This window comes from Denticeps clupeoides, chromosome 3, assembly GCF_900700375.1.
Source record: "Denticeps clupeoides chromosome 3, fDenClu1.1, whole genome shotgun sequence".
NCBI lineage: Eukaryota > Metazoa > Chordata > Actinopteri > Clupeiformes > Denticipitidae > Denticeps > Denticeps clupeoides.
This window is the reverse complement of record NC_041709.1, coordinates 25,379,908-25,649,739: the sequence shown is the minus strand read 5'-3', so window position 1 is coordinate 25,649,739 and position 269,832 is coordinate 25,379,908. Positions and strand designations below refer to the sequence as shown.

Here is a 269,832-nt window from a genome sequence, read left to right as displayed (position 1 = left end):
TTTGTTAACAAATGTTGTTAACAACAAACCTCTGATGTGACTAGAACATGACTAGATGTAAATCCTGGTCATGTGACTATAACTATAGCGAAATATATCATGTAATATTGTTGACAAATATAAACGAGTCTAAATGTGGCCTTCAAAATTAAACATATACTAAAATGTCTTTTTATTGTTGTTGACAAAAATGAAACTAGGTGTTATTTCCTTTTGCTTAATTGTGTTATTACTATTATGCAGTATTTCTGTTTCACGTGTCTCCCATCCAGTTGCACAAATGACGTCTCTACCTCAATCCTCATTCATGCCTTAGAATGCGTGTGGTGGGTCATAGATATATGGTGGTGGTTTTGCAGATGGCTGGAAGAAAAATGACCATGTGACCTTTGGAAACACTCTTTACAATGAATTGGAAAAGAAAACAGAATGTGTGTCAAAAAACATGGGGAAGAATGCAGTGACTGGAATGGATGTAGAGTATTCTTGAGCCTATAAGGTAACAACAAAATGACAACCTTGTTTAATTGTGAAATTTGAAATTGCTTTTTTCGCTATTCTACTAGGTATTTGTACTATATTGACTGGATTCAATAGAATTGCATTACTAAAAAAAAAGAGAACAAAATACAATTTTCACTGACCAAAATGGTCATGGATAATTCTGACTAAAACAAGAATAAAATGGCTCTTTTAGTTGACTGAAACTTGACAAGACTCAAATGAGTATGGGCATGACTAAGACTGCTTGTCTTTAAGCAAAGACTTGACTAAAAGTAAAATTAAGACAAACACAACTATACATTCAATCTTTTTTATTTCCTGAAATTATTACCACCATGGGACTGATCAACTATGGTTGGGTGGGCGTCAGACTATAAGGTTGGATTTAGATCATTTATTGGGAGTTGCACGATCTGGGTCTCTGGGTGGTGTCGAATCTAAATGAGTCAGAAGGGTGGATGTAGTGACTTGTTGGACCATCTGTTGCAAGACCATGTCGAGGTGATGTAACCATTATGGGTCATGCAAGGAGGGTAGAATGATTATAAGGATGTCAGGGTAGACCCTCACCATTATGGGTCAGGCTGGTGTGTCCAAGAAATATGGGTTGATGGGTTGTACTAACACAGATCATTTCTTCATTGGTCACATGTACGGTGGGCTTGGAGGGGTTGGATCATCCCAGGTTCATAATAGGTTTGTCTGAAGCCTGGACCATATTTGGTTACCTGTTGGGATTAAACCATTATGGGTTTGGAGGATGGGTGGTTCATTTAAAGAGGTCCATATATTTTCAATTGGATGAGCAGAAGAAGACATAATAGCATAGATTTGGAATAAGTTTAACTTGATTCTGATTGAAAAGACACATCTGGCTCCATCTGACACCCAAGTCTTTATGTGGCAATGTGGGGTGTCTAGGGGTCCTATTGGCCATTACAGCAAATTGCTGCATTTGTTTTTGTGGTACCGACAAGCGCTTGCGATTTCATTCCATTAAACTGATCTTCCCTGTTCCAAATTCAGACTGAATTCACTGTATGTAAATGTTAAGTAGTGAATTGCTATGAATGTAATTTTACCCATAGCCCTACTGTATCTATGAGTGTGTGTTCAGTTGTAGCAGCCACCAGGCTTTCAGAGCTCCTGACATTGACAAGGGGTGTTTACATCTCTCAAGTCTATAGTCTAGCCTGTTTCGCGGCTGCAAAAATAATCTAAAAAAAAATAAGCATAAGACTGCAGTCCCAACCCCTAACACACAAGACTGTCGTCGCATCAATCCACAGCCTCTACCGTAAGGTAATTTGTTGCTAATTAATCTAAGCGTGTTAAATGGATTTTCTATTTTAAACATCTATGTGATTCCCCCCATTAGCTCATTTTGTTAATCAGCCATGTGAATGATTTTGGTGATTTTGTATTTAAAACATGATTACTGTGTTGCAAGAGAATTCTTAATAAACCATGAGGTTTATAGTTTGTTGATTCATGTTCATCATGTCCATCAACCTGTTCATGTAATAATCCCCCCCCCCCCCCCCCCCACTTACCATACACAGCTACACGTAAACACTGTATATATACAAAATTCATAAATGCATGTATAAGTATGCAAGCCCTTTTGTCTCCATTTCAATCTTGTTTTTTTTTTCTAATGTGGACCAGGACAAATATAGTCCCTGCAAATGCACAATACCACACATAAACACACGCATGTGCAGCCCTGTCGCTCCCCTGACTGCTCCCATGTTGGGATGCTCATCTTCCAATCGTCTCCTGGCTCAGAGCCAAGCCTCCAGTCATCAGGGTCCGTATGCAAATTAGCCCAGTTTGATTAAAAGACAGCTGCAAATTTAATTAACGTCAGTGTGATGGGAAGGGAACCGAAAAACAGAACAAGCTTCCAGGGAGTGGGCTGGTTTTCAGCTGAATGTTACTTGGATGTAGTGGGAAATAACTGTGCACAGATGAGATGATTACAAACATATTTTTTTAAGACGGGAAAGGAACGGAGATTTTTGGGTTGTGTAGTTTGGTGACATTTCACAGAAATGTTAATGATAAGCATTGCAAAGAAGAGTGTGGTGCATGTTGCAGTGGAAGGACGACAGAGAACCCTGCTCAGAGGTAAAAACTGGTCCAGTTCACACTGCTGTAATTTTGTTTTCTTTTTAAAGCCATGACCTGGTTAGCAGATGAGTGCTAGTCATAAGCAACTGCTCCTCAGGGAGGAGTGCATGGAGAGACGGTGTGGGGCTGGGGGAAGGACACGTGTGATATATGAGTGGTTGGATGGGTGAGATGGGCACAATGGGTGAGTGGAAAGGGGAGGGACCATTGGCACGCCGCCATGTCTAGAATATGTATGGCGGTGCCATTGGTGAATTGCTAATGGAATTTTTGACGGTGTGGAGAGACACTTGCACAAATGGCATGCAACTCTAGGCCCATGACAAATGCTTTGGAATTTTTTTCCTCCCTTTGTTCTTATCTTTTTATTTTGTTTTTATTTTGGGGAAAAGTATTGCTGATCTTAGCTTGGGCTGTGATATAATAAGACAATAGAAAATTCTGCTTCACACTTTCAAATGGTTACCTTTAGATATGTTCCAATTAGCTGTAAATAACCAGAGAACATTCATGTGAATTGGCATTGAATTTAGATTGTGTTTAATAATATGCAGTGCCAGAGACACCAAAAAGGTTTTTGCAGATGGATTTAATTTCCCGAACTACCAAGGTGCCACTGAGGTCCCCTTGATCAAGGTTCCATCCCCACACACTGCTCCCCAGGCGCCTTTTATGGCTGCCCACTGCTCACCAAGGGTGATGGGATAAATGCAGAGGACACATTTCGTTGTGTCACTGTGTGCTGTCCTGCAGTGTTTTACAATGTCAGTCACTTCTGAGCCAGTCATCAAACCAGACCCTGAATGAGTAGAATCAAGGTGAAGCAACACTGACCTCTAGTGTCTGTTTTGTTTCTAGTGTGAACCTGTACAATTATTAGAGCATTATTTTATCAGCTCTGATTCCCCAGAAATATTGATGTTATTTGATATGATGTGCATCCACTACTACATTGAGGTAGTACTACATCAGAAGTGAAAAGCAAAGAATCTGGTAGCATATGGGAGTAGCATGCACGGTAAAGGGAAGCTGAGGGCTACATCTATTTGGCCCCCTGGCCAGACTTTGAACATATCTAACCCGAAGCTCCTTGAGCTCCAGCGCCTCTCTCTTCTGACTGCTTGGCCAGGTTATCAGCATGCCACCTTTCAAAAGAAAAACATACTTTAAGCTCCCCCTTATTTACATTTATATGATCAGATTTGCTTCCGTGTGGATCGTATGCAAATTTGCCCTTTCCGTGGTCACAGAGTGCACACATCTGCTGTGGCAGGGGGGAAATAATAACATTGCCCTCTAGGAGAAAAACAGACTCCAAGTTGACTACATTTCCGGTCCTCATGAATTTGGTAATGATACATTTTGTTTACGTGGCAAGGGCCTCGCCCTCCACCTCAAACTTTTTCAAGCCACCATCACCACCTTATTTATTACCAAAAAAATGAACTCTCCCATGTCCATCTTCTCCGTAGCATGTCTAATGCCTGCGGCTCTTGTTGCCAATTCCAATTCCACAAGCCTTGGAGTCCTCAAATGGCCTCTAAATTCAGTTAAAGTAGAAAGGGGGTTGGTCCATGTGAGCCTTTTTAACCATCCCGATGCTCAAGAGCTGGATGCAGACCTGCTGAATTCACTCGGCTGTGATGGATTTCAAAGCCAGCCCCTCTCTCTGGTCTATTCGAGCATGATTCCTTTTTTTCGGCCAGCCCAGGGTGGGGGTCTGATCTTTGGAGATGTGCCCGAGCTCCTGAGCAAATTGCTTTCCACCGGCATATTGTCAACGCCAGTATTTATTCCTCTGGACGGCGAGGCACGTCTGGCACTATTACTGCTCCCTAGCCTGTCTGATTGCAAGCCTGCCTGCCCACTTGCCAGCCAAAAAGTGCTGATGTGGAATATTTAACAGGCACCCTGTGTGCAGCCTAATAATATAATTTGAGGCAGAGGATGAGGCATCTCCGTCCCAGCTCACCAATGACCCTGCTGCCCAACAAGGTCCATTCATGTTTTAACACACCAAGATTTTTGTCTACTATGACCTACTATAATAACTCTAATAAAGTATATATAATACACATAAAAAACATAATTTGCCTTAATTAATTTGTTACTGATTATTGTTTACTTTTAGCAAAAAAAATGCAAGTAACCCTATTTCTAAACTCATCCTTTGTTGTCTTAAACATTTGATTTAGTTTTTATGTCTCACTTTATTTTAATGTAGCCATGCAAAGTTTAAAATATATGTTATACCTGTGCAAACAATTTTGAAAAGGAATAAAGAATGGTTAATTTTTGAGAATAATTTTCTGATTCATTTGATGGACTATGTCTTTATTGTCTAGCACAGGGGTCAGCAACCTCTAATACTCAGTTGGACCCAGATTCCACAAAAGAGAAAGCACTGGGAGACGCAATTTTTTTTTACATGTAAAATGAAGATAAAAATTCATGTACTATTTTAACTTTCATGCTGTGTAAAGGCTATTGTGTTGCTTGTGAAATTTTATTTATGCAAAAGAAAAAAGTTTGCAAAGAATCCTCGTGTGCAGATGGAGAGTTAATGTTGCCATTTTTTTTTTTCTAACACTAATATGCGCGTAGAAGCCGATGACGCAACGAATGTTTAATCACCCAGACAAGTCTATAAACCCGGCTGGACATGTTTAGGGAAAACATAAGATCTGGTTACTCTAACTTAGCGGCGCTAATGCTACACAAGATACTTATCAACTTAAAGTTAACATATTCAAATCATTAAACACTAAATATTGTAAACAACCAAGAGGCATGAGATTTTGAAAGACTACTCTAATTTAACAGCTCTGGTGGGGTTGGCCAGGTGTGGTGGCAGGCATATATTCATGGATGTCTGTCATGATCCGGTCCGGCAGGGGTGACTCCGGGTCCGCAGTTCGGACCGGAGTTTCATGTTAGTCTTGTGCAATGTTCTCTGATCGTGTTAACCTGTGTATAATTCTATGAGTGTATAAAGCTGTCCTGTTGTGTCTGTTCGCCGTCGGGTCATTGTTTGGTGATGTGTCCCCTGTCCTGTGTACGATATATTAAACCCCTGTCTCGTGACGTTGTGCGTATGCGTCCTCCTTCCTCGCCATGTCCAGCCATCATGACAAAGTCATTTGTGACGCTTAAACACAATGTTACAAAATCTTCAAATGAAAATATAATATAATATTCTTAAATTATTGTTTATTTTCCAAAGCTACAGGGAGCCGCTGTGTAAGGATGAAAGAGCCACATGTGGCTATGAAACTGCGGGTTGTCAGCCCGTTTTCTTGGACAATAGCTTTTAGAATCGACAGGGGGATTTTAATCTTCAATTAATGCCTAGTCTCACAGATCTCTCCGTCTACAACTGCACACAACCAAACATGGAGTAGCACCATCCTACCTCAAAGCCATTATTATACCTTGCACTTCACCTCGCACTCTCCGACCATCCAGTACTGCTCACCTGGTCCCTAGGTGGTGGAATGACGTTCCCCTCACTTAAGAGCTTCCTCTTTAGAGAATACTTAGACTAACTAGTAACTTTCTTACAGTCTGACTACAGTCTGACTACTACTATACTAAGAATAACTACAACAAAGTGAATAAAATGATTGTATTCATGGTTTGTGTCTTACTGTACCAGAACATGAAAGCACATTGAAAGTCGCTCTGAATAAGGGCGTCTACCAAATGCCACAAAGTCTAAAAGGTTCACATGCAAACATTTTAATAAAGCATGCAATAAACCCAATATTTTTGGATTGTGAATCATTTTTAATGATATGTAGACTGTATCTTCACTTGGGACCATATCAGGTTTGTCTACCCACCCAGTGTTTATTCGGACAGAGGATCCTGTTATCTGTACTATCTGTACCCCACTATTCCTGCCTGCCTCTGGTCACAGGGAAAGAATCCATCAATGCACCCCTTCCCCTGCACACTCCCCACATCCATCTATCCATCCAGCCACCCCTCCTCCATCACCCAAGCCTCACCACACTCCGGCTCCTGCAGCACAGTGGCAACCTGAGCACATTTGTCATTCCCGACACCGCTCTGCCTCGCGGGCCGTGGCCGCCTCCGTCGCTTGATGGGAAAACTTGCAGCAATATGCAAAAAAGCAAATAACACACACACATGCAAGTAAATGTGGGTTGCCCCAGCAACGCTGAGGTTATTTTCCGGGAGCGCTGATGGAAATCAATGTCATGTGCCAGGCTCCTCCATCCCCGGGAAAATTAGAAAAGCGAAGGGATGGGGGAGGGAGGGAGTTAAGAAGGACAAAGGAGAGACGCAAAGAGACTGAATTCAGGTTCTGCACATGATCCTTAAGGGCGTCTTGTTGTTCTTCAAACATGCGCTCACACACCTACACACACACGCACACACACACTTCAATCATTCTGATTCTGTAGCCATAAATATTCAACCATGGGGGTTTATGCAGAAAAGGGTAAAGTGACTCCGTTCCTCCAAGGCTCACAGAAAGAAGACAAATAAGCACCTTCAGGGGATTGTAAATTGGCTTTCTGACTAATCTATTCTCCGTCACACTGGGCAGTATCTCTCTCTCTCTCTCTCTCTCTCTCTCACACACACACACAGAGCCACTGTCGTTCTTTTTGTCTTGAGATCACGTTGGCAGAATGTGCTGATGAAATGTCTGTAAATCAGTGAGATGGTTGTGATGGAACCTCATGTGAAAGGTTCTCCTAATATTCCCTCCATATTCTAGCTGAGAGCTTAACGTTGAATCAGACATAAATCTGCCTCCACATTAAACCCGCTGAGGTGGATGATGTTACATTGACTGAAGCAGGGACAATGGACAAGTGTAAAGATCTTGTGGGGTCCTTGTATGTGGTCCAAGAACGGACGACTGATGAACTGGTCAAGAGTGAAGTTCAGCTCACCTGGACTATTGTTACATAGTCCTAATTAAGATGCATTTTAGCAGCAACTTGTGTTAAAGTGAATGAAGTGAATGATAGAAAAACATACAAGCACCGTGCATTTCAATCTGACCAGTTTTATTTTGTGCAATTAATGGACATCCCAGTTTGACCCTCTGATCCGTCCATAGTTAAACTCTATGAGTCAATTTTCTATTCATGAGTTAAAACTTTTCCCGCAATAAAAGTGAACTTCAACAATAAACTGAACTTATTTACCCCCACATAGTAAGGTTAACAATTAAATGTATTAACAAGAGAGACCTTTAATGAACCTAGAATGAATGTAGTACAACTCTCATGCACCTTTTATCATTTCAACAATAGGGCCTGTTTTACACGTCTGGGTTTCATGTAACATGAGGTCCTGTAGCAGTGAAGTTTGGAAAGACGGTGGTGAAAACACACAGCGGCTATTGGGTTCTGCATTTTTCTAAACTCGTGGTCCCTCACCCCTTCCGACTCTCAGGGTCCCCTTGCTGAGATTGTGTTTCAGAGAGCGGATCACCCTCTGTGGAATCGGTAGCAGCCACATGAACGAGAATGGGTCTATTTCAAATCTCATTTGATAAGATTGCAGGAGGTGCCTCGCCTGTTGATTGTTTGTAAGATGAGCCCATGTGTGGCTTGTGTCCCTGAATGTGAGAGTAATATTTGCCAGTTCAAGGGGTCTATAGGTACAGATGCATGAGACGCGACAGGTCTTGTTGGGGCGTTCCTGGAATGCAGTGGCAAGTACTACTGTTTTCACAATACTAAAATTTCAAACCCGACACTCAATAATCATATTTGATACTATGGAGAGAAAGATGATTAAGAAAAAAACATATTTTTAAAAATATATTCTAATAACAATATTTTTAGAACATGCCAAACAATAATATAATAAGGGCTAGAGTAATACCAACACAACAGTGTAGTTAACAAAGCAATTAATGTTAAAAGTATGTTAAATATTTTAGCATTCTTTAGACAACAATATTAGTAGATTAGCAAAATATAACACTTTTTTTTTAGACACAAAAATTGTGTTATGCTGTTAAATTAACAGACATTCAGGACTGATAACATTTGCTGCCTGTTGTTTTACTATTAGCCATAACTAATGCTAACTTAACAGAAAGCTAATGTGGCTAATTGCTAATAGTTAATCTTTGTGCCAACCATTTAATACTTTGTTGCCATTGTTGTGCCAGCATGTAGTGGTGCTGTGACATGGTTGGAAGCTGGTGGGGGGAATGGCTTGTTCGCAGCGGCATTATTCAAACCTGTTTCCCTTCCGTAAGTGACACAGCTGTAGTGGTGGCCTAGCAGTTAAGGAAGCGGCCCGGTAATCAGAAGGTTGCCGGTTCGAATGCTGTGTCTCACAATGACAATCACTTCACTTCACTTCACAATTGCCATAGCCCATCTGGACCGGCACTAAAAGAAAAGCTCCTGGAGTATAAACTGCTGTCCACCACTGCCCACAACATTGTGCAGGTAAACATCAGAACTGGACCACTGAAACAAGGCATCCTGCTACCCCATCATTCACCCACTGAAACGATCACAGTGGGTTCTACGGTAGCAACTGTGTCTAAGTGCCTTTCTCAGGCAGTATTGACGCCTGGCATTTTCATTTGCAGATTCACACTCCAGCTGTCACATTTGCCAGCCACTAGTTATCCCATTACTGGATGTCCTTCGCCCCGCTTCATTGTTTGCTGACTCCTATTTCCTCTCAGCCTGTTTGCCATTCTGCTCGTTTTTATGTCGGCCAGGCCAAACTTGCGACTGATTTTCATACACTCAGCTTATGGTGCAACAAAGGATTTTTGTTTCAAAGCGGCCAATAAATATGCTCTTCCTTATCTGGATTGTGAAAAACCTGTCATGGTCCACGGAACCAGAACATGAGCGAGTGTAGGAGAAGACAAGGAACCCCGGTGTGGTGGGAGGCAAGGAGGCAGGTAAGTTCCCTCCAACTTACTATGCGAACACGAACCGGAGTAAGCTGCAACACCACACGGATGTTGTCGTTCGCATTACAGTACAATTTAGTACGGGACAGGACGAGAGTTCAGGAGAGAGGATATGTGTCAGGAACGGTCTTACTTTTAGATGAAGGAGTAGAGCCGAGTCTCGTTGACATGTCAATCAATGACTGAGTGGCTGGCAGTGGCCATCTTGCCAATTTATAGGAGTTACGTTACCTCGGTTCCGTGTTGCTCCAAGTCACATGGATGGAATCATGTGACAGTACAGGTCAGCCCTGGAGCGGAAGCGGTGCGCTGCTAGTACTCAGTCACCAAGGAAGGGTCCAGGATGAAACAACTCGGAATCCAGGACCGTTCCTCCGGTCCGTAGCTGGTCCAGTGCACCAAATACTGGACCCTCCGACCCCTGCGCTGAGAGACCGCGCTGTTCTCCAGGCATTTCGGCAGATACGGATCATCTGACAGACTGAAGGGACCTCACCTGTGGGCACCTGGTGGGCGAAGATGGCGGGTTGAAAGCCGTAACAGACTTCAAATGGGCTATGTCCGGTGGCGGAGGAAACCTACCGGTTATGGGCCAGCTCCGCCCAAATTTGGAAACTGGGCCAGGTGCATTGATGGTCTGACGCAAAGCACCGCAGGTATCATTCCAGCTGTTGGTTGGTTCTCTCCACCTGGCCGTTGGTCTGAGGGTAGTAGCCAGAGGAGAGACTGCAGGTGGAACCAATGAGGCAGCAGAAGGCCTTCCACACAGCTGAGACAAACTGGGGTCCCCGATCAGAGACAATGTCCTGGGGGAACCCATGGAGGCATGTTGAAGCACGAGGTCAGCAGTTGTGGCAGAGGACGGTAGGCTGGGCAGGGCGACCAAGTGGACCGACTTGGAGAAGTGATCCACTATGGTCAGGATAGTGGTCATTCCATTTGCCCTCAGGGAGACCAGTGATGAAGTCCAAGGCAAGGTCTGTCCAGGGATGATGAGGAAAATTCACCGGGAAGCACCCACTCAGCAGCCGGACCGGTCAACAGGGAGCAGTGCAATCTGTGATCAGGAACTGGGGTAACGGCAAGGCTGCAACTCGAAAATCAAAGACAGAGTGGTTAGGAGTGCCTCGCCGCTCCCTTCGGTCCCGTTCCAACACTCCTGGAGTGCCAGACTGGGTTCGGGAGCTGCGGGAGGGAGAAGACCCTGCGCCTTGTTCGCCGCTTCATGCTCATGTTTCATGCAGGTGTGTGGGGACGGTGCTTTGCTCAGAGACACCTCAGTGGATTCGAACCGGCAACCTTCTGATTACGGGGCCGCTTCCTTAACCGCTAGGCCACCACTGCCCCAAGGAATACTCAGTATTATGTCCAAGGATGCAGGCTCTGAAGGCTTGATCTTTGTGGGCCATGGGCCCATGGACACTTCCCAACTTGTGGATTTTATCTCTACTGCTCCAGTAACTGTGGTAGGAATGTTGGGTTTGGACATGGTTAGGAAAAAATCCATTACTGATGAACTGTTTGTCAAATTAAATGAGAAGTGTTAGCATTAGCTACGCTAATTTAATGTGTAAGACTGTTCTTTTCTTTATTTAAATCAAGCAATGAAATTAATTTATTCTGCCTTATGCCCCTGATATGGTTTCACGATATAATTATGGTGATCCTGCACCATCATCCTGCATTTAGGGTTAGGGTTATAAACCCTTGGTTTTTGATTATTTTCATCCCCCTGTGTGGAGAAAATGGTTATGAATTTGCAACCATCTTGTAATATACATATTATATTATTATATGTCAATATACACTCTTTTTTAAATTCACGCTTGAAAATTTAACATTAATGGGTTACAACTCTAAATAAATTTAGTTTATTGCTAGCTAAACATAGGATAAAAGTCCAAAAATTTTGTTTTTTCTTACCTGAGCCATGATTGGAGGATAACAATGCATAGTTAGTTATGATCACTGATCACTATATTTCTTTCTCTTCCTATTTTAGCTTTAATTTATAATAATTTTAGAAGTTTCTGTAATATGGTCCGACATGTTTAACTTGTGCTGCATCAACCTTCACATATTTAAAGAGAATTACCTGTAAATATATTCTGTATTAATAGTCAAAAATTCATAAACCTATATTTGTATCAATAGACATGATAAAAATGCATTGTTTGTATAAGTTACACACATTTCAATCGAACTGTCTTTCTTGCTGCCTAGTTTGATCCACTGAACTGCCCATAATGGAACTGTGTGTCTATACACATGACATATACTTGCACAGGCATCACTGGAACACCGTATTGACACATTAACTGTTTTAGCCTCATTAGCCACACACTATCACTTCAAAAATAGACTTTTTTTACATGACTCTTTTTTCCTGGGGAAAACACAGAAGCTGTAGATCCACACCTGCACATCTAACTCCCCAGCCGAGATTGTGTTTTAGACAGCGGGACACAAACTGTGGCATCGGTGGCAGCAACATGAACAGGAATGGGTCTATTTCAAATCTCATTTGACAAGATTGCTGGCTGGGAAGGCGTTGCCGCTCCTGTTGATTATTTGTGCAATAAGCCCATGTGTAGCTTGTGTCCCTGCATGTGGGAGGAATATTTATCAGTGCAACGAGTCTAAAGGTACAAATGCATCAGGTCAGAGATTTCAAAAAAGATCAGTGTTGGTTCATGGATTCACTTTTATACGTGAGCCCACGCTATAACTAAAGCCTTACACTGTAGCAAAATAGAACACAAATGTTTCACACTGCACACAGAGGGACACTATCCAAAGGTGTTCCTGAATCAATAAATCAACATCCACACAGACCTAATTGGCTAATATTACATTTTCTTGGGGGTTATCAACATGACCCGGATGATTAGAATTGCGACTGATTGCACTAATTAATTAGATGCCATTCACACATGTTAATTGTATAGGACAAGCGCTTACGATAACGCCTTGTAAAGCATGATTAGCCTTGTGTTATTGTTAATCATCTCTTGACGTGGTTTCTAAGGGGATATTATTTGACTTCTGCTCACAACACAATTTTTTTCCTGAATGTAATACATTTGGGAATTAATTGGTTACTGCTATGAATTGCTACATTTGGAATTTCTGTCAATCAAAAACAGTACACACAAATTTCCACACAATTGATGGGCAATTTACAGTTTCAGGAAGTGTAGGAATGTCAATTCATTGATAGTATTGATACATACATGCAGTATTGATACTTACATTATGACATATTTTAAATATATTAGTACTCACACAATTGAGTAATTTCCTGTTTTGTCAATAAAAATATCCCACGACTACATATTTTAGTAATATTTTAATATCTGCCCTCTAAACTTGCTAAAATGCTGAAAATTATATGAACTACAACATGCATTTTGTATCACATTTGAATAATGTGCTGGAACACATCATTTTAAAGTAAATGGACATTTCTGAATTGTGAATCAATTATATTACAATAAATACAATAAATTGTCAGCTGTAATAGACGAAACATACCATATTTTACTTGGATATAGAATATATAAAGTTTTGCCGTCATATCTGACCTTTTTCATAATATTCCAACATTGTTGAAACGCAACTATTTCATGAAATGCCATTTGGCATTTCTCCAAAACCTCCATCATGTGAGAGCAGGTCAAAGGCGCTGATAAATAAGGAAGAGTGAGGGCCACATACAGTGGTGTGTGCGATTGGGGGAGAGGTGGCGTTGCCATTTTTGACATTTTCCATTACGCCTTTTACAGATGGCCGGTTGCCCATCCTGCAAGCCTCACTTTTATTTTTTGCTGTGGCTAGACACTCCCTCTGTTTGTTTGCTGTCCCATTAGATATGTGGGGGTCAGATTGGCCGAGGAATCCATTATTCTTCTGCCATGCAGCCAGCACAGAGGACGAGGCAGAGTGGGGGGATGGGAGAGGAGAGTCGCCTTCTTCCAGGTCTGATGAAGAAGATGTGTGTTCATTTGGGCACTAAATTAATGGTGTTTGCACTCTTGCAACCACACACATATCCACATTTTTTAAACATTTAAAACATGACAATATGTTCCTGAACATTCGTGCCACATTTCTGCATAATGGCAGTATGCAATATAGTGCTGAAAGAGGGCACTACCATTGGGGGATGCAGGACACAAGGTTTTCCAGCATGTTGTTGTCCACATTGCACTGTCTGCATTGGCTTGTCTTCTTCCCATAATGCATTCTGCTTCATCAGATAAACAATACACACACACCGAAAACATGATTCATCAAACCAGGCCACATTCTTCCATTACTGTGTGGTGAAGTGAAAGCACTTGTGGAGATAGACCCAGGTCAGAATGAGCTTCTTGACCAGTCTGCAGCTACGCAGCCCCATTCTCAACAAGCTGTGCTACACTGTGCATGTTCTATCATTAAAGGTTTTAGCACTTTCTTCTGCAGTAGAATCAGACCATGTGGACTAGTCTTGGGCACACACCACAGTCTTGTCCTTACTGCTAGCTCATATACCTCCACCCATGACCACTGAATTCATAACCAGGCAATCAATGTTATTCACCAGTCCGTGGATTTAATGTTGCGGCTGATTAGTGGATTTTTAGGTTCTAACAATTCACTTTCAGAACCCCCTTGGAATTGTTTGACCATCTGGAAAAGCAGAAATTAGAAGAAAATATTCTACTGGCACAGGCAAAATAATGGGTGAACAAACACAGGTGTAGCACAGGTTCTATGTTGGAAAGCCAGAATCCCGAATAATTTTGATCTCAAAGTGGAGCCTTGGAGGCACTGTGCTTTATGTAGCAGTTTACCAGGTCGAGCTAAAAGGAGCTACGGAGTGTGGGACTGATTAACGAGTCTTTAATTTAATCTGTGATCCTCATCTATGCAGCATTTTATTATGCTTAACAGGTCTTTGATCCCTCCCCACGTTTCTTCCCAGTTCCTCTCTGCTTCTTCACAAAAGACCTTATCTGTGTTGGCGATGAAGGTGTGAATGGATAGCCAGGTGATTAATGGAGATTTAGGGCCTGGCGAGTGTGTCTAATCACTCTGCCTCTCCCTTAAACAAAGCTGACGGTCGCAATGCTGTCTCGGCGCCACACACCTCTCGCCAGGGGATGAGCCTGGAGAATTACAGGGAATCGAGAGACGGAATGGCTGTAATCTTCTGCAATCAGATTCAACTCATCATTGTCCTGCATAAGTGTCTGTATGAGGGCATTCATTTAAAAAAATGTACGGTATTTGACTAATATGTTTTCATAAACCAGTGTTTGGACAAGATTTCCAAAACTACATTTTACAGGAAAAAAAGGTTTAAGTATGACAAAAAAATACAGGGCACTATTTTCAAATTTGCTCTAAGTATTTCAGAACATGCTCTGAAGCGGTGCAAAAAGGGTTTTATATGTAAAGGTGTGAGGTTGCGGGACATGAATGAATGATGGAGCTTTTATCAGCAAATATGATTCCTTGACCAAATCTTCTGCTTAAGTAATGAGATAAAGCACTCAGGTCAGCTCATCTGCTGGGCTTCAGAATCATTTCATGGGTCCGGAGATGGCCATCGCTCGCTTTTGAGAGCTGTCGTACCCTTTATTGTTTCTGAAATAAAAAATACATAGGCGCCACCTCTCTGATTTACGAATCTCCACCCGGTGCACCTCCATTAGATTTACAATAGTTCCACCATTGCCTGGCATGTTATCACCCACACCAGACCTGTCATGAGGTGAGTGGTGAGAGTCAAGTGCATCGGTCCAAAGGGGAGGGCACTTGTCCATTTACACCTCCATTTCGGTTCCCAGGAAAAGGCAGCTCTGTATGAAGCACTCAATCCGGATGCTGAGGGGGTGACTATTAAACCTGGAGCTACGTGTCTAAGTTGACAGTTCCCAGGGCTCCCTATTGTCAAGGAGGAGTTTAAAAGGCTTTTCTCAATGGCTCCTATTGTGAAAATGCAGGGATTACAAAATTGTCTTGAATCAGTGTCAGCAGTAAACCTTTACCAATGAAAAGTTCAGACATACTTAGCCAGAAGACTGATCTCTAAAGCAAATGGCCAAGATCACATGAACATATGTATCTTTTGTGGCTGCTATTAGGCTTTAATGAAATTGTATTCTGTTTGCATGTCAAGAAATGCTGGAAAATATTAAAAGGCATGCTCAGGTCAGATTTTTATTTTAATGTTGTTGTAATGATTGCCATATGCCCACAAGACTTGTGGAGCTTCACTGATATCAACAGGATTGGACATGGTGGCTAAATAAGAGCAGTGCATGGGGAGTGTTCAACCCCCATCTTTAATGCATTCTATGATGCTGTTCTTCAAATCAAAATTTGTTTCTGCACTTGCATATAGGTGTCTCTTTATATGTACAACATAAATATTTGATGCATATCCTCTTGAAATTGCTTGAGGATGTGCTTGAAATGAAAGAAAGACATTTTGGTGGTAAGGAAAGTCTCGAGCACATCTTTACTATGGAAAAGCTGGTTTTAAGATATTTGCTGATTTGGTTGAATGAGGACAATGTACTGCAAAAAAGAAATCTTAACAAGTCAGAAAATCTGCAAAAAAAAAAAAAAACAGTGTTTTAGTCTGTTTTATTCTAGTACCTCTTTTCATCAATTATTTGTAAAAATATATATTTTTTGCAGTGCAGATTTCTGTTGGATATGATGTAGATTTTGTTCAGGTGAACATTAGTTCAGATAGTTAAAGTTGAAGTTGAGCTTTATTGTCTTTTCAGCTATATACTTTTACATAGTGAAACGAAATAACGTTTCTCCAGAACCTGGTTCCTGGTTCTCAACTCAGATTGAGAATTCATTTGAAGGATTTAGAATGATTCTGATTCCGACTCATGTAAACACACACTGGAACTAGAACGACAGTGTTCTCTCCATCGTGGATCATTATCACACAACAGTCATGTTTGAGCACCATTCACAGCATGTTTCATAAGGGCAGCAAGCAAAACCTTCATAAAATGTATAGAAGAAAAGGGAAAAGAAGCGCCACCGAGGCCAGTTTGCCCGCAACTCAGTCATACCCAGGGAGAGGTTTCAATATCTCTAAATCAGCAGCTCGATATTGAAAATGTCAACTAATTGGAAATGATTTAGGGCGCTCGGCTCCACGGCAATGCCGTATAAATTCAGTCCTGACGTCCCTCTCTCCGACGCCTCTCTATTTCTGCTTTCTGAGTCATTTGCATAGGCAAGCCTTGGAGAGCATAAACCATGCAAATGATGCGGCGCGCTGCTCAAGGTGATTTTCACCAGTGCCGTCTCAACCCTAAACCCCATCCCTCAGGAGAAATGCTTCACTTCCGCCGCCGTCCACAGGCTCATTCCTCACCACGTTGTCTTGCCTTTCATATTTCTCTGCATAGGAAGGCTGAAGGTATCAGATAAGCAGGCTGTGAGGGGGATGGTAGGGTGGAGGAATATCCTTGCTTTTTTTGATAAGGGGGTAATGTGATGCATTGCTTTGAAGCACTATCGTGTGTTGTTTGGCTATTTTCATTTTAACATATCTGCTAGCATGTTTTAGAACCTCTCTTTTGGATGAAATTTATATTCAGTGATACTGTGAAAAAAAAAAACACATGCTGTGCCGGTCAGAGCACATTTTCTGCCTCAGGCAACCTTGACCCTTGATCCCTAGGCTAGTTTAAACCCCTGCACAACAATGGTGCACAACAATGGTGTCAATATGTTTGTGTTTATTATTTGCTACAGAAATACTTTAACTACAGCAGATAAACAAATATATTACATGCATTCCAATGCAATTCAGAATGATATAAAAGTATTTAAAACTTCATATTTAATCCTAATTTAATAAAAAATGCCTAAAAATGTGTGTCTGTTGAGGTTAACGAATTAATATGATGTGCCATGTATTTCCCAGTTTCCTACCATTTCTCAAATATGGCAGCCTTACAAAGGACACGCAGATATAAGCAATTTTTGACTGATAGCTTTATGTTAATGAGATGGTTGGTGTGCCTTCGAGAACCATAATTCAATTCTCAGGTATTTACCTTTTTTTGTTGAATCAACAACAAATTATTAAGCATTTTGCATAATGTGATTATTGCACAATGGTCCTTTCAAATGGATAAAACAGCAGCATAGCTGTCGCTTAAAAATGCCAAACGAGCAATTCAGTATTAAACTAATCTTGTTAATAATATGGTGACTGCATTTTGTACTGGTGAATATGGGAATGGGTGGATGTGGTTCTGGTGTATGCTTGGACAGATGAATATACAAATCATCCCTGTCCCATCCCATCAACCAGGGGGTCCTAGACTACAAATAGCCACTTTCTATCAAAACTCAAAATAGTTTTGGTTGAAAAATGATTTCTGGGTACTAGTGCTGCACGATTAATCTAATCGCAATCGTAATCGCGATTACATGAACGCAAAAAGATGCGATTTTAATGTGACGTGTTTGGTCACATGACTTTCGATTCGGTTCAATGGAGACCTCAGATTCGTGATTCGCATAGACATATGGGTACACGTACGTCAAAGTCGCCGCCATATTGCGACAGGCTGTGCTGTGCAGTGAAGCATATACATGTCTATGGAGAGACGTGCATAAAAATTCCTCACTCTTGTGCTGCTTGGGGCTGTACAAACCGCTGTACGCTCCAAACCAGATCCCGGGGGATTACATTTCATAGGTAAGGCTGGACAATTGTTTTGAATATATTTGGCCATTATAAAATCCCGTTTTATAAGTCTTAACCTTAGCTAAGATAGGCTAAGCGAGCAAAGCTATGCATTCCTGTGTTCAAGTCAGCCTCCAAACAACGTTTTGGCTAAACGTAGCCATTAACTATTTAGACTGTTCTTAGCTGTTTAGTTAACTTTTTTCAAACTTTGAAGGTTTCCTAAAGAAATTCACCTCAGTTTAACTAGCTAAGCTAGGTTAAGCTAGCAAAGCTATGCATCCCTGTGTTCAAGTCAGCCTCCAAACAACGTTTTGGTTAAATTTATATGTTTCACTTTGAAATTAAACATTTCACTATTAGTAATTTTTATGCTACTTTTCATTGATATACAAGCAAGTGCCCTTTATCATATCGCAATCGCAATATTGATCAGAATAATTGCAATATGTCTTTTTCCCCAAATTGTGCAGCCCTACTGGGTACTAACCGCATGTGGTAAAAATAAAAGATTACAGGCTCTACTAACTCTATGCGAAATCATTTTTATCACATAATTGCGTATTGGATAAGTCACCCAATATCTATTTAAAATGCTGATAATCAGGTTCCAAAGTGCTCATAAATTGTCATGTCCACTGGACAAATGAAGAAAATAATCATTTTTACGTGATGAGTTTAAATCGCCCTCCCTTTATAAACTTTTCTTATAAAAACATCCTCTTGATTATCTTGTGGGTTTCAGAAATTAATATACACCAACAAAAATGCCTGGGTCGTTAGTTAGTTCCTCCTCTCCAACGTACAGATAACTTAACTAGCAAGCAATCCACAAGACAGACTTGATGGGATATTAGCGAACACATCTAATAAAGCACCCAAAGCATATGTTCAGAGCTCCTTCTGATCAATGGACATCGTGAGGAGAGTGGGGAGCGGTTTCCTCTTCCACGCCTCTGACCTGCTTGGTTTTAATGCAGGAAGCAGGAGGCTCCTAACAAGCTGAGGCCACGGAAACGTTCTGCGCTAGCTCAGGACACGTGGAAGAATGAAAGGCCTCAGGGATGGCGCTGAACAGCGGGGTGCGGAGATGTTATTGACTGTAGCGGTCTGAAGCTCTGCCCAGGGAGGGGTTGCACGCCGAATCGGGTCTGTTTGTTTTACGCCGCTGCTCGAACAGAGCCTCCCCGTGGGCAGCCTCTCAGGCTAATTGAGAGACTACGCCTTGGCGCTCACCAATGGCCGTGTAAATCGAGCACACAAATTCACTCACCACCTAATCGGGAGACTCTTCAGCATGCGGCGTTTCAGATGCACCCGCCATTTTCTCAAAAAACACCCTGCACACCCACGCAGCGTTTGGGAAAAGGGCCGCAAGGGACGTCACTGCATCTTGGATTTTCTATTCCTTCATAGCCAACACTTTCGGGATAGTGTCTGACACTTGCAAGTGTGGTAAACAGCTCCACGCCGGTACTGGGCCTATTAGTCTCAGTGGAGGCCTGCTACTATGTGAAGAACTGCAGAAACAAGTGGATTAGGAGTTATTACAAGGACGGGCAATCGCTTGTGATGGATGGCACTAGTCATAATGGTTAGGCAGCCCCCTCCTTTCTTCCAGAAGCGTGGAGGTGTGTGATTGAGACTTGTACATTTTCCACAATAACGTTCCACTAGGCTAATAGAATTGCACACTGCTCCCATTCTCCATTGTTCAGACTTCGCTGTAAACTCAGGTTCTAATCTGGGGTTCTGGCAGGATTCTAGTGGCCTTGACCTCACTCAAGATATAGGCATTAGGAGGCACAAATACAGGTAGTGCAATTTTCATCCATTTGGAAATTTACACTGCCAGGTGGCAATTCTGTCATCAGATCTTTTATATGTGCCTAATTCAGAGATTTCTGGAAATCATTTAAACTAGACATCAGTGCAATTGGGTCCTAACACTATTAAATCTGTCAAGCATAAGCAGAATGGTTTTGGTCTAGGAAAAAGTGATTGCTGTTTGGATATTTAAGTGAAGTGATTGTCATTGTGAAACACTGCAGCACAGCACACGGTGACACAACGAAATGTGTCCTCTGCTTTTAACCATCACCCTTGGTGAGCAGTGGGCAGCCATGACAGGCACCCGGGGAGTAGTGTGTGGGGTCGGTGCTTTGCTCAGTGGCACCTTTACGGATCAGGATTGGGTTCACTTCCTTACGTAACTTCAACTTGTTAAACCACGGAAAGTGAGATTTTTAACATCCCAGAGTTTGTGTTGCATGTGCTGTATACTTAGTGTGGTGTCCAGCATGACAAGCTTTTCACAAGGACCTCAGCTTATCTACACAGAACTAACACAGGACCAAAACTCCAATTTGCCATTCAGTCACAAATAAAAGCATTGGAACAACACATCTCCAGATGTTGGAAAAGCTAGTTTGCATGTTTTTTCTCCCCAACAAACCCTACACCCTCCTCACATCAGGTTCCAACATGCCAGGTAACAAAAATGGCTTAACCAGTACCACAGGGCTTCAAAGGCTCTAGCCATGGGGCACTTTTTATTAAGCTTAGAGCAATTTTATGCAAAATCATGGTACAAACTTCTCCCCACTGTGAATCCTCTGCTGTTCACCGATGTCCTATCCTGATTAATTAAATGGACTGCACACCAGTTGCTCCTGATGAGAGGGGAATCCTGGAGCGGTTAATCTCAGGTCTAATCAGGCAGCGGGACATCTCTGAAGGCAGGATTTCAGAGTTCAAAGTGGCTGGTCAGTCACATCTCTGGTGTCACATAGTTTTCTGGTGTCTTATTTAGCAACAGTAGCCAATTAAAATGAACCACATGTCCCGGACAATGCTCTGCACTAATAATTCATGTTATGTTGTAATCATAACATTTTGCCCATGTTTGATTATCAGATCTGGCTTCCATGTCTTAGATTGTGCTGTGGCGCTACTCTGCAGGCTGAGTGCATTAATAACAATAACAATAAAAAAGTAATGAAATTTGTAGAAACAATATGTACTTAATGCTCGCCCAGGATCCTCTGCTAAAAGCCCACCTCATCAAACTGTAAATTAGTGGCAGCCGTAACTTTATTACGGGCGGGCTGGGCGACGGCGGCCATAAATAATTCCTCACGCTCTGTGATTTAATTCCCGGGGATGGAGCGCACGTGCCTTCCCCACCGCCTCGCACACTTCCCGCCGCTGCCTCCCATTGGCCGCCTCGGTATGGTCCTTGTGTCGGCGCAGATCATTGGCTGGTTGCAGCACGTTGTCATGGCAATGGACTGGCTGACCTCATCTATCTCCCAGACTGCAGCACCATTTCTCCCCCACAGCAAGCCGTTGCTGCTAAAAATAAATACTGGACAATTATTGTAATAATAATAATAATAATAATTATTATTATTATTATAATGATGATGATTATTTGCAGAGGAGAATCCAGATTTTTCCATTTCGGGACATACTTCATATGCTCAGTATGCAAATCCGGGCTGGTGTTTTTGACATTATGGATCGAACAGTAAAATTAGAAGATTTTTTTAGCTTGCCTTGCGTACCTTTTCTTAGCTGTTTTGAATATTGTTGTATTTTGGTATTTTTTTGCACTTATTCTGTTTTCAGGTCTGGGAACCATTTAAGCATCTCGCCCCACTTGTCTGTTGTTTACCCAGAATGCCGCTCTTGTGGGCCAGTGAGGCATAGCGCCATATCAGAGCTGTAATTGAGAAGCGGAATGAGAAAAGACGGGGAGGGGTGGAGGGGGGTGGGGTTTACAGCAAAATGGCTTTTCTCCCTCGTGTCAGGCAGCTGGCGGGGCTGCAGGCTGAGTGATGTAACGGCGAGGCAACATCGCTGGCAATATCGCTGGACTGGGGAAGGGGCTTTGGAGAGCGAGACCCCGGCGAGTAATGGAGCGCCCCAGCGACGGCCACATTGCAATCAGTTCCGCCACGCTTACGCCCTCCCTCAGTCACCCAGCTATAAGGCAGTATTACGGCCGGGATGAGGCTCGAATTAGTTATCAATCAAAAAAGGGGACTTCAAGCTGTGATGGAGCGCTGGCTTTCAGGAGGTGGGGGACATTACTGAGCATCCTTATGGTATTAGATGGTGCTGAAAAATGGGTATACAAGACAAGGAGCTACGGGCTTTTCAGTTCTCGTCATTCTTGTTTTCTCCCCTTCATCTCTTCAATCGGTTCAGACAGGGAGTGTGACAGTGTCCAAAGTTTTAATGGCTCCCTAGGGCCTTCCCTGGATGCCTCTTATCTGTGTATCCTTTGGAGTAACATTTTCACTGCACAGTCTGGGCTGTTCATTATTGTCATATACCTATATGCCTAATAGAAACATCTGTTGTTTCATACATCTGAGCAGACCATTTATGCCTTTGATCTCTTTAATTCAAGACTGATAATCCAAAAATTAGCAAAAACATAGCAAGTTTGAGAGTCGTCCCAACAAGATCCAGACAATAATGACATCAACACGTCATGTTGATATTTGTGTCTTGGGTTTTAGCTCCACCCCAAGGGTTTCTGCCTGCTTGGCAGAAGGATATTTTTCTGGGATTATGACGTCAGAAGCCATCTCAAAAAGAATGGGCCGATAATATCGACTGTAAGTCTACCTGCTATTGACCAACCTGGTCATTAGAGGGTAAAGAGGAGTTCATGGCTCCGCCCCCCCAGGCACCAGCTTCTATAGCGCTTCATCATGCTCATGGATAATAGAGGAGCCAGGCCAACTCAGGGGAACCTGCGGCAGCATTCAGCTTGGTCCTCAAGCCGCCTCGGTGCCTCAGAGGGCCCTCATTTGAAGCGGCGCTCGAGTCGGTGTTGCCACACATGACCCTCTCTCTGCTCGCTGGGTTTAATTGAAGCTCATTTATCCCTGTAATGCAGCTAAGCTCCCACAAGGCCCAGTGATGCTATTTCTTGGGGTCCCTGTGTGTCTCGGAATTTGTTCAAAGTCAGATCATTGAGATCAAGTGTCAAGCATTGATGAAGGTGTTGAGGTGTTGAGAGCTGAGGCATTTTTTTCCTGTGTACTGCACAGTGGAAGACATACTAAAAAACATTATTTATTATTTGTCTAGCCTAAGCCTTCTGCAATCTGCACAATTTTCCTGGCTCAGTGATGGTCCCACCTGACCTCCATCAGTGCAACCACCTGGATCAAAGAGCAACATTTATATGTTGCCAGGCCTGGATGTCCAGGCATGGCTTGGCATTTAAAAAAACGATTCCCACTGAGATTTGGTTGGCATGAGACCAGCCATCTTCTAGGAGTGCAGTTGCCTCTCCTGTTGTGAGCAGGAAATTCATTAACAGAAGCACACGTGGAGTATCTAGACACCCCGCTATGCTGTGGCATGTTGATTGTTGGTTCTAATCATAATTGATCACAGATGCTCTCTAATCTTTATTTGACCTCATCTTGATTTTAAGTAAATGAGTGTCGGTTGGACAGAATTGACTGTGAATGCCAACAGGAGACCGTTGGGGACTGTTGGGATAAAAAGGGCGGAGTGTATGCAAGCCAATACAAGACGAAATGAGGAATCATTGTTTATGTGTTGAAAATGAAGGGAATGTAAGCCATGTTTAATTTTTCTTTATTATAGGTTACAAAGAGTGTTCGCAATTTAAATACGCAGAGCTAACTTATTAACATAAAAAAACAGAAATAAACGAATTAATGTGAACACAGAAACAGATTATTTAGTAAATTAATAAAATTTGAAACTGAAGGCTGGACCCCCTCACTCTCTGTGAGACCCACCTCAGATGTCTCTGTATGGCGTGCACTGGCCTGCCGTGCCAAGCTGGCGAGGGCTCGGCTAACAGCCACGCCGGGTATCTACACAGGTCGCCACGGTAGCAGCCAGGGGGCGGGGGTCTCTACGCTATGCGACCCTCCTTTCTGCTCTCATATTTAAATCTGCTAATTAGGTGCACATAGCGTCTCGCTAGGAGAGGGATTGAGCAGCGTGTTGCCATGATACGGTGGGAGTGTTAATTAAACAGGGGTTGGGGGGGGTTGGAAGGGACCCCTCTGTGAAACAAGCGTGGAAAGTGTATGGGAAAACCTGTTATTTTCCGTAATTACCTCATAATTGTGTCTCTGACTGCCACTGATTGCTTTGTTTATCGTAGTGAAAAGGGGTGAAATGAACTCCCCTTGCTCTCCAGGTCCCACTCTTATTTCTATATTTGGTGGAGAGTGTGATGACTGCTGCGTTTTTGAACAGTTGTTTAGTTCATTATTCAACAGAAATGCGGTGATTAAGTCAGCACATTCAACGCTCGAGTGGGCTTTTGTTCCCTTTCTTTTGCCGAAAGTGATCTGATCATACTTACACATGCTTTTCTGTAACACTGGACAACATATCGTATATTTGAAGATCAGTTAAAGTTAAAATATTCCTTTACATGATGCTGCAGGTTTACTACTAGTGTGCAATTAATACTGCTTAGTTTGTTTGTGTGCACAATACTGAAATCGGATGTCTCGATTGTCACATGGCCAGATAATCAGGTTTAATAATAATCATAGCACAAATACATTTTTTATTTTAGGAAGTGCAGCATTGCTGCATGGATGTATTTAAAACATTTATTGGTCAACTGATTAATCTGCCAATTAGTGATGTGAAAGTGAATTGATTGTCATTGTGAAACACTGCAGCAGAGCACAGCACGAAATGTGTCCTCTGTATTTAACCATCACCCTTAGTGAGCAGTGGGCAGCCATGTGTGTGGGGACAGTGCTTTGCTCAGCAGCACCTCAGTGTCATCTTGGCAGATCGGGATTCGAACCAGCAACCTTCTTATTACGGGGCCGCTTCCTTAACCTCAAGGCCACCACTGCTGACACCACTAATAACATTTTAACATAAATTATTGTCCACATGCAGATTACAAATCATTCAGTGTATGTATATACACACACACAGTCATAGTAAAAAAGTACTAGTACTGTGCAAAAGTACTTTTGTTTATGTATAGAGTAAGAGAGTTTACAGAGGTTTGAGAGCGCACCCTTCAGTTCTTTCACTCTTAAAGAATTGTTATTTGTGTGTTTTGCCCTTGTTCATAAATTCATTCTTTAAAATAATTTCACAGCCGCAAAGACAGTTCTTTATTTGACGACTGTGACATTATTTGATGGCAGAGAAATTATAAAGTAATATTTTTAGTACAACTGGAAGCACCAATAAAGACAAAAAAACAAAAGGGTACGGTTGAAACTTCGATAACATTTTGTGCATTATGGCCACTTGGCAGAAGTTAGTCTCCGTTTTACCTCCTCAGCATCCATCCGTTATAGATATGCATCTATAAAACACATTACAGGCAGCAGCAAACAGATCATCAGGCCGAGATGATAATCAGGCTTAAAGAAGCATTCACATTGTTTAGTTTGAAGCCATTAAAACACTTGCACTTCTAATTTAGATTTCCTTTTTATTTGATTTATCAAATTTATTTTCAGCTCAGTGAAGCACTTTAAGCACCAGCACTTTTTCAATAAGTTACTTTTCTTGTAGATTTGTGCTTCAAATAAAGAACTTTATATTAACCAGATATGCATAGCAATTTTTAAAAAGTGAACCTTTAAAACTGCAGTGTTAAATGCAATGCGTTCAAAAATTTGGTGCACCTAACCTAAGGAAATAAGTTAGGCACACCATTGCAACCAGTGCAAAAAGTTCGTCTAGAGCCCTGTAACATCACCGCTCCTCTCGGCAGGAGACTAATTAGCGGTGGTGGAGAATTGCTGGCCGTAACCGATGCACTTTTTCCCAGGCGTCATTGCACTGTTAAAAAGTCCACGTTTTTCACTGTGCACCTTTAACACAGGAACCTATCCATTATCTCACCAAAGGTCTGTCAGCCAAGTTCTTTGTACAGCATGTCCATCTCCTTCACACACACACACACACACACACCGAGGAGGCAACGTGACCTTCAAATGTCTTTCAGTGCATCCCTCCTTTTGTGTTATCTTCTAAAAATACCCTCCCAATCATCAGCGGAGTGCAGCAGCTGCCCCCCTGGGCCTATGTTGGGGGAGCGGGTGGCAGCGACGGGCCTAATTAACTCATTGAGGATCAGAGAAAGAGGGAATGAGGGAGGTAGAGAGTGCAAGAGAGAGAGAGAGATAGGCAGGGTGGATGAGCCAGATGAAGGAGGGAGGGAGGAGAGCTAATTAGATGGAGGAGAGAACGAGTCAGATGCTGGGTGTGGAGGAGAAGGAACGGAGGCATGGAGACGGATGAGATATGATATGAAAGGGAAACGTGTCGTCTCCGACAGGGACTTACTACAGCTGCAGCAATCTAACATACTCAATTAGCTGTGAGGCTTAAAACAATGCTTAGACTTCATTTTGGAACTTCCTGTTTGGGAGTGATAGGTTCTTAGTTACATTTACATTTACGGCATTTATCAGACGCCCTTATCCAGAGCGACTTACAATCAGTAGTTACAGGGACAGTCTCCCTGGAGCAACTTAGGGTTAAGTGTCTTGCTCAGGGACACAATGATAGTAAGTGGGATTCGAACCTGGGTCTTCTGGTTCATAGGCGAGTGTGTTACCCACTAGGCTACTACCACCCTAGTTCAAGAATAGGTCGACATCAATCAGGTCACTGTACATAACCAATGTTGAATGGATAAAGTTAAGTTTGATTGATATCAGTGGCTGTCCATTTGAACTATCCTTTACAGAGGAAGTCATTTTACAGCATGTCTGTTAGTCAAAATGTAAGTTAATACAAGTTGATTGCAACTTGTTAAGTTGCAATCACAACATGAGCAACTCTAAAAAAATTCCAAAGGTTTTCCTGAGGTGAACCTATCTAACTCATCAATCCATGATGGTGTGATTCCCTTCTCTCTATTAAAAAAGCTCTCCATCACGAATGAGTTGGAAAGAGTCATGTGCTAAATGAATCATTTTAGTGATCTGAGGTATTACCCGAAGGCAGACAACACCACTTCTTCTGCCACTTCACTTCCAGATCATAGCCCAAAAAAGGAATTAAGCAGATTGTATAGCATAAGCAGATTAAATACACACACACACACACATACCATTCACTCACACACTACATGCAGAGTGCGGATTACCCCTCCATAATTAGGGGGTACTGCCTTCTTTGACTATTATGGTCCACAATACAACATGCAACATAATGAGAATCAATACAGAATCTCGTTATCCTTATCACAAGAATTTGGTTTTGATAATTCTCAGGAATTGTTTTACTAGTAAAAGCCTATACATTTACCAACAGCCTATAGCATCAGATCCTATCTGTAACCTGTGTCCGGTGGGTGATGTGTGCCCTTGTCCTGTACACCTTGTATTAAACCCCTGTTTCGTGACATCGACATATGCGTCCTTCTTTCCTCGCCATGTCCAGCCATCGTGACAATATTTCACAAATAACAAACGGCACACAGGCTAAGTGGCAAATTAATTTCAGAAAGGCACAATTTATTCCCCAAATAAAAGGTTGTAAAATAACACATTTTGACCTGGCTACATTTTACAACTGGCTAAGTCACTTTTAGTACCAAGGCAGTTAAAATGGTACAGTCCATATTAGGCGTGTATGAAATTGTTTTTCCCGTGGTACCGGGTCTTGATCAGGGATTATCATACCCTGTAATTCAAACTATGACTATAGAGTTGTCAATCCACATAGTGTGCATGGCTTTAGATTGCAGGAGGAAACTGGAGGTCCTGGAGGAAACCCATGCCAACACAGGGAGCCTCTGCACACACGGTGTGTGGGCCAAGATTCGAACTCACAGCTTCGGAGGTGTGAGGCCACATCGCTGATCGCCATGCTACTGTGCAGCCCTCTCCTGAGATCACAAGTGTAAACATTGTAATTTTGAGAAAGCAAGTTTTGTTATTTCATGATCACGAGTTCTATTCTGCTAAAATCTGAAAAATGTCAAATTGTCCACTTTAAAAAATAAAAAAGCTAATCAATTTCAATTTATTTTCATGGCTTTGTAATATTCTTTCTTGACCGGTGCATTTCACCATGCATGATTTAATTTATTTTGTCCCCACCGATGGTTGAAAATGAAACCGGGCCTCTAATGAGACAGGAGCACCTCGCTGGGTTTAATTACCTCTCTGACTAATTAACACATTAATGTGTACAGGCAGACTTGGCTCGATTGTAAGAAGACCTGACAGCTTCATCCACGTCTATCAGTGAAGGCCCCTTCACTGACAAAATATCAGGTTATAAGAACTAAAAACATAACATTTCCCTTAAATTTTACAATAAAAGTTTACAATATTTAACCAAAAAAAAGTAGGCATCTCACAGCATTAACTTTCCCTTTGTGAGCTGCTGGGGTGGATAGCGAATAAGCTAAAATCACTGTGATTGCATCAATATATGAAACTGTTGAAAGCTGGGGCAGGGCATTGTGTCTCGGTTCTCCAGTCAGCTCTGTGCAACAGATTGTAGTGCTCTAACCGGGCCTAAACAGTTGCGCATGACACAAGCCTGACTCGACCCAAAACATAAAGTTTTTTAAAAGCCTGGCTTTCTTTGTGAACTTTACGAGCGCTACACTGAAATTAATGAAATGTGCTGGGAAATGAGCAGATTTAGAACATAATCACCTAGCCTCCGTCTAGCCTCCATTTCACTTCATCAGCATCCATTTTCGCATTTCTCTCACAATAATTAAAACCTGACAACAGTGACTGAGATTTGCAAATCAAATTAACATTTTATATTATTATATTATAGAAATTGAGCTAGACAAATCTGGGCCAAGATTTACAGCTCTAACAGACAGGTTGACAGTGGATCTAGTGGGATCAAGAAAGAAACACTTCTCTACAAGATTGAAACTGTGAGAAGAACAATCAATGGACTAGTCCCCCATTGACTGTATAAATATACATGTGAAAGTGAAGTGAATGTCATTTTGAAACACTTCAGCACAGCACACGGTGACATAACAAATTGTCCTCTGTGTCCTCTGCTTTTAACCATCACCCTTGATGAGCAGTGGGCAGCCATGACAGGCACCCGGGGAGCAGTGTGCTCTGCTCAGTGGCACCTCAGTGGCACCTTGGCGAATCAGGATTTTTAGTCTTTATTTTGAAGACAGATTTGCTGCTTCCTTTTTAGTCTCCTTCTCATTTTGCCTGACAAACCTGACATCAGCTCATTTGCATACGAACATCGATTGGATGTTTAGCTGGGGGGTGGGGGAGTGGGAATTGGCGCATAAACAGAGCACAGAGGGAAAGAGCGAGCAAGAGGGGAAATGTCATCTAATTTGTGCCTTTTCCAGTAGATTTTTAGGCACTGTAGTGCATTCTGTCCATATTCAGTTTATGGGTAATCTATTAGTTTCTCTCTCAACTTCTAAATGTTTGATTTAAGTGGGCAGGACATGTGTTTAAGGGGTCATGGCCCCCTCTTGCCCCAGCGTAGAGCTGGCCCCACCTCTCTCCTCTTTGTTCCAGCGTTTTAGGGGCGTTCCGCAGAGCTCTAGGGCAGGGCAGGTGGCACCCAGACCAGACACTGAGCTTGAGGCTTTGCTCATGAGTCAAGGGAGGCTGGGTTAACCAACCACAGTCATGCTTGCCTGGCATGGCTGGCACCCTGACAGCAGCTATCAGACACGCTCTGCCAGCTTGTGCCGAGGGAGACCACGGAGCCCCTCGTGCACCTGCTGGTACCAGATTACAGACAGACCAGTGAGGTTAGACGCCTTTGTCTGCAAGCCATGTCTGATCCCAGAAAGCTACAAAGAGACTGCTGCACCTAAGGGCTCATGTCTGGATCCCTCTGTTTTGTGATGGTAACAGTCTGGACTTCTGGACCTTCTAAGCAAAATCTGCTAGTAGGAATGACTCGCCCCATCTTTCACAACACCAGGAAAATACAGCCATTCCACAAGAATGTGACACGTTGAGAGTAAAAGGCCTTATTTGCACTTGGTGCACTAGGTAATGTTCTTGCTGATTCTGGATCCATCAAGCCTTAGAGTTTGGAGTTCACCGACATCCAGCCACACAGCAGAAGGCCATGAATTATTTTTTCCACCACAATAAGATGGTCACTGTCCCAAATGTATCTGGAGCAAAGAGCCTGACACATACTTTTCTATTGGGCTCTAATGATGCGTAGAGTGCAAAAGTGACTTAATGACCCCAAATTCTCTGAAACGTTAGACGTCGTGTAACTTGGGTCTTTAGCACACAAGCAATGTTTATTCAACTGACAATCTACCATAGTGGTGTCTAGTTGGGTCCCTTAAAAAACATCATGTCTACAGGCTTTTAGTTCCACATTTTAATCAAAGAAAGGACCTGAAATTGCATTTTTGTACAAAAGAGTGGCAAAAGTAAGATGAGTCAGTGTTTCTGGGTTTAAGTAACTGGACTCAGTTTGTTCTATAAAAATTCCAAACCTCATACTTGTCAGTGAGCCAATTATCATGAATTTCTGGAGATTCTTTGGAATAATTGAAGAATTTTAATATTTGAAAGGTGGTGCAATGACCCCTTTAGCCCAGGGTATCAAGCCACTTTCAAACTTTATCATGTCTTTATCGTTCTTTGCAATGTGATAAATTTAATATCAAAATGATATTTAAGTATACAATTCGTATATGACACTCATTAGTATGATACTCATTATACAATATCAAACTGCATGAAATGGAGGTTCAGAGAAACCCATCTTGATATGGACAACAGATTTGTGGGAGGAGCTCTCTCCTGCAGAAAACAAAGATGTTCCATTCCAGCATCCAAGTAAACCCTTCTTCTAAGGGTCGATCATGCAATGGGTGAAACTCGACTTTTGCTTTTTATCTCCCTTTGCACTGCCCTCTGTCCTGTTTCTTATTCCTCTCACAAGCTCGGAGTTGCACTGCTGCTCTTGTTGTCAAGACAACAGGCTTTCAACCAGTACCTATGTGTGTGTGTGTGTGTGTGTGTGTGTCTGTGTGTGTGTGTGTGTGTGTGTGCAGGCATATATTTAGACCTTAGACACTGAAATTTTGCACTAGTTTACAAAAGATTTAAATCAAAACAAAAAATGGACAAAAAGAGGTTAAGTTTAGGTAAAGTATTAGATCTAGATACTTATATGTATATGTTCTGTATATGTCCATTACTTATTTCTATGTAGTCCAGCAAAGGTATAAAATATATGTGCATGTGTGTTGCTTGCAAAAAGGAATTGTATGTGTATATGATCAATCTGCTGTGTTGGTATATAATGCTTAATAAGTCAATGGGCTCTAAGTGCAGGGCTTGCTCACAAATGTAACACTAATGGCATCCTGTGTGTGTGTGTGTGTGTGTGTGTGTGTGTGTGTGTGTATATGTGTGTGTATATATATATATGTGTGTATGTATATATACACACACACACACACACAGGACACACACACACACACACACACACAGGACACACACACACACACACATATATATATATGTGTGTCCTGTGTGTGTGTCCTGTGTGTGTGTCCTGTGTGTGTGTGTGTGTGTGTGTGTGTGTGTGTGTGTGTGTGTGTGTGTGTGTGTGTGTGTAAATCCTCAGGATGCCATTAGTGTTACACCAACAAAATGTGTAATATCCGCTTTAACATTTTCTTGTTCAATTAAATTTTTATTTTTAAAAAAAGCACATTTGCAATTGTATAGCAATTAGTCAACTAGTGAGGTTATTTGGCTTTTTGTGGCTTTTCTTAAAAGAATTACAAATTTTCTAATGTGTTAGGTGTGTGGTTTTTTTTTCAAAGAATGTGAGTCCATTTATTACTTAGCAACAGTGTCTTAGTGCCTCTGTGTGTGTGTGTGTGTGTGTGTGTCTGTGTACGCACACATCTGTGTATGTGTGTGTGTGCTTTTAATTTAATTGCCTTCACCATGCCCAATGACTCAAAAGCCAGCCCTCAGCTTACTGGGGGCCTTTAATAGAAGTCATTAGCCACGCAACGCACGGGTCTTGAGTGTTCGATTGTTCTGCAGCTCAATTATGAGCGTACGTAAAAAGCATTACTCAACCCTCTAACAGCCCACATCCAAAGTCCTCAGATCAAGGAAGCATCAGTTACTTCTTTTTCTACCTGCCTGGGCTTTCAGTAGCGTGGCATTATTTACAGACGACTCTTTTATAGCCAAATACAAACAGCTTTTACAAATATAAAACAGGCATACGCGCAATCGCATACACGTGTCTGAGTTCTTACGTACTCAAGAACAAGGCACGTAAAAGCAATTACTGCAGGTTCTGGGGCTCAACTCAGAAGTAAATAACCTAGCAGCGCCATGCATTTATGCTGGAGAGAGGGACAATCCAGCAACCTTTAACATAGATCACTCCTCCCCCTGAGACGGCAGTAAAAGAGTGTGTGTGTGTGTGTGTGTGTGTGTGTGCCCTCTTCCATTTCCTTCCTGCTCCCATTGCCTTTGCCTCCTGTGCTCCATCACTCCTTCTGCATCCATCTTCATCCCTGCTCCCCCTCTCTCTCTCTTTCTCTCGGCGGCCACTCTCTGTCTCCAGCAGGCTGATAAGAAATCGCCCTGTCGCCTCTGCCAGAGGAGCTGAGGCCACTATGATTGGGGAGGAGATGGCAGCAATTGTGTACTTGTCACCCGTTACCAGACTCGTGAGATAAATCTTAATATCCTACTTAAGGCTCTTATTCATCATTGGGCTGATTTATTAGTGGGGCTTCCCCGTCAATTTATCAAAATAAATAAGAGCTCAGGGACGTCCATCCATCCCACAATGTTCTTGAAAAACTTCCTTTACTGTAATCTGGCCAGAATATGTATACAATAGTCCTTCTGTATTTAACGTATAAAATTCGGGTAGGCCTTTTACACTGATACTGAATTCAATGCAGTGTTATTCATAGTCCTCTTAATCTAGATTAAAGGTTCAGAAGATGAACTCTCATGAAACTCATGCTATGCTATTATATTTCATATAATTACTGTATGTACTAATACAGTAAGTACTATTACTACATGTTAACATGGTAGTCCAACTAGAATCGGACAAGATCAAACTCATACGAAACCAGACATTGTAATTGCATGTATGCGTATGAAGGACAAGGCGTTCTGAGCATGCTCAATCATTCTTTACTTTGATCCAGAAGGGGTAACGTGCATTTCTTTTGCAAAACATGTAAAGTGTACAGCACATATGGAATGCAAATAACTGTAAAGCTGCCCAGTTCACCGCTTGAAGTATATTTAGTCTTTTATTTTGGGCTGTAGCATAATTGGTCAACCAAATAAATGTGATACAATCGAATCGGTGGTAGTGGAATCGGACACAATGTATATCATTCAATCATTTTGTTTCCCTCTGGAGCATATACTGGGACATGAACAGTAGTCTGACTAAAAGCTAAAAGACCAAGCTCTTGAGGTACACAGTGGTAAGGCGGGCCTCCGTTAGCTGGTTAGCATTCTAGCTTCAGCAAATATCTCTGCATTACACAGTACATGCACGTTTGACTTTTTTTTTTTAAATGTTGTTTCTCCACATTCTGTTGACAGTCTCACATGCTGCAGCTTTAATAAATGTAGTTTGTGTCACATTGACCCCTTTCATATCCAAAAAGGAAACCTAATTCTTACTTTCATCTCACTTATATGCATGATAAGATAGACTTGTATAGTATAGAATATGTACATTTATTTATTTTTATGTGGGTCCAAGCATTCACATCATATTTGTATTTTTTTTATTATTATTATTTTTGTATGTTTACACACATTTACGCTCGATTCTGGTCTAGTATGGCTGTATTTAAATTGTTCAGTTTTACACCCAGCATTTTTCTTTTACTCACTTGGACAGTCGGTTGTCCAGGTGTGTATGTCTGTATGTATGCAGTGGCATGGCAGAAGAAGTTTGGTGGGTTCAGTGAGAGATGCGGAGGGAGGGAATGGAGGGGATGAAAGTGCGAGGCTGATGAGATCTGCGTTATTGAGCTGTGGTGGGGAAATGAGTTCAGAGACGGAGCCGGTGAAGAGGAAACATAAATGTAATCTCCCTCAGCCAGGCACTCAGGCTCCGTTATGGGTGGGTTTTAGTGTCCCGCAGCTGTAAAATAGACTGGCTGATGTGACTCTCATCCTTGCCTGTGGTGCTGATGCTGTTGTTGCATGTTGGGAGATCTCGATCAAAATGTCGACAAAACCACATTCTCCAAAGCTGCTGTATGCTGAAACTCATTCCGTCTTCTTCAGACCCACAAGGCATATTGATCGAGAAAGAAGATTGATCCGACCAGGTCAGTCTGAAGGTCCTGACCCTGAACCCCTGGCCCCGTCCTGTGGGAGTCTGGCTCCCAGACGAGGGGTGAATTGATGGCAAGCCAGCGTCTGGAGCGCCATGCTCCTATGGGAGCAACGAAATCCCTACAGAGCCTGTTGGGTTGGGGGTGACCAGACGTCCTGTCATTCAATCTCATTTTCCACCCTGCTAACAGCAGCTGCTCAGTTCATACTGTACACAACAGCATGGAAATATGAACAACAGAGGTGAAAAAGTGCTTCTGTTTTAATAGAGGTTCTGTATTTAGCATTTTTAGCATATATAATGAAGAAACTACATATTCTTTTTCTGTTTTGTGTGTCTTTATGTTCCAATAATCATCAAATGTTCATTAGATGAAATTAGCAGAAGAATACAATAATGTACAAACAAGTATGCTGAACCTAAGCATGTTTCCATCTACTATTAAAATAATATAATAATACCACTTAAATTGTCAAAACCGAGTGAAATAGAGGGGTTGAAATAATTAGCAGACCTTCATGTCAAAGAATGTGTTTTGGTGTTAAAATTCAATTCAAGAATTAGAACTAAGAACTAATTTTAACTAAGAACAACAATTTCTCATCATTTTGATCACATTCACTTCTTTTGGCAGAAAATATGCTGTGAACAGGAATGAGATTTCACTAATCCGTGTCTCGCTAGTCTTATTACACTGAATTTTGTCACGTCACAGAAATTAGCCTGTTAGCTACTGTTTAACAGGAGTGAGAGATGAAGGTCTGGTCAGCACATTCTCTATTACTTTTTATCATAGTTGACTTTTTTACTCTGATAGACGCCTTCCAGAAATAGGTTTGAACCCAAGCCCTCTGGGCCGTAGCAGACGATGGGGCCTGTGACTGTCTGCCATGTTAATGAGTGGTAGCCGAGGGGGGGCGGGTTGGAATTACAATCAGCACGAGAGGGTGAAAGGTGACGGACCTCACTAATAGGAGGGACATGCGCCCATCTAAACCCCTTCTACCTCAGCATCTGCTTCATAAAGGGGCACATATGCTAAATAGAAACCATCAGGAAAAAAATGGGTCACCGACTCTTTGTTCTCAATGCCTCTGATGTACCTCAAGAGGAACTCAAGTGTCATTTCTTGCTGGCGAGACATGCTTCAGAAAACATGTTTATTCTTTGCGACTCTGTTTGTATTAAACGATGTACCCGATTAATCCATTAGGCTGTGTGGGGAGTGCTGGGCCCCATCGAAACACAGTGGGGTCACTCGCTCTGCATGCACCGCTCATTATCTCCCTGTGAAAAGCTCCTCGTTATCCGCCGCATCATGCCGCCTTTGATGTGACGCTGGCGGCAACACCGACATGGTGCTGACGAACATTGTGCCTGAACTGGATAGAGACGCAGGCCCCCGATCCATCAAAATCAGCCCAAATCGTTGTCTGTCTGTCTGTCTTTATAAATGTCTGTAATTACTAAAGCAAAACTTCCTGCCTTCAGGAATGAATACACTCATTTGTATTTTTTTATAAATATAACTCAAATTTGAAGAAGCACATATAGATTGATGAAAGGTGCATAAGTTATCCTTAAGACACCATACATTGGTGTCTGCCCATACATTAGAAGACTTCATCGTATGTCATGGCCACCGCATTGGCCTCCAGCCCAACAGAGGGCACACTGAGGACCACGCCCTGGACTAACCGGAAGCACGCCACACCCTCAAAAACGGACAGTGTAAGAGCAAGTGAGACCAAAACACTGCAAGCTTATTCATTTACATTTACGGCATTTATCCAGAGTGACTTACAATCAGTAGTTAAAGAGACAGTAAAAGTCAAAGTCAGCTTTATTGTCAATTCTGCCACATGTACAGGACATACAGAGAATTGGAATTGCGTTAGTCTCAGACCCATGGTGCTAACAAGTAACATTTAAATACAAACAGTAACATTAAATACAAAGGTGTAAATAAAATTTTAACACAATATACAAATAAGGGCACATGGTGGAGAGTGCAAACCATGTAAACAATGTGAACAATGTAGTGCAACAGAGTCCCCCCCTATAGCAACTTAGGGTTAAGTGTCTTGTTCAGGGATATGATGGTAGTAAGTGGGATTTGAACCTGGGTCTTCTGGTTCATAGGTGAGTGTGTTACCCGGCTACTACCACCATTGTCCTTAGTGTCACGTTTGCTGTAAGCCTTTTTTAAAAACCTGCAGTCCGCACTGCACATCCAGGCCGCTAGAGCACCTTATGTCCTCTTACCTGATATTGTATCATAAACCATGTTTTGAAACTGATGTCAATCTGCTGCTATATATTGCTATATATTTCTGTGAATAAAATGTGAAGTGATGACATCTTATTTCTGTGGTCAAAATGAGGCAAGGTGTAAGTTGTATTTTGTGCATGGAAAAAAAGCTCTTGGTACTAGGTTAGTTAATGGCCAGCTGTGTGTAGATGTGTGGTGAGATGTGTGTAAATTCAGGACTGAATTCTTTGGATGCATCTGCAAATGCATCCCCTTCTGTAGCCTGCATTGTCCTATTTGTGAATCTTGGATCACACAAGGGATCTAGTAGGTGGATCATTCAAAGAAAAGCAGAATGCATTTTTTTGGGATGGCATTATTCGGCCTTCAAATGCAGCCTTGGACACATACGACTCATACGTGAATATCAGCTAAAATGGACCTTATGTGTGATTTCCTGAAATATTAATGCTAGATAAATTCATAGTTGCAGTACAAGTGCAATGTGTTTCAAGTTCTAGTTTACTCCTTGTTTTGTCACACCTTGTGTTGTTGTGGTGTGGTTGTTTTTTTGTAGTTCTGCTGTTATCCTCTGTTTGCACCACTTGCTGTTTTATTGCGTATGAAGTAACTAGTTAATGGCAACTGGATTTAATGGATTGCCATCGTCTTTGCCAACACTGGACTCTTAAATTGAGAAATCTGTCAGCGGTTGTTCCTTATTAGCCCCTATTAGCTCTGGATTACTCTATGCAATGTTATCCCTTTAGACTCCAGCTAATGGGCAAGGAAACAAGGCTAATGAGATTAGCATCTCCAGCCTGAGGGCTGGATGCACAAAGGTCACAGTGCCAGATACGCAAACGTGTCACAGTGGCGTGGCATCATGGGCCTGCTGCACAGACAGGAGAACCTGTTTATTAAGGGATCTCTCCTCACACACAACTTAGACATGAAAAACAAGACAGGATGTAGTGTGCCTGAAAGGCAGAAAAGGCTGGGATTCCATTAACCAATCAGAAACATGGGAGGGGGTTCAGGTGCTTGGCCGCTCTGCTCTTTATAAAAACAAACCAAGACCCCAAGAGATGTGAAGCGCCCTAAACCTCCCTTCTTTAAAGACATAATAACAGCTGTGTGTGCAGCCAGCCCATGATAGATAGTCACTGACATCCAATTCAAAAATCTGTGATTATAAAACGTGTTTGCACATTTCCTCATACCCCGGTGTCATGGAGGGAGGCAGGGGGGGTTACAATCTCATTGGGTTTCCTTCACTGGAGACAGAAAAAATGGCTGATATATAGGTGTGTGTGAGTGTGTATGTGCAGTGAAACCCACAAGAGGATTTTTAACCATCCAAGAGCCAAGCTTCTTGCTGCTAAAATGCATGGTGTAGAAAATATGTCCAGCAAGCCAGATCCTTCAGCTCGTAAGACCCCAGACCCTTGTCTGCTGTTCTGACGTCAGTAATGAACTGTAGAGGAAACCATAATAATCTACAAGTACACCACTCAAGGACTGTGCCCACTTCCATCCCTCCAATCGTTCTGTATCCTGCCAGCCAAGCACAATGAGAGTGATTATTTGAGCGAAACTGCCAGGCCAGGTAGAAACAATGCAGAAGGGCTCTTGACAAGGCTGCTTAAATAGGCACTCTCCTCTCTGCCAACGTTCCCCCGGTTGCGCCAGTCGCCTCGAGAGCTTTGTTTTTCTCCCCTTTTGTTTCCCAGTCTCACGCCGAGAGCTCTATTTCTGTCTATGGTAATGTGCCCCTCGGCATGTGACCAGAAAGGCAGGGAGGAGAGACGCGATGGTGTAGGTAAACTGCGATCTACCATGTTGCTTATCATGTAATTTAATTCAATTGCAAATCGACCCCTCAGCCACACTTCTCCAACTCAATTTAATCATGCAATCGATATCAGAGCATCCCAAGCGCATTATTCAGCTTGTGGGAACGGATTGTGCAGCGCATGTTATGGCCCCTTACGGCCTCTTTAACACCACTTTCAGATCTAGATGCTTAGTTATTTACACCCAGGGGCGGTTTTCGCTATGGGCAACTTGGGCTTTTGCCCAGGGTGGCATCGTGGTTGTGGCGGCATCATGGGCATTGGCTATTTTTTTTCCATGTGCTCAGGCATGGACATCATGACATCATGATTGCATGGGCACCGATCGTTTATTTATTTTTTGAGGTGTGCCTGCTGCTTCGGGGGGCAGTGGGAGATTCTCTGACTGGCTAGAGCGGCATCTAATAAACAACTTGCAAATTAAAATACATTGCTCCTTATTCGAATTGTCACTTCCAACCTAAAAAAAAAAAAAAAAGGGGGGAGGCAGTGGTGGCCTAGTGGTTAAGGAAGCGGCCCCGTAATCAGAAGGTTGCTGGTTCGAATCCCGATCTGCCAAGGTACCACTGAGGTGCCACTGAGCAAAGCACCGTCCCCACACACTGCTCCCCGGGCGCTTGTCATGGCTGCCCACTGCTCACTCAGGGTGATGGGTTAAATGCAGAGGACAAATTTCACTGTGTGCACTGTGTGCTGTGTATCACGTGTGACAATCACTTCACTTTCTTCTTCTCTTAAATACTGCTCAGCTGGGTGCAATTCCGCCTGTAGGCTTACAGTTGCTTACAGCCAGGAAATCTGCTTCAGAAATAAATAACATTTTAAATCCTTATCTGTTGATGATCTCTGTGCCCATTCAACATCTTGAACTGTTAGATATGGTATCAAGTGTTACCTGTCTGGCCCAACACTGTTTTCACAGAAAATTTCACATGGGAACTGTGCATTGGATTGATGAATGGCATTCTTTTAAAAAAAGTGCAGAGGGGGTGTTCGCCCCTGGGGCACCAAATAGTGCGAGGACCGCCCTTGTCCACACCTGATAAAGTAGCTTCACTGCTACATTGATGACATACTCTGAAAGCATGACACTAACAGGATAGAGTGGCCAATCATAACCAAGATGAAAGCAATACCAAAAACAGTTCTATTGCATCTCAAGAAGACTCTCCGTTCCAGTACCAGACAAGACCAATTTTTCTCTTACTGGCCCAATGTATTGGATGCAGTTTATAACCAGTCGGAAGTTACCAGGTAATATATAACTTCCATTCCACGAAAACCCAAAAAAGTCTACACCATGCCATGGGAAATTCTCAACATCCTGAAACCTAAAGTCTGACAATGCATGGAAAAGTTTGTGAAGGACCTGAGTAATGTGCAGCTGGTAGGGGTCCATGTTGAGGAGCGGTTGAAATTAGGTGGTTGAAATTATAATCGATGCATCACAATGCAGACGTGGATGATCCTGCATTAATGCAGCGTAGAACACAATCAATTATATCATGATGACGTTGCTTAGTGATTTTCTGCCAGTGGCATAAAAATTCTCATTAAGAAAACTGATTTTATCAGTCTCTGAGTGTCCAGAGATCTACAACACGACATGATCGTCTTACTGGCAGTTTTGAAAACCATGACTATTTTTTGAGAGACACCCGCTGTTCTTTAAGAAGTGCAAACCTCGCAGCATTAGATTTGATCCAATGAGTAGAAAAATGGTTGCTGTTCACAGACATCTGAACCAGGCATTTTTTTGGCATTCGTGGTGTCAGGTGATCGCGGACTGAACGGCCAGTGTATTTTGCTCATTGTAGCAAATCAAAGTGTCCACACAGGTGAACAAGGCTTTAACTCTTACATTTGAAAACATTGTGTGAAGTAATGTAGAAAATGTATGGGATGCATTGCGATGCATCAATAATCAAGGCATTTATAATCGTAATCGAATCGAGAGACCAGTGAAATGTTCATACCTCTAGGAGCCGTGCACCGTAAAAAATGGAAACATCACACACAAGCTTTCACAAACAGCTGTGTACACATCACTTCACGGGCACACCGCGCAATCACTGCAGTAATAATAACAATAAAAAAGTGCCTAGCACGCCAGTCCGGTGTCGCTAATGCGCTTACCCCCAGCAGGGTAGCGAGTTGATGGAGCCCCTGTTCATTTTAGTCGAGTCTGCACAGGCACTCCTGTAGGCACCATCAATACGTTCTGCTAATTGGATTAGGCCAACAGTAATGCACTACGGGGCTTTGCACGAGCCACGTAATAAATTGTGCATAAGAATTAGCCATATCAGCTGTGATGGGAGATTAAAAGAGATTATGCAAGGAATTAAGCACGTGCAACACTAGCCTGGATGAAGTGGGGCAGCTCACCTTTCTCCATCTTGACAGAGAACATAGGAGATAGAGGTAATTTTACAAATGACATTAATAATCAAATTATCACTGTTAATAATGTGATGTGATAACGAGCCTCATAATTGTGACAGTGCTATTCATCATGATAACATAAAGCATGCCGATGCTTTGCCTCAGCACTTAACATGTTATTTTATATTTATATTTTAGATTTATATATAAAGTTATTTACATTTGTCCATGCTGTTGCTAAATATGTCTCATTAATAACATTTATTTTTATTAATTTCACATTTAATACTTTTCTGTAGACTGTGAATTTCAGTGAATTTTCACCCTCAGTGTTTTTCATTTCTGCTTAAAATCAACATTCCTGCAGTTTAACTGATCACTGTCACCACCTTTTATAGCCTTTTTGTGATATCATGGGCCTTGTCCCTGAAATTTCTTTCTTTTGCTCTCCTTGACCTTTTTCGCAGTCCTTTTAGATGCTTTGTCCTTTCATTCATTTCACCGGTAGCTCGCCTCGCTCTGTGATTTATTTACTACGCCTGCGCCCCCCGCCACATTCCCATTCCCATGAGGCTTCACACAGCTCCACCCAGGAACGAAGCCCCTCGCCTTGCCGCTGTTATTACACCTTCCTGCACGACCAAATTCTCTCACAAGAAAGTGGTGCCACATGGAACAAGAGGAGTAACAGTGCCTTATCAAAATTATAGCTCCAACAGACAAGCCAAGTGTACGTGTAACCTTATTGATAGTGCAAACCAATTTTTCTAAAATTTAAATCGTTTTTGAATTTATAGATTTTAGGCCAAACTGAGTTATTCAAATGATAATTTATCTGCATAAAAGTATGAGTATGTATTAATATTACTGTTAGTATTTATTTAATTCACAGAGTGCATCCTGAATAAGTGTTCTTATTCAGTTTTGTCCTATATGACTTCAATGTTGTTTCAATGTTTTCTTCAGAGATTCTCAGTGATTGTTTCTGATATAAGGAATCCATTACAAGAATATGAATTGTATAAAAACTGAAATACAGATTCAAAGAAGGAAATGGTTTATGTATTTAGGAAGATGGGGTGGTAGTAGCCTAGTGGGTAACACACTCGCCTATGAACCAGAAGACCCAGGTTCAAATCCCGCTTACTACCATTGTGTCCCTGAGCAAGACACTTAACCCTAAGTTGCTCCAGGGGGACTGTCCCCTGTAACTACTGATTGTAAGTTGCTCTGGATAAGGGCGTCTGATAAATGCCATAAATGTAAATGTCTGCAGGTGGCTAAAACATACTTTTTCATTAAAATCATGAATCCTTTATCATTGTTTGTTTTGTTTGTCACAAAATTAAAACTAATTTCATTTTTAAATGTATTCAAACTGAAGGGTGTGCAACATATATGTTAAAATTTTCTTCACGATTGGTATAAATTTAATCATTTATATCATTAATGAACGTCGCAAATGTTTTTTTGTTGTTCAAATGATGGCATGTTCAAATTAACTGTAGGGGGCAGCAGTCCTTGCATCTGCAGCTTAGTGGCGCCTCCTCGCCTCGGATTAATCTGTTTATCTGAGCCTGTGATGAGCTAGATCACTGTCATAACTGGAGCTGTTTCCCTTTGAATGTACCACTTTGACCATGCGGCTTTTAGACACGCTCCCAGAATTGCCCCGAATGCCCTCGCACCAGCGGGCTTTTTTGTCTGCTACATGAATACACCACTTTGTTTTGTAGGTCGGACCGACTGGTGTGAAGATATTTTATCTAAATGAAATAAACAACTCCGGTGTAAATCTAGGGAGGACTGAACCATGATGATTTGTTGCTCCAGGCGGCCATTGCCTCCGTCTGAACATGGATCTGTTGACTGCTGGAAGACAGTCATTTTATTCATACAAGTGAAACTCTTCCTAGTGAAGAGAGTTTGTTTGACTAGCGCACAAGGGTCAACAAACCTCTGAATATGGTTGGCTTAATGGACATTTACGGCTTCTCCTACACTCTGTCCGTCCCCTACATTGTACCCTCCTGACTTGCCTCCGCTTTTATAATCGAGTCTCTCCATGTGGAAAGAGATCAATGGTTGGATCACACCAGAATGGCTGTGGCTAGTCCCTTTGCTCTCCAGCCAGACTTTATCTTCTGTGCTAAATCAAATTGCCATCAGAGGTGGAGGTGGTGGAGGAGCCTGGCGAAAGGTGAGGAGGGGGGAGGCGGGCGGAGGCCAAGTAATTCAATGAGCTTCCACGTGCGCTCCTCTGAGGAAATGGTAATGTAATGGAGGCAGACAGCCGTTCCTTGTCAGCAGCCGTGGACGGAATGCAGGCTATCGTCTCTGCTGTGGCTTCGCCTCATTCCGCACCCTCGACTCGCCTCGCCTCGCCTCCACCCACCCCTCCCCATTCACCTGCCCGCTGCAAAAGCTCCGCACCCTATCTACATATCTACTGTAATTGACATTTTCCATTTGGCAGGTTCTATATCTCTTGCCTACCGTCGCCAAGGAAACGATCACAGGTCCTCTTTTCCATTGCTGGGCTCGCTGTCCACGGCCTCGTCTCTGCGCCAATATCCGCTAACCTGGCACAAACTTGCAGCCTGCAATTTAGGGCAAATTTAATCAAGCAAATAATAATAATTGCTAGATCTAATACGGCCAGATGAATTAATGAGAACTTAAGAGCCTTTGATATCGCTCTGGGGCAGAGTTTTTTTTTTTAATGTGTGAGGTTGTCCATCTGTACCTTAAACTCAATATTCAAATCCAATATTCACTGAATATGTTAATACGTGGCTTTTTCTTTTGTATATTTATACCATTTTTTTTCTCGTTTCCCACCCAAGTTCAAGGTTATCTAGACCTTTATTTCAGCTGGAGGGCAAAGGAAACTCTGAGGGTAGAGCAAGAAAAAAATCAATAACATTGTGGGGCTAATCTTGGTTCTTAATTAGCCTAATGCCATTAAAAGGCTGTTAAATCCATAGTACTGTGCTCTGCTTCCCAACAGTCTGCAAAATCCTTTAGAAACACAGATCCAGATGAAGATAAATGTCCCAGGGATGTCAAGAGATCAGTGAAAGACAGCATTCACGTGCCTGCTGGACACTGCTGATGCCTCAGTGCATGTCTGAAATGCATCGATCTTGGTAGCATCACAGTCTACTTTTTAGACTACATTTTAGCCAGCAAATACACATTAGTTCCACTATAAATGCAGAGCATTAAAAGGTTCTAGAGTGGCCTAGCCAGTAGAGAATCTGTGCCCAGCTACAGCCCCAAAACATCACAGCTCTTGAGAATATCTGAATGGAAGGATGGACCAAAATACCGGCTACGGTGTATATAAATCTGGTGAAGACCTTCAGGAAACGTTTGGCCTCTGTCATTGCCAACCAAGGTTACATTACAAAGGTCTCAAGGTCATTGACATTGACTGCGTCCAGGCGCATAAGGTCTTAAGAGTCCTAGGGCGAGTGTTAATGTTTAAACATAATGTTTGAAACATAAAAGGTTTTAGTCCATTTGGTGATCTACTGTAGAGCTACTGCATGTGCAAAGTTTGGGACTTATTCCATAACAATAGGTCAAAGCTGTATCATGAATTTAAATAAATAGATAAAACAAGAAAGAAACACTTTAACCTGTTTGTCCATGTGACGTATTGACAGGCACGGGTTCAGGTTTTCCTGAATGAAGAGGTAGCATGTGAGAGAAGCCAGTCATCAGGCTCCTTCCAATTGGCACTTTATTATTATTCATTATATATTCATTAGTTTGTCTTCCCTTCTTTCTTGCTTTATCTATTTATGTAAATCCTGAGGACACTTTTGAACTGACACTAGCTAAGCGTGTACCACAACATTTACCACCATTTTAGTGTTGTTTACCCTTAATTGGGGTAATGCCAATGAATTTCATTTAAGAGGTTTGTTATATGTACTGTTTTGCATCAGTGTTTTAAATTCTAGATTTTCAGTAATACAATTTATTTATAATCACAGCATGTGTTTTAAGGTATCTGTTTTGGGCATGTATACTTGTGGGCTAATGCACCAAACCTGAATAGTTCTAAATGTTCAACATTTCTGAGGTTCAGTGCAGGGTAGGCAAGCCGTCCATTCTATAAACAACTGTACATCATATAATATGCACAAATATGCATACCCTGAATATTAATGTTGATTTACTTTCATTTCAATAATGATGAGTGCAGAGTTGAGGTGCTTTGCTATCCATGCGCAATAACTGCTAACCTTTCTTCCTGGTGGCGGGAGAGCCATAATGTATTATCAAAATGCTGTTCTCTATACAGACATCAATTAGGTTCTGTGAAAGTGGCAGTTCTAAGATTAACATTTCAATGAAACTGCAATATGTACTGAAGATACATTATTCCCTTATTAAATCAGCTAGAGAAAACACAATTTGATGTTTTTCCTTTTAACAAAAATATACTATGACTAAACATGGAATGTGAAGTTTCCTCAGGGCAAAAAAACTGAAGACGTTCTTATCACATGGTGTTTTTTACAGGGAATCACAGGTCCAGCTTGTGAGACATAAAACAGGTATAAATGTGTTGATTCCAAACACTTCAGTCAGGTTTCTATTCATGAAGTTCAACATCAGTTGTAAGAGTGAGACCCTGACAGGTGAAAGATGGATGCACGGATAGCTAAACTGGTGCTTGAGGGGTTGCACTAAGCAGAAGATCACACACACACACACACACACACACACACACACATACTGTACACATCTTTGCTGATGCAGGAGGACAGTATACATCAGTGATTTGAGCACTCATATTATGATTGTGATTGCTGCACTATAATACAGGTCATGATGCAAATGGTAGGCATTAATTTACCATTACCCATTTAATAATCTCTGGGTATTTCAGTTTCATCCGATTCTTCCCTATTTTAGCATATGTTTTGCTTTCAGAATCAGAATTGTGTTTATTGGGCAGTTATAATGGTACATCTAGTTCCTGCCATTGGTGTCTCTCAACAACACAGTACAATACAATACAATATACAGTAGACAGCCAAATATACAATTTTGGTTGAGCTGAGGATATTGCTGCTAAAATGAGGATATTGCCTTAGTTGAGTTAGGAATAGGGATGCACATATACCTCCAATTGTTCCACCACGACCCCCACTTTGCTGCATAGTTCACTTTAATTAGCTGTAGATTGAATTAAAGACAGTATGTTCATGTTAATTGATTTTTCTAAAGAGACTGTAATTACAGGTTTTAAATAAAGAGATCTCCACAGTGTCGCTAGGAGCTGTGTGTGAGTAAGTGTGTATCTTCGTGTGTGCATTTAATACTTGTGGTGACAGATTACCCACAATGTTAACAATTATAGACAACACCTAGCTCTTAAGGACATAATTGTTATGTGAATGTGATCATATTTATTTTATTCAGATTAAGGCTTTAGGTAAGGGTTTTTAATGAGAAATATAATTATTTTGAAATAGCGCACAATGCAGCACCGGCTGGCAAAGCGATGTTGAAATTAAATACAAGTGAGGAACACTTACTTACTAAAAGGGTTCATTCTAACTCGCTCCTGACCAAAATGGACATAATACATTAACGTCTTCCAGTGCGGGGAACATTATAAATTGAGATTATGCTTATAGCTTACCTTGGCTAATGTTAAAACTCTATTGAACTAAAGATACAGCAAGCTATATATTAAAATAATGTGATATGTCAAGGAGATATTAAACTGAGGTGTACATTTTCATTTATTTATCTAACAGGCTAATGTGAAATTGTTAATGAGCTAAATGAGCTAAACTATAATAAGGCTATTTTCTGTTACAAGGTGAGGTATACAAATAAAATCTAACTTAGATCATGCTAAATTGCTACTAATTTAACTATACATTATATGCAATGGTGGGTGGAGTAGCCAAAAATCACATATGATTAGCGTCACTGATACTACTACTGATACAAGTAGTCAAAAATTATTCAAGAAAGAGTACAAAAGTATATGCTGCTTGCTGACGGGGGAGGGAAGCACAGAAGCAGGACATGATGGGAAAGGGGTTTTATTAATAAACAATAAATAAATACAAATAAACAATGGCGCAGTGGCCAAGAATGGGAAATAAAGGGGAATCAACTAAAACAAACCCGCAGGCATGTGGCGATTGCCAGAACTGAAAATACACAAATACACAACAGTGCACTAACGTCCACAAAAAATGTCGTCCCTTCTGAAGGGGCGGAAATGTTCGGCTTTTATGCGCCGTCAGGATTGGCCACCGGTGATGAGCCCAGCAGCAGTTAATCCTGACAGAGCCCCCCCTCCAAGGGCTATGTCCTCGGAGCCCAAGCAGTGCCATCAGTGGAGGCGGCGGGGCGGACTGCGCAACCACAGGGCTCCTGCCCTGCTTGGAGGACCCGGTCCCTTGGGCTGGCTCCCCGGCGAGGTCAGGCGTGGCGGCCCCGGTCCCTCGGGCTGGCTCCATGGCGAGGTCAGGCGTGGCGGCCCGGACCCTCGGCCTGGCTCCCCGGCGTTGTCCCGTGTGCCGGGCCCGGACCCTCGGCCTTGCTCCCCGGCGTGGTCCTGCGCGGCAGCCCTGGACCCTCGGCCTGACTCCTCGGCGTGGTCCAGCGCGGCGGCCCCGGACCCTCGGCCTGGCTCCCCGGCATGGTCTTGCGTGGCAGCCCCGGACACTCGGCCTGGCTCCCCGGCGTGGTCTTGCGTGGCGTGCCCGGACCCTCGGCCTGGCTCCCCGGCGTGGTCCCGCGTGGTGGCCCCGGACCCTCTGTCTTGCTCCCTGGCGTGGTCCCACGCAACGGCCCCGGACCCTTGGCCTGGCTCCCCGCCGTGGTCCCGCGTGGAGGCCCAGGACCCTCGGTCTTGCTCCCTGGCGTGGTCCCACGCGACGGCCCCGGACCCTTGGCCTGGCTCCCCGCCGTGGTCTTGCGTGGCAGCCCCGGACACTCTGCCTGGCTCCCCGGCATGGTCCCGTATGGCGGCTCCTGACCCTCGGACCTGCACACAACAACCTGGAAGGTGGAAGATGTCAACAAATTGGGAAAATATTTCCTTTTCCTTGCAATTATTTACACTAATGATTTTACATTCAATATTTCCGAATTGTTGTAGATAAGCTAAATAACAGCTAACCAGATGTTTCTGTTGATCCTCAACTCACCTTTTCAGTCATAGACTGCATATTTTTGTAACTAACAAGCCTACAAACACGCATCGCCATTCACTGTGCAACGCGTGGTTCGTTGTGTGAAACACGTTTGTTCTGTGAGTTATGTACAAACATAACGTACCTCTTGTATAGTTTGCTAGGCTTTGCATACTGTAAAAATTCACAGATAATCAGAGGTGGGTCTGACTCTGCTGCTTCCTTAACCGCTAGGCCACTGTGAAAGTGAAGTGATTTTCATATGTGATACACAGCAGCACAGTGTGTGGGGACGGTGCTTTGCTCAGTGGCACCTCAGTAGCACCGTAGCAGATCGGGATTCGAACCGGCAACCTTCTGATTATGGGGTCGCTTCCTGCCACTGCCCCCTGTCACACATGTTTCGTCTACTGAATCCCCGACCTGATCTTGATTTTATGAGCAGCAACATCCGTGGTGTTGCAGCGATCAGCTGATCACCGCTCGTACAATAAAATGTTATGTTAAATATATATGTTAAGTACAAATAAGCAATAAGTATAATAAGTTTAACCATGTGACCATGTGGTATTTTTACTATCTGGCAAAACAGCAGCAGAGAGCCAACAAGCGAAAATGCCAGGAGTCCTCTGGCATTTAAAGTTACACCCTTGCACCCAATAGCCAAACAGAACATCTGAAGGAAATTTTCATTTTTACAGGTGGCGGCCACTAGTGACAGGTTTCAGTCAGGGCCAGGACATGGCATTTATCTTATATATGTGGTTACAAAAGAGCGTGTATCCATGTACATATACTAGCACAAGTTAATTCATTCATGCTGTAGGCCATTGGAAGGCATGCTCTGAGGCACCCAATATTAAGAAGGGAGACACCACTTAAAGTCTGGGAATAAAAGGGCGTTAAAGTACACGCAGCAGTGGTGGCACCATAATCAGACATAATTACAGCTTTTATTAGGCACATAATTATTTTGTTAGTACAACTCAGCTTGTTTCAGATGTGTGTTATTTAGTTGGAAGCCGACCTTCACGTCCCTGTGTTTTTAGCCCTTTGTGCCATTTATTTTTTTCATGCAATTATATTATGTGTTTATGAAATATCCTCACCGGAATGAATGTTGCACAGATTTTAATTATAGGTTATTCAAACACACACATTTCATCTTCATCTGTAAATACAATGCTTTTCAAACCTAAATATATTTTTATTTGATTAAATCTGTACTTTTCAAAATAAGAATACATCCTATGGACCAGGAAAATGTTGGAGATTTCAGGGTTCCTCTCTTTGACAACAGTTCCCCACTAAGACATGAATAGGCTACACACTCATTTTCACACTCGTATTCAGAAAGCCATTTCCTTGTGTGCTACCCAATCAGACCCACTCAAGTATTTTAAGGGCTGCTTCTTAACTGTCATTCTGGAGGATTTTAGTGGATCCCTGCTCGGAAATTGTTTTTTGATACAAGGCATTGTCCGTGTGGAAAATGTTCAATCAGGCCAAAGGCCAGGGGAGGAATAGGATGAGAAGGTGGCTAAAATACATCATTCGGTTGGAGACTCTGCGGGTTTTCCAGGATCATTCGAGTGTGGCGGATGAATCTTTCCGCATTCCTCTGTCCTCCAGAAGACACACTTGAAGAAGTGTTTTTCTCTCTCTTTTTTCACCATCCTGCATCCAGTCACACTTTAGCTTTCTGGAAGCAGCATCTCTTGGTTGAGCACCCAGCATCTCTAAATAAAGCTGCAGATTTTCAAGTATTAGCCAGATTTGAAATATGCCCCACATATGCTGTGAACATCTGTTATTCCGGCTAATTGTGTATACGTACAAAAGTTGGCAAAAAACTCATATACTACTGCTGTTCTCACAGTATACTCACTTTTCTTTTTCTTAAATTAAGTATAATTAATAGGTTTTGCAATTGCTGAAGAAATATCAGTATAGAACTATCATGGCATTTGGGCCACAATATCTTTTTATATAACAATGTCATACATATTAAATATTAGCATATATTATTATAATGCATTACTTGTCGTAAGAAACTCAAGGCTATCTGCTTCACATTTGTTGAATGTTTTTTCCTTTGGCTGCCACCGTTTACCACAATGAATCAACCAGTCTGGTTGTCCGCAAAATTGACATGGAAAAAGATTTAAACCCGATGCTCTTCCTGACTCAAGCCTTCCCATTTAGCTGGGACTGCGGCCAAGAAATACACTGGCATGTGCATGTCTATCTGGTTTATTTGGAAACCGAAATATAACTGCTAAAAGTTCTTGGAATGCAAAAAAAAGATGACCTGTCCTGTAAAGCCATCTTGACAACTCTTCTATACCTCTAAACATTTGAAAATTAGCTGTCAGTTTCTAAAAACTAATTAATTGCTCACAAAGAATGGATCATTATAATTAATGATCATTAAATTATTAAGACTAAAGGTAGCTATTTTTAAAACTGTTACAGTGTGAATAAGGATTGGGCCGTAATGGTATGCTTGGATGTTATGGGCATGGAGACAGTTGATATTCATTTAGAATGGAAAGATGTCATGTGCCACTGAACTTGAAAGTGGGCCCTTTGCGTTTCTTGTAAAAAATAATAATAATAATAAAATACATTTTAAATGTTTGTGAATATAAACGCTTTGGCCTATAAATTGGGTTTATTGTGGGTCATAAGAACGGCAGTTAGTTGCTGCTCCTGTGCTCCCTTAAACAACGTTCATTAATTTTAACATAGGAAATATTTAAATAAACATAGTAAATAAACATGTTAATTTTGACAGCCCTAATAGCAAAACATTATTTCAACATACCAGGCAGAAAAACATAATAATACTCCACTACAACAATTTTATTTCTCACATCTAATAATAGTGAGCCACGTAGACCCTGTATTTATTGAGCATGTTTAATTACACTTGGATTACCGATCGGCCGAATTTCATGTGTCCTGTCCCTCTGTCAACGCACAGATTAAGTCTGCTTTAACACTGTGTCATTTCCAATCTGGTGAGTGACCTATGATTGATTGCACATTATTACGTTAACTGAGATTGTTCTCCTGATTTGAATGTGTTGATGATGTCTGATTCAACATTAATAGGCCACTTCTGCTGCATCCGTAATGTCTCGTTGGCGACATTTTGACGTAATGGATTTCCATTTGCTAAAAATTCCGCTAATTTAGAAAACGTGCGAGGGAAAGGCGACGCTGGTGGTGGTATGCATCAACCCCTTTGGGAGAGGAAAGGGTTCTTACAGTTCGCTCGAGTGTGAAATCCCATTTGGCTCGTAATCCCATCCCATTGGCACTATCAGAGTGTCAATGGCACAGTCCATCTGGTCCTGCTGGGTACCTGAATTGGCCCCTGCCCTTTAACTCCAGTCTCGGTCAGTAGGTGACTGTCTCCTGCTATGTTGGACATGAGTAAGTCCATCCCTGCCAAAATGTTTTTGCTGCATGGTGGGTCAAGAGCCTGGCAGCACTCTCAAATAAACTGCGGCTTTTTTGTATAGCTGAGCCTTTTCAAATCACACGACCTTCAAACGCCCGGTTGGAGCATCGCCCTGAGTTAACATGATTGACAGCTCTATATCTTCTCCTCTAATGACAACACATCCACATCGGTCCGCCAGCCCCAAGCAGCACCCCCACCCTGAGCTCCAGCCCACCCAGTCCGGACTAGGTCTTCCCCAGCCTCGCCAGCCCAACCCCCTCCCCTGCCTGCCTGGGCTCTGCTGAGCTTATCTCGGCTAACAAAGGCAGCCCCGCACCCAGGGTGTAAACACTGCGCCGATACAAACAGACGACTTGCCGCCTTTGAACGAAACACAGAATATAAAGAATATTAATAGTATAAAAAAAATACCAGTAATAATTAATAGCCCATAAAGCAGTGTGACGGTGACACTGGGAGGAGTCACACTGCCCGTGGAAGTCTGTGCTGTTGACACAAGCACAGGTGGGAATATGTCAACACATTGTATACATCTGCATTGCATAATTGCCGTTCCATTATGCAATAATTGCCGTTAATTAGATGCCGCTTCAAACAGGGAATAATTACTCCTAGCAGCCATGAACAAATGATTGCAAAATAGCGACTTTTATTGTCGCCAATTAAACAACGGCTTGCTTGTGTAGACTGGGCCCGTGCGTTTTGTCCCCCAGCGTGGCTCCCTCACCTCCTCTCAGACTAGTTCATTATGCGGGCTGGGTTGTTAGCCGGAGATGGATGCGGTGTCGTTGCCATACGACGGCCGAGAGGTGGGGGGAGGAGACGGCGGAGAGGAAAGTAGGGGGAGGTGTGGGTGTAGCTCAAAGAGGCGGGAGCACGGGCGTGAAATTGGCACTGCCCCCTCCGTTTGCCCCCACAGCTTGCCGTGGTGCTTGTAGGTCTGCACCTCCGCTGGTTTTATTCACTGTGCCGGCTCGTGATGCATGGCCCTTCCCTTCCTCGCCACAGTGCCCACCTACGTGCTCCTGCAATAAGTCAGTAGGTCCCATTTACATGGAATATAATGCAAGTTCAAATATTAGCCAGATTTGGAAGGGGACAAAGCAAGACCAACATCTGCAGCTTTCCAGGAAAATTCCTTAACATTCAGTTGAGCAGATAGTTCTGTTTTGAACGGCATTGTCATACATATTGTTCAATATGTTCAACTGAGTACAAAATTGTATTTAAAGAGTTAAACGTATATACTTTTTGTTTAATGTTCGTGATTATGGCTGATAGCGAATAAAGATTCTATATCTCAACATGATTCTTGTATTGTTGATACATTTAAAGATACAGAAATGTCGAAATGAAAAATATTTTTGGAAATCATTAGGATTCATCTAAACTTGCCCTGTTCACCATCGCCCACCGTCTGATTAGCAGCTTCTCCTTATCCCTCACCAGCCCTGTACAGCTTATAACTTTCCATGTTCCACCACACCCGATTCAACTCAAAAACCGGGGGGGCAATAATGCGAAGTGAATTAGGTGTGTTACATAAGGTTAGACCCCAAAATGTGCCAGATGACTGTGGTTGTGGGGTTGTGCTTTAATAAACTCTTTATTCTGCGGGTAGGTGCCTTGCAACAAATAGAATTTAATTAAATTTAGTACATTGGTGGTTCAAAATATATGGCTAAAATAATCAGTACATTGATGTTTTACAACAGTCCTATTGATACCACCCGAGAAATGACCATAAATTTCCATATCTCTTTATTCTCCCACCGATCTCACTTTCTTCCTAGAATGCCCCTCTCCCCGTAATCAGTGTCAGCATAAATCAGAAGCCTTAGTGTAATAAACTGAATCTAGGCAGTGAGGAGGTTTTGGTGGCTCCATGTCGTTAATTAACCTGCCCCCCTGGATCTCATTGCCAGAGTGGCTGGGTGGGCAGATTATCACCTGGTTAAGGCAGCAGGCCTCTGCTGTGGCTGAGGGCAGAGGGGCGTCCCACCCCACAGAGGGGCTTTTCGTCACATTTTGAGCTTTTTTTGGGATGAGAGATGTGCCACTTCCTTTCCTGTGGCTGTGGAGAAAAAAAAATCCAGAATGCAAACAGCAAACAGTGTGAAAATGATTTGGCCGTTCAAGGTGATGCAGTCGGTCTGTGGAACATGCTAGAAAAACACCTTTGTCTTCTCCTCTGTTCCACCCTTTCTCCTCGGTCAAAGGAGCTCCAGTAATTGCTGTTCTGAAAGCTGGTCCTGTGGCACACCTTCAATTTCTCTCTCTCTCTCTCTCTCTCCCCTCCCTCCTGGTGTAAGGTGTGTGTGTGCGTGTGTGTGTCTCGGGGGAGCACGCCTCGGGGATTACAGAGAGCGGCATCATGAAAGATTCATGACACTCTGGAGAATGTGTGTGTGTGTGTGTGTGTTTGTGAGGGAGTGTGTGCTGATTAGAAATAGGAGAGAAAGAAAAGAGAGAGAGGAGGGCTGAGAGACACAAACATAAAAAAAGCTGTAATGAGAGAGGGGGTGGGCAGGAGAGGTTTAAATTGATAGCGCAACGTGCGGCAGATTCTTATTACATGGACTGTCCAGAAATGGTGGCCATTTTGGATTTTTTTTTTTTAGAACGCATTTTAAACCTCACTCCATGTTTTCAAGAATCATGAATATGCAGAGGTTCATTTGTTCTGGTAATGTAATTCCAAAAGGTAGACAGAGTTGGTGGTGTCTAGTTGGCACTTTCTCATCACCGTGGAGGTGGTGATTTCAGAAGAAGGTTGACTGATGGAAGTAAAACACAGTTTCTCTCTGTTTATGTTCAGGTATGTCCTTTTTTTGTTTATAAGTGCACTTATTACTACATAATTCTGTTAATGTGTTTACTATATGCTCACACAATGTGTGCTTTAACAGGGCAGTGGTGGTCTAGCAGTCCCGTAATCAGAAGGCTGCCGGTTCAAATTCTGATCCCTCAAGGTGCCACTGACATGCCACTGATGTGCCACTGAGTAAAGCACTGTCCCCACACACTGGTCCCCGGGTGCCTGTCATGGCTGCCCACTGCTCACCAAGGGTGATGGTTAAAGCAGAGGACACATTTTGTTGTGTCACCATGTGCTGTGCTGCATTGTTTCACAATGAAAATCACTTCACATTCAATGCTTGAGGGTGGGCGTGTCTCAACCAATCGTTGTTTCTCACTCACCTCTACACAGCCCTAAATAAACCTGACTGATTGACCAATGCATTTTTAATTGATTGACAACACCGTACATTATACAGCATAGTTGTATATTTTGTTCACAAACCGCACATGGATATGCATTTGTTCACATGAGATTCCACGGATGTGTGAAATTGTGTTTGTGTGCTCGTCGGTGCCGCCCCACCCCTTTCCTCCTGAGAGGGCACTACATTATGGCTGCTTTGATTGCATTTCAGATTAGAGTCCTGGCGCGGTGCTGCGTTGGGAGGGAGTGAATTATGCATCCGTTACCCCCTTCCAGTGTCACCCGGCAGCCGAGGCTCTTCGCTCCCGCTACTCCGGCGACCTTGAGGGTCACGCAGAGGAAAGCAGCATTAATCAAAGTGACACATGGCCAAAGGGAAAAAGGGATGCTATCGCACCAAACAACGGCACCCCCTTCTCTCCGCCGCACTGCTCTTGTGCCACAATCCCTCTATTTCCCCGACACGGAAACCGAATTAACCCATCTCCCACCTCTATTAATGTTTTCCTAAATATCACTTCTCGCCTTTGGACATGCCAGTATCATTTTATCATGTGAGAGGTAGAATTAATCCACCTGCCTTTAACAAATAGACTGCATGTGATCATTGATCTTGGCATCTATGCCGCCCCCCTGCTCTCTTAATACATGGGCTGTGGTCAGCGTGTATTCTGAAGGGTTAACACTCACCTTCTCTGGGACGCTCCGGACCAGATGGACAGTGAGGTATCGAGTACGGACTTCACCCCCCCACTCCAGTGTTTCAAAATGAATTCTAACAGAAAGACTCACCAGCAATAAAGAGAATCGTTTGGAATTGACTGCAGTTGCAAGACCCTCAGAGACCTTGCCCCATCAAGGCAGCTAGGGTGGAGACCGCCCCATGTGCTGTTCGACCAAGACCAAGCTCTGGTGGTGAAAAGGTCCAACTGCGGTCGTTTCAAAGGAAGGCGTAGAGGACTGGACAGGACAAAAATGTCTTTAACCACCTAGACAGAAGGGAGCAGCTAGCCTTTTACCTATCTGAATGAACAAGAATTTAGATCCCAAGCATATCCTGATCAATTTCTACAGCTGAGCTCAACAAATGTGGGATCCAGGAACATGGTGGTGTTCTAGTCCTTCCTTCTAGACTCTCTTTCTTTGCATGGTTTATTTTTTATTTTTTTATCTTCACCGGCATTCTTGAGGTCGACGAAACAGAAACTAAGCTTGTTAGCACTTAATTATTCATTTAGATCCATGAAGGCAATCAATTAAGCTTAAGTGTGCAATAAATCTGATTAGCCAGTCCGCTCCCAAAACACCATAAAATTCACACAGGTCTTACGATCTGTAATTAGTTTGTGGAGAGAACACACACACAACACTGAGCAGCATATTAAATCCACACAGTACTCGCTGAATTCTGCTATTTTTTTAACCACTGCATATTGAGCTGAGACTGGCTACGTTAAGCAAGTGTGCCAGAGTTACGCTTTTAAAAAATGTGCAAGGTCATTTTCCGAGCTGCACAATCATTAGCTGTTTGAAGGCATCTTTAATCACAAGGTGCTTACACACAAATAGGCCCTGAGGCGAACACACACACCATCGTGCAATCATTGTTTTGAGACCCCTCAAGGTCTTAGAACGTCAATATTACTTTTTCCTTTCCATTCACACTCTAATTGCATTCTTTTATGAAAATTACATTTTACTTTTGCAGTGGGTATATTTATACATTTATGTAACCCAGGAAGTTGAGCATTATCTTCATAGGTCAGGAGAAAAGAGCCTTGGAGGCCCTGAACGTAAATATTCTTCAGACGTACTGCAACCCTGAACTTATCTCGACATCACCCAGAGGGGGCGTATTAAAGAACGGAAATATCTGCAGGAGTCAGACCAGACACTGCACACATTCTATCCTGCTGGCCCACTGGTGTAAAGGCCATTTTTAGGTCGGATCAAAGCAAGATATTTTTTTGGTTGAATTAATTAGGCAAATGTCACTAAACCAGAGGAATTCAGGAGCAAGCACAATTTAAATGAAGACTCCAAGATAACTGTTTAAATGGAGCGTTAATATGTTTCAGAAACTTCTGCCACTCAATGACAAAATAGAGAGATTGACACTTACCATAATGGATTACACCCCTTGGCTTTACTGTACTTGGGCAGAAGTTATTGAAACCACCCCTGATTGGTCACAGATAAGCTTAAACCCATTTGTTAAGCAAATTCACTCACAGCACATTTAAGCAACCAAAGTGGTTGATATATTTCTCATTATCTTCTGAATATGACTGAAGTTAAAATGAGAGTTATACACTCTGTTTTCATTCTCTGCCGACTTGTGTGTAGTTAGGTTTGCCACACGTCCCTTAATATATGGAATCGTCATGCATATTAATTCCACAGTACTCACTTAATTCTTCTGCCCTGTTTTAACCACTGCATATTAACCTGAGACTGGCTACGTTGAGCAAATGTGTTTTTAAAAAGTTTTTCGATTTTTTGAGCAGCACCTTTCATTCTCTTGAATGATGTGCCCTTAGGTTTGAAACACATCCTATATAGGCAATTGTCCAGGTTTTGACAATTAAATGCAGCATCACCCTTTCTACATTTTTTCAATGAAAATGAATGTTTGTTGGGGTGCAAGGTGCTAGTGATTGTAAAACATATGCAGGCTCTGATCGAAATGGTATAACAAGAATTTGAGAAATTGGAGTTCAAAGCTTATTGTACATTTTCTGAAGTGAAGTGATTGTCGTTGTGAAACACAACAGCACAGCACACTCTGACACAACAAAATGTGTCCTCTGCTTTTAACTGGCTTTTTAATGGCGCTTCCATGGGGGCAATTCATCCTTATCTTTACAGTCGTCTAATGGAAACACTCGCTTTACTGCATCGTAATGCGAATGCAGTGCTCCACGCAGTCATCCTCTGGCTTTATTGAGGTGACAGTCCTTGACTCTTTTTATACCTGGTGTTGTACAACAGCAGCTGATACGTTACAAAATGCACATCAACCTCTTTAAAAACTGAGGTGTTTGCTCTGACATGACTGAACTGGGAGATGAAGCCTGAATAACCATGTACATAAATGTGATAAGTCTGGGTGGGATTATGTGGGTGGAGATGGGTGATGGTGCCGATGAGCAGACCCCACGCCGTCTTTTGACCCCGGTGTCGGCATAATTACCTCTGTCATTTTGCATATGTCAAGTGATGCCTTTGGAAATGTCAGCTTAACATGGATGTGGCGGTCACTGTCTGCATGCTGATGGTCCACAGGCATATTCTTGAGACTGGAAGAGACCTCCTGATTTATTCATGGCCAATATAAAGCCAAGATCATCTGTCGTGGTGAACCAAAAAGGTTTGCGTCTGGAACACGCAAAGGCATCTTGTTACCAGGTTAATTTTTTTCATCCCAAAAGACAAAACAATAAGCTACTTTTTTCAGCAGTTTAATATTTAGTAAAGGGGGCAGGGGTGTTTGGGTGATACAGTAATACTCAGAAACACTAACAGTAATTCTTTCATTCTTCTGGTTCATGCACCAGATATCGCGAAATGCGGTAATCAATACAAGACAATATAATTTGGAGAATAATTAAAGGACAAAAATGGACAGAAACCATGGTCTAGGGCCAACCAATAACATGTCAGTTTTATTTGCATTTTGTTTGAACAAATTATTCTGCATCCAAATTTAAAGAGCATTGATCATGGGCAGAGTGTAGTCACATATTGTTTGAGATCATATCAGACTGAAACGAAGTAAATTATAAAGAGTGGAGGAACACCACCTCACACAGTAGAGGTTTAAGATTTTTATGAGCTGATTGTGTAAGAAAGATTTGATATGGAAAAAGTCTAAATTCCGAGATCCTTGTAGTGTAGAAACATGAGAGGAAGATTTCACCACTAATCACTAATAGCAACCTGCAAACCAGGGAAGTTGGTTCACAACATGTCTTGCTCTGTGCGTATGTAGCGGTTCTTCTTCTGCGTTGTGTAATTTTTTAATTTCTTTTCTTGAACCGTAATGACGAGCCGACACCCACGAGATTTTCCATGCAAACTGTATTCTGTACAAAAGCAAGGTCAGAATATCGCGTCACAAATCGCGTCTCTCTGCACCTCTCTCTCTCACAGCTCATGCCATGTGTCTAAGAGGACTAACAATTAACAAAGTATTTACAATTTACAATACTGCATACCTGTACAAAAGCGAGGTCACATCAGAACATCGCATCACAAATCGCGTCTCTCTGCACCTCTCTCTACAATATGCAGTAATAACAGAACAAAAAAAATATTCACAAAATAACACACATGCAAAATACTCCGAACATGTACATAAATTAAAATAGAAGTAATAACTTCAATAACAAACCCCACGCACCTCTCACAGCTCATGCCATGTGTCTAAGAGAACTAAACCGGGTCTCCAACCCACTAACCCAAGGGCACGGCCGCATCCAACCACTTTTCGGGGGTGATCAAAGTTTTAGAACCCACATAACTTTTTTATAACAATCATAAATTGAACAAACAAAAATACAGAAACATATTTGACATAACCAGAAACATTAACACATTTTAACATTCTACAATTAAACAAACACCCGGATTATCATAATAATTCCCTTACCCACATCAGAATACAGGTAAACAAAATAAAAGTCTTTAGAAAATAAGAAAATAAAAGACACAAGAAAGAAGAAATACACTTATAAATCTAGTGTAACCATTAAACTCCGGGACACGTAAACCATACTGAAAAGACTGTTTTATATATATATATATATATATATATATATATATATATATATATATATATATACACACACACACACACACACACACACACACACACACACACACACACACACACACACACACACACACACGGTGTTGAAGAAAAGCTAAAATTACATTAGTTAAAGGTAGCAGATTTAAGGCCTGTAGGGACCCAACCTGAAACGAAACATGCATTTATCAATGAACTAATTCTCAGTAAAATGGGGTGGTAGTAGCCTAGTGGGTAACACACTCGCCTATGAACCAGAAGACCCGGGTTCGAATCCCACTTACTACCATTGTGTCCCTGAGCAAGACACTTAACCCTAAGTTGCTCCAAGGAGACTGTCCCTGTAACTACTGATTGTAAGTCACTCTGGATAAGGGCGTCTGATAAATGCTGTAAATGTAAATGTAATTATTTCAGTAATTGTCAATTATGTTTTATTTTGTTTTTGTCTTGGTCTTCTCTTGATCTCAGACATAGCGGTCTTGATGGGAAGAGGAAAAAAGAGAATCATGAGAATAGGTAAAATATTATATATATATATTTTGTGCACATAGTTTTGTATTGCCCATTTGCGCTAAAACCACCTTGATGGACACAAATGGGACAACGTCTGCATTCACCTGGCATCTGGAGAGAAAGCACCAATTCCAAGATCGTTGTCTAGCTCTGTCGTGAAACTATGAGGAAAACTCCTACATCTGACAAAGAATGCTGTGTATGCACACACAGTACAGTCATCTGTCCAGGGGGAGATATTTAGTTTTTTTGCAAGCAGCTACCTCACTACTGTGGAGCCCCGTAAATTAAATACCATTAAATTTAAAAAAAATTATCCTGTGAACAGAAGTTAGTGAAAGTAAAGTGATTGTCATTGTGATGTCATTAACCCATCACCCTTGGTGAACAGTGGGCAGCCATGAAAAGCACCCGGGGAGCAGTGTGTGGGGATGGTGCCTTGCTCAGTTGCACCTTGGCGGTTTGGCATTTAACAATTTTCTGTACCACGCTATATTTAATATTTCTAAAGCTGACCCCTCAGAATTCATCTCGGCTAATATGATTCTAACAACTTCTTTTTTCATTTTCTCTGCACTTTGTGAACATGTATCTATAACAACCAGAACTGTAATTGTTCTTGGATCAAGTCAATAACACATTGTTAACCCTTGACAAGGTCTGATAAAACGGTTATAGGAGAGGATTGCTGTGAATATTATTTTCCATCAAGCCTCGTAACTATGACAAATCTGGGAGAATTAAAATGAGAAACATATGGACAATATAATTGATAAGATAACATCAATTTGAATTGTAATGAGTAATGACACATTACAGCAAAGCCTTTTATCGCTACAGTTGATCTGAGTAACGTGATGTCGATTCCAGCCCTACTCTGTTTTCAGTCCTGGTCCTGGTCTCGTTTTAGACGGTCTTGGCTACAACACTCGTAATTGTTTTAACTCGGTTTTAGTTTTAGCTTAATTAAGTAGCGAGCCGTAAACTACACTCCCGTTGTCCGGACTACCGGAGGGCGGGGCGAAAAGGCGGTTTCGGATGCCGATTGGCCGACGGAGATCACGTGGCCGGTGGCGGGGCCACTGGGCCACTTCCTGTTTCAGCCCCGCTGCCTCACAGGGCAGAACTGTGGTTAGTCTGAACAAAATGGCTGCGTGAGCGCTGCCCAGCGCGATTTCGCCGAATACTTGTATTTTGGACTGGATTTCGGAAGAATCGTTTGTTTCTTTTTTTTTCTTTCTGCATTTCTCCTACTTTTATCGGGATTCCGTTTGACGCGTTGCATTCGTTATTGCCAGCGTGGCTAATTCGGGTCACGACTAGCTGGCGAGCGTAACGAAAACATTTCCTTTGCACTTTAAAACCGGAGAGCTCGGCTGCTCTCCTTTCATTTTTGTGCACCCTGCACTTGCAAACTAAGACTGCAAAGTAATAATAATAACAATAAAAAAAAAATCTTTAAAAATCGTCCTCTCTGCAGCAGTGTTGAATTTTTTTTATTGCCACCCATCGCTTTGATGCTGGTGGTTTCTGGGACACTCCTCTCCCGACGAAGCTGCTTAGCGTCGGGTCGCAGTAAAGCCGCTCGTCTGTATTAAGCCACTGATCTGTCATTTACGGGTACGCACACACACACACGGGGAAAAGGCGCAAGAAATGGCTTTCTGCACCACCACCTTCTGCCATGCAACGCTTCTCTACTGAACGCTGCCCAAGCTCTTCTCGCGAATAAAGGTGAGTGGATTTTTAACAATTTCACGCGGTCTTTGCAGATCGCTGCGCTGTTAGGAAAGTTGCATAAGAGAGACGCTTGTGTGTATAATAGCAGCGCATTGTCGCAGTTTCGTCGCGTTTGCACGAAGCGTTTAGGTTTTTTTTTGTAATTGCAGAATAGCGTCGATCATTTAGCGCCACCCACGGGGGAGGACATCATATTTTTAAAGAATGCACGTGTCCGAGTGGGCTGGCGTCGGAGTAAACAAGCTGCCCACTTACAGCCTCGTCGTGGACAGGAATTATGAATAAGGATCGGAATGTCCGGTGGTTGGCGATAAATGCCGGTTGTTTTGTAATGAAAAGCAAACGGGGATTAAAAAAAAGAAAGATCGTCAAGGTTATTCGTAATGGGTTTTGTTTTGCATTGTTTCGGTAAAAACCGATCGGTCGTGTTTTTCTGTTTGGTCCACGCAACATCGATCCACGCGTGAGAGCAGGACTGGCTGCTCGGTGACAAATCGCAGATCTCGGCTAATTAGAAATAATCAAATATTAACAAGCCAGTCAGTCCGAAGGTCAACTTGGAAATTTGTTATATCGACAGTTCCTAAGAATTCAGCTAGAAATTGTATGATGAAATATAATTATTGTTATGACAATAATAAAAAACGATGTCCTGATAACCTTTGTGTAATGTGAAACATCTACACAGTGTTTGTTTTTTGAACACTTCATATTCAGAAGAAAGCAAAGAGGATTATGGGCTGATGGGTTTCCCCTGGCAACCACATTCAGGCACTTAGTAACCATGCTTTGCATAATGCATGAATCAATTTCTTATTTATTCTAAATAGCAGGTTAAATTTATTTACAGCAGGTTATGTAGATACATAATTTTGAAAAAGCACTACATTTTAATAGTTGAATCTGGAAGTCAGAAAATGACAGCCAGGTCATGAGGATGAACCTAAATATTCCCTCTATGCGATGTGCTGAATACTTGCTACATTCTGAACAACTGAAATGTAATTTATGTCTATTGAAATGTTTTCATTTGCCAGTGGAGTTTGCTTTGCAGAGAGGAATTTCAGTCCGATGTATATCGTGTTTAATGTAGCGTCTCGGTGGTGAATGCTTAAGAGGAAAAATCTCAGAATCAAATGAGCCCTTTACCACCGCTGGGTATTTTCTTTCTTTTAAATTATTATTTTTTTTAAGCAGGATTATGCTTCAGCCAAGCAGCTGTGCACTCTGGGGTTACCATGCTCCGACTGAAAATGGAGTCCTCAGAGAGAGAGAGCGAGCGAGAGAGACTAGCTGTTAAGTAGCTCACAGATAGCTTTTCATCTAACAAGAGATGAGGGAATATCAAAAGATATTTAATATATATGTATGTATGTGAGGTCGGCTGGCATCATGGCATGCATGTCTAGAAAGTGCTGTGCATGCTGGAGGACTTTCCTCGCAAATGAAGCAGATGTCTGCTTTCAAACTAGCAAGCTCTGCTCGTAACTCAGAGAGGGCGAAGAGAAAGGAGCACACTGTGAGTCGGGACATCCCCCTCCGATGGCCCCTTTCTCTGGGCGGGTTGTGTGTCCCGCCTACCTGCCTGGAGACCTTCTGATGTAAGAGGATGAAATGGGAAACTGGTGTTTCTCCACGATCGGACGGGACAGGGTGGGTGGGAGTTGTCAAGATTTTGTGAGTGTTGGTGCGGGGCCAGATGAATGTCCTCCTCCTCGGTGGGCCAGGCTGGCTGCTATTTGCTGTTGCTTCCAGAGTTGGGAGAGTTCAGACCACTGGATATTTTCCTGTAAAGTGCTCTTTAAAACCTTTTGATACACATTTCTAGTGACCACATGACCATATGTGCATGATCTACTGTAATAATTTGGACTTTTTAGAATGCTCAGCATAACGCTTTGTTGGGTGCATTATTTCATACTGGGGCAGTCTGCAGTGTAGCCATGGTCAGATGTGCAAGTTCTCGCTTGAGAATATTTGTCACCATGTAATAAAAATTGTCAATCAATGTTAAAAGATCAGGTCCATGACTAAAATAAATTTTTTTAATGGGAAATGGACCCATTATGTTTTTTTTGTGGTATTGTATAGACAAGGCAAATGGTTTTTGCTGAAAAATATCTGTGAGTGCTCACTGTGAGTGTCTAGCCAAAAACACTATAATCACACTGTCCTAATTTTGAGGCAGAGAATGCATACGTGATCCACCTCGCCCTAACCATTTCCTCCTACAAATTGGGTCCATAGGTTGGATCCATGTCAAGACACGTTCTCACCAAATGGAAATGATTTAGGCATGGAGTGGCACCAGACTAGTGCATGCAGGAAACTGGATATAGAGCAAAAGAAGTATGCAGCAGAAGTACAATGGTAACTTAGACTCTTCATAAGTTAGTTTTTGGCAAGAATCTCTTACTGTTCCTGAAGTTTTGTTTTGGCAAACAATGGCCAAAAATCAAGTACAAGTTCCCAAGTTTTGTCTTGTCCTTAGTTGCTTGTGTTCTAGGAAACATTTCACACATGGGCTGGAGATGGCAGGATTCAAACCATTTGGACGTTTACATATTTGAGAACATTGACTGTTGCAGTGTTGGAGCAGCTTTAGTTTCCTCCTCTACACCCTCTAGAGGTCAGTGTAACGGGATCAATCAGTTTAATCAGAATTGGCTCTTTGAGAGATGAGCACAAGCTTCACGATGGTCGTCTGGTGGCACCTCACATCTCAGGCGGCCTGGCCGATCTTTCTTATCTGGTTTCGGCGTAACACTTAACAGGAGCTCCCGGCCAGCTCCGGCCTCAATCATCCCTGGGAAAGGCTTTGTTCTTGGTGCGTTGAGCGCTGCGTTCAGCCCCCCACCCCCACCCCCTCCCTGATGAGCCGTCACAGTTGATCTTCTGACAGCGGTTGGCTGTCAGTATAACCTTGAAAATACAAAGCGGAAAACGAAGAGGTGTTTTTTTTTTTAACTGCTTGTCTTGTCCGATGTTTATCAACTATTTTGACAGGCTTGTTCCTGATGTGAACAATTTGCTGTAGGCGTAGCCGTGTTCGTGGTGAGGGTTTATTTATCGCGCCAGGGTCTGCCGGGAATTGCGCACTGAACAGTGAACGCCGGCGCTTAGCCTGCGCGATTGTGCCTCGCAAACCAGAGTTTCCGTTTCGGCTGTAGATTGCAGGACAACTAGAACGGCGCAGAGCGCCCGCTACGTCGCCAGTGCGGAGTGGCACATTCCTGCGGTTTCGTGTTTCATCTTACACTGCAGGCTTTTTAGGGACTTTACTGTGCTAACGGCCAGTCGGGGTTCAGATATGAATTACGGGTGGTTGTAATTCGTATCTTTGTGCCATTTTTCCGTTGAGTTCGTTGAGTTGCGTTTTTCCCCCCAAAATCCCTTGGTGTCATCGTCTCTTTGGAAGATGGTCGGAAACGCTGACGCCTGTGCCTGGCAGCAGTTGTTTGGCTTCCTGGACCACGCCAGTCAGTTAAAGCCGGAGTTCGTGCCCGTCTCAGGGATTTACGCTGCAGGTCACGAGCGCTGCCAGAGGAAGCAGAGCCAAGCCGTGTCGTGGGGAGGGAGGGCGGGCGGGCGGGCGGCGGCCCTTCCAATCAAAGCCTCCCGCCCCTGGACTGGTTACGTAGCGAGTCCCACGCTAACGGCGTCTGGCTGCCCTGCTAAAACCTCCCGTTCCTCCCGCGGTTTCTGCTCCGCTGTCATCATCACTTTCTTCTCCCTGGCTTTGTTCTCCCTGCCACGACGCGACGCGCTTTTGTTTACGCATTTTCTCCGACTCGCTTCTTCGAGCCCCGATGGCTCTCCATCCCACTGCTTGTGTAAAACGTATGATGTGATAACTAACTTTTTTTTTATCCAGAATCCCTGCTGTTAACGTTGATGTATTAGTATATATTTCAGGGTGATTTCATTCATGTTCACGTGAGTTTTTTTCTTAGTTATTATGTACAGACCTTCTTTATGTTTTGCATTATGTCTCCGTAGGTTTGGTTCAAGCACTGATCAGCTACTTGAGCCAAATTATGGTTATTTTTGCACGGTTTACTGTTTATTCATGATAAAGCCATTTCAATCTTCTTTGATGATAGCAGTGTTTTTCATCTGGACAAAGCTTTGAGAATTTCCATTATGATTACAAAGGTAAATAATGCAATAACATGTTTTTGCTCTGTACCTGTTAACATTTTGCCTCTTGCAGCCTATCTGCTTAAGCGGCTGATTAATTATATTAAGTTGTGTCACTGTGAGCCCATGTTTTTACATCCAAAGTCATCCAAAGGTAGTTTGTTGTTGGTTGACGTGAAGTAAAAATAGTTGCCGGAAACTGATGCAAATGCATCTTTAATCAAAGCCTATGCTTTGGAATAAAGGAAAATATTAAATATGCTGGGGCAAAGGAATAAGATTCAAGAATAAGTCCTCTCCAGTGGGAGATGGCTGCTCAAACCAATGGATCTGGCAGCTTCTGGAAAATTCCAGCACACAAAGGGTGGCTATTTTAAAAGCAATGTAGTCTATCCATTCACAAAACACATGGGGGGAAATTTCAACATAACGATGCCTGGCAGCTCACCATCCCCCAAGAAATGGCCATCAGCCAGACCGAGCAGTTTGATGGGGGGCAAGGATGCAGCTCGGCAGCCAATGGCTATACAGGAAACTTGCTGGTAGGCTCCAGGGAGTCCGGATCAGTGCAGGGGAAGCAGGTTTGACAGTCACACAGGTCAGAAAGTCTGAGGACACCCCCTCCGCCATGTCTCTCCAACCTTCTTGACACGTCCTTCATCACAAACAAGGCACATTGTAGTGCGGTTTCTTTCGGCTTTATTTCTCTTTTTCTGCTGGATCTGCAAACAAGTTTGGACGGTCACACTAAGCTATCACACGGTTTGGAATGGGATGGCATTGGGACAGACTGTCACTCCGATTGGATTTATGTCCTTTCGTTGGCCAAGGACTAAGCACAATTTATAAACCTTATTGTATCACATGAGCTTCTTTAGCCTCATGCTCTGGAGAACTGAGTGCAAGGACAGAACAGAAGCATTTTCCACAGTCCGAGAGTGAGTGGTGCTGCTGATGCCAACGATAAAAATTCAATACGTTTTCTACAAATAAAAGGTTGTGGGTGTGTAGAACTACATGTGAAATTGGATTTATGACAGAATCGAGCACATGAAAATTTTAATCCTGCATATCCCAAAACAGTCCAGATAGATGGTTGCACAACAGCTTTGAACTGAGAGAGAAATATCTTTTCAATTAATGATTCCAGTATCACCAGCAGTTGAAGGCATTTAGTTTTACAATTGAGCTAGAGAGACAAAACCATTCTTTATTTTGGAGATGTTATGTTAGCATTTCACCTTCATTTTAAAACGTCCTATTTGTTCGCTCTGATTTTTCTGAACAGGATGTCTCTCTGCTTTGCCATAATATGAACTAAATCACAGTTAAAAATCACATTTTGAAACATACCAATGCTGGTCTTGGTCTTCAGAAGTTACCAGTATGATCTTAGCTGAATGGGTATGACTGTTCTAATATGAACCTTGAGCAATAAAATGGTTCTTTTAGGGTAAATGCTTGTCTGAATGTTGCGTTGATATTTATTTTTATTCATGTCAAGAGCGATTATTATGGCCCATCATGAAATGTAGTTTGGATCCAATGTAATGTCATCGCTTGAGAGTCATGATTGGCCAGGTGACCAATAAGATTTTTTTCACACACTGAGAACCCTGGACCGGACAGGAATCCTGTTGCTGTCGAGCAGGGCCAAGGCTCTCCCAATGCCTGCAATAGTTTCCAGGAACAGTCACCCGGGCAGAGCCAAAGGAAATAAAGGTTGAAATAAAACCCTTTGCCTGCCCTTCCAACCATTGATCTTTCCCCAAGCCATATGGACAAGAGAACACAACTCTCATTTAGTCCATAAATTAGGATATTATATCCTAGGCCCTAATTTTGTATCTATTCTTTTCTATTCAACCTGTCTGGCCCACTTTCCTAAACCCTGAAAGGAGTTTTATTTAGCATTTTAGCTGATATAGTCTTAATCTTTACCTACTTAATGGTTTTCTTTTACTAAATTAAAACATGATTCTTTTTTCTTTGTAGCGGAGGAAAGGGAGAAACACAAGAAGAGAACCATTTGATGGAAGAAAAGAAAAAGAAAAAGCAAGAAGAAAAGACAAAGAAGGACGCTGCTCAGAAAAAGGTGTCACACTTCATGATTATGTTTTTGGATTGCCAAATTGACCAAAGTGTAAGAAAAAGCATTACTTTAAATTTTTGTGAGAAATTATATACACTACTCACAATAAATTAGGGATATTGTGAGAGACTTAGTGGATATCATAGATACTGTGTTTGTTTCACTTCATACATTTTTGGCTATTGTATTGGAGTAATAGACACCTCATTTTGTGTTTTCCATGTACTGGTCTTATTGTGTACTGGTGTGCCTTATATTGGGGCCAATACCAAGAGACAACCTTTCTCAATGTGGCATCAATTTCAACATTCTGTGTGTATAAAAAGCTGGTATTGTCAGTAAGTCATTCCAAGTTCATGATTCAAACAGCCATGAACACACAACATCATTTAATGGACGAGCAGCATCACCTGGCCATGGTGCACCTTTGGGTCTGTGGCAGGCAGTCAGATGTTGCTCGGGAACTTGGTGTGTCTCAAAGTGTCTTCAGACTTGTATCAAGACACAGAACTTGACACCAAGACGGCACCGTAAACATTAGCAGTGGGCACAAGACCATGTGACCTGGACAATGCAGCAGTGGTCTACTGTCCTGTTCACTGATGAGTGTCAGGTCACCTTGCACAGAGTTGCTGGAGAAGGCGAGGTGAGCGATACTCTGAGGTCAACGTTGTCCCCAGGTTTTGCTTTGGTGGAGGAGGTACAACAGTCTGGGCAGGCATCAAACAGATTTGGTTATTGTACATGGCTCAGTCACTGCACGTTCTTACCTCAGATATATCACAGAACCCATCATCATCCCCCAATTCCGCCAACACCCCCCCAACTTTCTGTGGATGATAATGCTCTACCACATCGTGGCAGAATTGTCACAGCTCGACTTCGGGAAGTTGGAGTGCCTCATATGGTCTGGCCATCAATGTCCCCTGACCTGAACCCCTTAGACCACGTCTGGGACCAGTTGAAGTAGAGACTGAATGATCATACCCCACCCCCACATGACCTGGCAGAACTGCGTGTAGCACTTGTGGAATAGTGGAACGTACTGCCTCAGAACCAACATCATGAGGCTAGTGAGGATCATGAGATGCCTCTGTCATTGCGGCAAATGGTGGAAACACCCACTACTGGCATTGTCAATTTTTCTTATTTGGGGCTATCCCTATTATTATTAGGGTAATAAATATTAAACTAAATGGAAACCTACTAACTTTTTTCATTAAAATTCAGAGCAAATAGGAAAAGTACTCATGTAAATAATATCCCTAACTTACTGTGAGTGGTGTATTTCTGACTGATAAATTATCAGTGTTCCTTTATTTATTACATAATGTATCCTACGTTTTAAATGTTAATCAACATTTCGGTCTTTGCTGATCATCAAAGTTGTTAAGAGGCAGTTGCTTTTGCTAGTCCAATTTTGTCTGTAAATTTTTGCACCGTTCCCTTTGAGTTGCTCTGCTGTTCATTAGCCTGGCATGCTAATAGTAGTTAGAGGATGGAATCTGTTTTAGGTGTTCGGTTTATGCACCCTGGCCGGACATGCACCTTCTCAGAAGCACTCGATTCTTGGTTTCCAGCCCATTGCACTTGGCCTGAAGGCTGTCTGGAAGTCTATATAACATCTGGTCTTTGTGTCTCCAAATTGAGGCTGTTTTAGCCTGTTCTGAATATTTATAATAATGAGCCAAAATTAGGACTCTAATGCATGTTTCCGTGTTTTATTTTTTCAGGTTGCCGAACAGAAAACCAAAGGTGAGTTAAAATTTTTACTTGTGTGTGTGTACAAGCTCTTCTCCTGTAGGTGCTGCTGTACAGCTTGGTACTTTGAATTACTGCCTAGCGTTTCTGGCAGAGTGAAATCGCAAAACATGACCGAGCGATTATAGCCGCCCGTTCTCCATGTAAAAATAAACCAGGCAGTATGGACTTTGCTAATGGAAACGCAATTTTTCAAGCTGTCTTGCTTCTGTGAAATATTCAGGAAACAACCTATTTACGAGTTTATTTCAGCAGGAACCCTCGATACAGCGAGAGTCAAAGCCTATCGACACAAAACAAACTCCCATGCAATCGCTTGTGCATTTTATTTGTCAGGATTTATGCCTCTATAGCGAGGTTGAAAACACCCCATCCCAGAAACTCTTTACGGAGGTTGCGGTGCCCAGGATGTACGGATCTTTCTCTGCAGAAAGAGTGGCGCTTACTTGGCGCTTAATTGCCACTTTCGGACCTCGCGAGCCGCTCAATCCTACGTTACGAAAACGTCAATTCGCCTTAATGAGGACTGGCAACTGGTTTTCCATGAGAGCCATACTGGCAGTAACATTGCCGAGCTATGTGTCTGTGACCATATAAAAATACCTTAGGGAAAAAAAAGCTGAAAAAGTGTCTGCTCTGCTTTGTTTTCTGTTCCCATCCCGGCCAGCACGGTAAGCCCTCTTGTACGGTAATGCTCACTGACGCATCGCTAATTTCATTAGCATATGGCCGTTGAGGTGGAAGGAGACCCAGACGAGCATGCAGGGCCTCAGCAGGGCTTCAGTCCCTCCAACTGCACCGCATCATCTGAACATGCTGGCGCGAGATCCTCGTTATCCATATTCTGGTTATTGTTCGGACTGAACACATCCGCGCGGGTGCTGGTAAGGGATGCGGTGATCTGGTTCTGTATTCGTGCGCAGCGCCTGGCCGTCCTTGTGCGTTAGCTGCTTGTGACGCGCTTTACGGGCTTAGAGACAGATGGAGGTAAGACTCTGCTCCGACCTGAGACGTTATTTCCGTCAATCCTCTCGAAGCATCTGTTTGGGACAGCCTAGCTCAACATGTGGCGGGCATCGTTTTCACCGGCCCTTTCTCATCGGTTTTTCTAACATTTCGCGGTAATGAGCCTTCCTCGCCTGTGTAGGGACCGTTCTAAAGGCTGCTAGTTGACTGTTGCTTGGTGAGTAGAACTCACTGCTAGTACAGCTGGCTGATGTTAATAAAATATTGTATCATGATAAGAAATGATAACTGTCACCTAGTAGAACTAAACACTGAAGGGTTTACTTTCCATAATTGCTCATGATTGTATATTGCACTGTGTTGTCTTGATTATAATTAGTATGTTGTGCATAGCTGTAAATAAGGTTCATGATTCTGATCTATGAAGGTTTACTTTTTCTGTGAAGTTAGTATAACAGCTTACATTTTACAAGAGATTGAACATTTTGAGACTCACCAATATGTTTGCATTGACGTCAAGAGAGCATGTTTGTTGTAGATGTTCTAAACTGGTCATTATCCTTTAATCTTATATATCATAAACATTATATATCATATAGTAATATACCACACATCATTAAAAAGGATGCCATGTTTTTACACTGTTCTGCTGCTTGATGTTGAACGCAGGCTGTACAAGCTTATTTCTCTTCCCAGCGGGCTGCGCAAGGCGCACAGGCGCTTTCTGCATTAGTCATCCATCGACAGCAAAGAGGCTGCCCAGCGCGGTGCCTGTCTCAAAATAAGGCATCGACAGAAATCCGTGCTGGATTCGCCTCAGTTCTCCTCTTCCCCCATTTTTCCCCATCGCTGGCACTCACAGGATTTGTGTGGATGAATTAAGAGAACCGCACTCTTGCTTTGCTTGCAACAATGGCGCAACGGGGGTCATGGCGCTGGTGGCGTCCGAGGCGCACGACGAGAAATCTCTGCTGCTATAATCACGCCTGCCCCTCCTCAGAATTTCAATTTGTTTGCAGTAATCGATCCTGGCTGCCCAGCCCATATGTATGAGAATGAGATAAACCCAGAGCCATGGTTGCATTAACTTCTGTGCCCCCCATTAGCTGTGGCTGAGCGTGTTCGTACACCCACCCACCCACACACACACACACACACACACACACTGTGTGTGTCTGGGTCTGGCTCGATATGAAACCCCCAGAAATTCTTCACAATCACAGCGGCTGCAGGGGTTGCAGGAAACCTTTACTCCACATATTCTCATCCTCCAGCCTCACACACACACACACACACACACAGAGAAACATAATTTATGGAAATTCATGGGCCAAAGCGATATGAATATGAATTGGGTTCTATAACGCTTTAGGAAAACTGAATTATTCCCTCCCCTGTAATCAGAATTCGGGGTGTTGCCCCATTTCTGCTGACGAAGCACTGTTCGGGGGTTAAAGGACTACTGTCACGGCTTCTAACGCTTTACTGATGACACCCTTCTCTGGCACACAGCACATCGTGTTTACGGAGCGCCGTACCCTCAGCGTGGCCCGTTGTAACTCCAGATTGCAATTTCACATTCAATTAATTGTGTCAACACTTTGAGTCCGGTTTTCATGAACTGGAATCTAATAAGCTACTAATTTACTTTGGGGAGGGAGGTGGGTGTCGTCTTTAACAACGACATTCATAAATACTTCAAATTAATTGCCATTGGAGTTTGAATTGTGCCTGGTGGATTTATTATGCTAAGGCCCCCCTGTAATTGTTTAGTGCTTCATGTCAAGTGTTGGAGGCGGATTGGATAGTGGATCCTTGCAGTGAGCCAAGCAGGATCCTGCCTCCCCTTCATTTCCATTATAATGTCGCCTCGCAAGCGTTCAGAAGATGACATGCGGGCAATTTCAGCAGATGGATGATATACAGATGGATGTTGTAGAGTATGAGAGATATTTCAAGGTCACACCTGGTCTCGCAGGTCCAGTTAAAGGTGTGGTTCATCTGGGATTAACTTTCTGTACTGTTGACACATTCCTACACCTTGATGTCTGGAGAATCTCCTGTTTCTGTCTAACATGAAAAAAAAGGTGGTACATTTACAGCATTTACCAGATGCCCTTATCCAGAGCGACTTACAATCAGTAGTTACAGGGACAGTCATCCTGGAGCAACTTAGGGTTAAGTGTCTTGCTCAGGGACACAATGGTAGTAAGTGGGATTTGAACCCGGGTCGTCTGGTTCATAGGCGAGTGTGTTACCCACTAGGCTACTACCACCCTGAGTTCACCCGTGAACCATAGACCAGGTTCAAACCCCACTTACTACCATTGTGTCCCTGAGCAAGATGCATAAACCTGATATATACGCTATATACTATATATTACACTATACATATACACTAGAAGTTGCATTCAGCCTGTCAGCATGCATCAATACTGCAGTCATATTTGGACAGGGTTCCAAGCTCATTCAGTCACACTTTTCTGACTGTATGAGGGAATTTCCCGGACTTTTGCACCCCGTATGCCCATAGTAACAAGCGGAAAAATAATTTATTGCACGAAATAAGATTTTATTTCATCATCTTGTACGTTACAAAATTTTGTGTTTGACAAATTGTTTATGTTACAGACCAGAGCATCTGTCTTCCCACCCCATAGTAAAGGCACAGCTTCTGACACCTCTATATATTTATGGCCCTATAATTTCCAAGATGCAGAAATTGTGGACTGAATCCACTATAAAACGCAGAATTGTGTATAATTCACGTTTCTGGCCACTGCAACACATTACATGTGTTGCCGGTTGAGGCAGGACTTTTGCACACACCAACGCAAAGAGGCTGTCAGTGCCGAATCCGGACCACTTGCCCAATCGTGGAACTGATCGGGCAACTTGGCAACTTTTATGCTTGGCTCGCTGGAACACCAATGTCCATGGAAAATTAACCTCTCAGTGCTAAGTTCAGAGCGGAACAATACTAAAACAATTTTTAATGAATCGGAACAGCAACTATTTTGTAAGAACATAGGTGACGACCACTTTCAGTCAATAATTCATATCAGAAACATAGAAAAGAAGCAACCTATGGCGAGCCGATCACGTAACCAATCAGCTGTTTCAAAACGTGTTTTTATTATAATTACTCTTCATTATGCAGGCGGGTACAACATGGGTACAATGTTTTGTCTTCTTATGCCCATTCGTATTTCAAAATCTTAAAGCCTTGTTCACGTATCGTTTGTTTAAAATGGAAAGTGCAGAAAGCAGAAATGTGTTTTAACTAAAATAATGAATGATCATGATTATAATATAGATAATAATAATCGTGATTATCATTTTGGCCATTATAGTGCATCCCTAAGCAACCTTTGACTTTTAATTTAAGATCAAGCTAGCTAGGTTTTTAGGAACAATAATGAGGAAAATATTATTTATTGTGTTTAGTACAAGCGTGTTTTTTTTTTTTTTTTTGCCAATCCCAAATTTACATTAAAACCATAAAAATAAAAACATTAACCAGACTGATTGGAAGCACCTCTGTTGACGCCTTCAGAACATGTGCATATGTTTCAGTTTCTCTTTTTCTATTTCTCTTTATAATTGTTAAATATTTAAGTATTAGAACAAGCTTTACACTTTAAAATTAATGTGATTATTCATGATTAAACGCAATCCATTCTTTGCAACATGAAATTATTTTTTCATTCATTGATTGCAACATAGACATAGAGTCTTCCACTTACTTACATATAAAACTAAACAGGCCTTTTGACCATGTTCACTGTTGCACAGAAGCCTTCATGAGTTGAGGCTTTTTTATTTTTATTTTTTAACCAAAGAAATGAATGAGGAAGCTGTGTAGTATGTTTGGGTGAAAAACCCTTTTTACGGATCATTTAAGGCTTCAGCATGTTCAGAGCACAAGGGAACTGGTGCAAATTAAATATCTTGACATCTCCAAGATCCGTGTGCTGTTGAATCATTAAAGCTTGAGCAAAAATGGGATGTTCCCTACTCAGGCAAAGCGATGTCACTAGATTATCTTAATTAACTGCCAGCTCGTTTGTTTAAGGCCCTACCTGTGATCATCATCCTGAAGGATCTGGACATAATTAATGTTTTCACGTCAAGGTTTTGCTTTCAGGGATCAGGGGTTTCTACCATTGATGAGAATGGTACATAGAATGGCAGGGCTGGCACCAAAACACAGAGCCAGCAGCTGCCGTCTCCATGGCAACAGCCGGTCGTAGTCGCAGAGAGGTATGAGAAACCATGTCTGGGCGAAAACCTCTGCCCCCTGCTCTCCAAAGCCCCGACAGATGGGTCTTGTGGAGCCAGCTCCTCCCCCAACGCCGCACCCTGTTGCCAACCCCCTCTGGGAGCAGTGGTCCCCAGTTCCTCACCCACCATTCAATCCCTCCCAGGGGTGGGAGGCTTTCTCTTTCTCTTCCCTGCCCCCTTTCCCACAGACTGCAATAGTCCTTGGGGCCCTGCATCATTATAGGGTCTTGGTGATGCCCGTCCAGATCTCCAATCGTCTTGACTGTGGGGGAATTTTAAAGTTTTTTCCCTCCCGCCCACCAGAAGAGTCTCGCCCGGCTTTCAGACTCTGCAGTTTGCTGCTCTTTTCACCATCTTGACTCTCAGAGATGCACAATGGCTTCTCATGGGCTGGCCCTTGATCCCCCCCCCCCCAGCTTCCTCCACTTAATTAAGCAATCATCTTTTCAAGGCCATAATTACACTCTTCAGTCAGAGGCTTTAATGGAATTTACTGTGCGCTTATTACAGTCATTTCACCTTCACTCGGATTGTCATGAGATTAAATATACGCGCGTTCACCTTGCCTTTGCCTCGCGTGCCTAGGTTCTCGACAGCAGACCAGAGATGGTATCGCTCCTGTTCAGGAAATTGGCTTTATTAATGATAAACTTTGATATATTTTGTTGAAACCAGACAGCCATTTTTTTGTGGGTCTTCGAGTTGCTTCTTTTGCAGCCTATCCTCCCATATTCAAAATGAATTTAGGTTCAAATCTAATTTCTTTCCCCGTATTTACTGCCGCAACAGATAGCACTGACTGCAGAATTTGGTGAAAACTGCCATTTTATGGTTTCAACAATTGATTTAAACTAATGTAAGTGAATTTATGGGTGGGGGATAGATAGGAGGAACTGATTATTCAAAAATTGTTTTTTTTGCATCATAGGTTTGTAGTTATTCTGCCGCACAACACATTTTAGTCAACATGGTATTGTTATGCTGGTATGAAGCAACCCTTCAATTTAGTCGCCTAAACTGAAAAGGGCGGGGGGTGTTAATCTCAATTTGCACTGTGGGATGTGGTGTCCAGCTTCATGCACTGCAGATCCCTGGCGGCTCGATGTGTTATTTCCCATTTCATGTCCAGGAGAAGATAATTGTTCCGTGTTCATAGCAGTGTGCTGAATGTTCCCTCTATGTACTGAAATCTGATTCTATTCTTTCTGTGCATTGGGCATGCTGACGCTGAAATGAATGTTTCAGTTTGGATTACTGATTTTGTTATTGACGTGCTCTCTCAGGTCTGGTTCTGTCGGACAGGAGAAACTGCAGTGACCCACACACACAAATTACCCAGTTGCCCTTGAGCATAGGCTTTGAACTTCGAATACATCGAATACATAAATGCGGGACGTTTGTTCTTGGCAAAGATTTATGGCGTCACACAAACAGAGGAGAGGGAGGCCCCAGCGGCGCGCGTGAGAGCGCTCCGAACGCGCCCCCCCACTGCCCCCAAATGTCCATCTGCTTCCTGTAATGGATTCACAACAGCGGCGAACAATGAGGACACCGAGCGAGAGGAGCGGTGAGGGGGAAGGTGGCGCAGGGGAGGGTACATCGTATGCTGCGCCCTGATTGGCTGGCGAGGCGTCAGACGTGCTGAGCTGCGTTTAATCAGCGATCTGCGTCACCAGCTGCAGCTCGACTGCACTGGAGGGTTGTGTACATGCGGCTCTTAATTCAATACATTTTATTTGCTTTTTATTTGCAACCCTGTCCTTGAAATATGCAAACGACTACTTTAGTATTATTATCATTATCACACAGCTCTCCGTAGGTTTGGGATTCGACTGCGGCTCTGGTCCTGGTTAAGCCTGTGCTCCTCTCTGAGGAGGATCTCTGTAACAAGGAGGCGCTTGTTGCCTGGCTGCTAATCCCATCTCTCTTGGGGTCGGCAGGTTAACCACTTCCTCAGCCAGTTCCAGGTAGTCTCACCTGCCTGATGTTTTAAAAACAAGCCTCCGAAATCCCCACTATGCCCTGCATGGAGGAGAAAGTCAGCCACCAAACTTGATTAGATCACAAAATATGGTAAAATTATTGTTTATTTTTATATAATTATTAACAGGTGATCGAGTTAATGTATCACACTATTTGGCTGCCATTTTACAGTTTTCGCCAGACAGATTTTATAATATTGTGAAACTGATTCATCACTCTTAGGGTTTTGGTTTTATTTATTTATTTTATCCGCCCTGTGCATTTGCATTTTATTCCCACCACTGCTTTTAACCCTGCATTAATTGCAAAACAAAGCAAACCAGAGTCCAGTGAGTGGACATGAACTGAGATCTGCATGAGAGTAACACGAGGTCATGAAGAGGTGAGGAGCACAGCAGGGGGATGAATCGCTCGACGACAGAATCTCCTGCAAGTCGGGTGTAGCGTTGTGGGTGGCGTGAGTGGGAGTTGTGATCCCACCCCCCTCCCCCACTGGTGTTTCCATTGACTGGTGCAACCGTTTCCTATAGCCCCTGTATAGACTTCTATCTGTGGCATAGCAGTGAACTTCAATTGGTTTTGCAAAATCAATCAAACTATGCAAGCCATGTATACCAGGGCATCTTGCACCATACACATAGATTTTCAACATAAATATAGCTGTTATAAATATAACTATTAGGTTTATATTGGACAGATGACACTGTTTTTTTGTGCTTTTAAAAACACATCTGATGGTTCATATTCAACATCAAGATAGAAATATTCATGCGCATGGGGCAAATAGATACCAGCAATAAAGCTGTTTCCTGTATTGGCCGTGACAGGACACTGGAGGAAACTGGTTAATGGTGGTTATTCACAAGGATGCAGCAACACGTTCAGTGTGCATCCTGTGAATAGGTACCCTGGGGCAGTGGTGGCCTAGTGGGTAGGGAAACGGACTCATATCCTGAACCGCCAAAGGTGCCACTGAGCAAAGTACCATCCCCACACACTGCTCCCCGGGAGCCTGTCATGGCTGCCCACTGCTCACCAAGGGTGATGCAGGGTTAAATGCAGTGTCAACATGTGCTGTGCTGCAGTGTTTCACAATGACAATCACTGCACTATCACTGGTCACCATTCAGTCCTACAGGGAAATAAAATAATGGGTATTTTTAGATCTGCACTTACAGTATGTGCCAGAAGAAGTGGTAGTCTTGGTGGAATTTCCCAGAATTTTCTAAAAGAATGACTTTCTAATTTTTGAAGAGTTCATTGGAAAAAGAAAGCCATTGAAAAAGAAATGAATGGCGGGCTTAAGGAGAACTGTAATTCCGTATCCAGTTTTGTTAAGCACGTTAACAGAAAATCTGCTTGCCCCTTTGCATGATCTATATGTGAAGCATAACGTGTATAACTTTTGTGTTTTTAACCGCTTTCGATTGCGCATCTCATAGCAACCGTTTCTGTCGCTTTAGAAAGGTGTAGAAGTAAAATGCTTCACTGTTGGCTTGCCACGTTTCGGTTAGAGACTGATATTACTAAATATGTTTGGCGTAATAACTCGTATACATCTGTGTCAAGTATTTTGGATTCCTGATAATGATAATTGAGGAGCTGAGTATTATGAAATGTTTTAGACCTTTTTCGCCACTCAATGAAAACTGTAGCAGATTGGACTTTTGACTCCATATAGAGTTGCCTGTCCTTATTTCCATACCTAGTTTCAAATGATTTGTCCTCATCTACTTAACTGTCTCACCACTAACCTCCCATTGTGTGTGTGTTTTCTCTTTGTGTCTCGCATTGTGTTTGCATTTTGCAGTGCCAGACTCTGCTAAGCCCAGCCCCAGCCTGCACCCTGCTAACCCCAACCTGACCCTGTCCCCGTCCGTGGCTAGCAGCAGTGGCAATGGCAAGCGCGCCCCGTCCAGTGCCCAGCAGCAGCAGCAGCAGCCACTGCCCAGTCTCCGCTACCCGCCCCGCGAGGTGCCCCCACGCTTCCGCCACCAGGAGCACAAGCAGCTACTGAAGAGGGGTCAGCCGTTGCCCGTGGGCAGTGCACTGTCTGTCGCCTCTTCTTCCGTGCAGCTCGGGACCAGCTCTCCTCCTCAAAGCCCCTCAGCCAAACTGCACACAGGTCAGAACAGTTCCAATTCTGGCAGACGGTTCTGTTTCAGTAGCTTAGGTGCTTTCTGGATGTGAAAGGGCAAGGTCATCCCAAGTGGTTAATTAAACAGCCTCAAGCTACCTTGCCATAGAGATTTGCAAATAAACACAAAGGTCTTCATCTTGGAACTCTTCCTGCTGTGGACTGTTTTCTGTTGCTGATTGGGGTGAAAGGGTGCAGGACTTCCTTGGGTCCAAACTGTCACAAATGACCGTTTTAACACAGGAAACTGCATCCCAAAGTCCCCGGTTGAGCAGTCGACGGTGACACCATTGCCGCGCTGACTGTAGACAGCACTTCGGCTCGCTGCGAACGCGATCACCAGCTGTTTTATGACTTTTTAAGTCCCTGTGAGCCATGAAGCTAGTGCCGCCTCACTCTGTGTTATTATTAGCACACACTGTGCTATTTGATTTTTTTTTTATGGAACTGGAAATATGTCTACTACTTACATATTTGTTTTTGTGCCTGGCAACAGCATAAAGAGCACTTGCAATAGTTAAAAGGGATGATGATGGTCGAGGCCTGAGTCAGTGTAGGGGACCCCGGTTCCAGGCCACCAGACGTTCATTATCCCGCCGGTTAGGGCTGGCGGCTCTGGTCCTGTGAAGATCTGGCTGCGCTCAGAGTCCGAGCAACAAGCTTACCAAATCCTCCGTGCTGTTCTAGGCACTGGGAAAACAAGCGAGGCCTTTGATCCCGCAACCGGAATTGGCTTGAAAGGGTGAGTTATTTATGGACAAAGGGCCTATATGGGATTGCTGTATTACATCAGCGCAAGTTGGCTCAGGAACATGTTGTGGGATAGTGGTGGGACGTCGGCAGAGCCCCCCTACAATTTTTGACACTTGCCTTTCTCAGCTAGATGCTTCGGAAAAAACACAACCATTGAGTTCTTTTCCTTGCATTCTTTTTGCAGCTCCCTCCCTTCCCCCCAGGTCCCTTTCTCTTGCTTTCTGCACACAGGGTATGCCACCAAGGCAGCGTTTCTTAAATAGTGAGGCGCGTCACCCTAGGGGGGGTGTGTGACTCCGGGGAACATGCTTTTTGTGCCGCAAGGAGTAGGGTTTTTTTTGTTTGCGCTGAACAAGAGCGCGCAGGATATATAAAGTGCAGAGACTGAGATCATGAGACAAGCGTAGGTCTCCCAAAAGCTAAGATGAGAAAATATGACTGCATCCATCCAGAGGGCGACACAGAGGAAGAAAAAAAACTTATTGGTGTTTATGTGTCTTAATATGAAAGGAACAAGACCACATGAACTTACCAGGGTAGCAAAGAAGTAGTAGTAATAATAATGATGTGTAACTTTCCTATGAGGCCACCGCAGAGCCACCTTCCACCACAGCAAGCCAACAGGGCCAATAATCTACACGTTTTTATAGGTAACGCCATAAAAAATGCATTTAAACACTGTGCAGGCCTCCCAAGACATTCTGGGGGGTGAAATGTTTAGTTCTTCCTGGGGGGGCATAACAGAAAATAATTTAGAAGCACTGCACCAAGGGAAGTGCTGCCGATGGGCAGCTGAAAGGTGGCATGGGTGTTGACCCTTGTTCAGTGTCCGGCGTCTTAAAAACAGAAGATGGAACGGTGTAAAAACTGAATCGCATGGCCGTTGCAGCTGGCTGCGACTCGCTCAGACATTCAGGCGTGTGCGTAGCAGCTAGGCTGCTTTTTGGCAGCTTTTTTGGGATGAGGCTCGTCTGGCTGCGAGCAGACACACTGAACTGGGCAGAGCCACGTCTTCGCTTTCGGAGTAACGTCTCGGGATGGTTGCACGGCGTTCCTCTTCTGGTATTTTCTTTTTTTTTTTTCTTTTTTTTTTGCCCAGAGCTCTGGCAAGTCATTAAAGATCAAAGAACCCCCTTCCTTTTTTTGTACTCTGCGCAGTCAGCTTGCATCTAAGACCGGAAGGTAAGCAGGGAGAGCGAGAAGGAGAGAGGAAAAAAAGGCAGCAGCAGCAGCAGCTCTGGGATCTTGGCTTCGTTTCAGGTCTGATAAAATGGCGTCCCTTGCAGAGAAATCGGCTCCTCTGTCTGCTCTGCCGTAATTCTCCCTCATCTGCCCTTCAGTGTGCCATCGCCTCAGCTAATGCTGGAGACCCACACCAGAAGAGGCTTGACCTGAAAGCTCAGGCGTTGGGCAGGCTGAACGTTTTCAGTGTTCTTTGACTTGTTCAGGCGTGAGAGTGTTAAAATGCCCGTTGGGTGTTCTTATACCATGTGTCCTTGTCTCTTTCACTGTTTGTCTTTTCTGCGGATGCATTGTGAAGGTGTGGACAGAATGATTCCTAAATAGAGGAGGAAGAGGGGAACCCATTTTTTGGACTGTTGCCTAATCCTTTTCCTCGGCGCAGTATCTCTCGGCTCTTTTGTCTGAGGCCAAACAACTCAATGACGCTGTTCCAGCCAATTAGGTTTGAGTGATTACATTGGCAGTATATATTTTCTCTTATATCAACATGGTGACTATTGTGTAAAACACAGTGTCTTGAATTTATCACAAAAATTTGAGCCATTTCTGCAATCACATAATCAATTGTTTTACATAATCAATTTGTCAAAACTCAGACTTTGACTTTTTTTTATTCTGGTGAAATATCTGGTAGCTTTGCATTGCAGTGGGTTCTTCAACAGTGTAGACCAACAGCCATCTTTAAGGAAAGATAAGTGCAATTACATTAGGATGGACCATCTAGATGCATGCTGTACAGGGCCTGTTTGCAAACACTGTTAATGAAAAGGTTCTGAAATGAATCACAAAGATCAATATAGAAATCATAGAGCTGAGCTAACTGATGTCCTTGAGGCAGGAATTCAGTAAGGAATAGGGAGCTGTTTTGCAATTCAGATCAATGGCCTCTCTCTTTTGATGACCTGCCACTCTTTGACTGATTTTAGATTGGTAGAATCCAAACAGCATTCTTTCATCTACTCAATGTTCTTTGGATGTGTGGGTCCAGTGCACAACGGTAAATGTTTTTGTTTTGCAATTGTACTTTGTTTTTGCCCCCAACTATGTTTGCTTCGGTTTGCCAGGGTCATATGTGTGACAACTTTGCAAGGACATGGCAGATAGAGAGTGATTGATGAGGGACTTGTTCTGGAGGGACATGTTCTATTGTGGTAGAAGCCTAGTGTGTAACACACTTGCCTATGAACTATGTTCAAATCCCACCTAGTACCATTGTGTCCCTGAGCAAGACACTTAACCCTTAAGTTGCTCCAGGGGGACTGTCCCTGTAACTACTGATTGTAAGATGCCCTTATCGCTCTGGATAAATGCTGTAAATTGATTGCTCTTCCTCCTCAACTTCTTTTCAGTGAAGCTGTGATATGAGAAGTTTTGTAAGTTTGACTGGAATGGATGGGTCTCTGCCTCACCTTCCTCTACATTGTTCCGCCAGCCATGGCACACATGCAGACATGCTTTACCATGCTTTACCATACCATGAAACAAACCAGAGGTTCACCACAGCCACCACCACCGTTACAACTACAGCTATAGGGATCTTCAAATGGACCATTATGGACACGTAATCTAGACCATGACACTGACTACATCCTGGACTTCTCCAACCCTACAACTGTAGGACTTATTATTATATCATCCCCAACCCTGCACTGACACCATTTGCAGGCTCACTCTACCCTGGAAGGCGGTCCCTCTTTGTATCACTCCTTCCCAAGGTTTCTTCCTTTCTTTTTTTTCCTCTCTCCTAGTGTTTTTTGTGTGTGGAGTTTTTCCTTGTGTGCAGAAGGGTCAAGTGTGGGGGGTGTCAACTGTAGGGCCTGTCAAAGCCCATTGAGACATACTGTATGTGATTTTGGGCTATATAAGAAATAAATGTTGTTGCTTTATCTAGTGTGTTGAGGTTTATGCTCAGCTGTGCAAATCTAGAAATGTGATTGTACTAAGGCTTCTTAATTTTGTGTGCAGGTACAATCAGTACAGTTCCGGGTCAAGCATGTGTTACATGGTTGTAAGAGCCATTAATATGTTTGACTATTTCTTGTGCTTGTTTTGTGCTAAATTTTTTTCTTTTTTTTTTTTTCTTTAGAGCTTTCCCACCCGAGTTCCCTGGGAACCCAGTATGAGAGTACCCACTGGGGTCTTCCGAACCACAACAACAGTAACACTGGCTGGGATCAAGTAATCAGTGACGAGAATAGTGTTGAAACTTGGCCCACCATTTCCCTTGGCAATAGCCACACTCCCTCAGAATGCACCTCAGACAGTGACCACTCACAGGACGTCAAAATCAGCAGCATGAGTATGGCCACAGGAGCTGGACAGCCAGCCCACTACCCAATCAGCAAAAACAGTCACACCTCAGACATGGTCTCTAGCCAAGGTGGCCCCAACCGAGGATGGGGATCAGAGGGGAAAAACGATGGCTTGGGTGGCAGGGGGCAACCCAGTTGGAGCTCTCCCACCCTAAACCTCAACCCCAATGCCAACCCTTCTGCTTGGCCTGTGTTAGGACATGAGGGACCAGGCATGGGGGGATCAAATATGTGTGGCCCAGGAAATGCTCATCCAGTGCACAGCACCAATGGCAGCATGGGCAATGCCAATGGAAATCTTGTTGGGAATTGTGGCACAGGTGTTTGGGGGAGCTCCGATGCCACAGAGCAACACCAGTCCCCATCTGCAAACATGTCTTTTAGCATGGGACCTCAGAACCTTAACACTGATGGACCAAACCTCACAAAACAAGAGCCTATTAGCCAGTTACTTAGACAGTCGCCAACAGAGTCCTCACAGGTCAATGGGGATGGGGAACCCCTCTGGGGCAGTGCAGATACTAAGACTGGTGAGCCTAAAGACTCTGGTTGGGACTCTACTGGCATCTCTTCCTGGGGGAGAGGAGGCAGTGGAGGTGGCAATACTGGCAACTGGTGTGACTGGGGAAAGCAGTCCAGTGGAGAAGCCAGTGGGTGGGATACAGCAGATGGGCAACCACATGAGCAGATGAGCTCATGGACCCAGGTAGCCGATGCTCCCACAAGCGAAGGGAGTGGCGATAGCGGTGGAAGTTGTTCAAGACGGCGGGAAAGGTCCTCCAGTGAGGAAATGCCCCCTCTCCTACCCCGGCAGGACCTTGATCCACGTGTGCTCTGCAACTCCGGCTGGGGACAGACTCCAGTTCGTCAGCATACTGTGTGGGAGATGGAGGAAGTTCACTCTGACCGCAAGACTGAAGCTGGACCTGAGGTGTGGAGCTCTTCCTCTAATACTACCACTTCAGGACCCCCGCCTGTGTCCACCAGTGGTGCAAACCTCAGCAGTGGTTCTAGGCCTGAATCAGGAGTAAAGAATGAGTCCGCAGGTCCTAATGGGTCACCAGCAGGCTGGGGTGTATCAACCCCACATCTGAACCAGCCTGCCACTGGATGGGGTGACCCTCCAAATGCCAAGAAAGTGTCCAATGGATCAGGGAGTGGCTGGGGAGATCCTCCACCCACTGTCTCCAACAACAATGGGAGTCAATGTGGGCAGTCTTGGGGCTCTGAAGAAAAGTCTCCCAGTTGGGAGGATGGCCAGAACAAGGCCAAGCCCCAGGGATGGGGTGATGGGCCAAAGCAGTCCCAAGGCTGGGCCAGTGGTGGCAACAGTAGCAGTTCAGCAGCCTGGGGTGAGCAATCAGAGGTTAAGAAGAATGGCACGGGCAGCACCCTCTGGGAAGGTGAGGGAAGTGGCTGGAAGGAAGGCTCCAGAAACTATGGCAAAGCAGCCCCTGGAATTGTAAGCAATTGGCCTGATGCTCCCCGCACTAATGGTCCAGTGCAGAGTTGGGGAGGCAAGCCTCAAGAGGGACCCAATGGTGGTGCGCCAGGTGCTTCCAGTGTTGGTTCCTGGGGAGGCTCAAACTCGGTCAAGCAGAATGGAGGCTCTGGGTGGGCTTCTGGAGCCCGACAGGACACTGATTCTACTGGCTGGGAAGAGCCCTCTCCTCCTTCTATCCGACGCAAAATGGAAATTGATGATGGCACCTCTACCTGGGGTGACCCGAGTACTTACAGCAAGGCGGTCAACATGTGGGACCGGAACCACACCGTGTCCCAGGGTAACTCGGGACCTGGCAACGGTGGAAGCGGAAATAACCACTCAGCACCCATCAACAACAATCACCACCACCCTCACCACAACCAGGCTCCCATGCAGAACCACTCCAATGGCAGCAACAACAATGGGTCCCCTAATCAGGCCGGACCTCCTCAGAGTAGGCCTTCAATGGTTACTCCAGGTAAAAGAAAACAATTGCAGTTCAGTTGCAGGAATGATCTTGGTCTTGTGTCTAGAGTAATGCTTTTTCCACACATATTGATTATACCCTTCCACTAGACCACAGCAGATTACTTGGTGCTATTACTTGAAATAATATGTTGCAGTAGTTTGTTAATTTGCAAGTACATTTAGGGCCATCTTAAGAATGTATCCAGAAAAGAAAGTTTTGCGTTCAAGTGGCCACTAGAGATTCTTTCTCTTTAAATTGCAATCATTATGTTCATAAAATGTAGCTAATGCTACAGAAATCCTGGTTTTGTACTTTGGCACAGGATAGGCTACACCATGCCCAGTAAAATTTGTACTTGCTGCTTCAACAAAAGCAGTTTATGGAGTCAGTGTGAATTTAATTGAATTTAAATTCTCACCAGGATATTTTATTTTGGTTTGGTCCAGCACCCCCTACTGTCTCTCTTGCTGCAGCAGCCCAAGCCAAGCACATATTTTCTTGCTATTGCATCCATGCCCCTGGCATCCCAGCCAACTGGTTTGGATGCATGCCATGAGTTAAATAGACGTGGCTGCTGTTCTCTTAGCCTAGCAGGACTTTGAGACCCTGCTGCTGAATCCATGAAAGCACTTCTATTTTTGGGCCATGCACAACTGAAGGTGGAGTTGAAGGAAAAGGGGGATGAAATTAACCAGGAATGAAATTTCCTCTGACTTCTTTGCCAACCCCTGAAGCCCATTACTACTATAGCCTTTGAATATTTCTGTTCAGTTTTCAAGTTTAGGCTTTTTATCTTTACTAAGTCTCAATATTTATCTATATTTCTAATGGATATATTATAAATACGCTCTTATTTGCAAAAAATATTGCCCCCTTGTGGTCTCCAAAAGCTATTTTTACTGACTGTTAATTGGAATGATAAAAAATTGCAAACCAGATGTATTGCAAATCTAATTTAAATGTTGCAGATTTTTGGTACGTCAGTGTTTTGAATCACTGGTCTATCAGTGTTCTAAATATAGTTTAATGTATGTGTTAGTTACATTAACTCTTCATCTGTCCTTTTTAAAAAAAAAAAAAAAAACATTTATCCTCCTCAACAATTTCACTATTTTTCACATTTCCATCATACATTTACACTCCAGTAACCTAATTGCCCTCTGTGCATGACATTAAGTCATTAAGTGCGAAATGGCCAATTACCGCATTTGCCACAGTTGTAATGATTTTCCCCGCTGGCATGTTGCCATCAGGCTGGGGAGAGCTGCCCAACGTTCAGGCCAAGACGGAGTCCTCTTCGTGGGGAGAACCTTCTAACACTGCTGCAGTGGACAATGGCACCTCCGCCTGGGGCAAGCCACCCAGAGGGTGTGGAGGATGGGCGGACGGGGTACATGAACCCAGCGGACCCTACAGAGCAAATCCTCCTCCAGGGTCTGCCCCATGCAAGCAAGGTACATAAAATTATTCTCACTCATTGGTGATTGTTGTTTGAGCAATCAGAGCTTTTCTACATACAGCCACACTGACATCTGGTGGTTAGCCTTTATTACTGCTTTTCTTGTTTGTTATGTGTTTTATATCCATGCTTGATATCCATTCTTTATTATCATCCACCCTCATAGCCACCAAATCTATGCAAGATGGCTGGGGATCTGGAGGAGAGGACATGGGCATGCCGGCTAGCCAGTGGGAGACTGATGATGGGGACATGTGGAATAGTCCTGCCTCCCAAGAGAGCAACTCATCCTGCAACTCCTGGGGCAACCCACCCAAAAAGGGTCTGCAGAAGGTATGTAACGGCAAGAGTAATAATGATGTCCTCAGTGTCTTTAGAGATTTTCACAATTGCACAAAATATTTATTTTAATAATGATATTGCCTGAAGTAAAAAGTTAAGACTAATTAATAAATTAAGGCAAATATGCAAATATACTCTGAGTTGAGCAAATGTTCAGCAAATTACTAGCCAGTTCATCCCACCCCCCACCCACCCTTGTCTAGGTGCAGGGGAAGATGCCCAACAAGCAAGATGATGCTTGGATTATGAGTCGCCTGATTAAACAGCTCACGGACATGGGATTCCCAGTAAGTCTTGCAAGTCCTGTACTTCAGACGCTGTAACCTTCTTCATTAACTGTTTATAGTTATTACTTTCCAATGTTTGATCATGACTGTCTGAAGCCTGGTGTTTGTTCTGAGTGCTAATTTTGGTCTCCCCTGCAGAAAGACCCTGCCGAGGAGGCTTTGAAAAGCAACAACATGAACCTGGATCAGGCCATGAGTGAGTACCTAATGTCATTACTGAGTGTAGATGGGTTCTATCTAGCTGTGGTCATCCTGATATGTTCTTGTAATCAACTATTAAGATATGGATAAAAACGTTGCTTAAACATAATTTTATTTGTAAATTGTTTCACTGTTGTGTTCATTCTATGGTGTCTGGACTCATTTTCCTCATCCAGGTGCTCTGTTGGAGAAAAAGACTGAACTGGACAGGCGGGGGATGGGAATGACCGACTACAACAATGGCTTGAACAAGCCCATAGTCTGTCGTCCCCCGGCACTCTCCAAAGACACACTTTCAGATCGGGCCCCCTTCCTGGACAAGGTTTGTTTTTGTTTTTTTTTGTCTTACTTTTTCTTTGGAGCTAGACCAGAGACTGACTACTGTTGCTTTTTAAAGCAAATTGACTCCAGTTTTGATGTTGTGCCATGCAACGTTTGATTCACAATATTTCTGTAATGCCCTTCTTTTAGGATGCCGGGCTGTCGGATGACACACCAACCTCACCGTTTATGCCTTCTCCTGGCCTGAAGCTCCCACTGGCCAATAGTAGCCTCCCCGGCCATGGCTTGGGCGGGGTGTCCTCGGGACTGGCCATGCAAAACTTGAACAACAGACAGGTGAGTGCCTGTTTTAGGTAGCTCGTAAGCTGTGGTAATTCAAAGTGTATTGAAGACTATGGTATCCAAATTACAATTAAAATTGTAAAAACCCTATCAACCAAACAAAAAGTGTGTTCTGTCTTGGCCCTTCTATATAAGAGCTCCACAAGATACTTCCATTCTCTCAGAAGGTTTAGGCCTGTTTTCTAGATTGTGCAGTAATAGAGCAGATACTTTCAGCATTTTTGATGAGCACTAAAATTGAATAAATGATAAATGAATAGGCAAACACCTTAATTGTCATTTCAGGAAGCCCTAGTAGATAGATTGGCCTGATTATTAACATGTATTAAAGCAGTTGGGTGCTATATGTAACTTTGTATAGATTACTTAGTATACACAGATCCATCATTGTCCCCCAATGCAGTTATTTCAGGCTATAAGGAAATGCATTTTAAAAACTTTTTATTTTTTGGTCATCTTCAATAAATCAGTCTTGAAAGGGTACATTTCAATCTCGGTAGTGTGTGCACATGGGAGGTGCTTGTCAGCATTACTGTGATTCTCACCTTGTCTGAAGAGGCCATTGAGATCTGAGCCCATTTGAGCACAAAGCCACATTCAGCTCGGTACAGTAATAGCAGTCGTACTGCTTAGTGCCATGTCTGTCTGTGCTGAATGGAGTCTCAGCTCTCGGGTTATTACTTTTGTCTGGTTGTTCTTTTGTCCGTACTCTGTGGAAAGTGTTGATGTTATAAAGTGGTGATCTCTCCTGTGTGTGCTGTACTGTGTATTGTTGAGTGTTTTTCTGCATTTTTAGGTGAAATATGATTCTAAGGTCATTAAAAGCGATTATAGAGCATCTCTTTTCAATGATGCAAGTACATTAATTATTTGTAGGTTTATGAATTGGAGAGCGGGGTTTTGAATATTCATTGACAGACCTAGCACCCAAACAGGTTGCCTTTTTTCAGCCAGTCCTCATCACCCTTCATGACCTTATTCTCTTGGCTGGTTCCCCCTCACTCAGCTGCAGAATGGAATGTTTGGCAGTAGCGGAGCAGCACAAGCCCGGGCCCTGCAGCAGACACCGCAGGCTCCTCCCCCCCAGCCGTCAGTGCCGTCTCTCAGCTCCTCCCAGCCTCTACGCACTCAAGTGCCTCAGTTTCTCTCCCCTCAGGTCAGCAGCGCTGCGCTCTTTCAGGCTCTAGTGTCACAAGTACAGTAGATAGAGTAGTATGGGGTCAAGTAGCACCTAGAGCCTGTAATTGTAATACGATTATTGGCTTTTAGTTTAATTCCTGGAAGCCTTTCCAATTCGTTTTCTTCACAGTAACTGCATGTTGAACCAGGCTATTGCTAGCTGGGTGTCCATTAACCCCCAGAGTTACATCATAAAATATTGTTTGGATATGATTGACATGACACACATGATTCCTTGATTGTCTTGATTCATTGACCCAGTATATTAGGGCATCATATTTAGTTGGGAAAACCCCAACCAAGTTCATGGCTGCCCACTGCTCACTAAGGTCATGGTTAAAAGCAGAGGACACGTTTCGTTGTGTCACCGTGTGCTGTGCTGCAATGTTTCACAATGACAATTACTTCACTTTAGGGTAGTCACTATCCTTCCAAATGTGATCCTGCAGCCTGCCACTAGGGGTGCTAGAGCTCTGTGGATCCTTCTAAAAGTCCTTAAGTTAGATTTTCCAAAATCAAGGTCTTAAATATTAATAAAAAATGACATTTAAACTATATTTAAAGCTCTTAAAATATGTCAGTAAATCAAAAAAATACCCAATAAATCAAATGAAACAAGCCTTCAATTTGTCAGTAATCTGCATGTTGTGCACTTCTGGGATTACTAAGTGCACCGTGCACATGGAAATGACCAGGAGCGATTTTAGCCTGTTTGGGGCCCTGTGTGAAGAAGAGCATCTCGCACTCACAGTGTCTGCTGAAAAAAAACCCTGGCCCTTGACAAATGTATTTGACTACTCTCATGTAAGGTCTTAAATTTGATGTAAGTTGGCTTAAAAAGTCTATAAAATTCTTACATTTGGCTTCTTTAAACCTGCAGGAACCCTGTTTAGAGAAGGTGGTTTGTTTTACAGTCTGTGAATGTTTTTCTGAAAACTTTTTAACCTTTTAAGTACTTCATTGGTGTGACTCTCATTTAATGGGTGTGCAACCACTGGTCTAACTGGCCTGTTTGCTTAAATTTGCTGGTCAGCTGAATTTGTCCTTTTATTTCAATTGGTAGGTTCAAGCACAACTCTTGCAGTTTGCAGCAAAAAACATTGGTCTGAACCCTGCACTTTTAACCTCACCAATAAACCCTCAACAGATGACCCTATTGTACCAACTCCAGCAACTGCACATGGTTCGTCTTTCAACTTGAGTGTTCTCTTTACCCACTGCTCATTTTTTGTGCTCTTTCCACAGTTTTCCTATATTTCAGTGTGCCTGATCTGTTTTTTTTGTTTGTTTTTTACTCCTCAGACATACCAGCGTTTACAAATCCAGCAGCAGATGATGCAGGCGCAGCGCAGTGTCTCCGGTTCCATCCGACAACAAGAGCAGCAAGTTAGTGCACATGTTCTTTCTATTAATTCTGCAGCCACTTTGCGTATTATTCAGACACAATAAGCAAAAATAACTCAGAGGCACAAGCTAATACATTAGAACTTGCATTTATCATAGTTTTTTTTTTTTTGTTGGTGCGCTTTATTTGCTAGGTTGCACGTACAATCAATAACATGCAGCAGCAGATCCAGCAGCATCAGCGGCAGTTGGCCCAGGCCCTGCTCATGAAGCAGCAGCCGCCGCCTCCTCACTCCGGGCTGCATCCCTCTGCCGGAAAATCAGCCCTGGACAATTTCCCAGGACACCTGCACTCTTCAGGCCTCAATGACCTACAGACCAAAGAGGCGCAATCTTCACCCAACTCCTTCAGTTCGTATCCACTCGGTACGTCTCACCCGTGGCTTTCACAGTTTTAATGTTGTTGTAAATCGGCATACAATTCTTTTTGTTATTATTATGCATCTATAGTACCTTTTTTGTTTGTTTCCACAGCTGGATTAAACCCCAACTGCATGGAGGTGGGTGGGGTGTCCATAAAGGATCCACCTCAGCCACAGTCTCGTTTATCACAATGGACACACCCCAACTCCATGGACAGTCTCCCGGGTAACGGGACGCACATGGAGCCGAATCTGAATAAGCATGGTGAGACTCATGTTTTCCCCAAATTGTTGCTTCTTTTCCTCTCAGTGAGTCACATTTTCTCAATTGCACTGTTTCTGCACAACTAGCCATGATTTTCCCAGGAGGACTCCGACTCTCTTTTACATGAAAGTCATTTTGATTTTAATTAACTTTTTATTGGGGGGTAGTTTGGTAGCACTATGATTAACTAATTATTAAAGCTTTGAACGTTAGCATGCTCATAGTTTTTGAATAATTAATTTTAGTGCTTTCCTTGACCCCCAACCTTTTACATTATCTTTGCTTGATAAACTACTTTATTACCCAAGAACTGCACACTTACTATCAGGCATCTTCACCTGACACTGAATACCAATAAACCTTTCAGATTAGATAATTACTTGTTTTTTTTTTTAATATTCTTAATATGTTGGTAATTCATTGCTTGTATCTCTATTTTTAGTTTCCAGTTCATTTTCCCAGTTCACCTGTTTCTCACTTGTTAGCTTGGCATTTTACAGCTCCTAACCAGAAAAGTCCAATGGAGGACTCCTACAGCACCTACACTCTGATGCCCAATTCTGAGTCCCCCACAAGCCCTCTAGTGCCCCCGGAGAGCTGGAATCAGGGCAAGAGTCCCAATGAGAAAATCTCCAATGGAACCAACATCAACTGGCCACCTGGTGAGGGAAACAGACCTTAATGGTGCAATTATGTAATAAATAAACTAAAAGAGGGATGTAAAAACGGTATAAACAGTCACTTGATCACTTGCTGTGAATAGTTCTAAATCTACGTTCACATGTAGACTTTGCTTTGAATCAGAATCAGAAAACTTAATTAATCCCGAAGGAAATTGCTTATGCTAAAACTGCACAGAGGGAAAGACATAGAATGTATATACAATGTATGTACAAGACATACAACAAGTGCACAGAGAGACTGAGAAACATACATTTATGAGTATAAAAAAAAAAGTATGTAGTAATGGCTAAAGCAGCATTGAATAAATTAAGTCTAGATTGATTGACTTCAGAAGAATAGGCTCTACGTTTTTGTTCTGCTTGTCATCAGAGTTCTGCCCTGGGGTTCCTTGGAAGGGCCTGCAGAACATTGACCCCGAGACTGACCCCAATATGACCCCGGGAAGCGTCCCCAGCGGTCCCACAATCAACACTAACATTCAGGATGTCAACCGCTACCTTCTGCGTGACAGGAGCGGAGGTGAGGAACATTATAAAATGACATTTATCATACACCTTTAAATTACCCTTTTTTATTGTGAGTACATTTTATGTTAAAGGAATAGTCACCATTTGAGCATTTGTAAATGTTAAAAACTCATCTTTGTGATTTTCAAAATCTAAAAAAAAGAATTCTGTGATTTTCCTTTCTATTCAGGACCATTTCAGGGCCATGTCTCTCTTTAAAAAAACAAATCAACTTTGAAATAGGTGTATCAAACTGATTTTTAGCTTCAAGGAAAGTCATGATTAATTTCATTGAACTGTCATTTGAAGTTTTTAACAACCCTGCTTTGAATTTACTTTGAGATTTTAAGTTTCATTTTTGTTTTTTTTTGTTTTTGTTTTTTTTCTCCCATTGCTGCTTTTGATTTGACTGGTTTCACCGTGGAATCTTAGGCTCGTCCCCAACCTCCACTCAGAATGGTGCTCTGCTGCCCTCAAGTGAGTGGCCAGTCAGTAGCTTCACTAGCTCATTTGGCCTGTCCTCTCCGGACGGTGATGATGCTGCAGGTACTGGCCATGACCCCGCCCCTTAGTTTCATATCCCGGTTGGTCCCACCCCCATTTCCTTGAAAGTGCCTTATTTACCAAAGCCTCAAACTTCAGACTGATCAAGCCTGGTTTGGTGCCACCGTTAGCTCTTTACTTTACAAAACTAACCTTTTTTGGGTTTAGAGCACCAATGGAGGATTTCTGGTGACTGCTACATAATAGACTAATTCACTTAAAACTTAATTTGCCTTGGTATAAGGCTGTACCCTAGGGGGTGCTGTGTTTTTTTGGTTTTGTTTTTTTTTATAATGAAAATATTCAGCTTAAATGTATCATTTGTATACTTTTTTGTAATATAATGTGGATGTACAGTATTTAGACCACATTTACCTCCTGAAAAAAATCTCTTGGTTCATAAACATCTTTCTAGATAATATACAGATATTTTCGAGTTATTTGTTTTTTTATGTAAGTCCCTTCAGTCAGATGTCCGGTGGCTTGACTGACATTAATGGCTTTAGTAAATATGGATTGAATGCCTGTCTGGCTCCATGCTGGAGTGTTTTCAACCCCTCAGTCTTGCCTCCTTAAAATGCACTGATTTTATCCTGCTTATTATTTAATAGCAACTGGTCATCTCTTTCCACATGTTTCCTTTGCTTTTAATATATGCTGTGTGGTGGGTTAGTTGACCAGCATATGACTAACATGCAAGTTTTAACTCCTTAACAAGACCTATTTGTGTGTGAAGTTTGTAAGGGATATGCATTTTTTTCTAAGATCACAATTTACTTCTCACATCCTAAGTAAAGTTGTGTTCTGGTTGTAATTGAAACGTGGCTGAAACATTTTGGTGGCTCTTACGTGAACGTGTTAATCACTTGCCCTCCTACTATATTTGAACTAACGTCAGTGTCATTTTTGAAAAATGGCCCCGAGGTGGTCTTTCTGGTTGTGGGTGGTGCTTTGGCTGCTGACTTCCTGTATGTTGATTTAGTGATTGAAAGACGCTCTGGCCAGGAGCTTCAGTGAAATGATGAAAAATTATGTTGACAAATGTACTATAGTAAGTTGTGATCTTAGCAAGCTAGAAAAATGTCCCCCTGTGGACCTCTACAGAGGTGCGGTGAACCACCAGCAGTCCTCGTGTGTTGTCTTGTTGTTAAGTGGGTGTCCTACAGTTTTACTTGAACCTCCCAGGCTCTTTGCCCTTTTCACCCCTCAAAAAAAGGAATTGATATTTATTTTCTTCTAACATCTATCTTCCTGTGTCCTGCCTCAGGCAAACTCTTGGACATGAAGTCCACCTGGTCTTCTGGTCCCATCTCTCATACCCAGGCTTCACTGTCCCACGAGCTCTGGAAGGTTCCACCTGGCACACGAAACACTACTGCCCCTTCCCGCCCCCCACCGGGCCTTACCAATGCCAAGCCTGCTTCCACCTGGGGAGGCAATAGCCTGGGCTTAAGCGCAGGCTGGAACAGCTCATACTCTTCTGGTAAGCTGACCTGGCGACTGCAAACAGACTCCTCCCTTCCGTTACTACTCCCTGGACGACATCTCATCTGTGTGCCCCTCTGTGTGCCCCTCTGTTTAGATGGCACCACTTGGAGCACGGACAGCTCCAACAGGACTAGCAGCTGGCTGGTGCTGAGGAACCTGACACCTCAGGTAGGTTCTCCACCTTTCTGTGCATTCTGTTCTTCTGTGGACTTCAGAACGATCTGACCATGTTTTTTTTTTTTTGTGTGTGTGTGTTTGCAGATTGACGGCTCCACTCTGCGGACGTTGTGTATGCAGCACGGCCCCCTAATCACATTCCACCTGAACCTCACCCAGGGTAACGCCGTGGTTCGATACAGCTCCAAGGAGGAGGCCGCCAAAGCCCAGAAATCCCTGCACATGTGAGTCACCTACATTATTACAAGAGAAGATCCAGGAAAATCGGTCTGTTAGGAGCACCAGTTCCAGGTGTTCCAGGTCACTAGATGTATCTGTCATTATCAGTGCATTTCAAGAACTGATGATATTATGAAAATATCAGTGGTGGTCTAGCGGGTAAGGAAGAGGACCCGTAATCGGAAGATTGCAGGTTTGAATCACGAAACGGCAAAATGCCACTGAGCAAAGCACCGTCCCCACACACTGCTCCCCAGGCGCCTGTCATGGCTGCCCACTGCTCACCAAGGGTGATGGTTAAAATCAGAGGACACGTTTCATTGTCACCGTTTGCTGTGTTGCAGTGTTTCACACTGCATTACTTCACTTTCACTTTTTACTTTCATACTTTAGGGTTTGTTAAATTATTACTAATTACTTTTCTTAAAAGTTCAATAAATAGGTACATAGCTATTGGCAACATTTTTTCTGAATCTCATTATTCATTCCAGGGTGCATGTAGTGGAATTATGATGATTGTGTAGTCAATCGTTTTGGGCAGGGCCTAAACACTTCTCCCCACACAGGTGTGTGCTGGGAAACACCACCATCTTGGCTGAGTTCGCCGGTGAGGAGGAAGTGAACCGCTTCTTTGCACAAGGTCAGTCCCTGACACCCACCACCAGCTGGCAGGCCAATGCAGGCACCAATCAGACGCGCTTGGCTGGGACGGCCACCTCAAATGCCGTGGGCCACTGGAGCGGCGGTGGTGGTGGCGGCGGCGGCAAGGCTGGCGGCGGCTCAGGAGGCGCGGGAGACCTCCTTTGGGGGGGTGTCCAGCAATACTCCAGCCTGTGGGGACCTCCGAGCGGCGAGGACACCAGGGTCATTGGCAGCCCCATCCCAATCAACACGCTGCTGCCTGGAGACCTGCTGAGTGGAGAGTCCATGTAAGGCTGGAGATGCTACAACCAACCAACCAACCAATGGAAGATGGAGCAAAAACCAAGCAAATCAATGTGGCGATAATCAGTTTCCATGGAGCTGTAAATGCTGCTGACCTTCCTCGTCTCACTTTCGTTTGGGTCAAACTCTTGCAGTAGGACCATAAGGATGGAGAGAAATTTCTGTTTGTTTTTGTTGCAACTTGCATCCTCTCGTCAGGAGAAGCAATCTAAAAGAAGCCCCAAACGATACGCCTCACAAACACTGATCTTTATAAAAATAAAAAATAAAAAAAGAGAGAGAGAAAGAAAGAAAAAATTCGTATTATTTTTAATTTTTTTTTTTTTTGCATTCATTTCCTCAAGAACCGATATTAACCTTAAGTGCTCTCCAGGTCTTTCTTAAGCATTTTTGTAAAAATTAATACCAACTAAAGAAAAAAAAACTCCTGAATCTTGCACAGAGCCGTTTCTGAGCCAGCGGTTTGGACCAGAACACGTGTGAAGAACGTCATTCAGCTGTGGACGACCTGTCAGCACGACCAATCACCAGAATATACCTTTCTTCTTTTTTTAACATGTCCTCCGATGATAGGGATTTGACAGTGCTTTGTTTTTTTATGTAACCTAACTGCATCATAAGCTGAGAAGATTGCACGTCAGTCTTGCTGCGTGTGCGTGTGTGTGTGCGTGTGTGTGTGTAGCGAGTGTCTCCAGCCACCTTGATCCACGTCTGCTTGTCCAACACTGTTCAAGGAGATTCTTCAGCCTTCACAACACTTCACAATGCTGAATCAATCAGAACTTTTCATACGTATCTCGGTGTCCTTACAGTCATACACACTTACAAAAAACAAAAAAAACAAAACCACCTTCAGTGATGCGTCGTGCAATACATGCCAACAGACTGTCCTTCCGTCCAGTCTGAAGAAACTCTTTTTATTCCCAGCACCCTCTGTTGTTTTTTCATGGAACTGCTCTTGCCTAAGGAATTACTAGTAAAAAAAAAAAAAAAAAGAACTACAGCAACCTTAACCTTTTGAACATCGTTTCCCACCCACTCGGCTTGCCCGGCCCCACTGACTTCTGGGCGGAATGGCCGGAACTGCTCCCAGGCAGTCTGAAACTGCGTCAATGGAGTTTGTCCGCATGCGAGGGGGGCGGGAGGTTCTGGGTGTCTGGCACAATACCAAATAAGAGGGGGTTCCTCCTGATGCAGTAGCATGGTACGAACGTTGGAGATGGGGAAAAAAAAAAAGAATCTGTGGAAGGGATTTTTATCATAGCACTTACAGAAGAGAAGGAGGCTCTGACTGCAAATGCCAATAAAAACAGACAATGGAGCAATGACTGAAAAAAAAGAAAAAAAACTTTCATTTTGTACTGTAACTGTATTAAACATAAACAAAAAAAAACTGAACATGTTGCCCCTCTTAAGACCAAGGATTTGAATGGACTTTCAAAGATAAGAACAAACTGTTGACTGGATTAAGGGGGAAACTAGACTGAATCTACAATCAGACAAAAACTTGCAGTGTCATTCTATAAAAAAAAAAAAAGTTATTTTTTTTCCTTTCTTTTTGTTTTTGACTCAAAGTGAATGTCACTGTTACTCCAAAATGTTCTCAAGCCTTGATTCTCGTGTCTGGAGGAGGCGCATGCAAGAGTCACCCGGATCAAGGTCGGGAGGGGAGGGGGGATGGCCGACTGTCTGTCCAATGAGTGCCTCTCTGCTGTGGAGGCCGTGCCGGGGGCCAACTGACGTTCCACAGCAGCACCTCTTCCGAAGGCAGCCGGTGCTGGAGCCCGGACACGCCCCCCAAATCCAGCACTCCCACTTTCTGCTGTGTGCTTTTGCTTTATATCTCTCTCTCTCTCTCTCTCTCTCTCTCTCTTTCGGCGCTCTCATCCATCTTGAGTTTAAAGTTGACAGCGGAAAACTCTGGAATTGCCTTTTGTTTTTGTTTTTTGCCCCGCCCCCTCCATCGCTGTCCTGCTGTCATTGGTGTTCTATAATGTATCCATGCAGTGGTCCTTTACTGTAAACTGCCTACACGCACTTCAACACTCATATGCAGAAACACGTTCATAAGAGGTGCCTCTGTATGATTGTGTCACGAATGCAAGCAAGGATCAACATTACGGGCCATTTTTGATTGTTCCTTTCTCTGTTTGATGAATGGTTGTCATGTGTAATAATGAAACTTGTAGTACTCTGTGTGTGTGTGTGTGTGTGTGTGTGTGTGTGTGTGTGTGTGTGTGCACGCTAGAAAGACATTACGTAATGAGAGAGAGACATCCCCCCCACCCGGCTCTCCCTTCCCATTTTTCACGCAGCTGCTACCGTCCACTTCTCCTCCGGTCCGAGCTCTCTGCAGGGCTTTCCTGTTCAGCCTGACCTTTGAGCCACCGGGTGGGGCGCCATGGGGCCTGGAAGACAGTTGCCGAGTACGGTTTCCTATGCAAAGCCAGCAACACAGGGAGGGGGAGGACCGACCCATTGCCAGCAGCCCTTTACGACAACATTGTGCCAATCATGGCTGCGGAGGCCACACCCCTCGTCCGTGCAACCGTGGAACCTCCGGCCCTTTGTTTTTGTTTTTTTTTTTCTTTCCTCTCTTCCCTCCTGGAAGCTGGAGTACACCAAGACACTGTTCCGCTGTCTCTCTTCAAATCAGGTGTTCCGCTGTTTACTCCACTGAACAAAAAGAAAAAAAAACCATCTCACATCAGCTCAGGGCAGGATGAGGGGGGAAAGTGAAGCGACGAGTCGTATCTCTTGACACTAATGGCATTACGGGGGGCACTGTCCTTGAGCTCAATTGTCCGGAGTGGAGTGGTGGAGATGGACTTTACCTCAGATGGGAGGTACCTGCTGTACCTGTCCTCGAGGTCCATGGGATCTCTTGTCCAATCAGATGATCTTGTTCTCTTTACTCCTTTTGCTGCTGGACGCTAATGTTTTTTTTATTATTATTCATATAAATAGATTCCATTTTCTTTTGTAACACCAGCTGACTCCTTATGCCAATAGAGTGTTGAGGTAACGCCATGTTTACACGTTAGTGGGAAGATGTTCTGTTCATTTCAGGCATGTTGCTGAGGTAAATTTTGTTTTTTTGGGGAGGGAATCCATCAGAGATTTCCTGTAAAATTCCAGATGGATGGATTTTCCGTAAACTACTACTACTTCAATAAACACAAAATTCATATCAGAATTCTTATAATTTTGGGAATACCACCACCTATCGAGTCAAGTCAAGTCTGGACATCAGCATCCCAAAAACTTCTTAACACTAACGTGTAAACACAGCAGGAGAGTACGCTAGGAACAATGTGATCAGAGGTCGAATGTCGCTGCCCTTTCCTGCTACAAAGCACTTCTCAGATCCCCAACTGGAGTCAGTTTTTGGTTGGTAGCTGTGGCCTCATGATTTCTAATTTAAAAAAAAAACAAGTGTTAACCCAACAGATGGCAACCACCTCAATCCGGTATTTCGAGATAATCGCTGCCATCTGGATGAAAAAACACCTTCATGTAAAGGATGGGGGTTCTGCTTTGCAAAAGTGCACAGTCAATGGGTAATCCCTGGTACATATGTTTTTTTTGTTTTTTTTTAAATACCAAAAATCAAAGTTACATTTTTAGATTTTATTTTGTTATTGCGTTGAAGGAGGGGGGGGGGTGTTAAAACTGCACTTCTTGCTGAAATGTCTCCTGTCTGCTAATCTGCCCCTCTAATCCAGGAGGATGTTCAGACTGGGATGCCTTTTTTTAGATGCTGTACTTATTTATTCCAAATTTTCACAGAGAAAAGGAGGGCCTATGGAATTGTACATTTTCACTCCCCCAGAATTCCCAGCCTGGGTAATACTGGATCAGTCATTTAACCCAGCATTTCTGGGGAGAAAAAATAAGGGGGGGGGTGTCGCTTATGCCTGTGTCTCCGACTGCCTTGTTCCACACTCAGTCTAACCATTTTTTTAGTGGACCTCAGCGAACAACGTCTCCTGGAAGAGAAAAAAGACGATATGGCCAGACACCAGCACCATGCAGTTGACACTTAATGGAATTCCGAGCTTTGAAACCTTCCTAGTTTTGTTTTCCGCACAGCTGGAATATTCAATCGAATATTCGACTATTTGAATGTTCGATGTAAAAAAGAGCAATATGTACTTCTCCCCACAGTATAAACACAAGGAGGGAATGGTCGAGATTTTTGATTTACAGGAAGAGAATCGTTCGTGTTGGTGGGATATGCACGTGCTGGGTTTACATACACAATGTATCTATTTCTGTGTGTAACTATTATATTTTGTTGGAAAACCCCTGCAGATCCCAACATCTTTTTTTTTTTTTTCCAAATGAGAAGAACCATAAACATATCAAAGTGAAAATAATTGTTCAATACTTGAATCAAGAAGCGCCAATAGCATAATGTGAATTGTTTTGTTTTGTTTTGTTTTAGCCCTTCTGAGGTATTCAAGAAGTCTCCAGCATTATTTTTTTTATTTTTATTTTTTTTTAAATATTAAGTTGGGGCGGGAAAACTGTGCTTGAAAGATTGTGCATCAGCGTGTGGGTGTGGTTTCACACTCCAACGCCCACTTTGAGTGTATGTGTTACATTGAGCATTTGTTATGTTGTATTATTGTGTTTGTCATTTTCTGTTTTGTTCATAAAAAAATGAATAACAATATTCTGATGTTATCTCGACGTTGCACTGAGTGTCATCTTTCCCTCGCTTAGCTAATCGTAAAGGAAAAAAAGCAAGACTAAAGTACTGAGGGCAGATGATGACAATTCTCGTGTTAATGTTTACTCAAGGAAATAACGAAAAAAGTTTTTGTTTAACCTGTAAAATCTTTATCTACCTTATAGTGGCTTCTATTGTTGAATAATGAATAATAATCCCAACAAGGATTATTGTTGAGTATTGCACCATTTTTGTTACAATTATAAAATATGTAAAAAAAAAAAATTAAAAAAATAAAATAAAATAAAAAAAAAGATAGAAAAAAAAAACTTTAAAATGAAGAAAAAAAAAAAAGATAAGCTGTGGCCATAGATAGATGTAGAAGGATTAGAAACCCCTATTTTGTTCTAGGTATGTGGACAGAGATATGGGGATGAGCTTCTTTGCAGAACTCATTTCAGTGGTGCCTCACTTTTCTGTTCTTTTAGATTTTGTGTTTTATTTTTTTCACATATTTTAAAGCCACGTGTTGTTTACGAACATTTCATGTGTTTGAATTTTCTGCAAAGGAATTTCTAAAGGCAATGGTTTTGGGGGTGGGAGGGGTGACTGGGATGAAAAGATGGAAAGTCAAGATTAGAGTTAATCTTCCATGAAAAAAAAAAAGAAGAAAAGACAAAAAAAAGAGAACTTTCCTGCTACTTTGCAAACTCTGGGACTGATCAGTGTTGTATGTTTGCATTGTTTTCTATTGATGTTGACAGACTATCTAAACCAGTTTTTGTGTGTGTTTTATCTGTTAAAGCAGAAAGGTCCACTGTTAATATTTTTATCTTGCACACTCACAGAGGACGTGGATTTTGTCTCAGGAAGGCCAGGGTTCCAGAGTCCCGACTCCACTATTTGAAATGTTCATGAATAAAATAAAATGAGAAAAAAACAATTAATAAAGGAGTAATGAAGAAGAAAAAAAAAAACAACTCTAAGCACTGAAGGTTATGGATTTAAGATGAGCATACCTTTTGTTTCTTAATCCGTAGCAGTTACATATTTACCAAATAATAGACGTGTAATGTCTTCTCCTTTTTTTTTTTTTTTTTTTTTTGTGGAGTGCTTTATGTTGGTCAATGTAGACTTTGCTTTACGTTTTAACTCAGTTATTTGATTGTCGAGGCGGTGTAAGAACATGCAGTTGTACGTTTCAAACGTGCATTTTATTGTTTTCTTTCCTCTATTCTCTTAAAGAGGTCCTGTTACAAATTATAAATATATATATAAAAATATATATCAGGATCATTGTGCATTACTCTCTCCTTGCTGTTGTCTCTTCCAGTGGCAAACGGAAGAGATTCTTATGAGAAGTTTTGGGTTTTCATGTCGAGACTAAATTAGAGCAGGAGTTTTATAAGATGGCTATAAAGGATCATGATCTATGCACAAGTAGGAGGAGCGGCATGTCCTGACCTGCTATTGGGGTGTGGGAGGGGCCAGTCTTGTTTTTTGCAGTTTAATTGGGAGGGGAGGGTTGGACTTAATGTGCTAAAGACGTAGTAGCCAATTTATTATTATTTTTTTTTGCCCTTGCTGGAAGAAAAATGACTGATGGCCGCCTCGCTCGGCGGTCCTTAACTGCGAAGCATCTTCCTCTGCCAAACTGAGCACTGTGGGTTTCCAGAATAATCCATGCCATTCTAGAGGCTGTTCTAGAGGGAGGGGCATATCCTGGTGAAGGATGTTTGCTTTATGCCTTTTTTGTTTGTTTGTTCTAATATAGATTTTTTTTTTCTGGTAGTAGAGGAATTCAAGGATCTTGTCCGTGCTGAGATTCGAAACATGTTGCTGGCTTTTAAATGTCTGTTGTTTTTCTTTTTTCCTCCTCATAGAATGTGATTGTCAATTGCACCAGAAAAAAATGTTTCCATGTGACATGGAGATACCTTTTTGGCCTAATTAATAAACTGCATTTTTTCTCTTGGCTGTTCAAATATGTTTCATGTCTTTTGTCCATTACAAAATTCACTGGAATTCATTTTTTTATTCACTCTTCAGAGTTAGGCCTCATTATTGCTCAGTATAGGGGTCAGACAATTTTATCGTCCATGTTAATGTCGGTGTCATGTTTGGTTTGGAAAGAAAATTACATCATACAAACTATTGGCCTTTCAAACACCTTGCTGGAAGAGGGGTGTCACTGGAGAAATTCCTCCTGTGATCTCAGATCATGGTTGATGTAAGCGGGTCTGCGCTAGGAGGCCATTTCCCACCATTTTTCAGCAAATGAGGCTATGATCCTGAACATCAGACGGATGTTTTTTTTTTTTTTTGGAGATACTGTCAGACCGAGCTAGGGCTCTTATAGCTGTTGCCATACGATGGATGTTCATGCTTGTCGTAAAACATCACCGCAGAATTGGAAACTATTCTGTTAGGTCCAATGTGGTTTGGTAACACTTATTAAAATTACATGGCAAAAGTCTAACCATGCCAATATCCAATTCACATCACCTCAAGAGCCTGTCAATCATGCCATTCTTTCAGGAAGTGTTAGTTGTGTCAGTTGAGTGGGGGACCATCCCTGGAGGACTCGCTGTGTTGCATTCTCACTGCACCACTCCCTACTTCATGGAGATCAAAGCGATAATCACCTTAGTTTGTAGTATTTATTTTACTGATTCATGGCTTATGAATTCCTGATGGATTTCCCTTCTACTCTGGTCACTGGGAATTGCAGATTCAGCTCTTGTCGGACTATTGAGTCAATTCTATAATGTTGTATAAGTAAGCTCTGCAGAAAAACTGCAGCATAAGTGTTTCCATTTTAAAATAAACTGTGGGGTATGAGCGGGGATGAACATGGTTTACTGAAACCGAACAAAAGAATTAAGACAATCCAAATGTGCGAGTTCAAGATCAGCATGCAGAAACGATGACATTCAGATGGTGTCATTTATTAAAAATGGCACTTTTGCTGTGGTGTATTATTATTATAACAGATGGTACCAAACTGAGCACATACATGGTATAAAAGACGGAATCCATATCCTGCCAACTGTGTGACCTTTCACCCTAGAAATGTCATCTTTACTTTGCTTTACTTAGCAGATGCTTTTATCCAAAGTGACTTACAAGAGGAAGACACCAGCAATTCCTATTAGGTTTCTTTAGATTTTGAGTTACAAAACTGAGAGCCCTGATAAGGCCTAACTTGTCACAAATAGAACTTTGTGAATCTTATCTTATGTTACTACAGGGGGTGTCATATATGCATAAGGAGATAAGGGATGTATGGTTTTTACCATCCTAATCATAAAAAAACAACAATTATAACCATCAATTATACCATAAAAAATTGTATTTATGACTACTGACATATATTGATCATTATTGTTATTATATTTAAATGTATTACTAGGTTTTAATTAGAGGTGGGCATAGATTAATTTTCTTAATCTAGATCAATCTCACTGTAATCTGGGAATTAATCTAGATTAATCTAGAGTAAACAAGATTAATCTACATTAATCTACATTAATCTAGATTAAAATGGCTCATTTGAATTCTGCCGAAGGCATTCAGAATATGTGTGCTACCCAAATAATGACTAAAAGTAAGTCTTTGAGAACGGGTTTCTCAAGCCAGGTGGCGTATTAAACCAGGGGCTCATCTCCTGCTTCCAAAATGCATCACAAACTGCTTGAGAAAGCTGTTCTACTATGATAATTTGTGATGAAAATAAATTGTGTTCAATAAGATGTACTTGTGTTTACCAACTGTTTATTCAGTTAAATAGCTGCATCCATGTTACCACGTCACGTTTGATGTGGTAATTTCACAGTTTGAAGACTCGTTCTCGCCTCCTACAGTGCAATTTGGCTAGGTCTACATCCGCGCTAAAATATCAAGGTTAGAGTCATCATAGTGTAGCAGTTCTTCTTCTGTGTTGTGTAACTTTTTGATTTCCTTTCTTGAACCACAAATGATGAGCTGACACCCAAGAGATTTTCTGTGCAAAGTGTAAAGCAAGGTCGCGTCACACATCGCGTCTTTCTGCACCTCTCTCTACTCACGCCATGTGTCCAAGAGAACTAAACATTAACATAAAGCATTCACAATTTACAATACTGCATACCTGTACAAAAAGCAAGGTCGCGTCAGAACATCACGTCTTTCTGCTACTCTCTCTACAATATACAGTATTAAAAGAACATAAAAAAATATTCACAAAATAACACACATGCAAAATATTCCTAATATGTACGTAAATTAAAATGAAAGAAATAACTTTTTGCACACAAACCCCACGCACCTCACAGCTCACGCCATGTGTCCAAGAGACCTGAACCGGGTCTCAAAAACAAAATAAAAGTCTTTAGGAAATAAGAAACTAAAAGACACAAGAAAGAAGAAATCTACTTATAAATCTAGCGTAACCATTTAACTCCGGCACAATAGCTTGCGTAGTATAGACCCAGCTCCCAACCCAACTTTGTGAATAGATTAACGGCGATATTTTTTATCGCCCGTTAACACCGATAACGGCCCACCACTAGTTTTAATAAATCGCTTCAGATGATTATGCAGATAGTAACGTTAATATTAATCAGGACATGTCATGCACGGGTTTTCTATCAACACGCGCTGAGCGCTGATTGGTCCTGAGGGGGGAGCCAAAATATCACAAATAATCTCCGACGCCCCCCCCCATCCGCGCCACTAACGGGATGCGCGCGCGTCCCCGGCCGCAGTACCGGCGCAGCGCCGTCGGTGGGGTGGGGGGGTGGGGGGGCTGTGTCGGAGACCCCCGGATCTGTGGGCGGGTGCAGCTACCGCCCCCATCCCTCCCTCCCCGGCCGCGGGAACCGCGTGCGCGTCCGCCGCGGCTACGGGGAGTGACGCACCGGGACTTTTCTCCCGTGCGCCCGCCGCGACTGACGTGACGTCACCACCCGCTCCGGCGCGTTCGCAGGTGAGCGGGGGTGCGTCACGCACCGGGAACTTTTTTTACGAACTTATCATATTCCAGACGCGCGACGGAGGATTTATTCTGGACTGAATGTCGAAAATGCGCTGCCGGTACCGCGCAGGGACGAAGGTACCGGCGGACCCCAGCGGGGCTCGGATCTGAGCACGGGAGACCCGCCGCCACCATGCCGGTCGGGCCGCGCGACGCGCCGGTCACTTCTTCTCCAGCGGTGGCCGCGCAGTCGCTGGGAGACGAGATCGAGGTGCTGGAGAGCAGTGACGTCCTGCCCGCGGCCCCGGAGGACGTGAGTTGACGTCAGCAAAACCAAGCGAAAAGTTCGCTTACATTTAAAAAACAGGTTTAGATGAGTGGTGATCAAAATCACGGTACATCTGGGTGGGCTTTAACAGTCCCCATACAGATGTGACCTCGACCGTCCCCCTAGGGTTAACAGGGGTAGGGGACATGCGATCCCATAAAGTGCAACTAATACAGCAAACCCCAAAACAGGGAAAGGCAGATAAACGCACAGCAGTGAATGTCCAGTCATTTTTGGACGTGCTCCTTGACACTTGTCTTCCTTTTTCACCTCATGCGTCTCCCGTCTCCCTGGCCTCAGCGATGGAAAGCTCTTTTTGATCAGGTACGTCTTTTTTGCACATTTCACTGATTTCACTCCATTGACCTGTTCACTAAGCCCCTCCCCCTGTCCAGTCCTACATTCGTGTGCCAGCCCAGGAGACATGCTGCCTGGACAGGTATGGATAATAAAACGCTAACTAAGGACAGAGGCTGTATGTAGCCCACCCTGTTTTAGAACTTATTTCCTGTGGAATATCTCTGATTCTCGCTTGTGCAGTACAGGTTTGTGGGCGTGTCTACTCGGCGTAAATGTAATTAGAGCGATACATTATCCCTGCGGTTACACCCCGTCGCAGTCTGACAACTGCGGGGCGCCCGGGGACACCGGGTCAGTCTGACAGACGGCAGGCGACTCCCCTTCTTCCCCCCAAGCACCTGCCCCCCTATCTCCAGGGGACCGAGGCTCGTGGCAGGATCGCTCTTTCAGGCTCGGAGGGACCAGGGGCCCTCGAGGATTAACGCAGCGGAGCGGCACCCTTTTGTGGCTGGACTTTAACCGGGCTGAGATTCTGATTGGCCGGGATGCCTGTTGGGAATGACAATGTCACAATATCATGCCTGTAAATGTCATTCTGGCTTATTACGTCATTTGAACAGCTGCTGCTGAATAACGTTGCTTAGGAACCGCAGTATTGAGGATGGACGGTACATCACAGAAGATCTAAAATCTAACGTTTCCAGGAAAGCGTCGGTAAAAATACCAGTTTTTATATATCAGTTATCTTTTTGAACCTTGACCTCTCCAGATTCCAGCTTCAGTCGCTCCATTCCTGCCCCCTCATGTCCGAGAGTTCCTGAGATGCTCAATTTCCCACTCCAAGCCCAGCTCGCCGCCGGCCTCATAGAGCTGCCATTGTGTCGACGTGTTCCTTGTTACAGAGTGTTTCTTGTCACTCCTCTGGTGTGCCACTGAGGGAATTTGGGTTAGTGGGGTGGTTCCACACCAACAGCTTCCTCCACCCTCTTCCACAAGGGCTGTAGATATACAGCCGAGGCCTGCTAGTACTGTGGACTAAGCCGTACGGAGTCAGGGAACCACAGTTCATCACTTGACCCTTTTAGTCAAAGCAAGTTAGAGCAAGTTGCAGGCAAGGTGGTGACGTTATTGGATATTACCATGGAGTATGTTGTAAATTGTCACTCACATTAAATAACAGAGCCCCAATATTCAGATTTAAAGGTTAGAACGAACAACATAAAAAAAGAAACTTCGATTTGGGAGCATGTGCTGGATCATGGATCACATTTGATGAAGAATTTGAGCAATATTTCTCAATTCTGGTTCAGAGTTGAATATTACATTTCTGTTATTCTTCTTAAAATAAACAAAGCAATTTTCAGTGACAACAGTGATGTCATAAGTCACTGAAATATTGTCCAACTCGTTATTGACCTTTTGCGCTTAGTGCGTAGCGCTGTACTCGAAAATAGTGCCCATTGTGATTCATTGTGATTAATGTAACCACTGTACTGACTATTTTATGAATACAGCCCTGCTCAGTTGTCACATGTCCACTTTGTACCAGTGGGATGAAGAGCTTCTCAGGCTGCTTGTGGTGAACGTTGTCCCACCTCGCTCTTCCCGTCGGGCTCCGAGCTCTCCCGTGTCTCAGGGAGGATCTTGCCGTGTGAGTCTGCAGAGAGCTCGCGCCTGCTCTGCCTCACCTCTGCCCTCGCACCCTAAAATAGCCAGTGTTAAAGGAAGGAGGCTCCCGTTAGTGAAGTGTGAAAGCTGCGCTGGCGGTTTAAAAATAGCCTCAGTCGTTCCCGGCTGCTGATGCTTTTGTGCCATTGAATCAGTTCCAACGGTGCAGGTGGCGCAGAAGCAGATGCCGGCCGAGGTTCTCGGTTGTCACGCTTTGTACCTCGTCGACGTCCATACGCTGATGAACCGATGATGAAGGACGCCACCTCGCCCTCCAGAGAGTGAAACCTCTTTGTTGCCAAGGTTGTGGCATGGAAGCAGATCACAGTTTGGAACTTTCCACAAGGCCTTCAAGCCTCCACAGACAGATTCATGGGACTGTGAGTGGATCTGGCTCGCCGGCCCAAAAACCACCTGAACAAGTTTGTCAGGTCAAGGCTGAAGATTAGTTGAATGATGCATCAAAAGTGTAGCCGCCTCTGGCTGGAACTTTGATACCTTCCCACAGGTAACGGTTACAGCGGTATACCACGCTGTGGGAGCTCATTCCTCAGGACATGGCGTGGGTGTGTGTGTGTTTGAGCGTGGATGTGAATGTGTGGATGGACAATGGCGCACTTGATATTCCGGGGCTGAAGCGAAACACTTAATCCATTGAAGCTGAACCCCGAGAGACATTCCTGCACTGCACGTCCAAACAGACACTCGGCAGGTGGAGTGTTGACACGGCCACAATAAACCTGTGTTCACATGTCACCGGGACTGTGAACCCTCAAGACCTTTCAGGTTGGTCCCTCCCCTTTTGCGCCACGTTGTTCTTTATGAAGCCGGATGGTGACTCGGTAGTAGAGTCACATTATGGCCAGACTGGTTGGACTCAGTACTACTGGTTTTCTAGCACCAGGTGTCCCAAATTGGACCCCAACCTAGTAGCAGTGATGTCATCTGGTTTCCATTCTTGTTCAAGAAAGTGTCATCTGGTGTCCCTCCCTACTGGAGGTGTATATGCTGCCATACAATCAATGAAAAATTTGATTTTATTTGTAAAATTATAATAATAAATTGTCATAAATGTTGTCATAAATGTAAGTAGTGTTAATGAATTAAATTAGTATAATTTGTATAACTGACAAAATAATTGAGCAAATCTGTATTCATCGGCATTAATAGTTAAAAAGTTAAATAGTGTTAATAGTTACGGTGTAAATGAACAATCCACCCTGTTCGTACGGAAAGGGTGGACATGCAGGACTGTTTTTTTTGCTGTTGTCCTAGATGTCCAAGGTGAACAGCAGTGCTTAGCTTTCAGTTACGCTGCCCTCTCATCTTTCATCCAGTCACACAGCAAGCAGGAACACTAGATGTTAGCGCGTTGATGCCCACTCCCAACATACGCCGCTCCTCGGGCACAGGAGTTGGAACGGAACCGGGTTCCTCGGAGTGGCGCTAGCTGTGAACACCATGTGTCCCTCTGGTTTAAACTGACACCAAATGGTCCTCCAGTTTAGCACCTTCACCTGCTGGGGATGAAGGCGGGAGTCGCCTTGGGGAACGTCTGGTTTTTACATCACTGAGTGTGCTAATGCTAAGCGCTATGGATAAATTGATTTATTTATCTAGGATGTACGCTTTAGCAAACAGTAACTGGGTCTTTCTTCACTCTCTGTTTAAGTATTGAGTTTTAAACTGTAAACGTTCTCGGCCAGGTCATGAGACAGAGTCGACATCAGTCCGTTCTCTCTGTTTTCTGATCTGTAACCTCGCTTTAGTTCTTTCTGTTTTCACCATCTGTATGTCCTCCTCTTTTTACGTTGTGCAATTTTCACAGTGCAGTAGTGTGCTAGCACTCACTCTTTCTGCTGAAATGTTTGAAGAAGAGTTGCTGCTCCTCAGAGACTGAGCTGTGATGGGAATCGTGAGGTATTCCAGGCATGTGGACAGTTGAACAGTGGGAGGAATCAAGATCTCGCTGTCTGTTCAAATGTCTTTCGTTGCCTTGCAGAATCTTTATTTTCACCCAGCACATAGGGCCATGAAACTTGAAGAGAAGCGTTACGGGTTCTTGGGTCTGGAAGAGTTCTCTACACTTTACAGTTTCTGTCTGATTTTGGGGGGAGGCTGGTGGGGTCCAGTGGCATTAGAACAACAGGATAATGAGTGCTCGTGGCCACCAGAGATCAGGAACAACTCCAGTTTGTGGGCTGTGTGAACAGATAAGTCTCCGTTGTCCTTTAATTGGGGTGACAAAGACTCCGCAGCCCAGATGGCAACCTTGAAAGGGTCTGAGACGCCAACCTTTCAATCCTGTCAACCCCCCATGCACACACCACCCATCTTTTCCTCTCAGTCATGACTTGGAGAAATGAAGCCAGACCCCTCACCCCATCCTGTGGAGCAACCCTGGTCCGTTTCCTCTCCTATTAAAGCCATAAATCTCCCGGCTTGAAAGAAGCCGATGCCCTTAAGAAAGGGGTCACGCCAGGGCAGAGGGGAAAATAAACGCTGCTGCTCTTTTCTTCTGGTCCGGGAGCTCCATTTAGCCGAGGTTTATGGTGAATAATTGCTTTACGGAGGGGCGGGTTCAGTGGTCATTTAAGAATTTTTCACTTCAGTGTAGCTGTCTTCTGGGGCTGCCCTGCCTTGCCCCCCTGAGCCCTGTGTGTGTGTGCTGCAGATATGTATTGGACAGCAGCTCATCTGCATACATGTCTCACTCCTACACAGCAGCGGGTAGAACTGCATACAGTTATTATTTTTCTGTTGTTCCATTAACATAAAAGCTCTGGGGCAAAAAGTGCTTTTGCCTTCTTTGATTTCTTCTTTCTCTTTTCCACCTCCCAAGTGGTCCATAACACTGGCGGGCAGGAGTTCATAACATCAAGGTTTTTTTTCTTCGTCATTATTGAACAGCGTCGGTTATCCTCCAAACACGTTGAAATGCCGAGGCCAAATGTGCACATCTCCAGAAACGGGACTTGAATTGTGATCCTGCTGGAGGCGGGTGTGGATGTAACAATGCACTTATCTTGCCTTATCAATGCACTTATCTTATCATCAAATCATGATTAAACTGCTACTTTATTTTATATAAACTGTGCAATGTATAATATCATTTGTTTTCCCTTGAACAAAACTAAAACACCATTTTATATCAAAAAAAGTGTTGAAGTTTCCCAAGTGGGAATAACACCTGATTGGGGGTCAGTACGGCTTCCCTCACCGCAGCGTCCGTGTTCCCCCGCATTCTAGATGATTGCTTTTTGCACACTTTTTATGTTGCTTTTTTTGCCACGCCCAATTCTGCGCACTTGGGCACTAGCTGGATCACCGAGCTGGCAGCAATGGTAGATTATGGCTGTCGGCTTGTAGCTGAATCTGTTTCATTGAGAGGGAAGAGATGTACGTTTACGACCATCTAGAGAATCTGACACATACATCAGCTCTGATGGAGAAACCCATGTGCCACCAGCCCTGGTCCTGGAAGTCATGTGCACATGCACACATGATTCTCATTCAACAGTTCAAAATTTGATCAATTTAGATGGTGAAATAACCAACCCTGAGAAATAAACCCAAGGCATTTCAAAGTATTTTTGAACTTCATAATTAATGTTTAAATGAAGTTTAGCAAGCAAGTTGTTGAAGGACGCCCTGGACGGAAAATGTGATGATTCATGAGGCTGCTGCAGCGTGGGGCATGTTGATTGTATTAGCCTAGTGGGTAACACACTCGCCTGTGAACCAGAAGTCCCAGGTTCAAACCCCACTTACTACCATTGTGTCCCTAAGCAAGACATTAATCCTGAGTGTCTCCAGGGGGGGACTGTCTCTGTAACTACTGACTCTAAGACGATCTGGGCGTCTAAAAAAATGCTGTAAATGTAAATAAATGTTACTCAAAATTGCGAGTTTCCTTGGGAGGTTTAAGGAAATGTCTTTTTTTTCCTTTGTTGTTATTCTATTTCTTGTTATGTGTTTTGACTCATTATATTTGGGTTGTTGCAGTTTTGAAGCCTTCACATTCCTGTGAAATGCAATATATTCACTGGAATTCTATATTGCATAAATCATCTCTCATTAATTTTGTCTTCATCTGTGCATTTTTAAACGCACATTAGTAGCTTGTATAACTGAACTCAATTGCATACACCCAACTATGTAACTTTCTAACAACTACTAAACAACTACGTCTTTGTGAGAAAACTATCCCAGTCCTTTTAGCAATCCTCTGTCACACAGGTTTTCCAGTGGAACTTTTGTTGATTGCAAAGCTCACAGAACCTTGTCAGCCTTTGAAGTCAAGAGGAATTGAATTGAAACACAAACGAGCCAATCATGGTCATAAGGGATGTCATAAAGTATGTGTGCATATAACACTGCATATATTTAAACTAGACACATAATATGCACACATTCCGACTCATTCAGTCTTCTGTTGAATGGTCTAATAGGCTGTGGAGACCATAGGGGGGTGAAAGAGAATCTGTAGAATTTGTATATCTACAGTAATTTCATGGCGGTTGGATTATGTAGTGAAAGTGAAGTGTGATGCACATCAAGTACAACATATGGTGACACAATGAAATGTGTCCTCTGCTTTTAACCCATCACTCTTGGTGTACGGTGGGCAGCCATGACAGGCGCCCGGGGAGCAGTGTGTGGGGACGGTGTTTTGCCCAGTGGCACCTTTGAACTGGCTTCCTTCCGATCACTGGTCTACTTCCTGTACCCACTAGGCCACACTAGCCTTGCGACAAGGCTACTGTACGCTTCCCCATACAGTAGCCTTTAATTAGGCACTAAAATTAGCAAGGGTGGCAGTTCTATGGCCGCCATAAAACTGCTTACAATCTCTCATGCCTTAATGACATGTTTTCTGTGTCTACACTAGACAGACATTTTATTAATGACAGACTACTGGGAACACTGTCCTGTTCACTCTGATTGACGTACTGTCGCTAGTCAAATTTTACTTTGGTGGACATGTCCTGCATGATCTGATGCCGAGTCTGGCAATTAATGTGCCTTCCCACTCTCCTAGCTTTCTGGCTAGCACAACTTTACCACCAAAAGAGAAACAGGGTTTCCAACCTGCCAAAAATGTTCAGAACTGAATTGTAGGCTCATGCCTGAGTGGATGTGTAACATTGCCAGAAAAAAATGTCTTAATTTATCTTTATTAAGATGCTCGATAAACTTTACAACTGTTATGTCTGAATCTGTGTAACCTTAGTGTTTAAAACATCCCTTGATGTCAGGTTTATTAAACAGGTTTATGGACCTCGGTTGACAGAAAAACACAAAAAGTGGGTTCTTTGTTTACCGAACATGAGAGGCATGTCAGTATTTACTGGTGCAGAAATGTGGGCACTGGCCATCTTTCACAAGAACCTTATCAGTAACTTCCAAACACAGGAAGGGGTCGTTATTTAATCTGTCATTGTAATTTTGATCTCATTCTAGAAGGAAAATTCCAGGTTTTTCTGTAAGTGTAGTCCATGGTCCAACATGCACACAGAGAGTACAAAGATCCGGCCTTCGTTTGCTTCGTTTCTGTCTTCCCTTTAAAGCCCCTTTTCCAAATACGGCACTAATAGGAAGAGGCTGTCAGAACAAATACTCTCCTTTGCACCTACAGCACAGCTGACCTGCACTGTGGGGCTGTCAGGGTGAACCACGGACCCTGGAACACGTGATGTTAATGAGACAAGCTCCTGGGATGAGCTGCAGGTGTCCAAACATGGAGACTGCCTTCAGATCTAGCCTCAAGGTCATGACCTTTTATTAGGCAGGCTTCTAGTCTAGACGAAGGTGCTCATCAGCACGTTTTAGAGAAATTCCCATAACACTCCACATGTTTCTGGGAAACTTCTGATGGAGTGGTCATGTTGAGGAGATGGATTATGAGCTATTAGCATTAAAAAAAAGGCTTTTATGGAGTTGGAGGGGGGAAAGGTGCCAGCTCTTGGTAGGTTAGAGGGCTTGGATGGACAATGGACAACCCATTCATCATCTGCTGAATGAGGACCTCTGAGCACAATAAAGAAACAACAATGGAGAAGTAGTTGCAGGTCAAGGACATTGAGTACAGTTCATTCAGAAGAAGCCTGTTCCAAATCCAGCTCTGACCTAATTAGCTTTATTTGAATATCTTCTTCCTCAGTCCATTCCTGAACTGTGAAACCACAAGTCTGTCCACATTTTAAAAAAAGACCTGGTGTCCTCCTTCAGATAATGTTTTCATTATTAATATATCTGTCTAAATCCTATTACTTAAGTGTTTAAATGTTTTTTTTTATCTTTTTCATGGTGAGAACTGTGCTTCCCCATACAGTAGCCTTTAATTAGTCACTAAAATTAGCAAGGGTGGCAGTTCTATGGCCGCCATAAAACTGCTTACAATCTCTCATGCCTTAATGACATGTTTTCTGTGTCTACACTAGACAGACATTCATTAATGACAGACTACTGGGAACACTGTCCTGTTCACTCTGATTGACGTACTGTCGCTAGTCAAAATATACTGTGACTAAGTTCAGGTGGCTGTCACTTAATGTCCATTAAGCATTTTATAAGCGACATAGTGTCCCTATGTCGCTATATATATATATATATATGAAAGTGAAGTGATTGTCACACGTGATACACAGCAGCACAGCACACAGTGCACACAGTGAAATTTGTCCTCTGCATTTAACCCATCACCCTGAGTGAGCAGTGGGCAGCCATGACCAGCGCCCGGGGAGCAGTGTGTGGGGACGGTGCTTTGCTCAGTGGCACCTCAGTGGCACCTTGGCGGATCGGGATTCGAACCGGCAACCTTCTGATTACAGGGCTGCTTCCTTAACCGCTAGGCCACCACTGCCCCATATAGCGACATAGGGACACAGGGACATAGGGAGGTTCATAGGGACACAGGGACATAGGGAGGTTTATATATATATAAACCTCAGAAAAAATGAACAATGAAAAGTAGATTTATGGTATAGGCTAGAGGTGTGAACCTTCACTAGTCTCACAATTTGATTTGATTACAGTAATTATGTCAGCGTACGGACTGAACACCAATTGTTTTGTGCTCAACCAGTCGTTCAGATGGCATTAAATAATCGCTGCATGAAACATTTTCTTGCACTGCTTCAATGCAGAATCGTCCATGTCTGCATTGCGATGCAACGGTTATTAATTTAATACCCCTAGTATAGATAGGCCTAGATGTTCAATCCGTGTGACAGAGACAAGCCTAATCCCTGCAAATGCATCCCCATGTTCATCTCATATCAATGTGTTCAACATGGTGGCAACACGAAAGCACCAGGAAGACCACCACTCCAAAGGTCATGCATGTTACTGTCTTCTAATAATGGCCCAACCATGCTACAGTCAGAGGAATCACTGTACAAAACCTTGACTTAGTGTAACAGTGATGTATCAGGGCCTTGATTAGCCAATCAGCACTGACCCTGTGCTGTGGGGGTCAAGGGCAGGACGTCACAGATCCATTCAGGATTCCTGCACCAATGAGGAACTGGGATTTATGAAAATTCTAAAAGCTAACCCACCAGGTCTCTGTTTTGTGGACTCAGTGAATGGTTGAACGTCAGGGGTGGGACAATAAATCGATTTGTTGAGATATGTTATTGTCAAGTCATGCATTATTGATATGTCAGAATCCAGTATTGATGCACCAAGGCTTTTGTTTTGTAATGTTAAAACATGTACATTTTTACATACATGGACTGACAAAACAACTGATGCTTAAAATTTGTTATATTTGCAAAGCAAATATAAAATATCAATATATTGATTATGTATCTGTATTTTTTCTTTGGTATTAATGTAGTAAAATTAGCCAACATTAAAGGCATATTTTGAAAGGGAGCGTTTTAAAATCTATAGATCTTGTATACTGAGTTACCTCGATAATGTGCCAGTTCACAGTCAGTGGTACTCCATATATAACATTGAATACCGGTAGGACTTCACAATTAATGGTTCAACCATTTATATAAGGATATTTACTTATCTGGAAAAATTGGATGTTTGTTTATATTGCATGTTATATTTAGCAATATCATTTTAGTTCATTTGCTACTTTCCTGCAGTATGAGTACAACTGAGATTGCACTGTTGTTGTTATCAGACACATATTGTGATTGTATTGTTTTCTGGGTCACTCTGTGATTGCCACTCCTCCTGACACCAGGATCTACCGTAGCCTGGCAAGACTGTCATGTGAATGGCAACGGTGGAGACACTCCTCACTCGGGGAGGGGTCTTCACATCAACAGGTTAATTGAGCTCACAAGACATCATTGTACCAGAGACGTGTCTCGGTTTTAGTCTCTGGCTTCTCATTTATGTTAGAGAGCCACTAAAGAATGATATAACATTTAGGATTCAAACCTTGGAGAGAAAGGAAATTCTTCCAAAGAGGCTCTTTTCGTTGACACATCTGTCTCATGCTGTTTAATATGCATTTTTATGAAAATGAGGCTGAGAACCCTGATCCCCATTGTGCCACTCAGAAACTAGGCTATGACTGGAGAACCCCAGCCACCCATTATGTCAGGATTATTGTCTGGGCATTATCGACACAAGAGCTTGTTCCCGGTTACCATCAGAATATTGGGGTTCATGTGGAACTTTCTTCATGGTATCTACAGTAATTCCAATCGTTGTCAGACCTAGTTGAACAGTGACTAATTGAGGTGACGGGATTAAGTAAAAGCTCCATGAAATTGCCGTTAAGCACCCATTGTTCACCAGGGTCCCTTTCTACACGTTCTTGCCGGTTAGCCTGTTGACTGCTGTTTGTATGAATTGTGTGTGTGAAAGCAGGCCTGAATGTAGGTTAGGGGGGGTTCAGGGTGGAGTCTACTGTGTTGTTTGGCTGAGGGGGACGGGGTGGGTTTGCATTGAATTGTAAATCATACTGCTGCAGTAAAGGAAGGAGGAACCAGGGAAAGCATGAAATCTTTTGGTGACCAGATGAATTCCCGACAGAAACTAGTGGAGGTCCTACAGGAAGAGGTTGGTGGCTGTCACTGGCTTTCTTTACAAAGTCTATTCAAGGCAGAGGGAGTTGCATCATGGTCCCACTTTGCCAAAAACAGAATGGGGGCACGCTGTTGCTTCATTATTAGCAGAAGTAGTTCCAGATCCAAGAGTATATATCGTGTGATAAAACAGAATGAAGAAACGGTTCTTTTAATCTGGAGAAAAGTAGCTAACTGCTAGCATAGTTACTCAGAGTAACCAGACATTTTTCACATTGGAAGAGCAAATTCACTTTTTGGAGTGTTTTTGGAGAAGGAATGTAATTTAAAATGCTTCTTGCATTCGTCTTCAGCCGGGCATATGTCACGTTTCAGTTCCTATTAACAGTGCGAATGCAACCAGAAAAACGACTCTAGGGGTAAATTTGTTGTTCGGTCAATCCTTCCAGGGATCTACTTCCCACACCTCTATTCCTTGACCCACGTGTTGTGTTGTGTTACACCTCTGCTCCTGCCAACAACAGCCTTGCTATGGACAAAGGGAGGGGGGGGGGGGGCGCTTTGTGTTAATGTCTTGATCAAAGTCATCGTCTCCCTCCGGCTGCACCCGTCAGGGATCGCCACAGAAGAAAAATCGGTCTGGTTGTCCGCATAAATGATATGGCAGAAGTTGTCTCTCGGATGCCCTTCTAGCAATTTGCCCAGGCTTGGGACCAACATCGAGAAATACTGTCACCTGAGTCCCCAGTGGCTGGCTTGATGACTTAGTCAGAGTTAACTTCATCTTCATGCTACACTTGTTTGCTTCATCTCTGTATTTTTTATAAGAACATAGGTTCATAGGTTGAGTGTATTATCATGCGTGTTGGACACAGCATTGTTCTTGCATCTCTGTGCTGGCTGATGGATGCGGTGCATTGCTAATGCATCTTATATTTTGGTTGTGTTTTGAAATCTGCCCTTGTGGTTTGTGTAAAGCCACTGTATCGTACCCGCAAAATGTGTCTCAGGCCTTAGTATTTTTCCATGTACTGTAACAGAATATTGCACGGCTTAAAATAGCTTGGGGCTACATTTCGTTTATGAATCCGTGGCCGGCTTCTCTTGTCGGCACTTTCCGGTGCCAGTTGTGGCATATGGAGGATGCAATCAAACAGTGGGGCTGCGGGCACGGTGCTGTGATTCACCGCCTGCTGGCTTTTAATGTCAGGTCCGAGAGGGCCGGCCGGCCTCATAGGACTGCTCTGCCCAGATAGCTTCACACCAGAGAAAAACAATGGATTCCTGAATGGATTAGAATGGATGCAGTAGTCTCGGAGGTAGAAGCTGTCCTTCGTTCTGATCCCCTCATTGTGTGGTGTTTACATACATTTATGGACTCTGGCATTGTTCTGCCAGAATGGTGATGAGTAGTGTGACCTTTTAACCTTTATTCATTAAATCCAAAAAAATTGTGGTTCTTGCCATAGGATCAATACAACAATAATCTAGAAATTTCCTGTACATTTTTCATATACTTTTTCATATTATTATTATTAAAAGTCTCCTGACATGTGTATTTATATCGATCTTGTTGGTCCCCTAATTCTGTATCTGAAGACTCTTTCATAAATTCAGCTTTGATGCAGAATTAGAGCCACTTTGATCCAGTCACACAATGAGATTTCCCCACACGCCGTTTCAGTGACTGTAGCTATAAATGCTAATGAGGAGGAGAAAGGTGGGACGAGGAGGAGAGCGGCCTAAAGAAGTTCAGGGAACATTCGCAGAAATTACGTCAGTATTCACCAACCTAAATGTTTGGCCCAGACAAGTTGTATTGATGTTTTTCTAGAAACAAATTAAATGAACCCACTGGTTCTTCAGTGACGGAACTTGAAAATACCACAAATCCTACTCTACCCTCAGAAAATTCTACAACTGCTCTAAATCAATTTTCTAAGCTCACATCTGATGAAATCATTCAGATAATATCTACAGGCAACCCAACCACCTGTCCACTAGATCCAATCCCTTCTGCAATGCTTCAAACCATCTCCCCTGACCTCATCCACTTCATTGCATGTTTGGGAGCCATGACGGTTGGTGGAGATAATGTTTTAGGGGAGGGATGAGAAATTCTCTGGGCAGAAAAAGCTGGAGAAACGGCAGGTAACCTTTCCCATTATGACATCATAAGGGGACAAAAAGCACTCTTACACATATCGCCATTTCTAGCTACTGCACGACCATAGAGAGGCTAGAGGAACCTGTATTAATGTTAAATAATCTCTCAAAGTGAATTTTTCATGATAGGGGTATTCTGAGTCATATAAGGAAGCGTCACTAGGTGGAGCTTTAGAGGAGAACATGAGTTATCAGGTCAAAACAGTAACTTGTGTATTGAGCCAGAATCTATTATCACAGATTCCATTTTTATGCATTTGTATAACTACGCCTTTTCTCATTTGAAAACACTTGAGCTGTGTTGTCACTTAACAGGCCTGACACATCTTTCCCTTCATCTGTGTTCACAGTTCGACCCAGAGAGCTCGGGCTTCATTAGTACCGAACGTTTCCGCGACCTCCTGGCGGCCCATGGCTCAGAGCTGGACCCTCATAAGCTGGAGGTTTTGCTGGCGCTGGCAGATGCCAATGCTGATGGGAAGATATGCTACCAAGACTTTGTGAACCTGGTGAGCAACGACGTTGTTTCTTACGTAAGTGGTCTGTCAGGGAGTCATTCTCCCAGTTACATGGTAATCTTGGATTAAATGTATTTTAAAATCTGTAGTGATGAATGATAGATAAATCCCCTTCCTGTCTCCCCGCGACTCTGAAAGTACAAGTCTCTCTTAGTCCTTCCCCCTCCCTTGTCATGTCCTTTTTCTGTTTGGGGTCACATCCAGCAGCTCATTGTCCAGACCACTGGGCACTGGGTGTCACTGTGCCACGGCACCATGGGGCAACGCTGCACTGCCTGCAGGCTGGCCTGGGTCATGTGAGTGTCACAGGGGCTACAGCTGGAAGAATGAGAGAAGCCATTGTTTCCTCTGACCAGCTCCTGTTGCTTCCTATTCAGGGCGGACGTAACAAAAGGCCACGGACAGACAGGGGACGCACAATGATTTAGAAAGTTCCTGTGGAACTCTGGAAAATGTGAATCTCAAAATCTCAATAATGCCAAAAATAAATAAATAAAATTGTACCCATGCATTAATTTCATTCTAAATAAGTAAAAATGAATAGTGATGGGTTTCTATGGCGTTATACTAAACACCAAATAACCCAATAGTTCATTGAAAAATCAAATGCTTGTGGATATAAAGTTGAAGCATCCCTGGTCTTTTTCATGAATTTTAGTCTCAGGTGTCCCTCCTGTGGTGACAGTAGATGGTCAACCATATACATTTATCCAGACCATCTTTTTAACAAATGAATTGTGGAATTGTGGTCACTGCCGAAGCAGGGATTTGGGCCGTTTCAGTTGACATGACTGATGATTGTTTAATTATTACTACACTGTGTGTGTGGTTTAATCAAGTAACTGCTTGAATAGATTTGTTAAAAAGAGAAATGTCCAGCCCGCAGCACCAACTGATTGGTCAGGTCAGTGTCCCACCCACTTTAAGTAAAGGAATTTCAATCAAGTTTATTAACGGAATTTGTGTTATTTTACAATTTTGACACCAAATATCGACACTAAAACACTCATTAAAACAGTACAGGTCTTGCTTCAGGGAAGGAGAGTTTCTCTCCCGTCTTTAAAGCTCTGGATCTCTCGTAATTGCTCTGTCTGTGTCCATGTCTCTTTTCGCTGTTGGTCCTCTCTGTCCCTTTCTCTTGGTTCTTTATTTCTTCCCCTGCCCCCTCCCCATCTGTTGGCCTCCGCTTGGAATAGTGATGGCAGTGGCAGTGTTGCCAGTCACTGCCTCTCATGCCCCCGATAATAAAGGGGAGAAATCAGCCGGGGGGCTTTATGAGGCTCTGTCTGGGTGGGTTAAACATGGAGGGCTATGTGTGTGGCGCCGTTTGATTCGGCTCTCGTTCTGGCTGCATCCTGATGGCGTGGCTATGGCAACCCACCCCACGGGCTCCTCCCCACCCCGCAGCTCAATTACAGGGAGCCGTCTCGCAAATCAACATCTCAGCTGTCACAGCGGGCTTCAGGAGGAGACGCTCAACAAAAACACATTGCATTATCGCCACACCTTCGACGCATTTTTAAAGTCGCAGCAATAAATCTGTCGCTGGAGGGAACAGACACAACAAAAACACCCTTCACCGCCGCTGTTGACAGCACTGATCTTCTTGAGCTTTTAAGCCAAGAAGACCCGAACGGTGTTGAGATCGTAAAGAACTGTGTGCTCCCAGGAATCCTTTAGGCATCTCGGGTAAAAGCCAAGGACCCTAGGAGTATAATCCTTCTTGGATTATCCCCAAAAATGCACTTGACCAAAAAAAAAAAAACACATGGCGGCTTGGGTACATTTTCCCCTTTACAAAAATGTCAGCTTGTAACCACTCTAGTGTCCTCTTGAGGCAAAATCTCTCCAGCCAAACCAAGGCGCGTGAGAAAATGGTCATTAGCGGGGAAAATTTTGGAGTCAACGCCACAGATGGCTGGGCGCTCTGTACTGTATGTCTGAAGAAATCAAAGAGGATTGAGGGATAAGCTATTATCCAAGCAGGAAGTTAAGCCATCACACGATCAGTGGCACAATGCTTTATCCCCCAAATGGGCTGCATTTTTTTGATTGCGCCAGTGTGCAGATCCACATGGCTTCCCCAAACCAAACAGCCACATCAGTCAACACCCTGCCCAACATGTTTAAAATGATTAACTTCAGAAGCGTTCTAATACTTCATCAATCAAAACACATTGTGAACATGCTATCTGAAAAAAGCATTTAGACTTGTGTGTCCACTAAAACTTTGGCATGTTCTTTGTGGGGCAGCAGTGGCCTAGCGGTTAAGGAATGGCCCCGTAATCAGAAGGTTGCCGGTTTGAATCCTGAGCCGTCTAGGTGCCACTGAGGTTCCACTGAGCAAAGCAGTCCCCACACGCTGCTCCCCGGGTGCCTGTCATGGCTGCTCACCAAGGGTGATGGTTAAAAGCAGAGGACACATTTCGTTGTGTCATCGTGTGCTGTGCTGCAGTGTATCACAATGATCAGTATGTGACTGTGGCTATAAGATTACCTGTCGTAGAAGATTTTGACAATGAAAAAGTGGACACTGGTTAAACTTAAAATTTTAATAATCTGTCTCACCTAATATTTTAGCATTGTACATTATGAATCAAATCCACCCAAAACCTATACTACGTGCAATAAGAAGGTAATACGTGCACATAGATACCTTCAACAGGAATAATAAAGGGCCTCATACAGTGATTACAAATGAAATACAAAAAAAAGGAAAACAAAGAATGAAAATGGAAATAGAAAACAAACAAATACTAACAAGCTGGCGACCCGACCCAACAGAACGACTGGACAGGGTGGCAGCCATATCCCTTTACAGCCCGGTGAACCTATGCGCTGCGGTCTTCTCAAGCTGCCAAACCGCACATACATGTCGTATCCTGATATTATGGATACGCTTTTGTAGGGGAGAGTCTGTCTGGGTTGGTTGACATTTAACAACCTTTATTTTTATTTATAGCCCAAAATCATAAGCACTATGTCTCAATGGACTTAGCAACCACTACAGATGACACCCCTCATACTGGAAACCCCTCTCTGGACACAAGGAACATCTCCCTATAAAACTTAAAAATGGTAAAAAAAAAAAAGTAAAAATGGAAGAAACCTTGGGAAGGAGTAATTCCGAGAAGGACCACATTCCAGGGTAGCAAGAGTGTGCAATGGGCATCACTGAAGTATTACTGTTAACACTGGCTTAACAGGAGTATAAGAAGTCCATTATTTTGAAGATTGTTTATGCCGATGATGCTCTGAGTCATTTTTGGGTCGGTGGGACCCGGGGTCGTGGTGGGGCCAGCAGTCCATGTCCACATCTGCACCTCTCTGGTGGTCTCATCATTGGACTCTAGGGGTAGTCTGGGTAAACAGATGTGTTTTCAGTTTTGATTTAAACACAGAGACTGTGTCTGAATCCCAAACACTGAACGGCAAGCCTTCGAACGCAGGGGGCGAGCCGGATCCTAAATAACTTAAGGATCACTCAGGTACTGTGGGGCAAGACCATTTAGTGCTTTATGGGTTAATATATTTTTGCAGTCAATCTTAAATTTAATTGGTAGCCAGTGTAGTGATTGTAAGTGATGGGGTGATGGGGTCATAGAACTCTCACTAGAACCAGAGAATACAACCACATCACGACAGTAAAAGTGAAGTGAAAGTGATTATTTGTCACATGTGACACACAACAGCACAGAACCCAGTGCACAGAGTGAAATGTGGTCTCTGCTTTCAACCCACGAAAGGCTCCCGGGGAGCAGTGTGTGGGGACTGTGCTTTGCTCAGTGGCACCTCAGTGGCACCTTGGTGGTTTGAGTTCTGAACTGGCAACCTTCCGATTACGGGTCTGTTTCCATAGCCACAGGGGTGGCTCGTGGCCTGCAGGCCACATCCCGCAAGATAACTAATTATATATAATGACCTGGCAATATGAAGCGCTGATAACACACAAACTACAGATCCCATGATGCAATGCTTCACTTACCTTTCAATCTTTACACTGCAGCTGAATCTGTACAATAGCAGTTTCCACATCGACGGCAAATGGGTTGTGAAGCAGCCACCAAAACGGTGTGCGAAGTGTGCACTGCATTATGGGATTTGTTTGTTATCAGTACTTCATATCGCTAGGCGATAATATTAGATCTATATAAATTTGACACGTTTCTTTTTTTCTTGTAGTTCTGTAATGTAGTTCTGCACGTTCTCCTTGAGAGGGCCATACCCCACATTGGTTGAGCTGAAGGAGACCTTACATCTTTGAACTGATGTTCAGTGTCACAGGCTATTCTTGTGCAGAGATCTGAGCTTGTTCGGTGAGAATTGTGTGGCGTCAGTTAACTGTGGTTTTGAGGGTGAAGGGAATGGCTTAGCAGTTGCCATGCAACAGGAGAAGCATTTCGTCACCAAGTTTTTCAGGGAGGTCTGCTTGGGGCGCCTTCCTTCCTCTGAGCTCAATCAACATGAACATAAATAATTATGATACCTGCATCAATGCTCTCCACAGTTTATAAGACATGAAATGTCTTTTTTTATGCTGCATTACTCAGACACTCGCCCTTAATGCCCTCAGATCGGTTCCTTAAGAAGATTTAATTAAGGAGTGAAAAAGCACCTCAGGCACTTCCATCTGTGTTTATGTTGTGTGTGTGTGTGTGTTCGTCTCCAGATGAGCAACAAGCGTTCCAACAGTTTCCGGCGTGCCATCCTGCAAGGCAGCCGGCAGCTGAAGGGCGCGGCTCTGAGGGAGGAGGCGGGGCTGGGCCTTTCTCAGAGGCTGGTGCGCCACATCGCCTACGAGACCCTGCCCCGAGAGGTCGACCGCAAGTGGTACTTTGACAGCTACACCTGCTGTCCTCCGCCATGGCTAATCCTGGTCATAACCCTGACTGAGGTAAGGTGGTGGTTAAAGTTGGGAAACTATCCAACCCAAGCTTTGATGAAATATGATTCATTATACACATTTATTCATTGACATTTTATTTTGTAGCACTGTTAAGTGAACTGATTTGCACTCTGACACAACAGTGGTACAGTAGGGTTGGATCCTGTGACCGTTGCTTTGATAGATGTAAATCTCTGTATATTTCAACAGAGTACCGGCCCCATTGCCAGTTCTAATTGCTAATCACCAAATCACTGCATTTAGCACTGTTCACAGCTAGAAATGTCCTAATCTCACGGTATCTTGGCCTCTAGGTGGCAGTCTTCATGTACTACGGTTGCCACCTTGACCGCTGGGTACTACAGGTGTCCTCCCCGTCATTCCTGCAAAGCCCCCTGCCATACCACCCCCAGCTCCGAACCCAGGCCTGGCGCTTCCTCACCTACATGTTCATGCACGCAGGGTGAGCCACTCAGTTTTGCACTGGCACAGTGTGATTATGAGGGAGGAGAAGTTATAACTGCCACCACTCTAGACCACCCTGGCACTACACATATAGGTGCTTAGCAGGTGATAAACTGGTTGTAAGTGGATGCGACACCTGTTCACTAGAATTATCGGTGTTTAAATATTATTTAGGCCTTGAATCAATAGTTACTAATGTGAACTGAAATAGCTTAAAATAAAGTGTTCTTTTATTTATGTTTTATGTTTTTTTTTGTTTTTTTTTACAAATTAACCCCACCCCCACAGTAATGTTCTCCTGAGATGACACACTCAGCACTCCTGTCCTCAACAGAATGTCAGAATCATCAAAGAAAGCAAAGGTCACCCCCACAGTCAGTACAGGGAACAGGACACATTGCCGCATCGCAGCAGAACAGCTGAGAGGACAATCCCCGCATCTGCCAAATTTTGGCACAAAATGGCATTCTATTCTTGTGAACACATTCTAAAAAACACCTTCAATGTGTGTGGGGTTGGTACCTTTCTGAAGGGGAACCTTGACGGTTGGTGGCCTTCTTAACTGCTAAGCCGCCACCTAGGACTTGTACTTGATTCACTGGGTGCACTGATTAGAATTTTGTGGGTAACCTTTGCGGTGCTAGTTTCTCTTTTGCTTTACTTTGTAAAAAGTACTTTACTTGTCCTTGGCACAGTGGTCACACTTCATATATTGAAATGGCCTACAGCTGAGTAGATCACTGCTAACGTCCTCTGTGACGCTTGTGTTTATTCAGTGGATGAGTGGACGTCTACATGCCAGCTCTCTTGTGTTCTTCACTCCGGATTTGGTTAAAAATGAACCTTCGGCTCATTTGTCCTGTCATTTGTCTCACCACCGTATGCTGAGTGCTTTCATTATTTTTCCTAATGCATCCTGGTGCACGGCATCTGGACATTGCGAGAAGGCAGTGGGATTATGGCTCAGACTAGAGATTGAATATCATTTTTGGTTCACTTGACCTTGCCTTACATTCAGTTTTGATTAATAGCTAAAGAGAAACAGGATGCCTGGGCTAAGAATCATGATTTTGCTGTGGTACCCAATTCTGTCAGAGTGTGGTGTGCGTCTCACAGTTTGAGTTGGAAGGACGCTGTGGGTGATTGCCACAAACAGGTACAGTTTTGGATGACCTCCCTTTCCTCAGTCAGAGCTCTGGAGTGTCAATGCCTTAGAGACAACAACTGGTCTTCCAGAACTCTTAACCAGAGTTTTCTAGGTTATTTTGCTGGACATTAGCTTCATAGCCTCCATAAGTGACTCTTGCTTCAGTCAGTCAGGCTAAAGCTCCATTCCAGTCAGCCTGACCAGGGTTCTCCTACCTGAACATCAAATTGAAAAAAAGCAAACTGTATTTTTTTTTAGCAGATGCACACAGTTTTTTGGATATTTGCAAGGGACATATACAGTGCAATCGAGATGCATAAGTATATAGGACACAAGTGCAAGGTTTTGTATGTAGTGAAGGCTGCACATGGTGGTCATGCAGGTACAGGATTTGGAGCGGCCCTTGTTAACGTATCTATTTCATTTGAGAGTCTAAATGCAGCATCATGTGCTGGTGTGTGTAGGTTATTGCTAGAATAGCTTCTGTGTATTCTGTGTGAGTCAGCAGAGGTGTCTGGAGGAGGGATGGTACCTTCTTTCTTCTTGTGCGACTGTGTGCCACCTCATGCGGAATTACAACCACTTGCCTTCTAGTGGCGTATAATTATCTGGCACAGCAGGAAGTGAGCAGCTCATGAGAAGAGGCTGAGCTGCTGTGAGCTGCTTTATATCACAATTCAGTAAATGGTAGTCTGTGTGCCGTTGTGCCTGGCAGGTCTCTAATTTGGGGTCTGAGCCCCACCTCTGTTTCATCTGCATTGTTTATGACGATTAGCTGGATGAAGGCTCTGGGGTCTGAAACACCCTGCAAGGACGTGAAAGAAGTATTTATAGGATTTTTTGCATATTTCTGTCCCTTGAAGTTAATTGCATTCTGATGCTTTTTTGTGGAATGTATAAGGTCCTGTGTGTAACACTGTCTACCTTTTGACTTGGGAAAAAATGACACTGAGGTCACAGGCAAAAGTTTCCGACAAGAATGAACATGGTGACTATTCAGGAGATCAAAATAATTTCCCTGTTCAGAAAGAGGAAACAGAAGAGGCAGCCACTGCACAGGGCTGCGTTAACTGTGTTAAAAAATACTCAATATATATTAAGGCTGAACAGTTTTAAGAAAAACTCTAATCACGATTTATTTGACAAATATCAGTCTGAAAGCGGATTACCGCGAAGAGGACAAAACTTTGTTTTACGTTCTGAACATTGTTCATATTGCTGCACACCCCCTTGGATGGACTCTGCCCACATCCTGCCCATTCTGCTGCTTTCACTCGGCCACAGCTGCCTCTCTTCTGCCTGCATCCCCAACACCTCAGGGCATAACCAACGCTCCAGACTCTCGCTCACTGACTGTCCCCAGCCAACCCAGCATGTCTGCGCATGCATTTTCCTGCATCAACCCTCACATTAACCTATGGTGCAGAGTCTGGGGTTGCAAAATCTCACTTGTTGTGATTTATAAAATCGCATTTTTTCAAATTGTGATTTTTATTTGATTTCTATACAGGGAGTGCAGAATTATTAGGCAAATGAGTATTTTGTCCACATCATCCTCTTCATGCATGTTGTCTTACTCCAAGCTGTATAGGCTCGAAAGCCTACCACCAATTAAGCATATTAGGCGATGTGCATCTCTGTAATGAGAAGGGGTGTGGTCTAATGACATCAACACCCTACATCAGGTGTGCATAATTATTAGGCAACTTCCTTTCCTTTGGCAAAATGGGTCAAAAGAAGACTTGACAGGCTCAGAAAAGTCAAAAATAGTGAGATATCTTGCAGAAGGATACAGCACTCTTAAAATTGCAAAGCTTCTGAAGCGTGATCATCGAACAGTCAAGTGTTTCATTCAAAATAGTCAACACGGTCGCAAGAAGCGTGTGGAAAAAACAAGGCACAAAATAACTGCCCATGAACTGAGAAAAGTCAAGCATGCAGCTGCCAAGATGCCACTTGCCACCAGTTTGGCCATATTTCAGAGCTGCAACATCAATGGAGTGCCCAAAAGCACAAGGTGTGCAATACTCAGAGACATGGCCATGGTAAGAAAGGCTGAAAGACGACCACCACTGAACAAGACACACAAGCTGAAACGTCAAGACTGGGCCAAGAAATATCTCAAGACTGATTTTTCTAAGGTTTTATGGACTGATGAAATGAGAGTGAGTCTTGATGGGCCCGTGGCTGGATTGGTAAAGGGCAGAGAGCTCCAGTCCGACTCAGATGCCAGCAAAGTGGAGGTGGAGTACTGGTTTGGGCTGGTATCATCAAAGATGAGCTTGTGGGGCCTTTTCGGGTTGAGGATGGAGTCAAGCTCAACTCCCAGTCCTACTGCCAGTTTCTGGAAGACACCTTCTTCAAGCAGTGGTACAGGAAGAAGTCTGCATCCTTCAAGAAAAACATGATTTTCATGCAGGATAATGCTCCATCACACATGTCCAAGTACTCCACAGTGTGGCTGGCAAGAAGGGTATAAAAGAAGAAAAACTAATGACATGGCCTCCTTGTTCACCTGATCTGAACCCCATTGAGAACCTGTGGTCCATCATCAAATGTGAGATTTACAAGGAGGGAAAACAGTACACCTCTCTGAACAGTGTCTGGGAGGCTGTGGTTGCTGCTGCACGCAATGTTGATGGTGAACAGATCAAAACACTGACAGAATCCATGGATGGCAGGCTTTTGAGTGTCCTTGCAAAGAAAGGTGGCTATATTGGTTGCTGATTTGTTTTTGTTTTGTTTTCCAATGTCAGAAATGTATATTTGTGAATGTGGAGATGTTATATTGGTTTCACTGGTAAAAATAAATAATTGAAATGGGTATATATTTGTTTTTTGTTAAGTTGCCTAATAATTATGCACAGTAATAGTCACCTGAACACACAGATATCCCCCTAAAATAGCTAAAAAATAAAAACAAACTAAAAACTACTTCCAAAAACATTCAGCTTTGATATTAATGAGTTTTTTGGGTTCATTGAGAACATGGTTGTTGTTCAATAATAAAATTATTCCTCAAAAATACAACTTGCCTAATAATTCTGCACTCCCTGTATATCGTTCAGTCCTGATGTCACGGCCGTTTGGCATGGCGAGGCAGGTGATCTGAAATGATGACAAAAGATGGTGAGGAAGAAAGACGCATTTGCACGACATCACGAAACAGTTGAACATGTAACATGTAACAATGACCCGACGGTGAACAGACACAAACAGGGCAGCTTTATATGATCAGACACAGGTGAACACAATCAGGAAACATTACACAGGACCGACAGGAAACTCCAGTCGAGATCCAGGACCCGGAGTAAACCCTTACAGACCGGATCATGACACCTGAAATATGTATTAATAAAATACTCCGGAAAAGTGGTGACTGAGTACTGAATATGTATAAATATTTTAAAAACACAAATAAAGTAAAGTGTGGGTGGTGAATTTGTTGAAGCATCATAAATAAATATCAACATGAAAATATATCATGTTGAAATAAATTAATGCGGTTAACCCAGCTGCATTTTGTTTATTGTATGCTCAAATGTACAGATCGCATCAACCTTTGGTGGTAGGCGTGTCCACTGTGTAGAGAGCACTTGGTGGCAACCAGTTATTGTGACATACTCACTACTATAAAATCACTTTCCCGATTCCTTAGTAAACCTGACTGATTGGCTGGCTGTGCAATTTGCATAAATGCAGCTTTACATGGAAATTTTATTGACTGATGCTTCTTTCATACCTCAAAACAACATGAAGGAAGTTCTCTAATAGTTTTAAATAACATATTCATTAATTAATTTATTGTAAATTTTGTGATTAATTAGTTTTATACTAAACACATTTAATCTATGTTTGAATGCATGCCTGCGCGCAACTGGTATAGCACCATTCCTGAACCCCCCCACCTCTGATTTCAGGATCGAGCACCTCGGATTAAACATTGCAATGCAGCTGCTGGTCGGAGTGCCTTTGGAGATGGTGCACGGAGCCCTTCGGATAGGCCTGGTTTATGGGTGTGGGGTCCTGGCAGGTGAGTGGCTGACGTTGAAGTGAATGCTGGGTATGGCGCAGACAATTTATCATGTCTATAATTAGTTTTTCCCTGGAGAACACAGGTTTCCTTGTGATTTTTCTCTGCTCTATAAAAAGAGAACAGGATAAAAAGATAGGAGACATGATGGAGGAAGATGAATATGAGAGCTCAGCAATTTCTTGTTTACTCAGTATGGACCAGAACTGTCATTTCAGTGCATTATTTAAATTTTTCAAGGACCGATACAACAGGGCATGTACAACACTCATTTTACCACTTTGTCTGAAGGGTGCTGCTCTTTGATCATGACACAAAGAAAGTGAAATGCTTGCCATTGTGAAACATTGTAGCACAGCACACAGTGACACAACGAAATGTGTCCTCACCCTAGTGAGAAGTGGGCAGCCATCACAAGTTCAAGTTTAGCTTTATTATCATTTCATCTATATACGTGTTAGACAGTACATTCTCCGGAACCCGGTGCTACATGTGACATTTAAACTAAGTTACATACTGACATAAAGTGCATGTGTGCGACAGACAAACTGGCTACATAAAGTGCAAACAGGGGACACAGGCAGTGCAAGATAAGCAGTGCAAGAATAACAGAATAACAATACAGAAAAAACAGTGAAACAAGTCATGAGGGTTCAGAGTAACAATGTGCAAATGCTGCTGAAACAGAAATGTAATGGAGATATGTTCTAAACAAAAGTTTGTCAGTCCAGAGTGGAAAGTCCCTGAGTGTTCAAGTGTCTGATGGCCTGTGGAAAGAAGCTGTTGCAGAGTCTGGCAGTGAGGGCCCGAATGCTTCGGTACCTTTTTCCAGATGGTAGGCAGGTGAAGAGTGCATGTGAGAGGTGTGTAGAGTCCTTCACAATGCTGGTGGATTTCCTGATACTGCATGTGTGGTAAATGTCCGTTATGGAGGGAAGTGAGACTGTGATGATCTCCTCGGCTCACCTCACAATTCGCTGTAGGGTTTTGCGGTCCGATCCTTCCCTCTGTAGAAGGTGGTGAGGATGGAAGATCCACAGGAAGTAGAGATGCTGCTGGGCTTTCTTTGCTGTTTAGCTGGTGTTGGGAGTCCAGGAGAGATTCTACTCTAGATGAACACCAAGGAACTATATGCACACAATCTCCATCAATGTTCAGTTGAGAGTGGTCCCTCCATTCCCTTCTGAAGTCAACAATCATCTGTTTTCTTTGGTCCACGTTCAGAAAGAGATTGTTGACCTTACATCAGTCCGTCAGTTGTTGCACCTCCTCTCTGTATGCTGACTTATTGTTCTTGGTGGCGATGGCATCGTCCGTGGAGGGGACAATAGATAATTGCAGTGGGTCGTGGGTGGAGAAAAGCAGGGTCTTCTTATGATTCATGACCAGCCTCTCAAAGCACTTCATCATGATGGGTGAAAGTGCAACGGGACGGTTGTCATTGAGACACAATCATGAAAATGTTGGCAAAAACACCTGCACATTCTCTAAGAACTCTTCCAGGGATGTTGTCTTGTCCAGTAGCCTTTTGTGAGTTATCTCTACACAGTTTTCCTCTGTTTTGCTGCTCTAATGGCTCGAGACAGTTTGGCCCTTGCTGTTCTTGGGGCCACCTTGTCCCTCTTTCTGAGTCTCGAGCTTTGAGCAGTTCTTGTACATGATGGACGTCATCAGTGCATTTGTTGATGTAGCTGTTGACTGATGTCGTGTACTCCTTCAAGTTAATGGTGTTGTCGCCGTTGGTTGCAGCCTCCCTAAACATTGGCCAGTCACAGCACTCAAAACAGTCATGAAGAGCAGAAATGGCTCCTGCTAGCCAGGTTCTCACCTGCTTCAGAACCGTTTTTGTGCATCTGACGAGTGAACTGTATGCTGGAATTAGTATAACAGTGATGTGGTCTGATTGGCTGACAACTTTTCTGTACAATGAACAGGACAAACAGGACAACATCATGTAGGATGCTTGTAAGAGGATATTTTGGATATTTCAAACAGGACAAACATGTGCAAAAAGAGCAGAGATGTGCAAAATGAGTTGAGATGTGTAGATGTGTAGATGTGTGAGAAGGCTAGATGTGTATTGTTGTTGAGTTTAATAGTGTTCTGGTGATGGTAATGCATTGAGAGCTAACACGACACCAATCAGCCGCCATCTTGGTCTGTGTGCATGACTTTGGCTGGAGCCGGAATTGGGGGTTATGAGGCCACGGCCCTACCACTGCGCCACCACAGATGCACTGTATTGCAGCTATATGAATACGAAGTCTGTTCACTTCCACTTACGATAGTGAATGGGTTCTCAAGCTCAAATATATTCAATTCAGCCAACTGCTGTCCATCAAATGGAGTAGAAATGTTTTTCTTACTGCATTATGTTTGTACGAATTTATTTTTTTTCAGTTATTTAATCATTAGATGCAACCTAAATCATGCAAAAGCTATTTGAATCGTGTCAAATAATTGCTTAATTGTTCTGGGCTCTATCTGTTTGCTCCTGTGTAAATTTTTATTGAGAGAGCATGAATTGGGACAAAATAACAGAAAAAAAGCCTGCTGTGTATGCGTATAGTGTCTGTGGACTGTTGTGTGTTTCTGTGTGTGAAGGGAACAGCAGTGAAGGCCACTGATTCTTTGGTCCCCTGAGATATGTGTGTGTGTGTGTATGCACATGTATGTGAAGGGGCCAGAACATGTCATAAATCAGCAGGAAGACAGCAGGGCAGCGTAGGGGAGGGGGGCAGGTTCACTCTCTTGTGGGACTCCCGCTGTGTTAATTAGAAATCGACCCACCGAGGGGGGTGTGACCTCCGCTTGTACGCACATTTCTGTGGCCTGTTTTAACTCCTCACGCAAGGGAGCATTTCATGAACCAAAGAACCTGGAGGGCCGGTGGCACATGAACTCGCTTTTTAAAACTCAGTAGCTCAGATTGAATTTCTCTGCTCCTCAAACCTCACATTTTTTCAGCGCTCACATTTTTTTTAATGAATCGCTGGAGTCTGTTCTGCTTAGTTATTGGCACAGCTATTGTCTCTCCTGCTTTCACAAACTCTTCATGTATCCAGACTCCAGATTCCAAAGAGCGATTAGTGAAGCAGCGATCTTTCCTGAATGAGATGAATGCTGTGCTGATGAAAACAACCACAATGTTCAACATTCATCCCCGTAACAGCCGTAAGATGGAGGTGCCACTGTGAAGACTGAAGAAAAATGATCCATTAAATATTAAGACATAATAATATAAGACATTAAATATTGATGCAGTAACTGTTGATCAACATTTTATTTCCACTGGCTCCCAGTAGCTGCACGCATCAGATTCAAAATACTGATGCTGGCCTACAAAGCCAGACATGGAGTAGCACCATCCTACCTCACAGCCCTTATTACACCTCACACTGCACCTCGTATACTCTGAGCCTCCAGTACGGCTCGCCTGGTCCCTCCATCTCTGAAGGTAAAAGGAAGACACTCATCTAGACTCTTCTCAGTCTTGGCCCCTCGGTGGTGGAATGAACTTCCCCTCGAGGTCAGAACAGCTCACTCACTGAATATTTTCGAACGGCAGCTCAAGACCTTCCTCTTTAAAGAATATTTAGATTAAATTGTAACCTTCTTATTGTTTTACTTATGCATAAAAACTACAACAGAGTGAAGAAAAAAAAAGTATTCATAGTTGGGGGTCCTAGTGAACCAGAACTGATCACTTCACCGATGGTAACATGAAAGCACGTTGTAAGTCGCTCTGGAAAAGGGCGTCTGCCAAATGCCTTAAATGTAAATGTTCACGATCAGGCAGTGGTTAAAGTTAAATGGCATGTAATATTGTTCAACCTTTGAGAAATGAAAATATAAATTGATAGCACATTTTCTAGATTTTTGGTACATGGAAATGACATCGACCCAAAGGCTAGAGGAAATAGTCAACCTGGCTTCATCCGACCAAAAATAGATTTCAGTTCTCAAATTCGACTCAGGCATTCAAGTGCATGTCACAAGTTCCTACTTCATATAAATGTAATTACGATTTATTGCAATTTGGTTCCATTTGTTGAAATGATGGAGTACTTATTTTAATAGTAAAAAAAGACACTTTTTGTGGCTAATGGATTATGAAAAATAAAGAGACCCCCACGGATAGGAGAGAGAATGTGCATGATTAATTTTGCACAATTAAATTGTGTATACAATAATTGCATTCGTGCATTTTGCAAGCATGACTTAAAATGAACATCGACTGTCTGACTCGGGTAGCTGGCACTGAGTGGCTATGGTAAATACCTGGGTACATGTTGAGTGCAACAGTGGCTTTTGTGTCTATCTAGGACAGCCTAGATGAGATTGATGTGCTCGGAACTAATTATTACAATATTTCTGATAGCAGCTGTATGCACCATTAGTTCTGATGGGCTGGGAAGAAAAAAATAATAATTCAAATAGAGGAAAGTTTGAAGAGTTCAACTGTGGTACCATCTCACTATTCCACTGTGAGATGTGAACATTTCGACCTGCTTTTGAAGAGGTGTGTGAATGTGTCATGTCTGTCGGACATTATATGTGAAGAGGTTTATTTAAATCTGGTGTCTCTACACACAGGTTGAGAGGTTATCATTGCACCACATATCTATGTGATCTAAGCAAAATATCTCCTCACACAGACACACACACAGTGATGAGTGTAAACATAATGTCCCTCCAGCTGCTCCATGCTTCTCTCCATGTGTGCCAAGAGAGCAGCGGGGGAGTGGACATCCCTGGTGGGGCGTCTCGTCCTGATGAGCGCTCGGTGGGCTCCCTGTCGGGGTCCCTCAGCACAGCTGTTTCCACGCGGGTAGCTTGTCAAATGTTGATGTTGGTCTTTTGATGAACTGCAAAGGAGTTTTGGTCTTTTGATGATGTTGGTCTTTTGATGAACTGCAAAGGTTGGGGTGGTGTATACAATCTATAAACCATGTTGAAACACTGCATATTTATTTTCAGGCAGCTCCATTTACACTGGCAGCAGGGATTTGTCAATTTATTTGCACCATTTCAGTTATTAACACATAATGAAGATGGCTTTGAAAGGTGACTTTTAGATGAGGTTAACATGCAAGGCAGACACAGGATCTGACCTGCGCTCAACCCCGCTCTTTAATTTAATATGCAATCAAAATCCCAGCAACATAAAAATATTCCAATTTTTGATTCCTTTACACCAAAATTGTACTTTAAGTGTTTTAATAACAATTGACAACAGCCAATTGTAAGCACTAACATTAAGTGTAAAAAATATACCAGTTGCTATTTCTTATGTGTTTTCACATGAAATATGTTTTGGTGTAGAAGTAAAAGTAGCATTTATGATGTTTCCTCTTTACCCAGGATCCTTGGCAGTTTCTGTGACAGACATGGTGGCTCCGGTGGTTGGATCATCTGGAGGTGTCTACGCTCTGGTCTCTGCACATCTGGCCAACGTTGTCATGGTAACCATGTACTTCCCGTGACATCATTGCTGCCGAGGGTTGTCTGTAGCGCCATCGTTTGGTTTGATCTAGAAGTTTCCATGATATGACATTTATCAACATTATACACATATTAAATATATGTATAGATATACTTCCAAGTTTTAGTGTGAAAATTAAACTTGTTAACATGAACTATGCCATTCAGGGATTAAAATGAACAAATTCTTTTAATCCAGATGCTCGTGACGCAGCGTTTTGCAGCCATGCTGGCAGTCAGATAATCCGTCTTCCCCCCTCCTCCGCCATCAGCAGCCTGGCTCTCGCCCAGCTCTGTGCCCGGGCACCAGCATGCGAACCCAGCACACTCCCACAATCCCCTGTGAGCCAGTTAGAGAGCCCTGAGAACATATATAGGAAGTAAAGTCTGGTCATGTGCAGGTTTAGAGTCACATCATCAGCATCATCGCCCTGCAGAGCACAGCTCATTTTTCCTCTGTCTCCATCTTCCCCTCTGTCTGCTCACAGAACTGGTCAGGGATGAAGTGCCAGTTTAAACTCTTCCGCATGGCCATGGCGCTTGTCTGCAGTGAGTCAAACAATCTGAACTATTTTGTTTTTAAGTGTTATTATTATTGTTATTAATGAGCATCTAAAAATCGAATGTAGTGTGATAGGTCATTTGGTTTTCATAATTTAATTCTAGGACTATCCATCCCAAACAAGTACTGATTACATAAATGTCTATTTTTGATTGATGGTTGGTATTATTGGAAAAACACAAAACATGAATATAGCAGCACAAAATTCTCACCTTTCAAATTTTTTGAGATGCATTTAGTTTTTTATGCGCCCTCTGTTCATTTCTGTTCCAAATGAATAAACTTTTTTTGGTCAATTCTTACAGTGTCAGAAGATTGGCCATTTGTCAGCTGGAATTCAGCAAAAACAGACATTGCATTCATGTTGTTTATCTGTAAACAGTTGGGGTTTTTTAAAAGAGGCGTGACACATGGTGGCAGAAATTCCTGATGTCTTGATTCCTGATGCCTTCTCTCTCCATGCCTCCAGTGAGTGTCGAGTTTGGACGTGCCGTGTGGCTGCGCTTCTACCCTCCAGCCTTCCCCCCCTGCCCCAACCCCAGCTTCGTGGCCCACCTCGGCGGCGTGGCGGTGGGCCTCACCCTGGGGGTGGTGGTGCTTCAGAACTTCGAGCAGCGCTTGCAGGAGCAGACGCTCTTCTGGATCTTCTTTAGCGTCTACACCCTCTTCATCATGTGCGCGCTTTTCTGGAACATTTTTGCCTACAGCCTGCTTGATGTCAAGCTACCTCCCCCTCCATGAAGAGAAGGGTGTGCCTGAGTGTGTGAACACGGAACCCAGTGTCGGTCAAGGGCGAGGACATGCCGCTACAGCAGTAGCAATCATCCCGGAGTCGAGCCGGACAAGCCGAGTCCTGCAATGATGAACCTGTCAATGACAACGATGTCTATGTAGCATTTTGTCCCAGACATTACACCACATTGACCTCGGTATGACACTATGCCATCCCAGGTCACGTAGGTTTCTACGTGAAACAATTAAATGAAGGTGAAAGTTAATTTATTCGATAAACATGAGTAAAGGTCACTGGAAAGATTCTTCTGGTTTCCTTTATAAACACAAAGCACAGTAGATGTTGCCACACTCCATTTTATTTTTGTAGAGGATTATTCACATTATTCACCAATTCAATAGTTCAGATAAAAAGATGAACAGATCACCTAAAATACATATTTTACATTATAACTGATTATTTTCACGTTGTTGTTATTGTGTATAAACACATTACGTTAGAACAATGGTGTGTATTCCAATCATTACTTTTAATCGTATGTTTTGTTCACACCAAGGAATCATCAGGACTTTATGCTACCTTCTTACCAGACAGCTCTATCTAGTGTTGCTTCCGTATATGGCACTGAATACCAATAAGCCTTTGCAAGCTCATTTGTTTATTTAGAGCAGATTAATTCCACTTATTGAAATAATGTATGGTTATAACAAGATGACATGATCAGTTTGTACCTTAGAAGATGAAATCCTCAGAATTTCAACATATCATGAAACGTTTCATGTTATATTATGCTAATCCATTTGTACATGTTTCACTGTATATGGCCAAACTTTATTATTATTATGATCATATTGTGAGCTTTTTGTCAATTTGGTCCACAATTGTGATCCCTCTTTTTTAAACACTGAAATGTAAAATGATCGTGCTGCTATGCTGCTTGTAATTTGCAGTTGTATTGAGGATAAGGATGTGCATAGCTATTTGTGGTTTGGTTGTCATTACTGTGGCAAAATCTCAAATCAGATTGTTGGTCAGCCACCCCTAGCCGAGCGCCTCTCACTAGAATAGAATTGAGATAAACAGGACTGGCGGTATTTTGCCTTTTTGTGATGAAGCTCCGTCCTCACATTGTCTAACTTGAATTCTGACATTATGCACAGAAAACATTTAATTGACCTGTGTGTGTGTGTGTGTGCGTGTGTTAATCTTGTTTGGTGACGTGAAGCTTTAAGTAGCTTTAAGTGCTGGTACTGTACTGGTCTGTATTCATAGCATAACTACAGGAAAGTTATTTAAATGCTATTTTTGTAATAATCTAAGTAAGAATAACACATGCATACCTCAAACGCTCATATCTGTCCGAGGTCTGTCTCCAGCATATTGCTTTGACCTCATGAACAGCTATGTTGCCTTTGCGTTGATAAATTTGTAAACCAAACTAGTGTAATAACCGAAATAAAAATGATAGTTTTAACATAGAGTAGATTTCACATGTATTAATGCTGTTGTGTGAGGTCATGAAAGCTGCATTCCTGTACTTGGACTGTTGGGGACGAAATGAGACTCTGTATGTGCAAAAGGGCTACTGGACAGAACATATGGATGCTGACTTAATTTTGTAGACTTGATATGTAAATATAAATTACATTAAATAATTTTATACATGAAAGAGTTTGTGTGCACAGCATTGCAATGTTGTATTATTTTGCAAATTAACCTTTTTTTTGCATTTTGCATGTTAAACCTAGCCAGTGAACCAGAGAGAAGATTTAAACTCTTTGTAAGCACAGAGCAGCTCATGGGTCACATTGAAGATTAGTCTCGCAAAAATGCATTTAGAGTGGAAAAAAAGCAATTGTATATGCCAGCATGATCCATAAAAGGCCCCCAAACACGAGGAGCAGGGCCTGAATGGGAGCCTCACATGATAACCGCATCTGGTTTTATCAAGCCGTATCAAGCCAAGCTGTTTAACTGTGGACAAACATGATAAACATGTAACTTATGTCCCTGCAGGAAAATATCCGCATTTTGCTGAAATATTTATACAAATTAGATCTTATGAATACATTTGACAAAATTTGTCTTTTTTTTTTTTTTCATTTTGTTAAAAGTGCATGTCTGGCGCCCTCTAGTGTCAACAGTACACATCTGTAAATCCACTGCATCTTTCTTCTTATACTGACTAGCATGCATTATTGCAATGTTTTTCACAAAATTGATAGACAATAACCAGAGGGGTGTGAATTTCAGGCTACAACTTGTATCTATGGCTATATATAAAATTATTTTGAATTTATATAGTATATTAAGTAGAAAAGTCTTCAATGGAAAAAGCCAGATTTTATGCATTTTTTTTTCAAATCACTAGCACACTGCAATGTAAGCACATTTCTATTAAGTGGAATAAAAAAACAAATGATTATAGCAGCACAATTTTATTGCAAATTATGATCTCAAAAAGGGAAAAATGACAATTACAATTTGCTAAAATAAAGCAGAATGTAAATACCAAGGCTAACATATAAATAAATGTATAGGACATAACATGCAGTGGTTGGAAGTTCATCCAAAAATCAAGTACAACATGTGACAAGTGGACTTTGAATCCTAATATTATTAAGCAGGTAATGTATTGTTCTATTAAATGAATCCTGATTAAATGAATCCAAAAATGTATGCAGACATTATGTCAGAAATACGAGGATGGTTAACCAGCATGATGTTGAAGGCTCAACAACTCCCATTATCCTTGGTGGCAAGCAGGGTGGGACAAAAATTACACCAGTATGGCAACATATGCTGATACCTTCTATGATGATGCACCGAAGTTTATGCTGAATGTTTAAAACTGTGTGTGAGAAAGATGACTGGCCCCAGATAGCAGTGACATTTTTAATCTCTCCATGATAAAGATCCCATTGTTTAGAAAATTTAGAAAATTATCCAGTTATCCTCGGTGGTGAGAGGACACTGGCCTCTACACACTTCATGATCCAGCAGAACTGTTTCTTACGGACGGGATCGTATTTCACGTTTTAACCAGGTTCTATAGACAAGAAGAGAACAATGTTTAGGCCTTTTGCATTATATTTATTAATACATGCATTGCATAACTCATTACCTCATTTCAAAACGAGGTCGTTTATATATAATTATAGAACTCTTATCTATGTACATTATTCACAGACGTCCACCCAGCCTCCATATGAGCCAATATTGCATCTTTCTAACAACAAGCAGCAAATATAAGATAATACGTGCAAGAGCTGAGTTTATTAATCTATAAAAATTAAATAATGCAAATAAATAGTATAATTTAAACACAGACTGAACATTAATGTACATGTAGACATACAAAAAAATGAGAGCTTTCTGTGTTTGTTGAGGGCTGACAGGTACACTGTGGTGTGGATCACCGAGGTCTGATCACGACTCGGTACATTGCGAAGCCCAGAACTGCAAACAAAGTGGCCCCCATGCTCGCCCGCAACCAGAAGGCAGAGCTCTTCACGTCCGCCTGGCTCATGTGTCTGGACAGAGAAGTGAAGGAAAAAAAGTTATTACCTTCATGTTCATGCATATCATCCGGCATTGGAAAATTGTGATGAATGAGAAATGAACAGCCGAGATGATTAGTGACAATGAAGTCTTAAAGACCAATTTCTGACCGATGACTGTCACTAGACACCCCCCTCACATACAGTTGCCAAATGTCCTATATTTTGAGCTGAAGATCTGTATTTCCATGTAAAAACATATAGTGCACAATGGCTCCTTTTATCCATTGATTCTCATTTTCAGGACTTCATGCTGGCAAACTGCTATGGTTCTGCCTTCTTACTTTGCCTCCGTGTAAATTTTTTAAAAACTGAGTTGTCTAGTGAGTTGCACTTCAGTATGTCACATACTGACTGGCGCCACTAGGGGGCAATGTATAGACTAGAGAGGCAATACTCAACAGAGAAAATACAGCAGGAGAAGCAAATTGCATTTTAAAATACTGCCCTACACTACAATACCCAGCATGCAAAATTCTCCTCCACCTGCTTTCGAGCTTGGATGGACTAAGAAGGTCAAACATCAGCACCATAAACTGTTACAGACAGCTGTAAACACACACCCATATTGCACACCCCATTCTCACAGGTATTTATTACAAAAGAAAACAAAGGAAAGGGAACAGGAAAAGGATGATAATGATGCAATGATACGAAGCAGTAGCTGAAAAAAGTTCATGTAAAAAAAGGATCAACGTTAAGACCTTAAAATTTCTCAGGGATTCTTTAGTGGGACCAGAATTTCATTCACTGTGTTTCAAAAAAGTCTTGTGTAGCCGGTAACAGAAAATGAAATGAACGGCGGAGAGGGAAGTGTTCAGAAAAGAGCGGAAAACCTGCTGAACACGACGGTGTAGAGTTTGGATTTAACAGTCTGCAGCAGCTCGGAGTTCAGGAGGTTCTGACAGAGACAGAAGGTGCACCTGTTACAGGAGCACATGCAGCGCAGACGGGCGTGGCTGAGGAGATAAACACACACACACAGAAAAGAGCGGTTCAAAGGGCCGACCAGGGAGGAACCGAAAAAGCATCCCGAAAACACAGACAGTGACGATCCAGTGGGTCGCTCGACTTCATGGACTGCCCTCAGGATTTCTGTGCAACAACCACAACCACACGACTTTTCAGAACATTATGATGTACCCTCAAATTTTCTTGCCAGGTGAAAAGATTATTTCTTTTGGTTAAAACAAACAGTTTTCAGGCAGGTACAATTAGAATAATATTCTCACATCATTAAAAAAGGACAAACTACAGGAAAAAAGGAACTAAGCAAAGCTAGCATAGCCTGGGTGTTTCTGGTGCCCACAGACGCAACTCACTGATCAAATGGTCATTTCAAGACCTCGCCATCACCCTCACAAACAATATTAAAACTGCACTTTAAGTACACTTGTGGTATTACTTCTGTAATCTTTGTATTTTCTGCATATAATATTTAACCTACATTGTACAGTGTTGTTCGCTCACATACTTGACCAAATAAACACGATTCTGATTTTGTGACCTTCCAAATTCGCATTAAAGCAAATAACTGAAACACTTCATAAAACTCACGGATAAACGGCCATGGTGGCAAGCTTGACGAATATGTCCTTGCTGGGTGTGGCCGCGGTGTTGCAGGTGAAGGCCTGGGGCGGCGGTATGCGGTGTTGCCTGCAGAACTCCATCGGGCTTGCGGCGTACTGCTGCCTCGCCTCAGGCAGGTCCGACTTGGCCGCAATCATCAGGCAGGGAATCTTGCTGTCCATGAAGTATTGCTGACAATGGAAGACAAAAAAAAATATTGATGTATTATTAAAATCTTTATATTGAATGGAATATTTCCCATTGGAGACCACAAGAGGGCAATATAACATTTACAGGTTTTGTATACAAAGTTCCATTAATCACGTGCCAATTATAGATCACTAAACTGTGCAATTGTGAGTTAGGGTTCATATATTTTATATAAGTATAAACTACAGTTAGTCATCTGGATAATTTCCTGATTAGTGATGCATAATCAAAAAATACACGTCAAATGTTAAACACAATGTTTACATACCTTGAAGACCTTTGTGCAGTACTCAAATGAACCCGGGTTACTGATATCGTAAAGCAGACACACAACGTCACAGGACAGCTCAGCGTCTGAGAGGACGTCAAAATCTGAGAAGACCTCGTGAAGCTGAAGGGAGAGAACATTTAAGCACAACTAATCAATTGAATAAAACAAGTCAAATAGACAGGGGCTCACCAGCAAATACTTCTCTTGGCCATAGACATAAATGGTGTTGATTGCATAATAGGACTTGTGTTCTTCTTTAATTGTTCTCTGATGCTGAGGAGAAAAAGGAAATAGGGGAGATACGATTTATCAGTTGGGCTCCTTAGCTGTACTCTCGACACCAAGAACAATTACATTTATTATGAAGTGCAACAATAAAAACCAGTTCTATTGGAACCCAGCTAATGTGGTTATCAGGGATGAAGGAATTTTCTTGATTGACAGTCATAGTATTTAACAGACAAAGATTTATTCATTAACCTGCTAACTTCCACACTACTAGCTAAAAAGACCCACACTTGGTGAAGACAATCTAACGTTGGAAAATGCTACAAACAAGACCAGCTACTCAAGCTTTTGTTAGTAAGGTACTAACCATGAGGTTCCTTCCCAGGAAGGACTGCAGGAACCCGGTTTTCCCACTGCCACTGGCTCCAAAAATGTTGCAACGGAAGACACAGCGCTGGGTCTGTTTCTTCTGCAGGTCCACTTTCTTATCTCGCGTCACTGGCAGCAGAATGAAAGCCAGAATGTCATAAAATGTAGTGACAAAAAGCCATTTGTCCATGGGAGTTTTTCTTTCTGTTCTGAAAGGGTCTTATTTTGGGTGATGTGGGGATGGCTAAGAAAAAAACACAACTGATATATTTGATCTGTACAATTATGTAATCAATAAAATACTGATCTTTAATTCATATTTTGTATGTTTGTACAAAACAAGTGAAAAGTAAAAGAGAAAGTGAAGTGATACACTGCAGCACAGCACACGGTGACACGGTGAAATGTGTCTTCTGCTTTTAACAATCACCCTTGGTGGGCAGCCATGACAGGTGGCCAGGGAGCAGCGTGTGGGGACGGTGCTCTGCTCTGTGTCACCTCAGCGGCACCTTGGTGGTTCAGGATTCGAACCGGAAACCTTCTGATTATGGGCCTGCTGCCATATCATCAGATTCTGGTCAGCCCTCTACCTACCAATCAATGCCGGGTGACATGGCACAATTTTATCTGACGAGGTTATTAGGGCTGGTTTTCATAGTTCAGCCTCCCAGCCACGACGTCTACCCACAAGGGCCCTTCCTGAATTATTACTAGCTGCAGAGCAGAAGCACCAGCTCTCATTTTTTTTATTACATATTATTCCAAATATAATTCAATGTATCTCAGACCTAATAATATCATGGTGGCCATTTTTACATTTTAAATGAGCGAAAATTGGCTAGCACTGTGTGGTTATTACCGGTGATAGATGCTGCCTGTGACTCCTGTTCAGTGATGATGGAGTAACCCAGATACCCCAGGTACTCCAGGCAGCGCTGGACATCAAGGTATGTGGTTAGCCTGGCCGAAAATAAACATTTCCACTTAGAAATACTGAATCTACAAAAACATTTTAATGCTACATTAGCATGTTCCAACGACAACAGGGGGAACTTACGTCCACTGGGACATGTAGCCCTGGTAGGTGATCCAGCCCTGCTCATTGGTGCAGACCGTGTTGTTAACGTCGGGACCCCAGGGCATGTACGGGAAGACATCAAACAGGTCCTTCAACTCTTCTGGTGACAAAGCACAGTCTCTATCCTGCACCAGCGGCATAGGGGAGGGTGTTGAAAGTGCTTTTAGAACATTTAAAGTGCTGCATAAACCGAAAATGCTCATTTTGCCAAAATTCTGCAGGGGGTAGAAGCTGGTTAACCAAGAACACGTGACGATTAGGAAGAGCTTTAGCTGCTCCACTGGTCTCAATCATCACAAATACAGGAAAAAAACACTGACAGTCACCTTGTCGTATTTGTCGAAGACGCTCTGGAGGAAGAGGTACGCGTTGTGGTTCAGCTCGGTGGTGCAGTCTGGAGGTATTTTTAACCTGCCGCAGCATAAACATTGTGCTCAGGTTAGCAGTACGGCCTGGATTAGATTAGTGATCAGAATAGACGGATTACGCTACGGTTCCTCAAAAGACACTGTGGGAGATTAACGGCTCACTCCGTGATTTAACTCAAATCCGTAACAGCTCTGAGCATTTCACCTCACAACTCTGCAGAAATGTTTACCTGGATTTATGTGGGCACCAGTGCGTACCGTTTGGAAAATAAGTGTGGTGGTCACAATGTGCACTTACGACCCACACAATAAATTAAAACTCAATAATGGTACCATGTGTAGGTTTACAACCCACAACACACCAGATCTGAGCACACAACCCCAGCCAGTTCAAATTAAATTTAAAATCTCATTTCAGACAATGAACATTCATTCAGATGATGTCTTGCCTCTGGGACAAAAGCAGTCTAAAAATCGCACATTTTGCAAAAGAATTAAAATTCTTTATTATTAAAATTATCATTTAAAATGATTTCAAATTATTACAGAGACTGTTGCTTTGAATTGGTTGTGGCACAAAAGTGTGGATCAATAGCCAGCCAATCAGATCCATTTATGCTATTTTGTTGAATCCGTAAGCCGAGGTAAAGTGGCTGTGTTGTCTCAAGTGAGGAACAATGATTGAGTGCTGTATGCACGGCAGACACGGCCACCTTCATGCATTGATGTGACATGTACGTCTAATTTACATGTAATTTATATGTTGAATTTATAGTTTAAAAAGTAACTGGAGCAATTGATATATATACTCTTACGTACACTATATAAAATATGAACGTATCATAAAATGTAAAATAAAATGCTTTTCTTGAACCACAACAGTTGACAACAGGGTCCTGGGACTGGCCAGGCACAACTCATGACATTTACAGCATTTATCAGACGCCTTTATCCAGAGCGACTTACAATCAGTAGTTACAGGGACAGTCCCCCTGGAGCAACTTAGGGTGTCATGGTGTTTCTACGCTGCTGCATATTGCATTTCGTGTACTGGATTCTGTTTGCTGAACTCACAGGGGGAAGAGGTAGTCCTGGTGGAGCTCCAGGTCATCGTCATACCCAAACCTACGCAGGACTGTCCAGGTGGTCTCATGCCGACCCCTCTGTATGAACAACGTGTGCAGGAACAGAAAACCTGCAGAGCAGGACGTCGTTTTTAACAATTCTTTATTCTTTGGAAAAGAGTAAAGTTGAGCAATCACTGCTATCTCTGTCACCTTTTAGCGTGAGTCCATTGTCACACACTCCATCGGTCATATTCTTCCTCACCACATTCTTCACATCCTCCAGGGCCTGAGGTGCCAAGGGGGTGTTGAAACATGTCCTCTGCCAACAACACACAGTATCTTTAATAATCGAGCCGAACTCGTAGCAATCATTAGCACCGGGTTAATATCAATATGATTAGCATGAAGCGTGTGAGAGTCCAAACTCGAGGATTGACCTGATGAAGGGATCCCCACCTGGAAGAAGTTGAGCTCATTATCGTTGAGGATGCCATCATTGTCCAAGTCGGACACTTTGAAGATTCGCATGAGGGCCCTGATACAGGCTGGCTTCATCTGCAACATGTAAAGAAGAATAACTCAACTTGCGCTTAGATGCTTCTTCCAAAGTTCCATTTGGAAGATATATCTTTAGAAACATTTAGCCGTCTACATTTTCTGGCTGTTTGCAGTTAGCTAAACACTGTTAGTTGAACCGAGGAACAACAATTTCCACCCAGTTAGAATACCATAGCTATTTTTCAAAGAAATTTTAATGGAAATTTATCGTAACTCCTGACTCCCTGATGCCATTTGACACCTAAACGTTTCATCTGTCGAGTCCATGCACGTCTGTAATTGACTTACAGAAAAACAAAACTGTCCGTCCATTACCTCCTTTTGTTCGGGGCAGTACAGTGGCCCAGTGGGGTGCAGGACGGCCTTCTGAGCATAGTAGAAGAGCTCTGAGATGTTCTTCAGGTTCTTTGCCGAACACTTGAAACAAAAACACGATGATTAGTAAACGAAGCACTAGCTAGTATCAAGCGTCCGATTCAACTGAAGAGACTGGGCTAATCTAGCAGTGTTAAGGCAATATGAGCTGAATGTGACGTTACTGTATTTCTGCATTGTGTTAGATCATCCCACCACTTTTATTGTTTCTATGTGCATAAAGGTTTATGGGTAAGTTAACCCCTTAATACCCAGGATGTTGGAATGTGCAGCCACCAAAGGAGGAGAAATCTGATTTGATTAAATGCAAAATTAGACACCCTGATAACAAAGTGTGAGGTTTCGCTTGCTATGGGGATGATGTAAGATGATGTAAGGTTAGCTGAGTTTACACTTCACTTGGAAATTCATATGAATGTGCACTGTTGACACTGAGACTATTTCAGTGTCTCTTTTTGAATGGTAAATTGGGAGTGTGCATTGGCAGAAGTTATTTAATTGTAGCATATGGGACCATAGTATAGTAGCATAGTACAGGGTCATATGGATGAGCGGCTAATGTTGAATAAACAAGCAGCCAAAGAATTTGATGACGTATCATCCTTGGGAACGCGTTAACAGAACGTGTTAACAGTGGATCGCCTGAGTTGCTTCATTTGTTACCCCAAAACTCTCCTGCATTGCCCAGGCAGTGACGGTCGCCTTTAACACCCAGGATCAGTATGTGGGATCAGCCTCTTTAATTAGAAATCCTGACCGTCACCGTCCAGTGTCCTTTACCCTGAAAGCTGCTCACAAGTTTCACTGTTTGTTTTGGCCAATTACGTTACACTGATCCTCGTCAGTCCATGAACGTAAAGGAATTATCATACTATTCCCTCAGGATGACCGATTGGTGTTTAGGGTGGCAAGATTTGTACAGCTTGTAAATCCCCTAGTTCAGTCATCATTACAGGAACAAAAATCATTATACAGTTTTTTTTATTATTATTATCTCTTTAAAGCATCAACGTCTTAATGCATCATTCAGTGTCCCTCCATATATCACTGTCTTGAATGGGGTGGAGTCCGTCTAGTGATAATACTGAATGCAGATGAACTTTCACAACATCATAATAAAAATAAACAAGGGATCATCTATTGCTTTTAGGGCTGTCTTTGAATTGTTACAGACATGTTTTTAACTAGTTCATTCATTGATATGAAATTGCGATAAAATTCTAAAATATTCCCAGTTGGGAATATTGTGGGTTAAGTGGGTGGGTTGAACATAATACAGCTGCGTTAATCGTCTTTGTTTATTTGGTCATATTAAATATTAATACGAATTGCAAGGGTTAATGCTTCATTTTAACATCCGTAACTTTGCAGCAGTTTAATTGTGAATGTGAAAAATATCAACATTCGTCATTAATAATGGGGGAATGCTTCTACAGCCGTATACGAACCTCTACACACGTTTCGATCTCAGTGTGCTGGTTCATAATGGGAAGGATGGTCTCCATACTGCTGTGCTCCACCAGGTCAGACTTGTTCCCCACCAGAATCAGAGGCACCCTTGCAGAACAGAGCGAATCACATGACAGTAAGTGGGGTATAAACCTGGGTCTTCTGGTTCACAGGCAAGCGTGTTACCCACTAGGCCACATTCCCCCCTGCACCATACAGCTGCTTCTAGAGACAATCTCGTTTGGACATAAGCAGAAATGAAATATGCTGAACAATACCTGCTATCCTTGTCTGTTCTCTCATTAATTAGTGGAATCCAATGGCTCGTCACCTGGATGTGAGTAAAAGAGAGAGAAAGATGTATGCCTTGAAGGCTGCAAATACTGCATTTCAGAACTTTCAGTCTTTGGGATTTACATAAATGGACAAGACGAGAAAGAGGCAGAAAGTTTAATCATGTTTGTGCATGTGACATATTGCTTAAATCCTTTATAATGAGGAAGAAACATGCGTGAGAGCTGTCAATCACCAGGCTCCTCCAATTTTAAATAATTACACACCAGAAGAAGGGGTAGTATCACCTTACACTAGTGAACAAGCCCCACCCTGAGCATGCTGCGTTGCGATAAGCAACAGTTTGAAGAACTCTTACCTTCTCAATGGACTTCTTGTTGTTGACTGAGTACACAATGCATATAACATTCGCCTGAATACACAGACACACACACACACACATACGTTAAAAGCTGAGAATGATGTCACATTGTTCAAAAACCGTTGTAGCATGTAGAAGGTCACCTTGGAAATTTCTTGATCCAGCTGCTCATCTGTCTGTTCCGCCTCTGTCAAGGTGAACCAAGAATGGTTCGGTATTATAAAACCCATATAAACCCAACAAACTTATTTATTGAAGAAAACATTTAAATATTCTATCAGTTTAAATTAGGTTACCGGCTACTTTCTTTATTTTGCACTAAATACAATTTCTGCTTAATGGATGTATTACTCAACATTGCGTTTGGGATGCAGAGCGTGTCTTTCTCTGTTTCATCTCTAGTGCACATGCTGATTCATTCTTGCCTTTACATAATTATGAATTGATATGGCTATATAACCAATACCTTACAGTAACAAAATATGCCAAAAAAGACATTACATGGAAAGTAATGTAAATCATAAATCTAATAAAACATTTACATAGGAATAGTGAAAATATGTTCTGAAAAGTATCTTCATTTAAACACTTAATACTTGTGATTTTCTGTTTTCAAATTTCAGAGTCACTTGGTTCTTCTTGTTCGCCTTCAGTGTTTTGTGCTCATGTTCATTTTAAAAGACAAGACTAGTACATGTGAATAAATTTTACTGTGATGGGAGTTTAAAGGGGGGAATTTGACTTTTCTTGGAGTAAAATCTCTACTTCAAATCAAGAATGTTCTACGTTGACCAGCATATGAGCAAAGTCAAAGTGAATTTGCTTCCCATCTTCTGGTTATCCATCTTCTGAAAGCTACTATGTATCAGCACATTGATGCTATTGTCGTAATTGCAGTACTTGTGGATGTAAATGACTTGTTTATTCCGTACCTGAGTAATCCACGATGTGCGTGGGGACTCTTTCCGGCGTGACGTCTGCAGGAATGGTGATTTCTTCAGCGCGGTACGGAACCTGGCAGGTGGAACAGAGGGAGAGATTTTACACTTCCATCGGTGGAAGCTCATCTGCGGCATGCAGGACAGAAGCTGCTGAGACTTTTCCGTACCACGTCCGGGAACTCCTCACTGACCAGCGACATGATCAGCGACGTCTTGCCCACTTTGGCTGCGTAGACAGAGATTATCAGAAGAGTATTATGATTATTTGAATCGCCATTCAGGTTTATTGAACATAACTACAAATATTTTGCCAATTACATTTATCAGCACAGTCCAGTGTTTTCTGGAAATAAATTGTTAAAAAATAGACTTGTGGAGAGTAAACTCTTAAAAAAATAAAAAAAAAATAAAAACCTCTCATTTTAAATAACATGTTTATGTCTCTAGGAATATTATGGGTTTAGAGCAAAGTCATAGCGAATCAGAAAACTTGGATATAATTGGTCATAAAACTGCACAAACCAGCTACGATGTCATCTTCATTATTACTGTTTGCACTGATTTTAAATTATATTCATTTGTACAGTACATTGAATTGTTACAGACCTTCAAAATTTTCAAAAAGATACATTTTCATTGTTTACAATAATTCACCATATAAACAATATTATTAATATGTAGCTGTGCATTATGTAAATGTAAAATAATTAAAATGGCAAAAATGATAACTATAATTTATTAGAGTAATTCATGATTGGCACCATTTATTATAATTATGATTGTTAGTTGTATTAGTATTACTGTTGTTGTTATTAATAATTATTATTCCTATGATTGTCATATTATGTGTCATATATTGCACACCATTATGTATCTGACCTTTAACCCTTTTCAAAAATGACAGGTGAGTTTGAGGGGTGCTGACCTCTGAACTTCCACAGCATGTTTCTGTTATTAATTGCATAATTAGTTTGAAGTTGTGTAGCTGTTCCGTAAAATGTTATGAAACGAAAGGGGTCATGACCCCAACACACACACACCCCACCCTTGGGTGCTGGACGTGGTTGGTCATGTTATGAAACGCGGACTCACGTTCTCCCACGAGCAAAATCCTCACGTCCTTCCGCATCTTCGTCCGGCTCGGTTCTCCGCTCCGACTCCTCCGACGGGGCGTCGCGCGCTCCGGTCCTCGGCTCGGTGACAATGTGACCGGGCGCGGGGGGTCATGGGTCAACGCGTGAAACAGTCGGCACGGGTCGACAGCATCAATTCTCCCAGTTACCGAACCGGTCCGAGTCCGAGGGTTCCGACACGGTCACCGACCGACGAGGCGACAACCAAGAGCGTCCGGCGGAGTAAAGACCGACGACACGCAGCCAGCCAACAAGGGACACGCTCTACGTCCTCCAAGTATGTCCCTGGAGGAAAAAAGCAAGAATCAATATTTCCAGAATTCTTTAGAATATAGCATTCAAATATAAATTACATGCTTTAATAAAATATTTTTGTTTGTTTTTTCCTTTGTATTACCTGCCATTTCTACCGCACAATATAAACTGTTTTATGGGATCTATACTCAAAACGGGAACACGTGGTTGGAGAAATGTTGGCCTCCACAGTGTAATAGAGACAGAAAAATAGTTAATTAAAAAGAAGAAAAATCAAATGGGATTGTATGTAGTTTATTTAGTTTCATTTAGTTTCATATTAACTTCTTATCTTTAAAACTGACAGTTAACATTTTTTGCTGTACCGGAAGTACCCACGCACAAGGAGTAAAGTCGTCAGGCTTGCAGAACAAAGATACTTAGCAAACATCACGTGACCCCTGAACACGCCCCCAGTCCCCGCCTTCCAACGATGGTTAGTGAAAAGGACAAACGGTGCCGCGGTGAACTTTGTGTATGTAACGGGTGTTTATTTGGATATATGTTTATTGTGTATAATTACACAATTATACTGTCTTCGTTTTATCTAATCGAAATCGTTAAGACTTCATTTCCCATGATTCCCTGCTGAGTATTTGTGCGCGTGCGTAACTGAGAAGCGCATACTCAGCAAGTTTTATCATCTTGTCTTTTATTTTATTTAATTTTGTTAATGTGTTGTATGTTTCTTTAATGTTGATTCAAATATGTAATTTTTAATCATTTCTATGTTCATTGTATGAGTTTCTGATTTCCGCACACACCTGAACCCGGAACAAAAACACGGAGTAAAAAAAACGCAGAGTAAAGTCTCGACATATATATATATAAATAATTCTTAACAGTAATAACTGCAGCAGAATTCATCCATCTTCAAAATCAGAAACCAACATCTTCACTGTAGTTCTGTTCAAGATGATGATATTCATTCCTGACTGTCAGGCGTCGGCGTTCAGGATTTCTTCCTCTTCATGTTGGCTTCAACTAGAAAAAGAAAAAAAGGACGTTGAGCACAGTGAACAGTCCAGGCCATGAAGCTGAGTTCCTCGCGCCGTTCCTCCTTACTGCTGTAGTGTTGGGGCAGCAGCGGCTGAGCGATGACCTGCTGGAAGGCCTTGATCCAATCCCTCTGCTCCAGCTCCTGCTCGCACATGAAGATAAAGTTTCTGTCGGGCGTCTCCATAGTGAGGCCGTACCTCCATCTGCTTCCCCTGGAGCCCCGTGTTGGGGTTTCCCTCACAGAGAAGCCGTGGGCCTCTGTGCCAATGAACACGGCCCCCAGCTCCAGAGCGTCCTTCAACAAAGACAGCAGATACTGGGGCTGAGGGCCATGTATTTCCTGTAATATCATAATCATATCTCACGAGGAACGTACCATTGGTGTTTTGAAGTAGAGAAGCTTCCTGTCCACTGAGCAAAGAACAAACCACCTCCTCTTGAACGGCTCCCACTGCTGAGAAAGGGAACACACAGACACAAACAGCTTCATATAAATATATATAGATATAAATAAAATAAAAAATTACTGCGGTTAAAAATTAATATAAAAGAAATAATAGTATGTGGTGGTGGTTATTATTATTGTATTATTATTATATACATTTCTACTACAGTTGTTGTTAGTAGTAGTGTAATAATATTATTTCTGTATTTTTAGTATTAAGTAGTTTGACAAGTGATTGTCATTGTGAAACAGCAAAACACATGATAAAATGAGTCCTCAACATTTAAACATCACCCTTAGTGAGCAGTGGGCAGTCATGAAAGGCGCCCAGTGTGGCATAGTTTGGGGATTCGAACCGGCAACCTTCCGAATACAGGTCAACTTCTTTACCAGCTAGGCCTCCACTGCCCCTCCCAGCCAGTAATGCTACTACTATAACTACTATTAGAAATAGTTGTAGTATGCTCGTATACATATTGATCTTACCCAAATTAATCCCCCTTATCTGAAAGGAATCTAATTAAATAAAGCATGTTATATAATTAGATAAACCATGTTTATTACTTTTTTTAAATGTTAATCATCGAGAAGTGGTACTATTACTAAAACTAGTTCTACAAATATTAATAATAAGAATACATATTATAAGAATATGACTTTTTTAATGTTTAGTTAATGTTTAATTAAAATGACAAATTAATGTTTAATTGAAAATACCAACCATTGGACCGGTCTTTTCCATGTATCCTTCTTTAAGACTTCTTGTCGTTAACAGTGGCATCAGCTACACAAAAAAGCTCAGAAAATGAGTGAAGTACATGGCTATGGGACACTGTGATTCATGTCATGTTAGTAACAGAACGGCAGACACGTGGTCACCTCACTGTCATTGGCTGGAGCAAGAGCTTTCCTCAGGTAGGCATAGCGGACGGCCCGGACCGCATTAAACCAATTCACAATCTCCTGAGTGCAGAGAAAACGCACGTAATGACTAGAGAATCACACGCATGTCCATAACTTCCACAAGTATGAGAATCTTTGTGTGTGGAGAGGAGGTCCATCACACTGACCTGCCCATTTTCATGATACACAAACAGATTCCTGGTCCGGTCTTCAGTCATGTAAGTGATCTGCAGGCCGTTCTGATGGCCGACCTTCTCTGGCTGGAACACGGCGTTCATGTTCCTCACCGAGATGATGGCCTTGGCTACTTTTGACTGCAGAACCAACGTGAGCATAAAGAAGATCAAATGCTGTAGTCTAGACAAATCCATACATGTAGAATAAAATCATCCACAAGAGAATCCCACTGCCAGGTGAAGAGAAGAAAGCTGTTCAGCTTGCAGTGTCAAGGATCATTGAGGAGAAGAGCCAGTTGTTGTGTAGGAAGCAGAGTAAATGGAGACGTGTCCGGATCTGACTAGGTCTTGGTATTCCTGGTATTCTGTACATGAAGACAATCACATCCGGACGGATACTACTGTAAAAAGGCTGCTCATGGTTTGACATTTGAGTCTATGAGCCTCCAAATTCCCAAGATCACACCCTGGTTGCAGATGAGTGGACCACAGAGTTCTGCTTCCTCAACACAAGGGGAACTGGACCTACACACTAGCTTCAACGTTGTGGCTAGTAGGTGTGCAGTATTTATTACCGTCAAATCTGAACCCTGAAGGCACAGGACCTCCCAGACACCCAGACCGTTGTCAACACCTCCCTTGTCTTTTATTGTGTAAATATATTTCAGGAGCTGTACTGTTTTTGGTAGAACTCTGTCTAAAATGGGTTCCTTGCAGAAGAACCTGATTTGTTCGGTTGTTCTTACATCTTCATTCCATGCGTAAAAGTCTGACATCATGCTGTTTTACAGCAGAGCAACATTGGGCCACCCCCTCTGAGGCATCAAGTCAACAAATAGCCTCCGGCGACGTGACTTACGTCCTCTTTGATGAAGTACCTCAGGGTGAAGTCATCCTGCGAGAGGACGAACCTCCTCTTCTGAAACTGACGCTTGTTTTTGCCCTTCTTCCACAGGGTCCCGTCACAAAAACCTGCTGATGGGGACGGTGTATGTTTGACACGCTGGCACGTTGGACAAGATGGTGGACTTCTCACACGCTTTACCTGAACTGTAGGCCTTCTGAAGGTGGCCGTTCTTTCCGGTGAATTCCTGCCGTGCGTATTTCGCCCTTATCCACTGATCCCTGAGAACCCTTTTAAAGTCGAAAAGCATAGAAGTAATCAGTCATCGCTGGACACGTTCCCTTGGATTCCCTGTAACCAGGAGGACACCCCATGTCTGTGAAGATTCTCAGTCATCCAGGTGAATTTGTCATGGCAACTGGACTTTCTTTCTTTGATGTAGAGACGTTTCATTCTGCATCCACAGAACCTTGTCAATCTGAGGGAAGTTGGCTTGTCAGATTGAAGTTCTGTGGATGCAGAATGAAACGTCTCTACATCAAAGAAAGAAAGTCCAGTTGCCATGACTCAACTTTCAGACAGCCGCACACCATGTATGAAGATCTTCCGAGACCTGGGGATTTCCGTCCATTCGGACAATAGGCCTTTCAAACGAAACAGACTCGTCTCACTTCTGTTTCGCAGGTAGCGTGAGGGAAAATTGTACTTCCTCAAAGTTTTAACTCATGAAAGACACCAGACTCGCAGGTCCAGACCAACTGTTGGTCTGTTGATTATTTTCCGATTAATCGAAAAGGGTGACACTGTTGAGCTTTTGAGCATGGTTCGCCCTGGTCCACACTGCTCACCAGGCACTACTCCATCACAGGAGGGGTGAACGGCAGAATTTCACAAATTTCAATTCTAGGGCACTAGCCGACAGCATGGGGTATGTTAGTCAGTGTGGCATCCAGGATGAGGAAGTGAGAGTTGTCAATCATTAGGCTCCTCCTATTTTAAACTAGAAATATCATTTGAGATCATGCAGAAATAATTTCAGGCCAACAGAAAGGGATACAGATCACGACCAAGCGCTTCTTCCTTGTTTTACCTCTTTATGTACTTTACCGCTGGTAATTCCTCACCTTACACTAGCGAACCAGTTTCACTCGGTTCGCTATTGTAACAATGCCCCCCGTCAACCAGTAAGACTGATTTTTGTAAATGGATTGAAGGACGTTTACATCATAAAGGTCAATTTTTCATTGAAGCTATACTGCTAATTGATGACCAATTAAGCTTGTTGCTTCACTGACGTGCGTTGATTTTACTGTCACACAATAACTACTCACACACAGTCGTGCTGCTGTGGCCGGTAGTAGAACGCCGGGACAGACTTCTCATATTGGGCCTTGGCAACGGCGTTGCCGTTGCGTCTCATGAACTGTGGTTGTCGGGAAAAAATGTTCAAGTGAATGAAGGCACTGGTGGCATTTTTTATAAAAAGCAGGGAGGCCATACCTCAACCAGGTCGTCCTCCCAGTTGTCCAGGCGTATGGACTTGACGCGGCTGACATCGGTTAAGTCCCTGTGGGTCCCGGAGCAGTTCAGACACACAAAGACGCCCAGTTTGTAGGAGGCCCAGTCCGGATCTAATTTAGATGTAAAGATCACTGACCAGGGGGAAGCATGAGCATGAGGCACAACGACCTGCTCATAAACAACATTCATCCTACCAATATCTAGTAGTATGAGTGAGTATCAATAAAAAAATATGTATTGTGATTATGAATATGATAATGCAAAACACAAGCTGATTTTGCATAAACAGTTCCACAGTTATATTTTTGCACAAATTCCATAAGTGTGCTTCAAATTCAGTTAATTAATTTAATCTAAGTTTAAGCATCCTAAAGGAGCTACGACTGTACTTGTAATTGTAAAGTGTGAGAATAGTAAACTAAAAAATAATAAACAATAATATTCATTGTATCGTCGTAATATTTGTATACGTCTAGTTCCCCTTTTAGCTTATTCAGCACTCTATTAATGTCACCACAATAAAAAGAAAATTGTGAAAACTTGCATGAATGCTGCTTTAGGTGAAAGGCTAGTATACTTTGAGAATTATATAAAATGGAAGTGTACACATTTTCAGTTTATTTAACTGTAAAAGCAGCGTAGTGGGTAGGATTCTCGCTGAAGCAGATGACCACAAAGTCACAGGTTCAAACTTCACCTCCTACCATTGAGTGCCTGTAAAATGTAAAAGAATAGATTTGGTATGAAAGCTCACCCGGGGCTCCACAGTCAGCACACCTGGCATTTTCAGGCTGTTTCACTAGATCTAAAAGGATGATCGTGTTTCGGTCCCAGGAAGCCATGAGGGCGGCCCGTGTGCCATTTTACGGTCAGCTGTCCATCATGCGTCTGGCCGTGCTCGAGGCAGAACTGGAGCGAAGTTTCCTCCTATGCTGAGTGGTTGTTTGCCATGGTGCTGTTATGGGTGGGGAAGTGAAATATACTGCTGCTCTAACAGACTGTAGCGTGTCTGTACTCAATGTACTAAACACCGACTTAAATATGGGATTTAAAAAAAAAGTTAACGGTGAAATGAATGTAAAGGCCGAATCTGGTGTGAAATATGAACAAAACATGACATGAGAAAGTGAGTTGTTAGTGATGGGCCACACTGTTCCATTATTGTAATTTAACCTGCAGCTTTAACAGTTTAACCGAATAGCTCCAGTTTAGACAGATGTGCACAGGTCATTCCTTTTCAGGAAGTGCTGTATGGTGATATTGTACTGTATTTATGCCTTACAATCAGTTGTGACAGGGACAGTCAGGGAGACACTCAGGGTTAAGTGTCTTGCTCAGGGACTCGATGGTAGTAAGTGGGGTTCGAACCTGGGTCACAGGTGAGTGTGTTACCCACTAGGCCACCACGACCCCTATAAATCAGAAATACCATATATAAGATCTACAGTTCTGTGCAAAAGTTGTCGGCAGCAGTGAAACTAATTAAAGGGTTTTCCTTTATACAGCAGTAACTCACTTCCCGCAACCGTTAAGTCCTGTTACTCGAGGCCATGTCATGGGCACCGTGAGGTCAAACACACATAATGTCATTATTTCATGAAAAGAAGTAACTTTTTTTTACTTTTGCAAAGTATTGCATAGTTTAACTGTAGACTTTAAGCAAATTATTGCAATCAATTGGTCATTTATACATAAAACATGCCAGTGGAGAATGTAAACCAGAAATTCTTAATGGGCAATATTCAGGGTTTTTAAAATTTTATTTCATATTATAAGTTTAATAATAAAGCAGGTTTTAAAGGAAACTTCTATCAAAGTTGTACCACATTTGATCAAAGGGCTGTATTGCCTCCCTTGGGACAGTGGTAGCCAAGCAGTTAAGGAAGCGGCCCTGTAATCAGAAGGTTGCCGGTTTGAATCCCGAAGTGCCACTGAGCAAAGCACTGTCCCCACACACTGCTCCCCGGGTGCCTGTCATGGCTGCTCACTGCTCACTAAGGTGATGGGTTAAATGCAGAGGGCACTTTTTGTTGTGTCACCATGTGCTGTGTATGACAATCACTTCACTTTTCAATGTAAGTAGACACTATATGTAATTAGACAAAACAACATTTACAGAACAGGAACCGTACAGACTGCAATTTAGATTTGCTTGTTTTTTTTCAGAAGTTTGATGTAGACCGAGCGGAACTAATATTTTCCGCTGCTGTTTCTGACGGACGGAAGAGAGGCGCGGACAAGGTGGAGGGCTGCAGAAATAAGTGATGCAGCAGCAGCAACGATGTGGCTCTTTAGGCGACTGTTTTTGTCATCTGCCCTGGTGACAGGTATACAAGACAAAGTTCGTATACATAAATAACTATGTACGTGTTCATGTTTCTTGATTAATGGCGTTAGCGGGACGTTTCCTCCACGCAGCGCGCCGTGGGTTGCGGCCGGAGGTCAAACCCAGATACCGGAACTGCAGCCGGGTCCCCATGGCCCTGACCTCTGACCCGTGTGGGGACGACGACGACAAGCCTCTGGACGCGCGTTACAGCGCCGAGCAGCGCGCCGTCATCCTGCGGCTCCTCAACACGGCCGCGGAGAGCGAGCTGGCCGCGGTGAAGCTGCTGAGGGGCCGCAAGCTTGCCAGCGTCGTGGACTACCGGGCCAGATACGGGCCTTTCCCCGACCTGCAGAGCGTCACCAACGTGCCGCTGCTGAAGCACAGGAGCGCCGTCACCGTGTTCAACTCCATCCTGCGCCCCGACGACAAGAGGGACAAGAGGAAGGCGAGAGGCCAACTGGCCAAATTCATCAGGCCCGAAGTGGAGAGGAAGCAGCTGGAGGTACGCAGGCCACGCCCAGTGCTGTGACGGAGACCACGCCCAGTGCCGTGACTCATTGTTTGTGAAGTGATTGTAACTTGTTATACACAGCAACACTGCGCACAGTGCACACAGTGAAAATTTTCCTCTGCATTTAACCATCACCATTGGTGAGCAGTGGGCAGCCATGACAGGCGCCTGGGGAGCACGGTGCTTTGCTCAGTGGCACCTCAGCCGATCGGGATTCGAACTGGCAACATTCTGATTACTTTCGTTGTGTCACCGTGTGCTGTGCTGCAGTGTAACTCAATGACAATCACAACAATGTAAGTGAACAAGGCTTTTAGATTTTTGTCAACCAGGCTGAATGCAACATCTTGTGTATTTTAGGGTTGCCAACTTTTCATGTGTTGCCACTGTCCTTTGCCTCCTGGTGGTTGGTCATTTAAATGTAAATATTACCAACGATCATCTTAAATTAATCATGACTGCCAAAACCGTGATCGTGATTAAAATTTGATTTAATTGTGCATACTTAACAGAAAGCATCTGTGGTATATATTAAAATGTTAATAACAGCTAATTATTATATCTTCATTTATATATAGATGTTTATATAATCTATATTTATTCCATACCTAACACACATTCTGTGCATCTGCTACCATTTCAGGAGGCCACTTCAATAGTGTCTATAGTGTTTGGCACAAATAAAATAGCCTGGACTCATATGGACCGGGCCATGTCTGTTCTGGACTGGCAGCAGGAGGAGTGCAGTAGCTTCATGAATGGAACCTACATGGCGTCCAGCTACCTGGATGATGTAAGTTGTCTCAAAATAAGACGTTGTCTATAAATAAGACATGAAAGCATCTGCATGTAGGAACTTATCACACTGCACAAAAAATAAAGGGAACACAAAAATATTCTTATTACTTTGTTCTTTACATAGTTGAATGTGCTGACAACAAAAACACAAAAATTATTGATGGAAATCAAATTAATCAACCCATGGAGGCCTGGATTTGGAGTTACAAATAAAGTGGAAAAGCACACTACAAGCTAATCCAACGCATGCTCTTGATCAGGTGGTCTCCTAAGGGATCTCCTCCCAGACCTGAACTAAAGCATCCGCCAACTCCTGGACAGTCTGTGATGTACATTTACAGCATTTATCAGATGCTGTAAGCGAAATTAAGTTTGCTAGTAATTCTAAGTGGGCATATTTCATCATATGGAGAAAGGTACAAAGTAAAAGTATGACCATGTATTCTCATAACAATGTGTGTGTGCAACAAACAGTCATAATTCTTATTTGCTTAACATATGCAAACATATGCTTAAAAATGGAAATAAAAATAAATTGTAACTGAGTAAGTATCCATATATAATACATTTGTGTGTCTGACAAAGAGACCCCAGCTACAAAAAATTCATTTTCAACATTCTATTATTAAACATTGTTGTAATTTTTAGATTTCAGAAGTGGTCTCACGCCTCCCCGACACAGACTTCTTTGTGGTGGAGAAACCGGGGGTGTCCCTGCAGAACACCGCCTTGTACCCCGTTATGGTGCATCTCCGCACAGTGGAGGCCATGCTCTTCGCCCTGCTGAGCACCCGCCAGCGGGAGCCTGGTGACCCCCCCAAAGTGCTCAACATGATGCGCACGGCTGTGGGCCGTCACTTCGGACTGATCGTGGGCGAGTCCCGAACCAGTGGGGCGCAGGCGGTGCGCCAAATGATGACTGATTCGGTGACTAAGAAGGCTCCACGCGTGACCTTCCCTCACGACCTGCTGGTGAAGTACAGGAGTGCATTTCACATGGGCAGCCGGAACCGCGGGGAGGAGCTCTGTGATGCCCTTCTCCAGGCTGTCGCATTCTACGAGCTTCTCGGGGAGTAGGCCTCACTGTAGGACTGACCGGTCCCAAATTTTCATGGGTTCTCTTTGTGATGGGCATCAGGTGCTGCAGTGCAGTACCACATGCTTGCATCTTACACTAGAAGGACTTTACTGAACTTGAGTTTATTTAATGGATTTCTGTTAGCTGGATTACGGTGAGGTCATGATTAACCAGTAGGAAGACTGGTCTAAATTCTTACTGGACGACCATGACTGCATGTTGATTGTTTGTGGTGTTATAATAAAAATGTTTTCACTGTCCAGAGGCTACATTGAAAATAAAGTTTATTTAAAGTTATTTTAAATTGCACAGTGGTTTAGCTCTTAATATGGTCCCACAGAAGAAACATTTGTTGACTTCAGGGGAAATCGGTAGCAAGTAGCTGCATGGTGCCAACACTGATAACCTTCAGATAGTGTGGAAATCTGAAAAAGAAAGAAGTACATTTTTTACTATAAAAAACGTATGAAATACATAGCTGGGTTATTGACTTCATGTCAGACAGTGGACACACCCCCATGATAATATAAATCAGACCCTGGTAAATCATTTCAAAACTATTTGTGTTCAGGTATCAAATGTAAAGTTGGAAAAGGCTTTGGAATGACATGTTATTTTTACATCACAGAAATCTGGCGATTATTCATATCCACTGTAAATATCATATATATGGATAATTTGGGGAGGTGAGACATCTGTCCTCTCTAGGGTAACCACAGGGGTTCCACAAGGCTCTGTCCTTGGCCCCCTTCTATTCTCAATATACACTCGCTCACTTGGTCACATCATCCAATCACATGGCTTCTCCTATCACTCCTATGCTGATGACACCCAGCTCTATCTGTCATTCCCACCAGAAGATGCTACTATAGCAACAAAAATTTCGGCCTGCCTCTCAGACATATCGGCATGGATGTCTGAGCGACACCTCCAACTCAACCTATCCAAAACCGAGATTCTGATCTTTCCGGGCAACAATTCTCCTCAGCAAAACCTTTCAATTCAAATTGGATCGCTATTGTTAACACCCACGGCATCTGCAAAAAGCCTTGGGGTTTGGATAGATAACAAACTGAGTTTGAACCATCATGTTGCTGCGATCTCCAGATCCTGCAGGTTCACTCTCTACAACATTCGCAAGATTCGGCCTTTTCTCTCACAACAGGCTACGCAGCTCCTCGTCCAGGCAATGGTCATCTCCAAACTCGACTACTGTAACTCTCTCCTGGCTGGAGCCTCTGCAGTCACCATAAAACCACTCCAGATGGTCCAAAATATGGCAGCCCGCCTCATCTTCAATCAGCCAAAATACACCCATGTTACACCTCTCCTTACCTCCCTCCACTGGCTCCCGGTAGCTGCTCGCATTGAGTTCAAATCCTTGATGCTTGCCTACAGGGCTGTAAATGGAACTGCGCCCGCCTACATCAACACACTACTACCTAGATACACTCCTACACGCTCTCTCAGATCGGCAAACGAAAGGAGACTAAAAATTCCTTCTTCACGGGGTCTCCGTTTCCAATCATGTCTGTTCTCCGTTGTTGTCCCTGGCTGGTGGAACAACCTACCCTCCTCCACACGACTAGCCGAGACTATCACCACTTTTAAGAAGAAGGTGAAAACCTTCTTATTCCAAAAATATTACAGACAAATTTAACACATACACATGCATACACATTTAACAAATAAATACAAAATGTATAAATACATTATAATTTTTCTTAGTCTAGCACCCAACACTCTCCGAGCATGTTCTTCAATGACAAGTCTAAGCCTTATCAGGGCTCTTAGTTTGTATACTTGATATTCTATAGAAATCGAACGAGAATTGCTGGTGTCTTCCCATTGTAAGTCGCTTTGGATAAAAGCGTCTGCCAAATAAAGTAAAGTAAAGTAAAGTAAAGTAATTTATGTACATATTTTTGAGGCGTGTGAATCTAAAAAAATTGTTGCAACTCCATTGTCATTGAACACAAAGATGCCACATGTAAAATTAAATATTTAATATTAAGAAAAAAAAAATATTATACAATTTTTTTTTTTTCTTTTCATGAAAATCATGTATCGTGTTGCAAGGAAGTTGACTGATGTCACCACACTAGGCAGAGGAGAAGAAAAAAGACAGGTCAATCGCTAGACAGATCTTGTATTGATCCCAGAGGTAAATTGAAAAAGTGAAGTGATTGTCACATGTGATACACAGCAGCACAGCACACGATGCACACAGTGAAATTTGTCCTCTGCATTTAACCCATCACCTTGAGTGAGCAGTGGGCAGCCATGACAGGCGCCCGGGGAGCAGTGTGTGGTGACGGTGCTTTGCTCAGTGGCACCTCAGTGGCACCTTGGCGGATCGGGAATCGAACCGGCAACCTTCTGATTACAGGGCCGCTTCCTTAACCGCTAGGCCACCACTGCCCCCAAAGTATCCAGTAGTCTGCTGTACTAACGGGTCTGGTTAATCTGCTGTTCAGATTGGTCTAGACTGGTGGATGGGAGGTGCTGCTCATCTGGTACCTGTGCTCCACCTTGCCTCGTTCTTTCAGACGCTCAGTTCTGCAGATGAAGCGCAGACAGGGAAGGTAGTCAGTAGCAATGGCTGCGGTGTTGCCCAGTGAGCTGAACGCTCTGCTGGAAAACACCCGTCTTGTGACGTCGTTGCACCTCTGGACTACACTGAGGGGCAAAAAAAAAAAAGTGCTAAATGTAAGATCACCATATAGAGGGGTGAGGGGTAAAACTGGGATGAAAATATCCAATGAAAGCTATTGATCAGATCTTTCTATTAGCAAAAAGGATGTGAAATCAACTGAAAACTGAAAACACCCAAGCAGTTGGTGCCAAAAAGGAGTGTCAGGCCAACCTTAACATGAAGGCAACATGATTGGTCATGTCTGGTGACCAACATATTCAATATTGTGTCTGGACAACAAGAGTTGAGCGTATTCACCTTGGCTCACACAGGGGACGCTGGCCGAGGGACAGCGTCTGTTGATGGGGAGGCACCGTGAGACTGAACTCATCCCAGAACTGCTGCCATTTGTCTGGTCCCAGCTCTTCAGCCATACCCTGGACTGTGAAGCTCCACTTGTCCATCTCGCGGAGGCACAACTGGAATCCTAAACCTTCTACTGCTGCCCTCATCTCCACAGAGCGCTGCCACCGCACCTCCTGAATGTCCTCCTCCCTCATCTCGTCCAACATGCCATCCTTGAATGTAGCTGGGGACCAATCAGAATGGCGTTTTTGCCTACAGAAGAAGGTCAACTCTGGCATGTGATCCTGTAAATGGGAATCAAGGAAGGACATGTGATCCAGGAACCGTCCGAGAGAAGAGAGGCAGCTGGACACCAATTCCGATGCCTTCTTCTCTGACTGGTTTACATCCCTTAAAGACCATTTAAATTCCTGAGCTTGGCCCATGGGTAAATCTTCACCATTGTGGTCAGGGTAGGACCTACACCCCAGAGACAAACCCTTCCTTGTCCTCAATCTGGAGACCATCCTAGTTGATTTTTGCACAAAGGTCTTTGGAACATTGAAGTCCTCCTCAAGTCCAGGGCCGGAGGTCTTTTTTAGGCAGCAGCCAACATTAGTCAAGGCAGTATTCTGCAGAAGCACCTCCATGTTAGAATAGAGAATGTCAACTTCTCTTGCCCAGCTCTCTGTCAGGAGCTCCAAACATCTATTGGTCTTTCTTTCGGTCCATGAACAACTCTAGAATAGAATAAAATATTCACAAGTAAACAACCTGTTTTATGAAGCATATTAATTAACAGCATTAAAACCTGTATAATTTTGTCCCGTTCATGCCACCAAAACTGCTCTGTCCCACTGAATCATGGACTGTGTGTAGGTGTATTGGTCTACAACAATGGTTCGCAACCTTTTTTCCCCTGCTAGTGTCCAAGATAAGCCAGGACCCAACCCCAATTCCTGCATAGTTTTATACTGCAGGGTATATAGTCTATATTAAATATTAAAGCTGAAATCAGTAATTAGTGAAAGTCATTGTGAAACACTGCAGCACAGCACACTGTGACAACAAAATGTTTCCTCTGCTTTTAACCATCACCCTTAGTGAGCAGTGGGCAGCCATGACCGGCGCCCGGGGAGCAATGTGTGGCGACGGTGCATCAGTGGCACCTTGGCGGATCGGGATTCGAACCGGGGCTGGTTCCTTAACTGCTAGGCCACCACTGCCCCAAATAAACCCAAACCCAGCTGTTATGCTGTGTGGGGATTTAAATAAATGACATTCACACAGTGATTTACTGCGCCATTTCCATGCAGGCCATCACCCCGTGAGCTCCTGCAATGCGGGTTTAAAATATAATCGCCAGATCCTTGCCTCAGTTTCACCTCCTAAGCACGATAGACCAGACCCAGGCCAAGATTTACAGCTCTAGTCTATTGTAGGGGTGTTAGAAAATGTCGATACAGCACAGCCCTACATGTGCTCGCCAGACGTAGCCTGACTGCCATTAGGTACCAAGATGAGATCCAAAGACCCCCTTGTGATACCATATGCTGGTGCGGTTGGCCCTGGGTTCCACTTAATGCAAGACAATGCTCGACCTCATGTGGCTGGATGTGTCAGCAGTTCCTGCAAGACGAAGGCATTGATGCTGTGGACTGGCCGCCCACCCCCCCGACCTGAATCCAATTGAGAACATCTGGAACATCATGTCTCACTCCATCCACAAACACCACATTGTCCAGGAGTTGGCGGATGATTTAGTCCAGGTCTGGGATGAGATCCCTCAGGAGACCATCCGCCACCTCCATGGGTTGATAAATTAGATTTTTGTGTGATTTTGTTATCAGCACATTCAACTATATAAAGAACAAAGTATTTAATAAGAATATTTAATTCATTCAGATCTAGAAGGTCTTATTTTATTGAGTCACCTGTATTTTGTTAAGCAGTGTACTTCTTAATGATCTTTAATCTTTTATCATTTATTCGTACATGTTAATTAACTGTTGATCTTGAAGTTTATGACTACTCACTCTGACCATACTTCCAAGATCCCGAGTCTGAAATCTAAGAAGACTCGTCAAACAGATGGACCCGCCCTGCCTGAGTGGCACCACCTGTCTTCTGCCGCTCTGAGCCCAGAACTGCAGCTCCAGCAGGCAACGTCTGATGTCTGCATTGTTCAGATGCAGCAGGGAGGTGACATCTGCAGGCTCCGTCCTCATGTTCTCAGTCAGGCACACCAGCTGCAGATAGCTGCAGGTCGACTCCTGCACTCAGACACATTTCCCTCTTGCATAATTATACAGATATTTGCATTAAAATCTAACCATGCAAAAGTTTGGGCACCTCAGGAGTACATCAAGAGGCATTAGGAGAAAGTTTGCCATTGGCCCTTCCCTGTCACCTGACCTAAACATAATTTTTTATTATAATAAAGACAGAATGATGCTTAAAACATTAAAGAAATGCCAAGTGCACAAATTAGTAAAGTAGGTCCCTCTGCTTCAATATTCTAGCAAAAACACATTTGTCATGATCTTACCACAGTAGGCTTTTTAAAAACAAGCATTCTGAAGTGGCCATCAAACGTTTCTCGGAATGAGGCATCTGTGGGAGAGTATACATGCGTTTTAAATGTGTATTATAAGTACACACATATCAAACTCTTCTCACTAACACATACTCACCAGAGGTGGTCAGTACTACCGGCCTTCTGGTTATGGACATGAAGGTCTTAATAGCAGCAAGAAATCCCACATCTTCACTAAACACCACATCCACCTGAAGAACAATCACAACACAGGGTTAATCCTGTCAACCACACAGTGTTCCTTCATCAGGACTAAAACTGAGTAAAGCGTATTAATGCTCTTCACCTCTTCAAATAAAATGAGTGACATGGTTTCTCTCTTGCTGTTCTCAGTTGAACATCTGCATTCAGAACAGTCAGCAGAACCCTCGTCTTGTTCCACCGCATACAGATGTGTGACATGAGAAACATCATCACTTAGGGTTCTTACACATTTTTACAAAAGACTTTCCATGATTTTTCAATGACTAAGGCAAATTCATGACCCTATTGGTGAGAAATGTGAGAAGAAAAAAAAAAATCACAAAAAGTAAAGTTTACCAGAAAATTGTTAAACTAAACTTATGTCATCCCTGAAAAGCTTAACTTAAATGACTGTTTCCTCCTCCAAGTGTGCGCAGGCCGAGCCCAAGTTAAATGGACCCGACTTTTAAAAGGACACGCGGCTGCGGAGGTGCTGGAATATGGACGCAACATGACGTGGTTCACTGTGTAAAGCCAGCAAAGATATTATAGACCTCTGCTAGTTTTAAACTTTATGGTTGTAGAAAATGTAGAAAAAGGTTTCTTGTGCAGTCTTACGGGAACTAAGTACTAAATGTTACACATTCATGTGTCAGTCAGATTTCAATGACTTCTCCAGAACTTTATTATTTCATTTTCAAGTTTCTTGACTTCTCCAGGTTTTTAATGACTGTATGAGCCCAGATCAGTGAATCAGTCCTCCACCAGCAGAATCTGGAGTAGATGACTGTGACTTCTGAGAAGCTCTAGATGCGTCACCAGAAACTCACAAGACCTGAAGCGGGAAGCAGGCGTCCGGCCGTTCACCTGGTGGGACTGAGTTGCCTCCATTATTTGAGCGAGAACGAGGCGGCCGTTGCGATGGGACGAGGCGTTTACCTCAAATACCTGGACAAACAAGCAGTGGGTCAAGCGAACCACAATCTATATTCATGAAAATTACAATAACAGGCAAAGTAGAAAAAAAATAAAAACACTCAACTTATAGATAGATTTAGTGTCAGTGTCAGCTGATGATTATTCACAAACCAGATCTGCAGCAACGTTTAAAGGACACAACGCATAAATTTCCAGTCTCAGTTTTCCCACTCAACTGAAGACTTTATGGGGGCAATCTGGCAATCAACCTAAGTAAAGGTTGATAACAACAACAACAACAACAGACCTTGAAGCCCAGCTCTTCAGCACATGCGTACACGGCTGCTGTCTTGCCGACGCCATGCGGTCCGGTGATGAGCAACGTGTTGCACAGCTCATCGTCAACACCCTCGGACGCCACCTCGCCTTCAAAGTCCCCACAGTCCCATGACTCTGGGGAGCACAAGAGTACACAAGGTTCCTGCTGAAATATTTACATTCCTCCAGTTATCATTACAGACTTGAATAAAGTATGAAAATTACTTCTGTACTTTTTTCGCTGTCCTTTTGATCCCTCTTTTTCTTCTGCTCTTCATGGTCGGCTTTCAGTTTCCACTCCTTCATCCACCTGGTGCAGAAAGCATTGACATACTCTTGTGTATAAAGTCCTGAACTGTACATCTCCATTCCTCATCACATACAGCCTCCTGGATATTCGGTGGAGCCTAGGTCACGATATTCCAGTTACATACAGCATCACAGCAATGAACTGTGCTGTTAATGAGCGTAGAAATCTTAAGAGACCACTGAGTTCATCAGTGTCACTGGCCTGAAGTGGAACTTTATATTTACAACAAAGCAACCACATACACATCAATCTTACTTTTAACAGAATTAATCACTCATATATAGGTACTAGATGGACAAAACCGGCTCAAATAAAACCACAAACTGTATTTAAGGATTCTAAGTGGATTTTATTTTTATCATTTTTACCTTCACAATGTATCGTAATTCAGATTTTTAAAAATGTAATGTGTATATATTAGAGACGCTGAAATTCTGGGCTGATATCATGCCAAAACCAATGTTTACAATAGTAATATGGTCAATACCAATTTTTAAAATTACATTAAATTAATTAATTCAATTTATTAAACAATTTAGATTTTAGCTATTCACACTCTCACAGTGTCTTTGAATTCTGTTTGAATGAATTAAATGTAAACTATTAAATCAATACAGTACAGCATAAATACAGATGTCAATTATGGATATCAAATAGTGGCAAAAAAAAATCCAAGTATTCATTTTGCTGATTAGCCAATGTTAATATCACCAAAACTGATATATTGGTGCATCCCTAAGATACACACACTGTTTATATGACTGTTATAAAAATGTATTACTTGAAAAAGTAAATAAATAAAAACAATTACAATTATATACTGTACAGTACAGGTGCGTTATTAGGAAACACAAATTATTCTGATTAACATTTTAAAGGACGATAGAAGAGCAAGAATGTTGCAAATGTTAACCCCATATTCTAGTAATTTCATGTGAGTTCATCTTACTTGTAAAGTTTCCTCACGGGAACAAAGTTTCCCATTACTTCACAAGAACGCTGAGGACGATATTTTTCTGTCCAAGGAACATCTTCCCTTACACAATCTGGCAGTATCCAAAAAACACACAGCACTTTATTTTTACTTGTTTAAAAAGCAATTATACTCAAACAAATGAAAGTTCAGTAGTAAAGATGTTCTATTTAGAAATCAGTCAAACCTGGTTGTACGGTTGTAGGTGCCACCAAAGGACCTGCTGTGTCCCTCTGCTGCCTGAGTCTCTGTGTTCGACTCATCCTGTTCCTGAAGCCTGGCTTCACACGAGCCGAGCGCTCCAAAGAGGTCCAGGGTGGACAAGTGGACTCTAGAGCAGCGCCCCCCTCAGGCCCCTGGCAGCACAGTCGCCGTTTGGGTGTTTTAACCAGGTTTTGCCCATCACTTCTCCCTTCTTCTGTGAGCTCTGTCATCACCAAAAAAACGTGATTTCCTCAGCCATAAATGTGGATCATCTGTCGAATAGTCAAGGGATGGACAAAATCTACAAAAATATTGCATTACTTTCCGTTGCTATTTGGATGATTCCAAAATCTATGTCCCTAACTATGCCCCTAATATATGTCAATGACACTATGACCAAAGTTCTTCTTTATTGACCCAATGTATTCTAGGTGGTCATCTCCAAAATCTGTGGTGAGGTCTATTCAAGACCAACTGAATAAATGATAAGTACTTGTGGCTAATGACATGATGTATAACAGCAATAAAGGGTTTCATCACATATACACATATGTGTGGAATACACACACACACACACACACTACAGGCCAAACGTTTGGAAACAGCTTCTCATTCAATGTGTTTTCTTTATTTTCATGACCATTTACATTGGCAGATTCTCACTGAAGGCATCAAAACTATGAATGAACACATGTGGAGTTATGTACTTAACAAAAAAAGGTGTAATGACTGAAAACATGTTTTATTATCTAGTTTTCTCAAAATAGCCACCCTTTGCACACTCTTGGCATTCTCTCAATGAACTTCAAGAGGTCGTCACCTGAAATGGTTTTCCAACGGTCTTGAAGGAGTTCCCAGAGGTGTTCAGCACTAGTTGGTCCCTTTGCCTTCACTCTGCGGTCCAGCTCACCCCAAACCATCTCGATTGGGTTCAGGTGGGGTGGCTGTGGAGGCCAGGTCTCCACTTTTTGTTAAGTACATAACTCCACATGTGTTCATTCATAGTTTTGATGCCTTCAGTGAGAATCTACCAATGTAAATGGTCATGAAAACAAAGAAAACACATTGAATAAGAAGGTGTGTCCAAACCTTTGGCCTGTACTGTATGTATGTATATTTGTATGTATGTATATATATACATTCGTTCATACACACACACACACACACACACACACACACTCATTTGGAATTAGCAGCAACTGCATCCTATATCTTAACAAAGCAGGGTTTATTTTCAGATTTACCTGAACCAGGACAGTCCAGATGATATTGCCTGTGCTTCCTAGACAACAAATTGAAAAATCTCTTCACTGGAAAACCAGGGTTGGATAACCTGATGTCCTCCAGCAGGGCTTCTTGCACTCCTTCTGAAAAGCCTTCACTCTGACTAAACATCTAATGGCACAGGAAATACAATGCACTCACATAGCAGGGTATAAATTGTGATGCTGCATTGCTTTAAATGTCCCCTGACATGAAAATCTGAATTTTTGAGATGATTTAACATTAGTATGTGTTCCCCCAGTCTGTCTGGTGAATTATGTTGATGACAGGACTGGATAAAAGTGGCTGAATTTCGGAAAGATACAGTATTAGGGCAACACAAGACTGCTATAAAAGCAAAAAAATGTATGTCAGGGGACCTTTAACTTAATAATAATTTTAAAAAGAGACTTCATCACATTTTTTTATTGTCGTACGGTCACATCACCAACATCAGCGATCAGAAATGAACATGATCCAACACTGGGGTAATGAATTGTTGATTACTTAATCAGCCCAAACGAAACACACAAAAAGCAAATAGAAGGACCAGGTTGTTGGACCGTCATGATCTAAAAGCAGATGCTCACCTTTCCTTGTTGTACACTGGGAACAGTTTGGACGCTGACGAAAGGAGGTGGCACGAACTCGGCTGTGCTGAGCTGTGGACATGAAGGGGAAGATTCGCTCAGGCCATGGGAGATGCCACAGAAGTCATCTTAGTGACCAACACTAAGTAAAGACACTCAATCCACTGTACAGTCAGCGCTTTAACTTTTGTTTGTTAGATAAGAGTCTATTTCACCTGTATCTGTGTGTGTGTTTCATGCATGTGTGTGTGAGTTTTCAGGAGTATAAATGCATGCTTTTTCATATGTGAATGTGTATGTTTCACATGTGTTTGTGTAACAAACGTCCAAAATATTTCCTAAACGGCCACCCATAATGTCTCAGTGCTATGATGAGATCTAAATCCCCGATTGATATACTTCATGAATGTTGTTGCTGTGTAGGTACGCGCTAAGCTGCTGGGTTACCTTTTCTAAAATTGTCGATAGAAGTGGGAGGTTGGATATCGGTCCATAATTCGAAAGCTGACTGTGATCAAGATCAGGTTTTTTAATCAGGGGTCTAATGACTGCTACCTTGAATGAACTTGTGAAGCGATGACTTCATAACTTAAGGGAATCGTTTCACAAACCATCAGTAATGTACATATAGTGATTTAAGTGCATATCTTTAACTCAGCTTCAAAAGACATTTACACATTTACAGCATTTATCAGACGCCCTTAACCAGACGCCCTTACACTTAGGGTTAAGTGTCTTTCTCAGGGACACAATGGTAGTAAGTGGGATTTGAACCTGGGTCTTCTGGTTCATAGGCAAGTGTGTTACCCACTAGGCTAGTACCACCCCAAGACAGATTTCCTCACTGCTTTTACCCAATAACACACTTAATAAATGGTGACTTAGCAAGACAAATGTATCGACTACATCCTGGGATCCTAAAGGGAATTAAACACCGCGTAGAGAAGCAGATAGTCACCGAATCCCGGAGAGAAGACCCGCAGGCGCTCCTTCATCCGTATTTATTCGCGGATCTCTGCCATGTTCATCCTCCGAAAAACGCGCCGACGTCGCCCGCCAATCAGAAGGCGGAACGGGACATGACGGCACCCAGAGCTTAACCACGCCCACTGCCAAACTGTTCCAGGCCGCGCATTGGATGTTGCCCGCCCAGCACCGCCCACTGAACGATGATTCGTCGACGTTGAGCTCAGGAATGAAGAAAACAATGATCACAGCGTTTTATGCGGCGTGGTGGAAATGACATAAAACGCACAGGAGTGAAGAGGTTTTAATACTTTGGAGACACTTGTCTGCAGCATTTAAGCTCAAGTTTTTTTGCTTTTATATCGGACTTGGCTACCTAATACTGTATCTGAAGCCTCTTTCCGAAATTCAGCCTTGGTGCACAATTACAGCCACTTTGATCCAGTGCCACAATGAGATTTCCCCACACGAGCCGTTTCGGTGTCTGTAGCTTTAAATGCTTATGCGGAGGAGAGAGGCGGGACGAGGAGGAGAGCGGCCTATAAAAGCTGAGGTGACATTCACGGAAATGACGTCTTCAACACTTCTTGTTTGGTACAACCAGTAGTAGTGTCCGCGTTTTCTCTTTAAAAAAAAAAAATAAATAAATGAAAAATACATCTGTGCTCATTTTTACATACAATCACGAGAAACTGCAATGCTTCGCGCGTTTGGAAGCCATGCCGGTCGGTGGAGATAATGTTTTAGGGGTGGGAAATCCTCTGGGCAGAAAAAGCATGACAAATTGAGGTAACCTTTCCCCTTATGAAGTCCTGGTGAATCTGCAAAAAGAATGATCCAACTAATCAGTCTGAACAAGGCCAAGGCCAGTGAATGTCAAGTTTATTTTATTTAAAATACTGTAGAAAACACCACAATACAGCATCTTACACAGGGTGTGTGAAGTGACCATTTATGATTTCATTTTTCAAAGACCAAAAAGTCGCTAGTGATTTGTTTTGAGCAATTTCAGGTATTCACAGAAAAAAAAAGTGCTGCAAATGATGCACTTTGGCTTTGAACCTCAAAAAAATTGTATCCAAACACAGACAAAAAGTCTTAATGCATATTATATTATGCATATTTTCCTATCTTTAATAGCACTCAACCGCTGTAGATCCTCGTTAAGCAACACATAATACTGACCTGGGGCTCAGCGTTCCACACAAGAAATGGATCACCTGGACCAGAACTTGTAACTGTCCAAAAAAAACGTCCCGACTGGACAGACCTGGCGTCTGGTTCACATGATCAAGCTAACTGAGACATGCGGAACAGCCCTAGCCCAGACCCTAAAACAAAAGGAAAGAACAACAATATGCTGTTGAATTGTAATGATCATGTTATGTCAGTTGATTCTGAAAGCAAACCGTACCAGAAGCAGTTTGAAAGTCTGGACGCACCATACTGAACGAGAGCTCTGCAAATATTAGTGCCACTAGATCTAAAAGGTTCTCCATTATTTTTGTGACTCCAGAAGTAGTTCCAAAATTTTAAATAGTTGCTCAAGGTCCTAAACACATATGCTAACAATAGCATACTTTTGTGCCACCTCATATAATTATCCATCCCATATGATACTTATTAATTTATGATCATGCTATATTTAACAGATTCTAGTATGAATAATGGCATGGCCAATCAACATGTTGCAGACGTTAAGTAACCAAGGATGTGAAAGTGCCCAATACCAAACATGAGCTGGTACTACGTGGAGGAAATGGGCTAAATATGCAGGACTCCCACCTCAAGGTGGGATCAAACAAGTGCTAGGCGTCGGTGACACCAAACATTTCAGCTGTCATGTAAGTAAGGGTTGTCATGATATATTTAAAAAAAAAAAAAAAAAAAAAAAAGGAATTAGTGTCTAAAAATGCCCATCCCAGTACTTCATATACACTAACAGAAACTACATAAGAAAATGTCACTAATGGATCCCTGTTCACATATGGTAGAATAGAAACCAAAAAAAATAAATAAAAATTGCGCAATGTGCTCAACATCGGCAATTAAAAAAAACAAAAAGGGGTGGATAGTTCAAAAAAGTTAAGACGACTTGACTTAAAACGGAACGTATAGCAAGTGCTAAACGGTGCTAAAATGTCCACTGATTATTAAAAAAAAAAAAAAAAAAAACATTACAAAGGATCAATACTAATAGCATTCCCATTCTATTGTAATGAAATGAGGATGTCCTGTCCATGACTCAGAGTGTGCAAACAGGTCCATTTTCACACTGGTCTGAACGGTAAAGGTGCACAGATGGCTCTTTATTCACGATCTGATTCAGGTTCCGGCTCCGCCTCTGACCAGGTCTTCACGGTGTTAGTCAGAGACGGCGCTCTTTGTGCGCTTCCCGTGTAGCGAGACGGCGGAGGTGACGGCATGACCATTGCAGAGGCCCTCGTCGCCATCAGGCAGCTGCTCCTGGATCTCCCGCAGGCGGCTCATGGCCCGGTCGATAGTGGAGATGGTCACCAGGTTGAAGTCGTGCATGCTGACAAGGTGCAACAGGAAGTTGCGGCAGAGGTTGCGGCGGATGATGTGTGGCCCGCACTTCTCCACAAACAGCATGATGGCCTGGTTCATCTGGTTGTCAGCTATGAAGCTGTGGAAGGACATGACATATATTCAGTTTCAGATTCGAACATATGCAAATGGGCCAGAATGCAAAAAAGGACCTTGTGTAAACTGTTTAATATCTGTTCTTTGGGGGAGTTCATGCTGTTCATCTTTACACGGTGCAAAAATTTTCATGCAGGGACAAAATGCAAAAGTACTAAATCGCAAAATGAAAGGTCAAATTAACTGAACGGTCAACAAATTTAAGCATTTCTGCTCCCTGTTGAGAAGGCTAAGACCGAGGACTTCTGAAAATGGTTCCAAAAGCCATACTCCGGTTGAACACTACACATTTGTTTCTTATGATAATATCAACACATCATCAAAAGAAGCTTTACTGCTGTACCCGTGCTTCATCACATGGAGGTTCCACAGCTTCATCACCTCCTTCTCTCCCTCGTTTACGTCAGTGAACTCCTCAATTTGCTGCAGATAGGAAGAGATTGGGAAGAGTTCAAACAAACAAACAGATTTTCCTCGGTGTCCATTAAAATGTCCAAATACCTGCCCAGGACGACAAAGACATGCAGATAAATTACTAATGAATTAATAATTACTCCTGGATGACATGATCAAGATCTCAAAAACAAATATCTAATTAAAATATCTGCGGATCTACTGCAATAGTACAGTTAGACATACTGTTAAATAATTTGATATTTTGACATCCATAAAACTTCCCCCCTCCTGTACCGTGATGGTTTTCTCGCGAAGCCACTCCGGGTCCCTCTCGTCCTCGCTGTCCAGATCCATCTCCTGGGGCCGCAGCGGCATGCAGCTGTCGCTGTGGAAATACAGCCGGTTGTGGCCACTCACGTAGGTGCGCTGCTGCTCCAGCTCCCCATCCTCCGACTCCAGGAACTCGGAAAGACTCGGCTTGGTGCGCTTGGGTCTGCAGGTGGAAACGAAGCAAGGACTGCACGATGAGATCCGGCTACCGAAACCAATCCAATACTAGCCAATGCTCGGGTTGTAAGGATTTTGCTGCTAAACTGTTAACCTCACATCGTATTCTTGTATTCAGGTTATGTCCAGACACCAGGCTGTCTGTGTTGACATGTGATGGACGGACACCACTTGGCATAAGTGAGCGGGGAAACTTTCATATAAATTCAGCAGAAACACAGTTGCTGCTGCAACAAAACACTGGAGGATTTACACTGACACGATTTTATGAAACTTTTTCGCAATTTCAGTAACACAGTGTGGTCAACATTAAATCAAACTCTCAAACATCAGTTGATGTGATTGGCAAATACACAAATAAATGTAAAGGTATTCACATTTACACGCTGATTTGTAAATGCAGGTTTATCAATTTGTGAATAAATGTAACTGCACTGACATTTGTGCAGTCAAGAAATGCATTTGTGAATGGTGCCACATTTAATTGTATTGAAATTATTTTGTGAATCTTGTTACATTTGTTGCTGAATCAAGAAATGTGTGTGAGTGGTGTGATATTTATTTGTGAATCTTGAAACTAAATTCTCTCCACACAGTTGCACCTGTACATGTAATGCACAGCACATGCTGCAGGATGTAGACAGAGGTTTGAGAATTAGAGTCACAGGATTCTTACAATTTTTTACAAAAGAATTTCCATGACATTATTCTAAGGCAAAATTCATGACTATTCATAAATTCATTCCTCCTGGATAAAAGTTTGCACAAATCAGAGTAAAACGGACCCATTTTGTTTTGGTATAGATCATAAGATGTACTTTACATGACTTTTAAAAGGAGACTCGTGGCTGAGAGTTTTGGAATATGGAAGCTACAAACGCAGCACCAGGTGACGTGATTCACAACGTAAAGTAAAGATACTATAGACCTGCATTAGTTTTAAACATTGTAGTTGCAAACGTAGCAGAAGGTTTCTTGCGTGGTCTTACGGGAACGATGTACTTTATTATGCATTCATGTGTCAGTCAGATTTCAATGTATATTTTCGGATACCAGAAATAGAATTTGAAATTTTGGAAAAATTTTTTATGTCTTTTCCAGGTTTTTAATGACCGTAGGAGCCCTGTGTCACCATGCTGTACCTGCAGACCAGGATGTGCGTGACAGCAGTCCTCTTGACTGGACCGTTGCGACTGAAAGCGAAGCCCGGCTGGCTGTGAATGTCCTGGGGGTTCCCCACGTACGATCCGTCATAGCACTCGTTTATTGACACGTCTATCCTGGCTCCCTTTGGGTGAGGCTGCAGGAGCAGAAAGAGAAAAGTAAAGCACATGCAGAGCTATTCTTTAATGTGAGCTACAACAAATACATTTGTGAGTTGTACGTAATTCCATGACATGACTTCCGTGTCTGGATGGATGTGGAGTTTTAGAGACTAAAAGAAAATGCTGTTTTTGTCTGTTCTACTAGATACTTGTACTATATTGAATGGGTTAAATAGAAACTTGACTAAGATGAGTCAAGGCAATGCAATGCAAAGCAATGGACCCACAATCCAGTTGGGCAGTGTGTGAGGTCACCCCATTCACATTGAACAAATAATTACATTTCACAACAGAACAATAACTCACCACGTAGTTGAAGATGAAGCGGCTGTGAGACAGTTTGAGGTGTTTGAGGAGGCTGTAGAGTTTGCGGCAGTTTAATGTGCACCAGGGACAGTGCAGGTCGTCTCGCGCCTCCGTCTGCTGCCTGGTGTTGTTGTTGTACAGGAACTGCCAGGTTCCATTATGAGTGTGTGAATTCACAGTTCATTGCATATTCAACATGTTGTGACATCAGAAAAAGGGTTATACTGTGCATCTTCCCAGACTTCATACCTGGTAAAAAATGCGCAGCTTCTGCCGTGGCTCACACAGTGACTGCTCTTTTCTGGTCTGAATGCTGGTGCTGACTGGATCTTAAACACACACAAAAACAAACTTTTACTGAACTGAATTCAATTCTGAACTGCAGTTCAAATATAACCAAAACATATTAAGGGTTCAGATCAGGAATTATGAATATTGTATTGTCAGTTTATGGATGAGTATATTTTCAAATGTGATGCATGCTGCAATATTATTTATATCTGCAACAGGCTTTAATTTTATAAATAAAGTCATATGTAATGATAGATAGATAGATAAATAAATAAAGTGTACAGTGAAATGTGTCCTCTGTATTTAACCAGTCACCCTTGGTGATCAGTGGGCAGCCATGACAGGCGCCCGAGGAGAAGTGTGTGGGGACGGTGCCCCAGTGGCACCTTGGCGGATCGGTATTCGAACCAGCAACCTTTTGATTACGAGGCTGCTTCCTTAACCTCTAGGTCACCACTGCTCCTAATAGTAAGACATTTTGTAGTGTAATCTGTATCTAAGAAACCATGACACTAAATAATGAAAAACGTAATGTCATCATTTCCACATAGTTAAAAAAAAATAAATAAAAATTCATAAACTCATACATATTTTTGTAATTATCTATGCATCTTAGATTTGATTTTATTGTCTGTAAAAGGAATATCATTTTGGAAAAAAAAAAAAAAAAAAAAAAGAGTACCCTTTTAAAAACGAACCCGGCTAAACATGTTTTAATGAAACTCCATCTGTTTCTCTGTCAGTTGTTCCGAACCATAGTCAGTCAGACGCTACTGAGATTCATTCAGAGAGATTCCTGTTTTCCTTCCAATGACTGAGCCCCAAGGCTCTAGGTTCCCTACTCACAGGCCCCTGACTGGACCTTCGATCAGGGACCATTGTTCTCTGCTTACCCATTGGAGCAGATCTGAGTGTCCTGGGCTTGTTCTCAGTGGTGCTGGTTTCAGAGTTCCGTGTGGACAGCGGCTTGGCCACTGGCGCTGTGGAGGGGTCATTGGGGTCGCCTGTCCAGCGCAGCGTAAACTGCAGCGTGGGTCCCTGAGAGAACGTCTCGAATGGAGGCAGCCTCTGCAAAAACCACAAAGAGGATCAGCCTTGTACCTATAAAGACATTCAGACCAGGAGGCTTTCACTCAAAACACAAATCGGATATGCTTGTAGTTTATACCATCCATGTAATTTTCATAAATTATGAAACTGATTGTCATTGTGAAATGACACACGGTGCACACAGCGAAATGTGAGCAGTGGGAAGCCATGAAAGGCACCAAGGGAGCAGTGTGCAGGGATGGTACCTACAAAGGTACCTCAATGGTACGGGATTTGAACCTGCAACCCTTCGATTACGAGTCCACTTCCTTACCCGCTAGGCCACCACTGGCCCGGTATTCCCGAGATACGGACAATGAAATATGGAAGAGAGGGTGGGGGCAGCATTTACTGACATGCTACCCACCTAATTATTAACTGTAAGACACATGCATCCTCAAGTGAAGAAAAAAAAAAAAAAAACACTAATTAGATTTAATAAGTTTAATGAGCAAAAAAAAAACAAACCATTACTCACAACTGACAATGTTCACATTTTTAAGCGGCTTGCATTGTGATCTAATTAAAGTAACTCTAGAGCACAACCAACCTTCCCATCGAGGATGGTCTCCCATGTAGCTCTCTTCTTGCTTATTGGACAGTCCTCTATCTGTTGCATGGAAACTTCGTACTCGCCGTCCAACAACTGCAGCCTTCTGCGAACGCAGGAATCCGTCAACATCAGGAAACGGAGAAGCTGCGCGAACAAACAACTAAATCCTATGACAACGATGATGTCAACATACCGGTTCTTGTCAAACACAGTCATCTGTGCAACGTATGTCTCAGTCGCATCACAGTCGTCTAGATGAGACAAGTTTCTTTTTTTGCCTGGATGCTCCCCTTTCACATCTAAAAACAAACAAACAAACAAACAAACAAAAAAACATTACATTTGAATTAAAACAGTAAAAAATAAACAAATTCTAAAAAAATAAAAAAATACATTTCACAATATTGAACAAACGACTGGCTGCTCACCCATGTTCTCATCCGTCTCTCCATTCACCAGACCGTTGCACTCCCTCCTACCCGGGCGAGACACTCTGAACAGAAGGGAGTACGACTTCACCATGTGACTGTTGCTGGGCTCAAACTCATTGCTGGAAACCAGTAACGAGGGGAAGGCACCCGGCTTCGTTTGGCTGAGATCTGGGTTCAAAAGCACCTGCTTCTTACCCGTAGGCACTTGCTTGACTGGGCAGCTGACATCCTGAAAGAGAAACATTTACGGCGTTTACCAGACACCCTTATCCGGAGTGCCTTATGATCAGTAGTTACAGGGACAGTCCCCCTGGAGATACTCAGGTAGCTTGAACCTATGACCATGGTCTTCTGGTTCTTCTTACCCAGTAGGCTACTAATACTATATTTAACACTCATACATAGTGTTAAATATATTTGGCCATTATAAAATCCAATAGTATAGTTCTTACGTTTAACCAAAACGTTGTTTGGAGGCTGACTTGAACACAGGGATGCATAGCTTTGCTAGCTTAGCCTAGCTAAGCTAGTTAAACTGAGGTGAATTTCTTTAGGAAACCTTCAAAGTTTGAAAAAAAAGTTGTCTAAATAGTTAATGCCTACGTTTAGCCAAAATGTTGTTTGGAGGCTGACTTGAACACAGGAATGCATAGCTTCGCTAGCTTAGCTAAGGTTAAGACTTATAAAACGGGATTTTATAATGGCCAAATATATTCAAAACAATTGTCCAGCCTTACCTATGAAATATAATCCCCGGGATCTGGTTTGGAGCGTACAGCGGTTTGTACAGCCCCAAGCAGCACAAGAGTGAGGCATTTTTATTCACGTCTCTCCATAGACATGTATATGCTTCACTGCACAGCACAGCCTGTCGCAATATGGCGTTGATGTACGTCTACCCATATGTCTATGCGAATCACGAATCTGAGGTCTCCATTGAACCGAATCGAAAGTCATGTGACCAAACACATCACATTTAAATCGCAGCTTTTTGCATTCATGTAATCACACAGACTGACATCGCGATTACGATTAGATTAATCGTGCAGCACTAATATATAATTTAATAAAATGAATCCACCTCCCAACAGCATCCACAACAAACCCCCCGTAACCCATATAAAGACGACCCAGGCTCCTCCCACTTAGATCAGCCCACGTGTGATTGTATGTGCACAATTGAAAATTTGTGCCCCCCGACATTATTAAACAGTAAAGAGGCCGAGTGATTAAAATGAATGGCTTTTCATGATCGATAGATCGATAAAACCAATGCAAGCAAGACAGTGCCTTATGGCAATCATGAAAAATTTATGAAAGAAATTTGTAATGCAACCGCAAAAATGTGAAAATGGTACCTTGCGTTTTTTATGGCAGACTTTAACGAGTAGCACCTCCAAGGACACTGAGTTTTGTTCGTTTTCGGAGTTGTGACATGGCTTATCTAGAACAGAGCAAGAGGAGCATGACTTACCTCCTTAATTACCATGAATAACAAGATTATTTCATATTACACTGTTCATGAAGGGAAAGGCCCTCACATACCCAACTTGTGAAAAAATCCAGTAAATGTGAGCTGGAGATGTGATGATAAGCTGCGTGAAAAACAGATTCAGATTTCATTCTATGCCAAATATTATAAGTTTCCAGTAGTCTCAAGCTTATTTTTACCTCTGCGATTCCTGCTCGCCCTTCATATTCTGCACTCTATGGAGGATATCGTCGACCCGGAATGTCTTTCTGCACAAAGAAGCACCGAAACAGGCTTACAATCCAAACATCAGCACAGCATCATCTGAACACAGGAATTGAAAGGTCAGCAGTACCTTTTGGCGTTTGTTCGAGTGTTTCTGTGAGACATGAAAGTGAGGGTCCTATGTAAAAGTATAGGCTGCAAGGGAGAAAAAGAAAATGCCACTGGTCAGTGTTAGAGACACACCAACATCCAAGGGGCGTAACTATTCTCAGATGTAAGCCCCTGGTTCAGATGGGATGAATGAAAACGATGCATTATAATCTTTTGATTGTTGTCTGAGGACAGTGGATTATGATTTTTTTTTCCAACTAATGGAACGATCATCACTGTTGCTGCGCACCAATGTATTGGCTTAAGGACCATTGAATGCTGTTCACCAGCAACAAGTTCAGAACACTCACACAGACTTAAAAACGGTGGAGCTGTCCACTGAAGACGTGTCTGCAAAATTATTCTTGCGTAGACCCTTGCACCAACAGGCAATGAGGCTAAAACGTCTGGCAAATATAATATATGCATGCATCTAATGCAAACACACTCAAATTATAACTGTCCACATTTATACATTCTGGATCTCGTCTGATGATCTGAGTGACACAACAGGGACAACGTGGCCATAATCTCATTTTATGCTGATACATGACAAACGCCATGTCAAACAGCAGTCTGTTCGCCTCCCTCCAACCGTGGCCACTTAAGAATGTGATTGTACATCAGATAGAGATCTGATTATCTGCGATGTAAATCTGCAGAAAAGTGAGAAATCCGAACATGGTGATGGTCGTGTGACCACTTGAGGACAGTTACACCCCAAGACATCAGGAAACAACAGTCAACTCTGCCATTGGTGGCTATTCGGCTGCAGAGTAGGAAAGGTCCAACAGGTCGCGCCAAAGGACAGCAATTCAATAATTTGTCACAGTCAGGGGACGAAATGACTACAAAATACCACGCTGAAACATATACACATTTTTTAAAAAAATTATATATATATACGTACAGCAATCAGGTTCCTCGTCCGCAGGAATCTGTATATCTGAGTCGGCTCTGAAAACATCATTTACACACACACAAGAAGCAGAAAACAGGATTTCTGTTGAAACCACACAGCAACGTTCGGACAACAGATGCCAAACGCAACAAAAACGTGCGCATTCACGATTAAAGTTTGGCTTTCATTGTTTGAGACTTGATGGCGGGGGCCGAGTAGCTACTCACTCTCGAAGGCCTGCAGGAAGAGCTCGTGGTCGGCCTGTATCTGCTCCATCTTGGGCTTCTTCACCGCGCTCGCCGCGGGGGAAGGGTAGGCAGCGTTAACCTGGCCCGAGTACTTCTGCGGAGCCATCCGGCACCATAAAGCAAGCCGCGCCGGTCCGGACCGCTCACAAAGGGCCGCACCAAACACCGACCGCAGCAGCAACAACAACAACAACAACGACAATAACTGGAATTAGAACACTGCACGGGAATACTGCTGAGGTCGGGGGAGGGGCCACGGCGCGAATTTCCCTCCGACTTCCCGGGCAGCTAGACGGACAATCGCGGAGACATTCCGCCCGGCTGGGGGACCGTCCAGCGGGCTAACGCGCTAGCTGGCCGGCGCTAGCCCGGCCGCGTCCACGGAAAACATGGCGCGAACGACGCAGATGGAGTAAAGTCCCGATATCGCGCTATTATAAAGACGAAAGTCCATCCGTGTCGGAAGATTTATTATCGGTCACCGAAGCAGGAGACTCGGAGGCGGCCGGACTTTCTCTACCTGGTCTCCCCCCCACTTCTTTTTTTGGTGATACCCGCCCACTTCTTGACAACAGCCAATCGCGTGTCCGGTCTCAGCATTCCGGGCAGTCATTGGCTGGAAAAGGTAGGTTGTCACGAGGTCAAAGTTTGCTCGACCGCACAATTTGCCGCCAATAATGTTTATTTTGTTCTAAAGGGGGATAAAATACAGCAAATACAATAAAGATTATTATAAACGAGCCAATAAAACGAAAAAGAAAAGTGACACATAAAACGCAACGAAGACATTAAAAAGTCAATGAAAAGTTTCAGTTGTTTGTGTGTTGTGGTGGGCTGGTATGAAAATCACACTTTAACTGGTTGACATTGTATTAATTTATGTTATTATTCATTATAACGGACCACGACTCCGCAATAGTTGCTTAGATGTGATCCTAACTTCGTAAAAATCCCCCCTCCCAACATATCCGTTCCCTCCGGAGTTGTTTGAGTGGGACACCCGGAAGTACGGCGAGTGTACTTCCACACGTGTGTGTGTACATGTAGTGAAACTGGCGTCTAAGGTGTTGCTTGTTCATTCGCTCAGATAAAAAAAAAAAAACACAACAATTTTATAATCGGATATTACACTGTGACGTGAAACGATGGCGGAAATAATTCAGAGGGGCATCGAGGACAAAATCCCGGAGCTCGAGCAGCTGGAGCGAATCGGACTCTTCACCAAAAAGGAAGTCAAGTCAGTCATCGTTCACATTTGAATTTGTTCTTTTACATTTACATCGAATCATTTCAAATGGACTCCCCTGATTGCTGATTTTCAGGTCGATGCTGAAGCGATCCACAACTCTGCAGTACAAACTTTTCAGAACCATCCTGAGTAAAGAAGACTTCATCGCCTACATCCAGGTAACGGGTCTGGACCATTGTTAGGTTTATCTGTCAGTATAACATTTACTAAACAAAGAGAAGAAAGACACAAAGCATTTGAGTCCGTTTTACTTGCAAGGAGAGCGAATGGAATAAAATATAGATCATGTGCTGCCATGTTATTTTAATATGGCAGAGTGGAAGGGTGGTAGTAGCCTAGTGGGTACCACGCTCGCCTATGAACCAGAAGACCCAGGTTCAAATTAGGGCTGCATGATATATCGAAAAATTATCATTATCGCGATATTAGTATACGCGATATCTGTATCGCAAAGAGTTGCGATAAATTATATTTATGCTGCGTCCGAAATCTTATATACTATTGTGATGAGCCGTCTCTGCAAGGTCAGGAAAATAGAAGTAAGAGTTTAGGAATAACGCTTTTTGGGGCAGTGGTGGCCAAGCGGTTAAGGAAGCGGCCCGGTAATCAGAATCAGGTAATCAGGTTGCTGGTTCGAATCCCGATCTGCCACGGTCCCCACACACTGCTCCCTGGGCGCCTGCCATGGCTGCCCACTGCTCACTCAGGGTGATGGGTTAAATGCAGAGGACAAATTTCACTGTGTGCACTGTGTGTTGTGCTGCTGTGTATCACATGTGACAATCACTTCACTTTTAGTTCTGACTGGTACGCCACGGGCGGTGAGTTTGAAGGAGCCCTGCTCATTTCTGATAACACTGTCTGTTCACAAGTTGCCATTGAGTTGAGTCAGGCAAGAGGAAGCATTTAAAAAATGGCACCTAATAATGAAATTCCACCGGGGACAGTCTCCTTTAAAATCATACTGATGTGTTTTCTTTTTTTTAAATCTGGAATTTGAATTTCACAATGTTAGGAAAATTGTAATGTCCTAAACTTTTTTTTGTTTTAATCAGTATGAAATCAACGTCCTAGCGCTCATCAAGAAGAGGCGACAGGTGTGAACATTCATTTTTTTTTTTTATTATTTTCAGTATTAACAACTACAGAGTATGTTAATCATCTGACTTGCCTTTGGTATTATTAAACAAGCTCTTCATTTTTTTTCTTAGTGTTAAATAAAATATTAATCCAATTTACTTGAGACATTTAAGATAGGAAGTTTATATGAAAAATATAATTTTTTTTTTATTAAAATGTTTACAATATTGATTTATGCTGCAAAGGTGGTTTGAATGGAACTTTGTAAAGAAATCCTCCTGATTATGGTTTTCAGCACATTGGCTATCAATTCAAGAGAGAGGAGATTGAATACGCGATCATTCACAGAATCCACACCACGTTCAGAAGAGCCACGACGAGGTGGCAGGTCGGATGCATAGTAGTTTTTGATCATGTTTTGTGGTGTGTGTGAGGATGGGTGACCTTTTTGACCTTTCTTTAAACAGGAGGACGTGCAGTTGTGGCTCTCGCATGTTGCCTTTTGTAAGAAGTGGGTGAGTGAAACTGACTTGTAAACCATGCTTTACTAAGTTTATTCTGGCCTGTACAGTATAATGTACAGAGTCTGTACAGAGTAATGTTGTAAACGATTTTCGGTTCACGAAATCGTCAACTGCAGACTACAATTAATTTTTAACAGGCATTGCAGCGGGCACCTATGTTTACACGAGAGACTATCAAAGGAAGCAGCAGGACAATATATATATATGCATGTGTGTGTTTCACTTCTGCGGCATGACAAGCAAGGAGTGTTTTTTTTTTTTTTTTGTTTTTTTTTAAGGAACATTAAAATCCATATTTTTCAATTATTAGTTTATTTATTTATTCATTCATTTGTTTATATATCTATTTATCAATGTATTCTTTTCTTTATGTAATGTATAGACATTTAAATAATTATTTAAAAGTTCCTGTTTTTGTTTTTAATAAAAATATTATCAAGTACCATCCTTAGTATCGGTATCTAGTTTGAAATGTGGCTCCGGTAGCCACAAGCTGTTAAGGATCGTTAGTGAGATAACAAGAAGAATTCAGACAAACGGAAGAACATATACGCCCATTTAGACTGCTATTAAACCCTGTACTTTATCATTTTGTTTCCAGAGCACAAAGAGTCAACTTAGTAAAGTCTTCTCTTCAATGCTCGCCATTCACCCAGATAAACCAGGTAGAATTTGCACAAGATCCAAAATATGTTTTGCTTACATATGTACATTAACTGACTGAGGTCAGATGTTTAGTTTTGAATTTAACAGTAGAGGAGTTAGAACATCGTCTTCTATTCTTTTTTCCCCTTAGCTCTGTGGATCATGGCGGCCAAGTGTGAGATGGAGGACAGGAACTCAACTGAGAATGCACGACTGCTCTTCCTCAGGGCACTTCGCTTCCACCCAGACAACAAGAAGGTCTACCAGGAGGTCAGAAGTTGCTGTTAGAAGGATAGAATGTTGAATTGTCACTGTATTGCAAAGCATAAGATGAAGCCTAAAGTCATTTATGCTAGCAGACCGATGAGCAGGCATGAAACGTTGTTGTGATTTGTGGTGTGCCAACAGTATTTTCGCATGGAGCTGCTGCACGCCGAGAAGTTGAAGAAGCAACAGCAAGAGCTGGAGAAGGCCAAGATCAGCGTGGTGAGTTTGCACCACGCTGTCCTGGTAGTGAAAACCTCCTCCATCTGACTGCTAACATGTAAACACAGGATTACAAGCGGAATGTTATATTCACTGTAATTCATGTGACCATTAGAAACACCCAAGGGCCTCAGAACATTAACTAGCAGAAGCAGAGTTGCCTTCAGTGTCATGATGGCCAAGTGGAAGACTACTACATTTACATTTATTTCTCAGACACCCTTATCCAGAGTGACTTACAATCAGTTATCAGGACAGTCTCCCTGGAGACTGTCTCTTGCTCAGGGACACAATGGTAGTAAGTGGGGTTTGAAAATGGGACTTTGTGGTCTTCTGGTTCCTAGGTGAGTGTGTTACCCACTAGGCTCCTAACACTCAACAAGATAAATATGAAAAATTAAACCCAATTGTGTTGTTGGTGACTTAAGCTATAAAGCTATTTATAATGTCAGGGTGAAAATGTAGTCCACTCTATTCATTGTCTCCAACCCGTATGTCAGAAGATATTCGCAAAAATTTAAAAACATTTCTGTTCTCTACCCATAGAATGAGTATGAGTTTTCCCCTGAGATCCTGAGTGGTAAATTGGCTGAGGTCATCTACAGAAATGCTACCCAGAAGATCAAAGGTGGGTCACTGCACAATTTTTTCTTGTATGCAGCGTAGATTTAAGGCTCATGTTGTCTTTGCTTGTTATAGGCGCTGATTTCATTCTGTCCTTGCTGCAAATTGCTTCCATATTTGACTTCACCAAGGAGCTGCAGGAGAACATCTTAGAAGAGTAAGATTTTCTTTGTTCTACCACTGTAACCATCAGTAATGAATTGGGTGAAAGTCATTTTTCTTTAATATAATGTCATTTAAATAACAAGAAAAGTATTCATTAAGGTGCTGATTTTGAAACTGTACAAGACAAATATTGCCTGAAAATATAAACTTTGTATAAACTATTTACTCAAACCACATTTTTTTTTATTTTAGATTAGATTCAACTTTATTGTCATTACACATGTACAAGTACAGGGCAACGAAATGTAGTTTAGGTCTAACCAGAAGTGCAATAAGCAGCAAGTGCAGGATACAGTTCAAATAAGTTAAGATATATATATATATACATAAAGTGATATGTGCTATACACAAAGTGATATGTGCAGTACAAAGTGATATGTGCAGTACAAAGTAGTAAAATAATCACCCACTGTATCACATGACATACAGGAAATACAGTTTTGAACATGGTTTAAGAAAAAATATGATTATAGTTATTATTTGTGTTCTTTGCGTATGAAAACAAATTCGAATGTGGATCAATTTTTAAAAAGCAGTGCCAGGGTAACATGACATGATCATTCTGTAATTCAAAAGCACACGTTTCATCATTCCACCACCATTACTGTGGTGTTACAGGACAAACTCCACTGGAATTCCGTAAAAGAACATCACTTCTCTTGTAGATATGACTGCAGTTTCATGTTTCCATGTGAAATTTTGATCAACGTTAAGCATATTGTGATAAGATTAATTAATGTTTCAATCCTAATAATGATCCAAAGTACAGCGATTGTCTAATTAAAATTTATTTTTTATAATTTTGAACATACTTTAAGATATAGTTTCATCTGTAAGTGGCATTTGACATGAGAAATAAACATGCTGCTGTTTCCGTTGTGAACTGAGATCTTGGAAGTTAATAAGATCATAAGGACAAACATGATTAGCAATTGTTAGCAAAACCAGGAATATGCCGTTTAATGTCCACAGTCAGAATGACCGATATTTAATAAAATACCACAAATAAAATGACAGTGGTAGCAGCCCATGGGAGCAGCCATGTTGGTGAGGGTTGGCAAATTTCAGAATCAAATTTCGTTCCAGTAGAAATAAAAGTGAGAGCACTCATGGTACAATACATGCTAATTCCTCCAACGCCACATTGTATTCTTAGGTTCTGTGAGTAATTATGAGGTGTCCATTCAGTTTTGACTTCTGCCCGGCTGCAGCCTGCAGAGCCAGCACACAGACGACTCGCTGACGTGGGACTTCATGGCGAAGCGGGAGCTGGGGGTGGCCGTGACCCCGGAGCTCCAGACCGCGCGGGGGAAGGCCACGGACACGAACCGGAAGGAGGAGCGCTGCTGCGCGGTGTACGAGGAGGGCCTGAAGTGCATCAGCACAGGTAGCGTTGAAGCTCATGATTGCTCCTAGAAACTGGGGGAACCAGTTCGTGCTGCTGAATCGGATAATTAGCATGCTAGACAACATGCAAAAGTTTCACATAGTTTGCGAAACGAATTAGATAAACAGAGAAAGAAAATAAGCGCACCTTATCGTCATCATTCTTTCATGCAAAAAAAAAAAAAAAAAAAACTAGTAGTGGATGGTAGTAGCCTAGTGGGTGAGACAATTGCCTATGAACCAGAAGACCACAAAGTGGCAGGTTCAATAGCGCAAGTGGAAGTGAATAGGTGTGATGTGGCGAATGTTTAAGCAGCTCAAAAACCTGGATGCAATTTCCAGGTTCCAGGATGTCTTGGCATCCTAATTAAATGAAAGTTTGTGCAGTTTGAACCTGAGACAAAAATATACAAACACAAAAAAACAAACGATAAGTAAGTGCCAATGTTAGAGGTGAATATTCCCTTTTACATTCAGTAGGCTGCATTTGATAGTACTACAAATATTCAATACCAACCCATATCTTAGATAGTCTGTGTTGTACATGTTTTGCGATACTCAATTAATATATTAGTTTGCTAATGTGTGGGTCTTCTATGATGTGAAACGGTGGTTATTAACTCTCATTACGGGGCATTGTCGCTAAGTGTGAAAGGCCCAGACAAAGGCCTGTGACCCACCAATTGAGAATAACTATTATAGATCATAAAATTATAGTCCACTTTATGGATAGAGGGGCATTATATAGAAATTATGGTTGTTAATTAAATAACAGTAATTGTACAGTAGTGTTTACTGTAGTTTTTAGTGTGTATTTTAGATTATGCTTTCAAATACAGATACATAGATTTTATCACAATTCATTCTTAAGAAATGAATGAAAGAATGGGCTGTAAAATGTTAAACTATTGCACAGTCAAGTATGGGATTTTATTGTTTTAACAGTTGGGTTTATTGCAAGCGAAGTGGATATGTGAGCATTTACATTTACGGCATTAATCAGACGCCCTTATCCAGAGCGACTTACAATCAGTAGTTACAGGGACAGTCTCCCTGGAGCTACTCAGGGTTAAGTGTCTTGCTCAGGGACACAATGGTAGTAAGTGGGAGTTCAACCTGGGTCTTCTGGTTTGTAGGCGAGTGTGTTACCCACTAGGCTACTATTACCAGGATGGGTGTGCACAGCAGACACACCCACCCTCAAACGTTGTGACTTGTACGTGTAAGCGACATTATTTTATATGACTTGTACGTGTAAGCGACAATATTTTAAATTAATCACAGTGATAGCCCAAATTTGATTTGTGCAATTTTGTCTCTTTTTGACTTTGTTCTCATGCGGATGCTCTCCTGTTCTTCAGAGGCCATGTGGACTTGCTACGTGACATTCTGCCTAGAGCGCTACAAGAGGAAAACCAATGTGCAGGAGCTGAAAGAGAAGGTGACTTATTAGCATGTGTTCAATATGTGGGGAGTGACTGAAAGAAGTGAAATAAATGTTTGTCTTTTATGTTCCCCTGTAGAGAAGAGCAAGGCTGCTGGGGGTGTTTCAGAGAGCTCATGATGCAGCGCTGCTGAAGGAGGACCTTTACAAAAGCTGGGTAAGAAGTTTATACAATTATACAAACTCATATAAAATGGCATGAAATGGGAGCACGGAAACATGGGCGCTGTGGTGAGGGAAGCTGGACTGGCCCATTATCCAGTGTTTTTTTCCACACGTCCCGCGCCGGCTGGGTGGCATCAGGACTGTTGTGTCCTCTTTTCGCCTACACATGCAACAGATTTTTAATTGCAGTTGCGTTTTGTTTACTTACTGTGTGGGTCTGACCTGACTCAAAATGTATTCCAGCCAATCCCTACATAAAGACGGAGATGGACAGTGAAGTTTAAGGTCGTGTTTACATTTATTCTCAAACGGAGACCCACGGCTACCAAGCGGTCCGAGCCGATGAAAACGTTTAAATGCTTAACATTGTTTATTACACATTTTTTTTAAATAGATTTATTATATTTTGGTGGAGAGTCATTTTTAGCATATGTTTAAAATATATTTTAATTACAAGGCCTGATAGATTGATTTAAAGATAATGGTTTATTCGGTTCCCAGGGATGATGTTCACTTTGGAACTAACAACCAGTTCTGCACTGCTGTCCTCAAGCTGCAGGTCTCACTGGCGTCAGGAGATGCAGAAGCCACCACCCAGATTGCCACGGCAGCCACTCAGCGCTTCAGCCAATCAGCAGAGACCTGGAGCCTGGCCCTGCAAGTTCTGGTGCAGCTGCGAAGCTCGGAGGCCGCACGTCTATTCCAGGAAGCTCTAGGTCACGTCAGTCCCAAGGTATCTGCCTCAGTGCGGCATTCTGGTTAAAGTGGGACATCTCCCTGAAACGCCAGCCCTGCCCTCATTAAAGCAGATCGCCCCGCTAATTAATTCACTTCCATAAGGGAACACTGTTCCTTGTTAATGAGGGAGGGAAAGGAAATGTGAGGAATTCCCACAGTTTCTGGTTTTGTCTAGTGTAATCCTGGCCATTTTTCCCCTTTAATGATTAGGTGGGAGCTCAGTTCTGGAAACCCACAATGTTCTAATAATGCCCCTCGTTATTCTTCTCCAGGAAAGTTTACCTGTGTGGTTGCTGCAGCTCGAGTGGAGTGAGGCCACGCAAAGTCCTGAGGAAACTGAGTCTCTGTTTCAGGTAACGTCTACATGCAGATCCGCCACAACATTAAAATCGCTGGCAGTCATGGTGAACACCATAGGTTTGTCTGGCAGTAAAGAGTCTGTCTGCGAAGTTAAAACACAGGAAAAAGGTACAAGTAAGAATCCAAGTTGTCCTGAAGGATGTTCCCAATACCTAGTGTTTCAAGACAGAACTGGTGACAGCCTCATTGATTTTGTGGTGATCTGAAGTCCTTTATGTTGGTTCCCACAACTGAAAACTCCTACAATGGACGTGGCCATCAGATCTCTGTTTATTTCCTCATACACGCCCTCATCTTTAATTCAATGTGAAGCTTAGCAGCCTCTGCCTTGGTTGTTCACATTGTGGTGAGGACTGAAACCTCTTTTCTCTGCAGAAGGGTCTGTTTTCCTCAGTAGCTACTGTGTCCACCACAATGAAGCAAAAATACCTGGACTGGTCCTACAAAACAGGAGGCTACAAGAAGGCCAGGAAAACTTTTACAAGGTTGTAATAAAACGTTTGTTTTTACCATTATAACTAGGCACATATTTATTTATGATGTTTGCATATTTTGTCTTTAATTTCTAGCTTACATGAACACAGACCCTTCTCCAAGGCCTTTTTCACCAGGATGATTGAGATCGAGAAGGAGCAAGTATGTGTCCCTTACATGTACTAATGATACCAGAGCTGTTTGGGAAAGGGTTCCTCTGGTTCTAGTGGAGCCATTCATTTGAGGATGTACCTAAATAAGTGGCTCTGTTTGTGTTTCAGGAAAGGCCCAAGATGAACAACCTTAGAGACTACTATGAACGAGCGCTCAGGGAGTTTGGCTCCAGTGATGAAGGCAAGACCCTTGATCAAGAGAATCAAACTTCTATATTCACATTACCTTACACCTGGGGGTAGAGAAGATTATATTTGGGCTTGTTGACAGTAGAGATGTCTGATTTGCTCTCCATTACCGAATAGTTTTGATATATTACAGACAAAGGTCCGCTGACATGAAAAGTTTCATTTTTGAGATTATTTAACATTAATACGAGCTCCCATAGCCTGTCTATGGTCCTGCAGTCGCTAGAAATTGCAGCCGGATCTGTAATTTTGACCATTATGTCGACATAAGAGGATTTTTTTTTCCCTGGAAAAACACTGACATGACTTCCTGTTTGCTCCAAACATTGTGGTTGGTGAATGGTGTTGATTACATAATTTCGGTGAATGCCCGCTCACTTCTATAGGCCTCTCTCCTCCTTGTCCCGCCTCTCTCCTCCTTGTTAGCATTTAAAGCTACAGACACCGAAATGCATTGTGGGACTGGATCAGAGTGGCTGTAATTCTGCACCACGACTGAATTTCGTAAAGAGACTTCAGACACAGTATTAGTGGACCAACAAGATCTATATAAAAGCACATTTTCATGTCAGGGGACCTTTAAAAGAACCCGGATATATGCAGATCATTGTCCACGATTCATTTACTGCTGATAAAATGATGTTCACCCCTTCCTGCAGACCTTTGGATGGACTACATTAAAGAGGAACGCAGGCCCAACGGGAAACCAGAGAATTGTGGGACACTCCATTGGCGCGCAATCAAGATGTTAGAGGGCGAGAGCGTCGAGCGCTTCACTGCTCAGTATACGCTGCTGCAGACTGGCCACGTTTAAAGCCCAACTCAACAAGACGCAATGCGAGTTCCAATTCTCTCCATTGAAATTTCATCAAAAATTCAGAAATGTTGTGTTCGCACAGGTTTTTGTCAGAAATATACATTTATTGTGAATTAAGTAGCTTTTGTTAACATTTTAATAAAATGATCCAGTGTTTCAGAACTATATGATCCCTTGTATAAAGCCCCTTTATCCCTGGCTGAATTTTTTTCCCTAACATTCATCCGGAAAGCCAGCTGCCCCATCAGCATTTCACTACTGAACTACTGAACTTGGGTCATTTCGTTCCCGCACATTCATTTTGCTGTCAGACAACTCGTGCCGTGATCTGCCAAAACAATTTTAGCCCCAATTTACAGTCTAAATTTCAGGCCTTTAACTGGCAGATCATCGAAGACCAATGCCCCAACAGAAAGGTCTAGTATGTTTGTGAACCTTGATTAGCCATAACTGCACATATAGGACCAAACTAGTAGTGTAACTGGTAAATGTGGTTTTCATTGTAAAAGACAAAAGTATTGTGCAGTCTGATCCCGGCGTAACACAGAAGCACTGGAGGTGGTGTAAAAAATTTCAATAACCTGCTGTTAAGCTGTGAGCTTTTCAAGACACATTTCAGATATTTCGCATTCTGGAACTGTCTTAAATAATTACAATCGGTTTTCAGAAGGGTCTTGACCAAACTGACGTTTTTCTGCATTAGGAAATCCTTATTTAAGCTATAAACTCTTTTCTTAGTCTTTCTAAACAGAGTAAAGTATTACTGTGCTACTTCTATCTGCGCGAACACATTTGGTATTTACCAGCACCGTTGTGCTCTTTCTCAAAACAAAATGTGCTAACCATCATGCCTCACCTTCAGATGTGTTAGCCAGTAATACATTTCATTCAATCAATTAATGGCTAGGCAAATATTAACCAATATTTTGTTTGATTTTTTTTTTCTTCACATGATTGAAATTCTACATTTTTAATTCAGATTAGCTGCTTTAACAAATTTTTGTAGTTTTTTTGCCTTTTTGACTGGTCTTATCAGGCATATTAACAAGTGCAAATGAAATTAGTAATATTAATTTTGCCACTAGGTGTCCCTTCTGTGATTTTACATTATGCTGTCACCTATTATTTTAAAAATTCTAATTTATTCAAATTGTAAAAATAAATTAAGTTTAAAAAAAAAAAACATTACTATTTTAATTGTAAAGTGAGGCCCAAGGGTTAACCAATAGAGAGTATGTACTGTACATATGACATAAAATATGCTTTTTACCTTTGTTAAGTAACAGCATCGGATCACTATGGTGCGTAAGGACACTTTGAATTAACGGGTAAAAAATAACGGATGATGTGGAAATCTGAAACAGATATTAATATGTCAAAATTCTATGTGTCTCTGTAACAGGATTTTAGTCACTCTTCTCCACAGTGCGTCATCGCCGCTGAGCTCTGGACTGGACCTCAACATGTCCTCCTTCAACATCCACATAAGTCGACGCCCCTCAGTGCTTCCTGAAGAGGATGTAGGTGAAGAGAGCCACCAGGCCGGCCGAGAGCAGGCCGATGAGCAACTGGTGGATGGTGATGGCGCTCTCCAGTGTGTCGATGCGCTCCTCCATGGCACTGGTGTGAATGTAGTCGTAGATGGAGGCGCCGATGCTCCACACGGCCAAGACCGTATCCACCAGCGCCTTCATGGTGGGGGACACCATCCAGCGGCCCACTGCTGGTCCCCGCCCCGGGGGACCCAGCCGGAGCCCACACCTGCACTGACCCCCCTAAAGCAAATATTCCTGCATTAGATCATAATATCATGTACAGTATCAACATTCTTCATGGTGTTCTAATCCTCAGCCGATGTGCATGATGGGAGTGTGTACTTCCGGTCAACGCTGCCACACCGCGTTTACTCATCCGTTCGTCCATATTAGCGGCGACGAGCGCGGATTTCGGCGCGCAAACGGCCCGACGTCGCTCGGCACTCACCGGAGGACTGCCAACGCGGAACCAGGCTCCGGACGAACATCCGCGACGCGGCTTCCGTGCCGCTAGCGCAGGGGTAGCGGCTCACTGGTGGACGGTGCCGGCGCGGTGACGTCACCCGCGTGGGCGTGGCTTATGGCCAGACCCCACACTATAAATCATCTTTACAACAGATCTATTTACATAATATATTTACTACTTAGTAAATATATTATGTACTTAGTATGTTCTTTTTGCATTAATTCCACAAATTAGCGAGCGGCAGCCTGTTAGAGCTGCTATGAAAAATTCCCACTTGTTGGATTAGTAAAAAATGAACTTATCGCAAATATATCATTATAATCATCCTAGAACTCTTTACATCAATATTTAAATCATATTAAATCGTAAATATAAGGTATTAACAACTGTGTTAAAAAATTATAAATATATGAAACACAATATTATCCTAGATCTCAATTGGCATGCTTCTTTACAACAATTACATTTAAATCAAATTATAACCCTCAGCTCCATATTATACATCCTTTATTATTTAATTGATTTGCTCTTCATACAAATTTCGTTAGAAATTATCCTTTGCACTTTTCTTTAAAGCCAAGTCATAATAAGTGTACCTATCTTAATTGCCTTTAATTGATTTTCATATTGAATTATTATAGAAATTGATACATGAATAAAACATTTTACTTTTGTATTCATACCAACATTAGTGTTGTCGAACATTGTGCGCATTTTATGAAAATGTTTCTTTTGTCATTGATTTATATATTCTTTACTTTACTTTACTTAGCAGATGCTTTTATCCAAAGCGACTAACAAGAGGAAGACACCAGCAATTCTCATTCGGTTTCTATAGATTTTGAGTTACAAAACTATGAGCCCTGATAAGGTCTAACTTGTCAGGAATATTGAAATTGAAATATCCCTGTATATGTGTATTTATTTCACTCCTATAGTGCTTTGCATAACTTTTTTTCCACTTGCAAAGAAGCAACTGATTAAAACAAATCCTAATAACAGTTTTTACTGCTGTTGCGTAAAATCCCACAGTGGCCGCAGGGAGGCGCTCCACTCCACAGAAGGAGCTTCCAGGCCCGGCCAGAAGCTGTCCCTTGACGCGAACACTCACCGTGAGTGACACCAGAGAGATGATCTCACCTGATCCTCCTCTCCAGCCTGGTTTCAACAAGGTGCGCCACGTGGGATCTCCCCGTTTCCATTCGGAAACCCCGAATCCGTCTCGCGTGGACGCCGACGCTGAACGTGCGTGTGCATCTTCACGTACATCCACATGCATTATCTCTCTCTTTCTCTCTCTGCTGATCTCGCATGGGCAGCATCACAGCGCCCCGCACGGGGAAGCGGCGCAGCCAACCACCGCGGGGAGGCCCGGAGCCCAACATGTGGGCGCAGCAACCTCCGCGCCGGCAGCCGAGCGCATGGGGTCGCCCTGGCCGAGGCGACCGGAGCCCGTCTGCAGACTTTTTTTTTTTTCTGCCCCGACGCTCCACTTTTCTTCGCCAAACGGAGATGTTGCAATTCCGTCCCCGAGGATGGTGTTTCTACACCGGGCTGCAGAATAAGAAGGGGCGCACGGCGCGGAGCGAGTCGGCTTCCTCCGGCGGACCCTCTCCCCCGGAGCCGGGGCTGCGGTGACGTCCCGCGCTCGGCGGCCAGGTAAGTGCGCGGTGCGCGGTGCGTCCTCCGGAACCACGAAGTGCGCCAGAGACTGGGTCTTTGCGGGCAAGGTGAGTTCCTCAGTCGGTCAACTGGCCTACAAAGTCCCAGTTTCTGGCTCATGTGACCAACTGGGAGAATCGGTCGCACTTTTAGCTTTTCGCGCGTCGCAAAAAAAAAAAAGAAGAAATGTCACCAATCTAAACTTGAAAAGAATCATGGCGAATTCGAAGTAATCAAAAAAAAAAAAAAAAAAAAAACCCAAAACGAGTTTTGTACCCCTGGAATCGAGCTCTGACACAATGGTCCTGGCACAGTAAATTTGCACAAGTCTATAAATAAAAATCCTTAAATTACGAGAATCCCGAAGTTACTAATCTTAAGGCCATGAGACGCTTGTCACTATTTTCACTTTTATATTTGACACCTAAGGACCATCGCAATGCTCTGACAGAACTTTTTTTCCCCCCATCTGGTAGAGAATTACGTGACAAAATTGTAGGATTTTTATTACTGAAGAAAAAGGACACACACGGACACACAAAGGAGTGTGGGGCTGGGCTGCTTGGAGCAACGTGTCAGACATGGGAATTCTGGGATAGAGGTCCCTTTTGTATAGTTATAGTGGAAATGGACATGGTCCATTTGATTGATTATATTGCGAGGGTTTTTTAGTCCAATTCAGCTGAAACGAGACCAGCGCTGGAACTCCTAAAAGACAGGAGGGGCGTTTGCATAAGAAATACTTTGTGAAGTGTGCCCACCGTGTCTGGAATTCCAGCATTTTGACTACTGACCCCCAGCGTATGTTTTACTCTCTCTGAAGAAAGTCGACATTAATGTCGTAAAGAAAGAGAAAAAGAGAGAGAGGGCCTTCCTTCAGAAGAATCTGGACGAACTCAATGAACCCACCAATGACAACATCTGCACTAGCCAGAGTAAAAGCCCCTGTTATAAGTACTCCATTTGTTGTACAAACCCTGGTGTGAAAATGAGGGGCCTGCTAGTCACAGATCAAGATGGAATTCAGGGTCCAAATGTCCTGTTCTGGTTGGTTGAAAAGGCCATTTTCCCCCGATGGTAACTGGATATACATTGCATAATATACGTTATGGTGCAGTGTAGGCCTGAGCTGGCACTCTGATTGATGAGAGGAAACTGTGAGAATGTCAAAAACGTTATCATCAAATGGATCGGTCAATGCTGTTAACACATCGCTCTGCTTTATGTGCCTAAAGTGCACCAAGTGACTATGTAGATGAGGACGATGCTTATTAAGGCAGCAAGAAAAGTGAGGGACTTTTAGGGGCAGCTGTGTTTTACTGGCCCAGTCATAATGCCCCTAAAAATCCTTATTGCTCTTGCATTGCTCAGCCCGTCTCGCATGCGGGATGAAGAAATGACGGGTTCACTCCGCCTGGCGTTGGTCTCTGACCCCAGCAGCCGCCTTCGATTGACAAAGCAAGCAGCCGGGGGGAAAAAGTATTTTGTGTATGTATTTGAATGATTTTTGGAATCTATAAATATCATTCCATGACTCCTGTTGCAGGGTAGACAGATTCCTCGCGACTTGGCGTCAGTCATAATCTCCTCGTAAGGCTTTCGGATGCAAAGCAGGCCGGGCCGAGTTTTTGACATGTGCTGGGGACTTCGAGGGGAATACCAGCAGAACTGTTAAAAAAAAAAAAAAAAAAAATGATATTCATCATCCCGTCCATCACTCTGCAGGGTGAGTCATCTGAGACGATATTCCTCTCCCGGGACGGCCAACTTTAAATCTCAGTGGGTCTGAGAGTGAGTGAGGGAGGGAGGGACGGACGCTGATGACTCAGGCCCATGCCCTGCACCCAGTGGAGGGAGGGAGGGAGGGAATGACTCATCGCCTCGTGTGGAATCTCGTACGGTTATCACAGGACCATGGCGCGTCCCTGTCTCCCTCCCCGTCCTGTCGCACGCCGCCGTCCCTCTTCACCGCCCGGAGAGTTCCTGCGCTTCATTATTAAGGCCGGGGCTAATCGCGGAAGGAAGACGGGCCGTGACAGAGCGACTTGCTGCTGAACCGTTTCACGAAATAAAGACTACATATGTCACAATTATCTCAATCAAATTGTATTTATACAATTATGGCTTTAATAGCATACCAACCGCCTCTGGCCTGTTGTTGACTAGTCAAATCGAATGAAATCTGTTTAAAAACTACCATCTGCTTCCTTTTTCATTGAGGATATAGACATTTAATATTTCAATAAAGTATAATTTATTATAGTGATTGGTTGGCCTTATATTATGATCTAGTTAAGGGAGATTACAGGTCGCCTTTTACCAGGAATGTTAATGAGAAGTAGTGAGATAGCTGTGGGCTGGATTCCTTTGTTCACTGTTTGCTTTTGCGCGTTTCTAAAATCGGTCAGAATGGCTTGCCATAATTTGACAAGGGCAGGCTAACATCATTTTGTTATTAAAGCGTTCAAGGACTGGCGGCTTGTGTTTTATAAAGACTGAAGAATTTGTGTTGGAAATCACTGGTGCTGTTTTTAAGCTATGCAAAAGTATTCTGTGTCTAAAAGCACATCTGTATGTGATGCTCTCCTTATTGGTAATCGTAGTAGCAGTAGATAAAGGACGGAATGTGAAAAAAACAACTATGCTGATTTTTTTTTTCTCTTTAAATTGAACGGACATAACAGGATGAGTTAAAAAAAAAAAAAAAGTCCCACAAACCAGAATTTCCCCAAATTGAACCAGTGTGCAGACACTCTTGAGTGTGCTCATCTATGAAATTCAGGAGTGGGGTTCAAGCCAGTGTTTGTATATTTTAACAGGAGGTGACGACTCTGCTTCCGATGTGTTAATGCATCCATGTCCCCCCCTGAGCTCTAGCCGATTAATCAGAAACCCATTATCCAAGGCACACGTTTGTGTCTTTTAGCTAATAATTGATCCATAATCAATAATTGCATGGTGCAAAAATTAAGAAAAAAAATAACTCAACTGGTGGCCATTGGCTGTTGCGCAACACTGTAGCAATCGTGGGTTTCCCGTCATCTTGAGGTGACCTGACTGGTGACACTCCCATGTGACTTCCCTTTTTTAGTCTTTGCTTCCTGCTCAGATGACATGCCCAGCAACTGCGCTGCAACTACAAGAAAGCCGTACATGACCCCTGACTGACCTTTCTTGGCCTGAGTGGGAAACACGTGTTGACAAGGCCAATATCGAAAATAAGCACCAATAAACTCTATCATTTTCATGTCACGCCTCCTCTGCTGACCTACCACAGGGAGAGTTCTGTTTGGTTCTCAGTAATTTGGGTGCAACCATGTATGATATTGTTTTTACTTTTTTTTATCGTTGCAAAATCAAGAGCGAGCAGCATCAGGCAGTCTTCAGAAATTATACTAAATCCTGTTCATGCCATGGGAAGTTTCTGAAGTTCTCAATTTCCGACTGTTCTGAACAGCTTTGTCAAATTTCAAATACTACCTAAAATGATTTGGTGGGAAAACAAAACTTTTTTTTTTTTGTAAAGACATGCACATACATTATTTCAGTTAATTTGAAACCCCAAGAATGTTTCAAGATTGTATTCGAGACACGGTGAACCAATGGCCTGGAGCTGAAGATTTGAATTATATTTGCTAGATTTTTAACAAATTACAGCCACTGACAATTAAAAGGCAAACATTCACATTTATTAAACAAATGAAGGCCTTAAGATACCCAAAATACCCATGTTAACCATGTTGGCATTCATGCTTTTGACGTACGGGCCGCGTTGGGCTAAACTCACGCAGTAGGGAGGCCCAACATGTTGTGGTAGATATTTTTGGTCCACGTACCTTACACACAACTGCAATGTTATATTTAGGATAGTCTATTTATGTAGGAAGCATGTAGGTCTTTGCTTCAAAAAACATTCAACATGGGTATGTTCAGTCATCTTTTTGAGAAAATAAGTAAGAAATGGAGCTCAGGCTGTGATTTCATTGTTACGCCTCATTAATTGTATATTATACCACAGATATCCTCTGTGCGAGTGTGTGTTCTACATCAAGTGTAGTTGTAGTACTCTGCCCAATCCAGGTCATAATCACATGCTGCTGGCAAGTCCCACTGTAGTATTTTAACGCATCTTCCACCTCAGCAACAGGAAGTTTTGGACCCACTGGAAGCTTAATTTAGTTCGAGGCATCCTCAGCATCCGTCATGCAACCCCGGGACCCCAGCCTGTGGGCACAACAACAAGGACGAATGTGCCTGTCTGCACTTACCTCTGGCCTCCCACCGAGTCTGCAACCTCCAGCAGCTTCCCCAGAAGGCCACTTGGGTTCTACTGAACCACCTCCTTGAGACAGAGAGCGATCTGGCCTTATTTCTGTGCGAACGTGTAAAACGGTCCTTCGACAAATTAGGATTAAATTGTCTGCAGAACTTTCATTCACAATGATTCATACATAAATACAGTAAAACCTGTGTAGACAAAGGGCCTAAAAGAGCATGTATATTCATAGACTGCATGTTGGACCTTCTACTGATTGCTTTGTGTGACACTCGGAAGGTGAGCTGTAGTGATGCAGATTATCAGCGCTTTAATTCAAATGTTCTGATGGGTCAACCAGTGAATGTGATCTTGGGTCAGAAAAACATGGCTCATAGTGTCCAGTTAAGAATAAAAGACTAGTTTGTCGTTGGAAAAGCTGGTGATGGGCAGAGTTAACGTTAATACTGCAGCCAGCCAGCAGGAGCACCGTATCTGTGGCAGCTTCACAGTGTACATGTGACAGTTTATGTGAGGATCAATCATGACACATTTTATCATTTCTCTCATGTCTCTCCAAAACTGAAACCTGAGCTATTATTACACTGACAGACATCTGCTGCTCTTATATTCAACACCAAAGGGCAGCCTAAAACTGATGCGTTGTAATAATGTAATAATGGTCATGCCTTCCACGCCTTTCATATCTCATGTTGTGCAGCTGTTATGTAAAAATTATTAGTGGGCCTGAGACAATATTTCAGAAATGTAGTTCTCTGAATCACAATCACCTGACACAATTCTTTCTCTCTCTCTCTCCCTACAATGACATGTGCATCTGCACTGGCTCTTTATGGCCATGTTGCACTTGGAGCAGGAATGTTCCGCTCTCACTCTGCATGACTTCATGGCCACAACTGATGCCAAGTAGCCCTCATCTGTTCACCATTCTGACAATCTTCCCACTGTAGTAACTTGTTGACCCCAGCAGCAGTTCTGGAATCAATTCTTGAGTGTGTGTATAAATGAACACAAATTAATGCAAATGAAATGTGTGTGTGTGTGTGTGTCTGTATACACATACAATTTTGTACCAACACAAAATTGTTGGTACCCTTTTGTTACAGAAAGAAAAACCCACAATGGTCACTGAAATCACTTGAAACTGACAAAAGGAATAATACACAACACTTTACTGAAAAAAAAAAAATAGATATTGCTAATAAAGCTAATGAAACTGGCCAGGACAAAAATATGGCACCCTTAATAATTAATATTTGTTTTTAGCTGTGTGTTTATCCTGTTCCATGACCTCCGACTGAGATGTGCTGGACAGCACATTTTGCTCAGGAATAACCTGATAGTCGTGAGATTTCATTTTACCTTGCACAGGTTCAAAACTTTTTTTTGTACGCTACATTTTTCGGTCTGTGAACGCAGAGCTGATGTGACTTGCCAAAAAGCTCCAGTTTTGTCTCATCTGTTCAAAGCACATTCTCCCAGAAGCTTTGTGGCTTTTCAATGGCAAATTCCAGTCTCGTTTTTTTATGATTTGCTTTCAACAGTGGCATCCTCCTCTGTCGCCTTCTTTGGCTAAAACAGCAACGGATGTGGCCACATCCAGGGAGGTTGGCTAGTGTCCCATGCACCTTAAATCATTTTTGTCCAGGCCATTTTCATAAGTTTGTTCTTTTAATAGTATTCTGTTGAACCACTATTCAAAAGCAATGTCTGATTTTCATTTGTTCATTTTCAGTAAATTGTTATGTATTAATTCTGTGTGACTGTTATTTCAGTGACTATTGTGGATTGTTCTTTGTGTAATGGAAGGGTACCAACAAATTTGTTCATGTGTCTGTGTGTATATATATTTTTGGATGCACATTATATTTATATAGAGTACAGGCCAAAGGTTTGAACACACCTTCTCATTCAATGTGTTTTCTTTATTTTCATGAACATTTCCATTGGTAGATTCTCACTGAAGGCATCAAAACTATGAATGAACACATGTGGAGTTGTGTACTTAACAAAAAGTGGAGACCTGACCTCCACAGTCACCGGACCTGAACCCAATCCAGATGGTTCGGGGTGAGCTGGACCGCAGAGTGAAGGCAAAGGGGCCAACAAGTGCTAAACACCTCTGGGAACTCCTTCAAGACTGTTGGAAAACCATTTCAGGTGATGACCTCTTGAAGTTCATTGAGAGAATGCCAAGAGTGTGCAAAGCAGTAATCAGAGCAAAGGGCGGCTATTTTGAAGAAACTAGAATATAAAACATGTTTTCAGTTATTTCACCTTTTTGGTTAAGTACAAAACTCCACATGTGTTCATTCATAGTTTTGATGACTTCAGTGAGAATCTACCAATGTAAACGGTCATAAATAAAGAACAAAGAAAACACCTTCAATGAGAAGGTGTGTCCAAACCTTTGGCCTGTACTGTATGTATATATCCTTGAGATTGTATATAGTCATGAAATAAGAACTATTAATAACATTTCTTAAATTGTTTATTTTTGCTGGACCAGACAATTCCCAGATAAGAATTCATAATTCCAAAATTTTGTATGAAAATGTGGACTGAATTATTTGTCACTGAGAAGTCACTTCTGTTTAATGAATGCAACAAAATCCATTAAACACTTATTTCATGCTTTATGTTTTTGTGCACTTGATTGAGTCAACAAAGTACAAGCCATTGGCAGCACACTGTCTCAGATTAACATTACATTTATAAGGTTTTAACACATTATAGATCAAGGCTATGGTCATTTCATGATTGCGCCTGTATTCTGCTTTAGAGCCTTCTTGGACGATCTCTTTGATTAATTGCCTAACTTGTAGTAGTGGTACAGTTCAACTCATGAAAGCTCATTTCAAAATTACTATTTAACTGATGTAAACAATCAAATATTCAATGCCCAGAATTAAATGTAGAATCAAAAAAATGGAAATATACAAACTAAATTATAAATACATGCAATTCCATTTATTCATACTTTTTTTGCATTTGTTGATTGTTGAGTTTATTTTTATGAATCTACCACTGTATGAGTTGAACTGTACCACTACTACAAGTTATGCAATTAATTGTGCATTGTATGAATTAAGTGGTTTCGAGTTAGTATACATTGTAAATGTATGAACATATAAAAGTCTATGCATTTATTATGGACTATATGTTTATTTGTTTTCTGGTATTCAGTTACAGATTACAGATCACGTATTTATTTCAAAATATTTCTTATTCAAATCATATTTATTTTCAACCTTATCATATTCCAATTTTATTAAAGTAAAAATTGTGATATTTGAATATGTGATATTTTTTAATTTATAGTGGCAAGTGTAAGCTTTTTATGATTAAGCTTGAACATAGCTACAGAGAACGTGCAAAATGGTGCCACAGCTACAACTACATCAAACTGAATGGTGTGGAGGCCAGCTGTCTGCATTTCTTACTTTTCCTCCATCAATCAATATTTTTATATGGTGCTTTTTACAATGTGCATTGTCCCAAAGCATTAAAAAAAATAGTTCTTAAAGCCCCAGCAAGCCAGAGGCAACGGCGGCAAGGACAAAACTCCCTCTAACAGGAAGAAAACTTTGAGAGGAACCTGGACTCAGCAAGGGAAATTTGCTAGCAGGGAGTGTGTTACAGTCCCAGCAGGTGACTATCAGATGGGGTCAGCAGAGGGCCAAGTAGGACAATCCAAGGAGGTCGGCCAGGTCACGTGATCACTCTGAACCAGGAAGCTCCCCAGGAAGGTTATACCATCCACAATGGAGTGAATGGTGAAGGATAGAGAAAAGAGAAGAGTGAGTTAGTGATGTAAGTCCAAGCTGCAGTCAAGCTACCTGCCATTAATTGAGTTTAAGCTTCTTTGTGTTGCAACGTGTGGAATCAGGCAAGGTCTGGCAAGAAGCGGCTGAGAGTTTCAATAAATAACATACAACATTACATAGGTAATCATTATAGAATAGTTATAGTTGCTGGTGTCCTCAACAGCTAAGAACATCTAAAACGCGTTCCATGACAGGAAGCTGTACTTCATGTAGCATCTTATGTTATCCAGCTTAGTTTTTGAGTGGTGATACTGTCAGCTCCGGAATGTAAGAGTTGCGAGGCACTGTTGACCACAAAAGCCTTAGAGTATATTCTGAGAATGTGGCACAGCACGCATGTCGTACTTTACAATGATTAGCCAGAACAACATGCCTAATATCTGGTGCAAACTGTCAGCAAGCCGATCCTGTAAGAACCCTGAAACTAGGACCTCAACATCAATGTGGAAACATAATGTGAACAGGAAAATGCATTCATGGTGGTCTGTGCTAACAATGTAGGCTATTGCTCCTGTGCTGTCCAGGCGACTGAAGATGAAGACACCTGCAGGGTGTGAACTGAAGACCACACACATCCATGCCAAACAAGGTCTGCAGGAGCAGAGACGCTCAGGGATTACTCTTTGTTTTTGACTTTTTCATAGCCTTAATATTGTTTGGAAATATAGACATCATACCCTAGATTGCCCAAGCGCAGTGGAAGAACCTCTGGGTATTACAATGTTTCTGAGTAACCACTGAAACAAATACAGAATTCACTGAAATACAGGAGTGGAGCAGAAAATGATTTATGGGCAGTGGTGGTTCAAGCCTGTACGGTGCCCTATGCAGCAGTCTGCTTTGAATTTTTAAAAACTTTTAATCCCAAGATTAACTCATTTGATTTTATTGATGAAAGGTCAAGATCCCTGTGATTTCTGTGTATGAACTTGAGGAAAATTTACCATGGTAGAAAAGAAAAATGTCCTGGGCATTTCTGTATTGTGAATCAATTTCATGAATCCGATAATATTCCTAAAATTTGAGATAGTGGAGAGCTGATTTTCATAAGCCATCAGCCACAATCACCAAAATAAAACAAAAAAGTATCTTGTAAAATTTACATTTTGGAATTAAATTACAAAAATATACGGGCAATGCCTCAAGACAATTCGATTTTTGTGATCAAGGATAATGATGCATACTTATGATTATATGGACGTGAAACTTAACTGGTTTGTGGAGGTATATAGCTATTGCACATTTCAAATCCTCTGACTCTGAGTTACATTGTGGTATGAGTTAAAAAAAAATGACTCAAAAACCACTTCTTACCACCTTGAGCAGGGCGCTCAACGGCATTGGCGGTTCATACCGTGTCTCGCTCATACACGATACCGCCTGCAGAAGAAGCAGAGCTGCATACCACAATCGCAGCGTCACAAATCTGTGTCCACCATCCTGGGAGTGTCTGCATACATCACACATTTCTGAAGTGTTTAGAAATTTTGTTCCCCACCAGCTTGGAAAAGCCTCTGAATATTTATTGTGTGAATCGGATGTGCATCAAAATGCTGCAAGGATTTGTGCATTATACATCTTTATTAAATATTTGCACCTGGGTCTGCTTCTGGAAGGTCTGAAAGGAATGATTCTCTACATGATGCACGGAACATTTTGATAACACTAGCTTCCTGTGACCTCCAGAGGTCAAGCAGCAGACTGCCACCAGTCATGGCAGCTGTAATAATGATGAATCTGACTTTGCTCTGACTTTTACATTATGTTCATTTCAGTTCCTGTCTTCAAGACACATGCCCTAGGGTTTGTTTTTGTTCTTTGTTCTGGCCCATGTGCCTGTTCTGTTTGTAGTTGTAATAAAATCTCTTTTGTTCCATGAAATGTCCTGCTCCTGCGCTTCATTCACCCTATGGTCCCAAATCGTGAGATTTCTTTATCCCCAAAACTAGTGGTCAGAACTATGAACAAGTGTGACATGTCATGTCTTACTACTGGGTAGTTCATTATAAAAGTAAAAAGCCATTCAAGCAGTTTGAAAACTTGTCGTCATGGGACGCGGAAAAATAGTCTCACTTGTTAAAACTTCCACAACAAAATTCTGTGAACTCTATAAGCATTCAGACAAAACTATCGCACCAAATATTTCAAATCATAATTGGAGTCACTGTGCAACACTGATAGCCAGGACTAAGAGTTAAAACGTGGTGCATTGTGTGAATATTTTAATTAACCCTGATGCACTATTCAATGTCTGGGTTATGATAATAATTTGCTTTGAATTTCATTGAAATTAGTACAACATTTTACATCGCAAGAGGTAACCATGTCTGCAAAACCTTCAGGTTTATAAATACATTAAAATTAAAGGATGTTCCAGTAAAAGTGCAAATATTACTGAAATTTTGTAGCATTTTGGTTTGATTTTCCACTGAAACAGCCAAAAGTTATTACGTCCTGCCCCCAAATCTTCTTTCCCATGTCAAATATGGAGAGGTGGTGCAGATGTTAATGTGGAAAAACGCAGCCATTACTTGACATCCGTGAGTATTGGTGGGGTTTATAAAGCCAACCACACCCTGAAAATCAAAGCCGTTTTGAACATTCGGACCAATGCCAGGCGATGGCACCTGGGAGGAGATGCCCTATAGAGCCAGGAGGGAAAGAGGGCGTGGTCAGTGAAGTCTGGTCTCCTCTCACCTGGGATCAGGGAGTATTGTTCTCATGCTGAAATACTCCCACTTGCAGAGACGCGTTGAGAAAGATAGAGGCTACCTTTCCTAGATTATTAATTTAGTCACGCTAGCATTTGCTTGCCTGAGTTACTAGAAGCGGAGTCATCAGGCCTGCCGTTGGGGAACAGGACCAGCAGGAAAACTGTTGTCATGGTAACAAAAGACGCTCTCAACTCTGACATAACTGTTTGGAATATTAGCATGAAATATGCAATATTCTGTATATGCAATAAATAGTCAGATTTAACTAGCACTATAACCCTAGTTTCTGTCACCAGTACGACAGAATCAGGGTACTAGCTGGAAAAATTAATTGTGGATGCTTGTTAACCATTCTATTAATCATAACTAATGTTGCCAATAAATTTGCAAACAGGAGTAAACATAAAATGGGTGAACAATAAAATACAAATATACTTATTATATATTATTATTATTTATCGGTTTCATGCTGTTATAAAAGTAAAAATGTAAGATACAATTCACTTACAATTCTCTTGCACTAGAAATAATTTACTGTAACTAAATTCTTTACATGTTTATCATTACAAAGCTTTTTTGCACTGTTCTGTACATCCTAACACCTCATAAAGAGACACAGGCACTGCCAGATCACTATAACCGATAAACAGTGTGTCACTCTGGGAATAATGATGTTATATTATTTTGTATGGTCATAAACACTCCTCCACGCCAACTGGGGACGATAAAGTTGGAGATTTCAGCTCTGTGCTGATCTTTCTCTCAACGGCTTCACCTCCGTCATTTCAATTCCGTGCAAATGTTGCTACATATGCATACAGATCTGTCCACATGTGAGCCATTTCTACTCATTTAACACCTTCAATTCGTGGCATCCCATTTCATGCAATAAATGATTCATCTTCAAAACAAAACACAAACCATCATGAAACAGTGCGACTGTGGAGAGCCACACCTCGCATTAATCATTTCCTGTAAACATTCATGACTAACACTGTGCATGACTACAACATATTTGTTATGATTGCAATTTGAGTGAATTTGTATTTTTTCAAATCAGCATGGGTGCACTACTGCAGGGTATTCGTCTGCAAGTTTGCACACAGATCTAATATTTGCATGGGCAATCAGCTTGGCAAACAGAAGGAGACATTGTTTTTGCGTTTACTCTGCTCCTTCTGAGAGTCTGTTGAACCACCAGTCCCTCTGGATGAGTCTGGAACTGATACTGAACGAGTCTCGGAGTGGTGGGAGGAACTCTTGGCCTTTGTTTTTATGAGCAGTGATATTAGGAGCGATGCAGGCCAAGAAGCTCTGGGGCGGCACTTGTGCAATGATACACAGAATAAATCCCTTTGGCCAACTTGCTGACAGTCGGGTTCAGTGCTGTGCAACATAGAAGGCCGCCACCCCTGTCTGCCGTTTCCTAAATCCCGGGGACTCAGAAGATGTGTAAGGGTCTTGCAAGAGCGTAAAATTTCCAGGCCTCATCATGTTTCCTGCTGTCAGCTGTTGGCTGTGTGTATGTGTGTAGCCCCTCCCGACACCCTCAACTAGACCAAACTCAACTAGATTTTTTTCTTCTTCTGAAAGCTGGACAAGCTCTGCAGCCAGCTTTCTAAAAATAGCCGAGTTAGAACACGTGGGTCAGCTGGTTTTGAAATACATATCAAGTGCCGGAGGGCCATCACAGGCTCTAGTGGCCTGGGTGACCGCTGCTAAGTGGAAGTTTCACACTCATCTGACACTCATCTGTCGAGAAAAAAAGGCTGTAACCCAGAGAGAAGGAGCAAGAAGATGCTTGAGCTTCCTGGAAAACCCCTGTTGATGTTTTTTACCCCCAAAAGAGGCATAGCAAAGCCCAATAAAGTGGAACTACTTAGTAAACAGGGGCTTTAGACAGGGGCTTGTGCCTGTAGTACAAATACAATTTTATTGGAAGTAAATTTATAGGAGGGGCTAGTCACGTCATTAATGAGGGCTGGGTCGAGATGGAAATAACCATTCCTTTGCTGACCTTTCCATTTCTTTGTTACCTGTAGGTTGTCCAGGTGTTTGTTCCACACATCAAAAAATGTCCTGCATTTACATTGGTCAATCGCTCATTTTCAATTTTCATCCTATACCGCCACTCTATGTCAAAATACTACATCAAAACCAAACCCTCCTAGAAACACGGTGTAGCTACACATGTCTAAAAGTTGTTATTTGGGCTCATGCATTGTCTGCTTCCAACCGATGGCAATAACGAACAGTAGTTGGTCTTGTTAGCAAATCTGCAAGGTCCATGATTCCTTCATGACTTGTCTTCGAACGTGAGCCATTAGCCTTCCTTCTACAACTATTGCATGGCTAACACTCGATGAGTGTGAGACAGGACATAATTGCAGGAGCCTCGTGGTCACCATGTGAGAGTTGGGAGAGGACACTAGACTCTTCGCATGAACGCTACTGCTTGCTACTAACACTGATTTGCTGAGGCCCATAGCTTAAGAAACTTCAATTAACATGCTTGTGAGGCTTTTTTTTTTCATGCACTTGAGTATGGGATGCAGTGTATGAAATGTGTATGTATGTGCATTGTAAATATATTCTTGATATGAGAAGTGCATAAGCCACACATATTAGTGTTTTTCTCAGACATTTCCCACATGGGAAGTAGCACAGGACATGTCAAACAACATGCTGCTAATGATTTAACCACATCATCCCCCTCCTTTTCCTTAGGCACTAACGGTGAGTCATAGGATAACAAAAAGACCCATTCAAAGTCTCGGCGCACTCCAACATTCCCCCACCCCCTGCATGGAAAACCAGATCAATATGGCAGCAGGATGGGCTCCAAACAGCGCCGAACCAGCGGCCGGCTGCGGCTCGCGTAGCCAGACTGGCTGCGGTGGAGGGTTATGGAATGCAGCGGCCACATCACAGAAATGCAAGGCCGAGCTAACATACCGAATCCATTACCCACGATTTGTCAATTCGACTCTCCCAGTTTTTTTTGGGTGCAGTCCCAAATACAGGCCCTGCACTTTCTCCCACGCAACTCCAACTTCCCTCACAGAGTTCCTGCCGAGCCCCTTTCCCACCTACACCCGCAGATGGCCCCTGTGACACCGTCCCCTATACTGGACACAGGCAAAGCTGAAATCTGTATAAAATCTGTGTGGTCGTAAGACTTGGTTTGGCACTGAAGAAAGTGATGATCCTCAACAAATGTGAACATGATACCTGTCTTCATGGTCTGTCATCATGTTTGTCACATAAACCAGCTTTAAAAAGCTGTCAATTAAACTCTATACAGTGAATATAAAGCAATTAGAAATTATTACAGAAAATTTGAAGTACATTTTATGTATAATTTATACCTAACAAATGTTGAAAGAAACGTTGCATTATATATTTTACAGTTCAGGTACCTTCTATACAGTTCTTTACACAATTATTTAAATGTTGATTGTCTTTTATTAATTAATTAGACATTTTACTAAAAAAATATTTTACACTAGATCTTGTTGGTATATTTTCTTACATTGTGTTGTTACATACTTGCTATACATCTTATATCAGACAATATCTTAATATGAATATTAATATTCTTAATATCTTCTAATGTCAAAAGTTGCTCTGGTTTTGTTGTTTATTAGAAACGCCTGGTATCTTTGTTAGCCTGTGACCTGACACAGACAGATGGTAGGATTTTTGGTAAGTGATTAAGAACTGACTGACACAAAGTGCAAGACTTGCTCCTTTTTTTTTTTACTCTCAGAAATTTGTCTTGTCGTTACTGTGCCAAGTATTGCATCACGTGAGAGTTATAAAATATGGAGGAAAGGTGACCTCCACAAGTACAAAAACAAAGTTCCACTTGGGGGATTCTAGTCTAGTCTAGTCTAGTCTAGTCTAGTCTAGGCTACCACTGTTCGCTATTGTGGCCTTGGATGAATACTCTAATCTTTGTTGTCTGATTTTAACTGACAAAATGTTGGTCAAAGGCCCAAGTGTGTGGCATTTTTATTATCTTTGGCAAGAACTTGGTATAAAATGGATAATCCAATGAGGCATTATGTCACCTGTTAACACACACCATGTCATGGATTATCCCTTACATCACTTATAGGAGCACACACACCTCCTTTTTGGAAATGTGAAACTGTAATCAACCATCATTAACAAGATTTACAGTCCAAAACACAACAAAAAAAGGCCTGTAGCAAATTTATCATTTACCTTCTCATTCTTCATCCATTTGAAGGTAAGGTAAGGGCCAGAGGGTAGAACAGCGCTGGCAGGAAATGTCTGAATGAGTCTTAGCTGTCATGCAAGCATGAAGATGGTGACACCTGATACCTGGAAACAGGTAAATGCCTGCACAAGGGTTCCATGTATTGCTGCTTTCCTCTGTAATGATAAAAAGTACCTTTTTGCAACTCATGCTACATGAGTGTCAGCTCTGGTGTCTTGCGATGGATGGCATCCTCCAATGCCTAGACAATCTTTATTAACACCAGAAGGGGATGGACCTCTGGTGATGGTGGGGGCGATTGACATTAAGGAACGGGTCCACCCAACGTTCCCTGTCGTTGACGGCGAGCTTCTGTGGCTAGGAGTGAAAGTGAAGTTTCATTGTGATACACATCAAGCACAGCACACGGTGAAACAACAAAATGGCTTTTCAGGATTTGAACCTGGCAACCTTCGGATTATAGGGCCACTTCCTTTCCCTCTGGGCCACCACTGCACCTTTGCTGGGCCACCACTGCCCCTACTCAAGAAGTGAATACTGAGGTGCATCACAGTTGGGCGTGGGTGAGGACCTACAGAATAATGCTAGGGTGGAACAGAACTAAACGGAACCTCTGCCATCACCCTGGAGCCCACATACCGCGAACCGCTGTGCCTTTGCCGGTATCACCTTCCCTGAATCCCTCCAGGTATGACAAGCGGCTTGTTGGACCGTGAATAAGCACCAACCCATGGCAGATAAAAGAGGGTTTCCTCCTTCAGACCCTATGCGGGTAAAAACATAAATGCATGCTGGGAGGGTGTCCGCCAGTTAATCACAGCTCTCCGTCCACTGAGTAGAACATATGCGCTCATTTCCTATAGTTTTGAACTCACACACACACGCACATACTCTTATTTTCCATAAGAGATTAGGGCAATAGTTGGGTCAATGAATGAACAAATGCAGAGTCTACCACAACACGCCGCCCAGCAGGCCTTAAAAAGGCCACAGTGGGGCCCACACAACACACCAGAGGCTGATACCGACTCAGCTGGTTTTGACTGCCAAAGTCAGTCAAATGAAGTGATGCAAAGAGTTTGAACTGCCAGTTGAAAACAACATGCATAAATAAAGATTCTGCTCCAGTTCTTATTGTCCACTTACATACACACAATCAGCCATAACATTATGAAGCGAGCTAGGGAAGAAAGTCTGTACTAGCCCTCCCAAACCCTCTTTCACCAGGATAATGTAGACAACTACACAGCAAAGTAACAGGAGTTGATTTGTTGGTCTAAATCTCGAGAACAAGGACCTACTCAATATTTGGGTGGAAGGTGTTATGGCTGAACAGTCCAAGGCTGGGAAAACAGCTTACCAATGCAAATTAGGTAACCTAACACATTGATGTGATACTGATCTATGGCCAATTCTTTTTTATTCTGTTTTATAGAACATACACTAATACTGACTGTCATCATCCCGTCCTCCATCCCACACTAAACTAAAAGAACATGTTCTTTTTACTGTGGTCATGATGTTTGTGGTCATGTGGTGATGTAACTCGATGAAAAAGTGCTGTGATATAATCAAATAAAATATACTGATCACAATTTCTGGCAATGTATGCTTGGCTAGAATTGATGAAAGTTGGTGGCCGTTCTGAATTATATTTCTATGGAAATTTTGATTTGATACTCATTTTTATTTTTCTCCAAATGTCTTATACAACATCATAAACAGCAGTTCAATACATTCAGATTATAAGTACATTCTTATTTGTGAGCAACTGAACACATTCTTTAAACACATGGTTGACAGAATACACAGTGAACAGCACTTACTGTGTGTTCAGAGCTGTCTCATTTGTTTTATGTTTAATAACTGTTAAGTTAGTAATCTCAATTCAACCCAAAAGTTCACATATGCCCAGTTAGTTCTCACCCCTCGATATGAGCCAGGTTCTTTCCCTCAGTTCCCTCTGGTGACGTTAAACCCGGAAGCACACAATGAAAAGTCTACATCTCAGCGTTTTTGTTTGAACACTGTGCAGGCATGTTGACAGTTAAAAGGCAATTTTTAAAAGATTCATTTATACACCTTTAAGCCATAAAGACAAAAGGGCGTTGTACATTTGTGGCCACTGTACTCCTGCCAACAGATATTATTCCTGATTTCAAACATGGGCCAACCATCAAGACCGGGACAAGTTTACCTCGCTTGCAAGTGCCAGATCCTTTTCATTGAATTCGTGCACACACACACACACACACACACACACACACACACACACACAGCACGCTGGCATGAGTCATCACTGGAAGAAGGAGAGAGGGTAAGAAAGGCGAGGGAGGGGGTGGAGGGCGAGCTGGAGTTCCCCTCGCATGTCACAATGGAACTCAGCTGCACTGTGCAGTGATCGAACTTTCAGAACACACTGTCACGCCACAGGGATTGGTTGGAATGCGGCCCCAAATCACAACAAGTAACATGTCGCATATTAGCGATGTCTTGAAACATTAGAGGGATCCTCTGGTACATTTCATGCTGGGTCGTCTTGTCAGAAGCTCATTACCAGGAACCAGGATCTAGAGTAACTCTGAGAGAGACAGATTAGACCTGAGTAGCTGGGACCGAGTGGTTATGGTAGATGCCTGTGTACATGTCCAGTGCAACAATGGCCCCGGTGGACTATCTAGGGCAGCTTAGGTGAGATAAGCATTATAGTATATGTGAGTGTTAACTGTTACGGAATGCTTGACTAAAAGGATGTGTCTTTAGCCTGGACTTGGACACTGTATCTGACTTCCAAAGCTCTGTCTTGTGAGCATAATTCTCATGTAGGGCAGTACTCTGTTAACAAGTCACACAGAATCGGTGTGATGAAAGAACAACGTTTAATCATTTCTAGGTCAAGGTCATTGATGGTTCTTTACAGTCTGGGGGGTTCACTTGACCAAGGTTGGTTCTACTTGGTCTGCTTGGCAGGACACTCAAAACGCAAGCAATGGTTTCCCAGCAGTGGAGGCCAAGAAAAACTGCAGACCAGTTGAGAATAAAATTTTCTACAAAAAAGGATTATATCCTTCTCCTATTACCTTTGGCTTCTCCAGTTAGGGGTCACCACAGTGGATCAATTTGGTCTGGTTGTCTGCACAATTGACCTGGAATATGGCCCGTTCTGCCATAATCCTTCCCTGGGCTGGCATGCCCAGTGCCTGGGTTACAAAAATCATCATATCAAAATGCTTCAAATATTTATGATTCAGAATTTTTACTGCTTAGCTAGCATTGTCTTGCTTAAAATTCTACATTGATGTGAAACCAACACGCAGACACAATTATCAGTGCACAGAAATTAGCATACCCTGTATTTAAAGCATATTCTTTAATATCAATTCTGCTTCGTAGGCTAGCAACATGGCCTCACACCAGTTCGAATCCCACCTCAAACACGGGAAAGAATGCAAACTTCGCCCACACAAGGTCTGGGATTCAAACTCACACCATTGGAGGATAACTGAGGAAGAAATTCAGTCCTTCATGGTCCCTTGTCTTGTTTTTGGTATAAAGAAGATGCAGCCAAGCCCTTCTCGTCTCCTCGCCACCCAGAGCTGCAATCTGAGAGGTGGTGGGTGAACTGGGCCAAACGGGGTCACTTCCCTCAGGACCCTCTTTTTTTTACCTACAGAGCCATTGTAAGTGCTCCCCTGTGCTTATTAGACAAGATGAAATAAAAATCTAAGACCAGAGAACATTCTTACACCAGAAATCACTTAGAATTAATGCAAGCGAAGGAAAAAATATTGATAAAATTGGACAGCAATAAAAGTGGTAAGTACTATTCCAGATGTTGGGAAAGTACATGGGTGCAAAAATAGACCACTGACCTAAATAAACACTTACAACAACTTTGAATATTTTGGTTCAAGCTGGAACAAATACATGCTATTTTAGTTATATTACTATATGTGGTTTGATCAGCACATATGTGGATCTGATGTACAGCCATGAAAATATATAACTACACTCACACACACACACACAAACAAGAAGTGCTACAGAATAAGGGACTGTCTAAAAATTACTGCAAGCTGTGTCAAATGTTTACAGAAAGGAAACTCATCCCATTAGTTTCTTGTGGCAGTTCATCTTTTAAATTGCCACCATCACAGAAAGGCTGGAACAGGTATGCTGAAGTTTATTTTCTGCAAAAATTCTACTGCCAAACAACAAATCATATCACGTCACACATGACACACTGTGTGGGACTTTTTAGCATTTTTGACTATGCTAGATGTCAAGATCATGTCCCTGAAAGAGCAAGTTCCAGAGCTGGGCCTGATTTCATGTAGGTTCCTTCAGGTCCCTTAGGCTTCAAACAGCCCTGGACATGAGATGCTACAGTGTGGCATCCATAAGATGAGAAGATGTGAAGTGAATCACGCCTCTGTTAGCTGTGAACTCTGTACTGAAAGCCTGGGGCAGACAGTTAAAGACAGTCCTCCAGACCAGTAGTGGGCACTCAGACTACCAGACACTTCCAATTCCACAAAAAACTGTGACTTTATGAACAGGTCACATTTTTTGAGAAAATGTTTTCTTTAAGAACAGTTTTGTGGAAGAGATTCAAAACATACAATTTTCCTCGGTTGTCCATCTATATTTCCCATGGACACATCCCTTCAAATCCAGCAGAAGCACTGGACTTGCCAAAATATCTGTAACTTTCCTTTCTTTGGCTGCTCCTGTTGGGGGGTCGCCACAGAGGATCAACCTGTCAGGTCTTCTGCATAATCGACGAGGCAAAAGTTTTATGCTGGAAGGCTTTCCTGATGCAACCGGACTTGGGACCGGCACCAAGAAACACACTGTCACCTGCATCCCCATTATCTGGGTTCCAAAATATCTATACCAATAAGGTAATAAGGCAGCATATCACACAACGAGGGTCACGAAGATCCGTGGGGGTCTGCTGACAGAGTAGAGGAACGAGGGCAGGAAGAGCGTGAGTGGGAGGTGGCGGTCCTCCTCTTGTGCCAGGACCCTGAGGTACAGCTTCTTCAGCGGCACGCCAGCCTCCCCCTCACTCTGCTGTGGTGTCTGCTGATAATGGCCGCCTCCTCTCACCAAACCGACACAGGAAATTCACTTGTACGGACTTCCAGGATTCTTGTTCTGGTCAAAAAAATAGTTGATGGAGCGCTGGCAGAAATGGGAATAATAACACAGTTCAAAACTAGCAGCATTTCTGGGTGATATGATATGAAAACGTATGGAGGGGCATGCAGAGTTCTTGCAAATTACAGTGATTTTATGGGATCAAGTTCCATGTTGAACCAGAAATTAAAGATTATTGCAATGTTTTCGTGCAACCTAGCAAATTCTTTCTCAACCCTTGTTTTTAAACCCCTTCATAAAAGTTAATTCATACTTTTTCATTGTAACTATCCAAAGATTATATGGGATCTCACTAACTTCCGTGTTGCTGAACTGTGATATTGTAACGTGTTGGCTGGGTGAAGTGATCAAATTATGCCCTGTGCCACATTAGAGAAATAATTGTAGAATGGTCTGGTGAATGCAACATCAACAAACAATCTAGTCAGGCATCTGTGGGACATGCTGGAAAAACAAGTCCTACCTCACAACGTAAAGTACCTGCTATTGACACCTTGATACCACAGCAGATACCTTTAGATGTCCTATGGAGTCCATCTGTCAGTGGTGTCAAAGTGGTTTTTATGTTGTGGCTGATGAACTCGTTGTGCAGAAAGCTGAAATGCTTCAGATGCCTTCGCTATTGCTCACCGGTCTACTATAATCAGGAGTCGGGGTCAGGAATGAACGAGTTGCAGTTTGGAGCCACGTGCATCTGAATGTGAGGTGCATTTGTGTCAGTGGAGGGAAATGAAGCAGGAGGTGTGTTAGACTGTAGCTGTGACACTGTGTGTGTGTGTGTGTGTGTGTAGGTAGCCCCCTCTTTCCATGCCCAGCAGAGGGAGGCAGAAAGTGGGACAGGCATCCGCTGGTGCGCTCCTCTCCCTTCCTCTCTCCTTTGTTTTCGGCCTGAAGGAGGTCACCCACACCTACCAGCGCTCCATCACCAGCAGCGACCTTGTCTGTCCTGGATTCAGCACAGGCTCCTGTGGAGGCGTGACACACAACAGATCAGAAAGTGAGGCAGAGACACACGCTGAAACGTTCTTTATAGAATGTAAGAATACACACTCACACACATATATAAATAAACATACATACACACTTCTTGCATAAAAGGTTAAATAATTCCATACACAATTTGGATTACTGATCCAAAATACAAACTTTACATAGGTAATTTCCTGAAATCACATTTATTAAAAAAAAAAAAAATTCTATTGCACACAAGAGATTATTATTCCATGTGATAAATAGACTGTATAGAATTTAGAACTGTTGTTCATATTTGCATATTATACATATACATATTCCAGTTTTGGAATTCAAAACAGGACCAGCGTATGTAACAGATTATCATGAGTAATAATCATATTAACAAAATAAAAAACACATGGATACACCCAGTAGTTCTTTTTTATCGTAATACTTCATCTGTTGCAGTTGAAGCATTTTGTCAATGCCCTCAAACAGTCGCGCTCTATTTCTAATAAAAGAAAAAAATTCAAAACAGGGTTCATGTGAAAGCTAATATTGTGAATGAGCCCAAATCTGTCCCAAACCAGATGCCCCCAAACTAATATTTACATATTCATGTATCATGTGAAATATGTATGTACATTTAAACAGTCTGCTAATAAACAGATGCCCTGTGCCCTGACTAATTCCCTGACGAGTCAGCTCCGTTTTTACAACTTCTCTTTGTGGTTCTGATTCATAACCCACTAAATGCACCAAAAAGCACTTAACTGACCATATTTGGGTGAAAGGTCACAGCGCTTGTGGCTTTTGAGACTTGACATGGGTCTGATTTTTTCTTGCTGTTGCTTGCTTGTCGTAGGTGTGGCGGTAACATGTGACACGCAGACAGTGGCCAACAAGAGTGAGAAGCAATGAATGCAATGAGAACGTTTATCTGAATGAATGAAGGGGAGGAAGGGTAAGAACCAGGCCCTGAGAAACTCTGGTTTCACTCAGCCATGATAAGGTTGTGAGGTTTTTTTTTTTAAGTGCATTCCTGCCTGTTGTGTTGTGCTCAGTCGCGGGTGTGGGAGGTGGTGCCCTTTATCAGAACACGCAGTGATGCCAGGAATGAGGATGCAGCCTGGGTTCCTCATAGTGATCAAATGCAGTGGAGCTCCATGCACAAAGCTGCAGCCTTCTCATAGATAATTTATGCCTTTCAGAAATTATGGCGGTTAGTGACGTGGCATCACACTTTCAGTGTTGTGAGTTTGAAACCCGGCTCGGGCCCTGTGTGGGCGGAGTTTGCATGCTCTCCCTATGTTGGATTGGTTTCTTCCCGCTGCCTAAAGGCATGTACACTCGGATTGTTTATTATTTCTATGTGCCAATAATTTTATATAGTACTATATTAATTATAGTCAATATTTACTAAAGTGTCATTAATAGTAAGACTCGACATTTTAAAACTGTTTTAGAGCCATACATTCTTAACACCACAGCTTATTCACTGTTACTTCAACCAATGAAATTAATTCATCCTTGCTATGGCTGCAGAAAACTTTTACATATTTTTATTGCTTCAACATATTATTTATCAGTATCAAACAATAAAGAAATGTAACAAAAATGTATTTCGTAATGAACTTTTAAAACGAAAATTATTTATAATCATTCATTTTTTTAAGTTAAACCTTTTACATGTCTTTGTTTTTAATTATATTTTTATTTATATCTCATGAAAATAAAATATCCAGTCTCTCAAATACCTATAATCAGTCACAAAAAGATTTTTAAAAGACAGATTTCTGAAAAGTAGCTTCATTTATACAGTTAATACTTGGTAGGAGATGAATTTTTGAAGGTTTGTATATTTGAATTAAAAGACTATTTGATCATATAAATTTTTCCAACACATTTTCATTGAATTTCCCTAAAACAAAAAAGATGCTAATTAAAGTACAGTAAGTGCTGTTAGTAAAAGAGATCTTTTTCATTAGAAGGTGTGACCCTGTTTCTGTCCACCCTAGGGGGCATTTCCCAAATGCATGGTGGGACACATTCAGCTGCTTGCAGCTTGCTAATGTGGTTACCACCGAGAAACCCTGAGAATCTGCAGCTTCTCGTGTCGGCGTATGACTGCACGCTGCACATGGATATGCCTCCACATGTAACCAGGCCGAGTACCAGACTGAAACCAGATACCCACTATCTGCACGCAGTGTGCAATATTCCATGCGTGCAGTAGCTAGAAGCTCAACGTGACTGCCAGACCCCAGCAACTACATCTCATACTGATAAAAGAGGCAGTGCACTTATTAATGCAGGTGGTAAGATGTAGGACACCCAGGTCTGTAGCCCAGCTTCTCCTCTTCCTCTCCCTTTCTGTTCTTTTGTTCTTCCTGGATGCTTTCTCTCCCTCTCTCTCCCTCTCTCTCTCTCTCGTCCTGTTTGTCCACTCTGTGGCGGTCTCATTATCCAGCCTCTTGCCCTAGACATCTGACTGCGTATCTGCGCTAGACAGGCGTCACAGCTGGCTGCGCCGTGGCCGACGAGCCCTGCATCCCAACGGCGGCAGGACACAGCAACGCTGTGCACCGCCGCCCCCTTCTGGGTCTGGACTGCTGCTGCAGTCTGAACCGAGGGCTACCATCTGCATAGACACACACACACACACACACACACACTTATTCAGACTCACCAGAGCACGCATGTCAAAGACAGAGAGGATCATGGGATATGATCATGCATCAGCATGAGTGCTGGGTTTTAGGCCTTACTGAGACAAGAGACAGGAAACAGGAAACCAGTCCGGCAGTTAAAACATACTGTTTGTCATGCAAGAAATAAGAGAGGTCTCCAGAGAAGAGAACAGAGATGAGGCGGGAATGGGAGTGTTGCCTGATTGCACCAGATTTGACAATATTTCATGCACAGTTAGGAAACGGAGTTTGATAGGTTACTGGGGTAGCTTTGCGGACCTTTTTTGCGTGATCTCCCACTCGCCAGCTATTGCTACAGATGTGTCCCCACCCTTGGCAGTGGGACCTAAAGGCCATGCTTGTCTGTAAAATTTCCTTTTGGACCCTTAACCAGTCGGTCAAGTCACCCACGACACGAGGAAAGCAACACAGCCTGATCTGCACAACGTTTTTCAAGATTCCATAGCCAGACCCTGTGTATTCTCACCCTGTGTAGGGTGGTAGTAGCCTAGTGGGTTAGACACTCGCCTGTGAACCAGGAGACCCAGGTTCAAATTCCACTTACTACCATTGTGTCCCTGAGCAAGACACTTAATCCTAAATTGCTCCAGGGAGACTGTCCCTGTAACTACTGGTTGTAAGTCGCTCTGGATAAGGGCGTCTGATAAATGCTGTAAATGTAAATGTATTCTTACAAAGGCAATATGCTACTGGCTATGAGTTATTTATTTCAATAAAACGGAACGTGAAGGTCTCCGGGCGCTGGCGTATGCTACAGGCCTTTTCAACATTTTTTCCAGAGGTGACAGGGTTCATAAACGACAGCATTCAAATTGCGTTGGAATTATTGTTATGTTGATGCTCCATCAAGTTGGAACTATAAGAAGTCGGTGAAAATTGTTATTTTTGCTGAGGGTAAGAACTTAGGGTCCTTGTTCCACCCAGGGACAAGCAAACATTAGCGAAAATAAATTACACATGACTCCTATCTGGACAACATTGGATACTAATGACCTAAATGAAGACACTAAAGAGTCTTACGTTCCCAATGTACAGGATTAGTAGGTGAAAAGGTCTCCTGACTGCAAGATACCAGAATAAGTATTGTGTACTTGACCTCATCACTGTTCTGGACTGATCTGCACGACGTTTCTCAAGATTCCATAGCCAGACCCTGTGTATTCTTACAACTTTTTCTGAATGAAAAAATCTAAATTCTGCTGACTGGTCTTGTTTGCATATGTTGGGCAGCGGGTCTGTTCTGATCAATCAAACCACAGCTTCAATCCGACCCCCTCAAATAGCATGGAAAACCAATCCAGTGCTGGTAGGACAATAAAAAGCCTTGGATGGTGATTCATGGTGGACGCATCTGGTGCTATCTGAGATTTCAGGATGTGGTCAGGGCCAGCAGACGTTTGGACCTTCTTTCCTAATGAGTTGAGCTTTGCTGCAGAAAGCATGTCCTTCAAGCATGGGTCTGTTAAAAGGACAAATGTTATGAAATGAAATTCTTCTCATTCAAGGCAGCTAATCAGGTTCAGCATGGACAGATGTGAATACAAAGACATTTCCACAAAAAATCCTCTAAATCATTCATGATCTCTCAGAAGACCAACTCCCAATCACAGCGGAATGAACATGTGCTTCTGTAGCAAAAATGTTAGGCATTTACTAAAGATTAGCAATGGAATAAAGAAATGATCAATTGTTTCAAATCACATTTTTGTGTTTTTATGGTGACCAGCCATTTTTCTGATGAGTACATTTTTCTGATGTTTCACCATGGCAGCAATCATCTAATTTAATATTCTGAGACAGATACATTATCATAACTTCTACTTTATCCAGCAATGATCCACTCGCATGAACAAGTGAGGCCTGACATGTAGCACGGTGACAAACTGAACATACAGCATATGATGCTGTTTCCCTCAGAGGTCAAGTTGAAATAACTCAGATTTGTTCATAATATTGACCTGTTCGAGTCACAAGCACTTGCCTTGTGCTCAAAACTCATGATTATGCGTTAGCAAGCTTCTCATTGGTTGGTTTTATCTGTACTACTTGTTTTTTATGAGAGTATTTTTTTTACATTGGGATGCTGCCCTCTGCTGGATATTAAAACCAACCATCCAGGCATACAGGAACATAGGTGGTAGTAGCCTAGTGGGTAACACACTCGCCTATGAACCAGAAGACCCAGGTTCAAATCCCACTTACTGCCATTGTGTTCCTGAGCAAGACACTTAACCCTGAGTGTCTCCAGGGGGCTGTCCCTGTAACTCCTGATTGTAAGTTGTTCTGTCTGATTAATGCTGTAAATGTAAGGAACACATCTGAAAATTTCATTTTTAATACATTTTTTGATGTTCTACATTTTGCTTTTAAGCTTAAGCTTACCCCAAAATAGAGAAATTCACCTGCAACACACAAACATATACACCCTTCAAGCCACTGTGGGATCCTCCCATAACCGACAACTGAATAACATCTCTCTCCAGTAACAACTACTTCAAAAGAAAAACAGCAGCAGTCACATTTTCCTTCAACTAATAGCAACAGATATTAATAACAACAACCAATAAAACCTCATAAAAAAAACAGAACTATTACATTTACATTAACGCATGAAAAAAATTAATGAACAAGCTAAACAGTAGTAATAAAGAGCAGAGGGAATGTCGTTCCCCTACTCCTCCGCATCGCTGAACTGCCCGGCCACCACCCTGCCGGAGAAACGCACCCACTTCACTGGTGACATGTGGTGAGCAGCCGGGCTGTAAGGTTCACGGGAGCAGCTGTGGTTGTGGAGCTCCTTGAAATCATCTGCACATGAGAAACAAGGACCCAAATTTAGATTCTGTTCAATAACATGCTGATTAAGGATTAATGTCTCTGTAGTTTACAGCAAAAAAACGAATAAAATCTAAAGTTTTTACGTTGGTTCAGGAAGCTTGACTTGCACTCAGGCCTAGAGTACAACCCAAAATCTTGTTGAAGGTTGAAGTTTATTGTCATATGTACAAAGTACAGTATACAGAGCACAATGAAATTCTTACTTTAAAACCCCTCCCACGTAGACAGAACATAGAACATGATACATAGAAAACATTGAAGACAAAGTGCAGCAGCAATAAATAAATCACAGAAGGCTACGTTGAATAAAATGAGTGTGCATAATTTAAGTGACAGTGCATAATGTTACGTAAGTTACATTCAGTGAAGCGTAAATCGGTTTATTGCTCATAGAGAGCCACAGTTACTATGTGTTGAATAACCTGATGGCACTGGGGTAGAAACTGTTCCTGAATCGTGTTGTGCATGTGTGAATTGTCCAGAGTCTCTCGCCTGATGGCAGGTAAGAGACTCAGTGTCAAAACCTCACCCCAGAAAAATCAATATGTATGTAAAAATCAATATTGCTTATCTCAAGTATCAAATATTCATAGGATTGAATGGTTTAAATGCATTGGTGTTTTACATTAAATATGAACCAAAAAAAAAAGCATGTGAATATATGACGTCATCTAGTGGTCACCATTGGCACTGCAATGGTGACAGTCCTGTATTCTTGCTTTATTTAAAAAGCTATGGAGCAACATTAAGATATAACGTTTAAAACTTATCAAAAGTATCCAAGTCATAAATAACACCAGGACAGCCAAGCGAGTGAAGATACCGCTTTTGTCATTTTCCTGACACTGATTCATCGTTAAAATTGTAAATGCCTCCATTTGGCACAGTCATCTTGCATGCAAGACCTGTTAATTAAAACCGTAAAAACACATGCTAGATGGGCTGGTTTATAATAAATTACAAAAAATGTGAGTTTGACGACTCGAAATCCATTTACCCACTCATTAACATAATTAAATATCTAGCCAATCTGTATTTCAGCATTCAATAATCAAATAACATTTGGATGTGTATTTGTTTTAAATTTACACCGCAGACTGGATGCATGTTCACATTAAACATAATAATAATAATACAATTAGGGGTGGAGGGTTGATCAGGAACACAGTTTACCATGAGACTGGGACGTTGCCTTATCCCAGCAGACACAAAGTGCTGTGCTTGAGAAGGGACATCCTGGGGCCTGAGCCACTGGATACAAAAAGCAAGAGCAGCCACTGAGGTTTATGGGAAATCTATGCAGCATTGTGGCACACAGGCGTGTGCAGTGTTTTCTCAAATAAACAGGAGAAATGAACACCACTCAATTTTGAGCTTCATGGCAAACGGATCATTTATTCTACTGGCCGCGGAAGAGCAGGTCTACGCATGCGCCCATACATTTTCTCTAATTACTTAATTGAAGTTCTCACCGTAGCGCGGGGCGACCCACACCTCCTTCTCCCAGTCCTCCTGCTCGGGCGGCGCCTGGTTCGTTCTGGTTCTCCTCGGCCTCCACTGCCTCAGCCGCGTCTTCTCCTGTCCGCCTGTCGGCCCCGGCGGCAAAAATGCAGAGAAGGCGCGAGTGAGAGAGAGCGGGGCTCTTGTGGGGACGGACTGGTCTACGCGCTTACTCATCTGAACTCTGGCAGCACCGGCAACGACCTTCTTCCAGCTGGGCAGCGGGGGCGCGGACGGGGCAGGATGACCTCTGACCTCGTGCGCGCTGCCGACCCGTTTCCTCGCCGTCCGGTCTGCGCATGCGCCGAGTCCAAGCAAGCGCTACGGACCGTGTACTGACCGAGATGGTTGACATGTGCAGGTCACCGATTGATCCACAACACGGGCACGGCTGGAGCCAGTATGTCTGAGGTTCAGTCGTTTTTAATCAAGATGCCACCCGAAGTACTGGCGCTTGTCAAATTAGCTGGTGTCTTTACAAAAACGTACAAAATTTTTTAGCCCACCCGAAACAATTATTCATCCGCAAAATTCAAAACCACCCAATCTGGCAACACTGCTCAGAGATTTTCCACCTGCAACTGATCTGATGAAAAAAATGAATGATTTTTGATTGTTTCAGCAGGGTTAAAAGATCATTTTAACAGTAACATTCTTATAATAAAAAATATATAAAAGAATATTAAAGCAAAGGGTGTGGACCTATCAGGCAATGCATTTTTATTAAGAAAAAGTAAAAAATAATAAAACGCCAGCATAGACATCCTCCCATCAAAGACGTTTCATGGACACACAACCTTGGCTGAGTACAGGGCAACAAGGTTACCCATGCAGTGGTCTGATGTTCATAGGTTTTTTTTGCTTTATTAACACACACAACAGTCAGACAGCATCATACACCCTGCAGAAGGGCTGCATTCAGCTCTCCAAGGTGGACCAGTTCACCACAGTAATTGTAACAATTTAATTCCACACCATACTGGCCTAGAAAAGGGAGGTCATGGAAATCTCTCCTGGCAGCGTCCTTCCTGAAAGTCCTCCACATAACCTTCATAACTGGGAGTCATGTAGCTGCGTCTACAATGTTCCATGAGGGACGTTCTCCCAGGAATATTTTAGGCTCAGGTGATCATTAATGGTCTGTGGCGTATGAGGCAGCATGGAAACTGGGGGGGAGGTGTGTGTGTGTGTGGGTTCCTTAAAGGAAATAGTTAAAAGTGATTAAACCACTGCACTATCTCTCTTTTTTTTTTTTTTTTTTTTTTTAGAAAAGTAGTTACAGCTCAAGTAAACAGTGGCACATAAATATATGTACAACATTTACAAAACAAAGCATCATGTACTCTTTCGAGCTACATCGTGATCTTTCTCTGAAGTCTCTCTCTCTCTCTCTCTCTCTCTCTATATATATATATATATATATAATCTGTAGTGAAAGTCATTTTTTTATACAGGAAGTTTCAGAGTATTTGTGAATACTAAAACTTCAACTTGTTAATGTCCCTTTTGGGGAACCATACTGCAGTGACTCATTTAAAAAAAAAAAAAAAAAAAAAAAAAAAAAAAAAATTGTGAAGGAAAAAAAATGAAATTAACAGCTGCTGATAAAGTGACATCCAAATTGCAACAAAAACCCGTGTAGAAGCACACCCTCCGCCATGCTGAAAATCCGAGGCTATTAAAGCAGTAACCCTTCGTTTGGTACATTCACATGGACCTTGTAACAGTACATCCAACGGTGACTCCAACAGTGACTCACATGCACATACCCTCCCTGATCTCTACATCACCTGCCAGGTCCAGGTTTTCATCCAGCACCTGGACCTACCTGCCAGACCTTCACAGTTTCCTTCTACACATACTTACTGGTACCTGCCTCCACGCAGCAACCTGCCAATCAGGAATTAGTAGCATCACCACCCATTACCACTACTCTCTATGCGAATCATCAGTAGGAGTAAAACAAATATAATTCCTTTATGCAAACGATTCAAAAAAACGATTCAAAAAAAGTGCATGAAAATTATTCATAAATAATCTTTCAGAAATTCACAGATTATTACAAAAGGACATATAGAAGAGATTTTAGGTTCCAGTCTCTCTGGTGGCAGAAGTTCCAGTTCTCCACCTGGGCCTTTTGTCCAGTGTCAAATATTGTGTCTTCCACCAAGGGGTTTCTAACACTTGATCTCCAAAATGGAAGGATTGTGGTCCAGGATGGATAAGATGATCTTGTCCATGTATTGCCTGAGTCGTAGGTTTATTTCTTCTTGTTCTTTGAGGGCCTCCATAAGCTGTAAAATTAAGACATTGGAAATTGTTAGTTCTCTCTGTTTTTTGAAGGAACCCAACTCTAAAGATATTTGGGGCATTACGCTCCAGACTCAAGCCAAATACAATATTATGTAACAAGTATTTTAATTAGTTTGGAAAAAGAATGATCCTACTTTCTGTTCAATACATAATAGTAATCAATACTATTGATTAATATTACTATTATAAATACTATTTATAATGATGTCAAATATTTTTTTAATAATTTAATCAGTGCATTTTTCAGTTATTTTATTTATTTGTAATTTTTGTCTAATTTGTGTCAGTTGCTATTTTGCATGAAGTTATGTGCTGGGTTTTGTTTCACAGTTTTAAGTCCTGTAGAATACCTCATCACGAGAAGCGCTGTCAATCTCTGCAGCCAAGGACTGAGCTTTCGTCTGGGTCGCAAACAGGTTCTTGGCCTCGTAGAGGCTCAGGCTGAGGATCTGGCCATTCAGGTCGTCATTCTGTTCCCTCAACCTCTGGTTCTCCTGCAGAAAAAGAAGAACATGTGGTGATGCTCTGAAGGTGCATCTATGTTCCCTTTCAAATTGCAATGGGAAATATTTCCTAAATTCAGCATTTTTACAGTGATTAGATTTGGTTGGAGATGATCCTAGACACAACAAAATCAACTCTGAAACCTACTAGACAACACAAGCACCGTTAGACGTTACGCTCATAGCCTAACTGCTACTCACACACAAACATTCAACGGTTACTGGTAGTTAATGGTAGATTAGGGGTGGAGGGTTGATCAGGAACACAGTTTACCATGAGACTGGGACGTTGCCTTATCCCAGCAGACACAAAGTGCTGTGCTTGAGAAGGGACATCCTGGGGCCTGAGCCACTGGATACAAAAAGCAAGAGCAGCCACTGAGGTTTATGGGAAATCTATGCAGCATTGTGGCACACAGGCGTGTGCAGTGTTTTCTCAAATAAACAGGAGAAATGAACACCACTCAATTTTGAGCTTCATGGCAAAGGATATAAATACTTATGTACTTTTAAATAAATTAATAACACCTCAAATAAACTTTTTTTCCCCACATTGTCATTATGGGGTGTTGTGTGTAGAATTCTGACATATTTTATTTAATTCATGTAACATAAAATGTGGTAAAAGTGATGCAACTATGTTTAATTATTTCAGATCACAATCTTTACTTGTGTTTATATGAATATATTTTAAATTGGGAGGAGCCTGATTATTGACAGATCTCACGTCCTTATTCTGGATTATTTAAACCTGTAATCATTCACATGCACAAACTTTATTATGTCTTTATGTGTCTTTTCATTTATGTGAATCCTGCGGGACGCCACTGACATTATAGTACTGAACAAGCTTAGTGCGGCACTTGGAAAAAAAATAATATATATATATATTAATAAATTATACTAGTAATAAAAAATCATAATTAAGAAAGCTCATCAGATTTTCTTATGAGTAATGCCGTTGTGCATTCCTTGCCATTTTGAAAGATATAATCATGCAGTGGTATCACTGCGTTATTTAAAATAACCTGCCCATAGCAGCAACAGTTTCTGTTAAAGTGAGCTGTCGACGAGGCATGCATAATTGATGTTCTCTTTATATGCAGAAATCATCTGAGTGGAACCAGAAGAACATTAGGAGGCGTGAGTTGGTTGTTTTGCATTGGAGCTTTCACTTCTTATCGTCTTATCTTATCTGACTGGCTTCACTCTGTGCTGCAGATACACTCACAGCAGCGTGTCTGCCCTTGATGTCATGATAAGCCCAACAGAATCATTCAGTGAAATGTCATTGCGAGACATAACAGAATTTTAAAACCTGCCATAGGTCAGATATTTCTTCACAGTATATAGTCAAACTGAACAGGCATTAGAGCATAAAGGGCAGGAGAGTCGAAAAGAAAACAACTCCAGTTCCTTTTAGGTGTTCGAGGATGTACAATACTGAGGTAGAGAAGAACTTCTGCATGGTCACTCACACCTGAAACAGCTTCTGTGGACCACGTTTGCTCCATCTATAGTATAATGGAGTACTAGATTCTGGATCCTTATGATAAATTTGTTTCCCCGAAATTTTATGTTGCTAAAATGAAAATTAGATTATTTAAATAGATTACAGAAAGCTATGTAAAACATTACAAGTACATGGTGACACAACGAAATGAGTCCTCTGTATTTAACCCTCACCCTTGGTGAGCAGTGGGCAGCCATGACAGGCGCCTGGGGAGCAGTGTTTGCTCAGTGGCACCTTGGCGGATCGTGATTCGAACCGGCAGCCTTCTGATTACGGGGTCACTTCCTTAACCGCTAGGCCACCACTGCCCCTGAAAAGCTGCTTGCTCGTTCCACAGGATTTTCCCAGAGGAAATAGGGTACTACCTCAGATGAATGGACTTCTGTCCCTTACCTGTTTCAGCCTTTTGACTTCCTGTTCCAGCTCCGCCTCCCGTGTCCTGGTGTTCAGCTCAGACAGGCTGGACAGACGACCCCGGCCCGTCCTCTCGGCCTCCAGTTTATAAAGCTGCAGATGCTCCAGCTCGCGCCTCAGGTCCTCAATCAGCTGAGGGGGAAAAAAAACGAAACGTCAGATCATACCGTTGCATTAATCAAGTTCATTTTCAGAACACAATCATAACACGCATGTTTCCCCGGACATTTCCCCTCTATTTGAGACCTGGAAATTGTGGCTGGGTTTTTAGGATTATCCGAAAATGAATTTATTCCGGTCCATAAAGGGGTTAAAATGGAAGTGAGTAGCTAATCTCCTGTTTGAGAGTTTCTTCTGGTTGCTCTGCTGTTTTGTCTGGCCTGAATTCTGTTCTGAAAATATTTTCCATACCAGGCCACGTGTTTATACTTCAATAGAAACGATTATAGGCCGCTAGAATTCACAACAAGTGCAGTCGAATGCATGAATATTACTGCACTTCTCACCTCTTGCATGGCCTCTCTCTCCTTCTGAAACTCCCCTCTGTTTTGTCTGAGTTTGTCCATCATCTTCTTGTAAAGATCCATCTCGTCCTTCAGCCGCAGGCTTGTGTCTTCAAGTTTATCAGTCATGCGCTGTTTCTCCTGCAGGACACGCACACACAAACGGGTTTTCAAATAAATATTGCAACCTTTTACTGGTTGTAGCAGTATTGCATGTGACGTAGATGTGCATAAACACACACCCCCAGAGGTGCCAAATTGGTTCATTTTAACACCCTGAAAATAGAGGCGTTGTGATGCATTCACACATTTTAATTGTGCAGAGGCCATGGTTTAATAATGCAGCACGGCTGCTTTTATGATAAAATTCATAAATGGGCACGATGACCACATGACCACCGTGGACTTCGGGAGCCACATTACTTTAAAGTAATGTACAGATTTTTATACTAGGGTGTTTGGGTATATTGTGAGATTTTATTAGTTAAATTTGACATATTGACCAACCAGATTTGTTTTTGTTGCTTATGATTGAAACTTTACTTGACAATGTATCCAGGATGTCAACTAGGACCCCTTTTGCCAAGGCCTTTTGGACCCCTTTTGCCAACGTTTACTGTGGTATCTGGCAGCACACTTGTTTTTTCAGGAATAGATGCTTGATCAGAGTGAGATTGCAGTATTCCTGCAGTGGGTCAGGGGTCATTATTTTGAGCAACCTTGATCAGGTTGGTGTCAGAGTAACATCCACATTCTATCCAGTAGATCCTAGTCCAGAATACTACATTGATTCCAATGGCTTCTGAACTTCCCATATCCTGCTGTTCCCCAGGTAAATGATAAGAACACACGATCCGCCAAGGTGCCACTGAGCAAACACTGCTCCCCAGGCGCCTGTCATGGCTGCCCACTGCTCACCAAGGGTGAGGGTTAAATACAGAGAATTCATTTCGTTGTGTCACCTTGTACTTGTAATGTTTTACATAGCTTTCTGTAATCTATTTAAATAATTTAATTTTCATTTTAGCAACATAAAATTTCGGGGAAACAAATTTATCGTAAGGATCCAGAATCTAGTACTCCATTATACTATAGATGGAGCAAACGTGGTCCACAGAAGCTGTTTCAGGTGTGAGTGACCATGCAGAAGTTATTCAGTAGAAGTTCTATTGTATGTCCTCGAACACCTAAAAGGAACTGGAGTTGTTTTCTTTTCGACTCTCCTGCCCTTTATGCTCTAATGCCTGTTCCACATGCCATCCACATGATGCAAAATAAAATGTGATTCATCAGACCAGGACACTTTCTTCCACTGCTCTGTGGACCAGTTCTGACCACCGCAGGAGCTTTTGGTGGTCAACCAAAAAGAATCAGCATGAGCAAAACACAGCCTGCATTGCCCATGGGCATCAGTGAAAATCAGGTCCTTAAACTTTTTTCTATTTTGGTGGAGAAAGTGTCTGCATTTAGGAAATTATGCATTTTAGCACTGGCTGTTGCTGATATGGAAGTGCTTCAAAACACACACACACACACACACACACACACACACACACACACACACACACACACACACACACACACACACACACCTCGTCCAGTTTCTCTGTCTGAGATTTCAGCCGTGACATATTTGTAGACATCTCCCGGTTATCCTCCTCCAGCTGCAGGACTCTAGGGGAGCCAGACAGTTGAAATTGTTAGCATTTTTCCTTTCTTTTTCTGCACTCTTCAGATATCACTGGAGCTTCTCGGACCACCTCATGGTTGTCGCCATGGTGGTAATGTCTGCCAGGCATCTTGAATTCATTCTTACCGGTTGCTCAGTAGCTCTATCTGAGAGTTCTTGTCCCTTTCCATCTTGACACAGGCCTCGCGGTGCCTACGAAGCTCCGCCTCCAGGTTTTGCTCCGCCCGAGTCTCCTGATCCTTCAACTGCTCCTCCAGCTCATGGACCCTGAACACATACACCAGGACATGTTTTGTATGTGAGTATTTTGTTATATAAATTAAAGATTAGGATCTGCAATCCTGACAAAATCATGCAATAGAATATAAAAATTATATTCAAAATGCATGACTAAATAATAAAATTATTTGAATGAAATTTATTTTAACAAAATGTCCCAAATAGAAATAAATCAATAAGCGAGACAGTGAATTGGTCAAATCTGAGTCTTCATATTTTCCCCAGGTGAACTACAATCGTATCTCTGTCTGCTCTTTGTCATTGATCAAAAACAACGCATTGACCAAACCAAATATGATTCCAAAAATTGTCCATAGCCAGTGGTCAGAGCCAGACACAGGCCTCCATGTTCCCATCTTTCTAATGTATGTCCCAAAAAATGGCACTCTGGGAACAAGCAAAGATGGTTAGTATCCTACATGACCAAGAGCTTATAACTTGCTTGCATATTTGCTTTATTTGCAGAGGTTCTTCTGTAATTTCCTACGTTTTCCTACGTAAAATAAACTGTGTCCAGCACAGGAGGTGAGCATGTTCTCCATACCGGTGCACCAGCTGTGCATTCTCCTGCTTCAGCTTGGACTTCAGATCACCGTTCATCAGACTGTCATTTTCCAACTCGGCCACCTTCTTCTCCAGGTAGCTCAACTACGAGAGGAAAAGACGTTCAGACAGACTATTCATGCAGACCTTCAGCTGAACCCAGACCTCTGGTGCCGAGCGAGTGTACCTTCTCGGTGATGTCGACGTCACAGGAGTCGATGCTGTCTCGGAACAGGTCCTCGGTGCTGCCGTTGCTGCTGCTGATGTTGCTATGGTGAAGGAGTTGCCTGCAGGACGGCGAGGAGGAACACAACAGTCATGTGAGTGGATGTGCTGCAGTGCTGCGTCTCACTAACTCGTTCTGTGATGCCAGCCCTCCTACACTGGCACACAGACCTGAAGCGAGACATCCCCAGATCCCATACTGCACTGCAACTAGCGCTCTGAACATGCAACTCTGCTAGCACTTTTCCCAGAACGCTTCTGTTCCGCCAGACTGCAGCAAGCGCAGAGCTGTTAGTGACCGGCTGTGGCAGCGCTAGTGTGGACTCCCACACACACACACACACACACACACACACACACACAGTCACACAGGGACCCGACTGTCATAACTTCTCACACTGCCCCCTGATTTAATTTAATTCTACATATTATTCTTGAAACATCCCAATTATTCATTACATAAAATAATAATAAATCATAACCTGAACACTGTGTGAACCAATCAAAATGCAGACAGCTGTCACAAAAAATCAACTGACACTCAAGGTCAAATTAGAGGCCACTGAGCTGAGGCTGCACATCTAATGTTTAACTAGTTGGCTGTAGGGGTGTTCAAATCAGATGCCAGAACCCAGACTTACTTGACCTTTGTCACTTCAAACCAAGTTTGTCAATGAGAAATCCATTCCATTTGTTGCAAAAATTTATACAAAATATACAGTACAATGCAGTGGCTAGAGTATTTTACAAAAAGAGTTATTTGAAAAACAGAATACATAAATATTCTGCCATATTCTGAGTATTATATAGACCTAGCATTGCATAGTCTGAGCTAGCCCATAGTGAACAAACAAGAAGAGCCTGTCTGAAGTTACTGGTACTCAGTTACTAGTACTCTTTTTTTGGTTTAAAACCAGTCAACACTAACAAGTGAATCCTGGGCCATCGTCATCTCTGATGCAGCTGTTCCTAAGCAACATCATTCAGCAGCAGCCTTTTCACACGACCTTGTGTGTTAAAGCGATATGTAGAGGTTCTCTCGGCCAATCAGGTTACCTCATCGGCACAAACTGTGGTGTAATACCGCTTTGATGTTTTATACTTTGTACACATGCCTCCCACTCTTCTCCTTCTCAGGTCAAAGTAAACCTATTCTTAAAAAGCTCTGCTAATCATTTACCCTGGTTTAAAAAAAAAAAAAAAAAAAAAAAGTAGCGACCTACCTTCCGAACGCAGTGCTGGATATTTTCCTGTTGGGGCTGTAAGGCAAGAGACAGACAGACAGACAGAGAGTCAGGAATGTTCTACTGCTGGGGAATGGAAAGAAAAAACGGCACATTTAGTCCTCAACCCACCCACTGCTGTGCATGTTGACCTGGTACTCAGTGCTGATGTACTGTGTCTGTGTAGATTAGCCAGCACTAGCCTTGGGCTTTAGGTGTTAAGTGCCGTTTGATTAGAAGTGGGAGGCGGTGGTAGTGGCGGCGTGGATCTGAAGGGCGACTGAATGTTAATGAAACCGGCTTCCCTGAGGGAGCGGCAGCCTGTTTCTGCAGGATCAGCAGAACCGGTGCTAAGATAGCTAGTTGTTGATCAAATCTCTGAAGCACTGGGGTCTTCATTTTCCCTCTATAGCAGTGATTCCCAACCTGTGAGGGGGTACAGAATTGTATCTGAGGTAACCAAAATTATTTTTGCAATCCTGTATGCTGTATGGACTACAGCTGTAAATATTGGCCCGGGTTGGTCTGCAAAAAACGAACTTCTGGTCTATGGTACCTATCCTTTATGTATGATTCCATGCTTGTAAACTGGTTTATTAAACATTTTATTTCACATCTCCCAACCTCTGACTCATTCTTCTCCTTAACACTAGAGACAGCCACTTACTCTTTCCTCACCTCACTTTACCTTTCCATGGATCACCTCTGTCCTCTATATTCTAAACCCAAAAATGACAAAAGGAAGGAAGTTTTGCCAACTTCTTCACAGGGAAGATTGAAAAAATCTGTGAGACATTCTCCACCACAAAATCTTCCCTACTCTACCCTCTGAAAATTCTACAACTACTCTATATCAATTTTCTAAATTCACATCTGATGAAATCATTCAGATAATATCTACAGGCAATCTAACCACCTGTCCACTAGATCCAATCTCTTCTGCATTGCTTCAAACCATCTCCCCTGACCTCATCCCTTTCATCTCTTAGATCATAAACACCTCAATCTCATCTGGCCATGTACCATCTGCCTTTAAAACAGCAAGGGTTTCTTGGATTCTTCCAATTCAAGAAACCCACCGCTGATCCTACAGACATCAACAACTACAGACCAGTTTCCCTCCTCTCATTTCTTTCTAAAACCCTTGAGCGCTGTGTCTACAACCAGCTATCACTTCATCAGTCACAAAACAACCTCCTGGATCATAACCTGTCTGGCTTCAGAACAGCTCATTCTACTGTCTGCCCTTCTGGCTGTTACAGAGCAGCTACATGAAGCCAGATTGGCAAAACGGTCATCGGTTCTTATTCTCCTTGACCTCTCTGCAGCATTTAGCACAGTTAATCACAAGACTCTCTTTTCTATCCTGAAGAGGCTTGGAATTCAGGGTTCAGCATGGCAGTGGTTTTCTTCATACCTTGATGAGCGATCTTACCAAGTGCCTCACATAGACTCTCCACGGGTGTCCCTCAAGGCTCAGTGCTAGGTCCTCTCCTTTTCTCCCTCTACACAAGATCACTTGGTGAGGTCATTTCCTGACATGGATTATCCTACCACTGCTAAGCCGACGACACAAAACTCATCTTCTCTATCCTCCCTCTGATCTACATGCTGCTTCCAAAATCTCTGCATGTGTAACCGACATCTCATCTTGGATGGCAGCCCATCACCTCAAACTCAATCCCACCAAAACTGAACTAATATTCATTCCAGCAGATTCTTCACCACATCAGGATCTTGCTATTTACCTGACAACTCACAGCTCTCTCCTTCTACAACAGCCCACAACCTTGGAGTAACAATAGACAACCAACTCTCCTTCTCGACTCACATCAGCAATCTTTCCCGCTCATGTAGATTCCTTCTCTACAATATCAGATGAATCCGCCCTTATTTGTCAACACAGGCCACCCAACTACTGGTTCAGACCTTAGTAATCTCACGACTGGATTACTGTAACTCACTTCTAGCTGGTCTACCTCTATGTACCATCCGACCTCTACAGCTCATACAAAATGCAGCAGCACGACTGATCTTTAACCTTCCCAAATTCTCCCAGGGCCGATAACAGCTCCAATATAGACTCTATATAGCTTGCCATGTAAACAAGGGGAAGAAGAAAAAAAAAATACAAATATTGTTTATTTTTTCAAATACGTTTGCAATTAATAATTTTATTCTTTTAATGTGTGTATGCGAGAGGGAATTTGGGTTGGGGGGGTCCTGGATTGTCTTGGCAATTGGGCTTCAGGAAAAAAGGGTTGGGAACCACTGATCTATAGTGCATACCGAGGACATTTATACAAACATAAACTAAATATATTATTATTATTTTTGCTGCATTTAGCTAAAACAAACAATTAAATAAACTGTAAATTTTTATAATAACACTTAATTGAAGTACTAATTGTTGATTACAATCCTGAACCTGGCAAACAAAATGCAATTAAATGTACGTACATCTTGGTGCAATTTGCATATTTCAAATGTCTTCCAAACAAGAAATGAATGAAATAAAAAAAATTCAAAATACAATTTAGTATTAAATTTACAACTTAATACTGACAGGTTCTGAGAGACAGTAAGGTATATTACACAACTACATGAAGTACATTATTTTGTCTTAACTAATTAAAATATATTATAATAGTTTTTCCTATCAGCTTTTTTCTGAGAAGAGAGATTAGTTTCTAAACCAACTTTAATGAATACAATTCATAAACTATGAGAAAACACTGCAACATGAATTAAAATGTTCAATTAATATTACTGCAAGGGAACAGCAAAGGTGGTAGTAGCCTAGTGGGTTACAGACTCGCCTATGAACCAGAAGACCCAGGTTCAAATCCCGCTTACTACCATTGTGTCCCTGAGCAAGACACTTAACCCTAAACTGCTCCGGGGGGACTGTCCCTGCAACTACTGATTGTAAGTCGCTCTGGATAAGGGAGTCTGATAAAGGCTGTAAATGTAAATGGAACAGCCTTGTATTCGGTCCTGTGCCACATTTAAAACTTTTAAGTCATGCATACAAACAAAACGTTGATAAGGCGGCGTCCCACAGCAGAACTGTGATTAGATATTCTGTTTCTGTTTCTCAGCACAGATGAAATCGCTCATTTTCACACCCATGGTGTTGCCACGGCAACCACTTCCAATCATTGCATCAATATGTTTTTAAAAACCTACACACAGACACACTTCCTTTAATTCTACGATCAGGGTGGAGCTGAAGATCTGTCCTGAAGTGAGAATCTGTGATAACTGATGAGAACATTTTCTGTCTGCAGACCTGTTGAATGACTCTGCCCTTTTAATTAGTCTGGAAATAAAGTTGTCAGAAGTGACCCTCATTAACAGAGCAGTGATCCAGAACACTGACCTGTTGACCTTCAGGGTCTTGAGTCTGGCCTCCAGGTCGTTAAGCAGGTTGACCTTTTTGCAGCACTGGGAGCAGTACATGTCCACTGCCTCGCCCACGTACGGCGGCCGTACTTTACGAGGTGTCTGACCAGCACTGCAGCGAGATAGCAAAGAGGAAGATGTAATGAATCCACACACACAAAGGACAGAGAAAACCCTTAAAAATTTTTTTATAGCCCATCAACATAGTCACATAATACAGCGCTCTGCTTTCATAATTTCAGAGAGTGAAGTGAAGACAAACTCTCTCTAATCCGAGCAAATAAAATTTATTAGTCTCAGAGCCCCTGTGCACCAAAAGCATTGGGTGGTGGGCTGCATTTCTCACTAATCTCACTCAACTCATCTCACCCACATTCGTGAAGAATAGAGAACTGAGCAGCAGTATAAAAACAAAAAGAAAATTTGGAGCCAAACATAATAAGTAGCGTAAGTTCAAGTTCTGTCATTTTCCATGCCATGATAATTCTGAGTTTATTAAAGAGCTTTGTACGTCGGAGGGGAAGAGGCCGGTTATCAAGTTACAGGGAGAACTCACTGCAGCTCCCTATCCCTAAAGAATAATATGATTAATATGGCTGAACTTTTTTAAAAGGGTATGATCACAATTATATATATATATATATATATATATATATATATTATAAATGATGCAATTAATCTCAACTTACTTATACTAAGTACCTCGAAGTTTTGAAATAGCCTTTCTGAAGTTCTAAGAACAACATGTAACCCACCTAGAGGGCACAGAGGAGCCCAGGTCTGAGCAGCCATTGGTCCGTGTCTCATCATCAGGGCAGGGGCTGCTGGGAGTTAAATCAACATCTTCGCCCTCGCCGTAGTCCTCGAAGTGCTCTTCATTCAGGGAGGAGGAGGAACGTGTGGAGAGGTTAGAGGTCACGGAGGGGTTCATCTGGCCACACCTGCAACCACACAGTCAAGTCTATTACATTAGATTAGATTTTATTAGTCCTTGTGCAAAGTCCAAATACAAAGAAGGCCATCCATTATCTAAGAACATTTGCAACAGGGTTCTCCTGCCCTGGTCCTGGAGGCACCACACCTTACCAAGAACTTGGAGCCTGTGCATGATGAGGGCCTTCCAGGATTTATAATATCTGCTTATATTAGTTGGTGTTAGCTAAATGGCTATGGATAAACAAACCCCTGTACAAGGGTCAAGGTATGCAGGATGACTGCATTTCACATGATGATGGCGTGTCCTCTACTTCCTATTGACAATCTCATCTCAAGTAACAAAACAAAAGTGAACACATAAAATGACCAGAACTCAACCTTCTGGGCCATTTATAGAACAAGGACATTCTGTAAGGACGTACCAAAAGCAACTGTTCTAAAAAAAAAAAGAAAAAACAGGAACTAAACTCAAAAGACGTAGCAAAAGAAGCAATGATGGAAGGAAGCAGGAAAGAGGAGAGCTGCTGCAGGTCATCAGGTAAAGCAGAAGATGAAACCAAAGTAAAAAACCGAAGCAAAAACTACAGACCCCTCACCTATGAACCATCTAAACAAAGTCATCTCCAGGATAATTTTTAACGGAGAACTGACCTCTCCTCCGGAAAGAAGATACCCAGTCCGTCCTCCTTGTCCCCACATTGTCCACCCTCAGACGTCTCAGACCCAGGCATGCTCTCCACGGCGCTGTCCATGTCCGACTCTCGCGCTTCCTGTCCGTCGTCCTCCTCGAGCGGCGGCCCTCCCGAGAACTTGGGCGCGCACATGTCACCCGACTGACGCTGATCTGCGCGCTGTATACGGACAGAGTGGAAAACGTGGCTAACAAGGAAAATTCCGGCTGCTCACTCACCTTCACAGAACAAGTAACAGAACAAATGACAGCAGCAACATTTACACAAGATGAAAAAACACAAGAGCCTCAGGGCTGAAGCATTTTCTTTAGCTCTCTTAGCTAGCATCTAACCTAACAGGTCAAAGTGGCATGGTTGAGAGGTCAAAGGTCAGCCTTTGTGAGGAAAAAAATCCTACAAGAGGATGAGGCCAAATTAAATTAGATGTACTAATTGTACATGTACCAAACACAACAGCCTTCCTGAACTTTTTTTTTTTTTTTTTTTTTTTTTACTAAACCTCACTTAAGACTAGTGAAATAATGTAGCAGGTCCAGGAGCTGAAGTGATGACAAGTGAGAGTTACCGCTTGACGTTGAGCTGTTTTGCAGCTAACCTGACCGGTTCTGCAGCTAACGGTTTCCCTTTTTCATAACCGAAGTGGTGGGTAGAATGAAAGGAGAGACAAACTGCTCAAAGTGTTGTCAGGGTAAAAAAAATTGAGCATTTATTAAATTGAGCATTTAAAAAAGTTAGTTGTTTCATCCTTTTGAGTTCTGGGTTGCATTAAGATAATAAAGTTTCAAATACACAGTGCTCTATTTCACATGCTTTATTTCAGCCATTATTTTTTTTCACAATTGAAAATTGTCATTTGTTTTAGTAGTTTCATACCAAATATACATTCTATTTTCATGAAATTTTGTGTTCTCACACAATCTAGTGGCATAAATTGGTGACCCCCCCCCCCCCATGTATAAGGGGTGTCCAGATCCTCCATCCAGGTTAATTGGGGAAATGGAAGGACGACTTTTATTCTTGTGCTTTGATTGAAAAACTCAGTCAAAGCTTTTTCAATCAGCTGTTTCAAATTGATGACCAATCAGAACACAGCAACAACTCTGAGCTGAAATCCAGGTCACTTTAATTGAAATGGAGTACCTGGGTGTGCCTGTAGACTGCTGGGAGAAACCCTGAACTGGAAAAGCAAGTTTAGGAAATGCACAGTATTTACGAGCGTTCAGAAAAAGTGAATTAGTCTTTGTTTACACGCAATATATATATATAACAGCTGCCAAAATGAATGAATCTTCACGATGTCTCACACATACACAGAGAGGGAGCACAGTTGTGCACTTGTCTCAATGAAGGTATTCAGAGCTTTGTGGAGAAGTGGGCATGGTTTATGTATGTTCTGGACGAGAGTCAAGAGAGGCAAGATGATCTCAGGCCAGCGCTGACTGCCAAAGTGGGAAGGGCCGGATGACTAGGGCTGTTTTCCATACGGATTACGCAACCACCGCACCTGTAGGGCCTTCACAGGTCGGCCGGCACCCAGGTGATGGACGGCTGAGTCAGACGCAGGGATCCAGCCAGTGAGGCAACCAAGTGGAGGTGTGAGTTTCGGTTTTATTAAACATCGCTGTCTTCTTCTGAAAAGCTGCAGTTGCTTCTTCTTTTTATAGCCCTGTGCTCAGAGCCATGCCCTTGAACCTCGGCAGGTACTCAGGAGACACATCCTCATTTCTAGGACAGCTCTGCCACATGCTCATTAGTGAAATTCACCAGAATAGAAAGAGCCAAACAACAAAAAAAATTCTGTCATTACACTTCGTGTAACGTCATTCCTTTGCCAGTCTCGCCTGTAATCACAAACCAGTCAAAGCTGCTGAGTCCCATACATAACGCTACTGGCACCAACAACAGAAGGCATTTCTTCACCAAAAACGGTTTCATTCTGCGTGACCAAAACCTTTAGTGCGCACTGTTAACAAGGAAGTCGATGCTCAATGACAAACCACATAAACCTCCTGACCTCGCTAACTTTTTCTCTAATGGAGAGTATTTTTCCCATTACTTTTGTTCACGTTTCGTGAAACGGAAATCGCAGACAATGCTGAAGTATATTGGCGCTGCGGGGGGTCTGCTTTGGACCTCTGTGCTTTATTAGTGAGATTCCACTCTCAAGCAGGGCTCTCCGATCTTCTAGGAATCGGACCCCTGGAGGAACTGATCGCACCCATTCATTATTCAGAGAGAGAGTGGGAGAGCGTGAGAGATAGGGCTAGCAGGTCTCTGCAGTAGTTGGAGTGTTGCTGTGGTACGACTCGATGGGGGGAAACAACACTGAGAAGGTTCTCTGGATGAAACCACAGAGTGGACAAAAGAGACCCAGGGCTTCGTGAAACTGACAATTCCTCAAGGTCATTTACAAAAAACATGTGTGCCTTATGAGCGTGACAACACTGTAGGGTGTGTTATTCTCACTGTGCCCAGAGTCATGTTGTGAAATGATAACGCCGGTAGAACTGAAAACATCCTCAGGATTTGTTGCCAAGAAACACAAAAGACGTCTGTCAACAGGTTACTGTTTCGTTGGACGTCAGTTCCCCAGGTGACACTTGAGATCCTGTTCTCAAAGCAGACGAGACACCAACCTCAAGGGCATGTATATTTTTGCAGATATTACAAGTATTAGCCTCCAACAGTTAACCAACATTGGGGAATATGAAGACAGATTAGCACAAGCATATTGTTGTTGATAATGTATGTTCATGATTTGTTTGTTGCTCTACTCATCCACAACGGCAGCAAACGAACCATCCACACCAACATCTATTGTTGACATTTTTTGGAAGAATCACAGAATGTTGGTGTAACTAGCTAAAGAACCCTAACTCTATGCTGCGAGGGCTAATCAATATTCAGTGTCATTTAAGGAAACACAGTAACAAGTATACAAGTAATACACAAGTACTTCAGATTTTGAACCACCCCCTTGTGTTGTACAAATGCTGTTATTCCAGACAAGAATATGAATATATGAAATGTATCCATAAAAAAAAAAATCCATACAGGTTGTTATTTCCGACATAATTGCGTGAGCTGCCAGTCAAGCTAGCGGATATCACATTTATTCACAGGCACTATGCATTTATCAATGTCTGACTGGTTTAGACTTCACACTTTACCTCCAGTGCCATGATTAGGTCACTGAAGTCAAATCTTGTGTCTGTAGTCAAATAATTTGGAGAGAAATTATGTGCAAATTTGCCTGCATATTTATAGCGAGAAAAGCCAATGGCAAGTACTTACACTACCAGGAACCGTGACCTGGCAACTGAATCATTTATAGATATATCTTATATTTTATATATATTTTATGTCATTACACATCATGTATATTTAATCCCAAATAAAGGCCTAGTCCTAGCTAATATATATACAAATATGTAACTCATTCATGCTCAAACTGATGCACCCCAACAAAATAACACTTTCAAATTACACCTCAGTTAAAATGTTGTTGGCTTTAAAAAGCTATCTTTATTATAATAATTGCTGTAAAAATTAATGTCCTAAACATGTCAACGAACTGTCCTGTTTTACACCATAATTTAACATTAGGCCTATGCTCAAGGATGTCTGTTGAAACTGTTCACATGTAGTGTGTGTTCATGGATGTAGTGCGACATTAATGTGCCTGTCCAATGTACTTGTTTGTGACAATATTTCAGAAATCAGACAGTGTTCTGTTGATGCATATTTACATTTACATTTAAGGCATTTATCAGACATACTTCTCCCCGGACACACTCAGGGTTGAGACTGATGAGCATACACAACTTTGCCAGTATTTCAGAACTTCATTAAAGCAGACTTGTATTACACTTGTTCTTCTTGAACTGTAGAAAGCGTTTTGCTATGTAGAGACTATTCTGTGTCTACCTTTTATTTCGCAGTTCAGCTCACATCTGTCACAGATAAGAAAAGGGACGGGTTTCTGCTTGTCCAATTTCCTTCCCTTTCTATGAAAGAATAATAAGTACATTGAATGAACTTAGCACAGCCCTGTCTTTAAAACCCTCCTGACTCATTTCTTATTTGTTATTCTTTATTTACTGCCGTCTTTGAATCCTCTCAATGCTCTGCTGACTATGCATCATTATGTCACTGTGAACTGCACTGTTCAGTGCCAAAACACAACACAAAAATATCAGCAGTATGAAGGAAAGTTCCAGAATTACATTGAATTTATTTGCGTTTTAAAGTTTCACTTTAAAGGTGTCCTATTATGAGAATTTCACTTTGTGAGATTATTTAACATTAATACGAGTTCCACTAGCCTGTCTATGGTTCTACAGTGGCTAGAAATGGCGATAGGTGTAAAGAGAGCTTTCGTTATTCTGCTTCACCATTCAGAGAGCAGCAGCTCAGATGGTTGGATCTGGAATTTGTCCCCTTATGACATAATAAGGGGAAAAGTTACCTCCTGTTTCTCATGATTTTTCTGCCCAGAGAATTTCCCACCCCTCCCCTAAAACATTATCTCCACTGACAGTCATGGCTCCCAAACGAAGCACTGCAGTTGCTAGGTGATTGGATGTAAAATCTCATTGTGGGACTGGATCAAAGTGGCTGTAATTCTGAATCAAGGCTCAATTTCGGAAAATGACTTCAGATACAGTATTAGTGGACAAACAAGATCTATATAAAAGCAAAAAGCCTTTAAGACGGGTTACTGGATTGTAGACTTTTTGAAGCCTTTTTATGGACCCTGTACTTCTGCATGAGTCCCCAGACGCCAAATCCGAGATCAAAGGTCAACACACCACTGTGTGACTATGAAAATGCAGGGATAATACAGGTTGGTGCTGATTACGCTCTCTGGAATTCCTGGCTTCAAAGACGCATTAGTGAGTAGTATTATAAGCTTCATGTCTACCTGTACCGCATAATCCTCCATGTTTCGGTAACACGAATGTACTAGACAGACGGCCTTAATGTAAGTTTCTGTTAAACCTGCATAACCACACAAACACAAAATAGGCTGGCACATAACAAATGCAGCTATGCACTTTCTTTTGTATTTGTTAGAAGCCAGACCCCCAATCTAATAAAACTAGAATTTAATCACAATGCGGTGCTGTACTGTCCAGTCATGGATAGATTTTGCATTGTACACATAATGGAGAACGTGTTCTTATTTACTTGGACCATGTTTGTGATAGAAAAAACAAATGCACAATGAGCAAAAAGAGCATTGACGATGACACAGCCTTGCATGTACAAGTGACAGTTTTGTGTCAAACCAATCAAGTTCCACCCTCTGGTTGTTGCCTGGCTGTCTGGTGCACAAACAGAAGGATCATCAAAAAAAAAAAAAAAAAAAAAAAGCAACAGGTACTGTGGCGTCGCATGACATGCTCTGTGGCCAGAAACATTTTGTATCTGTGCTTGTGTAGCACATCATAAATCCAGTAGAGCCATCTGAAGACATGAAATGAATTCGGTCTTTCATTGAGAGGCATGGGACTCCGTAAATGTCAAAAACCAACCCACCTGTCAAAGCAATGTGTTCTCCACAAGCAACAACTGTGCACAGAAAGTAATCAAGAGCACGTTTTACCACCAAGGGTTAATGAAGGGATTCCTGGCACCAACACTGCCCCTAAACCCCATATCTCGTATAATCACGTGCTTCATAAGCTGAAACTCGATTTTTATGCCTTAAAACTGCCTTAAAATATCCCGTCTTTTACTGAAAACGCATGCCATGTATCTTTGTTTGGACGTTTGGTTTCCACTAGGAGATTAACACACACACAAACCAGTTTGGTCAGAGGCAGCTGACAAAAGGAAGTGCTGCGGGTTGTCACTGTTTACACAGCAACAGCAATATGAACTTGATATTATAGACCGGCAGACAGAAGTGGAACGTGTCCGTAGAAAAACACATGGCATAAAAAAAAGAAACAAATATTTCATAATTTATGAACTTCCTTTTTCCAAAGAACTGGAGGTAGTGGTGCTCTACTGTTCCATACTGTCGTTCAGAGAGCGAAACACAGATCACACAGTTGGCGACACGTGGGGTGATCTGTTCTGCAGCAGGTCCTCCCCAGCTGTCCTTCCTATCAGAGCGGTGACAAAGAGCAGCCGAACCTCAGCCAGGCGGGTCCGATAGCATTAAACGTCTGATAAACGCCTGAACCCCGCCGGTCCCAGCTTACACCAATGTCCCGGCAACCAACATGATCGATACACTCACTAATGCAAAAGATCTGAGAATATCTAGGCCAGTATTACACTTCAAAAACATGCTATGTCAGTACTGAACCTTATTAATAGTGGATGAACTCCTTTTATCTGGGTTTCAAAACTACCCTACTACACTATATTTCCACCTTTTAGGTACATTTTGTGGGCGTAATTGATCACCAGAGAAAACATACAGTGATACATGATGGTGATAGACGTTTCTCTTCCATTGCAGACATGGCCTGGTCGTTTCGTAGGGAAAGTGTCTTGCGGCGTGATGACTGCATGGATTCTGCTGCAGAATCCATGTTTTTATCGTATTGCCAGAATGATTCTCTGCGACTCTCACCAAACAATGTCTCAGGATCCATAGAAAACATTTATTGATAGTTATTAATAAAATAACAAGAAGAAGTTCCACTCCTCAACTCTCATGCCCTCGTGACCCCGCGGGTCACCGTGATGCGTGGCTGCTGGGGTTCATATGATGAGCACAGTAGAGTTTATATATATATATATAAAGAGAGAGAGAGAGCTGCGGACCACAACCCAGCACAGCCCCGGGTCTCTTACCGCCTCACCCGTCACCGGCCCCCAGCTCTGCTCCATGCCCGTCGCCGAGGCGTCCGGACCCGTCGCGAGTCCTGATTCGTGTCAAATCCACCGAAAAACTTCACTCCACTTCGGCTCCGCGCTCCTCTTCTCTCCTCTCGCTCGAGGTGGCGGTTGCTGTGCAACCGGCTTCCCTTGGCCCCTCCCCGGGGCGGAGCCGAACGTCTCGCGTCACCCCCCCCGGTATCCGCCCACGGCGCTGGGGGCGGAAAAGGTCAGGAGAGAGGAGAGGGCTCGAATGACCAGGCCGACATTCCGGGACAGGTGAGAAGAAAGGCGCACAAAGCGGGCAGAACTCGAGGAGGAGACGGCGGGAGGAAATGTTTCACCACAGGCAGAAACCGAAGCCGAGTTTCACTTCCCCACCCGCTGCTCCTCAAACGTCGCCAAAAACTAGTTTGCTAGATAACAACTGATTACTAGTCCTGTCACTGTTCAAAAATTGAGTTTGATTCCTGAAAAAACAGGGCTTCAAATCTGAAACTCAACTCCATTGCGAGACTGTTATCTTTGTGGAATCCTAACATATCTACAGTTTGTTTAATGTGAATGTTATGCATACATTTGTGTTTTTTATTATTAGATCCTTTCACTTGGCTTTCCATACACCCATTACACCACTACCACCGTCCTGTCACCATCCCCCCTGGAAAGGTTTTATTCGGAGGCTTTGGCGAGATAAGCAACTGACAAAAGAAGCCAAACATAAAACAGAACAGGAAGGTAACTCAGAGTATGTTTTAAAACTAAAACTAGCTGAGTCATGAAAATTTGCCATAGAGTAATTGAAAAGTCATGAAAAAAATCATGGAAATTCTTTTGTAAAAATGTGTGAGAACTCTGTTTATAGTTTATTAGTTTAAATTACACGTTACCAAAATTGATCTAAACATTAGACAAATAATTGATTATTTACACAATTGAGATATGAAATTTTTTTCACTGGTTTCTCACCCTTCACTCTGACTCACTGAATGAGTAAAGATGCGTAAAAGCACTGCTAGGAACAGAATGTCACAACATTCTACCATCCACAATCTCCTGAACAGGAAACTGATACATGATACACATGCTACAGAGTTCTGCTCCTCAGTGGACAAAGTATATAAGATTTCCACTCACTTTTTTTGTCCAGAAATATAGTTGATTAAAACAATAATCAGTGACTAAGCCAGGGGAAGGAAGGTTCCCATTCAAGGTTTACCTTTCCATAAAGAGAAGAGGATTGGGAAACAGTGACATGTAGTCACTTCTCCACTGCTGGGTCAATGCTCTGAAATAGATCACAACAAACATTAGACTGCATTTCCTGTTTCATTTTTTTTGTAATGTAATTATTATTGTTATCGTGAAATAATTGAAAAGAGCATTTCACATGTAACTCAGTGGAATGTCTATATGCTGTTTTATGTTTGGTGTATTTGGTGTGAGCTGGTGTTACTTCCAAGGACTTCCTGAATTTCCTCTAAATTAAGAATCACCTAAACTCAAATGTAAGTTAAGGCTCCCTCTCTTATCCCCTGTACAGTTTGTCAAGCTCTGTCATTAGTGAGGATTTTACCTGTGGAAAGTGTAGAAGATGCCGGTACCAGTAGCACCGCTGGACAGCAGGGCAGTTGGGTGGCAGCTCGGAATAAATCACGCAAGTGAGCTATCGAGGCGACCTGCCAAGCTCCCCAACCACCAGGCTGCCACTCACCGGTTCACATTCAGAACCGCTTCTCCCCCGTCAGTGAGGCATCCGCTGAGTCCTACAATCCACCGGCTCTAGTCATTGGCAACTCCACAGTTAGAAACGTGAGGATAGTGGCACCAGCGAATAAAATCAGAGCGCCTGACACCCCCTGGCAAAAACTAACCGTAGATATTCCAGTATAGCGATTCACGTCGGTGCTAAAGATGTCTGGCTACGCCAGTCGGAAATATCTAAAGATAATTTTATAGACATGCTTGAACTGGCTAAAACGATGTCAGATAAAGTAATCTGCTCTGGCCCATTACCGCAGTTTCGGCATAGCGACGAGACCTGTAGCAGGCTCCTCGAAATAAATCGCTGGTTGTCGGGGTGGTGTCCAAATAATAAAGTTTTATTAATGGGTTTTATTAATAACTGGCCAACATTTCGGGGGAAGCTTGGTCTTTTTGGATGAGATGGCATCCACCCCAACTGGGCGTGCGCCACTCAGTTATCTAAAAAGTCGATAAAACAAATGCAATCTGCAAGCATTGCCAGGCTTTTATACGCTACACCGGTAATACAACTAACCTGCGCGCCCACCTGCAAAGACACCATGCGGACAAGCTAGCTTCGCCGCAGCCCAAAAAAACACGGGACCCCACGCAAACTACTTTGGACAACGCAACATCCAAGCTTCCATCTAACTCAGTCCGTGCACAGAAGATTACAGAGTCTGTGGTGCATTATATTTGCAAAGGTTTATGTCCCTACAGTGTTGTCGAGAACACAGGCTTTCGCTTTATGATCAACACGTTAGATCCCCGTTACGTGATTCCTACCCGCAGCTACATGACCGACAAAGCAGTACCAAGAATATATGACAAAGTCAAAGACAATGTTAAGTCAGCCCTGAGTTCTGCCCCACGAGTGGCACTGACTTGGGACGGGTGGGCATCGCGAGCCACGGAAGCTTTTGTTACAATCACTTGCCATTACGTTGACGAGGAGTGGGAACTGATGTCGCACGTTTTACAAACGCGAGCCATGCACGAGAGCCATACGGGGTCAAACATTGCAGAGTTACTGAAAGCGGCGCTGGAGGAGTGGGACCACGTATCCAAAGACCCAGCTATTGTGACTGACAACGCCGCAAATATGAGCGGGGCTTACCGGTATGTTGCATTTCAGGTGCTTCGCTCACACTTTAAACCTGGCCTCGCAGCGTGCACTGAAGCTTCCTGCTGTCGCTCGTTTATTGGGACGTGTTAGACGGATATCCACCTTTTTTAAGCGCAGTACCACAGCCAGCCACGTATTTCGACAGAAGCAGAAGTTGCTCGAGTTGCCTGAACATAAACTGATCACCGATGTCGTGACGCGCTGGAATAGCGCGCATGATATGCTCGAGCGCTTTCTTGAGCAGCAACCCGCTGTCTCCGCTGCTCTTCTGTCCAACGAGCTTAGGTTGTGCCAAATGTTAAAGCAAGATATAGCATTTAAGTGATTTCATAGTGAAATATGTTATGGCAGTACATGGTGTCACCTGGTGGCCAGGCTTTTGCCCATGGGGCCCGGCCTGGCCCAGCCTGAACTGGATACATGGGCCATCAAACTGTGGATCCACCACCCGCAGGAGGAACATGAAGGGTCCAGTGTAATGTGGATCGGGTTGGCAGACAGAGGCGGGAGCTTTGGTGGTCCATCCCCAGACAAGGAAACTGGCTATTGGGATATCAAACGTCACCTCTCTGGTGGGGAAGGAGCTGGAGCTCTGGAACCCAAGTCCTTGGGCACTCTCCTTTGCTGGAGTTGCTCCAGGTGAGAGGCGGATGGCTGGGGTTGGCTTTTTGTTAACCCCAAGACTCTCAGCCTGTTGGGGTTTACCCCAGGGGATGAGAGGGTAGCTTTCCTGCGCCTTTGGGTCGAGGAAAGGGTCCTGACTGTTGTTTGCGCTTATGAAGAAGGAGGCCAATGTGGCATAGCTGGTCTGTGGGTCTCCAAAAGCAGCAGACAGGTACCAGATGGCCAAATGGGGTGCAGCAGTGGCAGTCGCCCCATCGACTGGGGCTGTAGTCGGGCGGTGGAAGGAATACTTTGAGGAGCTCCTCAATCCCACCAACATGCATTCCGATGAGGAACAAGACCTTGGATGCCTGGGTATGGATTGTCCAATCTCAGGGGCAGAAGTTGCTGAGATAGTCTACTCCAAAGTACTGGAGAGGAGGGTCTGGTCAATGCTCCTCCTCAATCCGAGATTCAATGTGGTTTTCGTCCTGGCCGTGGAACTGTAGACCAGCTCTTTACCCTTGCTGGGGTGATGGAGGGGGAATGGGAGTTTGCCCAACCAATCCACATGTGTTTTGTGGATTTGGAGAAGGCTTATGACTGTGTCCCCAGGGGCACCCTATGGGGGAGTACGGGGTTGTTGGCCTTTTGTTAAGGACCATTCAGTCCCTGTACCAGAGGAGTATGAGTTTGGTCCGCATAGCTAGTCGGACCTGAGACCCGGTGAGGGTTGGACTCCACCAGGGCTGCCCTTTGTCACCGGTTCTGTTCATAACCTATATGGACAGAATTTACATTTACATTTACAGCATTTATCAGAATTTCTAGGCACAGTCGTGGTGTGGAGGGTGTCGAATTTGGTGGCAGGAGAATCTCATCTCTGCATTTTGCAGATGATATGGTCCTCCTAGCTTCATCAGGCTCTGACATTCAGCTCTTGCTGGGTAGGTTCGCAGCCGAGTGTGAAGCAGATGGGATGAGGATCAGCACCTCCAAATCTGAGACCAGGGTTCTTGATCGGAAAAGGGTGGCTTGCCAACTCTGGGTCGGGAGAGAGGTCCTGCCTCAAGTGGAGGAGTTTAGGTATCTCGGGGTCTTGTTCAGTGGAGCAGGATATCGACAGGCAGATTGGGGCAGAAAGCAAGGCTCTCAATTTACCGATCAATCTACGTCCCAATCCTCACCTATGGTCATGAGCTTTGGGTAATGACTGAAAGAACAAGATCGCGGATACAAGCGGACGAAATGAGTTTCCTCTGTAGGGCAGCCGGGTGCAGCCTTAAAGATAGGGTGAGGATCTCGGACATTCAGGAGGGACTCAGAGTAGAACCGATGCTCCTCCACATCAAAAGGAGCCAATTGAGGTTGTTCAGGCTTCTGGTCAGGATGCCTCCTGGACGCCTCCCTGGGGAGGTGTTTCGGGCATGTCCTGCCAGCAGGAGGCCCCCGGGTCGACCCAGGACACACTGGAGAAATTATATCTCCAGTCTGGTCTGGGAATGCCTTGGGGTCCTGCCGGAGGAGCTGGTGGAGGTGGCTGGGGAGAGGGCTGTCTGGGATTGGGATGCTGCCCCCACGACCCGTAACTGGATAAGCAGAGGAAGATGAGGATGAGGACAAGGATTATCTGCTTGTCCATTTTAAAATTACCATCCATGATTACACCCAGGTTCCATACCGAGGACTTAGTGTAGGATTCTTGGGAACCGAGGTCCAATTTAGGGCAATAGCTGGTGGCATTAAAAATGTAATTAAAATGTAAAAAGTTTAAAGCCATCCGTTCTTTCATGTCAGATTTTTAATGGTTTAAAAAGCTTGTATTTGTCTGTTTTAGGGGGAGGTAGATTTGCATATCATTAGCATATAAATTGAATTAAATATTAATATACTATGGTCGACCGAATCAAATGCTAGTCCAGCAGTACGAGGATGGCATAATTGAACAAGGCAGTCTCCGTGCTATGGAGGCCTTAAAAAATCTGACTGTAAAGGTTCAAGGATCTTGTGCTTATCCAAATAGGACTGGATCTGGGACAGGACCAGTTTTTCCATGAGCTTCGGGATAAACAGGAGTTTAGAGATTGATCTAAAATTATTCAGAGTGAAGGTGTCTAGATGAGGTTTCTTGATCGTTGGTTGCACTAGAGCCTGTTTGAAGTAGGTTGGGACAATGCCGGAGGTAAGACTACTATTAAGCAATTTATGAATGCAGGGACCTAGATCTATAAAAGCTTCTTTAATGAGTCGAGGTGGGACAACATCAGTAAGACCAGGTGATAATTTCATATTTGAAATCACTTCCTCAATGATGGACAGAAAACTGGCTCAAACTGACTGAAGGATGTTGAGCATGAGGATTGAGCAAATGAGTGGTTCGATGAGGCGATTAGTGTTTTTAACTTTGTCCACAAAATAGTCCACTTCAAAAGTCTGCAGGTTGTGAGTCTGTGGGGATCCGGTTCAAGTTCAGTCAGTAGACATTGGAGAGAATTCCACGGGGTAGATGCCAGGGCAGATTTCCATCTGATTGGATGCTTCCTCTTAGGTAAGCAGGTAGAGTTGCGGTACAGGTAAGATGGAACTCCCGATAACTCCCAATAGAAAAGAAGTGTTTGGCGATTGTAAGTTAGTACAATTTCCCATTAGTACAAGTGCAGGGCTTGTTTGCTAGTGTAAGGTCAAAGTGTGCTGAGGATTTACAAAATCGGAAAAAATAAAACAAGAAAAAAAAATGCTTGCATATGTGGTTTACTGACAGGTGCAGGTTTAAAATACAGATAGCTTGTTCACTACCGATCAAGATTTTGGACAAATCTACTTTGTGGTGGTTATGGAGACTAAGATGGAGCCATATTGAGGAATCCAATACTAATAACATATTTAGTATTTGCTCTATCAGGAGATAGTAAAGTACAGGGAGTGCAGAAATATTAGGCAAGTTGTATTTTTGAGGAATAATTTTATTATTGAACAACAACCATGTTCTCAATGAACCCAAAAAAACTCATTAATATCAAAGCTGAATGTTTTTGGAAGTAGTTTTTAGTTTGTTTTTATTTTTAGCTATTTTAGGGGGATATCTGTGTGTGCAGGTGACTATTACTGTGCATAATTATTAGGCAACCTAACAAAAAACAAATATATACCCATTTCAATTATTTATTTTTACCAGTGAAACCAATATAACATCTCCACATTCACAAATATACATTTCTGACATTCAAAAACAAAACAAAAACATATCAGCGACCAATATAGCCACCTTCTTTGCAAGGACACTCAAAAGCCTGCCATCCATGGATTATGTCAGTGTTTTGATCTGTTCACCATCAACATTGTGTGCAGCAGCAACCACAGCCTCCCAGACACTGTTCAGAGAGGTGTACTGTAAATCTCACATTTGATGATGGACCACAGGTTCTCAATGGGGTTCAGATCAGGTGAACATTGGTTTTTCTTCTTTTACACCCTTTCTTGCCAGCCATGCTGTGGAGTACTTGGACGCGTGTGATGGAGCATTGTCCTGCATGAAAATCAGACTTCTTCCTGTACCACTGCTTGAAGAAGGTGTCTTCCAGAAACTGGCAGTAGGACTGGGAGTTGAGCTTGACTCCATGCTCAACCCGAAAAGGCCCCACAAGCTCATCTTTGATACCAGCCCAAACCAGTACTCCACCTCGCTGGCGTCTGAGTCAGACTGGAGCTCTCTGCCCTTTACCAATCCAGCCACGGGCCCACCCATCTGGCCCATCAAGACTCACTCTCATTTCATCAGTCCATAAAACCTTTGAAAAATCAGTCTTGAGATATTTCTTGGCCCAGTCTTGACGTCTTGGCTTCAGCTTGTGTGTCTTGTTCAGTGGTGGTCGTCTTTCAGCCTTTCTTACCATGGCCATGTCTCTGAGTTTTGCACACCTTGTGCTTTTGGGCACTCCAGTGATGTTACAGCTCTGGAATATGGCCAAACTGGTGGCAAGTGGCATCTTGGCAGCTGCACGCTTGACTTTTCTCAGTTCATGGGCAGTTATTTTGCGCCTTGGTTTTTCCACACGCTTCTTGCGACCCTGTTGACTATTTTGAATGAAACGCTTGATTGTTTGTTGATCACACTTCAGAAGCTTTGCAATTTTAAGAGTGCTACATCCCTCTGCAAGATATCTCACTATTTTTGACTTTTTTCTGAGCCTGTCAAGTCCTTCTTTTGACCCATTTTGCCAAAGGAAAGGAAGTTGCCTAATAATTATGCACACCTGATATAGGGTGTTTATGTCATTAGACCACACCCCTTCTCATTACAGAGATGCACATCACCTAATATGCTTAATTGGTAGTAGGCTTTCGAGCCTATACAGCTTGGAGTATGACAACATGCATGAAGAGGATGATGTAGACAAAATACTCATTTGCCTAATAATTCTGCACTCCCTGTATGTCTGGTGAATCTGTTTTTTCAGTCACCTCTTTTTGTCTTCAATGCTGCTTTATTCACTATTGTCATCATCAAAGGTCCCTTGATGAGATGTTCATTACCATGAGTGGATGATAAGAAAGTGTTCCGCATAAAACCTTCAGGACTGTTGGAAACCGTCCTCATTGTTTAACTTACCGTGGTGGAGAGAAGCCAAGAAAAATGCAAGACCCATAAATGAATAGGTGCGTCCAAATTTTTTAAATAGGTAGTGAATTTATGTAAAACCTGAACATGCATTTGACCTTACAAACCTGTGCATAATGCTGTTGGACTTGGTTGAGAAGTTTTCTCTGATGCCATCAATAGCTGCGTCTTGTGAAACATGTCATGATCAGACTAAATGACAAATTACTGGCCAGATTCTTATCAAGGACCATTATGTTAAGTTATTCTTTCCTGCTAAATTTTTTATTGTACCAGACATTTGCCTGGATATTTGAAGCACCAGGGTGTGTTGCCCAAGAACAAGATATTAGGGGGAACATTGCTCACAATCTGACTAGTGAACCTTACTGTGTATTGTTGGTCAATTACATTGAATTGACCCTGCTCTCTAGTTCCTAAAGTAGGGGCTTGTGATTACAATGACCAATCTCCCTTTGACAAATCTGAAACAACTCTTATATTAGGTCTCAGGCGCACCTCCCTTAGCCCACGCTTGTCTGAAAGAAATCCTCTTGCGGGGTTGTTCCAGGCATCAACAGTATCCAGCTCAGAGGGCAAGAGCAAAAACAAATGATTCATGCAGGCAGAGCAGAAAAAAATAATCTTTTAAAAAGGCTTCAGAACAAACTGATACAGTCCTAACTGCTGCTGAGCAGACAAATGATTCAAGACAGCACAAGACAGCTATGGGTGCTGATTTATTGAAGAAGGTATAAGATTTCTTATTGGCTTTCTTGAGATGTGCATCTCCAACACCAGCAAACATCATGAAGCATCGGTTGTTTACCTTCTTATCTCGAGGTATCACTCAGACAATGAAAGATAATGAAAGACCTTGTGTGAAAGGTTCACTGAACACCCCTCCCTCACCAGCTGTGTATTAGAAGCTTCAGGTACAAGTAGCTACTTTTAACAACATGATGCAGCCTCTTCAACATTAAAAAGGCTGTTCTGGGCTACTCATGTTCTGGGCTACTCATGGTGGTGCAATATTTTGGTCTGACAGCAACAGACGACAGTGACACGGAAGTGAACAATGACAGGGTCGACACACTGAATAAAAGCCGGGCAGTCATATTGGCGGCTGCCTGCTCTCATTTATTGACACTAGTCTTACCTACTCTTGATCTCTCGATTTACAACCCTTGCCCGAACCAACGACCATGAGACTTGCATGCTCTCTTTGTCACCCTGACGTTTCAATGTCCTCACCCCAGTCACCCTGCCACCCCAGCCCTGCAACTTCCCCTCAGTCCCGGACCATACTCATACCAGCCATGTTCCTATTCTCTCCCTCCATGGCCACCACGAGCTCTCCTTACCCCCCATGGTCAGCAGCGTGCCCTGGCCTCCCTCCGTGAAGCCTACCGCAAACCAGCCACTACCTCCTCCACCTCCTCCCCAGTCACCGGCTCCGAACCCGCTATGTCTGCCCATGTGCCTCGGTACTCTGGCCGTGACAGTTCCCTATCTCCCTGTGAAAACACCAGTGCCAATGGGCGCTGCAGTATATATTGACTCATGTTAATAGATTAAAAGCGCCGTTGCAATGCTTCTGCCTTGACAATACGTGTGTAAGTTACATAGCATACAAGGCACACACCCAACGATGAATTACTCTGTTGTAGATTCTGTACATAAGTTAGTCAATAAGAAAGTTACACTTTAATCTAAATATTCTCTAAAGAGGAAGGTTTTTAGCTGAAAATACTCTGAAAATATTCTGTGACTGAGCTGGGGGGAAGTTCATTCCACCACCGAGGGGCCAAGACAGAGAAGAGTCTAAATGAATGTTTGCTTTTACCTTCAGAGATGGAGGGACCAGGCGAGCAGTACTGGAGGCTTGGAGTATACGAGGTGAAGTGCGAGGTGTAATAAGGGCTGTGAGGTAGGATGGTGCTACTCCATGTTTGGCTTTGTAGGCCAGCATCAGTATTTTGAACCTGATGCGTGCAGCTACTGGGAGCCAGTGGAGGGAACGTAGCAGAGGGGTGGTGTGGGAGAATTTGGGAAGGTTAAAGATCAGTCGTGCGGTTGCATTTTGTATGAGTTGTAGAGGTCTGATGGTACATAGAGGTAGACCAGCTAGAAGAGAGTTACAGTAATTAGAGTTACAAGATTACTAAGGACTGAACCAGTAGCTGGGTGGCCTGTGTTGTCAAATAAGGACGGATCGCTCTGATAATGTAGAGAAGGAATCTACGTGAGTCGAGAAGGAGAGTTAGTTGTCTATTGTTACTCCAATGTTGTGGGCTGTTGCAGAAGGAGAGAGCTGTGAGTTGTCCAAGTGAATAGCAAGAGCCTGATGTGGTAAAGAATCTGCTGGAATGAATATTAGTTCAGTTTTGGTGGGATTGAGTTTGAGGTGATGGGCTGCCATCCAGGATGAAATGTCAGTTAGACATGCAGAGATTTTGGAAGCAGCCTGTTGATCAGAAGAAGGAAAAGTGAAGATGAGTTGTGTGTCGTCGGCATAGCAGTGGTAGGATAATACATGTGAGGTAATCACCTCACCAATTGATGTCGTGTAGACGGAGAAAAGGAGAGGACCTAGCACCGAGCCTTGAGGGACACCAGTGGAGAGTCTACATGAGGTAGAGGTGGATCCTTTCCAAGTCCGTTGGTAAGATTGCTCATCAAGGTAGGAAGCAAACCACTGCCATGCTGTGCCCTGAATTCCAAGCCTCTTCAGGATAGACAAGAGAGTCTTGTGGTTAACTGTGTCGAATGCTGCAGAGAGGTTAAGGAGAATAAGGACCGATGACAGTTTTGCCAATCTGACCTCATGTAGCTGCTCGGTAACAGCCAGAAAGGCGGTTTCTGTAGAATGAGCTGTTCTGATGCCAGACTGGTTATGATCCAGCACAAACCAAGCATGAAAGCAAAGTTATTGTCTGTAGACCTCTCCTAGAGCTGGCCAGCCACCTAAACTGAGCCATTAGTGAGAAGGACCTTAGTCAGGTAGGTGATCGATGGTTACTCAGAGCTCCAGAGGTCCTCTGTGAACAGAGGAGAACCTGCTACAAGGACAACCATCTCTGCAGCAATCCACCAATCAACCCTGTATGGCCAGATGGAAGCCAGTCCCTAGTAAAAGGCACATGGCTTTTTTTTGACAAAAGGCTCCTGAAGGACTCTCAGAACGAAATTCTCTTATAAATCCCATGCGTCACCGGCCACCACTTATCACCAGGCCAATACCATCCCTACAGTGAAGCATGGTGTTGAAAGCGTAAAACAATGAAGACCATGTGGTGTGGGAGAAGAGAATAGAGTGTGTAGAAAAAAAACTCTTTCTCCCTCCACACAAAGCACTGTATTCAACCACTCCAATTTGATGTTACCTGGCAGAAAGAGGCATGGCACAATAGAGGTTAAAAATGAACAGTTTCTAATTTATTAACACTGGTAAATAATTATTGTAGTTACATGTGAATATTGAATGTTAAAAGGTACCAAGGTTACAGAGAAAATAAAAATGAGAAGAAAGAGTAAAGAGGGAGGAGAGAAAGAGAGGGGGAGAGAAAGGCTCAGAAGCCTCCCGGCTTCCGATGGAAAACCCCCTGAGCAAGAAGCTCAGAGCCCCCTTTTCCACATGTGAGCAGACTTTTATACCCCTGGCCTACAGGAAGTTGTCACTGGCCTACAGGAAGTTGTCACTGACCAATCAGAACCTGTTGTTTCTGATGTCACACCCCCGGTGATCAAACACAGCAGCATACATAGAATATTCAACTTGATCCAGGGCTTTTCACACTTGGTTGGGTTCTTTGTCTGGAGTGTGATGAATTTAAAAGGTTGTAGGTTTGCATACAGACTGTGCATGTAGAAAAACAGTGTTCATCGTACATTAAAACCAAACCAGAAAAACAAATGACAACAATGATCAGGAATGTCACACTTCCCCCTGCAGACATCTGTTATGCAAGGCAAAAGCAGGCTCCCGTGATGTCCATTCTTACAAAAGCATCATGCTGTGGAGATGTTGTTCAGCTGCAGCAAGAAATCCTGGATGAAAACCTTGTCCAGAGCGCTCTTGAACTGAGACTGGGGCGACGGTTCATCCTTAAACAGGACAACAACCCTAAACACACAGCCAAGATATGAAAGGAGTGGCTTCAGGACATCTCTGTGAATGTCCTTGAGTGCTCCAATTATTATGGCAATTTGCATACTCCAGAAGAGTTATGAAGAGTTGTCAGATAAATTGCAAAATTCCTCTTTGCCATAAAAATTAACTAATTTTCATTTCATTTAATATGAACAGAAAACCCACTGCATTTCAGCCCTTCAACAAAAGATCCTGCTGAGATCATTTTACTGATCCTCTCAAGTAACACAAGTGAGAGTTTTGAGGAGCCCAAGGCTGGAGATCATTCTGTCATGCTGATTGAGTTAGAATAGCAGACTGGATCCTTTAAAAGGAGGGTGATGCTTCAAATCATTGTTCTTCCTCTGTTAGCCATGGTTACCTGCAAGGAAACACGTGCAGTCATCATTGCGTTGAGCTTCACAGGAAGGGTATTTCTGCTACTAAGATTGCACCTAAATCAACAATTCATCAGATGAGTTGGAGATCAGAGAGGCTGTCAGAATGCCGGGTGAGAAGCTTTACTCAAATTTATGGAAGGTTGGAACATGCCTCCGCAGTGTTGCACCAAGGCATGGCGGATCCCTTGGCCAGGGACACCCACAGCATGGCAGAGCCTGAGGCGATACATGCACCAGTTTGTCCTGCAGCAGAGGCCCACCACACCTGTGACTGGTCCAAACCCTGTCAGCCCAGGTGGAGTAGTAACCTCAAAGGGACACACGTTCACCAGGGCTACATCTTGAAGTTTCTGATTGTACAAGGTATTGTGATTGTTTGGAATGAGCAGGGCATGAACATGAAAAACTTCAATCATCATTGCTTGGGTCAGCAACATTTTTGGAAGATTTCATGACAAGTAAAAGAAGACCACAAAGAAAATCAGGATACCTTTTTATTGGTTCTTGTGTTGCATTTTGCAGATACAATGCTGCTATTTTCTGATTGGCTATTGTGTAGCTAATCAGCGCCTAGACCCAGCAACTTCATAATGAGATGCTCAGACTATGCCACGGTCTGAGAAATCTTCCTTGTGCATTCGTATGGTTTAAATTTATTTTACAAATTACTAACAAAAACTACTGAATTACTGTAACTTGAGTAAATATAATTGTTAACTTTCCACCTGTGGTCACAGGTGCAGTTAAACCGGGTCTCCAGTTTACCGCTGTATTCCAGTTTCACGCATCTATAAGGCACCTCAACACAGATCGCTTATGATTGATTATTTTGTACTTGACAGGGTTAGAGGCCTTCACAGGTGTCTACTTTTGTAGTTCATTGCTTAATCTGATCTTTCAACTTTCCATGTCCTTTAAATAAAGCAAGAATTTCCTTCTTTTTTTGAAACATGGGTTTTAGCATGAGTAGATCTTCAATTTTTGCTCTGATTGATTAATTCAGTATCTCAATCTCCTTAGTGATGTTATTCATCTTTTGTTTCCGTTTATATTGAGCCTCTGCACAAATATTGCTTTGCTGTTCATGTACTCTTTTCATGTCATTGTACATTTTCCACAGCTCCTTTTTCTCTAAATCGTCCATGGCTGACTTCTAATTGTATTTAGAGATTATCTTATCTTTGCTAGCAATGTCTTTTTCCAGCTGAGCCACCTTTTCTCTGAGTTTGTCACACTCCTGAGATTTCTTTAGCTGCTTAGTGCGGTGACTCTGCCATGCCTCTTTTTGCCGGATGGTCAGCTCATTGTTCAGCTCAGTCCTCTCATGCTTTTCATGAGATGTTTCCGAGGGGGCACTGAGCTCTTTGCCCTGTTCTGTTATTTTGGGGTTCATGGCATCTCTCTCTTTTCCCCATTGCTGGAGTATATTCAATGCCATGGTTTTTGTAGCTTTTGACTTCTCTTTTAGCTGCTTCTTTGTCGTAAGCATCTTGGTTGCACCATGTTTCTCCAGAAGTGTACTTTTACCAGTTTCCATGAGTGGTTGTGAGTTGTCTTGTCTTTTAATTGTTTTGTTTATATAGTCATTAGTTTGATTTTTATTAAACAAGTTTTTCATAAAGAAGTCTGACCCGGCTCATTTCTTTATTTCACCTGAACCAAGGGCCAGTGTGGCCTGGCAGGTAAAGAAGCAAAGTTATTACCCATAATCGGTTGCCGGTTCGAATCCTGAACTGCCAATGTACCACTGAGGTACCGTACCACTCAGCAAAGTACCACCCCCACACACTGCTCCCCGGTGCCTTTCATGGCTGCCTACTGCTCACCAAGGGTGATGCAGGGTTGAATGCAGAGGACACATCTTGTTGTGTGACAATCACTTCACTTTCTACTTGACTACATTTTTTAGCATACTTAACTGAACGTACAGTCGTGGCCAAGAGTTTTGAGAATGACACAAGCACTGGTTTTTGAAGCAGTTTTCTGCTTCTGTTTTTATTATGGAAATTTGCATATACTCCAGAAGGGTTATGAAGAGTTGTCAGATGAATTGCAAAATTCCACTTTGCCATAAAAATTAACTAATTTTCATTTCATTTAAACAGAAAACCCATTTCCACTGCATTTCAGCCCTGCAACAAAAGGACCTGCTGAGTGAGAGTGTTGAGGAGCACAAGGCTGGAGATCATTCTGTCATGCTGATTGAGTTTGAATAGCAGACTGGATCCTTTAAAAGGAGGGTGATGCTTCAAATCATTGTTCTTCCTCTGTTAGCCATGGTTACCTGCAAGGAAACACGTGCAGTCATCATTGCGTTGAGCTTCACAGGAAGGGTATTGCTGCTACTAGGATTGCACCTAAATCAACAATTTATCAGATCATCAAAAACTTCAAAGAGAGAGGTTCAAGTGTTGTGAAGAAGGCCTTAGGACCGTCTCCTAAAGATGATTCAGCTGTGGGATCGGGGTGCCACCCCACATCAGATGTTCAGGTGATAGTGCATCTGCACGCATAGTGAGGTGAAGACTTTTGGAGGATGTCACCTGGTATGAAGAGGCAGCAAAGCCACTTTTCTCCAAGATCAAACATCAAGGACACACTGATATTCTGCACTCGTTCAGTCACAATGTTGGGTCCTGCAGCCTTTCTCAGCTACCACCTCACACCTCTCCACTATGAAAGAATGGCTGTTGTGGACGGCCAGCTGTGGTGGATGACACGACACTGGTTGGACTCATCTCGGGCAAAGAAGGTGAACTGGCATACAGGGAGGTCACCACAAAATCAAAGGAGCTTGTTGCTCACTACAGGAAAAATAAAAGTGACATCCAGCCACTACCTCTGTGGGGAGGGTCCCAGTGTTCAGGTTCCTGGGCGTTGAACTGGAGCGGCAACTCCAAGGAGCTGCTGAAGAAGGTGCAGCAGAGACTGTAGTTCCAGCTTCCCAAGAATCTGCTCCTCGCTTTTTACCACTGTTCCATAGAAAGCACACTGACGTACGGACTCTGTGTGGTGCGGCAGCTGCACTTCCTCAAACAGGAAGGCGCTCCACAAGGTCATCAGGTCAGTGGAAAAAAGAACTGCCCCCTCCGCACCCTGGAACAAATTTGCACCTCACGATGCCGCCAAAATGAAACAAACATTTCACAAGGTAAGGGTGGAGCCGAATATGGTATTCGAAAAGGCACAAATAACGTCTTTTTTTTTTTCAAATACTTATTTTGAACAAATGCCCGGATGAGTGAATGAATGAGTTACTGACTGACGTTCAGGAGTCGGGGTGTTAAAAGAGGTGACCGACACAGGCTGCTCCACACAGCAACAGAGAAGTGGTGGTGGCCTAGCGGCTAAGGAAGCGCCGTAATCAGAAGATTGCAGGTTTGAATCCCCATCCGCCAAGGTGCCACTGAGGTGCTACTTAGCAAAGCACCGTCCCCACACACTGCTCCCCGGGCACCTGTCATGGCTGCCCACTGATCACCAAGAGCAATTGTTAAAAGCAGAGGACACATTTCGTTGTGTCACCGTGTGCCGTGCTGCAGTGTTTCACAATGACAATCACTTCATTTTATCAGAAGGCTCGGCTGTACCTTTAACTGGGTTCTGTAGGCAGTTTATAACTTTAGGGAAGTAGAGTTTGATCTTAGAAAGTAAAGTGATTGTCACATGTGATACACAGCAGCACAGCAGTGTGTGGGGACGGTGCTTTGCTCAGTGGCACCTTGGCGGATCGGATTCGTACCAGCAACCCTCTGATTACAGGGCCTCAGCCATCTCTTGGTACTCCACCAGCCAATTTAATGTGTACAAAATTCAAATCAGCAGAGGCAGAGATACAGTATCAAATCTGTCAACATCTGCTATGCATAATCACATGCACTTAAAGAATCCTCTCCTGGTACTGTCTGCCAACTTTACCACTGTAAAGTTCTCTCTGCTGCGATCAGGGAAGCGCTTTCACTCCCTAAAGTCCAGAGAGAATGAGGAGGAGCTTCTTCCCACAGGCTATCCGAGCTCTCAACCACAACACTACATAGAACTCTATTACACTCCAGCACTTTCACTCTTTGCACAAAATCTCTGCTCTTAACTTTTTTTTTTTTGACTTTCACTCATTTGCACACCTTCACCCTACCTGTTACACATATTTTACGTTAAAGACATAAAAGTGTAATATTTGGTTAAGTTTGCCATATTTGCATATTGGTTTTCATTGTATACTTGCAACATTTGCATTACTGTGGTCTGTAGCAGTCGCAAAAAGCATTTCACTGCATTTCATACCGTGTATTAAACAGTGTCCATGTCCTTCAGCATCTCCATAGCATTCTGAACCATGTGACCAGATCTTTAATTTTTGGCGCTGATCAATTCATTAAGTGTCCTAATCTTCTCAGTGGTGGTAGTCATCTTTTCTTGCATTTCATCAAATATAGATTCAGCCACTGCAGTTTATTGCTTTGCAGTCTCTTCTCTGTTCTCATGTCATTGCAGAGTCCACACTGCTTTTTATTTGGCAAAATCTTGTCTGTATTTTGGGCCATCTGATGTTTTAGGCAACATAGTTATCATCTTGGTATCATCATGTTTCTTCACAGAAGTACTTTCATCAGTTTTTTTGTTTTTTTGTAATATGTTTTTTTTGTGTGTGTTTGGTTATATGACTATATAACCAAACACACACAAAAAAAAAACATATTACAAAATATGTATGTGTTTGTGATCCATAAAGAAGTCTTACCCTGCTCATATATTTATTTTACCCTTGACTACATTGCTTTGAGCAAAGAGACAAAACAACTAGCGTTCACAATGAAAGGTTGATTTCGCTCTGTAATTCAATAATAAAATGTGTCATGAATTATAAAAACTGAAATACATCATTGTCAATGTGACAGTCCGGAAGCACACAAGAATGGTTTGAAGTGCGAGTCAGTTGATCAGTCAGAAGTGTATACTGCTCTTTAATATGTGCTATGCAGTATTTAGATTTTTTTGTCCTGCTTATCGACCTTCTGTTGGAGCTCTTCACATTTAGCCTCTGTCTCCTTTAATATACGCACGTTCTCTTTCAAGCAGGTCTCTGTGTCTATAAGGCGCCTCAACACAGAACGCTTATGATTGATTATTTCGTGTTTGCCTGGGTGAAAGGCGAGTGTCCACTGGTGCACATTCTATAGTTCATCTTCTAGAGCTCGGCACATGTCCTTTTCTTCATCTAGTGCCCTCTGTAGAATGGCAACTTACCGATTTAACTGTGATATCACATGATCTTGGTTCTGTGTCATGGCCTTTAGCAGTATAGGCCTCAGCGGATTTCTAACCTTTTCCATCTCTTGACGCTTTGGCAGGAGTTTCTTCCGATGGACACTTTTTTGACAAATGTGTCCATCAGCATCTGCCTTCTCCTTGAATTTAGAGATAATCCTATCTTTGCTAGCAATGTCTCTTTCCAGCTGTGCCACCTTTTCTCTGAGTTTGTCAAGCTCCAGAGATTCTTGGAGCTTTTTTTCCTCTAGCTGTTTAGTGTGATGACTTTTCTCCTGTGCTTATTTTTTCCAGGTGGTACAAAGCTTTGTTGACTGCAAATTGTTCTGCTCTTGCAAATGTTGTTCGGAAGCTGTTTCTTCAAGCCTTTCTTTATACAACATATTTTCTTCCTTTTCTCGAAACAGCTGACATTGTTTACGCCACATATTACGTAGCTTGGTTCCACTACTTTCACCAGTATCCATTTAAATTTGTATGGGTTTGTTCTTTTTGCTTAAATAGTCATCTGTATGGATATGATCCATGAACACGATTTTCATAAAGAAGTCTGACCCTGCTTATTTATTTATTCTGAACTTCTCTTGTTGACTACAGTTTTTGAGCATAGTGAGAAACAAACCTTTCGTTGTGAATGCTTCACCGTTCAGAGAGCAGCAGCTGTAATGGTTGTATCTGGAATTTGTCCCCTTATATTGTCGTAAGGGGAAAGGTTACTTCCCCTTTCTCATGCGTTGTCTGACCATAGAATTTTCCATACTTGGTTAAGATGCAACATGCAAATGCTTCCTGGAATTCTTTAATTCTTCAATATTCTTCGAGTTATTCTTTGCGAAAAATTCCAAAAATCGATGTAAAAGATGCATAACTCTGTGACAATAAAGCTTTAAACTTTAAACTACAACAGTCTGTATATATCACAAGTACCAGCATGTGTAGGTAATAGCACAGGAACAGGGTCCTATTTTACACTAGAGAAACAGTACAAGTAGTCAAGTTGTTATAGTGTGGCTTGTGTCACATAAAATGTGATCAGATGTTCTTGATATTAACTAGATAAAGAAATTGAACAATAAGCTTCTTCATTTTTATGTCTGTGTTACAAAAGTATGTGGGTTGGTTGTCACGTTCCTAGGTCTAGGGGTCTTAGAAACGCGACAAGGGTGTGGAGAGGAGGAGGTCTACTGTTACACACACAAACCAAGCAACAGTGCTTTTATTTACAGGGTGCTAACAGGTACAATAAACAGCGGATTCAGGACAGCTAACAAACATCAAAACAGCCTAAAGGAAGGGATGGGATAACAGCAGAGATAGCTCAAAACACGCACAAGTTAACAAAAAGGCCACATAAAGTTAATAGGCTAACACAGGCAAACAACAAAGGGTCTATCACACAAAGCAACAAGAAACACGAATGAGATCCCCAACGGAGCTCCATGCAGATCTCAGTGGACCCTGGGGATCTCTAAAAGAGTAAGGGCCTAGCAGACCCTGGGGACCTTCAGAACACCATCTGAAGTCTCTTTATAAAGGTGGAGGTGACCAATGGGCAGATGGTAGGTGGAGCTCCCACAAAGTCAACTTAAGGACACAAAAACACGGCCAGCCACACAGAACACTTGGGAGCATATGTCCAGGGATAACATGGTATGTGAGGTTTTTCCAGTTGATTTCTGAAGGCGGGACTCAAGTCAAGCTTTTCAAATTGATGGGAGTGCCATCAAAGTCTCTCACATTACTAAAACAGGTTTACGAAAGTCTGTTGCGAGCAAATGAGATTTTGGAGGACAATAAAACCCCTTAAACCTGCCAAATACACAGCTTATCACTTCATTCATCACGTAACATAAATTCACTTTGAGGCCCAGTTCACGACTGCTCTGTTTCTTAAGTATGGCAGAAGGTGTCATTCAATAGCTCCTTTACAGCTGCTACTACTTTATATTCCTGAATATGCACAATAGTTCTCTTTCACAAACAAAAAATCGACTATATAGCAAGATATTCAAATACGTGTTTCCATAAATTATACCATTAACACATGCTCACGAATCCATCTCTCCTGGTCCTCGGGCTTGGTGCTGGAGAGGGGCCCCTTCTGCCACCATCAATGTCTCCAGCCACAACCGTCATCCGAACCAGTCATGCTCACACTGGTACCTGCCAAGTCGTATGATGCAGATCCATCCTGTATCACAATCTCCTTGCCATCTTCAGCCCCACCAAAACAGCCCAGTCACCACATCGACCAGGAGACATGGCCATAGACCCCGGCATCACACCACCTAGAGGCCACTTGTATTCACTCTTTGCTTTAGAACATCAGGCTATGGAGCAGTTTGTGGCAGAAGCTAGTGCTGCACGATTAATCTAATCGCTATCGTAATGTCAGTCTGTGCGATTACATGAACGCAATAAGCTGCGATTTAAATGATTAGTACATCGATTGGATCGGCAACATATCCGATCCATTCTCTCATTCTCTCAAAGTTTGCGAGCTGACTGAAGTCTCACTTCAGTCGGATTTGACGTGTTTGGTCACATGACTTTCGATTCGGTTCAATGGAGACCTCAGGTTTGTGACTGGGTAGACGTCGCACGACGAGCTGCATTGTACGTCAACGTCGCCGCCATATTGCGATAGGCTCTGCTGTGGCGTGAAGCATGGGGCAGTGGTGGCCTAGTGGTTAGGCAGTGGTGGCCTAGTGGTTAAGGAAGCGGCCCCGTAATCAGAAGGTTGCTGGTTCGAATCCCGATCTGCCAAGGTGCCACTGAGCAAAGCACCGTCCCCAGACACTGCTCCCCGGGCGCCTGTCATGGCTGCCCATTGCTCACTCAGGGTGATGGGTTAAATGCAGAGGACAAATTTCACTGTGTGCACTGTGTGCTGTGCTGTGCATCATGTGTGACAATCACATTCATATACATGTCTATGGAGAGAAGTGCATAAAAATGCCTGACTCTTGTGCTGCTTGGGGCTGTACAAACCGCTGTACGCTCCAAACCAGATCCCGGGGGATTACATTTCATAGGTAAGGCTGGACAATTGTTTTGAATATATTTAGCCATTATAAAATCCCGTTTTATAAGGCTTAACCTTAGCTAAGCTAGGCTAAGCTAGCGAAGCTATGCATTCCTGTGTTCAAGTCAGCCTCCAAACAACATTTAGGTTAAATGTAAGAACTATAATACGGGATTTTATAATGGCCAAATATAATCAAAACAGTTTTTTAGCCTTACCAGGGTTTGTCGTTCGACAGTAATGTAAAGAGTTTTTTGTGATTATATAATTTTGTAGAATATTATATTTTGAAAGCACTGGGCATTTGAAGTTGTTATAAGTAGTTTGTATGTTTCACTTTGAAATTAAACATTTCACTATTAGTAATTTGTATGCGACTTTTCATTGATATACAAGCAAGTGTCCTTTATCATATTGCAATCGCAATATTGATCTCACTATTGTTTTCTTTCTCGTGCAGAAGCCCTCCAAAATGGGACTGTTTGTCTGTCCACCTCGCCTATGGCTGCAAGAACCGGACTCCTCTTCCACTCATAAACACAGCCCTCAATGCCCTTTCGGGTGCGACGTACTACACCAAGCTCGACCTGAGAACAGCATACAATCTGATCTGCATCCAAGAAGGAAACAGCATTCATAACTCTCACTGGTCATTATGAAAGCCTGGTAATCCTTTTTGGACTCACCGCAGTTATCCAGCAATTCGTGAACAATATACTGCATGATATGCTGGGACGGTGGGTATATGCTGGACATCCTGGTCTGTTCTCCCACTCTGGAGTCCCACATCCAACACGTGCGAGCATTTCTCCAACGTCTGCTTGCCCACCGATTGTACTGTAAGTTGGCTAAATGCGCTTTCCACCAGCGTGCCACCATTTCCCCACCCCTTCATCCTCCTCCTCCATAGATCATTGATGTAGGGTCTGCTTACACTGTGAAACCTATCCTGGACTCTCGGTGTCAGGGCTGAGGGGTCCAGTACCTGGTCCACTGGGCTGGCTATGAACCTGAGGAACATTCCGCTTCATCCTGGACCCCAGACTCATCGCTGAGAATTGACAGCATGCAGCCTCCACTATGGGGCCATCATGAATCAGCCTTGGAGGGCCCTGATCCAGGTAAAGGGGAGCAGAAACTCCAAATCCAAGTATGATCAAGCTGCGATTCGGCCAGATGCATTATCACACAAGTGCTAAATCAGCTCTGGAATCACACAGTGTATGCCCAGCTAAGAAACCTGACACTGTCTTATTTGCATACTAACAGTGATTTGATGTTTACCTGGGGGGAGTGGGAGGGGGGATCTGTCCAAGAACAGGATAACAGAGCACGGAGGGAAGGAGCAAAACATGTTATCTCAATAATGCTTTTTCCAGTGGAATTTTCAGCTAAATGGAGGACATGGCTGTGACGTGGCCACGTATGGGGAGAAAGTGTGAAATGTGGAAGAGCCGTCAAAAGTGAGCAAGAGTTGCACTGAGCAGCTGGGTGTGCAATCTCGGTGTTTGGGACGGTGCCTGGGTCATTCACATCGGCAGCTTGTATGTCAGTGACAAAGACTATCTTGGTGTTGGGGACAGGTGGGTGTGAATGTGGATTGCTTGAAGAGTAGGACAAGGTACGTAGGGATGGATAACTAAAACAATGAGCAGCAGGCAAGGATGAAGTGGTCCCTGAAACTTTTATACTGGTTGAACTTGACCCATACATTTCTGGCTCAGCGCCTCCTGCGACACTATTGTTTTCTTTCTCAGGGCAGGACGTTTGTTTAAGGTGAAGTGAAAATGAAGTGATTGTCATTGTGATGCACAATGGGGAGCAGTGTGTGGGGACGGTACTCTCATGATCGAGGACACCTGCACCACATTCCCATGTCTGGTGGCGTTGAAGGAGAGAAGCGGCCATTCAATGGGGTGAGGAGTGGCGGGCACCTGCGGATGGCAGACAAGGTGCCGGTACCACACTGGCCTAAAGCTGTCAGCGCAGGACTATAATCACTCGTCCATCGTGAATGCTGGATCAGTCATCAGTAATGTTTCATTCATTTCAGCCATTCATCTTCATCTCTCATCTCATCTTATCTTCCACTCATGTTTAAAAAGACTCAGTGTATGGACTTCCTTCCCCTGCTTTGGCTGGCACGCTTGGAGTCAGTGAGGGTACTGTCATGATCGGGTCTGGAAGCGGTTACTCCAGGGTTCACCATCGGGTGATTGTTACATGTTACCGGCTGTCTCCCCTGTCCTGTTCATCACGGATTAAACCCCTGTTTCGTGACATCGTGCGAATGCGTCCTTCTTCCTCGTCATGTCTTGTCATGCTTTCAGATCACCTGTCTCGCCATGCCAAACGGCCGTGACAGGTACTTTGTTCAGTGGTACCTCAGTGGGACTCAGTGGTTCAGGATTTGAACCGGCAACCTGATTACAGGTATGCTTTCTTACCTGCTAGGCCACCACTGCCCCTGCCCTGTATTAACTTCTTGCATATTAGAAATATTCTCCACATCCTGTCTGAAGAGCATTTTTGCTAATTTAAAAGCGAATGAAAAGAGGAGGTATT

At 42.6% G+C, this 269,832-nt stretch overlaps 9 protein-coding genes and 2 long non-coding RNA genes across 30 annotated transcripts; 5 read left to right on the top strand and 6 right to left on the bottom strand.

The window, feature by feature from the left end:
* Nucleotides 1–61,462: 61,462 nt before the first annotated feature.
* tnrc6c2 (trinucleotide repeat containing adaptor 6C2) lies at nt 61,463–103,038 on the top strand. 9 transcript variants are annotated; one of them, XM_028972644.1, is made up of 23 exons: nt 61,463–62,062; nt 68,204–68,303; nt 70,034–70,055; nt 79,105–79,419; nt 83,513–85,702; nt 86,947–87,147; nt 87,319–87,485; nt 87,698–87,781; nt 87,920–87,977; nt 88,159–88,304; nt 88,454–88,600; nt 89,613–89,762; nt 90,849–90,968; nt 91,088–91,171; nt 91,324–91,555; nt 91,664–91,816; nt 92,302–92,478; nt 92,870–93,019; nt 93,439–93,552; nt 94,817–95,032; nt 95,132–95,205; nt 95,299–95,438; nt 96,000–103,038. In XM_028972644.1, exons 2-23 carry the CDS (start codon nt 68,241–68,243, stop codon nt 96,364–96,366), a joined length of 5,370 nt encoding a protein of 1,789 aa, XP_028828477.1. In that variant the 5' UTR covers nt 61,463–62,062; nt 68,204–68,240; the 3' UTR covers nt 96,367–103,038. The 9 variants fall into 9 exon arrangements, with proteins under 9 accessions (XP_028828477.1, XP_028828475.1, XP_028828478.1 ...); XM_028972642.1 differs by having other exon boundaries at nt 68,204–68,351; nt 92,317–92,478; XM_028972645.1 differs by having other exon boundaries at nt 68,204–68,351; nt 93,439–93,483.
* Nucleotides 103,039–105,815: 2,777 nt separating this feature from the next.
* rhbdl3 (rhomboid, veinlet-like 3 (Drosophila)) lies at nt 105,816–138,964 on the top strand. 2 transcript variants are annotated; one of them, XM_028974840.1, is made up of 10 exons: nt 105,816–106,019; nt 106,138–106,320; nt 106,636–106,659; nt 119,819–120,001; nt 124,656–124,880; nt 125,186–125,334; nt 130,404–130,516; nt 135,881–135,981; nt 136,489–136,549; nt 137,032–138,964. In XM_028974840.1, the coding sequence occupies exons 2-10, from the start codon at nt 106,201–106,203 to the stop codon at nt 137,301–137,303; spliced, it is 1,248 nt and encodes a 415-aa protein (XP_028830673.1). In that variant the 5' UTR covers nt 105,816–106,019; nt 106,138–106,200; the 3' UTR covers nt 137,304–138,964. The 2 variants fall into 2 exon arrangements, with proteins under 2 accessions (XP_028830673.1, XP_028830674.1); XM_028974841.1 differs by having other exon boundaries at nt 105,816–106,320; nt 119,819–119,977.
* Nucleotides 138,965–139,753: 789 nt separating this feature from the next.
* On the bottom strand, nt 139,754–151,377 carry rhot1b (ras homolog family member T1). Of its 3 annotated transcripts, XR_003749145.1 has the most exons (21): nt 151,086–151,377; nt 150,161–150,219; nt 149,985–150,066; nt 149,196–149,239; nt 149,050–149,103; nt 148,676–148,728; nt 148,397–148,505; nt 146,889–146,990; nt 146,472–146,570; nt 146,226–146,334; nt 146,023–146,143; nt 144,907–144,991; nt 144,560–144,705; nt 144,362–144,462; nt 143,501–143,631; nt 143,095–143,178; nt 142,903–143,025; nt 142,413–142,615; nt 141,692–141,814; nt 140,654–140,828; nt 139,754–140,344 (listed from the first exon to the last, which is right to left on the bottom strand). XR_003749145.1 is itself a non-coding variant. In XM_028972609.1 (20 exons), exons 1-20 carry the CDS (start codon nt 151,120–151,122, stop codon nt 140,711–140,713), a joined length of 1,983 nt encoding a protein of 660 aa, XP_028828442.1. In that variant the 5' UTR covers nt 151,123–151,377; the 3' UTR covers nt 139,754–140,710. The 3 variants fall into 3 exon arrangements, 2 of the variants coding, with proteins under 2 accessions (XP_028828442.1, XP_028828443.1); XM_028972609.1 differs by having other exon boundaries at nt 139,754–140,828; XM_028972610.1 differs by lacking the exon at nt 141,692–141,814 and having other exon boundaries at nt 139,754–140,828; nt 151,086–151,376.
* Nucleotides 151,378–151,679: 302 nt separating this feature from the next.
* adap2 (ArfGAP with dual PH domains 2) lies at nt 151,680–157,249 on the bottom strand. Of its 5 annotated transcripts, none has more exons than XM_028972611.1 (11): nt 157,063–157,249; nt 156,288–156,439; nt 156,119–156,210; nt 154,989–155,077; nt 154,803–154,918; nt 153,935–154,081; nt 153,744–153,827; nt 153,586–153,648; nt 152,796–152,873; nt 152,486–152,714; nt 151,680–152,404 (listed from the first exon to the last, which is right to left on the bottom strand). In XM_028972611.1, the coding sequence occupies exons 1-11, from the start codon at nt 157,148–157,150 to the stop codon at nt 152,373–152,375; spliced, it is 1,170 nt and encodes a 389-aa protein (XP_028828444.1). In that variant the 5' UTR covers nt 157,151–157,249; the 3' UTR covers nt 151,680–152,372. The 5 variants fall into 5 exon arrangements, with proteins under 5 accessions (XP_028828444.1, XP_028828448.1, XP_028828445.1 ...); XM_028972615.1 differs by having other exon boundaries at nt 152,486–152,561; XM_028972612.1 differs by having other exon boundaries at nt 154,803–154,915.
* Nucleotides 157,250–158,534: 1,285 nt separating this feature from the next.
* Nucleotides 158,535–161,284, top strand: tefm (transcription elongation factor, mitochondrial). The gene is made up of 4 exons (XM_028973470.1): nt 158,535–158,635; nt 158,727–159,139; nt 159,792–159,941; nt 160,595–161,284. The coding sequence occupies exons 1-4, from the start codon at nt 158,590–158,592 to the stop codon at nt 161,021–161,023; spliced, it is 1,038 nt and encodes a 345-aa protein (XP_028829303.1). The 5' UTR covers nt 158,535–158,589; the 3' UTR covers nt 161,024–161,284.
* On the bottom strand, nt 161,173–172,427 carry atad5b (ATPase family AAA domain containing 5b). Of its 2 annotated transcripts, XM_028973468.1 has the most exons (15): nt 172,318–172,427; nt 171,360–171,431; nt 170,751–170,901; nt 169,490–169,729; nt 169,279–169,375; nt 168,253–168,329; nt 168,009–168,154; nt 167,614–167,731; nt 166,887–166,972; nt 166,698–166,791; nt 166,553–166,617; nt 166,041–166,277; nt 163,978–164,744; nt 163,545–163,703; nt 161,173–161,449 (listed from the first exon to the last, which is right to left on the bottom strand). In XM_028973468.1, the coding sequence occupies exons 3-15, from the start codon at nt 170,899–170,901 to the stop codon at nt 161,383–161,385; spliced, it is 2,304 nt and encodes a 767-aa protein (XP_028829301.1). In that variant the 5' UTR covers nt 171,360–171,431; nt 172,318–172,427; the 3' UTR covers nt 161,173–161,382. The 2 variants fall into 2 exon arrangements, with proteins under 2 accessions (XP_028829301.1, XP_028829302.1); XM_028973469.1 differs by lacking the exon at nt 163,545–163,703.
* A 763-nt stretch (nt 172,428–173,190) lies between these two features.
* suz12b (SUZ12 polycomb repressive complex 2 subunit b) lies at nt 173,191–183,449 on the bottom strand. Of its 2 annotated transcripts, none has more exons than XM_028971774.1 (16): nt 182,862–183,449; nt 182,644–182,690; nt 181,714–181,778; nt 181,559–181,627; nt 181,433–181,482; nt 181,246–181,331; nt 179,885–180,116; nt 179,650–179,755; nt 179,454–179,559; nt 178,708–178,882; nt 177,773–177,852; nt 177,524–177,667; nt 177,035–177,192; nt 175,680–175,878; nt 175,333–175,412; nt 173,191–174,972 (listed from the first exon to the last, which is right to left on the bottom strand). In XM_028971774.1, the coding sequence occupies exons 1-16, from the start codon at nt 182,986–182,988 to the stop codon at nt 174,690–174,692; spliced, it is 2,007 nt and encodes a 668-aa protein (XP_028827607.1). In that variant the 5' UTR covers nt 182,989–183,449; the 3' UTR covers nt 173,191–174,689. The 2 variants fall into 2 exon arrangements, with proteins under 2 accessions (XP_028827607.1, XP_028827608.1); XM_028971775.1 differs by having other exon boundaries at nt 179,454–179,556.
* On the top strand, nt 183,218–193,568 carry utp6 (UTP6 small subunit processome component). The gene is made up of 19 exons (XM_028971779.1): nt 183,218–184,119; nt 184,205–184,289; nt 185,187–185,228; nt 185,507–185,599; nt 185,679–185,726; nt 186,337–186,400; nt 186,532–186,650; nt 186,789–186,866; nt 187,413–187,494; nt 187,566–187,647; nt 188,867–189,042; nt 190,403–190,482; nt 190,565–190,642; nt 191,204–191,383; nt 191,661–191,741; nt 192,124–192,233; nt 192,318–192,384; nt 192,504–192,576; nt 193,244–193,568. Exons 1-19 carry the CDS (start codon nt 184,028–184,030, stop codon nt 193,396–193,398), a joined length of 1,785 nt encoding a protein of 594 aa, XP_028827612.1. The 5' UTR covers nt 183,218–184,027; the 3' UTR covers nt 193,399–193,568.
* Nucleotides 189,248–195,606, bottom strand: LOC114785505 (uncharacterized). Of its 2 annotated transcripts, XR_003749066.1 has the most exons (3): nt 195,385–195,605; nt 194,672–195,176; nt 189,248–191,830 (listed from the first exon to the last, which is right to left on the bottom strand). It is a non-coding gene; the product is annotated as an uncharacterized LOC114785505 (long non-coding RNA). The 2 variants fall into 2 exon arrangements; XR_003749065.1 differs by lacking the exon at nt 189,248–191,830 and having other exon boundaries at nt 193,485–195,176; nt 195,385–195,606.
* Nucleotides 195,607–226,870: 31,264 nt separating this feature from the next.
* Nucleotides 226,871–246,642, bottom strand: rab11fip4b (RAB11 family interacting protein 4 (class II) b). 2 transcript variants are annotated; one of them, XM_028971781.1, is made up of 14 exons: nt 246,346–246,642; nt 239,492–239,691; nt 238,660–238,845; nt 237,882–238,016; nt 234,500–234,535; nt 233,239–233,338; nt 233,053–233,156; nt 232,356–232,496; nt 232,132–232,213; nt 230,543–230,680; nt 230,016–230,168; nt 228,384–228,461; nt 227,957–228,100; nt 226,871–227,587 (listed from the first exon to the last, which is right to left on the bottom strand). In XM_028971781.1, the coding sequence occupies exons 1-14, from the start codon at nt 246,379–246,381 to the stop codon at nt 227,471–227,473; spliced, it is 1,650 nt and encodes a 549-aa protein (XP_028827614.1). In that variant the 5' UTR covers nt 246,382–246,642; the 3' UTR covers nt 226,871–227,470. The 2 variants fall into 2 exon arrangements, with proteins under 2 accessions (XP_028827614.1, XP_028827615.1); XM_028971782.1 differs by lacking the exon at nt 228,384–228,461 and having other exon boundaries at nt 246,346–246,638.
* On the top strand, nt 246,572–268,168 carry LOC114785506 (uncharacterized). Its single transcript, XR_003749067.1, has 3 exons — nt 246,572–246,648; nt 246,968–247,107; nt 267,728–268,168. It is a non-coding gene; the product is annotated as an uncharacterized LOC114785506 (long non-coding RNA).
* The last annotated feature ends 1,664 nt before the right edge of the window (nt 268,169–269,832 follow it).

What these genes read in the sequence shown, in the direction of transcription:
- rhbdl3 (XM_028974840.1), top strand. Translation starts at nt 106,201, where the DNA reads ATGCCGGTCGGGCCGCGCGACGCGCCGGTCACTTCTTCTCCAGCGGTG. An exon ending in GCAACGACGTTGTTTCTTAC is followed by an intron (nt 120,002 to 124,655) that starts GTAAGTGGTCTG and finishes GTTCGTCTCCAG; the next exon opens with ATGAGCAACAAGCGTTCCAA. An exon ending in GGCCATGGCGCTTGTCTGCA is followed by an intron (nt 136,550 to 137,031) that starts GTGAGTCAAACA and finishes CCATGCCTCCAG; the next exon opens with TGAGTGTCGAGTTTGGACGT.
- tefm (XM_028973470.1), top strand. Translation starts at nt 158,590, where the DNA reads ATGTGGCTCTTTAGGCGACTGTTTTTGTCATCTGCCCTGGTGACAG. An exon ending in GTCATCTGCCCTGGTGACAG is followed by an intron (nt 158,636 to 158,726) that starts GTATACAAGACA and finishes TCCTCCACGCAG; the next exon opens with CGCGCCGTGGGTTGCGGCCG. An exon ending in CGTCCAGCTACCTGGATGAT is followed by an intron (nt 159,942 to 160,594) that starts GTAAGTTGTCTC and finishes TGTAATTTTTAG; the next exon opens with ATTTCAGAAGTGGTCTCACG.
- utp6 (XM_028971779.1), top strand. Translation starts at nt 184,028, where the DNA reads ATGGCGGAAATAATTCAGAGGGGCATCGAGGACAAAATCCCGGAGCTC. An exon ending in TCATCAAGAAGAGGCGACAG is followed by an intron (nt 185,229 to 185,506) that starts GTGTGAACATTC and finishes TATGGTTTTCAG; the next exon opens with CACATTGGCTATCAATTCAA. An exon ending in GAGCCACGACGAGGTGGCAG is followed by an intron (nt 185,600 to 185,678) that starts GTCGGATGCATA and finishes TTCTTTAAACAG; the next exon opens with GAGGACGTGCAGTTGTGGCT.
- suz12b (XM_028971774.1), bottom strand. Translation starts at nt 182,988, where the DNA reads ATGGCTCCGCAGAAGTACTCGGGCCAGGTTAACGCTGCCTACCCTTCC. An exon ending in GCTTCATCTTCAACTACGTG is followed by an intron (nt 177,193 to 177,523) that starts GTGAGTTATTGT and finishes CTGCTCCTGCAG; the next exon opens with CCTCACCCAAAGGGAGCCAG. An exon ending in ACGCACATCCTGGTCTGCAG is followed by an intron (nt 175,879 to 177,034) that starts GTACAGCATGGT and finishes TTCCACCTGCAG; the next exon opens with ACCCAAGCGCACCAAGCCGA.
- tnrc6c2 (XM_028972641.1), top strand. Translation starts at nt 68,241, where the DNA reads ATGGAAGAAAAGAAAAAGAAAAAGCAAGAAGAAAAGACAAAGAAGGAC. An exon ending in ATTGCCAAATTGACCAAAGT is followed by an intron (nt 68,352 to 70,033) that starts GTAAGAAAAAGC and finishes TTATTTTTTCAG; the next exon opens with GTTGCCGAACAGAAAACCAA. An exon ending in GCCCAGAAATCCCTGCACAT is followed by an intron (nt 95,439 to 95,999) that starts GTGAGTCACCTA and finishes CTCCCCACACAG; the next exon opens with GTGTGTGCTGGGAAACACCA.
- rhot1b (XM_028972609.1), bottom strand. Translation starts at nt 151,122, where the DNA reads ATGCGGAAGGACGTGAGGATTTTGCTCGTGGGAGAAC. An exon ending in TCTTCGACAAATACGACAAG is followed by an intron (nt 144,706 to 144,906) that starts GTGACTGTCAGT and finishes CCGCTGGTGCAG; the next exon opens with GATAGAGACTGTGCTTTGTC. An exon ending in TCCTGGGAAGGAACCTCATG is followed by an intron (nt 143,179 to 143,500) that starts GTTAGTACCTTA and finishes TTTTCTCCTCAG; the next exon opens with CATCAGAGAACAATTAAAGA.
- atad5b (XM_028973468.1), bottom strand. Translation starts at nt 170,901, where the DNA reads ATGTTTAGTCAGAGTGAAGGCTTTTCAGAAGGAGTGCAAGAAGCCCTG. An exon ending in CACTCATTTTATTTGAAGAG is followed by an intron (nt 166,792 to 166,886) that starts GTGAAGAGCATT and finishes ATTGTTCTTCAG; the next exon opens with GTGGATGTGGTGTTTAGTGA. An exon ending in TTTTTAAAAAGCCTACTGTG is followed by an intron (nt 166,278 to 166,552) that starts GTAAGATCATGA and finishes GTCTGAGTGCAG; the next exon opens with GAGTCGACCTGCAGCTATCT.
- adap2 (XM_028972611.1), bottom strand. Translation starts at nt 157,150, where the DNA reads ATGGCTTCCTGGGACCGAAACACGATCATCCTTTTAGATCTAGTGAAA. An exon ending in CCACAGCAGCACGACTGTGT is followed by an intron (nt 155,078 to 156,118) that starts GTGAGTAGTTAT and finishes CGACTTTAAAAG; the next exon opens with GGTTCTCAGGGATCAGTGGA. An exon ending in TGTATCATGAAAATGGGCAG is followed by an intron (nt 153,828 to 153,934) that starts GTCAGTGTGATG and finishes CTCTGCACTCAG; the next exon opens with GAGATTGTGAATTGGTTTAA.
- rab11fip4b (XM_028971781.1), bottom strand. Translation starts at nt 246,381, where the DNA reads ATGGAGCAGAGCTGGGGGCCGGTGACGGGTGAGGCG. An exon ending in TCCAGCACTGCGTTCGGAAG is followed by an intron (nt 233,339 to 234,499) that starts GTAGGTCGCTAC and finishes GCCGTCCTGCAG; the next exon opens with GCAACTCCTTCACCATAGCA. An exon ending in ATAGAGCTACTGAGCAACCG is followed by an intron (nt 232,214 to 232,355) that starts GTAAGAATGAAT and finishes TGGCTCCCCTAG; the next exon opens with AGTCCTGCAGCTGGAGGAGG.